Raw genomic sequence first — 280,715 nt, forward strand, 5'->3', positions numbered from 1 at the left:
GGGGTGGTAGGTATAGGACAGATGTTAGGGGTAGATTCTTCACACAGCGGGTTGAGAGTTCATGGAATGCCCTGCCCGTATCAGTGGTGAACTCTCCTTCTTTATGGTCATTTAAGCGGGCATTGGATAGGCATTTGGAAGTTATTGGGCTAGTATAGGTTAGGTAGGATTCGGTCGGCGCAACATCGAGGGCCGAAGGGCCTGTACTGCGCTGTATCCTTCTATGTTCTATGTTCTATTAAGTGGGCATGGAGATTAGCAGGTGTCAGAAAATGCTTGTTAGAGTTCGGCTTCTAATTAGAGTTATATTATGGGACAGAGAACTAAACTTGAAATTATTGCAGCATCAAGGAAAAGTAATAATTATAACTTTTAACTTTAATATGGGCTGGACTAAATTAGCAACAGAGTGATCTGGAACAAAAGTTTTAAATGTGGAACTAATTGGGGTCAAAACTATTATGCAAAGAAGCAACATTAATTAGTGATTTCACAGTTAAACTGGAAAACGGTGACCATGTTAGATAGGAATTCTATACCAACTTTGAAAAGAACACTCTCCAAGCACAAAGTACTCTAACTTTAAAATCAAGCCAACATTGGTATACAGGTACAACTGGCTAAGGTCATTTGGCTAAATTGATGAAAAATAAGGTAGGGCACTAAGTAAACAGTAGAACCATAAAAAAACAGTACAAGTTCAGCAAAATATATTTCATCAAACAAAAAATCTCAGTAAACCATGAACAGAGCTTTCTAACTAAGTTGAGGACAGTATTGTATTACTAGAAGAGGCTTTCGCAGTTGCAAAAAAAAAAGACAAAAATTATGCACCACAAATTGAGTGTAACTATGGGATTCATAAGAGAGAAATTAAGGTAATTAAACCAGGGGAAAAAAAGAGTACTGGAGAAATCTCAGGGACTAAAATGAACAAATACCTGTAATCCAGGAACTGAAGGCCTTCATCCTGGAGATTCTACAAGAAATGATTGGAGGAGTGTGAATTTGCTGGTAATGGTTATGATTTTTTCCAATATTCCCTACAGTCTGGAACAGTCACAGTATCTGGGAACTGAAACATTATTCAAGAGGGTTGTCAAAAATCAAGATAACAACAGACGAGTTAGCATGACACCAGGTTTGAGGAAAATGTTGATATCAATTAAAGGAACAAAGAAATAACTGCATAATCAGAAAAGATTAACATAGTTTAATGAAAGTGAAAGTGTGCTTGGAAAATTTATTGAAGTCTTTGCAGATCTAATGAGTGGAGTAGTTAAAGGGAAACCAGGAAATACAACATATGGCATTTTTATAAAACATGCCACACAGAAATTTAATACAACAGATATAACCCGTGAGTTGGGGGTATACATTTACATGGAGAGGGCGTTGGTTAAACAGGTGAGAACTGCAGATAAAATGGACACTTTTCAGTTGGTGGGCTGTTAGAAGTGGAATGCCTCAATTAGCAATACTTATCATAAAGACTTCGAAGGAGAGACAGAGACTTGCCAAATATATAAAACTGAGAGGAAATGCAAGCCATGACGATATTAAAAGGCTGCAGAGAAATATAGACTAAATGTGTACAACAAGATGATAGATGTAAAATAATATGGAGAAGTGCATAGTTATGCAGTCTGGTAATAGCAGAAAAACTGTAAATTACTGCCCAAAATTTTTAAATTGTCTCTGGCCTCAAGGGAGGTGCCAGAGGACAGCTAATGGGGTACCATTTTATAAGGTGGTAGAGCCTAGGGGATTACAGACCAGTGAGTCTAACATCATTGCTAGGAGCTCTATTGGAGAAAACTGTGGGGATAGTTAGAATTGCTTTGAAAGGGAGGTCATGCCTAACAAACCTGGTTGAATTTGGAGGAGGTGACCAAGTGTTTGGATGAAGATAGGGCAGCTAATGTTGTTTGCATGGGTTTCAGCAAAGCTTTTGATAAGGTCTGACCTGGCAGACTGATAAAGAAGGCAAACGATTATGGGAACTAGGGTAACTTGGCAAACTAGTGACAAGAGACCAAGGGTAGAAAGCGGTTTGTGTGACTGTAGCTTGGTGTGCAGTGGCTTACCATAGGGATCACTACTAGAGTGGATTGGAGGAACAAGGTTTTCACCAACAACGTGGTGGGAATGCTCTGCCTGGAAGGATACCTAGGCAGAAAATCGCTCAACCTTTTTTTAAAAAAAAAAGTACTTGGATGAGCACTTAAAGTCTCATAACATTCATAGCTATCAGCCTAGTGTGAAAAAGTGTGACTAATATTTTTGGCGATACAGACTCGATGGGCTTCTTCTAGATGGTAGAACTCTTTTTTTTACTTGCAAGTAAAAAAAAAATCCAAAACTAGGGGCATAATCAAGCCAATAACTGTTAAATTCCAATAAAGAATTCAGGAAGAATTTCTCTACTCAATGATAACAATGTGGAACTTACCAATACATGAAGCTATTGAGACTTTTAAGAGGAAAAGAAGTACATTAGAAAGTAAGCAACACAATAGATACAGGGCGATTTAAAGGAAGGTGAATGAAGCCCATTTTAAAAAAGACCTGATGTAATGAATGGTCCATTTCAGCTCTCTAACATTCAATGTAAACAGTAAAAAGAACAAAATATTGATTATCAGCACAATATTCCATGGCAACAGCAGTCTCCAAATAACAAATCAGAATTTCAGAGAGTAATAGAAAGAATGTATTCAATAAAAGGTGTGAACAGACTTGCTCATGTTGTAATTTTGATAAACTGCAGACAAAACCTTCTGAATTCTCAGACTATATGGAGGTGAATTTTTAATTAAAACAGAGAATTTCTGTTTTAAATTATCAATTTAAAAGAAACTGGAATGCACAAGATTAAGAATGAGATTCACAATGATTTTGGTAGCATACTGAGGAAAACAGGAGTTTTCCTTTATTTAAAAGATGGATTTCAATCCACGAATTATGAACTTGTTCGATAATACATACACTATAAAATTAGCATAGATACCTGAACAGAGTGAATAAACAAACATTTATTCATCAGTAATTCATGGAAATCAAACATTTAACCGAAGTTTAAAAGTCATCAAGTCATTTCCATCTGTCACCGCCAACTCAGATTAATATTGTGGAATATTTATTTTGAACTGTACACAGTAATAAATGGGTATTCTCACAAAGAGTACACAGTGATTATGATTTTTGTATTCTTAAAAACCTCTTGAATTATTGCAGAAACCTTGTCCCACTCCAGGTTGTCCAGTCCACATCCGATCCTGCAGAGAAAAGAACACTGCTCATAACAATAAATTATAAACAGACCTTGAGTTACAAAACATTATTAGAATGAAAGAATGCTAAATTTATGACACTATATATATCACTTGCTATATCATGTATTAAGTTACTGAATCCATATGCGGGTTAGCAATAGATCATAGGCCAGGTCAGAATGAAGTCTCAATGAACTGAAAGTAAAGTAACATGGGGCACACCAAATAGGTGTCAATGAACAGAGGAGAAAGAAGAGGAAAAAAATTCAATCACAAACTTACAAGTTTTCCTGAAACTGCCAGCAGTCCAAAAGAAAAATTAAGTAAACTCAGCAATGGAAGCCCCCCAGAAGAAAACAAAATCATCAGCACACAACTGCATTCTTGTGATGTGGGCCCCATCATGTCCATATGAACCTAACTGGATTACTTGGCTTGTCCAAACATACAAATCAGTCCTCACCCATTTATACCATGGCTTCCACTGATCGATTAAGAAATAGCACTATATACTAGTTACTGTAAAACAAGTCAGTTATTAAAAAAGAAAACCCTCTTAAAGTCAGTTACTGCTGTTGCAGACATTTTATTGGATTCTCTGTATACCATCCACTCTTTTGTAAGCCTTAAATGAAGAGTTCACAAACAAAATCAACTATAGTTTATTTTCAAACCAAATTTCATCATGATCTTTAAACTTCAAAGTTTTGAATAGCTCTTCAAAAGACCAGTTGATTGCACACTATTACTGAAGCCAGTGAGCAGAGTCTACTTCACATCCATATAGATTGTTTTATTGAATCATCTGTGCTTAAATAACAGTATGAACAGAGCATTCTCAGCTTTCTATATTCCTATTACCTTCCTTTAAAATTTTTCTTCTACTTTTTGCTCACACTAACATGCTATAGTAACCACAACATTGTTGAGGACTTCATAGTTGCTATGTGTGAGGTAACTTGAGGTTGCAAGAATGATCCTACTCCATCAAATACATGGTTAATAAACTGATTTTAAACAATTGCGTGAATGCCTTTCTAGCCTGTGGCAACTGACACTATTGATGTCTCTGCTTTCTTTTTAACAATCCCTGTTTAAACGAAAAAAAATCCCTATTTTTATATCTCTAATACATTCTTCAAGCATTCAACTTACACGTGTATTCCGTCAAATCTTAACCCTTACATTGCGCATCTTCTCAAAGTGCTGTACAATGTCAAGTCAGGAAATTAAAGTTGGGCATGTGTCAAGGGCAGCAAAGGAAGTAGCCAGGGGAAATATGAAGGCTGGAGGCAGTTGGCGGAACCGGAGTAAGCATGACTGTTGAGAAATCTGATCAGGATGAGGCTTTAGTGCACTGGAGGATACAAAAGGAGCATATATTCATTTGGACAAGATCACGTGAATGAGAATATGTGGGGAACAGAATACCAGAACCTCAATTCTGGAAATGTTCAAAGTTGTGAAACATTCCGGATAATGTTTTGGTTTAAATCTAATTGATCTAGAGTACAAAATAGACATGATAAAACTGTGATAAAAGCAACAAATTCAAAATTTCCATCATTTATTACTTGGGCATTGATATTTGGAGGACTCCATTACTCAGGCAGTGGTTCTTCATGGCCTTGAGGCTGCTCTGGAGATCATCATAAATTGGTTTATCAGATGCCACCTTTTTAGTGATCTATAGAAGAATCAAACCATTCAGATCAGGCAAAAGTAAACATAATGACCAGGAGATATTAAAAAAGTAGAAATCTTCTTTGTCCTTAAATGTACTCCATCTCACAATTTAAGTGAATTTCAGAAAATCATGTAGTTGAGGAAAATATTTCAATGTTTTATATTGCATTTATAATTCAGCAATAAATTATCATCTCTGAATTAAGCCATGCAAATGTGTACAAGAAACAAAGCTGTGTTCAACAAAAACAGTAGAATATTACATGAGCACTACTGACAGAAATACAAGAGAAAGCAAGATACATTTGACAGGTTTATAGTCAAGTTGTGGGTGAGATTGAATGCTACAAGTTTAAGGAGTTATTTTCTGGTTAAAACTAAAAAAAATAGCAATTATTTTAAGCAGCTCTGGGGGAGTATAATTAAAACTTGTTAAAATCATATGTGCAGTGTATTTTAAAATAAATTTGGTATTTCTGTTGAAGTTTTGATATTAAGTGAAAATTTATTTTCTACATTATTTGGCACATTTCCATAATATTTAGATAATTTAAATGATAAATAATGATTCTATTATTCAATTAAAAATATGGCTGAATCCAATACCAAATAGTAAATGTATCGCTGATCTTTCTGCAGCACTGCTGCCTCCCCAATCTTCTTTTCTGGAAAGAAGAAAGAAGAAATCACTAATTAAAATTATGTTACAAATTAAATAAAGATGTAGAACAACTTTATAATGTAAAATTAATTATATCATTTCATTACATTAGCAAATAGAAACCCACATTTAAGGAAAGAGACCAAATATGAAGTTATAATGAAGTTTATGTTCAATCCTGTTGAAGACATAGGGAACCTTCCATTTATATTATCAACTGGACATATTTGAGTGGGTAATGCTAGAGGTCATAGATAAGTTGTGCCCTCATAAGCCAATAGCGAACAAATTTAATGCAAATTCAGGCAATATAGGTAACCTGCAAAATGGGCATTAACTCTGTAGCTGAACAAAAGTTTTCTACGAAAAAAAATTGTTCTTTTCATTTCTACACGTTAGTCTATACCACAGTGAAGGAACAGTGATATTTGTTTCATGTCAGTGCATGACTTGAATGGAAACTTTCTGGTGCTGGTGGCCCCATGCATCTACAAGCAGTGTCCTTCTAGGCAGTAGAGGCCATGGGTTGGCATTTCCTATTGAAGGACGTTAGTAACTTGTTGTAGTTGAACTTAAGGATAGGACACACTGCAGTCATCATGCAATGGTGCTAGGAGTAAGTGTTCGAATGACCGTGGAATTCATGATACCTGGGTGATTGTGACTAAATACTGGGAAATCCACAAACTGAAAACAGCACTGCAATGAGCTGCTTATGATGATGGGTTTGAATAAGTTTAACTTGTAAAATTCTTGCAAATGCAAAAGCTGTACACTAGAGATTTGTTGACTTTAGCTCAATGTGTAGCCAGGTGTTCAACCTCCCTGTAGGTTAACTATTCTCAGCATCATTACTGTGGAAATTTCATCCGCCTTCATAATAGCTTTTGCTTCAAGTGATAAAGGACCTATTTATACACTGGTATTTCAATTAAGATTAGAAGAAAATAATCTTTTCAGACCTGTTGATTATGTAATGATATTTATTGGTCTGAAAAGATAGATTATATATTTTGCTCAAACTTTACTTGTATGTATTTTACAAACCAGGCAAGAATTATTAATTTAGCTATGGATTCTTATATCATTAAGAATTCATGTACGTTATTTTAAATTTACTTTCTGGTTTGATGTCAAGCCTTTATAAAGGATTGACTGGCAGTAAATTTAATCAGCCCAACTTCAGTATTTCAACTGTAATTGAATTCTACCTGTAGTTCTACTTCATAATGCAATAAATATTGTAGATTAAATTAATGACACTGAGATCATGTTCCTACTATTTATTATCAGATGCAATGCTGTGAAGAGGTCCTAACAGAGAAAGGAGGAGTCTTTCTTCCTAACAGCTGCTGACTGATTTACTTTGCAATCATAGCATTTTGCATTTTTATTTATGTTTCTAGCATTCTATATTTCTTGTCTCCCAACTTCTTTTCTCAGCTCCTGAACAAAAAGACTTCCTTCCATTGAACCAGGTAATTCTTGTCCGATTTTGGAAAACTTGGATCAGGTTTCCAAATATTTCAGGATGAACTGAATCATTATGCTATGGCCTATAATTGAAAGTTGGGTGAGAGAATGGGCACAAGTATATGATCCAACACAAGAGGTCCAGGATTGAGAATTGGATCCTTATTTCTATCATGATGGCTAATGGAGTTGTGACTGTGGTAAAAATACTGGAAGAGAAAAAAAATGGTAATAGCCGATTCATAAATGTTCTTCAGAGAAGGAAATCTGAGAGAAAAGTAGAGGTAAAAAAGGAAGAAATAAGTTCAGTGAGCAGGGGAAAGCTGAAACTAATAAGTCTGCCAGGGGCAGGCATCTTGGTTGATTTTAGGATGATAGAAGTAAGCTGTTCAGGGTTGGGGTACAATAAGGTAGGAAGGTCTCCAGAGGAGATGTCAGGTACAGTTCTGGAAAACAATGGCTTGATATTCAGTGATGGGGTCATGATCCACAGGAGAAAGTGAGGACTGCAGATGCTGGAGATCAGAGCTGAAAATGTGTTGCTGGAAAAGAGACAGCCTTTTCCAGCAACACATTTTCAGCTCGTGATCCACAGGATATAGGAAGAAGCACCCATAAAAGGGTAGCGGTTGGCACATCAGATAATAATAGTTCTATCAAACCTGCTGACAAGAATAAAGTCAAGAATAAACAAGAGTGAAAATCCAATGCATTTATGCTGCATGACTGATTTCACAACCTATCATTTTACAATGACTTGCCTATTGATGAACAGCTCCAACTGTTTATTGAATTGAAATTATTGTTCACTCAAGTTATTAGTACTTCATCAATGTTTAAATTCATAAGCAATTTGCTGAAGTAACCTCAAAATGTGCTTGATGCTTCTGTATCAATAATGACATCATTAATACATAGAAAATAAAGTTGTCAATCAGTATACCTCCTATATTATGACCATGGTGAATAATAGATTAAATAGACATGGATGAGGATGGGCAAAGCTGGCAGCTACAAGTTGGCACTGACAATAATTGGGGCACATTGGATATGATGGCCAGATTGTCACAGAATGGCATTGAGGATAGGAGGGGATCAATTGGGAATGGGTACAGATGCTTGACAGACAACTGTGGGACAGGAAGGGAGTGAGTGGAGGGATGAGGGCAGGAGTGATGTTTTATGTTTAATCTTTATGATTCAAATCTGTTTGAGCACTGAGGTAGGCTTTCTGCTCAGCCTGCCTTGGGAACATAGCAGCCTCTTAGCTCTTCTTGGGTTACCCGGCCCAGCTCCCAACCGAATCAATATCCTCCCCCAACCCCTAAACAAAAGATTGGAAATGCAAGCAGCACATTTTAAGTTGCATTTGTGAAGCTGGGATTCCTCTAATCTTTGTGCACAGACCCAGGAATGAAAATTGGAGTACTGAAGAAACTGAGTGCAACTACTTATTACCAGTTTGAAGCAGCAGTTATGTAAGCCTTTAAGACATGATTATTTAAGGGCCTGAAAGAGAATTAGGAGGTCAGTGGTGCAGGAGAGAAAAGAAATGATATTGAAGAGAAGAATAATGTACACTGAGTTGATTGAAGATTGAAACACATTACTGCTTCTAAAAGGAAACAGTTGCTTGATTGGATTCTCAAATTGGAAAGACATTGGATGGATTTTAAAAAACCTTTGCAAATCAACAACATACCCACTTCTTTAAACTGTTGTTCATTAAAGTGACTTCTGAAATTTTATTGTCTTACTCTGATTCCGCAGCTCATCAACGCATCCATATTTCTTCTTGAACAAGACTGCTATGCCCGCCTCCATTTCACAATCTTCACTGATACAATGTGCGAGTGCATCCTTCTCTGGGCAGGAGAACAGATCACCTTTGAGATAACGAATCTCAAAGCTCTGCATAGCCAATTTAAAAAAAAGTGTTATATGTTAACCATACTTGGAAGATGTGCTATTTGTGAAAATCTTTTTGATACTAGAATTTTTTTTAGTTCAAAGCATCCAACAAGTTGTCGTTTTGGAAAAGGACAAAGACAACAAGAAATTAAAAGTGCCATTCACATCAGGGATCTTATTCACTTAAACCCATGTTATTTTGATCAGACTTTTCTTGATAAATGGAACTAGAAGCCTTTTTTGTGGCCACTCAGACAAGATACTGCAGAGAGTTGCAGTTAACTGAGCACAACATCCATTTCAAAAGTCCCTTAATTAAAATAAACTGATAACTTTTTTTGCTAAACAGCATGTTTCCATGTGTCAATTAATTTAAAATACTGTATTGAACCAAGGATAAAGAGCCAAGTAATCAGTGGGACCCATACTTACATTGCCCTCTTGTGGTTTCTCTGAAGAACTAGTCATTTTATCCTTTATTCCCCAATTTAGATTGTCCTTCCTTCAAACAGAAATATAAATATTCTGTTAACTATGATTTAATTCAGTTGTGGATCAGTGTCAGCAAATTCAATGATTCAGAATGATGTTGATTAAAGTCTCACCCCAAAGACTTCAGTTCAAAACCTACATTACAGAAGTACCAAATAGGCCAGTGCTGTCAAGGGTGCTACCTCTTAGTTGACATGATATAAAACACTGAAATGAGACATGGATAATGATGAGAAAACTGGGAAAATTGCCTGGAGATGACCAGCAAGGAGCTGCACGATAGCGAGAACAAAATGTACCATTTTCCAACGAAGTATTGAACAGTGAAGCAAGAATCTGAGCAGTGAGTGTGAGATGTGGGCATTAGCATACATTGACATCTCACATTCATTTGCAGTTTCTCATTCACCCAACTACTGGATACAGACAATGATTCCCAACTGGAAAAGAGATGGATACCGGACGACTCCAGCTTGGCACTTCTCTCCAGCTTTGGGCACATAGAATCCCTAGAGCACTGATAGAGGCTATTTGGTCCACTGACCTTCCTAAGAGCATCTCACCCACCCTACTGCCCTACCCAATCCCTCTAATCCTGCATTAAATCATGGCTAATCCACGTAGCCTATACATCCCAGGACACAGTTGGGCAATTTAGCATAGCCAATCCATCTTAACTCCACATGTTTGCCCATTCTGTTGTCATGACTGCATATAACCCAAACTACAGACATTGGCATCCTACTGCGCTACATCATTCTGACACATTTCTGATCTAAGTACAATATTTCTACACTTCCATATTACACTTTAAAGCAGAACAGCAGCTTCTATTGAAATGCTGCTGAGAGGACAGTATGCATAGGGTACCCATCTCATGGATTTGACGAGGGTGTGCACATCTCCGGGATCCTCATTTCCTCTTCTGTGTCTCTTATTTTGTCCTTGTTTAGATGCACACAGCATCCCAGCATTATCTAGACAGGCAAAGCTTAATAGCTCACAGTACTTTGTTTTTACCATGATGCATAGCTCAGACAAAGCCAGGTAGTTTTTCATGCTTGACCACAAGTCGAGCACCCAACGAACAAAAAGTCTGTTGATTTCTCAGCAACAAACCCAAACAAACAGACAGGACACGTCCAGAAACCCTAGCCACTTTCCCCTACATCAAAAAGACATCTCAGAAAGGACTGCCAGACTACTCAAACCTCGTGGCATCATGGTAGCCTACACACCCACCAACACACTAAAACAGCAGCTAAAGAACTTGAAAGATCCTAGACAGTCAACAAGCAAAACTAATGTCATTTACAAAATACCTTGCAAGAACTGTAACAAACACTACATTGAACAGGCAGAAAACTAGCCACCACATACATGATCAAGTAGCCACAAAAAGACATGACCCACTCTCACTAGTATCTTTATATACAGATGAGGAAGGTCACCATTTTGACTGGGACAACACATCCATCCTAGGACAAGCCAAACTGAGACACACAGGAGAATTCCTAGAAGCATGGCATTCCAACCAGAACTCGATCAACAAACACATTGACTTGATTCTATTTACCACTCTCTGAGAAAAAAGAACAGGAAATGACATTAATGTAGGAAATGACATCACTAACCCAAGGAAACCGAAACACACAAAAAGTAGGCCATACCACAAGGAGGAGCAAAAGTAGATAATTTTGCCCCTCAAGGCTCTGCCACCATTCAATAAGCCATGGCTACTTTGTTTCTGCTTCAATTTTCACATTTCCATCCACCCCAATATTCCTCGATTCCCCACCCCCATCTCTTGCTCAAAACCTTAAATTATGTACTGTGCTGTATGACTGTATAAAGGACCAGAAAACACAGAATCAACTAATGCAATCATTTTTGTCCATATTACCCAAAATGCATCAAAACACCACTCACAATCTCCATTGCTCGAAGTATGTTTGGTGTTGAAATTGCCGAAGAATGTTGTCTGGACATAATTTTATAAATAGATCTTACGTTAACTCAATTATTGGCAAGTTGTACAAGATAAACTTCTGGGGAAAAGTATCCACAAATCAGTAGCTGTGTAGCTAGCAATACATTCACAGCATGAATATTTGATCAACTAAATTATGCACCATTTTGTTTTTACTGCTAGTTTATGCTGAAGCATTCACTCCCATCACTGGACAGAAAAAAAATACAGAAATCCTTGGATTAATTGTGACAGTTGTCTGGGAGCTGCTTAGAGAAAGGCTGAGTGATACTAGGCAATATCACAAAGAGCAGGGAGGAAGACAAAACATCTGAAGCCTAGTGGACAGCTGCAGCAGCCATAGAATTTTAAACCATCCCTTAATGAGCCATGTTAAATAGAAAAGTCAGCTGTCAGGTTCACATCACCACATGGGACAGGCTTGATTTAAAAAAAAATGAATACCCCTTCTTCAGAAAAAGACAGACACAAGAAACTGCATACTAATACCAATATATTAAAAAGGAGCACAAGGAGTCCTTCCCCCAGGGTGTGGAAACAATTCAATATTTCTGTGAAATAAAACCATAACATCCTTGAAAAACAGTATGGCATTGAAAATACGAGTGGAGTACAATGATGGCATTGATAGGAATTAACTGGAGCCAAGATGCCAATCATGGTTTTTTTTTGTATATAAGTGATTGTGTCTTAATGTGGTGTCAAATCACTTTCAGATATCCTAGAGTGGTGAAAGACATTACATAAACACAAACTTAAGTTTCTTTTTCAGCATGACCCACAAAATAGTTGAAAATAAATTAAGTTAAATTGCTGAAGGAAACTATTTAATCTATTTTTCAGTAGATTACAAATAACATTCTTCTTGCACATTCCTGTGACACTCAGACAGATCTGCTGGTTTCTATTGACAGTATTCAGAAACCGGCCATGGAGGAAGAATATAATATTAGTTAGGTGGTCTGCATTTCCTACCTCCTCCCCATGAGCTTCTACATTCTACAATGTTTTGTACTCTAGATTTTTTTTTTGTTGCCACGTTCAGGACTACATTTATGTACTGCTGGGTCTTTATGAGTTTTCATACTTCTTTGTGTTAGGTTCTTTTTCTTCAGATTCTTATACACTTGATGCAACTGCAATACGTCAACTTCTGTGAACAGCTAAAATTTCTTAAGCAAATAAAACTTTTGGAGAAACCATTAACACTGTCCTCAATGCTTGCGGAGCTGTGTCAAAACATCTCCCTAAACAAGGGGACCAGTCCTTCCTCCTTTATACAATATTTTACATCACAGTCAGTAATGCCCTCAAAACAACTCCCAGCCACTCCCCCCATAGTCACATGCCACTCAAGACACAATGTAGTGACAGATTTTGCCATTAAGGAATGATCTAATCACATTGTTTCTGGAAATTATCAAATCACTACATTGTGTCTTGAGTGGCATGTGACTACGAGGGAGCGGCTGGGGGTTGTTTTAGGGCATTACTGACTGATGTAAAATCTTGTACAGAGGAAGGACTGGTCCCCTTGTTTAGGGAGATGCCTTGACACAGCTCCGCAAGCATTGCAAACAGTGTTGAGGGTTTCTCCAAAAACTTGTACTTGCTTAATAAATTTTGGCTGTTCTCAGAAGTTGGCATATTGCATATAATTTTTTTTTTAAAACTGCAGTGTGTTGTTAGATTCTTAACTGCAATGTTATTATTTCTGATTTACCGGAGACAGCTATGTGAATTTTTATATTCTGCCTGCAAGACAGAATCTAAAACTACACTCCCCCTCCCAGTCATCCAATTTCGTACAGATCAGAAGAACAAATTAACCCCTCAAAATCTCATTTGCACTTTACAACATTTGAATAGGAAAGCTTGATCAGATCATGTCAGCAACTGTTTATATACTGTACCTCCTAATGATTCTCTGCCTAGAAAAACAGTAGCATAAAATTTTTGTCCTTTTAACAGAAACAAGAGAGCACTGATACAGTACACACTTCTTGACAATGTATTAACTCAGTTTTCTTACTATTGTATAGTTCTTCCCTGCTATTGCACTATTCCCTGATTGACCAATGTTCTGTAACTGAAAATGTGTTGCTGGTTAAAGCACAGCAGGTCAGGCAGCATCCAAGGAACAGGAAATTCGATGTTTCGGGCCAGAGCCCTTCATCAGGCACGGTGGGCGGCACGGTGGCACAGTGGTTAGCACTGCTGCCTCACAGCGCCTGAGACCCGGGTTCAATTCCCGACTCAGGCGACTGACTGTGTGGAGTTTGCACGTTCTCCCCGTGTCTGCGTGGGTTTCCTCCGGTTTCCTCCAACAGTCCAAAGATGTGCGGGTCAGGTGAATTGGCCATGCTAAATTGCCCGTAGTGTTAGGTAAGGGGTAGATGTAGGGGTATGGGTGGGTTGCGCTTCGGCGGGTCGGTGTGGACTTGTTGGGCCGAAGGGCCTGTTTCCACACTGTAAGTAATCTAATCTAATCAGGAAGGGCTCTGGCCCGAAACGTCGAATTTCCTGTTCCTTGGATGCTGCCTGACCTGCTGTGCTTTAACCAGCAACACATTTTCAGCTGTGATCTCCAGCATCTGCAGACCTCACTTTTGACTCAATGTTCTGTAACTATCAAGTTGAAAAAAAATTTTTTTATCAAAAGCTTTCATTTCAGAGAACAGGTTGGAAGCCAATCCACTCCAAAAATTCTGCTCATGTTTTAACAGTGAAAGCATTTTATTATAGTAGCTGAAACAATAACAATATTCATAAGATAGTGTCAATTCTTTCCACCTCAAAATGCTGAAGGATTGTATAAACAATTCCAGGAGTCACATTTTTGCTAATTGCACTGCTTGCATCAAGTTTTGTTAAGATGTAGACATTTAGTTTGAGATGTACAGTTTACAAATAGGTAAATAGAGTGACAAATTACCTGCATACACCTTTAGTGGCACAGGTAACATGTGAAAAGAAAATTCAATTACCTACCCTCCATTCCTTTAACTTGACGCAGAGAACTGTTACAGTGCCAAAGGAGGGCATTTGCCCTACTGTGCCTGGACTGGTTCTCTTCCCTACTAGAAATTTTTTACAATAACCTTTTCTTCCCATATCCTCACACATCATTTCTATCCACATAATCAGCTAATGCCTAGATGCTTCAATTGAAACTGGCTCTACATTTCCAGGCAGTGCATTCCATACCCTAACTACTTGCTGTGTGAAAATGTTTTTTTTCCCCTCAGCATCACTCTTGCTTTATTTCAACATGACATTAAATCTAGTTTGGGTGCCAAGAATGTACTGAATGGCTTTGCAAGAAAGGTGAGCATGAAGAATTAAATGAAAGGAAACATACATATGATCCTAAAACACTCAGATGCATGAATGAGTGGTCCCAGCTCATAACAGACTAAATAAGACACCATTGATGATAATGCTAGGCTTTCTTAAAATTTACTAATCTTGAGAAATTAAGAAATGAACTACCACAGAAAAACTCTATCCAAGTTCATAAAAGCAATAATGGAGAATTGCAAGACTGATTAAAATTGAGGCTTTTTATAACTAAAAAAGGGAAGAATGTGGAAGCATTGGAAAAGGTGCAAAGGTGACTTACGAGGATGTTGCCTGGTCTGGAGGGCGGGTCTTATGATGAAAGGCTGAGACACTTGGGTCCGTTCTCATTGGAAAGAAGGTGGCTAAGAGGGGATTTGATAGAGACATACAAGATGATCAGAGAATTAGATAGCGTAGGCAGTGAAAGTCTTTTTCCTAGGATGGATGACGTTAGCTTGTACAAGGGGGCATAGCTACAAATTGAGGGGTGATAGATTTAAGAAAGATGTCAGAGGCAGATTCTTTACTCAGAGATTGTTAAGGGCGTGGAATGCCCTACCTGCCAAAGTAGTTAACTCAGCCACATTAGGGAGACTTAAATAATCCTTGGATAAGCACGTGGATGATGATGAGATAATGCAGGGGGATGAGCTGAGAATAGTTCACAGGTCAGAGCAACATTGAGGGCCAAAAGGCCTGTTCTGCGCTGTATTGTTCTATGTTCTAAAACAGAATCAGTGCAACAGTTACATATTACTGGTACTCTGTGGCAGAGAAGAAATAGCAAAATTGTTCTAAGCCAGGATAGTGTATGGCTTAGAGAACATGAGGGGGGTGGTGTTCCTATACCTCTGCTGCTTGTCCTTCAAGGTGGTAGAAGTCACAAGTTTGGAAGGCATTATTGATTCTGTTCCAGGACTTCTTGTAGCTTCTTCTGGCCTGTCAATTGCTTCATATCCTTGGAGTAGCTAATTGGCAGGACAGCCATGCTCTTCTACCAATTTATTTACACATTCAACTTGTCATTTTTATTTAACTGCAACTACATCTTGTGTTTTTGAACATTCTATCAAGTGTGCAATTACAGTCCCTTTCAATTCAATTTTTCTTTTGAATGCCTTCCACTCCAGATGTTTGACACTTTCCTGGTTAGGCAGGTCACCAATTGTTCCAGTAAAATGCACTCCTGGTTTCAATCATATCTCCTCAAAACTATGGCTTGGATACCTCAATTCTGACATTACTCAAAAAATGAGTCAGGGATCAGATATTACTCGAGAGTTCAGGACTTACAAAGTTTTGTTTACAAATTGAGAAGTGACATATCTTGCATGTGAGCCACCACTATACGACCACGATAAGATATATATGACCCAAAGAGGATAGCCTGCAGTCCCCGATTGGACAAGTAGAAGGAAATAGCTGAGTCTCTGTGGCCTACTGCACCAGCTTCACCCATCTGCATATTTCTCAATTGATTGAGGTGTTAAGCTGCAGAGACCATGAATGCACTGGGATGTGTCCTCCATCTATTTCATCTTTTCCAAAGTGCCTAATTATGACCTCACCAGGCAAACACTGTGTCTCAAGCATTCGTTCAATCATATTTTCAAATATGACTCAATTAGCCAAGGACAAGTGCCCAAGATGGATACTTCCTTTCCAGTTCCTAGTCTAGGAGGCCATCCCTTTGCTTTATTCTTTTCAAGGATAGTTCTTTACTTCAGTTATTTAGATGTGGCATGAGATCCCATACATTCTCATGGTCAGGAATATTTACTCTTGTGCTAAAAGTTACATCCATGGCAAAGTAAACAGGAGTTTGTGAAAAATCCTGGATGTACTGTTGTGTGTGTGCACCAGCTCAGACAGGCTAAAGATTTCTTTGAAATGAAAGTTTTTTAAAAAATTCAATTACAGGATGAGGGCATCACCAATTAGGGCAGCATTTATTGTCCAGAAGACATTAAAAGTCAACCACATTACTATGGATGCGGAGTCAAATGTAGGTTAGACCAGGCAGAGATGGCAGTTTCCTTCCTTAAAACGACATTAGTGAACCAGATGGGCTTTTCCAGACAATCAATATGGTCATCATGAGACTACTCATTCCAGATTTTTATTGAATTCGAATTTGAATTCCATCATCTTCCATGGTAGAATTTGAACCCAGGTCCCCAGAGTATTACCTGGGTCTCTGGATGAACAGTAAGCCATAATATCATTCGGCCATCACCTTCCCGTTACTATAATGCTTATAACATGCTCTACAAAGTCTGGCAATGCTATAATACCTTTCAGCAAAGATAGCTCCAAAATGAACATATCCTCAGTCATAGTAGTCATCTCTATTGTCAAACCTTATGACTCACATGAGATGGGATGGCATGAAAAGACATGACATTAGCCTGGTTGCCTGCCATTAACCTCGAAATGACAATGGCAAACTCAGCCTTTTCAACCTTGCAAATTCCAACAATACTTGGGAACTTTTAACAAATTGGGATAGCTGTCCCACAGATGTCAAGCAACAGCCTAAGATGTAGTCATGAATCACATCTAATAGGCAATGTCCCAGACACCATCATCACCTGGTACATCCTGTCACAAAGGCAGGTAGCAGCATGATGACAGTTATGAGGGAGTTGCCCTGGGTCATCTCATCATTAACTCTAGAGCTAATAAAGTCTTGGCAACAAGTCAAACATGGGCGAGGGAACCTCTTGCTAATTCCTACCTCCTAGTTTCCCCAACCCTGTCACATAGCCAATGAAAATCAGTACTCATATTGAACACTAAATAATGGAAACACTGAGGATGGCAAGGGCCCGTGATGTGCTCTGGATAGAAGACTTCAATGTCCATTGCCAAGAATAACTCAGAAGCAGCATGACTGATTAAGCCCTAATAGATACAGCTGCTGGACTGGGTGGGTCTTCAGCAGGCAGTAAGGGGAGCAAAAAAAGAAAGCAAAACCAGAATGACTTCACTCTCACCAATCTACTTGTCACACATGTATGTTCCCCTTCGGGAGACAAAGTTCATCTTCGCCGTGAGGATATTTTCCACATTTTATGGAAAAATCACCATGCTAAAAATCAATTTAGATTTCAAGCAGGTCCATCACTTCTTAACAGGAGGCACTGTAATATATTGACAGCAGACATCTATTCAATCACAAACTGTAATCTCATGATTTTGCAATCTCCCACTCCACCAAGGCAGGGGACCAACCAGGATGCAGAAAGACTTCAGGAAGGCATTCCAGGTGCAGCAACAGGTATACCTAAAATAAGGTTTCAACTGGGTGAAGCTCCTTGCATGGCTAACAGTGAAAGCAGCATATGATAACAGAGCCATACAATCCACAACCAAGAGGTGTAGATGTGGCAAAACTGCAGAGTCCAGTTGTGAATGGTGGTGGACAATTAAACAACTTACGGGAGGAGGATACACAAAATTACCATGTGATGGAGGAATGTAGCACAATGCAACAGAAAAGACTGAAGTAGTTATACAATCTGCTGACTGTTGGCATTGAGGTACTGAGTAGATGATCCATTTCAGCCCCGTGAGGTACCAAGCATCACAGATCCCAGGCTTCTACCAATTAGATTCACTCAAGCCACATAAGCAGATTAAGGCATTGGATATTGCAAAAGTTGTAAACCCTGACAGCATTCTAGAATTGGCATTGAAGGCATGATCCAGAACTAGCTACTTCCCTCGCCAAATTATTCCAGTACATCAACTGGACTGGCACTTACCCAGTAATGTGTCCAAGTACATCTTGTCCACAAAAACAGGACAGATTGCATGTATCTAATAATCTACTTGTGATCAAAAGAAATGAAAAAGGGCAGTCAACAATACTAGCAAGTGGCATTTGTTCAGCAATAACCTGCTGATTGGCCCTGCTGGATCATTTGAGTGTTTCTGAGCTCCTGATAGAACATAGAAAAATACAGCACAGTTCAGGCCCTTCGGCCCTCGATGTTGCGCCGATCCAAGCCCACCTAACCTACACTAGCCCACTCTCCTCCATATGCCTATCCAATGCCCGTTTAAATGCCCATAAAGAGGGAGAGTCCACCACTGTTACTGGCAGGGCATTCCATGAACTCACGACTCGCTGAGTAAAGAATCTACCCCTAACATCTGTCCTATACCTACCACCCCTTAATTTAAAGCTATGCCCCCTCGTAATAGCTGACTCCATACGTGGAAAAAGCTTCTCATGGTCAACCCTATCTAAACCCCTAATCATCTTGTACACCTCTATCAAGTCACCCCTAAACCTTCTTTTCTCCAATGAAAACAGCCCCAAGTGCCTCAGCCTTTCCTCATACGATCTTCCTACCATACCAGGCAACATCCTGGTAAACCTCCTCTGCACCCGTTCCAGTGCCTCCACATCCTTCCTATAGTACGGTGACCAAAACTGCACACAATACTCCAGATGCGGCCGCACCAGAGCCTTATACAACTGCAACATGACCTCAGGACTCCAGAACTCAATTCCTCTACCAATAAAAGCCAGTACACCATATGCCTTATTCACAGCACTATTTACCTGGGTGGCAACTTTCAGAGATCTGTGTACATGGACACCAAGATCCCTCTGCTCATCCACACTACCAAGTATCCGACCATTAGCCCAGTACTCCATCTTCTTGTTACTCTTACCAAAGTGAATCACTTCACACTTAGCTACATTGAACTCCATTTGCCACCTTTCTGCCCAGTTCTGCAGCTTATCTATATCCAGCTGTAACCTGCCACATCCTTCCTCACTGCCTCACAGCGCCAGAGACCCGGGTTCAATTCCTGACTCAGGCGAGTGACTGTGTGGAGTTTGCACATTCTCCCCCGTGTCTGCGTGGGTTTCCTCCCACAGTCCAAAGATGTGTGGGTCAGGTGAATTGGCCATGCTAAATTGCCCTACTGTTAGATAAGGGGTAAATGTAAGGGTATGGGTGGGTTGCGGGTCGGTGTGGACTTGTTGGGCCGAAGGGCCTGTTTACACACTAAGTAAACTAATAACAAATGTTGTCCCTTTTGGTTCAAGGAGGGGAATAGAAACAACCCTGTTAATTGTAGGCCAGTGAGCCTGACTTCAGTTGTGGGTCAAGTGTTGGAAAGGATTTATCATCATCTAGAAAGGAATAATTTAATGAGGGATAGCCAACACATTTTTGTGAGGGGTAGGTTGTGCCTCACTAACCTCAGTTCCTTGAGAAGGGACCAAATAGGTGTATGAGGGTAAATTGGTTGATTAGAGTATATAGATTTCAGTAAAGCATTTGGTAAGGTTCCCCATGGTAGGCTATTGCAGAAAATACAGAGGCATGGGATTGAGGGGGATTTAGTGGCTTGGATCAGAAATTTGCTAGCTGAAAGAAGACAGAGGGTGGTGGTTGATAGGAAATGTTCATCCTGGAGTTCAGTTACTACTAGTGTACCACAAGGATCTGGGGCCACTTGTTTGCCATTTTTATAAATGACGTGGATAAGGGCATAGAAGGATATGTTAGTAAATTTGTGGATGACACTAAGGTTGGTAGAATTGTGGATAGTGCCAAAGGATATTGCAGGTTACAGAGGGACATAGATAAACTGCAGAGCTGGGCTGAGAGATGGCAAATGGAATTTAATGATGAAAAGTGTGAGGTGATTTACTTTGGAAGGAGTAACAGGAATAGAGTATTGGACTAATAGTAAGATTCTTAGCAGTGTAGATGAGTAGAGAGATCTTGGTGTCCATGTACATAGATCGCTGAAAGTTGCCACCCAGGTTGACAGCATTGTTAACTCAGCATATGGAGTTAGCTTTTATTGGTAGAGGAATTGAGTTTTGGAGCCATGAAATCGTGTTGCAGCTGTACAAAACTCTGGTGCAGCTGCACTTGGGGTACTGGATACAGTTCTGGTCACCGCATTATATGAAGGACATTGAAAGTATTGGAAAGGGTGCAGAGGAGATTTACCAAGATGTTGCCTGTTATAGAGGGAAGGTCTTATGAGGAAAGGCTGAGGGACTTAAGGCTGTTTTTGCGAGAAAGAAAAAGGTTGAGAGGTGACTTGGAGACATGAGAGGATTAGATAGGGTGGACAGTAAGAGCCTTTTTCCTCAGACGAGGATGGCTAGCACAAGGGGACATAACTTTAAATTGAGGGGTGATAGATATCGGAGAGGTCAGAGGTAGGTTCTTTACTCAGAGTACTAAGGGTGTGGAATGTCCTGCCTGCAACAATAGTAGACCCGCCAACTTTAAGAGCATTTAAATGGTCACTGGATAAACATATGGATGAAAATGGAACAGTTTAGGTCGAATGAGCTTCAGATTGATTTCATTGATCTATGAAATCATCGAGAGCTGAAGGGCCTGTAATGCGCTGTAATGTTCTATGTTCCAAATACCAAGAAATGGCCATCTTCAGGTGAGTGAAAATTTCAATTTGGCATTCAATGACGTTAGTATCCCTGAATCCTTCACTGTTAAAATTAGGAACCGGGAAGATTATGGTGTGATGCTAATGTCACTGAGCTCGTAATCCAGAACCTTATGCTCATGTCCTCAGTACCTGGGTTAAATCTAATCAAGGCAGATAATGAAATTATAAATCAAAATCTAGAATTTAAGAAGTCTAATGGCAATCTTGTAACCACTGCTGATTGTCATAACAACTCATCTGGTTCAGTAATGTCTTTTGGGGAAGGAAATCTGCTATGACTCCAGACCATAGCAATTGTGGTTGACTCATAACTGCCCTCTGAAAAATAATTGCTGGGCAATAAATGCTGGCCTTGCCAGCAACACACACATCCCATTAACAGATTTAATTTGTTCTACTCCCAGAAAATGCATGTTGCTGGTTGGGTAGTATTTATTGTCCATCCTTTCTTACCCTCAAGACCATGGCAAGCTGCCTTAGAATAGAATAGAATCCCCACTGTGTGGAAACAGGCCCTTTGGCCCAACAAGTCCACACCAACCCTCCGAACAGCAACCCACCCAGACCCATTCCTCTACCCTATTATCCTATATTTACCCCTGACTAATGCACCTACCCTACACATCTCTGAACACAATGGGCAATTTAGCACGGCCAATTCACCTAACTGCACATCTTTGGATTGTGGTAGGAAACTGGAGCACTCTGGGGAAACCTATGCAGCCAGGGGGAGAATGTGCAAACTCCACACAGTCACCAGAGACTGGAATCGAACCAGAGTCCCTGGTACTGTGAGACAGCAGTGCTAACCACTGAGCCACCGTGCCTCTTAAATGCTACAATCTGTTTGACATAAGCATGCCCACAAAGCCATTAATGAAGGGAATTCCAGGATTTTTAACTCCGTGAAATTGAGGAAAGGCAATATGTTTTCCAAGTCTGAATGGCCAGTAGATTGGAGGTGAATTTGTAGGTGGTGGCAGTACCATGTATCTGCTGCCCTTGTCCTTTGACACACAATGACTGTGTTTGGAAGGTGCTGTCTAAAGAGCCTGGCAGTGGATCTTGTGGATGATATACACTATTATTAGTGAATGTGTTGGTGTTTGTGGATGTGGTATCACAGGTGGGCCACCTTGTTCTAGAGATCAAGTTTCTTGAATGTTTTTGGAGCTGCATTCATTCAGGAAATTGGAGAGTATACCAAACTTGTGGCTTGTAGGTGGTGGACAGACTCTGGGGAGTCAAGAGGTGTGGTACGGATTACATGATTTCTAGCCTCTGAATCACCCTTGTACCCATTTTACTTTATGGTTGTTCAGTGCAGTTTTTGGTCAATAGAAATTAAAAGAATCAAAAACCAAATCATAGGAATATTCTGGTGAGAAGAACAGATCTGAAGATGGTGAATGATAATCAATTGCAAGTGCTGAGTTACACACTTCAATTCAGAAGAATAGAAAGTAATATTTTTCACCCCAACAAGAGAAATGTCCGGGTGAAGGATGAGACAAATATGCATACATTCAAATCTTGAATAATTCTGGTCAAACAGTAGAAAGTGAAATCCTGTACAGTCACCAAGGTGATAATTTCCCTCAAATAAATCTCATTCAGTAGAGAGGCCAGTACCCTCAAAGGAGAATTTTAAAAAAATAAGATTCTAGAGCTATGGAGCATAATGGGATTAGTGCCAGACAATTCAATAAAGATATTAGGAAGCACTTTTACATACACACACAAAAAGTAGTAGACATTTGTAACTCTTTCAAAATAGGAAGTGGATTCTAGATCAGTTAATTTTAACGGAGATAATTTTTTTGTGTTATGCAAAAGGTACTAAAGAGATATGGGTCAAAAGGCAGATATATGAAGTTAGACCACAGATCTTATATACTTAATGGTAAGGTCTTGGGGAGTGTTGCTGAACAAAAGACCTCAGAGTGCAAGTCATAGCTCCTCAAATGTAGAGTCCCAGGTAGATACGATAGTGAAGAAAGCATTTGGTATGCTTTCCATTATTGGTCAGAGTATTGAGTACAGGAGTTGGGAGGTCATGGTACAGCTAGACAGGATATTGGTTAGGCCACTGTTGGAATATTGCTTGCAATTCTGGTCTCCTTCCTATTGGAAGGATGTTGTGAAATTTGAAAAGGTTCAGAAAAGATTTACAAGGACGTTACCAGGATTTGAAGATTTGAGCTAAGGAGAGGTTGAATAGGTTAGGGCTGTTTTCACTGGAGCTTTAGAGGCTGAGGGATGAACTTAGAGGTTTATAAAATCATGAGGGGCATGGATAGGGTAAATAGAAAATGTCTCTTCCCTGGGAGAGGGAGGGGGTCCAGAACTACAGGGCATAGCTTTAGGGTGAGAGAGGGAAAGATACAAAAGAGACCTAAGGGGCAACCTTTTCACACAGAGGGTGGTGAGTGTGTAGAATGGGTTGCCAGAGGAAGTGGTGGAGGCTAGTACAACCGCAACATTTAAAAGGCATCTGGATGGGTATATGATTAGGAAGAGTTTGGAGGGATACGGGCTGGGATATCTGGTATGGACGAGTTGGACTGAAGGGTCTGTTTCTGTGCTGTACCATCTCTGTGACTCTTAAAAAGAGACCTTGGAACGCAGATTCATAGTTCCTTGAAAGTTGAGTCACAAGCCAGGCAGGATAGTAAAGAAGCTGTTTGGCATGCTTTCCTTTATTGGTCACAGCATTGAGTATAGGAGTTGGGAGGTCACGTTGTGGTTAGGCCATTTTTGGAATATTGCGTGCAATTCTGGTTTCCCTCCTACACGAAAATGTTGTGAAACTTGAAAGGGTTCAGAAAAAATTTATAAAGATGTCACCAGGCCTGGAGGGTTTGAGCTATAGGGAGAGGCTAAACAGGCTGGCACTGTTTTCCCTGGATCATCTGAGGCCAAGAAGTAACCTTATAGAGGAGCATCAAATGGGTAAACAGGCAAGGTCTTTTTCCCTGGGATGGGGCACACCCAGAACCTAGAGGGCATAAGTATAGGACAAGAGGGGAGAAATTTTTAAAAAAGGGACTTTTTTTAAAAAAGAGGCAACTTTTTCATACAGGAAATGGTACATGTATGCAATGTGCTGCCAGAGGAAGTGGTGGATGTTGGTACAATTACAACATGTAAAAGGCATCTGGACTGGTGAATGAATAAGAAGGGTTTAAGAGGGGTATGGGCCAAGTTTTGGCAAATGGAACTAGATTAACTTGGAATATCTGCTCATGGACAAGTTGGAAAAAGGGTCTGTTGTTCCATGCTGTACATCTGACTTTATCAGACATAATCTTATTAATAGCAGTACAGGCTCGAGGGGCCGAATGACCTGTCTCTGTTGGGTGTGAGATTTCAAACTATCCGCACCGTTTGAGTCGATTCTGAGCCAAAAATGACTTTATAGACGAGTGTCCTTGTAGCAAACATTCCACGTTGCCATTAATTGCGCAACGTTCCTCATTTATTTCATCAGCTAACTTGTCTGCTGAGGAAATATCTACAAAACAAAATTACGGTATCATTGTCCACCAACAGGATATATGCCCTTTCACCAACACGTAAAACAGCAGAAGAAAACGGAACTTTACACTCCCTGATTTGGATAATATAAAGGCTGCGAATTAAAGAAATATTTCCATTTCCTGTCAGCGCCATTTTCTCAGATAATTTTAAGTGCGTTTTCGGAATAAACAGCGTCGCTGAACATCGCTCATAATTCAAAAATGTTGGAATCACTGGCAGTGCTCTAATTTCTTTAAAAACAAACCAAAACACTCCAACTTCTAAGTTGCGAACAACTCAAAAAGGAAACAGATTTAGGTTTTAGTTAAGTTGACCCCACCCACGTACCTAAATAACCGCAGCTCGCCTATCAATATCAATCCGCGACGAACTTCCCCCTCTGCGCCCGCGCGCACTCTTTTATTTCCCTGCTTCTTCCAGAAACATCCTCCGAGCTTGGCGTCAACCGAACCTGCTTACCGGAACTAGCTAACCCGTCTCCCACAGACTGACATATCTATTAACCAATGGAAAACGGGGCGCCGCTCTATTTACTTCAGGATGTGCAGCTGCCTATCAATGCCATGTAGCCAATGGTAGAGGGGAGGGGGCGGTATTCCGTAGGTATCAGGTTAGGTTGAGGCGCGGGCGAGGGCTCATTCGTTTCCTCTGTGTAAAATCGGTAGAGAACCCTGTCACCATCGCTGCACTAGAAAGCGTCGAGCGCCATGTTTGTGAGGAATAACCACAGCGTGTGAAAATTTTCCTTTTTTTTTGCTCTCGCCAACCAAAATCACCAAGAACAAAACCGGCGGAAAAAGAGGGGTATCAAACTCTTTAGAACCAATACGCAAACAGTTTAACCAAATAAGAACTCGCGTAAGATTGAACGCTCTTGTGTTTTTTTCTTAAAAAAAAGAGAAAAATCTGTTCTCATCAAATTTACCGTGAGATTTTTATTTATTTATTTTTATCAACAGTCACACCAGCAACGTCTCAGTGAGACATTCTCTATCAGTCTTGTACTGTTGTGTGGGGAAAAATGGCTTTTGAAAGCCTTTTCTCCAACCCCCCAACCCCAGTTGACAAAAATGATGTTCTAAACATGACAGAGTCTGAGCTTGCAGGGAACGAAAGGTCGAGTAACATTCTTATATATCAACCATTCTAAAATTATTTTTTAAAAATAAGTTTAACATTGCCATTCTTTCGCTCTCTCTCTCTCTCTTTTCTGTCTCTACCTGTTTTAATTTTTAACATTTTTCTTTCGAAAAAAAATCAGTTCATGGGAGGTGAATACTATACAATTTGTATTTTTCTCTCTTTCTATTCTCTGTAGATTAAATGTTTTGCTTGGGAGGGCTTTCACTCGCCCTTTTAAAAAAAAATCAACAGTTAAAACGTGTGCATGCTTGGCTTTTTAAAAAAAAGGAAAAAAAATCATTCCACTTTTTTTTAAAAAAAAGAACACTGCTCAGCGTGGTAAGTTTTATCAAACCAGGGAAGAAACCATTCCTTTATTTATTTTAGGAAGCCATTTGATTTATAAGTAGTAACGAGGTTGAAAATGTTTTTGTCTTAATTTTCGGGCCCGTGAAACCTCTTCTCGAAGTCGGGTTGGATCCGGTTTCATGTCTCATCGGATTTTAGCCTCCATTTTGGCAATGAATCTTTATGTAAATCAATGGCGTGACCGACATGTTAACGTTCAATTTGTTGCCACCACAGAAATACCCATGAGCACAGAACAAAGAAGTCCCTTTCCAAAAACTAATTGCCAAAAAAACAAGCACCATCATGTGGATTTTTTAAAAAAAAAGTCGGTAAAGCTAAATGATTCGAACATTATCCTTTCACCTCGATGTTTTTTTTAAAAAAAACGATAATACAATGTTTGCACTCAAAACTGTTACATGAACTTGTCACAGTAATATTTATAGCAGCGCTAAAAAAAAGCCCAAGAACATTACTTGGCGTTCGTTGTTTCAAAAGTGAAGGGAAACTTAGTTCAAAAGACAACTACTAATTCGTTACCGAAATAACTTATTTCAAACTTTTAAATAATGCGTATGACTTGTTTAAATATATTTGCAGATCTTTTGCATTTAAACCTAGTCTGCACTTGTTTAGTACTAACACAATTGAGTACATTTCTGTACTTGATTAATACTCTAGTGCAGACAACAGACTGGGACCTTGGCAGTATAGCCACAGAAGTAATTTATTTTTTTGCATTCCCCAGATGTGAAGGTAATGAGGTTCAGTGAGTTATTTTAACATTAGGCATAGATTTGGAATATTGAATCTTTTTCCAAAGGATTAGTGTTAGACTAGTATAGTTTCAAAGCAATCAGTAGTTTATTGTAGCGTTTGGTCATTGTTTTATGCAAGGGTAGTTGATAGGTTTTTTTGCAGCTGGCACAGAATCTACATTTGAGTTTCACCATCTGCAATCTAAAAGAATAGCTATTCATTTGTTCCTCATTATAATAAGTCATACAGTCCGACAGCATGTTATTGAGTCTCCCCAACATTCTGGGATACTAATTTGGAAAGTTCCTGAATGATTCGAGCAAGGGTTGGTGTTCTGAATAAGATTCTGTTTTGATCATGAATGTACTTTGAATCGGATTATCCAGTGATAATTCAGAACTCCAAAAGTTATGTTTAGTAATTCAATTTTGTGACTGGCAGAGAATAAAATGTACTATTTCAGTGAAGAAAGAATACTTTAGTATAGAGGGATTTGGGTGTCCTTGTATATGTATCACAAAAAGTTAAAATACTTGTCCAAGTAAGGAAGGCAAAAATAGAATCAAAAACAGAAATTGCTGGAAAAATTCTGCAGGCCCAGCAGCATCTTTGGAGAGAAATCAATTAATGTTTCAAGTACAATAACTCTCCTTTGAGCACATGGGCAAATGGAATATTGCCCTTTAATTCAAGGGTGATGCTGTATAAAGAACTCTACACTGCCTACTACACCTGTGGGGGTATTTGAGAGATTGCATTGTCAGCAGTTTGGTGTCATTAATTGACGAAGCACAGACTTGCATTGGAAGCAATTCAGTGGAGATTTACTAGCTTGACTCCTGGGATGAATTGTAGACTAGAAGAATGAGGATTGATCTTATTGAAGCAGTGTAGGTATTCAGGGGATACTTCCCTTTCTGAGGGAATCTAGAGCTTGAGGATGTACTTCCAAAATATGGGGTCTCACATTTTGGCAATTAGGAAGAATTGATTTTCTAAGAGGGCTATGTTTTTGGAATTGTCAGTGAACCTTGGTTTTTTGACCCTTTGAATATATTGGAGACCAAGTTCGACAGGTGTTTCGTTAGCAGTGGAGTCAGGTTATGGCAAACATGCAACAAAGTGGAGTTTCAGCTATGACCTTGTTTGTTGAATGATGGAGATGCATGGTGCTGCTAAATGGCCTATCAGTTTCTTGGGGTGTTTATGTGGTGAGAGTTTAGCTATTAGGTAGATTTTGAGTTCAAAGCAGTTATATTTGCTAGATCTCAATTTCGAGCATTGAACGATGACCATGAAAACTGCCAGATAATTATTAAAAACAATATTGGTTCATTGTCTGAAGAGAAATGAAACTACCATTCCATGTCTGGCTTGCATGTGACTAACGTCCCATCTTTTGAATCTTAATACCCACTGATATGATATTGCAAGCCCTTTTTTCCTCAAGCCATTGGAAATTAAATATTTTGCTCTGATTTCAAGTCAAGGGCTTGAAAGAACGCATCTTTTAGCTCTTTTGTTATTGACATCACTACTAAACGTAACAAATGTTCATAATTCCTTTTACAAATGTTTCACTTTTGAAAAGGAGATATCCTATTAAATCTGATATGTCAGTGTCATTTCTGGCTCGCTGTTAAAAGGCAGCGCAGATAATTTGGGCAATCATATTCCCTTTCACCATATTTCCTCATATATTTGTTGCTAAATATTTGGTGGATATGTGGTAAGAAGCCATTACTTAATGAATTGCAGTCAGAGAAATAAAGTGCAGAAGAATATCATTGGTTCTATTGAATTTGTGCAGATGTTAGCTTTTTAAACAAGAGTCATCTGCTGTAATGTCTTTTCACTGGTCATTCCCATAGAATCAACCATAGGTAAGCTGAAAGCTAAAATTTCCTGCTCAGTCTAAGATAGGTATTTGTTTGGGAAATGTTTTGGAACTGTTGCAATTTGATTATGGATCTACCATTAGGTTTGCTAAATAATTCTTTGCCCTTGTACTTAACGTAACAGAGTCATGGGTTTACCACTAGGTCTTCACTGGCAGAAATGTCTTAAATTATACTTGTCTTCGGAGTGAAATGGTGATGGATTCTGACAACATTATACTATTGAGTGAAAGGATGTGGTTTTCTTTGATAAGATGTAGAAGTAGGCCATTCAGCCCATTGAGTCTACTTCACCATCCACTGAGGTCATGGCTGATCTGATTCTCAACTCTACTGCCTTTTCCCCATAACCCTCAATTCCTTTACTGATTTGAGCATCTGTTTATCTCAGCCTTGAATGCAGTTAATAATCCGGCTTCAGCAGCCCTCTGCAGTTAATAATTCCACAGATCTTAATTTTCCTTTCGTGGGTTAGTAACTAATGCAGACTAGTTACTGAGACAAAAAAGAAGAGTTACTATGAAGTGAACTTTTATAGCTCTAGTTTGGCTGGAGAACAAAAACAAACTATTGTTTGACAAAATACTAATACAGTATAACTTTGTAAATTTCTAACGAAGGTGGCTTTGCATGAATATCTTTCTTTTAAATCTACAAAAACCTGTACTTAACATTACCTAGTCTTATTAATTTAGTAGAGTAAACTGCTTCACTTGGATTGGGTTGAAGGAATGCTATACCCATTGAAATTAGTGATGAATAAATGGGAAGAATGATCAAAATTAGACTTTCTCATATTTGTAATGTTCAGTAAAACCTGCAAGCTAGTACAAATGGTACATTATTATTTAATGCATTAATTGACTTATTTTGTAAAATAAAAGTACATGATGACAGTTATGGACCTCAAAATGCAGTCTTGAGAATGCTATAACAAACTTGATCCTGACCATTTATCCATTTACAGACCTTGCCCTTAGCTTTAGGGTAGGACTGTACCTCACTGTTATAAAAGATTTTTATATAATTCACGATCTGACTTAAAATTTAAGTAGTATTTAGCTCAATTATGCATTGGCATGCATGTGTCCCCAAAATTTATTTGTGTGAGTGGACATTAACTTTGTTAAAGGCAAGTTTCTAAAGTTTTACTTTGTGGTGTTAATACGTACTGTACATTAATACTGCCCACCGAAGCATAGCATTCTGCTTGTGACTTGCTCATGCACGCCAATAATGCTCAGTGCCTGCTGCTGCTAAAATTTCCATTTAATATTTTTATTTAGTAGCTTCCCTTTCCTTCTGGATCATTTAATTTATTTTTATGGTCATGCCCTAATTGCTTTGGTCCGCTTTCACAAGTTCTGATTTTTAAAAATGCTGATCAAAATGATAGTAAGTTTTCTTTAAAAATTTAGGTTTTATTTTCGTTTTCAGAACCGACGGTGAAATAATCGTCCCAAGACCCTGCAATTTAACATTTAATAAATGGAACTCAGACTAAAGAGATAAATAGCCTGTCAAATGAAAATTCATCTTTCTTCAGTATTGAATTCAGTATTTAATCATGAGATTAAGATACTATAGTGGCAATTCATGGGTTTATTTTGCATTTGTTCCATGCTGTACTTGGATTAGTGGTGCTGGAAGAGCACAGCAGTTCAGGCAGCATCCAAGGAATATTCCTGATGAAGGGCTTTTGCCCGAACCGTCGATTTCGCTGCTCCTTGGATGCTGCCTGAACTGCTGTGCTCTTCCAGCACCACTAATCCAGAATCTGGTTTCCAGCATCTGCGGTCATTGTTTTTACCTCCATGCTGTACCTGTCCAGGGATTTCTCATGTCAGAGGTGGGGAACTTAACCAAAAGCTTTTCTTCAATTATTATCTAACCTAAGTCTCTGTAGCCTTTGTTACGATTACTAGGTTGAGTATAGTAACAGAAACGTTAATGAGCTTGTTCCACCTGCTTTTCTATAATATGCTGTCAGGGGAGTAGCTTTTAGACTGCAAGTTCCCAGGAGCATTTGGCTACAGTCCCTTGGATGATTACAGGTGTGTACAGTACTTCTAATTTTTCAACAAACCAGTAAGGTCATAAACAATTTTATCTGCATGATTTTAGCAAAATGTACGTAATGCATTCTTCCTTATTCCTACATTTATCAATTGAAAATGTTGACACAAACTACAAATCTCAAATTAAAGGAAATGAAACCTGTTTCCCATTGGGCAATAATTTATCAAATGAATCACATGAAACATATCAGAGAGAGGGGTGAGCCTGCATTTTGCACCTAGTCTTTTTGAGCTCAATTGACTGGTTCATTTGTGGGTGGGCAATATTTGAAGTCTATTTCTAACCTAAAGAAGAGAGAAGCAGTTGTCTGTTCCTGATTGCTGTTGCCAGTATCTGTACAGGTAGTTGGCATCTTTTGACATTCAGGACAGGATTTATTGAGATCAACACCACCTCTGGCTCCAACAATGACTGACTTGCCAAAATCACCTAAAGCTTTGTTTGTAAAGAGGTCACTTGAAAAGTAAGAAGAAAGTATCCAAAAGATTTGGATCCCCAAGTTGAAGCTGTGCTTTGAGTGACTTGGGGTAGATGAAGCTTAACAATTGTAGCAATAAGTTATCAGAAAGCATTCTAAACACAAAATGCTATTTTACCCAAACTGTCATTCTGCTTTTAAGCCATTCACTCGTTAAATATTAAATTTTCATAGCGTAGGGATCAGTAGATTTGAAGATTTTGTCTGAATAAACATTTTGAAAAGAATTGTACATGAATATATAACAGCTAAAATATTTTACTGATTTCTAAATTCAACAGTTGCAAAACAATAGTTTGTTTTTATATCTGAATTATACTGGTGCTCAACTGTTGTTCAAAACTGAGATACAACTGATGTTGCAGCTTCCGCAATCTAATAGTAACTTGCATTCTTGGTGTAAGTCCTAGCAAGTGTCATATACACTAACCCACTCACGACTGTTGGTTACTATTCACTTTTCAGTATACTTATGCAATAACAATTTATTTCTGGAGTGCAGTTTCTTGCTAGTAATGTAAGTTATTGTAGGAATGCTTTTGCTAGCGTTTAAGAGATACTAATTTCTTCACTGCTTGGAGGGAAATTAAACACATTGTTTGAACTTTGAAGTAAATTTGTTTAAAAAAATTTGGTCAGTTAATTAATAACCTGTCTAAAGTTCAGTTGGTATACTTTAGATTCTTAACTAATATGTGAGTATACTCTGAAAATCTTTAATTTTTGAAGTTTTTCCTTTTAGTTGTGTCTGGCTGTGAGACACTTTGAAAAACCATTCTCTGAAGGATGGGTTTGTTATGTACAGAAGAAGGCCAACTGGCCTGTTGTTTCCACTGGCTCTTCAAATAAGCATCATTATCTCGTGTCAGTCTTTTCCCCAGTACGTCTCTCCGAATAATCTCTTAAGCTGTCTTGAATGCCTCAGTTGATCCTACTAACACCATATTTCCAGGCATTGTATTTCATACCTTAACTATTACTTTACCCATTTTATCCTTGCTTTTCTGTTCATGACTTTAAATCTATGTTCCCTCATTCTTGTTTCTTTTAAAAGCAGCAAACAACTTTTGAAGTCATAGCCATTGGTTTTTTTCATTCATTTGTGGGATGTGGAAATCACTGGCTGGCCAGCATTTATTGCCTTGAGAAGATGGTGGTGAGCTGCCGCCTTGAACAGCTGGAGACCCACAATGTCAGTATGGAAGGAACCTCACTGATACTGAAGGAATAGTGATTTATTTGCAAGTCAGAATGGTGAGTGGCTTGGAGGGGAACTTGCAAGTGGTAGTATTCCCATGTATCTGCTGCCCTTGTCCTTCTAGATAGAAGTGGTCCTGGGTTTGGAAGGTGCTGTCTGAAGGTTTTTGGTGAATTTCTGCAGTGCATCTTGTAGAGAGTCCAACTGCTACTGAGCGTTGGTGGTGGATTGAGTGGATGTTTGTGGATGTTCTGCCAATCAAGTGAACTACTTTGTCCTGGATGGTGTTAGCTTTTTGTGTTGTTGGCGCTACACCCATCCAGGAAAGTGGGAATTATTCCATCACATTTCTGACTTGTGCCTTGTAGATGACGGAGCTTTGGGGAGTCAGGAGGTGAGTTGCTTGCCACTAGCCTCTGACCTGGTCTTGTAGCTATTATGTTTCTGGTCAATGGTAACCCCCAGGAAATTGATAGTGTCAGATTCAGTGATGGTAACATGATTAAATGTCAAGGAGAGGTGGTTAGATTGTCACTTATTAGTCAAAAGTGAGGACTGCAGTTGCTGGAGATCAGAATCTAGATTAGAATGATACTGGAAAAGCACAGCAGGTCAGGCAGCATCCGAGGAGCAGAAAAATTGATGTTTCGGGCAAAAGCCCCTTCACCACTCTGCACCACTAATAATCACTTATTAGTGGTGGTCATAGCCTGGGATTTGTGTGGCACAAATGTTACTTCTCACTTGTCAGCCCAAGCCTTGTTCAGATTCTTGTTGCATTTGAATGTGAACTGTTTCAGTATCTGAGGAGTTGCAAGTGATGCTGAACATTGTGCAATCACTGGTGCGCATCTCCACTTCTGACCTTATGGTGCGGGAAGGGTCATTGATGAAGCAGCATCAATGCAACACAGAAAAAGCCCTTTAGTCCATCAAGTGCACCAACCTTTCTACACCAATCCCACTTTGCTTGTAATCTTAAAGTTTATGACATTGTGAGTGCTTATCCATGTACTTTTGAGAGATTCTGAGGTCTCTGCTTCTGCGGTCCTAGACAGTGCATTCCAGATTCCGCTCATTTGAAATGCATTTCTCCACTCCATATCTTCTCCCTATCTGCTCTATCTTCATAACTGAAATTTCTCACTCCTGGGACCATTCTTGTAACATGCTTCTGCACTCTCCAATGCATTCATATCTTTCCAATAATGTGCTGCCAACAACTGTACACTGCTCTAACTGAGATTTAACAAGAGACTCATACAAGTTCAATATTAGCTCCTTGCATTTGTACTCTCTGTTAATAAAGCCAAGCTTTATTAACTGCTCTCCATCTGTTCTGCCACTTATAATGATGTGTGCACACGTTCACTCAGGATCCTCTGCTCCAGTATCTTTTAGCACCCTTATTTTATATTGTCTTTCAATGTTTTTCCTACCAAAGTGTATCATCTCCTACATCTCTGCATTCAACCTCATCAGCCATCCTTTGGCATACTGCACTGACTTGTCAGCGTTATTTTGGAATAGGAATACTTTATAAATGAAAATGTTTTGTTTTTCAAGCTCTTTACATATAAGCCTTCAACCCTTTCGCCATAGGAAAGGTAGTTGCAGAAGTAGGTTGTTCAGTGCATTGAGTTCTTCCAATTCAGTGAGATCACAGCGAACTGATAATCCTCAACTACATTTTAGTGTTTTCTGCATGATTCTTGATTCTTTTACCAATTAAATGTAAGTCTGTCTTAACCTTGACTATATTTATGATGTAACCTCCCCGGCCTTCTGCATTAAAAGATTCCTGAAAAACACTGAAAGAAATTGTTCCTCAGTTCTGCCTTAAATTGGCAACCCCTCACTCTGAGATTATATCCTTTGTTCTGAGATTCTCACTCGAGGGAAACAACCTTTCTCACCTACCCTGTCAAGACCCCAGAGAATCTTATAGGTTTCAATAATGTCACCTGTCATTCTTTTAAGCTCCAGTGATTACTAGGCCAAACCTAGTTAAGCTCTCTCCAGAAGACAGCCCTTCCATATCTGGGATCAGAGCTGAAAAATGTGTTGCTGGAAAAGCGCAGCAGGTCAGGCAGCATCCAAGGAACGGGAGAATCGATGTTTCGGGCATAAGCTCCTTGGATGTTGCCTGACCTGCTGTGTTTTTCCAGCAACACATTTTTCAGCTCTGATCTCCAGCGTCTGACGTCCTCACTTGCTCCGTATCTGGGCTCAATCTAATAAACATTTTCTGAACTGCTTCTAATACTGGCATATCTTTCCTTAGATAAAGTGAGCAAAATTGTTCACAGTATTCCAGGTATAGTCTATGCAGTCAAAATGGTGCTTCGTGTATTTTTAGCAAGAAGTGGCTACTTGAAAATACTTGTCAAAAGTGAGGACTGCAGATGCTGGAGATCAGAGTCTAGATTAGAGTGGTGCTGGAAAAGCACAGCAAGTCAGGCAGCATCTGAGGAGCAGGAAAATCAACGTTTTGGGCAAAAGCCCTTCATCAGACTTGAAAATACTTAGTCATAGAGATGCATAGCACAGAAACAGACCCTTCGGTCCAACCCGTCCACGCCAACCAGATATCCCAATGCAATCTAGTCCCACCTGCCAGCACCCGGACCATATCCCTTCAAACCCATCCTATTCATATAGACATCCAGATGCCTTGTAAATGTTGCAATTGTATTAGCCTCCACCACTTCCTCTGGCAGCTCATTCTGTACATGTGCCACCTTTTTCCACTAAGCGTGAAAAAGTTGCCGCTTAGGTCTCTTTTATATCTCTCCCCTCTCACCCTAAACCTATGCCGTCTAGTTCTGGACTTCCCGACCACAGGGAAAAGACTTTGTCTATTTATCCAATCCATGCCCCTCATTATTTTGTAAACCTCTATAAGTTCACGCCTCAGCCTCCGACGCTCCAGGGAAAACAGCCCCAGCTTCTCCCTATAACTCAAATCCTCCAACCTTGACAACATTCTTGTCAACCTTTTCTGAACCTTTTCAAGTTTCACAACATCTTTCTGATAGGAAGGAGACTAGAATTGCATGCAGTATGCCAACAGTGGCCTAACCAATGTCCTGTACAGCTGCAACACGACCTCCGAACCCCTGTACTCAATACTCTGACCAATAAAGGGAAGCATACCAAATGCCTCCTTCACTATCTACCTGCGGCTTCACTTTCAAGGAGCTATGAACCTGTACTCTAAGGTCTCTTTGTTCAGCAACACTCCTTAGGACCTTAGCATTAAGTGTATAAGTCCTGCTAAGATTTGCTTTCCCAAAATGCAGCGCCTCGCATTTATCTGAATTAAACTCTATCTGCCTCTTCTCAGGTGCTTGGCCCATGTGGTCAAGATCCTGTTGTAATCTGAGGTAACCCTCTTCGCTGTCCACTACACCTCCACTTTTGGTGTCCTGGGATTTTTTAAAGGTCTACCTGATACATTGAGATCTTAGACTCATCCAAGAGACATAACCTCTAAGTAGTTCAGTACTTCAATACTGAGGGCTTAGGTGGATCATGAATACCAGAACAAACCTGTTGGACAGAAAGGCCTATGCTTACGATGTAATTTCTAAAGCCAAGTTGTTGATAAACGTGAGCATAGTTTGAGCAATTGATACTTAGGCCTGATTGTTTTAATTTAATGTCATTCCTTGTGTTTTGTTCCTTGTTGTGTTGTTCTGAAACTTCCAACTTGTTTTTTTTCATCAGCTGTTCGTTTTTTGTTTCAAACCAAGCTTGGTCTATTTTTAGGAACATAGCATTTCACGCTTCAAGATAGCTAGCCTGGCTTTGATAATATGACGATATTGCAACAGCTATTCATTATCCCTTTGACCCCTACCCCTCCCCCAAACTGACCTTGAAACGTATTATTGACAGATTGTTTGGTTACTTTATGTGAATTTATATCCCATTTGCTAATTGTAAGATATAGGTTAATTTTTCTGCCAGGGCATGCAAGGCTATGGGACCAAGTCTTGGCAAATGGGGTTAGAATTATTAGATTGTTTATGATTGGCACAGACAAAATGGGCTGATGGATGTTTTTGTGTGCTGTAGTCCTCTGACTCTGATGTGAAAATGGTGTTAATAGTTTTAAAAACTCAAACTTAGCTCACAAGCATAATCATAAGTTTGTCCAAGTAAAATGGGATTTTGTTGTTTTCTTGGGATGATCGCATTTCATTTAATTAATTATTTTTTATTTGGGGGTTTATGAAATTGTATTATGGAAGTTTGCAACATAAGCAGTAGGGTATTTTGTTAACATTCCCAGTGGACAGTTGGATTCTTAATGCTGTGCTTGTTCTACAGATTCAGCACCACACCCTTGTATCCTTTGGGATTGACTCTACATAGATAATTCAAATGTAGTGTCAGATTAGGTTTGCAAAGCTCAGGGGTTGTTGAACCCCTAGATTCTTTATGAAATTGCCTAGAGTTTGCATTGAATGCAGCTATTCAGGCTTTATTTTCAAAACATTTAAAATAAAACCACTGAAGCGAGATCTCTTGGGTACAGTTAGGATTTCTTTTTGAAAAAAAGGATGCTATAGTTCTTTGAACTGAGATTGGTAAATACAAGTGGTATGCTAAATAATGAAGAAAAAATATACTTTCTATAAAACTATCAGTTTAGATGCTATTGGACATTTGGTTTTATTTTTGTACGAGTCATGATTTTGCTGTGTTTTCAGTATGTTGATTCATTCTGATTTCACAAGTGCTAGTAATTTGTTGAGTTCTCAGTATTCATGAGTGTTTATAGGCAGCTGACTGTGGAGGTTTTGGAATACTTTTGCCCCTGGTCTTGTCTAGTATTCATGTAATTAGTGTGTTAGTTCCAAAATCACTGTAAAAATATTCATGGGAAGTTTAAACAGTAGCGTTCATTGGAATAAATTGAAGCAAGTTACTTGATCTCTGGCTGTGCTGATTGGAAGAGATAGAATTCTGTGGTTGTTCTGTAGATCTCGAGACTGCTGGGGGTGTGAACATTTTTTTAGTGGTTACTAAAGTCTGATAAATAGTATTGCAATGGTGATGTCACTGAACCAGTAATCAAGAGACCCCAGGCTAATCCTTTGAGACAACGGTTCAAGTCTTACCATGGCAGTTGGTGGAATTAAAATTCAGATAATCTGGAATGTAAACCAGTCTCAATGGCAATGATGAAGCTATCACCGGTCCCAACTCATTTACTAATCCCTTTAGAGAATAAAGTTTGCCATCCATATCTCGTCTGCATTAGATGCAAGTCTCAGCCCACAACACTCTGGTTAACTCTTGTTTGTCCTCAGAAATAATCTAAAAAGCCACTCCGTTCAAGGGTAATTTGGATAAACACCAGTACTTGCCTTGAATGTGAGGATGATGGTAAGTGTAGTCTTTTTAAGTGAAAATTGAAGTAAATAGACAAGTGAAAAGGACCACATACTGTGTACAGATTATCACATATGATGGGAGCTGTGATTGTGAAAACCAAAGAAAATCAAAGGAAACCAAGCCCAGTTTTGCCAGAATGATGCTGATGGTAACATTGAAGAAACTGAAACTGAACCTGAACCTTAGCAAAATATTTTTCCTCTGCCATATGTCTGAGAATAATAATAAGCTGAAGACATTTGAGGTGTTAACATATTGGAGAATATTCTGCATATCCTACACAGGCAAAAAGACTAGTAAGAATGTGCTAGAAATGGCTGAGTGGAAAAAGGAACTTTGTACATAATGAAAAGAAATTATGGAATTTTGGGCACTTTTTCAATGCAAGTGGTAGACTAAAGTTGGAAGAAAAGACGATGGTAAATGTAGGCAAGAGAAACAGAGGACAAGACAGATGATTGGTCTAATGGACTGGATGTAGCTGGTCAATGTGGAATATGTAAGAGAAGCATAGGGAAGATATCATCTGGGAAGATGATGACATCAAACTGAACTTCAAAGCATCATAGAATCTCTTTCAATTTTTGTGATTTGTATGTGATGGGTGTGTGTTTGCTTTCTGATTCAATCACATCTCTTTCATCTCGCTGAACTTGCACTAAGCAGTCTCATGGATGTTTCAGCAAGTGTTGTGTTTGGTAATGACAGTTTCTTGTCATTGAGGCCAATCCTGTAGACAGCAGGAGGATGGAAGAACAGAGCAAGCCAAGCAGCATCAGGAAATGGAGAAGTCAGTGTTTCGGATGTAACTCTTCTTCAGGACCAGGGGATGGGCAGGATGTACTGGGAGCTGCAGATGGTGGTGGACTGGCTTGAACGAGAGTCAGGGCTGGGAGGTTGAAATTGGAGCAGTTTTTCTCTCCTAATACGTCATTGTTTTTATTGAACTGGTCTTCATCTTTCTGAGAAGTAGGATCAAGGGCCATCTGAGCCCTCCATGATAGAGCATTTTCGCTGTACAAATGTGCCTCATGTTTTCCGACCAGTTCCGTTATGACTGTATTGATTTGATGCATTGAGACACACTAAGCCTTCATTCTCTGACCATTTCATTAGCTTTGAAATGATATGGTAGTGATCAGTTTAGCAGTTACTGTTGCATATGTCCATCCTGCCTACCCCGCTGTCTATAATGACATTGATAAGATGCCAATGCATAGAAGATAGTGTATCCAGGATGTCTTTTATGACTAGGGTAGTAGAAAACTGGTGGTGGTTTAAAAACTCATGATTAATGCACACCTTCAGCAAGAGGAGACCATTGCTGTTACAACCCTTTATTTTCAATGATGCTTGGTGATGAGTACCAATTTTTGCAATGCAAAGCTGATTAGTTTGCTGCTTTTTGGCACAGCAGTTGACAGGGAATGGAAGCCAAAATGTAATTTATCCTTGACTTCATCAGAGTTGGTCATGGTCATGGTCTGAGGCAAACATACTGTTGAAAGTAATTTACCTGATGTCACGCATGGTAGACTTAAGCACACCATAGGGTTATCAACATCCTTGGAAGGATAATTCAACTTAGATTGTCTGTGACAGCAAAGTCTATTCCAGCTTTGCATTCTTCTCATTTTCCATGGTTGCTCCAAAATAATCTGTCCAAATTTCTTTGAATTATCATCCTCAGCTAGATGAGTCTCACTGAAACGGGGGTGCCTTTTGGTACAGCCAGGTGTACCAAAAAAAATATTCTTTCATGTCTGTCAGATGTGCATTGGCCATGAGTCTGCCCATGTGCTATGCGCCAATGGTGACTGGTCTTACCTTCATTTATTGTGACTACCTTGACAGTGTTGAAGGGACAGGTGCTGGCTTGCTCGGAAAATGAAGCAGACAGTGTTAGAGGCACCCTATATTTTTTATCCCCCCCTCATATTAGAGACGTTAGTTGCATCATCCAAAAAAGAGTTGCTCAGATGCAGTGGGGTTGCTGAGCTCCATTTTTTTCTTCCACCTAAAAATGACACATGGCATGAGCTACCTGTGTGCAGCTTAGAGGCTACAGTTCCCAATATATCCACACCTATGTTGCTTGCTCTTTGCTGCAAAACCTGTAACTGACACGATTGACAATGGGAAGGTGATTGGCATCCCTGCATCTGAAATGGAATATAATGAGAGACTTGTGCGTTGTCATCCTCACTCTCTTGCACCAGTGGCAAGATGAGTTTCGGCAGCTTGAGAGAGATCCAGATGCACTGGGTCTCTAGGAGGTTTTGCCTTGATGAGCTCTACACATTCCACAGTACACTGACATACCTTTAGGACAATTGGACTTCAGATTGTTGACATCTACCCAAATTGTCAGAATCAGTCTTTACATGTCAATGTGGACAAGTTTCTCTTTTGATTGGTTTATTGTCACATGTGCCGAAGAGCAATGACAAGTTTTGTTGGCGAGCAGGACAGGCAGATCAAAGGGTGAAAAAAATGTTTGTACATAGTGAGGCATACAGATTACACTGCACAGGATGTGTGTGAAGCAAGATCAACATTGTTTGAAGTTGGGCGGTCCATTCATTAGTCTAATAACAGCAGAAAAGAAGCTGTTCTTGAACCTGTTGGTCTGTGTTCAAGCTTTATTTCCAAAAGGAGGGGACCTAGTACTAGACTCTCCTAATTAGGTCTGCTGATTGAAGCAGTCACATCTCGATGAACTGCTAAGATATGTTAGTGATTATTTGGAGCCACAAGTGAGTATTTACACATAAATAAGAGAATTCGGGTTTAATCAGCTTAATGCAATAATCTGAAATAACTCAAGTCTACTTCCCTTTTGATTTTGTGTCCAGAATTATGATTGGTATAAAAATGAAATATTGTAATGTTGAACTGCTATGGCCTTTATTGTCGGCCTTTAAGATGTTGGTAAATTATTTATCACTAACTGATAACTTAAAATAACTTACACAATTTAATTCTCTGTTTGCAGATTGAACAATTTCAATGAAATAGCAGTACGATTATCCCTGTAGTTTTAATTCCGAATGTTCCATTTATCTCCTGAATGTTATTTGTAAAACTGGTGCAAAGTGCACCAATATTTCTGCTGAAGTGATGAGCTTAAGCGGATCAGGATGTGGGCATCTCCGACTAAGCCAGCACATACAACCCATTCTTAGTTGTTCTTGATCAAGTTGAGTGAGACTGATGATCTAAACTGCTGGATTCTGTTTGGTGAGGCTCCTATGAAGGATGTTGCTGATGTCTTAGGAGTTCTGAACCTAGGGTCACTGTTTAACGATCCAGCGTAGGCAGGTTAGGAATGAGATGAGATATGTTGTTATTCGATTAACAGACACATCGACATAGACCCTATATACCAGCCACTGCAGTGGACAGCTACTGACAACCGGAAGCGGCAGATTCAAACCAGTATAAATGCTGGAGGAATCAGCACAGAAGCGCTTCACAGGAGGCTCCCAAGCACTGAAGATGTCACCTAGAAAGGGGACGAAACATTTGCAAGAAAAACTCCCAGCTCGGCGAACAGAACCACAACGACGAGGACCCGAGCTACAAATCTTCTCTCAAACTTTGAGATGAGATATTTCTTCACCTATATATTGTTGAGCCTGTGAAAGCCTCTGCTGCAGAAAGTGCTGAGACCAAAGCATTGAATATTTTTAAAAAGGAGATGGATATAATCCTTGGGGCTAAAAGGGATCAGAGAATAAAGGGAGAATATGGGAATAGGGTACTAAATTGGATGATCAGCAATGATTTTATTGAATGGCAGAGCAGACTGAATGACTTCCTTTAACTCCTAGTTTCTATGTTTTCTAACTCAGCGATGTTGAAACTGTGATATATGTTCAAATCTGGATAGTATAACTTTAGGGAATTTGGAGGCGATGCTGTTGCATGCACCTATCGCTTTTATCCTTCCAGGTAATGAAGTCACAGGTTTCATAGGTTGCATTGAATCCAAGGGAATGGCTCTGATACAACTGTAGAGAGAGTATTCAGGCAATGTGCATTGGCGAAGGAGGGTGTCAGTATTTTAATTGTTGAACTGAACTCCTTCATATAAGTGAAATGTATTCGTTCACATTCTTGACATTTTCACTTGACTTTTTTATTTTCTCTGCTGTTTTAGAAACTGTCAATGAGTTGCATTAATTTTATTTGATATGGAGCTGTTGGACGGGGGTGGACAAAGTTTAAAAATCACAACACTAAGTTATAGTCCAACAGGTTTATTTGGAAGTATTAGCTTTTAGAGTGCTGCTCCACAGCTACCTGATGAAGGAGCAGTGCTCTGAAAGCTAGTACTTCCAAATAAACCTGTTGGACTATAACCTGGTGTTGTGATTTTTAACTTTTTTTATGAGACTGGGTAGAGAAATTTGCGTAACCAGCTGTACCATCTCCAATGTGGAGAGGAATTTTGATTTCAATAGGAAATCTTCTTTAGGCTTGCACTTCTGAACCGAAATGTTGAGAATTCAAGATTCCTGTGAATTTGATCATATTGCTAGCTTGTTTTCCTACATGTTTTGATCGAGGCGCAAAACTGTGGTATTGTCTGTCTGTTCCGGTGTGAGATTTCTTAGCAATATTCAATCAGTATTTTTTTATATATAAAGCCATTAAGCAGATTAATTGGTAATAAATTTCATGATTTTTGTGGGATCACTGTGTACACAGAATGCTTGTCTCATGCCAGAGATAACTGGTCAAGAGAAAACTTGCCCACAATTATTCTTTGGTATAATGTAAGTTCTTCTTTACTGCAGAATGCATTTACGTTCTTTCCTGGTACACCAAACCATGTTATTTTGTCAGTTTCTTATATATTTGTGTTAGTGGGGCAGCATTTTGGTGACAGTAACCATTTTTATTCACTTATTGGGTGTGAACATCACAGGCATTATTTGTTCTTGTTCTTGAGATGGTGCTGTGGTAGTAAGCTGCTTTCTTGATTCTCAACTGACTTTAGGAAGGGAATTCCACAATTTTGACTCAGCAACAATGAAGGAAGTCAGGATGGTAAATGGTAGCTTGGAGGGGAATGTGCATGTGGTGGTGTTCCCAGGAATCTGCTGCTTTTGCCCTTCTAGATGGAATTGTTTGTGGGTCTGAATGGTGCTGCCTAAGGATCTATGGTGAATTTCTGCAGTGCATCCTTTAGATACTACATAGCTGCTCCTACTGAACATCGTTGATGGAGGGAGTGGATGCTTTTGTGTAGTGCCAAACAAGTGAGCTACTTTGTCATGGATGGTATCAAGTTTTTTGAGTATTATTTGAGCTGCACTGATTTGGCAAGTGAGGCGTATTCCAGGCACGCCCGACTTGTAGATGGTGGCTAGGCTATGGGGAATCAGGTGGTGAGATTCACTAGCATTTCTAGCTTCTGAAATGCTCTTGTTAGCAGCTGTGTTGATATGACGAGTATTAAGGTTCTGGTCAATGGTAACGAGCAGAATGTTGAGATGGGAGAATTCAATAATGGTAACACCATTTAATATCAAGAATAGAACAAAATCCCTACAATGTGGAAAGAGGGCTTTTGGCCTATCAAGTACATGCTGACCTTCAGAAGACCATCCCACCTGAATCCAGTCTCCCTTTTTATCCCCGTAATCTGCATTTACAATACTAACCTGCACATCTTTGGACTGTGGGATGAATCTGGAACTCCCGGAGGAAACCCATGTAGACACGGAATGTTCAAACTCCACGCAGCCACTCAAGGCTGGACTCTAACCCAGGTACCTGGCACTGTGAGATGACATTGTTAACCGTTATATCACTCTGTAGTGCTTAGATTATGTCTTATAGGTGATGGTCATCACCTACCATTTATGTGGTGCAAATGTTACTTGCCATTTGTAACTCAAGTATGGATATTGTTCAAATCTTGCTGCATTTGAATGTGGATTGTCTCAATTTCTGAGGCGTTGTGAATGGTGTTGAACATTGTATAATAATTGAACATCCCCAAATCTGACCTAATGAAGGAAAGTCACTGATGAGCCTGATGAAGTTGGCTTGGTGTTGGGCACAACCATGAGGAACTCCTGCAGAAATGTCCTGGGGTTGACATCACTGACATCTGACAACTATGACCATCTTCCTATGTGCCCAGAATGACTCCCAACCCCTGATATCCATTGATTTCAGTTTTGCTAGGCTACCTTGATGATCCAGTCATTTGAATGTGGCTTGTTATTCTCACCTCGCCTCTGGAATTCAATGCTTTTATCTATGTTTGAAATGAGATCAGTAGCTGAGTGGCCCTGGTGGAGCCTGGCATCCATTAGCAGATGCTGTTTGATAACTGTTGATGACACCTCCCATCATTTTATTGATGCTTGAGCAAAGAATGATGTGGCGGTAATTGGCTGGCTTGGATTTGTCCTCCTTTTTGTGGACAGGATGTACCTGGGTGTTTTTCCAGATTGTTGGATGGATGCCAAGTGTTTTAGCTGTACAGAAAGACCTTGGCTTGGAGAGCAGCGCATTCTGGAGCACAAATCTTCAGTACTATTGCTGGAATGTTGTTGGGGCCAGAGCCTTTGTAGTATACAGTGTCTCCAACCATTTCTTGATATCACGGGAAATTAGTTGAATTGGCTGAAGACCAATATCACCGATGATGTGGGCCACTGATGAAGGCCGCGATGGAGCATTCACCAGGCATTTACAGGTCATAAGTTCATAAAATATATACGAAAAGAATTAGGCCATTCAGCCCATAGAGTCTGCTCTGCTATTCGATCGTGGTTGATATGCTCCTCGCCTCCATTTTCCTGCCTTCTTCCCGTAATGGTGAACATGAATCTTTTGTTGATTGTAGGAAAAACCCACCTGTTCACTAATGTCTTTAGGGAAGGAAGCTGCCATCCTTACATTGTCTGGCCTACATGTGACTCCAGGTCCACAGCAATGCGGTTGACTCTTAATTGGCCTCTGGGCAATTAAGGATAGGCATAAATGCTGCCTAGCTAGTGATACCCCATTCTGTGAGTGAATAAAGAAAAAAAAACCTTCAACCATTATCAATTTAAAAATCCTTCCAACTCCTCAAATTTACTTACTATCTCAGCATCCACCGCACTTTGGGATAGGGAATTCCAGATACACAACCCTTTAGAAGAAGTAGTTTTTTCTCAATTTTTTTTAGATTAGATTACTTAGTGTGGAAACAGGCTCTTCGGTCCAAAAGTCCACACCGACCCTCCAAAGAGCAACCCACCCAGACCCATTCTTCGAGTAAAAAGTGAGGTCTGCAGATGCTGGAGATCAGAGCTGAAAATGTGTTGCTGGTTAAAGCACAACAGGTCAGGCAGCATCCAAGGAACAGGAAATTCGACGTTTCGGGCCGGAGCCTGGGCTCCGCCCCGAAACGTCGAATTTTCTGTTCCTTGGATGCTGCCTGACCTGCTGTGCTTTAACCAGCAACACAGACCCATTCTTCACCTAACACTACGGGCAATTTAGCATGGTCAATTCACCTAACCTGCACATTTTTGGACTGTGGGAGGAAACCGGAGTACCCGGAGGAAACCCACGTAGACATGGGGAGAATGTGCAAACTCCCCACAGACAGTTGCCTGAGGTGGGAATTGAACCCAGGTCTCTGGCGCTGTAAGGCAGCAGTGCTAATTCTGTTTTAAATTTGCTATCCCTTATCCTAAGACTATGACCTTTTGTCCTAGAATGCCCCATAATAGGAAGCGTTCACTCCATGTCTATTTTATCCATGCCTTTTATCATCTTGAATACCTCAATTTGATCTCCCCTCATTTTTCTAAATTCTAGGGAAGATTCTTGTATTAAGTCTAATTCTAGAACTTGAGTGCAAAAATCAAACTCACGCTCCAATGTGGTACTGCTACATTGTTAGAAGTCCTTTTGTTTTTTTGATGAGATGTTAAAATGAGGTCCATCTGTGGCCTCAGTTGGATGTGAAAGAACCCATTGCAGTATTTCAAAGAAGAGCAGGGCAAGTTATCTGTGGTGCAGTGGAAAGTATCCTTCAGTCAACATCATTTAAGTATTTTGTTATTATCACGTTACTTGAGATTTTGCTGTGTGCAAAGTGGCTGGTGTGGTTATTACATTAGAGCACTGACTATAAGAAGTACTTGATTAACCATAAAGCCCTTAAACATCTAAATGTTGTGAACAGTGCTCTGTAAATTGATGTTTTCTGTTGAAGATAACTTTAGAATTGCAGCAAATATTACATATTCTTTACTCGGAATTGGCATTTTTTCCTCCTGTAAGGTTTCTCAAATAATACAATGGGATGAGTGACTAATGAACTTTTAACCTTTCTTTTGAGGGAGGGAGGAATATGTAACAAATTTCCCCTTTCCCCCTCAGAATTCCTTTCATAGAGGTGACTCTGGATACTCAGCATTGAGAACTCTCTTATTTTCTCATCAACACTGTAATCCTGGGATGAAATAATTTTCTGCCAATCCTGATCTTCCCATTGGTGGAGAGAGAGAAAACCAGATGACACTGATTGCTAAGATTGTGAAACATGATGTTCGGAAGTTTGTGTTGTTTCTTGTTAGGGTGTAGTGCTGAATGTGACTTTCAAAAGACAATTGGATGATTTTTTTTTTAAAAATTGAGTAGCAACAAAGAAAAAGTTGGGGAGTGGGGCTAGCTGAATTCTACTTGAGCCAGATTATACAGTTTGGCCAAATGGTTTCCTGAACAGTTACTACTGTAAGATTCGGTGGCCCGGATCTTATAGTCAGGATCAGAAACCTTATTGTCATAAAATTATAGACTCCTTACAATGGGGAACGGGCCATTTGGCCCCTCAAGGCACACCAATCCTCCAAAGAGCATCCTATCCAGACCCACTCACCTACCCTATCCCTGCAACCCTCAATTTTGTATGGCTAATCCACCTAGTTTACACATCCCTGGACAATCCACCTAACCTGCTCAGCTTTGAACTGTGGGAGGAAACCAGAGCGTCCAAAGGAAACCCATGCAGCCACTGGGAGAATGATCAAACTCCACACAGTCACCAGAAGTTAGATCCCTGGTGCTGTGAGGCAGCAGTGCTAACCACTGAGGCACCACCATATCTTCCTAATCAACCCCGATCAGATGATACTCGCTCACTCCCCACCAATCTTTCTAAGCAATCTTGCACTGGAGAATACTTCGCATCCAACTCAGTTTGGAATTCTCTTCTGAGCAGCATAGAAAATCAGCAATCGCACTCCGTTTTTATGGATCCAGCTACCATTTAAATCACCCAGAACTACTTTTAGTATGAATGTATCGTTGTATAAGTGAATTAGGTAAGTGAATAGGGTGTGTCAGGTGGTAGAGTGGCACCTATGTATGGTGCTGGATGGATAGTTGGTGAGGTGAAGGAAAGAATTGTAGGAAATCAGTGGGGATCTGGTAGGGAGAGAGACAATATTGGTTTAGTTGTACTGTCTATACAGTTTTTTGCGTGACTATCCAGGTAAATAAATCAAAACACCTTGAAGTCTCCAGGTCTCATTCTGAGTTAGAGATATTTCAGAAGGTTCTGACTGCAGTAATTGCCCATCAAATGCAGTTATTTCATTGAGATATTTGAAGGGGTCCCAAAATGTTTCAGGGGATAATATGTCAAGTCTCTACCTGGAGACTCTGGCTATCCAAAGACCTGAATATTTGGGCCTGTGTCAAATCTGCTTTCTCTTTGCCTAAACATGTGTCTCCTATGTCTCCAAACTCTTGTTTTCTAAGCATTGGTCTATTTGTTGTGATATAGTACTCCCACAATATTGCTGAAAGAAGAACTGATTTAAATAGATTCATTTTGCTGAGTGAATATTGCTTCACATATACACTGTCAGCACTTCTGTGGTTTAATTTTATTTTGTAGAATTGTGGATTGCATTCACTAACTGGTTCTGATATCAATTTACAGTATAAAGTTATTTTGTGCTCACTGGAAAGTGAATGTGGTTGCCATTATGTATTGATAGCCAGTTCAGATTTGTCTAAAGTGTGAGCTTTCCACATTGAAGAGTTAATAAGTTAACACAATTTATTTTGTTTCTTGGCATTACTAATGTCCAGCAAGATGCAGCTGAGGTTAACAAGAAGAGCAGTTTTCTGTTACTTGAATGATACAATTTGACACATCAGATTTTTTTTTAAAAAGCCAATTTTAAAAAAAAAACATAGACCTTTCCCCAGGTGAAACTCCCATTAGAATGTGGAAACCATTCAGCATGATGGTGATATTTGCAATTGCAGGGAGGATGGTGAACTTGAAGATGGTGAAATAGATGATGATGGGTTTGAAGGAAACCCTGAAGTGAAGAAAGAATCAAAAGAAAGTGAAAAAGAGGATAAGTCATCCCATAGGCGATCAAAGAAGAAGAGAAAGCGAGAAAAAGAAAGGGAAAGGGAAAAGAAAAAAACAAAGCGGAGAAAGAAAGAGAAGCACAAGGTAATGCGAAGTGATTTCTGTACAGATAATTTGTTTATTGTAGAAAATAACTTTAAACATTCACATTTATCTATAGTTGGAAAAACTTCGATTGTTGATGCTAGAGTGCCAGAGGCTGAGGTGCAACCTGATAATTGAATTTAATTAACTTTACATGGAAGTATATAAAATTGAGGAGCATGGATAGGGTAGAAAGTTGGAGTCTTTCTCCCCAGGGTGGAAATGTCAAGTACTAGGGGATATCGATTTAAGGTGAGAAGGGGCAAGTTGAAGATGATATGTGAGGCAGATCTTTTTTACGCAGAGAGTAGTAGGTGCTGAGAATGTTCTGCCAGGATAGATGGTTGAAGCAGGTACGATAACATCGTTTCAGGGAAGCGTTTTAGACAAACACCTAAACAGGCAGGAAATAGAGGGACATGGACCATGTGCAGGCATGTGGGATTAATTTAGACTGGTATCGTGGTTGGTGTAGAAATGGTTAGCTGAATGGCCTATTCTTGTGCAGTGTTGTTCTATGTTGCATACCTTTATTGTACTGTACTTTTGTATTGTTTTTTGCAGCGACATTCTCCTTCCAGTGGTGACTCAGACTTTAGTTATGACTCTGATATTGATGCTGAAAGATCATACAAAAAAGGTCCTGTATCCTATCGAGAATATGATCCTCCTTTTTCTCCAGTAAGTAACTGACAATATTTGTGGTATGGTCTCGAAACAGAAAGGTTGTATTTTTGTGTTAATCTCATATATATACTAATTCCCATAATTTGGATCGCATAACCAATCTAGCCCCAGTACTCAAGAAAATATTGGGAAGGCAGGAAAGTTTGGGATTGGAGTCATGTCTTAAAATAAATTTATGGGCATGTTTAATTTTCTTTTTAATCAACTGAAGTAGTAGTGTTCTTAAGTAATAAAGAAAAAAGTTACCTTTCACTCTTATTTCAAACTGCAAATGTAACCTAAAATCTTTCTAATAATGGGAATGTACTGTTCATTGCATAAAGTTGATTATTTCATCTCTCAACTAGCCAGGCAAAATATTACTGGACTACTATTACTCACTTAGTGACTTCTTTTAAAACTGTTTCTCATTCATTTAAGTTCATGTCCTTTAATACTACATATCATCCCTTTTGGAGTCTAAAATGTAGCATCCGTGAGGCTTTTTAAATAATCTGTGCCACAAAAAGTGTATAGGCCTGTTAGGTATTTTTGTAAATTCCTTTACGAAGTTTTTTTTCTTTTTGTCCTCCTGATTTACCCCTTACTGCCCTTATATTCCTCTAGTGATTTAATCTATCTCAGCTGTCTATACCTGACATATACCTCTTTCTTGACGAGAGCCTGAATTTCTCTTGACTAGAGCCTCAGTTTCTCAAAGTCATTGAGCATTCCCTACACCTGTCAGGCTTGCCCTTCACACTCAGAAGAGCATAGTCTCTGAACTCTCATTATCTCACTTTTAAAGCCTCTTACTTCCCAACCACCCCTTTACTTGTGAATAGCCTCCCTGAATCAATTTTTGAAAGTTCCTGTCTAATACTGTCAAAATTGGCCTTACTCCAATTTATAACTAGCTTTTTGATGAGTTCTGTACTTTTCCATCACTATTTTAAAACTAATAGGATTATGATCACTGGCCCGAAAGTGTTCCTCCACCATCATCTCTAACTTGGCCTGCCTTATTTCCCAAGGGAAGGTTAACTGTTGCTCTTTTTCTAGTAGGTACATCCACATACTGAATAAAAAAAAAATTTTGTATGTGCTAAACAAATTACTCCACATCCAATCCTTTAACACTATGAAAGTCAGTCATTCATTGGGACAATTTCCAATAAATACCAATATAGCAGGAAAATCACATTTTGCCTTATGAGAGAAGATTGCTGATGTTCTATAATACTTTAAGACTAGATTTAAATTTGTTAAATTGCTTGAAATGCATTACATTCGATTATACTTGCCTTACATGGCTGAAGTGCAAGACTTTGTTTCCATGTCAGTTATTAATGATCTAGTTTAACATCCTCATTTTATGCATCTTTGGCCAGGTCAGCATAGAAGTCTTCGTTTTCTCGGCTTGTGTCTTAATTTTCTTTCCCCCTTCTCATAAATATATTATACTCCTGTCATTAAGGGATCATTGACCCTTTAAGAACTGTCTTGTGTGGTCACTTGCATCAAAATTTACTCCTACTTTTGTTTCAAATTCAGTTCCACCATGCCACCTTTTTCTCCACTATTCTTGATCATAGTTCATGAGCAGAAAAAAAGATTATAACTGTTCTAAACTCCATGAGATCTTCATGTGGAAAGGAAGATATTTTCTCTCCATCTCACTCTCTAATTGATAAAATCTGAGATACTACCGTGTTGTCAATTCAGGTTATCTTGTTGATGTTGGCCACCGATATTTTCAGAATATCACCTTTCCTGTATTTTTCATGTGTATTTCCTTCTGTCAAACTCAAGGTGAAGTTGTTCAATTTAACTAGTGACTGGCATTGATTTATGTTTGTCAATACAACTGTCATCACCTGGATGATTATTATGAGCAAAAATCATAAAATTAAAAAAAAATTGAGGACTAAATTTGATCTGGATTTAGATTATTATGGACCTCCTGCTCTCATCAGGAGTGGTATTGTTGTTAATTTAAAATTTATGCTGTGTATAGTTCTAACTTAGCTACGTTTCTTTCAGCACGCACAAGGTCCTGGAAATTACATGAAATCCCCTTCACAGAAATGTTACAACAACAACAAGGCTGATAATCGAGATTATGCTGAATATAGTGACTACAGTGAGGAGAAATATGATGCTTATGAGGAAGAAGAATGTGATGACTTTGCTCATGAGTTAAAGCAGTACAAACAGGCAAAAGAAGCTTCAACAGTTATGGCTCCTAAAGGGCCACCTATGGGACAGATGCGAAAGCCTGGAATGAAAGGTAAGCAGAAGGATTAGTCTATAACTTCAAAGTATGCATTTATTAACTACACTGCATGTTATGACTTCCAAGAAAGATACATTGTTGCATTTAAAGTCAAAATTTTGATGATTTGTGGGAACAATTATTACTGCATAAACAAATTGTATTTATTTTTATCTTTAATGTATGTAATAACATATCCAGAGGCCACCTAGCTGGAGCATTTTTAAGCCAGGCTTGATAGAGTTAATGCAAGATTTTTAGACACATTCATAATGATAGAAGTTTTACTCAAGTGAAATGAGGAAAATGTGTTTCCATTGGATGGAGTTTCAGTAAACATCATTTGAATGTAATTAACAAAAAAAATTTAAAATTTTTTGTGCAAAATGAGGTGTTTTTAATCTCGTAATGTGGATGTTGCTGTCCGGTTCACCATTTATTGCCCATCCCTAATTGATCTTGAGGTGCTGATAATCTGCATTCTTGAGTCACTGTAAGCCATACGCTATAACTAGACCCATAATGCTCGTTAAGGAGGCAATTCCAGGATTGTGACCCAATGGCAGTGAAGACATGGTAATATGTTTCCAGTCAGGATGGTGATTGGCTTAGAGGGGAACTCTTGAGTTGTTGGTGTTATCATTGCCCTTACATGGTGGTGGTTGTGGGTTTAAAAGTTTCTATCTGAAGGTCTTTGGTGAATTTCTGGAATGGTGTACAAGCTATTGAGTCATACAGCACGGCAGCAGACCCTTTGGTCCAGCTGGTCCGTGCCGACCAAATTTGCAAAATTAAATTAGCCCCATTTGCCTGCATTTAGCCCATATCCCTCTAAACCTTTCCTATTCATCTACCTATCCAAATGTTGTAACTATACCTGTATCTACCACTTTCTGGCAGTTGATTCCATGCATCCTGTCTGTGGAAAAAGTTGCTCCTCAGATCCCTTTTAAATCTTTCACCTCTTAAAAATTTGCCTTCTAGTATTGACCTCCCCTACCCAAGGAGAAAGATATTTTGCTTTTCACCTTATCTTCATGCCTCATGATTTTCAAAGCATCTATAAGGTCATCCCTCAACCTCCTGCCTCCAGTGAAGAAAGTTCAACCTCTCCTTAGCACTCAAACCCTCCAGTCCTGACAAAATCTTGTTTTTTTTCTGCATCCTTTCCAACTTAATACTATCGTTGCTATAGCAGGGTGACCATAACTGTACACAGTACAGTAAAAGTGGCCTCTCAAAATCCTGTACAACTGCAACATGATATCCCAACTCCTGTACTCAATGGTCTGACCTGATTGAAGTCTTAACAGATATTAACAGAAAAAGAACAAGGTTTATAGAAATAAGCTATTTCCACTGGTTGGGGATTATAGAACTAGGAAGCATAGCCAGAGGATTTGGACCAGACTGTTCATGAGAGATGTTGGGAAACACTTCTCCACACAAAGGGTGGTAGATGTTTGGAACTCCTTTCCACAAACAGCAGTTGATACTGGATCACTTTTTAATTTTAAAACTGCGATAGCTAAATTTCTGTTAAGCAAAGATCTTAAGGGATAGCGACCAAAGGTAGATATGTGGAGTTGGGCCACATATTAGCAATGACCCCATTTACTGGTGGAACAGGCTCAAGGGGGCTGAATGGTCTACTCCTGTTCCTATGTGAGTTGCAGGGTTGAGGAGAGGGCAAGGAAGTAGTGCAGGGGGAGAAATATGAGCCCTCATTCCAAATTCTCCAGATAACTGTTGAAAGATGCTTGAGATTAACTTGAGATTGGAGTCCTCACTGTGTGCATGTTACAATGGGAGTATTTGCATATTTCCTTACATTCCACAATGCTGATGAAATGTAACTTCTTGATATGGTTTTAAATAGCACACAGATTGCCTGAATTAAACAAGTCATCAAGGGTTTGAGGAATCTTCTTGAATTTGTTGTTCATTGAGGTGATGAAACATTTGCTTTTGGGAAACTGAGCATTTTACACTGAGTCTCTGCATTGAAATATTCTGAGGTCAGCCATAGTATCAGTTAATGCAAAGTATATCTGGCCTGTTTATTCCTCCTAATTCTAAGATGACTGTCTAGTTTTCCCTTACTTAGCGCAACAGCGTCCATTTGGTTTCATTGTGTAAAATTGGCAACCCATAAATTTGGAGATGTTTTGTCCTTTGCCATCTTGATTACCAATTAGTATACAATGTCTGGACTACTTCATGTTGAACGTCTGTAGTCTAACAAATAGAAGAAGCTTTCATTCCATGAATCTGTCATTTTAATCTTAAGTATATTAATTATCAGACATCAGTATCTTAAGGTAGAACTAATTTGCAACAATGCACTAGAACTGAAAAATGGTGAGTCAGATCTGTGATTTCTTGCTCCAGTTTGTCTGCCCTCTGCCAGGAGAAATTTACCCGTAATCTATTTCCAATAAAAAGGAAAACTGTAAAGGCTGGTGGCACGAGTTTTATAATATATAGTTTTAGACTGATAAAGGCATTTTGAGGGTCAAAAGAAACTTAGAAATTTAATTTGATAAATTGTTCCAGGTATTATGCAGAAAGGTAGAGGTAGAGGAATTGGTCGGGGCCGTGGTATGAGAGGACAACCAAAACAGAAGCGCAAGATATGGGGACCTGGAAGAGGAGCTGATGGTGGTATGATGGATGCTTCTGATGAGGTAAAGAAAAAAGATAATTGCCTACTTATGTTGTGACATCTTTTGCCATAATGTCTTAAATTAAGACATTGTGTTCTGTCACTGGAACCTGAACTGAATGGAAGTTACACTGTTCTGAAAAATGTAATAGAATAGTCTCCAATATCAGGCAGTTAAAAATCATACGGTTTGAGAGCTCTGATGCTATTTGTTGTGCATTGTACTGTTCCTTTATTCTCCTTTATATTATATGCCTTTATTGCAATTTTAAGTTTTATACTATGCTTTGCACTAGATGTAAATGAGCTTTTCTCAAAGGAAAACGATTAGAAGGAAAGGTTGTGGCATGGTTTTGCAGTATGAAATGATATTAAAGATGGTACAAAATTTAATGTGTTAACTGATCAGAACTATAGGTCGTTCTGCTATAAAGTTTCTTTTGTCAGCGCGATTTGGCTATAGCTCGATGGACCAATTGTGAATGTGAAAAGGTCTAGTGACTTTGGAGGAACATAACTGCCATGTTATAGCAGAACAATCTGTATTAGACTTAAATATGAAGTTAGCCATCAGTACTACTATTTATTAATTATAATTTATATTCTCTAAACAATAATCTAGTGGTTGAAACACCTTTGTATTTTGTTTTAATTGCATTGTCTAAATTTCTTTGGTGTAGTACCACTTCATAAATATTTCAGTCTGCCCTTTATCTTAAATATTTGGCGTTATAAAAGATTGAATTAATTCCCAAACTTAGTTCAAAATTCCTGGATGGTAAACATGTAACCATTTTTAATTATTTGCCAAAAATTGAAAAACAAATGCAATATTGTTCATTTGGAAAAAGTCTATTTGCACGTCCCTTTGAAGCATGGTATGATATAGCAAGGATAGAGGCTATTTGCACATCCTGGCCGTAGTGGCTCTTCATATTCAATATTATCCTTACTTTACTGCTGTTTTCCCACAATCGTGTAATAGCTTTCTTTTACAACCGCAGGTGTAATCAACTCTATTTACTTTGTCAAGATTGTTGATTTTGAAATTCTCAAGCAAACATTTTTCCAGCACTGTTTTTATTCCAGATTTCTAGCCTCCACAGTACTTTGCTTTTATACAAGTGAAGAGTGTGACTGAATATGCTTCACTTACCTGCATGTATGACTCAAGAAATTTAACATCCAGGACAAAGCAGCTGGCCTGATCAGCACTCTAACTCAAATTAATAATGTGCTCCTTCTACCACTGACATAGTGTCCGCAGTGTCTACAGCAATTGACCAAGCTGCTTCAACAACAGCACCTTATAAATCATGGCATCAAATTGTCTATCCCAAGTCTCCGTATGCAAGTATGCCTTGCCTTGTTATCCATTTAATTCATTTGATCAAGCCAACAGAATCATTGCTAACTCTAGGGTAAGCATGCTGGAGATCATTGCAAGGAATATGGTTTATATTTGACACTCAATCTTGCTAAGAGATAGCTAGTATAGTTTGGGCAAGGAGAAGTGGAAACTGGCTTCTTTCATGGCTTGCAGAATTTGCCATGCTTCATCACTATCAAGAAGAGTACTAAGGCCCAGTAAATGTGGAGGTTTATATTTGTGGTTAGCTTCCTTGTTAGTTCAGTCATGTTAATTACAGCCTTAATGAATCCTGGGTGTTGATACTGGCATCAAGGGGCAGGTTGCTGGCTTTGTTGAGTGATGGTGAAGCTGATGACACCTCCAGAGTGAGATTATCAATATTACTGGAAGGTGGAGCCCCTACATCTTGGCTATAACATTTCATCTTCCCAATGTTGATTGTTAGTCAAAGCCCCTTGTAAAATTTGATTCTGGGAGAACTGTGTTGCAAGCGTTTGCACGGGAACTTCAATTTAGCACATGGCACAGTGGTAAGCATTGTTGCCTCAGTGTCGGGGACCTAGGTTGGATTCCAGCCTTGGGCAACTGTCTTTGTAGAGTTTGTAGCCCTCTGACTGTGTGGGTTCTTCCGGTGCTCCGCTTTCCACCCACAGTCCAGGGAAGTGCAGTTTAGATGGATTAGCCTTGTTAAATTGCTCATAGTATTCAGGGATATGCAGACTAGATGGATTAGACATGGGAAATAAAGTTACAGAGATAGAGTCTGGCTGGATGCTCTTCAGAGGATCGATGTGAATTTGATGCGCCTAATGGCCTGTTTCTACACCAGGGATTCTACAATTAGCAAAGTTGGGATTCCTAGACTAGGACATTACGCAGTTTGGTCTTAGCGTGCAGTGTTGCCAAGTTGAATAACACCTTAGCTTTGGCATGCAGGTAGATACACTGATTTGAGTTACAGCAATAGCAACAAGGAGAGAAACATGTCAAAGTGACTTGGTCCCAGGATTCCACCCTTACTTTACCCCATTGTTGATCTTGAAAGCTTCACATGATGCTCCTTTGTAAGTGAAGGAACTATGCATGCTGTTGTGGAGGGAGGGAGTAACACTCAGGAATCCAGGCAAACTAGTTACTTTTCAGTCATTTAAAGAGTCTATCTGCTGATGGGGTAGAAGATCTTAGTCAGGTTTACCAAGACAGGTAATATGTGCTATTTTGAGGCACCACTTCTGTTAATACTAAAATGATAAAAATGTTTAATTGTCAGCTCTGAAATCGTACTCAGACCTGGGACACAATGCATTATTTCAGCAACTGCAATTTGCTCCTTGCAACAGGAGCAAAAATTTTTCCCACAATACTTGACAAGAAATGCTTTGGCAATTATTATGGTCACTGCAGTTCTTTTTGTTGTACAAGTGCCTTTTGCATCATAGATATCACATTGCAAATATTTTTCTTTCTAGTGGAGAGACAAAATAGTGTGGGGATGCTGTAGCAGTCCCGGTTTTTGACTTCTGATGACTTCAGATGAATTACTATCATTCCCTGGGACTATAACACTGGTCACTTATCTGGTTGAACTCTTCTGTGGTGGGCTTAATGTCTAGCTCCTCCAGGAAAGTCAAGAATGTTGTTGATAGTTTCTTCAGTGGCATTTTTCTCCATTCCATAAAGCAGAAGAGAATGTTGTAACCACCTTTTCTACTTTTTGCTAGGTTCAGTGACAATCATCCTTGTCTTTGACTTGGTGGGGTTGATTTGTTTGCTGCAGGACCTGTTGCTACCATGGTTCCTTTGTGGAGCTCTTTAGCATCCCTGGATTCAGCAGCAGATTTAATAACTTAGTTTCCTCTAATGCTTATTGGTGTAGTTCTGAATGTTGAGACTTTATTCTGGCAGTTCTGAGAGCATCTAGATTTTGATTGAGTTTGAAAAGGTTCTATGTATAACATATATAGCTTATTGCATGTTACTGTCACAATTAGCACCCTCTTCTCAAGCTGTGTATTTGTATTTTCAAGTTTGTTTCTTGTACTGTAGTCCTGATGCATGCAAGACAAAAGGCTTCAACTTTTCTTGCCTCTTTTTGCAATGCCTAAGTTCTGTACAACCAAATAATTGCTAATAGTTAGCGCTGAAAACAAGAGGTGACATATGGAGAGACTGCTCTGCACCACATTTGATGCATTGCATCAACAGGAGACATACCTCTTGGGTCTTTTATCCAAGGTCAAGTGTTGTGTCCACACTTATTTTACTCAGTAACCCAGATATGTGGACTAAGTAATTTTTATCCTTTGGGGACTGCTATTCTCTTAATTTTCATCCAGTTAATATCGCTGTTGCCTCTTTTACTGCTGCTTTGGAACATCACCTTCTCCTGTGATCATTGATTGACACCTGTATGCCATATGTAAATGCAAGCTTCATGACATTTTTAATGAGTTTGCATTGTAGAAATGATTTTATTTATTCCAAATATTTTTTTTCTTTAAATGGACACTTTGGGTAGGGGCAACTTTGGGATTAAATGATTAGGAATGTGAATTATACACTAATGCATCAACAATTCTAAGAAGTTTACAAAGCTGTATTTAATAGCATTGAACTACCAGTTAAGCAGACCCGTAAAAATGTTTTTTTGTTTCAAGCAACGTTACTGATGTAAATACTCTATCTAGCAGGATGGTTATGGAAATACAAATTTTCCTCGGAAGAAAAAGAAATGCCAAGATTTTTCATTCCATGCTGAAAAGATTAGAAAAGGAGGCATTTGCAAGTATTTTCTGGAGGGACGTTGTACTAGGGTAGGTTTTCTGTTGTAAAATTTGTAGCTTTCATGTTATCTTAATCATCTAAAGTTAGGTACTGGGATGCATCAGATGGAAGTGTAATTAAATGTAATACAGAATTTTTTTTCCATTTCCATTTTTCCTCTCCCATTGCATTGCATTCCCACCTCATCCACCCCAGTTGGGATTGTGAATGTAGATTGTGGGTAGTTGACATTTTCAGACTGTTTGTTCATGCAAGTTGAATTTCTGTTGGTGAACTTTGTGAACTGAAACTTTGAGTTTAGACATGCATTGAACAGGAGGTTTGCAAACAATTAGCAACATGCCTTTGCTGACTTGGAAACAAAACAGAAATGATGTCCATTAAACATTCTTGAAAATGCCAAGATACTGTACTCCTTGTTCAGGCAAAAACAATTTACTATGGAGTTTGAATATAACAGGAATTGATATATCAAGCAAATTCAATTATGGTGTGGGCATCTCATTGTCCAAGTGTAGTCAGTCATGCTGTTTCTAGGCCCAGTTCAACTTTGCTCTGACTCCCCCATTGGCCTCAGCTCCCACCCTAGCTCTGAAAGCACATAACTTTGCTATATGCTAGCTCCTGATATTGTTGAATTAGTCAAAAAAATGGTTTTGAAATAGCATTTCACGTGAGACCTTATGAAAGTGGGCTCGGCTTCTGTGTAGATTCTATGACTCTGTCTCCATCACTATGCAAGTTCACCAGAAATGTGGTTTCATTTCTTGGATTTTGACATTTCTAGTTTACCACTATTTAACACATTTCTATTTAATGCTGTAATTGATTTATATGAAGTGAGGGGGAGTATGTTGATATAGAATGAGGCATGTGTCCATCATTATTTTATTGTAGAACAGAATTTTATTACCACTTCATACTCTGATACATCTTTAGTTTATTCACACATAGATGTTTACACAGAAACCTACGGAGAGGATTGCACACATAGACATACCTGTGCAAATCAGATGTCCACACACAAGTCAGTTTCTAAAGCTGAGAGCGGGTTAACTGAGAGCAGGTTAACACCTATAAAATTACTATTGTTACTTGATATTTTCACCAAAGTGGTAATTAAGTCTATTTCTTTTTACATTCCTGGAAAGAGTCTTGGAATTGCAATTTGTGAAAAAATTCTCAAAAGTATTGTATTTTTTAGCACCAAATTTGCCATCTTTGATTTGCAAATGGAATGTTTTTTTTAGGGGGACCAATGCAGATATAGTCATGATGTTGTCATACAGAAGAAGAAGGACATCTGCAAATTCTACCTAAACGGGTTTTGTACCAAAGGAGATAACTGCATTTTCATGCATGATATCCTTTTTTCTTTATTAGTTATATATATGTGTAGAAATATTGCATTCTCTAATTTTGGCTTTCATTAGGCCTTTGTTTTTACAGGCAGATCCCCTCCTTTGATGTTTGTCTCATAGCTGACTCTCATACTATTGAATTGTTTAAATTGTTGCTTTGAATGAACCTCAGCGATATTTTGATGTCTGTACTGAAAATAATTCAAACTAGTGATTTCTTGATTACCTTTACGTTTTGGAGGCTAATCCAAACATTTAATGTAGCCTTTATATGCAGAAACATTAATGTTCAGAAAAAACAAATTAGGTACAGAAGTAGACCACTTGGGCCCTTGAGCGTTCTCTGCAATTCAGTAAGATCATTGTTAATCTGATTATACTCCACGCTTCTGCCTACCCTGCTAATTTTTTTTTTACCTCTTAATTAGTCAAAAATTTGTCTGTCATTATTTTAAAAATATTCAAGAACTTTGCTTCTACTATCTTTTTGAAGAAGTTAGTCCAGGTATTAGTCTAATGGCATGGAGTTTGAGGATCACATCAGCCATGATCTCATTGAATGGAATTGATGGGATGAATGGCCTTCTGCTCCTGTCAGGTAGTCTTAACATTTGTTTGAGAAACTGGTCAACATCTAAACTGAAAGAAGTGATAAAACCTGACTTAATGTTAAAAGCACCATTAAATACCTTTATTCATGGCGGTCATGGTAGATAGTAAGCAAACTTGCATAATCTATTTTGAGGTTTTGCTAGAGTTTACAGTTGTTTCAGTAAGAGATTTGAATTATTCATGTAGTCAGATTTAAAATAAGCTAAGAGCAGCTTTGTAACTGGGGTGGTGGCGGTGGCGGGATAGTGGTCTGGGCACAGAGGATCTTGATTGCCAGTTATATCCATAATCATCTGTGAAGAAAGTGACATGATGATAAACAAAAACAGAAGTTGCTAGAAAAACTCAGCAGGTCTGGTGATCCTTTCTCGTGATGTTAATATTTAATGTCACTGGACTGATGATACAGAAGCCCAGACTATTGTTCTAGGGTTGTGGGTTGAATTCCCATAACATATGGTGGTATTAAAATTTGATCAATATATCAGGAATTTATCTTAGTAACCATGAAGCCATTGTCAGTTTTCATGAAAAAAACCTTACTCACTTTTACTGGTCTGGCCTATGTGTGACTCCAGCCTCTCTCATGTGGTTGATATCTTCACTGATTTTTGAAACAGTTTAGCAAACCACTCAATTCAAGGGCAGTTCGAGATCGGCAACAAACACTAACATTACTGCTGATACTCACTGAATCAAAGAATAATTTTGAAGGAAAGTGGTTTGGACCTTTCTGTTTGGACCTTCCCAAACCATACCACATTGCTATGAAGGTGAACTGTGGTGTTTAAGGAAAGGTCCTCTGTTTTAATTTTTGTGAGTGTTTCTCTCAGTGATAAGGCCACCTGCAGGTAGCTTTGAAGCAGTCAGCCACAGAAATAGTGTATTTGCTGTGAACAACCCTTGGGACTAGGACTACAAAAGCAATTAAGAATTGGGTGTGTCTCTGATTAAGTCATGAAGCAAGAAGGCAAGTGAATCCAATACTTGAGCTGAGCAGTTATCAGTCATGAGGTCTTAAAAGAAAGTTAGAGAGTTTCTTAGCCATAAAATCTTGTTGCTCAGAGAAGATGGAATACTGATGTGAAAGCAATGAATTCTTCTGGGAAGCTCTATATACCTTTCAGTTGGTCCCTAAAGGAATCTCTTAAAGACGGTGGAATGGTGGCTCAGTTTAGCACTGCTGCCTCACCAGGGACCCTGGTTCGATTCAAACCTTGGGCGACTGTGGAGTTTGCATATTCTCCCCGTGTCTGTGTGGAGTTGCACATCCTCCCTGTGTCTGTGTGGGATTCTTCGCACGTGTCCAAAGATGTGCAGGTTAGGTGAGTTGGCCATTAGGTGCATTAGTTAGGGGAAATGTAGAGTAATAGGGTATGGGAATGGGTCTGGATGAGTTACTTTTCAGAGGGTCATTGTGGACTTGTTGGGCCAAATGGCCTGTTTCCACACTGTAGGGATTCTATGAAAACATAAGGGGCCTTTTTGTTTTGAGGCGATAAGATTTAATAAACACAGTACTGTTTGCTTTGTTTTGAAATCTACAGTTAAAACAAATTATGTAAATATTGGAAAATTCTCTGGTCAAATTTTGTCTTTTTGAATGGGCGTGTTCTCCATGGAGATTGTAACATCGCAATGTTAATAATTAAGTAATTGTTAATGGGAAAACATATATATGCACCTTATATTTTGTGAACTTTCTGAACATTATTTCCCATGGACTACCTTGTTTTTAAATTTTTAAATATTTACATTCCTTAATACACTTATACGTGAATATCCATGCAAGTTCTACCACACAGGAGCGAAGTGCTATCAAGGAGATAACTGCAAATTCTCTCATGCTCCACTTACTGAAGAAACAAGGGAGCTATTAGACAAGGTTTGTCAACAACTGCATGCAATTTAAAACATTTATATCATATATAGCTATATTGAAGACTGTGTGGTAAAATGCATCATATTATGTCTCATATATAACTAGGTTTGTTTGCTGATCTTTATTAGCTAATCTTAACACATGTAATGCTGGTGATGTAAAGTTGACATTAGGATCCTTGTCATTTCCTATTTCAGTGCCCAACCACAGTTTGCAGTGAGTGTCAATAGCGAGATTGTTCTCAGAGCGAATTTAGTATACTGGAAAGTCAGATATGTTGTGTCTTCTGTTTGAGTTGTCCTGAAGCTTATTTTAAGATTTTTAAAGAACCAGCACTTAAGGGAGATGTTGGACATAAAGAAACATGAACTTTGTTTTATCATTTTTAATAAGATTGAGAGTTAGCTTTGTGTCTTTGTAATTGCATCACAAGTTTATGTTGCCTTCGAAAACTGATGCTATTGACTATTTTTCTGTGTGTCCATTTCAAATATTACCTGAGAATATAAGGAATGGTAATTTTCCATTTGTATTGCCAACAGTTAAATAGTGTGTTCAGTTGTGGATGTATTTTACTTTAACCTAGCCAAAGGTTTAAAAAATTCAAGTCCTAAACTTTGAAACTTGTGCCTGTTATCATCTAATATGATATTCGAGACCTATTGGCATGAGTAAATGGGAGATGGATGTATTAATTAATTGTTAATTGGATGTGAATTGTTTGTATAAATATTGTGGGTTAGTTTTATCGAGTGATTAAGTGAATAAATGCTCTCACTAAAAGTGTAAATTTGGACTGTTCAAAAACATTTACTTTGTGAATAACAATGATTGCTTTCATAAATTTTGCAATTTTTTTGATTAAACCCATGCCTGTTTCACAAATTGTCATTATTTTTTATCAGGTGCTGAACAATGAAAATATACATTACGACAATAACAATGATCATAACAGTACCAATGATTTTGATAATTGCGAATATGATTATGAGTATGTGTATCATGAAGACGATGATAAGCTTGAAGTTGAAGAACTTAGGAAACAAGGTATTGCACCTCTTCCAAAGCCACCTCCAGGGGTTGGATTATTACCGACTCCTCCACAACCACCAAACTATCCTGGTCCAGTGCCAGTGGGTCCTCCTAACAACCAACCGCAACCAACTTCACCTGGGCGGAAGATTCCCTCTATATTTGATATTGTTGTACAGCCAACGAGTGTTTTTGTTCACAAGATGGGACGAAGGTATGTTGATTTGCCTGTGTACTATTGGAATAAAAGCCAGTAATAGGACATTAATTTGATGGGTTACCGACACTGTTCAAAGTAAATTCAGTAAAATAGCTAGTATATGTATGTTGCTGTTGTACAGTCCTTTTGATTTGAATAGATATATAATATTGTACTGCTAGTTATTTATACATATGTCAATGGTTTCCTTGTCTACTCCCAGTTCTATGATGTACATTATCTGACTTCGACTCAATATGGATCCATTTGCACCTACAACTGTTTTCAGTGGAAAGAGATTTCAGTTTGTGCTGAGCTTGGTTAGTTGCAACCTAGAGTTGAGACTATCCTAACTGAAGTGAAATTCTAGCAAGTCTCAGTCCAGTTTACATTTGAGCCAATAGGTCAAGTCTGCATTTATATGCTGGGAGTTTTGTGTATAAGCTCAGACTAAACTCATTTTGTATTGTGCAGATGCACGATGGAGTACAAATATTAAGCTTATTTTGTAGGTGGCTTATTTGTCTTCATTTTGGGGTAAAGGTGTTGAAAGTATTGATATTCTGTATAAAGAATCAGTGTTTTAAGTTAAATGCCAATTTTCCGATTGATTTCTACAAATCTGAGAGGGGTCTATTGTAAAAATCATAGTAATTTGAAATCTGTGGACATTTTTAATTCGTTTTCTTAAACTCCAGAACATCAGAGTGTTTTACAGTTCTCTTAACCTATTGTTTTGTTCAGAAAATGTTTGAAAAAAATAATCATGCAGGTGTTATTACGAAGTGGACACTTTGATTTTACAGAACTATCTTAAATGACCACAAAGATTTCACATATTTTAATAAGTAGTACATTACTTTAGAACAAATGTTGTCAATGCCAGTTATGTTAATGGATAAGCCACTTAGGATTAGCTCTTTGGAGTTGGAGTTGTTTTCCTTTTATAGGAGAACAAGAAATCTACATATACAGAGGAACCTTGATTATCCAAACCAAGATGGGTGGGCACTATTTCGTTCAGATAATTGGTGATTCGGTTAATTGAGACTTGGGGTTTTCTGGGGAGTCTGCTCCCCGTTCAGGAGACTAGGCAAAAGCACACTGCGTGTGAGACCCCGCCCCTGCCTGCTCCAACCCCGTCTGCTCTCACCCCCAATTGACACTCTGTACAGGGGAGGTGGGAGGAGGACAGAGAGATTATCTGGGGAAGGGGGTGGGTTAGGGTACACCCCTGTGTAGAACTACAGGGAAAGCGTGGGGGAGAGCGGGGGCGGGAGGTCAGTCATTTAGAGACTACGCTTGGACTGTCCAGGACTGTTCTCGACAGCATCTGAATGAGCCGAGTTCGTTTTTAATCATTGTACCTGTAAACAGACGATGCGATCAGGGTTGAAAGTGTTCTTTGACCCGATGTTTCTATTGGGACCTTGAGATCATCTCCGGATAATCTGATATTTGGATAATTGATATTTGGATAATCGAGGTTTATATATGAGAAATTGAATCAGATACAGAATAGAATTAAGGATTGGGAATGCAAGATTTCCTCAGCTGGAGATGATGACCTTCAAGGAAATGGGACAAAACAGAAACTTTCACAGAACAGATCTTGAGGCATTAATTGTAAATTTGATTGAATTCTGCTTAGAATAATGATGGTGTTTGAAAATAATTGAGCTGGTTTTGAAGGGTGTGGACATTAACTGGTATATTAAATTGTGTCACTGGTTGGTTCAGAAAAAGAGATGGCTTTCTATCTGTTTTTCATTAATCATTTGCTTTTTGACAGGCCACAGTTTTGTAACTCCCCATCACCTCCACATCCACCATTTGAAGAAAACCAATTACCGCCTCCCCCTCAGATGTTTGGAGCAGGTCCAGGTCCAGAGCAAAACATGATGCCTCCAGGACCCAGTGGGCCTTCAGAGCCTCCTGGTGGTTTTGGTCCTCCTTGTCCTCCACATAGTATGCCAGTTCCACATGGTCTGCCTGGGCCAGGCATGCCTCCAGGCTTACCTGGACAACAAGTATTACAAGGCCAGCCTGGAACATCAGTTCCTCCAGGGCATCCTGGTTTACCACCACCTCCAGGATTTCCAGGTCCACCAATGAATGCAGGCCCAAATGAATCTCCGGGTCAGATGGGATTTCAGGGAGGTATGGTGAACATGCCTATGGATCATCAGATGCTGCCCTCTCAAAATCAGGCACACCCACAATTCACAGTCGATGCAGCTCAACAAATGCAACAAGATGGTTCATATCAGCAAGACATCACGTACCAGCAAATCCAAAATTCAGTGGACTTCTATAACTCTTACTATTCACAGAAAGCAGTGCAGAATTTGGAACAAGAAAACCATATGGGAGGTATGGCATGATTATCACTCAATTAAACCAACTTGTTTAAAGATGTTGTTTAAAGGAACAGTATGTCAGTCACATTTCACGCTCAGACACTGTTCAACATCAAAATATGCATTCTCATTATTAAATTATTCTTCAACTAAAACTAAACAGGTTCCCACCATACAGTTGGGAAACATTCCCATTATCCATTGATGTAGTAAATACTGTCAAGTAGTGTCAAGTAGTGGAATTAATGGTCTACAATGTTGAATGAAACCTGCTTTATGTCAGAGAAAATAATAAAAGGCAATGCTGATAAGTTTAGATGAGGAGTAGTGGTAGAAAAACAGCATGAAGCAGATGAGCCCAAGGTTTTTTTGTAGGAATGTACGCAATTTGACCTGCATACAAGATTGATGCAGCATTGCAGTAAGATGTTTTATTGGATATTTGTGCATTGTGCCATACAATGCTGTACCAAACCAGAGAGACTATTTGCTTGTAATTCCCAAGTTGTGAATTAGGAATCCTGACTAGGATTTTACATTCCAATCAAGTAGGCAAGCAGTTTAACTCTCATCAGTCTGACACATCTCTTAGAGGGAGTCAATGCATTGGTCATTATCTTCTAAAATTCTTCAGATTCTTGAATGATCTCCATGGATAAGATAGCAAATGTCATCCCACTATTTAAGAAGTGAAGATAGAGAAAGCAGGGAACTGTAGACCTTGATAGCCTTACATCAGTAATAAGGAAATATTGGAAACTTTTTTAAAGGATCAAGAAAATGGGCACGTGGGTGGCATGGTGAGACAGTGGTTAGCACTTTTGCCTCACAGCACCAGGGACCCAGTTTCGATTCCACACTTGGATGACTGTCTGTAGGGAGTTTGCACATTTTCTCTGTGTCTGCATGGAATTCTGCCAGGTGCTCCGGTTTCTTCCCACTGTCCAAAGATGTGCACATTAAGTGGATTAGCCATTGTAAGTGCAGGATTGCGGGGATAAGGTGGGGGGCAAGATTTGGATGGGATGTTCTTCAGAGGGTCAGTGCATAATCAGTAGACTGAATGGCCTTTTTCTGCATTGTAGAGGTACTATTTAATGATTCTATCATGATTTAATTAAGGATAATCAGTATGGATTTATAATTGTGAGTTTGATAGGACAAACTAGTGTGCAGAGCATTTGTAAATAATGAGGTTGGAAAATGTATGTGTAGAGAAGGTGAACTTGTTGATGAATTGTTAAAGGCTAATATTCAGATACAGCAAGCTTTTAGAAAGGCTAATGGATGTTCGTATTTATTGCAAGAGAATTTGAGTACAGGAGTAGTGAAGTCTTGCTTCCATTATACGAGAGCTTTGTTAGACTGCACTTGGAGAACTTGGTGCAATTTTGCTTTCTTTGTCTCAGGGAAGATCTGTTGCTGTAGTGGGAGTGCAACTAAGGTTCACCAGACTTATTCCCAGGATAGTGGCACTGACCTGTGAGGAAAAAGTGAGGTCTGCAGATGCTGGAGATCAGAGCTGAAAATGTGTTGCTGGTTAAAGCACAGCAGGCTAGGCAGCATCCAAGGTACAGGAAATTCGACGTTTCGGGCCAGAGCCCTTCTTCAGGAAAATGATGAAGGGCTCTGGCCCGAAACGTCGAATTTCCTGACCTGTGAGGGGCAGTTGAGAAAAGTCTTTTCTCTAGCATTTTCAAAGAGTGAAAAGTGATCTTGTTGAAACTTAAAGAATACTGAAAGGAATAGACCGGGAAGATGCATGTAAAATATTGCCCCGATTGAAGAGTCTATAGATGAGGAAGTCTTTTACTTAGGCTTGTGAACTTAGTAAATTCTCTACCATGGAGGATTTGGCAGCATAGTTTTTGAGTATATTTAAGTGATTGATGGATTTCTGATAGTCAGTGACATTGAGTTATGGGAATAGGATGGTTAAAAGGTGTTGGAGTGTTAGATCAATATTGAGTGGCCTAATCCTGTTCAATTACGAAATGGTAAATAACAGGAAATAGTTCTGTACCTGTACCAGGCCAAGATAAATGTAAATTGCCATAAAATTATATGGCTTCGCAATTTCCTTGTAACATCTAATTTGTAACTCATTAATGTCTTGTTGGGTTAAAGAGCAAGTTTGTCTTATTTTGTGTCTTAAATATGCAGACGGAGTATCAAGTTTGACATCTGAACAGAGAGACCATCAGTCTTACTTGGGCACAGATGATTCTAGAGATAGTGACACTGAATCGGATGCCAGCAGTTCAGCAGGTCGTAAGCCGACTGTTAGTGTTCCAGACTTTCTCCCGGCCAAACAAAAAGCTCTATTTCTAAGAATTAAGCAGAAGCAACAGGAAGACGGAGGATCAGACAACAACCAGTCACAGCTGCTACAGAACCGAGATGAAGGTTGGCCTTTAATGCTGTTAATTTGATTGTATTGCTGCTAAACGTTGTTTTCTGTCTTGTATTTCCTAAATTGGTTGTTCTTTTAGTTGCACCAAGTTTTATTTTTTGACCTGAAGATATGGACAGTGAGAGTACAGGGTGGCTCAGTGGTTATCCCTGCTGCCTCTCAGTGTCAGGGACCTGGGTTCATTTTGAGCTTTGGGTGACAGTGTGAGTCTGCCCGTTTTCTCTGTGCCTGTATGGTTTCTGCTGCGTGCTCCACACAGTCCCCACTTGGTTGGATTGACCATTTTATAATTGCCTTGTAATGTCTAGGCATGTGTTGGCTAAGTGGATTAGCCATGGTAAATGCAGGGTTAGGGAGATTGGCTTGGGAGGGGTTTGGGAGTGGTGATGGCTCGGTTTGGGTGGGATGGTGGTCAGAGGGTATATGTAGACTTAGTGGCCTCTTTCCACACTTTAGGGATTTTATGCTGATGTTTTTGGAATTTGGGTACTGCAAGCATCAGGGTTCTAATTAATTGGTTCTTGTGAGTGTTGGTGTCTACGAGTTAACTTCAGTAATGGCAGTTTGGAAACAAAATATGTAAGTCTAGTTCTTTTGCACTCATTTGATCATTATGTAAAAATAACTGCAATTTGCTCCATCTTTGGAATGGGGTAGAATGTGAGCAGTATTGCCTTCTGCTTCAAGTATGTGTCCAATGGTCTTCCTGCTAGTTCTTCTGTGCCCAACCCACTTAGACAGTTCTTTGATAGTTTGGAAGAAGTTTTCTCTCTATTTGACTAAATAGGTTCCTTGTGGAATATTGTATGCAATTCTGGTCTCCCTCCTATAGGAAGTATGTTGCGAAACTTGAAAGGGTTCTGAAAAGATGTACAAGAATGTTGCCAGTGTTGGAGGGTTTGAGCTATAGGGAGATGCTGAATAAGCTGGGTTGTTCTCCCTGAAGTGTCAGAGCCGGAGGGGTGACCCTATAAAGGTTGATGAAATCATAAGGGGCATGGATAGGGTAAATAGACAAGGTTTTTTGCTTGGGTGGGGGAGTTCAGAACTAGAGGGCATCGGTTTAGCATGAGAGGCCAAAGATTTACAGGGAATCTCCGGGGCAACTGTTTCACGCAGATGGTAGTGCATGAATGGAATAAGCTACTGGAGGAAGTGGTGGAGGCTGGTACAATACACCACTTAAAATACATCTGGTTGGGAAGAGGTTAGAGAGATATGGGCCAATTGCTGGCAAATGGGACTAGATTAATTTAGGATATCTGGTTGGCATGGACAATAAGACTATTATTTTCTGGGTCTGTAGATTGTGAAGGAGCAAAAATGGCCTTTGCAATGATATGTACTAGTTGTCAGATGTGGGAGTTTAAAGAGAGTTTCAGGGTTACTACGGATTATATCTGCCATAAATGCTGTTGGATGCGAATCTTATCAGATCGAATGGATCGGTTGGAGAGACAGTTAGAAGTGATGAGGAATTTGCAACAGTAACAGTATGTGATGGATGGCAGTTATGGGAAGTGGGGAAGTGGGTGGGGTGGGGGGTGCGTGGGGTGGGGGGGGGGAGTCTCAGATACAGTCACATAGATGGGTTAACTTCAGGAAGGGTAAGAGAGGTAGGCACATAGGATAGGAGTCTTTTGTGGATATACCCATTTCAAACAGGTATGCTGTTTTGGAAACTGTAGGGAGTGATGGATTCTCAGGGGAACGTAGCACGAACAGCCAAGTTTCTGGTATTGAGACTGGCTCTAATGCAATGAGGGGTATGTGGGCTTCCAAGGGATCAATTGTGTTAGGGGATTCTGTAGTCCGAAGTACAGACAGATGTTTCTGTGGCTGGCAGAGAGAAAGCTGAATCGTATGTTGTTTTCCTGGTGCCAGGATCAAGGATGTCTCAGAGAGGGTGCAGAATGTTTTCACGGGGGAGGGGGCCACCAAGAGGTCATTGTCCACATTGGAATCAATGATGTAGGAAGGGAAAAGGTTGAGCTTCTGAAGGGAGATTAGAGAGAGGCAGAAATTTAAAAAGGAGGTCCTCGAGGGACCTCGAGTAATATCTGGATTACTCCCAGTGATTCGAGCTAGTGAGAGCTGGCATAGGAGGATAGAGCAGATGAATGCATGGCTGAGGAGCTGGTGTATGGGCGAAGGATTCACATTTTTGGATCATTGGAATCTCTTTTGGGGTGGAAGTGACCTGTACAAGAAGGACGGATTGCACCTAAATTGGAAGGGGACTAATATACTGGCAGGGAAATTTGTTAGAACTGCTCAGGAGTATTTAAACTAGTAAAGTGGGGGGGTGGGAGCCAGGGAGATAGTGAGGGAAGAGATGAATCTGAGACAGGTACAGTTGAGAACAGAAGTGAGTCAAACAGTCAGGGCAGCCAGGGACAAGGTAGGACTAATAAATTAGACTGCATTTATTTCAATGTAAGGGGCCGAACAGGGAAGGCAGGTGAACTCAGGGCATGGTTAGGAACATAGGACTGGGATATCGTAGTAATTACAGAAACATGGCTCAGGGATGGGCAGGACTGGTAGCTTAATGTTCCAGGAAACACATGCTACAGGAAGGATGGAAAGGGAGGCAAAAGAGGAGGGGCAGTGGCACTTTTGATAAGGGATAGCATTACAGCTGTGCTGAGGGAGGATATTCCCAGAAATACATCCAGGGAAGTTATTTGGGTGGAACTGAGAAATAAGAAAGGGATGATCACCTTATTGGGATTGTATTATAATCCCTCTAATAGTAAGAGGGAAATTGAGAAACAAATTTGTAAGGAGATCTCAGCTATCTGTAAGAGTAATAGGTGGTTATGGTAGGGGATTTTAACTTTCCAAACATAGACTGGGACTGCCATAGTGTTAAAAGGTTTAGATGGAGAGGAATTTGTTAAGTGTGTACAAGACAATTTCAATATGTGGATGTGCGTACTAGAGAAGGTGCAAAACTTGACTTACTCTTGGGAAATAAGGCTGGGGAGGTAACTGAGGTGTCAGTGGGGGAGCACTTTGGGGCCAGTGACCATAATTCTATTAGTTTTAAAATAGTGATGGAAAAGGATAGACCAGATCTAAAAGTTGAAGTTCTAAATTGGAGAAAGGCCAATTTTGACGGTATTAGGCGGTATTAGACAAGAACTTTCGAAAGCTGATTGGAGGCAGATATTCGCAGATAAAGGGACAGCTGGAAAATGGGAAGCCTTCAGAAGTGAGATAACAAGAATCCAGAGAAAATATATTCTTGTCAGGGTGAAAGGAAAGGCTGGTAGGTATAGGGATTACTGGATGACTAAAGAAGAAAAAGAAGGAAGCATATGTAAGGTATCAACAGGAAAGATCAAGTGAATCCTTAGAAGAGTATAAAGGAAGTAGAAGTATACCTAAGAGGGAAATCAGGAGGGCAAAAAGTGGACATTAGATAGCTTTGGCAAATAGAATGAAGGAGAATCCAAAGGGTTTTTACAAATATATTAAAGACAAAAAGGGTAACTAAGGAGAGAATAGTGCCCCTGAAAGATCAGCAAGGCGGCCTTTGTGTGTAGCCGCAGAAAATGGGAGAGACACTAAATGAAAATTTTGCATCAGTATTTCCTGTGGAAAAGGATATGGAAGATATCAACTGTAGGAAAATAGATGGTGACATCTTGCAAAATGTCCAGATTACAGAGAAGAAAGTGCTGGATGTCTTGAAATGGGTAAAGGTAGATAAATCCCTAGGACCTGATCAGGTGTACCTGAGAACTCTGGGAAGCTAGAGAAGTAGATTGGTGGGCTTCTTGCTGAGATATTTGTATTATCGATAGTCACAGGTGAGATGCCGGAAGACTGGAGGTTGGCAAACTTGCCACTGTTTTAGAAGGGTGGTAAAGACAAACCAGGGAATTGTAGACTGATGAGCCTGACCTCGGTGATGGGCAAATTGTTGAGGGAATCCTGAGGGACAGGAGGATGTACATGTATTTGGAAAGGCAACGATTTATTAGGGATAGTCAACAGGGCTTTGTGCATGGGAAATGATGTCTTTGAAACATGATTGAGTTTTTTGAAGAAGTAACAAAGAGGATTGATGAGGGCAGAGCAGTAGATGTGATCTGTATGGACTTCAGTAAGGCTTTTGACAAGGTTCCCCATGGGAGACTGATTAGCAAGGTTAAATCTCATGGAACTAACCATTTGGATACAGAACTGGCTCAAAGGTAGAAGGCAGAGGGTGTTGGGGGGGGTTGTTTTTCAGCTTGGAGGCCTGTGACCAGTGGAGTGCCACAAGGATCGGTGCTGGGTCCTCTACATTTTGTCATTTACATATATGATCTAGATGCAAGCCTAAGAGGCACAGTTAGTAAGTTTGCAGATGACACCAAAGTTGGAGGTGTAGTGGACAACGAAGTGGGTTACCTCAGATTACAACAGGATCTGGATCAGATGGGCCAATGCGCTAAGTGGCAGATGGAATTTAATTTGGATAAATGCGAGGTGCTGCATTTTGGGAGAGCATATCTTAGCAGGACTTGTACACTTGGTCCTAGGGAGTGTTGGTGAACATAGAGACCTTGGAGTGCAGGTTCCATAGCTCCTTGAAAGTGGAGCCGCAGGTAGATAGGATAGTGAAGGAGGAATTTGGTATGCTTTCCTTTATTGGTCAGAGTATTGAGTACAGGAGTTGGGAGGTCATGTTGCGGCTGTACAGGCCATTGGTTAGGCCACTGTTGGAATATTGCGTGCAATTCTGGTCTCTTTCCTATTGGAAAGATGTTGTGAAACTTGAAAGGGTTCAGAAAAGATTTACAAGAATGTTGCCAGGTTTGGAGGTTCTGTGCTATAGGGAAAGGCTGAACACGCTGGGGCTGTTAACCCTAGAGCATTGGAGGCTGAGGGGTGGCCTTACAGAGGTTTACAAAATTATGAGGGACATGGATAGGATAAATAGACAAAGTCTTTTCCGTGGGGTGAGTGAGTCCAGAACTAGAGGGCATAGGTTTAGGGTGAGAGGGGAAAGATATAAAAGAGAGCTAAGGGGCAACTTTTTCACGCAGAGGGTGGTACGTGTATGGAATGAGCTGCCAGGGAATGTGGTGGAAGCTGGTACAATTGCAACATTTAAGAGGCATTTGGATGGGTATATGAATAGGAAGGGTTTGGAGGGATATGAGCCGGGCGCTGGCAGTTGGGACTAGATTGGGTTGAGATATCTGTTCGGCATGGACGGGTTGGACTGAAGGGTCTGTTTGCATGCTGTACATCTCTATGACTCTATTATAATAAGCTTACTAGGGAAAAAGTGGAACCTATTAGAGACCAAAGGGGCAACTTTTGCATGGAACAGTGGGTGTGGATTAGGTTTTCAATTAATACTTCTCATCTTTCTTGTCAGGGAGGAAGGACATCATAGCTGGGGATTTCACTAGGCAGGGTGATGCCTAGACACGTTAAAATTAATAAAGAGGAAACACAATATATTTTAGCTGTCATAAAATACTATGGGAGGCAAAGGCAGAGATTGCTGGGGCCTTGATGGATATATTTAATACTTCTCTCACCATTAGTGAAAAATCAGATGACCTAAGGATAGCTGATGAGGTTCCTTTGTTGAAGGAGGGCAGTAGGAATAGGCCAGGTAATTACAGATGAGTTACTCTGACGTCAGTGGTGAAGAAAGTACTGGAAAGGAATTCTGAGGGACAGGATTAATCAGTACCTTTTGGCTCAAGGCAGGGTTTGATCAGGGATAGTCAGCACAAATTTGTTACAGGGAGATCCTGTCTAACTAAGTTTTTTTTTGAAAAGGTGAGCAGAGATAATTGATGAGGTCATGCAGTTTGTGATTTAATGGATTTCAGTAAGGTCTTAACTGGTCCAAAAGGTCTGGTCTGTAGGAAACAAGGCAAGCTGGTAAAGCGGATCCACAATTAGCTTGAAAATAGAGACAAAGGATGATCGGAAGTTTGTTTTTGTGATTGGAAGCCCGTGACTCGTGATTTATCTCAGGGATTGGTGCGGGGAACCCTTGCTGTTTGTTCAATGACTTGGATGAGAATGTAGAAAGTATAAGTTGTACGTTTGCAGATGACATGAAAGTTGGTGGTGGTTTTGATGGTGCGAATGGTTTCAGGCTACAGTCTGGTGTTGATCGACTGAGTAAGCTCAAGGCCCATGGTGTCAAAGGCATGGATCGAGGCTCGTCTGTCTGGCAGAAAGCAGACTGGGGATAAAAGAGTCCTTCTGAGGATGACAGCCAGTGACAAGTGGTGTTCCGCAAGGCTCAGTGTTGGGACCACAACTTTTCACTATACATTAGAAACTATCTAGTTGAAGGAACTGGAAGCATTCTGGCTAAGTTTGCAGGCAACATAAAGATAGCATTGAGGAAGTGGAGATGCTGCAGAACCATTTGGATAGGAAAGGAGCATGGACAGAAAAGTGGCAGTTGGAGTACAGTGCGGGAAATTGTGAGGTCATGCACTTTGGTAGGAAGAATAGAGGCATGGACTATTTTCTAAATGGGGAGAAAATTCAGAACTCTGAAGTGCAAAGAGACTTGGGAGATCTAGTCCAGGATTCTATCAAGGTAAACTTGCACGTTGAGTCAGCAGTTAGGAAAGTAAATTCAATGATAATAGATAATAGGTGCAGGAGTAGGCCATTCTGACCTTCGAGCCTGCACCACCATTCAATATGATCATGGCTGATCATCCTTAATCAGTATCCTGTTCCTGCCTTATGTCCATAACCCTTGGTTGCACAATCCGAGAGAGCTCTATCCAACTCTTTCTTAAATGAATCCAGAGACTGGGCCTCCACTGCCCTTTGAGACAGAGCATTTCACAGCCACCACTCTGGGTGAAGAAGTTTCTCCTCATCTCTGTCCTAAATGGTCTATCCCGTATTTTTAAGCTGTGTCCTCTGGTTTGGCACTCACCCATCAGCGGAAACATGTTTCCTGCCTCCAGAGTGTCCAATCCTTTAATAATCTTGTATGTCTCAATCATATCCCCTCTCAGTCTTCTAAACTCAAGGGTTTACAAGCCCAGTCGCTCCAGTCTTTCAGTGTAAGGTAATCCCGCCATTCCAGGAATTGACCTTGTGAACCAATGCTGCACTCCTTCAATAGCCAGAATGTCTTTCCTCAAATTTGGAGACAGAACTGCACACAATACTCCAGATGTGGCCTCACCAGGGCCCTGTACAGCTGCAGAAGAACCTCTTTGCTTCTATACTCAATTCCTCTTTTTATGACGGCCTGCATGCTATTAGCCTTCTTCACTACCTGCTGCACCTGCATGCTTACCTTCATTGACTGGTATACAAGAACACCCAGACCTCTGTACTGCCTCTTTACCTAAATTGATTCCATTTCGGTAGTAATCTGCCTTCCTGTCCTTGCCACCAAAGTGGATAATCATCCATTTATCCACATTAAACTGCATCTGCCATGCATCTGACCACTCACCTAACTTGTCTGGGTCACCCTGTAATCTCCTGACATCCTCATCACATTTCACTCTGCCACGCAGCTTCGAATCATCAGCATATTTGCTAATGTTATTACTAATACCATTTTCTATATCATTAACATATATTGTAAAAAGCTGCAGTCCCAGTATTGATCCCTGCGGTACCCCACTGGTCACTGCCTGCCATTCCGAAAGGGAGCCATTTATCACTACTCTTTGTTTCCTGTCAGCCAAACAACTTCCAATCCAAGTTAGTACTTTGCCCCCAATACCATGTGCCCTAATTTTGCTCACTATCCTCCTATGTGGGATTTTATCAAAAGCTTTCTGAAAGTCCAGGTACACTACATCTACTGGATCTCCCTTATCCATCTTCAGAGTTACATCCTCAAAGAATTCGGGAAGATTAATCAAGCATGATTTCCCCTTCATAAATCCGTGCTGACTCTGACCTATCCTATTACTACTATCCAGATGTGTCGTAATTTCATCCTTTATAATAGACTCCAGCATCTTTCCCACCACTGAGGTCAGACTAACTGGTCTATAATTTCCTGCTTTCTCTCTCCCACCTTTCTTGAAAAGTGGTATAACATTAGCCACCCTCTAATCCGCAATCAATTGATCCCGAATCAATCGAACTCTGGTAGATAATCAGCAACGCATTCACAATTTCTCGAGCCACCTCCTTCAGTACCCTGGGATGTAGACCATCAGGTCCCTGGGGACTTATCAACCTTCAGACCTAACAGTCTCTCCAACACCAATTCCTGGCAAATATAAATTCCCTTCAGTTCAGGTCCTTCAGCCACTGTTACCTCGGGGAGATTGCTTATGTCTTCCCCAGTGAACACAGATCTGAAGTACCAATTCAACTCTTCTGCTATTTCTTTGTTCCCCGTAATATATTCCCCTGTTTCTGTTTTCAAGGGCCAATTTTAGTCCTAACCATTTTTTTGCCTTTCACATACCTAAAAAAACTTTTACTCTCCTCCTTTATATTATTGGCCAGATTACCTTCATGCCTCATTTTTTTCTCTGTTATTTCCTTCTTAGTAATCCTCTGTTGTTCTTGAAAAGCTTCCAGTCCTCTGTTTTCCCACTTTTTCTCTTTTAACTTTATATGTGTCTTAACTTCCTTCATCAGCCACAGCCACCCATGCCTCCTCCTAGGATCTTTCTTCCTTTTTGGAATGAACTGATCCTGCAACTTCTGCATTATACACAGAAATATCCGCCATTGTTCCTCCACTGCCATCCCTGCTAAGGTATTGCACTATTGAACTTTGGCCAGCTCCTCCCTCATAGCTCCATAGTTCCCTTTATTCAACTGAAAAATTGTCATTCCGATTGTACCCTCTCCCTCTCAAATTGCAGATTGAAGCTTATTGTATTATGGTCACTACTTCCCAACGGCTCCTTCATTTCGAGGTCCCTGACCAATTCTGGTTCGTTGCACAATACCAGATCCAGAATTGCCTTCTCCCTCGTTGGCTCCAGCACCAGGTGTTCAAAGAATCCATCTCTTTCTTGAGGTCCAATACCATCCTGATTCTCCCAGTCTATCTGTATGTTGAAATCCCCCATAACAACTGTAGTAACATCTTTGCGACAGGCCAATTTCAGCTCCTGATTTAACCTACATCCGACTTGCAGACTACTCTTTGGGGGCCTGTAAATAACTCCCAAGAGGGTCTTTTTACCCTTAGTATTTCTCAGCTCTATCCACACTGACTCTACATCCTCGGATTCTAGGTCCCCCCGCGCAAGGGACTGAATATCATCCCTTATCAACATGGCCACCCCATCCCCTCTGCCCGTCAGTCTGTCCTTACGATAGCATGTGTAGCCTTGGATATTCATTTCCCAGGCCCTGTCCACTTGAAGCCACATCTTAGTTATCCCCACAATATCGTATCTGCCCATTTCCAAAAGAGTCTCAAGCTCGTCCATCTTATTTCTAATGCTTCGTGCATTCATATATAGTATTTTTAATTTGTCACTGTCCTCACCCTTCCCATCAACTCCTATTTCACTCAACTTTACAGCATGATCCCTTTGAGTTTTCTGCCTCATTGATACACTTGTCTTTCTTGACTTCCCTTGTTCTAACTCTCCCTCCAATTTCCTTCTTAAACATCCAGTTTGTCCCCTCCCCCCACTACTTAGGTTTGCTACTGCAACACAGCTACGTTTAAACTATCTGCCAGAATGCTGGTCCCTAACCTATTAAGGTGCAAACTGTCTCTTGTATAATTTATGCTTACCACAAAGCATACCCCAGTGATCCAAGAATTTAAATCCTTGCTTCCTGCACCAGTTCTCCAGCCACACGTTCAAGTCCATTATCTCCCTGTTTCTGGCCTCACCAGCCCGAGGAACTGGAAGCAAACCGGAGATAACCACCTTGGATATCCTGCTTTTCAGCCTTCTTCCTAGTTCTCCGAAGTCCTTGCTGTAGTATGTTCTTCCTCTTCTTCTCGACATCATTTGTGCTGACATGTACCGCCACCTCTGGCTGTTCACCTTCGTCTTTGAGGATTTCCTGCACTCTGTCTGTGATGTCTTTAACCCTGGCACCAGGAAGGCAACACACCATCCTTAAGTCCCGTCTGCTGCCACAAAAACCCCGGTCAGTTCCTCTCACTATGGAGTCCCCTATTACCACGGCTCTGTGCGATGTCCGACTCTTCCGCTCTGCCTCCACGCTAACTTTTGATTGATAGACCTGGCCGCCTCGCTGACTGGCAGTGTCATCTGTCTCTACTGTTTCCAAAAGATTCAACTTGTTCCTGACAGGTACTTCCCCCAGGGTCTCTTGCACCTGTCTCCTCTCTGCCTTCCTCATCGTCTGCTCTCTTCTGGTACAATTGGTGTAATAGTCTCACTGAAGGTCTTGTCCAGAAAGATTTAATTCTCTCGGATGAGTCTACGGTCCTCGAGTTCTTTCATCAGTGCTGCAGTCTGCTCTGTCAGTAGCTGAACGTGCACACACTTTCCACACATATACGAGCCAGACACACCAGAGTCGTTGACCTCCCACATCAAGCACGTAGCACACTGAACCAGCTGAGCAATCATGATTTCACCCTCTTCAACTGTGGCGTAATCACTTCACTCAACCTCCTTGTCAAAGACTCCTGAGCTAAAGCCTCACTCTTCAATCCACAACAACTTCCTTGGACCCTCTTTTTGGGGCAAGTCTGTGGACTTTTAATTTAGGTTAGAGGAGGAGGAAGGGAGGAAGGCCCTACTTTGTTGGACCTGGGGTCTAGAACACACCCACTCAAATACCTTCCTGACCGGCTTTGCGCTCTGCCTTCACTTCCGCCCAGCTCCCGCTGCTCTCTGCTGCGAAAAGACCGTTGGCGTCGAGGTAAGTTCTTAAATAACAATCACTTACCTTCCTGACCGACTTTGCGCTCTGCCTTCACTTCTGCCCAGTTCCCGCTGCTCTCTGCTGGCATTTATTTTGAGAGGACTTGAATGTAAAACAAGGGATGTACTTCTGAGGCTCTATAAGGCTCTGGTCAGACCACATTTGGAGTGCAGTTTGGGCCCCATATCTCAGGAAGGATGTACTGACCTGGAATGTGTTCAGAGAAGGTTCACTAGAATGGTCCCGGGAATGAAAAGCTTAACGTATGAGGAACGTTTGAGGACTCTGGGTTTATACTCAATGGAGTTTTGAAGGATATGGGTGGATTTAATTGAAACATACAGAATACTGAATGGCCTGAACAGAGTGGATTTTGGGAAAATGTTTCCATTGGTGGGATTGACTAGGACCTGAGGGCATAGCCTTGAAGCAAAAGAAAGACCTTTTAGAACGGAGCTGAGGAGAAACTTCTTCAGCCAGAGAGTGGTGAATCTATGGAATTCATTGCCACAGAAGGCTGTGGAGGCCAGATCATTGAGTATATTTAAGACTGAGATAAATAGGTTCTTGAGAATCAAGGGTTATGGGGAGAAAGCAGGAAAATGGGGATGAGAAACTTATCAGCCATAATTGAATGATGGAGCTGAATGGCCTAATTTCTGCTCCGATGTCTTACAGTCTAAATGTTTGTTCCCTAGGAAAAGAATAAAAGGATCTTAGTGTAGATGTCGATAGATCCCTGAACAAGTCAACATAGTTAGAGATGGTAAAGAAAGGATACTGGATGCTTACCTTCATTGGTTGGGGTGCAGAATACAGAAACAAGGAAGTATTTTTACAACTTTTTAAAACATTGGTGAGGCCACAGATGGAATACTGTGTACAGTTCTGTTTGCCATGCTATTGGAAGGACATAATTGTACTGGAGAGGTTTAGGTTCTTTTCCCAAGGTTTCACACATGAGATGCACTTTGCACACACAGCAACTTCTGCGAACAGTTAAAGTTTATTAAAGCTTGCACAAGCCAGGTGGCCCCCTTGCAGGCATGCAAGGTTGAGTCAAAGTGAGGCCCTGAACAAAGAAAACACATCCCCTTTCTATAGTGGCCATGCTTACAGATTCTGACAACTCCCCCACAGTCACATGACACTCAGGACAAGCACCAGTTACTCAACAGTCACATGTTACCCCAGGTATAATGGCAGGATAAGATCATCCTCGTCAATAATGTAAATGCCAGTGCCCTAATCCTGGGGAATAGTTATGCAGAGGATTTCCTGACTTCGATTCCCCAGACGGTGCAGGTGCGACATACCTCTGACCAGAAAGCATTTCTGAATGAAAGAGACTGAATGGTAGTTTAATTTGCCAATAGTAGGAGTGTATTAGCAACTGACTGTCTAAATGAAGTGTGAATTACAATGATGGTTATCCCCATGCAAAGATAGTGCAGTTTAACCCTTTAATATTGTATTAACGTCCAGAGAGATATTCCCATTTAATCTTAACATTACAAAGGTGCAGAGGAGGTTCACCAGATGTTCCTGGGAAGAGACTGGATAGGCTGTGCTTGTTTTCCTTAGAGCAGAGGAGTCTGAAGGGGATCTTGTTTGAGGTACTCAAAATGAGAGTCATGGACAGAGTAGATTGTGGGAATCCTGTTCCCATAATAGACATGTCCATGACCAGAGGGCAGAATATTAAAGTGAGAAGTGGTTTAGAGGAGATCTGATAAGACATTTGTTCCCCCGTGGAGTGGTGGAAATATGGAACATGGTGCCTGAAAAAACAGTGGAAGCAGGCACTCTCGCAACATTTAAGAAGCATTTGAGTGAGCACCTGAAATGCCAAGTGATAGTAGGCTAATGGATCAACTGGGATTAGTGTAGTTTGGTGTTTGTTGGTCAACATAGACATCGTGAGCTGGGGGCCTGTTTCCATGCTGTGTGACTTCATGACTACCAATTAATTTCTAATCATTCCAGAACAATAGATTTTTAGTTCTTATACATGTGTGTTGGGCAAGCACAGACCACCACTGTGTATGAACATTGGCCACACCAATATTTTTGCACTTAACGGGACCATTTAAGGAAAAGGTAAATAGAATTGCCATGATATTTTGAGATGGGAAAGGGTGGAACAAAGTTAAATAAAGCAGGCTGGCACTGATTGGGTCCTATCACAGAATTATTACAGTGCAGAAAGAGGCCAGTCAGCCTGTTGTGCCTGCACCCACTCTCTTGTATGGGTCCAATCTCCTGCCTTTTCCCCATATTCCTACACATTATTAGTATCCAAAAAAAAATTCATAGCCCTCTTGAAAACCCCAATTCAACCTGCTACAACACATTTCTAGGTAATGCATTCCATATCCTAACTTGCTGTATGAGCGAGCTTTTTTTCTCACGCCACACTTGCTTCATTTGCATGTCACTTTAAATTTATGCCCTCTCATTGTATTGTTTCTTTTACAAGATAAAACAGCTTCACAGTCTCTATTCTGTCCAGCATGCTTGTTACTTTGAAAACCCCAAATCAGTTCCCCTCTTAGCCCTTTCTCAAGGGAGAACCATCCCAACTTCTCCAATTTGTCTTCATAGCCATAACCAGTCTAGTAAATTGCTTCTGCACTCTCTCCAGTAATTCCGTTCTCTCCCAAAATGTGGTTCCACAGCTCTACAGTCTGCTACAGCTGAGGTCCAACAGGTGTCTTTTACAAGTTCAAGATCATGTCCTTGCTGTTATGTTCTATACCCCTGTTTTATGTTGTTTGTGATTTTCTGATTAAAGTGCATCATGTTATTTGTCTGCATTGACTCTCAACTACCACTTATTCGCTCAGTCCATCAATTAGTCAGTGTCTTTTTGGAGTTCATACTATCCTGCTCACAATTCACAATTCTTCCAAGTTTTGTGTTACATGGAAACTTTGAAACTGTCCCTGCATGCCAAGATCCAGATCATTAATATATATATCAGAAAAGTAAAGGATCTTTAACATCAGCAAAGTTCTGGGGAACTCTACTACAAACTTTACTTTGAAAAATAATCATTGATCATTATTCTGTTTTCTATTGCCGAGCCAGTTTTGTATCCACGTTGCCATTGTTCTTTTTGTACGATGACTACACTTTCCGACTTAAGTTACCTTACTGTAACATATACTGTAAGGAGATGCAGGAAGATGTTTTCACTCATGGAGCAACCAAAGCAGAGAGCCATGAATGCAAAACTGTTGCTCATAAATTCAATTAGTAATTGAGGGGATAATTGCTCACCCAGAAAGAACTTGGAATGAGAAATGTGTGACTGTATAAAGCAGTGGAGGCAAATTGCAGAAATGCCTTAAGGGAGCAATGGAAGCACTAATAGCAGAGCATGCAGATCAACCAAATGGCCTGTGTACTTTTGTGAATTGTTTTATACAGAAGATGGCCTTGAATGAGACTACAACAGCTTGCTTCATAGTGCCACATTGTGGTCAATGCTTCAAGCTACAGCAAAGAAATAGTAAAATTGAATGAGAATGTTAACAAAGTAAGGAACAAAAATCGAGATAGTGGAAACAATGTTTTCGGAAATGTGTTCAATTTAAGGTACTTATGTAGTTAGACTATGATCTGTTAACACTAATTCCAATCCAGCATTTTATCCTTTGGATTTGCGTTTAAACCACAAGTGGGTTTTGCAATATGGTCATTTTATACAGTGGGGTATTTGAAATTGCTTAGAAAATTGAAGCAGAACTGCTTACCTACAGTAACAACTTCTGTTGCTTCTCTGAAAGTGTTCAGTAATATCTGTATACTACCTTTAATCAATCTTCTATAACGATTGTTTGCCTTTAGTGACAGATTGAATCTATCATATTTTCTTTTTGTAAACCAAAGGAAAAGTTAGGTCTTGCTCACGTTTTGTGTTAATAACTTTGTTAATGTTAAATTGTGTGACTGCTTTACTATACAGTCATATTCAAATGTAATTGGTAAACTCGTTTTAATAGAAATCTTCATTTTGATTCAATGGATATAGCACCGGAATTTATGATTAATTTTATAACTGAATACTCGCCTGCTGCTTGTATCATGCTCCATTTCCTAGTGATTGTATCTAAAGAATATTGGTGAAGTCCTTGAGAACAAACTGTCCTCCAGTATGTGGTGCAAAACACTGAAAAGAGAAAAAGTGGTCCCATTTGTCTGATGTTTGAGACCAGTTGATTATGCTAGTGTTGATTTTTTAAAAATCAGTATTTAAAATTAACACAACTTATGTTATTTTCAGATGAGACTGTGAATTGGTATTCAAGTGATGAAGAAGAAGATGGTAGCAGTGTAAAGTCAATACTGAAAACTCTTAAAAAACAAAGTGAAACGATGAAAAACTTGCAGTCTTCTGTAACTGAGCAGACATCATACACATATATGGACCCACGTCTTGTGAAAGAAAAACTTGCTGAAAATAAACCTTCAGATCTTCGATTAAGAGCCGACTTGAGACAAGGTTCAACTGGAGAAGTCAAAAAGCCTTCAGAGGTGGTTTCTGCTGATCCTAGATTAGCAAGAGATCCCAGGAAGATGAAGGTACATGAGAATGTCAGTGCAGGCCTTTCTATTAGTGAAAGTCCTAAACATGATTCTCAACCCATCTCAAACACTAAACAGCAAGGACTCGATGATGATGAAGAGACAGAACGAGAACTGAGGGAAAAACCAGCCATTATACCTTTAGATACATTACCTAGTGTAACCTTGAGGGATCCACGCTGTCAGCTCAAGCAATTCAGCCACATTAAGATGGACATCACCCTTTCAAAACCTCACTTTGCAAAACTTGTTGTTTGGACTCCTGAGGATCTCCTTCCACTGCCATTGCCAAAGCCAGACCCAGTGTCTTCAATAAATTTGCCCCTCCCTCCATTAATAGCTAATCAACGTCTGAATAGAACTCAGAGTATTGTAAGTGACCCTCGTCAGATTGATCCACGGTTATCTTTGCGGTCTAAGGAGAATAGTGCAGTGAAAACAGACAAGAATACCGATTCAAGAGTTTCTTCTGAAAGACCATTGGACCCACGATTGCAAAAGTCATCAAATCCTAGATTGCAGAAAAGCAGTAGCTCAGATACTACTTTAAGAGAGTCCCATGTTGCACGGGCAGATCCTCGCTTATCAAAAATAAACAGTGGTTCTACACAAGTGTCAGGTGTCACTGTAAAGATGGATCAGACACTCCCTCCATATGCTCCCAAATTATCTTCAAGTGGTATGGGACTTGGATCCCCCAGCACATTGCTGAGTGGCATCAGTCTGTATGATCCACGAACCCAGACTTCTCAAAGCTTAGTGACGTCGGTTTTAACTACGCAAGCAGATTCCTCTAAGGAAGGTGAGCAAATAAAGAAACCTCTTGTACCAAAAAATCCCGCAAAGTCAGAAAATGTTCTCTGTGACTCATCGATGACATATAAAGCTTCATTGGTGCAAGAAGGTAGTATTGCAGATGGTGCAAGTGATCCTGCTGCAGAAAAGTCAGACAATTACAAACCACAATTAAAGCCTGAAGCATCCCAGGCATCAGCTACTTCTGCACCTGCAGTACATAATCTACCTATCCAGGCTTTAGCTGGCTTAATCAGACCACAGTATAGTGACCCCAGACAAAGTAAACATTCTGGACCTCCTAGCCAAGTGGATGAAGAGGATTTGAACAGTAAAAAGGATAAAAAACCACTGAAAGAAATGTTCAAAACTTTTGACCCAACAGCATCTCCATTCTGTTAGCACCCACTCCTTGAGAGGCTGTTATTCAGTCTGTATAATGTAGCTTGTCCCAATTCTTTAACTTATTTGGCTTGTTGGTGGTGTTTTATTTATTTTTTTACTATGTACACAGTCTGTTTAACTGTTCAAAGAAATGCATGCAGTGGCACATGCAGACTGTATGACTGGTTTTCTTTTGGTCTGAGTATGTAAGAACTACATTTTGAATGAATAATTTTTTATGGTAATAGAAATATATATATATATGTATAGAGAGAATATACCTGTGACCACATTTAAATTTCTTCCCGGTGAAGTAATTGTTTTTTCGTGTACTGAAACTGCTTAAAACCCTATTGTACAGTACTCTCATTCTAAGTTATTTCTTGCTTGGGTATTGTGATTATGAATTATTGAACTAGTACACTGAAAACTGTATATTGTTTTTAGTACTTTCAAGTAACTACTTTTTGTTGTGAGAGCTAATATTAAGAAAAATGACTGCCACTTTTATACTGTACAGTTTCAATAATATCACTCCAATGGCATACTTAAAGTCAAAATCCTAACCAATTTTGAGTTTTGTTATTCGATGCTGTCATATGTCCTCTGCAGTTTTGTTTTAAATTAGTTGCTTTGATATTTTGTCGCAATCAAGTGTGGAACCATTTGCAGTTAGACACTGTCCATAGATATTGCACTGTACAATTTGTTAAATGTATTTCAAAAATTATGTTTTTTGTTTACCACATGTAACCGCTGATTATCTGTTTTTGAATTGGAAAAATCAACCAGAATCATGGCATGATTTATTCAAGATCGATGTACACATTGTATAAAGCATTTATTGTGAAGACTTTTTTTTTGGTTTGTCTATAGTAAGTCTGAAATTGTGAACCACTGCTTATCCATTTAATACAAGAACTAGTGGTGGATTATTATGAATTAATAAAAGTTGCTGAACTTGTTCTTTATGTATGACACCATATTTTCATATTGAGCTACTGAGAGTTAGCTTTATAATGAAAACCTAATGTAAAAGCTTTTTGTACAAATGTATTAAACTCTTTTAATGTATATTTTATATGTATGCTGCAATTTTTAGTTATTTACACAGTTCTGTGTATAATACTTAAGTCCCATCTATCTCTTTACCAGAATGAAAAGATTAGAAGAGCAAGAGATATGCCACTGGGATTGGTGCTGAGTCCTCAACTGTTTATTATTTATATAAATTACTTAGATGAAGGGGCAGGAGGTATGATTGCCAAATTTGTTGATGATTTCACTGCATGGGTTGAACGGGCTCAATGGCCTACTCCTGTAATTATGTACCATCTCCCTACTACCAGTGGAAAAGAGATTAATTTAAGTAATAATTAATTTAATAAATGATAATCACTTACATCACTAGGTTTTTTACTTTATGGAAAATCAATTTTCTCAATTTGAGGCATTTACCCTCAATTCTAACAGGAGTTACTCTCCAACCAATCAACTTTTTAAAAAAAACCTGCAGATCCTGAAAAACCTCAGCAGGTCTGGCAACATATATGGAAAGAAAGCAGCATTAACATTTCAGGTTCACTGACCTTCCTTCAACTTGACTTGCCTGTGTTGTCACTCTGATTGTCTTTTCAAATCCAGGATATTTACAATCCTTCTTGTATCTCATGCAGGTCAGCCTTGCTGATCCTTTTCCATTCAACAACCATGGAGTTTTTCTGCGTGGTCACATTCCTATCAGAATGCCTCTCTCAGGATCTGTTCTTGTAGGTACTCCTGATTGCTAGCTTCTAGGCTCTTCTCACCACCTATTCTTAAGTACAGCTAACTGACAGTTTTGGGATCCTCTTATCGCCTGCTCTGTGTTGTTGACTGCATGTATCAGGATCCTCTCATTTGCTTCTGTAGGTGCTGCTGACTGTAATTCCAGTCCTGCTAAAATGCAGCTCCTCTCTGTACAGGTCCTACCTGCCCCAGAACTGCTCCCATTGTCTCGGAAATCTGAACCTGTCTCCTACACCAGTTCATTCATCTAAAGGTGTTGGATACAGTGCAACATAACAGAAACACAGAAATTAGGAGAAGGCCATTTGAGCCCGTTTCGCCATTCACCATGATTGTGATTTGATTATCCAGCCCTGTTAGTACTTTTGCCCCAATTGTTTGATTCCTTTAGCCCTAAGAACTATACCTAATTCCTTGAAAAAGAAATGTAATGTTTTGACTTCAAATGCTTTCTGCGGCAGAGAATTTCACACACCATTCTTTGGGTGAAGAAATTTCTACTCAATCTTAAAGGTATACTTAGACTTATCGCCTGATATTGGGTTCTGTGCTCATAGGGGAAAAGACCTTGGATGACCTTTGACTTAAGAATAGTTATAGATCATGAAATAAAAGAGACAGTAGAAATGTAGATACAAAATTGGATAAAAGATAACAAACGAAGATTCTATGTTAGTGTTTTCTAGTTGAAGTAATGTCTACTGCAGTTCCCTAGGTATCTGCGAAAGTATTTTCATACAGTTAGTGGATGGAGGTTTGCTCGCTGAGCTGAAAGGTTCATTTCCAGTGGACCTAATGTGAAGCAATGCTGAAAATTCCTGCTTTCTATTTTTATGTTTGGGTTTCTTTGGGTTGGTAATATTATTTCCTGTGGTGAAGTCACTTCCTGTTCCTTTTCTCAAGGGGGGGTGGTAGATGGGGTCTAACTCAGTGTTTGTTGATAGAGTTCTGGTTGGAATGCCATGTTTCTAGGAATTCCTATGCGTGTCTTAGTTTGGCTTGTCCCAGTTGAAGTGGTGTCCTTCCTCATCCATACGTGTGGATACTAATGAGAGAGGGTCATGTCTTTTTGTGGCTAGTTGGTGTTCATGTATCCTGGTGGCTAGTTTTCTGCCTGTATGTCCAATGTAGTACTTGTTACAGTCCTTGCATGGTATGTAGTAAATGACATTAGTTTTGCTCATTGTCTGTATAGGGTCTTTCAAGTTCATTAGCTGCTGTTTTAGTATGTTGGTGGGTTTGTGGGCTACCATGATGCCAAGAGGTCTGAGTAGTCTGGCAGTCAATTTCGAGATGTCTTTGATGTAGGGGAGAATGGTTAGGGTTTTTGGGTACCCAATGAACACAGTCTGCCGATTTCTCAGCAACAAACCCAAACAAGCAGACAAAACACGTCCAGAAACCCTAGCCACTCTCCCCTACATCAAAGACATCTCGCAAATGACTGCCAGACTTCTCAGACCCCTTGGCATCATGGTAGCCCACAAACCCACCAACACACTAAAACAGCAGCTAATGAACTTGAAAGACCCTATACAGACAATGAGCAAAACAAATGTCATTTTCTTATACCGTGCAAGGACTGTAACAAACACTACAGTGGACAAACGGGCAGAAAAGTAGCCACCGGGATAGATGAACACCAACTAGCCACAAAAAGACATGACCCTCTCTCACTAGTATCCACACGTATGGATGAGGAAGGACACCACTTCGACTGGGACAATACATCCATCCTAGGACAAGCCAAACTAAGTCACGCATGAGAATTCCTAGAAGCATGGCATTCCAACCGGAACTCTTATCAACAAACATATTGAGTTTATGAAGGGCTTTTGCCTGAAATGACAATTTTCCTGCTTCTTAGATGTTGTCTGACCTGCTGTGCTTTTCCAGCACCACTCAGGGTCTAACTCGATGTTTAGATCAATCTACGACCCCCCCCCGGAGAAAAGGAACAGGAAGTGACTTTACCACAGGAAATGACATCACCAACCCAAAGAAACCCAAACATAGAAAGCAGGAATTTTCAGCATTGCTTTGCATGAGGTCCACTGGAGATGTTACCTAGTAAGGTAATGAAATGTCTGGAATTTAATCTTTCAGCTTAGCAAGCAAACCTACATTCAAAACCTCAAACTGAGCTACAAATCTTAAAATTCACTAATACAATTAGTAGATGAGATCTGGAATGCACTGCCTGAAAGAGTGGTTCAATTGAGGCAAGAGGGCATTGAATGATTATTTAAATAGGAACAATGGACAGGGTTATGAGAAGGCAGCAGGAGATTGGCAATAATTAAAGATCTCAGACATAATGGGCTGAATGACCTCCTTCACAGTAACAATTCTATGATATATTCAAACACTTGATCCTCCTATTCCTATGCTGACTAACATGTGGGACTGGGAGTAAACTGGATTAGTGATTTTCTGTTCCTGCTTCTTAATCTCCTTACTAGCTCCCTAAAATCCTCTTCCCTTCCCATTATGCTAGTAGTACCAAAATTGGTCACAACCTCTGGCTGTTCATTTTCCCCAGGAAAATGTCCTGTAACTGCTACATGCCATTCTTCACCATTGCACTAGGGAAGTTGCATACCATCTGTGAGACACAGCTGTGGCAAAGAGGTTGATTTCGTTATCGTGAAAGAATGCAAAAGGGAAGGGCAGAGGTGTGTGTTTTAACAATTTATATTTTAGCAAACAGTTATAAACCTCTACGTATTCTGACTGATGCAGTGCATGGATATTGCTGTATTAAAACACACTTCTCCGTAGCTTACCTTCCTGCAAGCTTTCAATCTAGCTCTGACTGCTTTTGTCTGAGGAAACATTGTTTTCATAAGTATCCAAAGCAGAAAAATGATTAGAAACCAGTTAATTTCAGAGGGTTTCTGCACTACATGAATATTCTCTTAGATGGCCGGACAATCACCCATTTTCCATCCGAGCATTCCAAAGGTGACCTCTAACCTATATAGTTCTCTGTCCTGCACATGAACCACATTTAGATTCTGAAGGTTTTCAAGCTTTTGTTGTTTCTGATAACAATGTTTGGGACACAACATCCAAACCTTTGCTAACTAATATATGTTCCATTCAGCTGAGATGTCCTGTTGTGGTATAACTTCACAAATTATTTAGTATAAGTTGAATAGTTTACTAATTACTCACTAAGTACTCATCTTCCACTGCACCAAGGAAAGACCCAAATACTGGAGCATGAAAAATGGAGAGAAGCACCTTTGGTGAACTCCTGACTTACTAAACTTTTACCTGCTTACAATATGAATAGTTTCAAATTGGTTGACTCATCTTTGCTGTCCTTTTTTGCTTGTCCATATTTTGTTGTACGGTTCAGATTTCCACAGTCACAGTAATTAAAAATCACATGACACCAGGTTATAGTCCTACAGGTTTAATTGGAAGCACTAGCTTTCGGAGCGCTGCTCCTACAATTACCTGATGAAGGAGCTGCGCTCCAAAAGCTCGTGCTTCGAATTAAACCTGTTGGACTATAACCTGGTGTCATGTGACTTTTAATTTTGTAAATCCCAGACCAAACCAGTGTCTCCAAATCAATCACAGTAATAAAAGTGTAGCTTGAATTCAACACAAACAAGAAACATTTTCTGAATATATGTTTTTTAACTGACTCTTGTCACCAGAAGGATTCAACTTGATGGGGAAGTTATATTGGATAGTCAATTGGTACTTAAAGTTGGCAAGGCAGTGAGACTGGATGAGGTGTGTCCCATATGTTGAAGGAAGTGAAAATGGAAATTGAAACACTCACCATAATCTTTGTTTTCTCTCACGGGTTGGATCAAAGGGTCTGTTTCCACATTGTACATCTCTATGACTGAGGAAGGTGAAAGGTATTGGAGAACAGTCAACATTCCGGCCTAGTTCAAGAAAGGCTGTAAAGATAAGCCAGCAATTATAGAACAGTCAGTTTAACTTCAGCAGTAGTGAGTTTCTAGAAAATAGTTTTGAGGTAAAGTTAATAGTTACATGGGATAAGGTGGGTCAATTAGTAAGAGTCAGCATGGATGTCTAAAGAGGAAGTTTTTTTTAAATTTAAAACGTAACTTAGCATCAACTGACATTTGTGAAAGAGTTCCAAACACCTACCACCCTTTATGTGTAGAAGTGTTTCCCAACATCTCTCCTGAACAGTCTGGCCCTAATTCTCAGACTATGCCTCTAGTTCTAGAATTCCTAGGGTGAAAATAATTTATCTTTATTTACCCACTGTCTTCCTGTTGATATTATCGAAGACTTCAATCAAATCACCCTTAGCCTTTTAAATTCTAGAGAAAATAGACCCAATTTGTATAACCTCTTGTCAAACTCAGCACAGAACATAGGCACAGCAGAGGCACAAGTCCTTTTTGTCCACCATTTCTGCAGAAATCATAATGCCATTCTAAACCAATCCCATCTGTCTGCAAATGGTTCATGTCTCTCTTCAGTGCCCATTCATGTGTCTGTCTAAGTGCCTCTTAAATGTTGCCATCATATCTGCTTCTATCACCTTTCTTGGCAGCGTGTTCCCCTGCAAATCTGTAAAGAACCTGCCTCACACATCTTTAAATATTTCCCTTCTCACCTTAAACCTACACTTCCAACATGGGAAAAAGCCTCGGACTATCTACCCTATCCCCTCAGCCTGCATAAGTAGCCAAATCAATCCAGTTTTTCCAATCCTTACAGTGAATGCACTCCAATCCAGGCAATGTTCCGTTAAATCTCTTTTGTACCTTCTCCAAAGCCTCCCCGTCCTATAGTGTGGTGACCAGAACTGCACATAATACTAAATGAAGTAATGAAATGGCCTAAATGAAGTCTTACATTGCTGCAACATGACTTGCTAACTTTTAAACTCAATGTCCTAACCAAAGAAGGCAATCATGCCATAAGCCTTTTTTTAAAACCACTTCATTCACCTCTTGCCAGTTTCAGGGAGCTATGGACTTATACTCCAACATCTCTTTGCTTGTGCTCTAACCTTGCTCATGGTAGACTGGTTGTCAAGGTTAGATCATGTGGAATACAGGGAGAATTAACCATTTGGATACAGAACTGGCTGAAAGGTAAAAGGTGATGGTAGATTGCTTTTCAGACTGGAGGCCTGTGACCAGTGGTATGCCACAAGGATTGGTGCTGGGTCCAGTGCTTTTTGTCATTTATATATATGATTTGGCTGTGAGCATAGGTTGTATTCTTAGTAAGATAGCAGATGATTCAAAAATTGGAGGCATAGTGGACAGCAAAGGAGGTTAACTCAGAATACAATGGGATCGTGATCAGATGGGCCAATGGATTGTAGAGTGGCAGATGGAGTTTAATTTAAATAAATGTGCTGCTTTGGAAAGGCAAATCGGGGCAGGACTTATGCACTTAATGGTAAGGTCCTGGGGAGTGTTACTGAGCCAAGAGACCTTGGGGTTCAGATTCATGGTATCTTGAAAGTGGAGTTGCAGGTAGATAGGATAGTGAAGAAGGCATTTGGTGTACTTGCCTTTAGATTAGACTTACAGTGTGGAAACAGGCCCTTCGGCCCAACAAGTCCACACCGACCCGCCGAAGCGCGACCCACCCATACCCCTACATTTACCCCTTACCTGACACTACGGGCAATTTAACATGGCCAATTCACCTGACCCGCACATCTTTGTGACTGTGGGAGGAAACCGGAGCACCCGGAGGAAACCCACGCAGACACGAGGAGAACGTGCAAACTCCACACAGTCAGTCGCCTGAGTCGGGAATTGAACCCGGGTCTACAGGCGCTGTGAGGCAGCAGTGCTAACCACTGTGCCACCGTGCCGCCCATTTACTGGTCAGTGCATTCAGTATAGGATTTGGGAGGTCATGTTGAGGACATTGCTTAGGTCACTTCTAGAATACTGTATGCAATTCTAGTCTTTCTGCTCTAGGAAGAATGTTGTGAAACATGAAAGGGTTCAGACAAGATTTACAAGAATGTTACCAGGGTTGGAGAGTTTGAGCTAAAGGGAAAGAGTGAATAGGCTGAGGCTATTTTCCCTGGAATATCGGAGGCTGAGGGGTGATCTTATAGAGGTTTATAAAATCATGAGAGGCATGGATAGGGTAAATAGGTCTTTCCCCCATGGTGGAAGTGTCAAAAATGGCATAGGTTTAAGGTGAGAGGGGAAAGATATAAAAGGGACCTAAGGGTCAACCTTTTCATGCAGAGGGTGGTGCATGTATGGAATGAGCTGCCAGAGGAGGTGGTGAAGGCTGGTACAATTCCAACACTTAAAAGGTATATGAATAGGAAGGGTTTAGAGGGATATGACCAAATGCTGGTGAATGGAACTAGCTTTATCTAGGATATGTGGTCAGCATAGATGAGTTGAATTGAAGGGTATGTTGGCATGCTATACATCTCTATGCTTCTGTGTTCAACTCCAACACACAAGTTGTATTTTTGACTTGTATAGGATTGGAGAATTGAATAACTAAGGAGATTGACAGTTCTAAACACTTTATTTGCCAACTCACGGGCTTTTTGCTCTGCGCCATAGATTTGTGATTCCCATAGAGCATTAAGTTCCTTTTCATTTACAGAACATACATGTTTGAACACACCATTTGAGTTTATGGTTTCTGTCAACTGACAGTCACACACCACTCCCTTTCACTTATCGGTAAAAGTAGGATCAGTTGAAGATCGAGCATGACTTCTGGATCTGATCATATTCCTCCCTGTCATGATGTCTCCATGGACACTACAAAAATCTGACCCATCCGTAGTGCTGATGTTGACCTACTGGAAACTTCCAGAATTTACTGCATCCAGAACCTGCTAAAAATGAGGCTTGAGGTCTTCAGATCAGGAGACCCACTCAAATATAAGGAATCCAAGTATGACCTTAGCAGAGCCATTAAGTCAGCCAAGGACCAATACTAATCCAAACGAGAGAGCCAGACACCCGCCGACTACGGCAAGGACTGAATGACATCATGTCTCAATGCCTTCTATGCTCGGTTTGAGCAGAATTTCGGCGGAGAGGTAAGACCTATTTTGACAGGTCCTGATGAACCTATCCCAACAGTCATTCCATCAGAGGTCAGATCAGTTTTCCTTCATGTGAATTCAAGGAAAGTTATGAGACCAGACAGAGTACCAGGCCGTGCACTCAGAGAATGCACAGCTCAACTGGCAGAGGTCTTTTCGACGTTTTCAACCTCTCCCTGCAGCAGGCCACTGTCCCTGCCTGTTTCAAGAGGGTCAACATCATCCCTGTGCCTAAGAAGGCTCATGCAGCATGGCTCAATGACTACCGCCCAGTGGCCCTAACTTCAGTGGTCATGAGCTGCTTTGAAAGGCTGGTTATGGCATTAATCAATCCTAGCCTCCCCACTACTCTTGACCCACTCCAATTTGCCTATTGGACCAACAGATCCATGTCAGATGCCATATCACTTGTCCTTTACTCCTCCCTAGAACATCTTGACACTAACAGCTACGTGAGAATCCTACTCATTGACTACAGTTCAGCCTTCAGCACTATTATCCCCTTGAGACTGATTACTAAACTTAGTGATCTCAGATTAAGTTCCACTCTCTGCAACTGGATCCTCAGTTTTCTGACTCAGACCACAATCAGTGAAGATTGGGAACAATATTTCATTGTCACTAACAATCAACAGTGGAGCCACACAGGGGTGCATAGTCAGCCCCCTACTGTACTCACTATATACCATGACTATATTGTTCAAATACCAGACGAATGCCATTTACATGTTCGCTGATGGCACCACCATACTCGGTCAAATCTCATGGTGACGAAACAGACTACAGACAGGAGGTGGAAGACCTAGAAAAATGGTGCTCTAAGAACAACCTAGCTGTCAATGCCAGCAAAACCAAGGAACTCATTATTGACTTTCGGCAGGATGTTACTCATGCCCCCCCCTTGCCCGCTACACATAAACAGCACAGAGGTGAAATGAGTGGAGAGTGTCAAGCTCCTGGGAGTTGTTATCCACAACTAGCTTTCTTGGGACTCTTCATGAGGATGCACTGGTTACAAAGGTCCAACAACGTCTCTTCTTCCTCAGGCAGCTGAGGAATTTGGCATGACGGCGAACACCCTTGCCAACTTTTATAGGTAGGTGTGCCATCGAGTGCATTCTGTCTGGATGTATCGCTACCTGGTATGGCAACTGTGCTATTCAAGATCGGAGATGGTTACAGAGAGTTGTGAACTTGCCTGGACAATCACAAAGGCCAATCTCCCATCTATAGAATTCATCTACCAGGCCCACTGTCAGGGAAAGGCTGCCAGCATTCTCAAAGATCAATTCCATACTAGCAATGTTTTTCTACAACCTCTACCATTGGGGAGAAGGTACAGAAGCCTGAACACACACACCAGCCGGTTTTGAAACAGTTTCTACCCTACTGTTGTTAGAATACTGAATGGACTCACAGACTCTTAACTTTCGCCTGTACCTGTGTTTTTGTTTTTGCTGCTGTTTACCTATTATTTACTTATCTATGCTCTTTAACTCTCTGATCTGCCTGTATTCCTCACAAGACAAAGCTTTTCAATGTGCCTCTGTACGTGACAATAAATTTAATTCAATTTTTATTTCTAGTTTCCAGCATCTGCAGGATGCTGCTTTGTGCTGTGAAGAGTAAGAATTTCTGTTGCAGTGCTGGTTAAAACACAACCCCAAATTTAATGTTCGCCAAAAACATAAATTGCTGGAAAATCTCAGCAGGCCTGGCAGCGTCTGTGGAGAGAAATCAATGTTTCAGGTGCAGTGACCCTTCAGAACTTTCGTGCAATTTCTGTTTTGTTCCAGACTTCCCGCATCTGCAGTTCTTTCAGTTTTCTGTCTAGTAAAACGTTACTGTGGTGTTTTTCCTGCCGACTGCTGCAACCAGTGTTGGCATCTTCTAGAGAGTAATCCTTATTTCTGGAAGGTTAGGGCACCCTTGACAACTTTACCAGTGCTGCCAGAAAGCAATTTCTGCAGCATATTGATCAAGTCACAATTTGCATTTAATGGTGCACTAGTTAGAAATCCTGTGCCAAGTTCCATATACACTTACAGAGGAGCCTCGATTATCCGAATGACACGGGTGGGGAGTATTTTGTTCGGATAATCGGATTCGATATATTGAACAACCAACTGTTTGTTTAATACAGGTACATCGTATCAGTTGTTTGACACTGTGATCTTTTGCTATAAATTATGATCCTGCTCCACAACTACCTGATGAAGGAGCTGTGCTCCCAATGCTAGTACTCCCAAATAAACCTGTTGGAGTATAACCTGGTTATGGTGTGGTTTTGAACATAAACTTGAACATAATCCCCCTCCCTCCAAGAAAAATCTACACGCTGTTGGATTCTGGGAGTTGTAGTTTCTGTTCGTATGGGACGATAAAACTACAATTCCCAGAATGCCAGGGGTGCCGGGCCGTGGTCGCACCTCTTCCCTCCCACTCACGTCGATCCGAGGCATCAGCTGCTTCGAGAAGAATGAAATCGCGAGGAAGAGAAAAAGCAGAGGCAGAGGCGTTCGCCTGAACCAAGTCGGGTCAGGGACAAGTGTCCAGCCGTGGGGGAATGGGCCCAGCGGTTGCTGGCGCACGGCCGACGCGAACGTGCCGGGTCTGAGTGTCGAGAGTAGGCCCGTAAGCTCAGCGAACAAAGAGGTGTAAACAGACTAAAGAGAAGACCCCCCCCCCCGACACTTCCCAACCCCCGGAGGAATCGGAGCTACTCCTCCCACTGCCCCAGCCCGGCGCGTCCGTCCCTGAACCCAAGGGGCTCGCCACCCGCAGCGGGAGTGCCTCTGACCTCAGGGCCACCGGGCGACGGTCACCGCTTAGCGGGGGGTTAACTAGTTTAATGCCCGGTGTGAGAGGGGTGTCAGGTTGGGCGGTCGTGCCAGTGCCCTGTCTCTTTCCCCGTGCCTATTATGTACACCTTCGTGGTCCGGGATCGGAACAGCTCCATCTATGCAGAAGTGGGCAAAGTGCTCATCTCCACGGGACAATGGCGAAGACTCAAGAGGGACAACCCCAGGTTCAACCTGATGCTGGGGGAGAGGAACAAGCTGCCTTTTGGTACCCTGGGTAAGACTTGCTCACGAAAGTGGATTGGGGGGGAACATCTTTCCATTTAGATTGTTTGGAAAAAAATATTTTTCATTTTTTTAAAAGGTGCTATGTTTTTTAAAATGAAGGGACTTGTGATTTGTTATCTCGAGACCAGTGCAGGTTTGCACTGCAGACCTGGGCGGTGTCCTGCTATCTCCAGCACATCTCCGTGAGGTGGCCTTAATGTTTATTCGATATATTCAATACATTGTATCCAACCCAGGGGATTTAAACCATCATTGCACCAAATGTCATGCTTTCAGATAATAACTTGTCTGGCCCTGGGTTTTTTTCCTGAAACATCTAGTAAAATATTTTATTTGACTTATCTTGGAAGAAAAGTCAGATTTCTTCTTGTACTTTAAAAATCTGAAAACAATTTGGAACAGTTTTACAATTGTTTAACGCCATCTCTGCTGTACAATTGCAGCAAATAATGCTGTGATACTTCTTGAACTGTTGCTTCATAGGCTATCAGAAACGCTAATTTCAAGCAAAATCTTTGTCTAAAAATGTATAAACACTTTGAGCATTACCCATGTTTTATTTGCCCTTTCTTTTGACCATTTTTTGTCTCCTTGCTGAAAGCTTTGACACTCATTGGGTGTAGGGGTGGGCAGGTAAACTTACATGTCAGTGCTGTGCTCAAGTGTCAGCTCTTCGTGTGTCCTCTTTGGTGCATTCAGGCTTTTGCAGTGACACAATATCCCCTTCCACTATTAAATGACAGGTTCAATTGGTAAAATTATCCCTTTCCAGACCATGTATATTCAGATCACTTAAAACAACATCACCACTAGAGTCTATAGAAGGCTGGTGTGCTGCTTTGTTTTGACACCCTTGCCCCCACTAAATAGCATATTTCATTCTTAGTTTTCACAAGTTCATGTTTACAAGATCTTGAATTTTGATTATGGATTGTGTAATTGAGAAATTAAACCTAAGAGTTGTGAGGATTGAAAGTTTTTTATAAAATATCAGAGAAAGATGGGCTACATTCTTTGAATAGGCACAATGAGCATTCATACTTGCACTGTAAAACACAAGCTAGCCCAGCAGATACATAATGCAGAATGTGTGCTTCTGTCTGAGATGCTGGAAAATTGGGAGGGTCTATGTGTAGTTATTTGTCATTTCTCTTGCAGACAGCTTCAGTAACCTTTTTTTGTCCTACTGCATGTGAATTGGTATTTGCGGATGTTTAAATATTGCAATGTGTGAATCGCAGTGCACCAAGATGCTGGTCAGGGCTGTCTAGCATTTTCCCATAAATGTTATGTTAGTGTAGCTGTGCTCTGCAGACTCAGTGACATCAGATTCTTTATTGGTGATTGGTGACTAGGCAACAGTACTGACAAAGTCTCATTTTACTCGACTGGGTGGGGCAGACAACTGATGTTGCATTGCACTCCATTAGGAACGATAGGATTTGGATTTTCATCTCCTGAGCAATTTCTGATGTCAACTCTGTAGTGGAAAGAGTGGGAGAGAAGAAAGTTGCTCATCCAAAGAAGTGAAAAAGAACTGAAGGGTGTGGTTATGTTCTTTCTATCAGCTAATGCAGCATTTACAGCTTACCATCTGTATTGGGAAAACTCTAGAGTTTATAATGAAAGATGTAACAGCAGAGCATTTTAGCAATGATCAAGCTGAGTCAGCATGGCTTCATGAAGGGAAAAATCATACCTGACAAATTTACTGGTATTCTGTGGGGAAACAGCAAACAGGATAGATAAAAGGGAAGCAGTGGATGGAATATAATTTAGATTTTCAGAACATTCTTTATAAGGTGGTACATATTTGACAACTTAACGGAACAGCCCATGATGGAGGTAGTATATTAGCATGGATAGAGGATCGGCTAACTATTAGAAGGCAGAATTGGGATAAGGAGGGCATGTTCAGGTTGACACCCTTTCACTGTTGGAGTGCCAAGGAATCAATGCTGGGGTAACAGTTATTTACAATATGTTTATGACTTTTTGAGGAAATTGAATATACTATAGCCAAGTTTGTGGATGACACACACAAATAGATGGGAAGGTAAGTATTGAGGATGATGCCAAAGCCTGTAGATAGTTATAGACCAGTCAAGCGAATGGGCACAAAACAGGCAGGCAGTCTGTAATGTGGGGAAATTAAGATTTTCACCGTGGCGGAAAGAATAGAAGAGTTGAATATTATTAAAATGGGGAAAGACTGCAGAAATTTATAGAACAGCAATTTGAAAGTCCTCATCCATGAATCACTAGTTAGCATCCAAGTTCAGCAGGTAATAGTGAAAGCAAATGGAATGGCCTTTAGTTCAAAGGGAATAGAGTTCTGAAAGTGGAGACTTTTTTTCCAAAAGTGTATATGGCACTGGTCAGACAACAGCTGGAATACTATCAACAGTTTTTGACCCTTTATCAGAGGAGCGATTTACAAGCATTGGAGGTATCCATGCTTAGTTCACTATGCTTAGCAGATATGGAGCGAGTGACTGAGAAGAGATTGGATAAGTTGGCCTGTACTTCTTGAAATACATAAGAAAGGAAGCTGACCTTATTGAAGCATACAAGGTTCTTAGATGACTTGACAGAGTAGATACTGGAAGGTTGTTTCCCCTTATTGGAGAGTCCAGTACTAGAGGGCATATTGTTAGAATAGGAATCGCACATTTAAAACCAATGTGGAGGAATTTCTTCTGAGGGTTGTGACTCTGGAATTCTTTACCACTGAGACTGGGTCATTAAGTATATTCAAGGATGAGAGAGATTTTTAACCAGTAAGGGAATCCAGGGTTTTGAGTAAAAGGCAGGAAAGGGAAGTTGATTATCAGATCAGTCATGACCTCATTGAATGGGCATAGACTTGATCGGCAGAATGGCGTACCTCTGCTCTTATCGTCGTTTTATAGCCGTCTTAAGACATTCTTTCGATAGGAAATCAAGTAAGGCGCAAATCCACCCTCATAACCTGGAATTTCTCATTTTTAAATTTTCTTTCTCCAAAGCTAAAAGAAAATCATTTAAGAAAATAATGTCTCCTATCTTTTGAATTGAGATTTCTTTTCAGATAGCATAGATTCACCAAACGTCTGGTGAATAGATTATAGCTGTACAGTTTCCACCCTGTCTCTGACCCCTCCTGAAACATTGTGTGCTCTGCAGTAACCCTTTGGAGTCATTTGGTTCTTAACTGTGGCAAACTGAACTATGGCGATCTTGACATTTCTGTTATAACTTGGGATGCATAGTGCAAACTATTTCTAACCATTAAATCAAGAGAGAACATCTAATTTAAGTCAGTGCAGTACTTGGAATTTTTCATTTTCAAAGTATAATACTTTGTATATGCGTGAATGAGATCATAAAATATAATGTAGATATTGAAAATATTAAACTGGGGCCCAGCCTACAGGCTCAGTTGAATACAAAAACCCCAGGATACTATTCAAAGCATAACAGAAAGTTCTGTCCTATCTTTGAACAACAACTTATCTCTCAATCAATATTAGAAACAACAGATCATCTTATCATATCACAATGTCTACAGCAAGGTCTCCCAAACTTTGATACAGTTACCAGGCCTCCTATATTAATATAGAGCCATTTTTTAAAAACTTCATTGGCAGTTAATTTTTTTGGGATGTCCTGAGGTTGTTAAATGTGGATGGAGGTTTGCTCACCGAGCTGCAAGGTTCATTTGCAGACATTTAGTCTAGGCAACATCTTCATTGAGCCTCCAGATGAAACCCTACTGATGATTCCTGCTTTCTATTTATATGTTTGGGTTTCTTTGGGCTGGTGATGTCATTTCCTATGGTGGCATCACTTCCTGTTCTTTTTCTCAGGGGGTGGTAAATGGGATCTAAGTCGATGTTTGTTGATAGAGTTCCAGTTGGAATGCCATGCCTCTAGGAATTCTCTTGTGTGTCTCTGTTTGGCTTGTACTAGGATGGATGTGTTGTCCCAGTCGAAGTGGTGACCTTCCTTATTTGTATGTAAGGATACTAGTGAAAGAGGGTCATGTCGTTTTGTGCCTAGTTGATGTTCATGTATACTGGTGGCCAGTTTTCTGCCTGTTTGTCCAATGTAGTGTTTGTTACAGTTCTTGCACGGTATTACAAAAAAAACCCAGCGAAGGAAAAGAACAGGAAATGACATCACCATCCCAAAGAAACCCAAACATAAATAGAAAGCAGGAATCATCAGTAGGGCTTCATCTGGAGGTTCACTGAAGACGTTGCCTAGTATGGTGACGAAACGTCTGCAAAACTAACCTTGCAGCTCAGTGAGCAAACCTACATCCAGGACCTCAACCTGAGGTACAAATCTTCTCAAAACTCGTTAAATGTACCAAAGTAGTACAGGCCATTTTGTTTTTAGTTTCCACATGTATTTCACTGTACAAGTTTCTTTTATGCATCTCAAATCATTCAGTCATTAGCTTCCTTTCTTGTTTCCATTTTGGAATAAGGTATAGCTGAAAGTTGCAGATGTGCAGAACACTGATGCCATTTTTAGAATACAATGTATAATTCTGGTTACCCTACTGTAGGAATGATGTTGTTAAATTTGAGAGGATGATGCAGAAAAGAATAACGGGGATGTTGTAGGGCTGGAGGGTTTGAGTTATAGGGAGAAGCTGTGGTTTTTTTCCCCCCGGAGCATTGGAGGCTGAGGGTTCACTTTACAAGGGTTTATGAAATCATGAAGGGCATGGATAGGGCAAATAGCCAAGGTCTTTTCCCTGGGATGGGGAGTACAAAATGAGAGGGCAGAGATTTAAGGTGAGAGGGGAAAGATTTAAAAGGGACCTAAGGTGCAACATTTTCAAGCAGAGGCTGGTTCATGTACGGAATGAGCTGCCAGAGGTAGTGGTGGAGGCTGGTAACAATTACAGCATTTAAAAAGCATCTGAATAGGTATTTGAAAAGGATGGGTTTACAGGGATATGGACCAAATGCTGGCAAATGGAGCTCGCTTAGATTGGGACGTCTCGTCAGTCCGGATGAATTGAACTAAAGGGTCTGTTTCTGTGATGTATGACTCTGATTAACTTGTCTGTTTGCTTTATGGATATTCACGGACTTTGGTAATTATAACATTTTCTGTTTCTGATCGCTAGTATTTGCAATCTACCATCCTAGGCTCCTCAAAAGCCAGTTATATTGTGTTAATATAACGGCTCCATCCGTGCTTAGTTTGGTATAGTGAGCTGAAAATGAGAGTGCAGCTTCCTAGCTTTGTTGATTTAACGTCATACAAAGACGTGTTTCACATTGAACGACAGATCCAAAATGGTCCCTTTTAAGTAAACATGAGTTCTGAGTTTTGTGTGTCGCCAAGTGCAACTATGCACATTCTAATAATAATCGTGCCTTTGCTTATTTGCAGGTCATGAACCAGGACTTTCACAGCTTGTAAACTATTACAGGGGCGCTGACAAACTGTGCCGCAAGGCTTCGTTAGTCAAGTAAGTGCATTGCTAGATTTAAATAAAGCTACTGTACTGTGTACACAAGAGTGTACAGAACATTGTTTTGAAAGGTGCTGTCTTAGGTACTTCAGTGAGTTTATGTAGATGATACACGCAGCTGCTACTGTGTGTCAAGGAGTGGAAGGGATGGATGTTTGTGGATGTGGTGTCAGTCAAGTGGGTTACTTTGTCCTCAATAGTGTCAAGCTTCTCGAATATTGAAGCTGCACTTATCCTGGCAAATGGGGAGTATTCTATTGCATTCCTGACCAGCATTCCCTCTAATTTTCTTTTCTTCTCTGCAGTCCTCTGTGGTCTGAGCATGGCAGAGACTTCCTGCTGTGATTTGCGTCAGGATGCTGATCACCTTGCACGGAATGTTGGAGTGGATGTAGCTTACAGGCAATATTGCTCCTGACTTGTGCCTTGTTGATGGTAGACAGGCTTTGGGAAGTCTGGGTGAGTTACTCATTGCTGGGTTCCTTGCATCTGAAATGCTGTTGTTGCCATTGTATGTATATGGCTAGTCAGTTCAGTTCTGGTCAATAGTAACCTCCAAAATGTTGATATTGTGGAATTCAGTGATGGTATTGCATTGACTATCAAGGAGTAATGGCTAGCCTTTGTCATTGAAAATGGTCATTGTCTGGCATTTGTGCAAATGTTAATTCGCACTTTTCAGCCCAAGCCTGGATATTGCCCAGGCCTTGCTCTCATCTTCCGCCTGGGCCATAACAACACGATGGTTGGAGGAAGAGCGCCTCATCTTCTGCCTGGGAACCCTCCAACCCCAAGGGATGAACTCAGATTTCTCCAGTTTCCTCATTCCCCCCCCACCTTGTCTCAGTCAAATCCCTCAAACTCAGCGCCGCCTTCCTAACCTGCAATCTTCTTCCTGACCTCTCTGCTCCCACCCCAACTCCGGCCTATCACCCTCACCTTGACCTCCTTCCACCTATCACATCTCCATCGCCCCTCCCCCAAGTCCCTCCTCCCTACCTTTTATCTTAGCCTGCTGGACACACTTTCCTCGTTCCTGATGAAGGGCTTATGCCCGAAACGTCGAATTTCCTGCTCCTTGGATGCTGCCTGACCTGCGCTTTTCCAGCAACACATTTTCAGCTCTGATCTCCAGCATCTGCAGACTTCACTTTCTTGTCTATTTGGACATTGACTACTTTAGTATCTGAGGAGTTGGGAATGATGCTGAAGATTGAGCAGTCAGCAGCAAATATTCCCACTTTTGAAGGGAAGGTTGTTGATGAAGCCGATGAAGATAGCTGGATTTAGGACAATAACCTGTTGAACTCCTGCTGAGATGACTGACCGGCAACCACCAACTTTCTATGTGCGTATGACTCTAATCAGTGGAGAGTTTTCCCGTGATTTCCATTGATTCCAGTTTTGCTAGGGCTCCTTGTTGCCACACTCTCCCTGAAATGTGGCCTGGGTTTCAGTTCTTCTGTTCACGTTTGAACTAATACTGTAATGAGGTCAGGACCCTAGTGGTATCACTGAGCAGGTCCTGTTTGATAGCACTGATGAAGAAGAGTAGCCTGATGGGGCAGTAATTGACTGGGTTAGATTTGTATTGCTTTTTGTGTACAGGGCATACCTGGGGAACTTTCTCGTGGTGGGGTAGACACCAGTGTTGTAGCTATATTGGAACAATGTAGGAACCTGATGGGTGTGCAGCAATTCCTGGAATACAAGGCATTAGTACCATTGCCAGAATGTTGACAGGACCCATGGTTTTTGCAGTATCCAGTGCCTTCAACAGTTTCTTGATATTAATGGGAGTGAATAGAATTGGCTGAAGATTGGTATCTGTGATGTTGAGGATGGGGCCAAGCTGGATTATCCACTCAGTGCTTCTGGCTGAAGATTGTGAATGCTTTAGCTTTATCTCTTGCACTGATGTGCTGAGCTCCCTCATCGTTAAAGATGTGGTATGTATGGACCTACCTCCATTGAATTGTTTAATTGTCCTCCTCAATTCGCAACTGTATGTAGCAGCACTGTGGAGCTTAGATCTGATCAGTTTGTTGTGAAATTGCTTAGTTCTGTCTACGACTTGCTCCTTATGCTGTTTGAGATGCAAATTGTCCATTTTTGTAGCTTTACCAAGTTGACCCCTCATTTTTTTTTTTTGGCATGTGTGCTGCTGGCGTTCCTGGCACATTCTCCTGTATTCTTCACTGTTCCAGGGTTGGTCCCCTGACTTGATGGTAATGGTAGAATGGGGATATGCTGGGCAATGAGGTTGAGATTGCTGTTTGTTGATGACTCCCAGTGCCTCATGGATGGCCATTCCTGAGTTATTGGGTCTGTTTGAAGTCTGTCCCATTGTGCATAGCATAAGGTAGTCTCATTGTGAATATTCATGTTTACACAGATGTGTTTATGGCAAACAGCTTGGCAAGAATGTGGTCAAGTATGTTTTCCCCTCTTGGTTCCCTTACCGTCTGCTGCAAACTGTACCTCTTATGCTCTCATCCAATCATTTATGTAAATGACATAAAGTAGAGGGCCCAGCACCGATCCTTGTGGCACTCCACTGGTCACAGGCTCCAGTCTGAAAAACAACCCTCCACCACCACCCTCTGTCTTCTACCTTTGAGCTATTTCTGTATCCAAATGGCTAGTTCTCCCTGTATTCCATGAGATCTAACCTTGCTAACCGGTATCCCATGGGGAACCTTGTCGAATGCCTTACTGAAGTCCATATAGATCACATCTACTGCTCTGCCTTCATCAATCTTCTTTGTTACTTCAAAAAACTCAATCAAGTTTGTGAGACATGACTTCCCACGCACAAAGCCATGTTGATTGTCCCGAATCAGTTCTTGTCTTTCCACTACATGTACATCCTGTCCCTCAGGATTCCCTCCAACAACTTGCCCACCACCAAGGTCATGCTCACCGGTCTATAGTTCCCTGGCTTGTCTTTACTGCCCTTCTTAAACAGTGGCACCACGTTTGCCATTCTCCAGTCTTCCAGCATTGATGTAGGTCAGTAAGCAAAGAGCAATAGGAGAACAGGACTTGATGCAAGCAAGAAGATGGACTAAAAATTTTGGATGAACTCAATTTAATGTAGGGTGGAATGTGAGATACCAATCAGGGGTGTATTGGAATAATCAAGTCTGGGCTAACAGAGACCTGGATGAGGTTGGGCCAGGGATTACTTCAATTGATATTATGGAGATAGGGAAAAAAAACATTATTGATGGTAGTGTGAATATGGGTTTGGAAGCTCACCTTGGGATCAATAATGATGCTGGTTGCAAATAACATAGCAACAGGGCAACTGTTGAGAGAGGTGGTGGTGAGGTAGATCTGTGCCTCACCAGCGTACATGTGAAAACTGAAGTGTGTTTTGGACGACATCTTTAAGGAGCAACATTTAGATGAGAAATAGGAGGACACCAGAGGTACTGGTGCAGCAGCAGAAAAAGAAGTCATTACTTATGAGTCTTTTACTGTGATTAGATCAGAATTTAACCAGGAAAGTGCATTCCAACCCAGCTGCATGACAGTGAAAAGATGTTGGATGAGAATGGTTGCAGTCCAAGAAAGGATGAGGAGAGATACTTTATTCTAGTCATAGGAACGTAGCATTTGTGGCTTTGAGTTGTTTTAGTACTGTGCAGAATTTAGGGAGTTAGGAGCTAAGTTTAAAAAGTAGGACCTCAGAGGTGGTAATCTCAGGATTGCTACCAGTGCCACATTCTAGTAAGAGTAGAAATGAAAGAATAGGCAGGATGAATTGAGTAGATTGAGAGATGGTGCAGGAGGGAGGAGTTCTGATTTTTTTGGGATGTTTGGATTGGTTCTGAGGAAGGTGGGACTGTTACAAATTGGATCGTCTACACCTGGGCAGGACTGGAACCAATGTCCTATGGGGTGCTTTTGCTAATGCTGTTGGGGAGGGTATAAACTAATGTGTGCAAGGGGATGGGAACCAAACGAGATGGTTAGTGGATGGGAAAGAGGTAGTAACTAAAGCCTGTAACGAACTAGATAATGAAGTCAGTGTGACAAAGGGGAAGAGTAGGCAGGAAGCAGATGATGATGAATGCAAAGGGACAGGTCATCTGTGGTTCATTTCTTTTAATGTGAGAAGTGTAGTAGGTAAGGTAGATCAACTTAGGGTTTGGAATACCACCTGGGAGTATGATGTTATTGCTATTACTGAGACTTGGTTGAGGGAAGGACAAGATTGGCAACTAAATATCCCAGAATATAGATGCTTCAGGGAGGATAGAGTGGGAGGTAAAAGGGGTGGAGGAGGATTTGCATTACTGGTCAGAGGATATCACAGCTGTACTGAAGGAGGGCACTGTGGAGGACTCGAATATGGGCAGAGCTCGAAATAGGAAGGGTGCAGTAGCAATGTTGGAGCTGTACTACAGGTTTTGCCACAGTGAGCGTGAGATAGAGGTACAGATCTGTAGACCGTTTATATAAAGATATAGAAGTAACAGGGTGGTGGTGTTAGAAGATTTTAATTTTCTCAACATTGACTGGGATTCATTTAGTGTTAGAGGTGTAAATGGAGCTGAATTTGTAAGGAGCACCCAGGACAGTTTTGTAGAGCAAGATGTAAGTAGTCCAACTCCAGAAGGGGGCATATAGGACCTGATGTTGGGGAATGAGCTTGGCCGAGTGGTTGAAGTTTCATTAGGGGATTACATAAGTTTTAGAATGCTCATGGACAGAGATGAGAGTGGTTCTAAATGAAGAATGCTAAATTGGGGGAAGGCCAACTATAGCGAAACTCGGCAGGAGATATGGAATGTGGATTGGGAGCAGCTGTTTGAGAGCAAATCCACATTTGATATGTGGGAGGCTTTTAAAGTGAAGTTGATTAGAGTGCAGAACAGACATGTCCCTTATGAAAATGAGGGATAGAAATGGCAGCATTAGAGAACCATGGATGACAGGTGAAATTGTGAGACGAGCTAAGAGGAAAAAGGAAGCATACATAAGGTCTGGCGACTGAAAACAGATAAAGCTTGGGAAGAATATTGGGACAGTAGGACTAATCTGAAACGAGAAAATAAGAGTTCTAAAAGGGGTCACGAGATCTCTTTAACAAACCCAGGGTTCAGGAAAATCGCAAAGCCTTTTATTTATACATAAGGAGTGAGAGGGTAACTAGAGAACAAAGGAGGAAAGTTATGGTGGAGTTAGAGAAAATGGGTGAGAATCTTACTGAGTACTTTTGTGTCAGTACTCACCGAGGAGAGGGACTTGACGGATGTTGAGGTTAGGGATAGGTCAAGTCAGCATAAGGAGGGAGGAAATGTTGGGTACTCTAAAAGACATTAAGGTGGACAAGTCCCCAGGTCCGATGGGATCTATTCCAGGTGACTGACTGACAAGCGAGAGAGGAAGTAGCTGGGGCCTTTGCAGCATCCTTGAACATGGGTGAGTTTCCGGAGGACTGAAGAATTGCTAATTCTGTCCCCTTGTTTAAGGATAGCAAGGATAATCCAGATAATTATAGACTGGTGAGCCTGACATCAGTGGTAGAGAAGCTGCTGGAGAAGATACTGAGGGATAGGATCTTATTTACATTTGGAAGAAAATGGGCTTATCAGTGATAGGCAGCATGATTTTATGCAGGGAAGGTAATGTCTTACCAACTTAATAGAATTCTTTGAGGAAGTGACAAAGTTGATTGAGGGAAGGGCTGTAGATGTGTATATATAGACTTCAGTAAGGTACTTGTAAAGGTTCCCCATGGTAAGCTGATGAAGAAAGTACATGCTTGACCCCATGAAACTTCACTATCTAGATGGATAGATAACTGGCTGGGCAGCAGGAGACATAGTAGTAGTGGAAGGGAGTTTCTCAAAATGGAGAACTGTGACCAGTATGTTCCACAGGGATCTGTGCTGGGGCCATTGTTGTTTGTGATATACATTAATGATCTCGAGGAAGGTAAAGGTGGTCATTAGCAAGTTTGCAGTTGACACTAAGATTGGTGGAGTTGCTGATAGTGAAGGGGGCTGTCAGGTAATGCACCAGAATACAGATAAATTGGAGAGTTTGGCGGAGTTCAATCCGGGCAAATGCGAGATGATGCATTTTGGAAGATCTAATTCAAGAATGAACTATGTGGTAAATGGAAAAGCCCTGGGAAAATTGATGTACAGAGAGATCTGGGTGTTAAGGTCCATTGTATCTTGATGGTGGCAACACAGTTTGATAGTGGTCAAATAGGCATATGGCATACTTTCCTTCATCAGACGTGGTATTGAGTATGAGTTGGCAGGTCATGTTACAGTTGTATAGGACTTTGTTTGGCCACATTCGGATAACTGTGTGCGGTTCTGTTTGCCACATTTCCAGCAGGATGTGGATGCTTTGGAGAGAGTGCAGAGGGGGTTAACCAGCATTTTTCCTGGTATGGAAGGCACTAGCTATGAAAAGAAGTTGAGTATATTTTAAGATTATTTTCATTAGAAAGACAAGCCGAGGGGAGACCTGATTGAGGTCTACAAAATCATAAGGTATCGACAGGGTGGATAGCAAGGAGGTTTTTTTTCCCCCTGGAGTGGGGAACTCAATTACTAGGGGTCACAAGTTCAAAGTGAGAGGGGGAAAGTTCTTTACATAGAGGTAGTGGGTACCTGGAATGTGTTGCCAGCGTTGGTGGTAGAGGTGGGCATAATAGCAGCATTTAAGATGTATCTAGACAGATACATGAATGGACAGGGAGCAGAGGCATACAGATCCTCGGAGAATAAGCGACAGGTTTAGAGAGAGGATCTGGATCGGCTTAGGCTTGGAGGATGGAAGGGCCTGCTCCTGTGCTGTGACTTTTCTTTGTTTAAAGGGAAGTTCACTTTTGTTTGTGGTGTGCTTTTCAAATTAAGTGTCATACTCCTTCTAAATTAGACTCATCAAGACAATCCCAGAACTGATGGAATCGTGCACCTGGTTTCCAGAATCTTATGTGATCTATCCCATGGGTCTCCACACTACGCTGATCCCTGTGAAAAATGGCATTAAAGCACAAAGAAATAATGTGAGGACAGATGATCGGGAAGCATTTTTGGCATCCTACCACAAGAGAAGGGAAAATGGAGAAAGCAACGTGTGGATAGCTAAATCTTCAGCAGGTGCTAAAGGTATGAATTACCTTTGATACCTGCATGCTAATTCTTCAAATGTGTGAAAGGTAAGTGCTTTTGATACTATTGCTTGTGAATCAGAAGAAGCCCTGGATCCCTCGAGCAAATCTTCTGCCATAACGGAGGGTGGTTTGTATGTGGAATGAACTGCCAGAAGAAGTGGTAGATGTAAGTACTGTTACAACATTTAAAAAGCATTTGGAAAGCTGCATGAATAGGAAACATTTAGAGGGATGTGGGTCAAATGCGGATAAGTGGAACTAGTGTAGTTTGGGAAACGTGGTCAGCATGGACAAGTTGGACTGAAGGGTGTGTTTCCATGCTGCATGACTGTGTAATCAAGCTTGTTCACAAGCCATTCACTACTTTGATCCTGCCAGGTCCACCCTTGTTCCTGATTTAAGAAGCCTCTTTGCTCATCAACTTGCAATGACTTCCTATTACAGGGGACTGTGTTCCTGGGGAACCCAGGAGTCCCTTGCTCTCTGTTGCTGGTTTTGCTGTGAGATGGCCAGGGGTTGTTAAACGTGGCTGGCTGCCCACCAGGTAACGAAATATTGAAACTAGGAGCAGGAGTTGGTCATTTGGCTGTTCAAGCCTGCTCTGCTATTCAGTATGATCACGGCTGATAGAACTGTGTTCTCATTCTTTCCCCAAATCCTTTGATCCCTCTAACCTTAGGAACTATATCTATCTCCTTTTGAAAATATTCAAAGTTTTAGCCTCAATTACTTTCTGTGGCATGAATTCCACAGGCTCATCACCCTCTGGGTGAAAATTTTTTTTCCTCACTCAGTCCTAAAAGGCCTATCATATATTACTTAAACTATGATCTCTAGTTCTAGACTCCCCAGTTATCAGGATCATCCTGTGTTTACCATCTGGTCTTTTCCGATTTTATAGGTTTCTATATGATCCCTTCCATTCTTCTAAACTCGAGTGAATATAATCCTAACTGATCTAGTTTGTAATTAAATGTCATCCCAGAAATCAGTCTGGGAAAACCCCTCTCCATAGCCAGAACATCCTTCCTCACATAAGGAGACCAAAACCACCCACGGTACTCCAGTTTGGCCTTACCAAGGCCTTGTATGATTTCAGCAAGGCATCCCTGCTCCTGTATTCGAAGTCTTTCACTAAGAAGGCTAGTGGATATTAGAAGCATCCTGAAAAAGTGAGGCTGAGTAGCAGGTAATATGCAAAACTCTTTGTTGTAGTTGTACTATGGTAAGAAATTGATTTAAATGTTTTGATTCAAGTATCCCACTCTCTGCTTGGATCCTCGTCTTCCCAAACCCTCTTCCATTGTCCGTTCTCCTCTCTTTAATATAGTGTCCCATTTATCTATTTATCCTCACTATAGAATTCTGCCTGCAGTCTCGCTGACTACATCACTATGCCTTCAAAAATGTTTCACATTTAACATTGCTTATTGCTGCATTCTGTTTGTCCTTGGGCTTGACCTCCAACTCTGAAGTGACTTGGGACTTCTGTTTTATTGTCTGGAAGGTCTTTTACAAATGTTGTTCAGCATTCACAGTAATGCAGTAAGGAGTAAGAGTCTCTAATTGTTGATCAAGGATAAGACTGTGATTGATATTTCCTTCTACCAGGTGCTGATGTACCAGGTCTAATTATAGATGAGGTTAGCTAATTGCATCTGACTATGAAACTCTGATTTGTATAGCGCTTGCATTTTAAACAAGTGTAGTTAAATACTTAGCCTTCAGGTTTTTATCTTGTATTTTAACTGTAGACGTTTTGATTGGAATACAATTGAACAATTTAGTGGTATTTCAACATACCACTGAAGCATCTTGCTATCTTCTGTGTGTGTTTTATTTAAGAAAATACATGTCAAATTATAGTAGGTATTCCCCTTACCCTGTTTCTCATAAAAAGTAGGTAATGAAGAAATAATGCATCATTTTATTCACTGTGTAGTTATGGGACGTCTCCAGTTTCAACATACACTGTGGTGTCAGTCCAGATTATATCACTGATGGAATGCTGCATTGTTATAGGGGCTGTTCAAGAAGAGATATTCAACTGGAGGCACAGTCTGACTTTGTACAAGTTGTGTATCATGTTTGCACTTATTTGCACATGAAGTGTCTTGAATGATCAGAGGGTCATTATTGAAGATCTAAATAATTAAACCACTTTCTTTACTTAATTGCAACATCCTGACTCTACATTCAGCATATGTTTCTAATTGAATTTGTAAATTGATATCTCTTACAGGTACTGGAATTTTTATTTCCTCTGACGCTAATGAATTGATGGATTACATTGATAATCAAGGTCAAGTTCATGTAATTCAGAAATACCTCGAGAAACCTTTACTTTTAGAACCAGGACATCGCAAATTTGACATCAGGTAAAGAAGGCTTTGTTTGTTTTTGTTTATGGTGTGTGAAATCTTTTGTTCTAGTTTTCTTTCTTTCCCATTTCTTTAACTCTGCATGTCAAATAAGAATATAAGAAATAATAAATAGGAACAAGAGTAGGCTATTTGGCATTTCAAGCCTGCTGCTGCAGTTCAATAAGATCATGCATGGTTGATCTGCAAAGGGCCGCAACTCCCCTTTCATGTCGACTCCTCAAAGCTGTAAACTCCCTGATATTTCAAAAATGCGTCTGTTTCCTTTTTTAAGAACTTTCAATGATTTGGTCATTGTCCTGTCTGGGATAAGGAATTACAGATGTTCGCTATCCTTTGGGAGAAGAAATTCCTTTGCACCTCCGTTATAAATGATTATCTCCTTATTTTGTAACTATGTGCACTAATTTGACATTCCACCATTAATGGAAACATCTTCTCAACAACTGTCGAGCCACCCCAGAATCTTGAATGCTTCAATAAGATCACCCCTTATTCTTCTAAACCCTAATTAGTAAAGGCCTAAACTGTTGAGCTGTTCTTGATAAAGATAACCCTTGCATCCCAGAATTCGGCCTAGTGAATTTCTTTTTAACAATCTCCAAAACCAATCCATCCTTTATTAAATATGTGGCCCAAAACTGCATGTAGTATTCCAGGTGTAGCCTCACCAACACCCTGTACAGTTATAACCAGATTTTCATATTTTTACATTACAGCCCCCTAATAATAAGAGTCACATTTCCATTTGGGCCTTAATTAATTGCTGCATATGTGTGTTAACTTTGGGTCCCATGTACAAAAACACCCAGATCCCTCTGCACTGCATTTTTGGAGTCTCTCTCCATTTAAGTAATAGTCTTTCTTTTCCTTGTTCTGAAGGTGTAGGAGGTGAGAAACTACCTTCCTGTATTTACATGGAAGTTCTTAATAGCTTGTATTTCAAAGTCACAATATTGTGCAAATGATTTGTTTCTTGAATCCTCTGCTGATATGAACCTTTCCAGTACTTTTTCCTCTGTTTCAATGGTTTTATAGTGGTGAATATAAGTCGTCCTGTGACAAGGAAGCTTGCTGTTTCAGAGAGAACTATTATCGTGAGGTGCAAAGGGGATTCACCAGGATGTTGCCAGGAATGGAGCACTTTCACTATGAAGAAAGGCTGAATAAGCTTGGTCCATTTTCTTTGGAGCAGAAAAGGTTGCAGGGGGATCTGAAAGAAGTATTTAAGATTGAGTTACATGGATGGGATGAATAGAAAGTTTCCCTCAGTGGAAGGAACAATAACACGGGGAGCATAATCTTAGTGAAAGGCAGGTGATTTAGACAAGATTTGAGAGAAAACCTTTTCATCCAGAAGATGCTGGGAGTGTCAGTGTGCACAACTGGGAGAGTAGTTGAGTCAGGAAACCTGACAGCCATGAAAAGTATGTGGATGAGCACTTGAAGTGACATAACATTCAAAATTGTGGGCCTAAAGTGGGGGGGAGTTGGAGTAGGGTAGATAGTGGTATATTTTTGGCAGTACAGACTCAATGGGCTAAAGGCCCTATTCTGCACTTTGATTCTGCAATGCATTCACCATGATATCTGTTGTAGCTAATGATCTTCGACCTGTAGTAAGTTAAGTGGCAGTGGAGGTGGTTAGTTCAGCTGGCTAGATTAGCTGATTTGCAATGCAGAGTTCAGTTCCTGCACTGGACAAAGTTACAATGTCGGACTGTTCTCACCTTCTTCCCCCCCCCCCGCCCTTCACCTGAAGCATGGTAATTCTTAGTTTGAAAAAGCAATTGTCCCTTTCTACTAAGAGAGTAGCCCTATGGACCAGGTGGGATTATAGTGATCTTTCCTTTCATTGAATGTGTGTTTACTCTACTTAAAAGTGGATTTTAAAACATATGCACAACTGGAACAAGCCATTGTTAATATACCAAATTCTCATCAAGCATTCTGTTTTATTAAGTGGTAGTACAGATGCATGTTTGAGTTTCCAACATGAACCTTGTCTTCAATAAGAGATCAAGTCCGCTTTGCCCCAGTTGTGCTCCCTATGTGCATACAATTTTAAAGGAGCCCTTTATTTACCATGCAAGTTATTTGAAAAACTGAAAAATAAAAATTTGCAGGATCAGTATTGATCAACAGACTGGTGTCTTTTAGTTTTTTAAAATTTATTCATTTGTGGGATATGGGCATTGCTGGCTGGCCACCATTTATTGCCCATCACCAGTTGCCCTTGAGAAGGTAGGTGGTATTGAGCTGCCTTCTTGAACAGCAGCAGTCCATCTGCTGTGGCTTGATCCACAATGCCCTTCAGGAGGGCATTCCAGGATTTTGACCCAGCAACTGTGAAGGAATGGCTATATACTTCCAAGACAGACTGGTGAGTGGCTTGGAGGGAAACATTAAAGGTGACAGTGTTCCCATATATCTGCTGCCCTTGTCCTTCTAGTTGGAAGTGGTTGTGGGTTTGGAAGATGCTCTCTGAGGATCTTCGGTGAATTTCTGCAATGTATCTTGCCGATAGTACATGCCACTGCTGCTACTGAGTGGTGGTGGAGGGAGTGAATGCTTGTGAATGTAATGCCAGTCAAGCAGGATGCTTTGTCCTGGATGGTGTCAAGCTTCTTGTGTTGTTGGGGTGCACTCATCTAGGCAAATGGGGAGTTTTTCATCACATGCCTGTTGAAAAATATAGATTGAAATTGCAATTCAAATAAATGGTGATTAATATTTGTAATTTGTTTGTTTTGTTTGGAGGAACTACTCTTGTTTGTTGCATATTCGTGATATAATATCATATGTTAGGGTGGATTGATTAATGGAAATAAGATTACAGCAGTGTCACATGCATTGGCCCCATATCTGCCATCTAGTGGACGAGACAGGAGCCTTGCACCATTTAGCAGTCTATTCTTAATCATGGGGCTCCCAAGGCTTTGTTGATGTGGAAAGAGAAGGTGGAAGGTGATCTTAAGTGACAGTAGACAAAGATTGAAGGGGGAGAATTTGGAGCAAATACTATATACTTTTCTTTGATTTTCACAACAGAAAAGGATGATGCAGCCATGCAGGTATTGACATCAGATCAGAGGACTGTGAAATGTTCAAAGGAATTAATATAGAGAATGTGTACTAGAAGGTTCAGGGCATTAGTTAGCTCAGTTGATAAGACAGTTTGCAATGCGGAGTGATGCCAATAGCATGCTAATTCAGTTTGCACACCAGCTGAGGTTACCATGAACGATTCTACTTCTTAACTTCTTCCCTCACCTGATTAATGGTGATCCTGTGGTTAGCGCTGAAAATGTGTTGCTTGGTTAAAGCACAGCAGGTCAGGCAGCATCCAAGGAACAAGAAATTCGATGTTTTGGGCCAGAGCCCTTCATCAGGAATGATCCTGTGGTTAAACAACTACAAGTTTAGATTTTTAAATTCGATTCGATTTGATTCCCTACATCATGGAAACAGGCCCTTCGGTCACATCCACATCAACCCTCTGAAGAGTAACCCACCCAAATCCATTTCCCTCTGACTAATGCATCTAACACTATGGGCATTTTAGCACGGCCAATTCACCTGACTTGTGTATCTTTGGACAGTGGGAGGAAACCAGAGTGTCTCTGTCAAATGAGAGAATGACCCTATGACTAAAGTGACTTTATCATTACTTTTCCTAGAAGGTTTAATGACCTTGCAGAATAAAATTAAGAGGAATGTGCAATGAGATCTGGGTGTCCTTGCACATCAGCCATTAAAGTAAAGCAAGCAGATGTTGTAGTTCCTCTAGAGCAAGAACATCTTTCCTCCAATAAGGATACCAAAACTGTGCACACTATTCCTGGTGTGGTCTCAACACATTTGTGGCAACGATGCAACATTTCATATCAGTGCTTCCAATGTGTCTTCCCTTTTCTATTAACAAAGATCTCCCCTACCTGGTTGATAAGGTCCTGCAACATATCCAGCCCATTTCAGGCACCTCTGCTCTCAATTCTTCCTAGCACCATGATAAGGTTCCCTTGTCGTCATGACACTCCAGTCATCCCCTTCTCTGTTCTGAAGAAGGGTTACTGGACTCTGTTTTAGAGTCAGAGTTAATACAGCACAAAAACAGACCATTTGGTCCATCCAGTCTGTGCTAAACATAATCATATGGGGGAACACTGTCCTCAGAAATGTTCCCCCATTCTTGAAATTGCCCATCCTAGGGAAAAGACAACTATCACTGTCTTTCTCTCCACAAATGCTGCCAAACACGCTGAGTTCCTCCAGCAATTTCTGTTTTTGTTTGCTTTCAAATCCCCAGCATCCATAGTCATTTGATTTTATTCTGAGGGAATCATTCCTGTTGTGACATGCCGGCCCACTCCTTAGTCACCTTAACCCATGCTTCTGTTCCTATTGTGACATGCTGGCCCACTCCTTAGTCACCCTAATATCTGTTCCCATTCCTATTTCTGTGTAAGTGTAGGATATTCAATACCTGCCATTTCACTACTTGCATTCTCACTGCTAAATGTCTCCTCATTGTTTCACTTTGAAAAAACATTTTAATTGTTTCTTTTAATTTAGTATATTGTATTTGCTGCTCACGACGTAGCCTCCTCTGTTAGTGAGATCACGTGCAGACTGGTGACCACTTTGCAGAGTACTTCTGTTCAGTCTGCAGCATCAGCCTGAGCTTTGGTTTGCTTGTTTTCGTTTCCTTTTTGCTCCCATTCAAACCTTTCTGTCCTTGGTCTGCAATCATTGAAACTTGGTGTAGGTTGAAACAACAGCACCTTGTATGAAATTTCTTACATTTCTGTTTTCAGCAATGCTGATCTGTTGATGACTCTCCACTGATGCTGCCTGTTCCACATCATTCTTTTATGTTTCGCTTTAGTTTTTCAGCATCCAGAATGTTTTTCTATTATAATGTAGAAAGGACATGACAGTACTTATAGCCCCACAAAAACTCTACAGCAAAACAGATGTTGCTTTTGAATTATTTTAGACTGTTATTCTCAGCCTTTAAAGTCTTAATTAGCTATTTGGGTCCTGAGGCAATAGTGAAAAAGGGGGACACGTCCGGAATGTGTAAGCTTTCTTCAAGCTGACACAACTGAAGTGTATGAATCTTTCAACCATAAGCAGCAATTTGTAGTTGCATCTTTAACGTAGAACAAAAGTTTTAAGTGTAATCAGATAAGCATTGATACAGTGCCAAGAAGGAGAGATAGGGAGGGGTGTCATCAAATTATTCTAGGACACTATTCAGAGAAGAGCATGTAAGCTTTCTCACTTGTCCAGGCTAATATTTATTTTATATCAACGTCACTAAAATAAATGATCTGTTATTTAGATGCAGCTCATGGGACCTTTCTGTGTACAAAATTGATTGGCACAATACAACCCTTCAAAATATTCCATTGACTGGAACATACTTTTGTGATTAGGTCATGCTGTATAAAATCTTTCTGAAGAGGTTGAAGACTAGTAAAACAATAGATTGATATGCATTAGAGTGGCATTGTCAGATAAGAATGGTGGGTAGCTTGTTTTGTATTACAGGCCTCTGCTCTGATAAAATAACTTACTGTATGTTTCTTTCTTTGTACTTCCAGAAGCTGGGTACTTCTTGATCACCAGTATAATATTTACCTCTACAAGGAAGGTGTATTGCGGACTTCCTCTGATCCATACAATAGCACTGATTTTCAAGACAAAACCAGTCATCTGACAAATCATTGTATTCAGAAAGAATACTCCAAAAATTATGGGAAATATGAAGAAGGCAATGAAATGTTCTTTGAAGATTTCAATCAGTATTTAATGGACACTCACAATGTTAACTTGGAAAACAGTATTTTACCACAAATCAAGCAAATCATAAGGTGCATTTTGAACTGTTTTGAATTTCTGTTTTGACTTTTATTTGGGCTCATTTATCTTTATTTAATTGGTGTTCTATTGATTTTAAATTAATAACTAGTGTATATTCTCTGCAGGAAGACTAGAGGCAGGGGCACTAGGCTGTTTATTGCTGCACTGTAGTTATTGTTTGTCATTGGTTGTAAGCAGGTTTTCCTGCCCCCTATTGTTTTTGGCACAACTTCCTGAGCTTCGTTTGTTCATTTGAGAAAATATTCAGAGATGGCTGGTTATGATAAATTGCTTTTTCTGTTTAGTAGCTGGTTGCAGATTACATATCCATCACACCAGGCACTGATGCACTGGAGAAGTTTGTAAATATCTCAAATAGAATTTAATTCATTTTAGACAACTCCAAGTAAAGCTATCTCATTTTTGAATGTGATGAGTAATTGCACTGCTCAGTGTGTATCTGCATCATACAGACTGTAAGATCTCGGGCTTGTTACATGATCACTGCTAAATCGTGTTCTAAGCACTGCTTGCATCTTCAGTTTAAATAAAGTCATGTTGGGCCATTCATTTTCTGCAATACTAACCCTAAAAATGTATCAATTATTTGTCTTAGAAGCTAATAACTCACTGAAGTTATCAATTTAACACTTATCGATTGGCAATAAGTTTTTTTTGTTTTGAAATTGTCAAATTTGCTGGAAATTGGAAGTAAGATTTTTATACTATATCACCAATTCCCAGCAGTATGTCAGATATAATATGGACTCAGAAATGGAAGTAACAGCATATTTCTCCCCTACATCATTAATGAGCTGTTTGTGCTTTTGTTGGATGAAAACAAGTTTTGATGCTCCTAACAGTCAGTCATTCTTATTGTTATTATGTTCACTGTCAAGGTTGATTTATGAAGAAATGGTCATTTGGCATAGGCACTAATTAAAGATGCTTGCTCAATGACTTTAGTATAGGAAGTATTTGAGCAGCAAGAGGTAATGGGGGAAAAATAAAATCTTTATCAAATTTCTGTAACTATCAGATTAATAAACTTAACATGAGGTAATTCTTAATACAGGTTTGCATAGTTAATCTTTTGAGGGTTTATATTATGAGCATAGAAATTTCAGCACTGATACCCCCTGTGTTAGTTCTTCAGTTGGAATTCTCTATTCCAAACCTGTTTATTTATTCTTCTGCAGTGTGTGGCCATTGCTGGCAAGATCAGCATTTACAGATCCCTAAATGTCCTTGAGATGGTGATGAGTTGCCTTTTTGAACTGCTGCAGGCCACAGGATGTAGATGCACCTACAATATGATTAGAAAGGGAGCTCCAGGACTTTGACCCAGACACAGTGAAGGAGTTGTGATATTGTTGCAAGTCAAGGTGATGCACGGCTTAGAGGGAACTTGCAGGTGATAGTGTTCCCATGCATCAAGGGCAATGAAAGATCCTCTGAGATATGCAGGAATACAGAGTTGATATTAAAAACAGATCAACCACAATCTTAATTTTGCCAGAGGTGCACTTGTTGTTTGACCGCATGATGGCTTTGGAGCTGAGGATGGACTCGCTTTGGAGCATTCGGATGCTGAGGAGGTTGTGGATAGCACGTTTAGTGAGTTGGTCACACCGCAGGTTAGGATTGCTGAGGGAAACAGTGAATGGGTGACCAAAAGACAGAAAAAGAGTAGGAAGGCAGTGCAGGTGTTTCCTGCGGTCATCTCCCTCCAAAACAGGTATACCGTTTTGGATACTGTTGGGGGAGATGGCTCACCAGGGGAGGGCAGTAGTTGTGAAGATCATGACACCATGGCAGGCACTGCTGTTCAGAAGGGTGGGAAAAAGACTCGTAAGGCCATAGACATAGGGGATTCTATTGTGTTGGGAGTAGATAGGCAGAGCTGTGGCCGAAAACAGGACCCCTGGATGGTATGTTGCCTCCCAGGTGTTCGGGTCAGGGATGTCACCGATCGGCTGCAGAGCATTCTAAAAGGGGAGGGTGAACAGCCAGTTGTCTTGGTGCATATAGGCACCAACGATATTTGTAGAAAGCGAGATGAGGTCCTGAAAGAAGAATTCAGGGAGCTGGAAGAGAACTTAAAGGAGAGGACCTCAAAGGTAGTGATTTCGGGATTACTACCAGTGCCACGTACTAGCCAGCGTAGAAATGAAAAAATAGGCAGGATGAACACGTGGTTTGAGAGATGGTGTAGGAGGGGAGTGGTTCAGATTTGTTGGACATTGGGACTGGTTCTGGGGAAAGTGGGATTATTACAAAAGAGACGGTCTACATCTGAACCAGACTGGAACCAATGTCCTTTGGGGGAGTTTTTGCTATTGCTATTGGGAAGATTTTAAACTAATGTGGCAGGGGACTGGGAACCAGAAGAGAAAACAAGTAGGCAGTGAGGTGGAGACTGGAGACTGTCAGAATTATAAAGGTAACATTAATAAAGGCAGAGAGCAGGTGAGCGCAAAAGAACTGGTGGCCTGAAATGCATCTACTTTAATGCAAGGAGTATAGTGTGTAAGACAGATGAATTGGATCGGTGCCTGGGAGTATGACATTACTGCCATCACAGAGACTTGGTTGAAGGAAGGGCATGCTGATTGGCAACTAAATGTTCCAGGTTATAAACGCTTACTCCGGACAGGGAGGAAAGTAAAAGAGGGGGTGGAGTTGCATTGCTGGTCAGGGACGATATCACGGCTGTGCTAAAGGAGGACACTATGGCGGTCTTGGGTAGTGAGGTAGGACTGAGAAGTAAGAAGGGTGCAGTTACATTGTTGGGGCTGTATTACAGGCTTCCCAACAGTGAGCAGGAGGTAGAAGAACAAATAGGTAAACAGATTATGAATAGATGTAGAGGTAATAGGGTAGTGGTGATGGGAGATTTTTAATTTCCCCAACATTGACTGGGATACGCTTAGCGTCAGAATTTGGACAAAGTGTCCAGGAGAGTTTTCTAAAGCAGTTTGTCAATAATCCGATGAGGGAAGGGGACATATTGTACCTGGTACTGGGGAACGAGCCAGGACAAGTGGTAGAAGTTGCGGTGGAGGATTTCTTTGGGAACAGTGACCACAATTCTGTAAGTTTTAGAATACTTGTAGATAAAGAAGGGAGTGGTCCTCAGGGAAGAATGCTAAACTGGGCCAAAGCCAATTGTATCAAAATTAGGCAGGAGCTGAGAAATGTGGATTGGACACAGCTATTTGAAGGGAGGTCCACATTTCAGATGTGGGAGGCTTTCAAAGATAGGTTAACAGTAGTGCAGGATAGGCATGTTGCGTTGAAGGCAAAGGATAGGAAGGGCAAGATTCGTGAACCGTGGATGATAGGAGAAATTGTACGACTAGTCAAGAGGAAAAGGGAAACATACATAAGGTCTAGGCAGCTAAGAACAGAATGGGCCCTGGAGGAATATCTGAAGAGTAGGACAAGTCTTAAACAAGGAATCAAGTGGGCTAAAAGAGGTCATGAAATAGCTTTAGCAAGCAGAATTAAGGAAAATCCCAAAGCATTTTATTCATATATAAGAAGCAAGCGATAACTAGAGAAAGGATTGGTCCACCAAAAGATAATGAAGGAAGGCTGTGTGCCGAACCTGAGAGAATGATACAAAGTAATCATTCAGAATCTCACCCAGTGTTCACTGAGGAGAGGAACACGATGAATCTTGAGGTTAGAGATAGAAGTTTGATTAGTCTGGATCAAGTTGGCATAAGTAGGGAAAATGTGTTGGGTAGGCTAGAGGTTATTAAGGTGGACAAATCCCCAGAACTGGATGGGATCCATCCCAGATTGCTGAGGGAGGCGACAGAGGAAATGGCTGACAGATATCTTTGTGGCATCCTTAAATACAGGCGAGGTGCCGGAGGACTGGAGGGTTGCTCATCTTGTCCCCCTGTACAAGAAGAGTAGTAGGGATATTCCTGGTAACTACAGACCAGTGAGCCTGATGTTGGTGGTGGGGAAGTTGCTGGAGGGGGTACTAAGAGATAAACTCATTCTTTTCTAAATATAAATAGATCCTATCAGTGATAGGCAACATGGTTTTGTGCAGGGGAGATCGTGCCTTACCAACTTAAGAATTCTTTGAGGAAGTGACCAAGTTATTAGATGAAGGAAGAGCTGATGATGTCTTATACGTGGACTTTAGTGAGGCGTTTGATAAGGTTTCCCATTGTAGATTAATGGAGAACGTGAAGTCACATGGTGTGCAGGGTGTTCTAGCTAGGTGGATAAAGAACTGGTTGAGCAACAGGAGACAGAGTAGTAGTAATTGAAGGGAGTTTCTCGAAATGGAGAAAGGTGACCAGTGGTGTTCCACAGGGCTCAGTATTGGGGCCACTGTTGTTTGTGATATACATAAATGATCTAGAAGAGGGCACTGTTGGTATGATCAGATTGCAGATGACACAAAGATTGGTGCAACAGCAGAAAGCATAAGGGACTGTCCAAATACAGAAGGATATAAATAGACTGGAGAGTTGGGTGGAAAAGTGGCAGATGGCTTTCAATCCAGACAAATGTGAGGTGATGCATTTAGGCAAGTCTAATTCTAGAGCAAATTATACAATGAATGGAAGAGCCTTGCAAAAAGTTGATGGGCAGAGAGATCTGTGAGTGCATTGTACCCTGAAGGTTGCTGTACAGGTGCATAGAGTGGTCAAGAAAGCATATAGTTTGCTTGCCTTTATTGGATGGGGTATTGAATACGAGTCATGTTACAATTGTACAAGACATTGGTTAGGCCACATTTAGAATATTGTGTACAGTTCTGGTCGCCACATTACCAAAAGGATGTGGATGCTTTGGAGTCTTTGCACTAAGAAGGTTTATGAGGATGTTGCCTGGTATGGAAGGTGCTAGCTATGAAGAGAGGTTGAGTAGGTTAGGTTTATTTTCAGTAGAAAAAAGGAGATTGAAGGGGGAACCTGATTGAGGTTTACAAAATCGTGAAGGGTATGGACAGGGGGATAGAGACCAGCTTTTTCCCATCAAGGTGAGGTGTGGAAAGTTTAAGGGGGATACACGCGGCTAGTACTTCACACAGAGGGTGGTGGGCATTTGGAATGCATTGCCAGCAGAGGTGGTAAAGGCAGGCATGGGAGATTCATTTAAGAGGAGTCTGGACAGATGCATGAGTAGGTGGAGAGCAGAGGGTTACAAATGCTTAGGAATTGACCGACCGGTTTAGACAGTACATTTGGATCGGCTCAGGCTTGAAGGGCCGAAGGGCCTGTTCCTGGGCTGTAAATTTTCTTTGTTCTTTGTTCTAATGAATGGTGGTAGCAGGATTCAAGGGCCAAATGTTCCTTTTTTCTTATATGTTGGTATCTGCTACTCTTGCCCTTCTAGGTGGAGGAGGTTGTGGGTTTGGAAGCTGCTGTCAAAGGATCCTTGGTGAATTGCTGCACTGCATCGTGTGGATGAAATGTGCCACTGCCACTATTGATGGTGAAGGGAGTGAATGTTGAGGGTGGTGGATGGGATGCCAATTAAGTGGGCTACTTGGCCCTGGATGGTGTTAAACTTCAGGAATGTTTACACCAACAGCTTGTTTAAAAAAAAGTGTTTAAGGATTTTTACTCAGTGGCAGTAAAGAAATGACGATGTAGCTCCAAGTCAGGATGATATGACTTGGTGGGTGCCTTTCTTGTGCATCTACTTCCCTTATCCTTCTAGGTGTTAGAAACTCCAGGTGTCGGTGAAATTGAAGGAGACGGATCAGTTTCCGCAGTATATCATGTAGATTGTACTCAATTGCCGTTCCGTTATCCTTTTGTGTTTGCTGTGTCAATACTACTTCGATAAAATATTCCGCATCAATAGAACCCTCAGAGGGAAACATTCTGGATTTTTGTTCTTAGAATGCTTCAATATTTCCTCTTGTTACTGATTCACCAATCTGTGGAAACCACTACTTACTTTAATCTCTTAGTTTTCTCTATATGGTGTAATACCTACACATTTCAGGAAAATGCTGTCTACACCTCTCTCTTATGCCTGCTTCCTTTTGAACAGGACCACATTGCAGGACCTTCTCAGGGTAGCGTTTTAGGTGCCTAACCATCTTCAGTTGCTTCATTAATGACTTTCCTGCCTTCATGAGGAGGTTTGCTGCTGATTGCACAATTTTCAGTGCCATAAGTGACTCTTCAAAAACTGAATCTGTCCATGTCTAAATGCAAAGTCCATAGCTGGGCTGAGAAATGACAAGTGAGCTTTGCACCATGTGTCAGTCAATGACCCTCTCTAGTAAGAAATGATTTCTCCATCACCATTTGACATTCTATGGCATTACTGTTGTTGACCACACACACAGACAAACCAACACATCTTGGGAGAGAAAGAAACCATTGTAATATTTTGAATCTGATATGACTTTTCTTTGGAACTAGCAATGTAGTCTGATGGAATTCATTCCACTTGGCTGGACGAGTGAAGCTCCAATAACTCCTGAGAGCACAATCGGGCAATTCGGCCCATCGAGTCTGCTCCACCATTTAGTGAGTGATCTGATCACCCTAAACTCAATTTTCTTGTCTTTCTGCAATGACACTTGATTAAGAATACTGTCAAGCATCTTGAACCCATCCGGGGCAAAGCAGCCCCTTTGACAGTCAACAATGAGCAATGGCAGCAGGATCTACTATCTACTCGATGCAGTACAGTAATTCACCAAGGCTCCTTCAGCAGTACCTTACAAACCTGTGACTTCTACCACTTAGAAGGACAGGAATAGCTGATGCAAGGTATACTACCACCTACAAGTTCCCTTTTAAAGGCTTACAGCACTCTGACTTGGAACTGTATTGCCATTTCTTCACTGTTGCTGGGCCTAAATTCTGGAACTTTCTTCCTAACAACATTAGATTAGATTACTTACAGTGTGGAAACAGGCCCTTCGGCCCAACAAGTCCACACCGACCCGCCGAAGCGCAACCCACCCATACCCCTACATTTACCCCTTACCTAACACTATGGGCAATTTAGCCTGGCCAATTCACCTGACCCGCACATCTTTGGACTGTGGGAGGAAACCGGAGCACCCGGAGGAAACCCACGCAGACACTGGGAGAACGTGCAAACTCCACACAGTCAGTCGCCTGAGTCGGGAATTGAACCCGGGTCTCAGGCGCTGTGAGGCAGCAGTGCTAACCACCGTGCCACCCACTACATTGCTTGCCCAAACATTGTTTGCCACTACAACCTAAAGACTGCAGTGGTTCAGGAATGCTGTTCACTGTCCACTGTAGAGAAATTGGGATGGGCAGTAATGGCTGGCCAAACCAGCATTGCTCAAATTCCATGAACAGACTTTTTACAAAGTTCAGAACTGCATGCAGTGTGGTCTGTCCAGAGTTTGATACAGGTTTAGCTTCTACTTTTCTCCTTTTCGAAATAAATCTTCATGCTTGTTTTTTTTTTAAAAAATGGCTTATAACCTGTGTTGCAACATTGAGAAAGTGATGTATTTTTACAGTCATTTTTGCAACTCTTCAGTTGCACCTTCCAAGTAGTGTGAAACCTCTATTCTTCCTACCAGAATTTACCTCATTCGTCTGTTTTGAATGTAATTTTGCAACGATTTGCCCATTTTGCAAGTTTATTGATATCCACCTTTAACTTGTCATAGTTCTTTGTTAATGACTATCCCATGCAATTTGCTGTCATCCACAAAATTAGAAAGTTTCAATGTCAAAGTCCAAATTGTTGATGGAAATTATGGACAGCCATAGGTGCAGCAGTAATCCTTGTGGAACACCACAGCTCACCGTCTGCCATTTTGAATAATTTTGCTTTGCTCCCATTCTCCTCTTCCTTTCACGAAAGCAGCGAGAAATCTATTCTTCCACTTGTCCCCTGACACCATAAATACTGACCTGATGAACTAGTTTATTATGGGACATTATTATTAAAGGCATTGTGAAAATCCAGATAAACTGCATTACGGTTTAAACTCTCTGTTGAACAACTTGCCACTGGTGTGGTTGGTAACTTCACTCACCTGCATTTCTTTTCTGGTGGTGTACAGCGTGATTGGGTAAGGCCATTTTAGTTGTGTGCATTCCTGGAGATATCACTACATGCCTCTGGCTTGAACTACCCTCCCCCATGTGTCTACTATTGGTTGATCCTCTAAACACACTGACATTCCACTCCCAATTGGAAGAGGAATTTCTTATCCAATTTATTGGATTTATTACTTGTTAGATTAGCCTTGCTACTCACAAGACCTTTCCTCCATTTCCAATATTTTTATAATTGTCAAATGGAAGTGTTCATAAGAAGTGGAAATATCAATTTTGCTTTAATGCTGCAATGATGTTTCTCCAGGTGGCTTTCAGCATTGCCCTGAGTGTTAACCTTGAATTTTTGAAGAATCCAGTGCTACCCTGCAAGGTTAGCAACTCTAGAACTGGATAAGAACTTGCCAAATTATATATGGGTGGGAAAACCAAAGGGTGAAAAATGTGTGATTAACAAGTCAAATGGGATATTTGATAACTTTAAAAATTCATGTTTTCTAGTTTTCATTCTTGCTTGATTTTGATGAATATTTTTAACTTGTGAAACCTTCAACTCTTGTCTTTGTTTTATCTTTAGAAGCTGCCTTATGTGTATAGAACCTGCAATTGGCACTAAGCTGCTTCCATACCATAGCTTTCAACTGTTTGGGTTTGATTTTATGGTTGATGAAGATCTCAAGGTCTGGCTAATTGAAGTGAATGGAGCTCCTGCCTGTGCTCAGTAAGTTTGCAGCTTGTTGATGTGAGATACTGTGGCATGGCTTAATTCTATTGAGCTTACAGATAATTCAACAGCGAGCTTTGAATAATTAAGAAGTCATTTTCTAGGTTATTCTAAAGAAACCTTAATACTCTAGAGCACTTCAAGATAAATGTTTTAATTCTGATAAATGGACTTTTTTTTCCTTTATTTTTTCCTGCGATATGGGTGTCATTGGCAAGGTCAGTGTATTTTGTCCATCCCTAATTGCCCTTAAATTGCTGGACTGTTTCAGAGTAGTAGAATCAACCACATTACTGTGCATCTGGATTCACATGCAGGCTCGATGGGTTTTACAACAGTTCGTTATAGTTGACATGGTAACCGTTTGCTAAGATTGACTTTCAATTCCAGATCTTATTTATTTAAATTTCAGCAGTTGCCAAGTTAGGATTTGACCTCATGTCCTAGAGCATCAGTCTGGACCTCTGTATTACTAGTCCAGTAATACTAACTACTACAGCATATTCTCCTCCATTCCATTATGCTAATAGAATTGGATAAGGAGGGTTAGGAAGAGCTTCCAAGGAAGATAAACTATGGGGTTTTATGGTCTGTTTCTGTGCTGTACTTTGTGTGATCCTTTTGCCAAATGTATTTTTGAAAACAAGGTTCATGATATGCCCTAAATCATCCAATTAAAAACACTACATTTTGTTTCTGCCAACTTTTTTTTCCACACTGGCGGCGCTGTTGGGACACATTTTCCTCCGGTGTGCCATACATCTTGAAATTAAAAGCCTGTTATTAATAAAATTTAATAAGTTATTGCGTGAAGTTCAAGAAGAAATGTGAGAAATGTTATTAGTGTTTACAGAATAGAAATAGGATATTTGATCCAAAAGATCAATCCTGATGTTTATACTCCTTACAAACCTACTGCCACCTTACTTCATCTCAATTGATTCTCCCTTTTCAGAAGATGATCACAAGCCCATTGTAAACAGTCAGTAGTAGTAATTTGATTTGAAAGCTATGTTCCCATGCAGGTTTTACAGTGAAAAAATATATATTGAGAGCCAGAGTAAGTATATGGCAAATAGCCCAGGTTTGTGTGATCCTGGGTACCTTATTCTACTGTCCTTGGAATCCAGGAGCAATCTTAGCAGAGTAAGACCAGAAATCGGTACTTTAAACTTTCTATGTAACTCTTTGGATGTGCACACGTCAGGACTTCCTCCAGTTCTTGACCTGTATTGTAAACATAAGTTGAGTTGGATTCCCTTTGCCAAAGAGTCACTTCTCACAATGTAAAATTCCCCCCCTTTTTTTAAGCACCTCATGGCTTCTAAGTATTTAGTTAGGGCAAATGAGCCTTGGAATGTATCATATAGAATATTTCTTTCTTTAGATATGCTGAAAGATTTTAAATCTATAATTTACTCAACTAGAGTGACAGCTTTTCACATTGTCAATTACAGAGTGCGCGAATAGTGTTGATTGATTGACCTGTGCTATGTGTTCTGAATGATCAGTTAGATGGGTTCCAATCTAAGCATGATAAAAGAAATCAAACCACGCATGATCTTCGACAGACTACTGATTGGTGAATGTCACCCTCTGATAAATAGCATTGTTTGTAGATGTACTATATTGAACTGCTCATCTCTCTGCCTCATCCAGAGGTTTGAATACAGCCAGACAGTTAAGTTTATTCTGTGTAGAAAGAAAGGAATTTGTACTGCATAGTACCTTTTCATGCCCTCAGGAGATGCCAAAGTGCTTTATGGCCAATCAGTAACTTTAAAGTGTAGTCTCTGTTAATATAGAGCTTAATAAGCTAACTCTCAGCAACTAACTTGAACCCTTTGTGTATTGTGTCTACCAGGAAATAATCTATTAAAATGCATGCGCAAAGCATGATTTCCTGGGTGGATAGTTTTTGCTTTTGGAGGAAAGCGATACTTATCCATGTCATCTCACTTTGTGCCATGATAGTGTTAGTTTTCACATGATATTCCAAATCAGATTTTTTTTCTTCTTGAGAGGTTAAGTGGACCTTTTCTTACAGATGAAGTATCAGGTTTAGGGTTCACTGCATGCATTGTGAAGCCCAGGTTTTGTGAGACTACCCATCAGGCCATTCTACAACTATTACTTCATTGAATCTAATCACCAACCCAAGTTATACTGTTCTATCATAGTATCTGAAGCAGTCTGATGTAGACATCGAATTAGTAGTGTGATTATACCTATATTACTCATGATTAGTTAATTCCTCTGTTTCATCATGCTTATATAATCATTGCAATTTTATAAAACAATGATAGGGAATATGAACAACTAATTTGATAAACTGCTTCAAGCACAACAAACATTATGCAGATAATTAACTTTTCTGTAGGTCAATAAAATGTTGCCTATGCTTAGTGTATCAATCAGCATCTGGGGGAGACAGTTAATGTTTGAGTCAATGACTATCTCTCTACAGATGCTGTCCATCCTGATTATTTTCAGTATTTTGTGTTTATTTCATATTTGCTATACCTGCAACATTTTGTTTTGGTAACTGTAATTAGGTTATGAAATATTTTATATTAAACCATGTTTTGCTATTTTCAGGAAACTCTACGCTGAACTTTGTCAAGGCATAGTAGATGTAGCCATTTCCTCAGTCTTCCCATTAAGTGACTCACCGCAGAACCCGAGCCAACAATCTGTCTTCATTAAATTGGGAAGTTAATAGAATTTTACTGCTCGCTCTTCCACTTCACTACATTTCATAATCCGATTAGCTGTATGTATCAGTATCAGCTGAACACTGTGAATCATGCATACAAACTCAATCCATAGTCCTTAGAAGTCTATTAAAAGACCAACGCATCCATGGTGAAGAATAATTATGAAAACTGTGTAACTATTAAGATTGGTTACTTCTATAAATCAACAGCTTACTTAATGTACCGCATTAAGATGCCTTTTGGAAAATTACAATCAGACCATGTCAATGGGAGTTGCTCTAAACTGATACATGTCGCTTTAAACTCTGCAGAAATGCTGCAAGAATATGCTCTGTTTATTACAAATGGATAGCAGGGATTGTGCATCATGGCTATACGATTAGAAGTACTGATCTGCATCCTGAAAGTATTGAACGGTACTTTGACTTGATTAAAATTTTGGCACTATCCTTAAAATGTGTAGCAAACTTTCATAATCTGCTGTATTCTGCTAATTTTACTTGTATAATGGTGCATAAAGATGGATATCACTGTGACCTGGCACAAACCAACTCGCTGTACATTTCATACCATCTAACTAGTATGTTTACCAGTTGTGAATGCGAAATGCTTCAGAAACCAGGAAAGAAAGTGGTCATGAGCTGCTTTCATTCTGATTATATACTCAGCTTCTTTTTGAAATATAGCTGATGTTATGGATGTGAAGAAAGCAAATGATTCTGTTTATTGTTTTTATTATATTTGCAAACACTTAATCCTCTGAGAGGAGTTTTTGGGGTGAGGCAAACCAATAGTATTTTAAAAATGCTAATTTTATGAAGGGTAAAGAATCATTTCCTTTTGCATTTTTTTTTCTTAGTTGGGATTGTGTTCCGAGCTGTGCAGAATGAAATGCACTATTACAAACACAAAAACAGAAATTGCTGGAAAAGCTCAGCAGGTCTGGCAGCATCCATGGAGAGAAATCAAGAGTTAATGTTTCGGGTCCAGTGACCCTTCCTCAGAACCAGTTTTTACGCACTATTAAAAAGTTTAGTTCATTCTGTTTGCAGTCCATATGCGGCCTGAATAGAGCTATGAGCATTAATATGACAGATTGGAAAATGGTAGCATGCACTAAATGCATTTTGTCTTGATTCACCTTATATATGTACATCACCGAAATTGTTCTAAGTTGAGATACCGATTATTATATATATGTTTTTCAATTTATTTCCCTGCCAGTTCACCATCTGAATAGTTATCTTGCTGCAATTATTTTATGGTTACCTGCCAAATGCATGATTTTTTAAAAAATAGATCAAATATTTTGTTCTTATATTTATCATTCTATTTCGTAACTGAGAAAGATTCAGTGCAGTGAGGAAGGAGGTATGTTACTATTTAATGTGTTAACTATGTGGGACAAACTGGTTGTTTTCCCCAGGGTATTTGTCGAGTGCTGTTCCATTTTTAAGGTGTTTTTCTCCCAGAATACTTGCTAGCTTCTGGAGAGTGCACTGTAGTGTTATCCTTCACCACTCATCACAAGCAGTTTATTGTGATGACATGTTGCTATTAGTGCATGTTTCTCCATATCTAACTTCAAAACAATATCATGAAAATAAACAGAATTGCTGATTATCTCGTCTTTTTTTTTAATCACCCTAATTGTTACTTTCTAAGTATTATTAATAATTAACATTTGACAGCCAAGTCACCCTGATCCTATAAGAATGTTGTTGCAACTAAATGCATAAATGTCATCAAACAGTTAAGGAACTGAGAATGATCACAACGCAAGATTTGCATCCATTCAGACTTCTAACAGAACTTATTTTCACCAAAATTTATAAATTTTATAGATTACAATTTCAATACAAGCTTAAATAGAATTCGCAACAAAATTCAAGTGGAATTGTATAATATTCACACATCATGTTTCATTTCTGGGTGACTCTATACAGTTATAATGGTCTCAATATTAAGTCTCTGAGCTGTGAATAGGTCTAGAGTCTGTTTGCAATTTGATTTATATGCAAGTCAGAACACTATGCAGGACAATGTACTGCAGCCATTTGTCAATATAGGGATTGGTTAAATGTCAAGGCTTTAAAAATAACACCCTGTATTGGATGGTGTTCGTTAAGTAGAAGCATGAAAGTTCATAACTTGGGGACCCTTTGTACTTAGGTTATATGCCAACATGGAATGTATACTATAATGACAAGATATTTCAAATTGAAAATTTTAGAAAGTGCAATTGAAATAAACTTTTCACTATACACCAGTTTCTACTGAGTTATGAGACTACATTTTTGTTCCCAAAAGTTATACTTTAATCAATTTTTAAAAGAACTATAAATAATATCCACTTGAACATTATAGAATTTACAATAAAATTCAACTTCTATGTAGCATCTTCCATTCAATACTGGTTAGTGGGAAACCTGTTCTTTTTTGTACCATGACCCAGGAGCATATGCTACTTTACACATTCACTATTATCCTGAGTCAGCTAACTATGTAGATCCAAGTTGGAATTTTCCTGGTATGTATAACTGAAATAAATTGAGATATGTATAAACATTTGCCTTTATTTGTACCCATGTGGACATTCTTCTACTCTGCAACTCCAAGGAGCAAACCTTCTATTGCCCCAGCTGTGCCTTTCGCCACCTAATATCTGGAACTCTCCCTCTAAATTGCTCCACAACCTTTTTATATGGTCTCTTCAACCTATCTTTTTCTCACTTGGTTTCGTATCTCCTTGCATAGCTTAGTGTCAAATTTTGTTTAATGAAATCCTGTGAAGTGAGTTGGGATGTTTTATTACATTAAAGGTGCTAACATGAATGTATGTATGTCATCAAGCCCAAATTTAACAATCCTCAAATGCAATACAACAGTTTGTAGAAATGATCACTAACAGCCCCATAGTGAAGGGAGGAACATATCCCTCCTGGTGCAGATGATTGAATATGATTGAAAAACCAAATATACCTAGTATTTACTGTACAGCACAAGATTTAATTTAACAGCTAGTACAGCAGTAGCTAAATTTTCAAAGTTCTCATGGATGAAATAGTGAAAAATTACAAAAGGTCCTAATACCCATTGAAATAGTGTCAACAGTTTATCTGGTGCTAAACATACCTTGTCAGTGGAAAAGCTCAGCAGGTGTGGAGAGAAATCAGTTAATATTTTTGGTTGTGATCCTTCCTCTCTACAGCTGCTGCTAGACCTGCTGAGCTTTTCCAGCAATTTGTTTTGTTTCTGATTTACAGCATCTGCAGTTCTTTTGGTTTTTATGACCTGAATGTATTGTGTTTGAAAATAAATATTTGTTCTTAGAGAATGGAAAACTAACTCGCAGATTAAGGTGGGCAAGGAGACAATAGTCATCAAATATCATGAGTAATTTTCCATGGCCATTAGCTAAAAGGTTTCAGATAGTTGATTGGTACATATAAAATGACCTATCCCCTAACTTGGCAATTCAGTTAGGTTGCTCCAGTACACCATGACCAAAAAAATGTAGATCATGGCAAACATTAGCCATTAAATTTAAATGAATAAAATTCTAACCTGTTGTTCTTTATAATTGAAAAATGTTTACATTTTGAAGTTTATGGCCTTTACAGTAACAGGAAAACTCAGGGATATCTAACTGGATTTTAAATAACTTGAGTGGTTTGCCTCCACTACATTGCTTGGTAGATTATTTTAAATGTTTTTCATTGGGTAAGAATGTTTCTCTGATACTTATACTAAATTAACCCTGATTTATAACTTATGCCCTATTCCCACCTTTTTGGCATAATTTAAAGTTTGTTTTTAATATAACATTTATCCTGATGCTTCCTACTCTTATTCCTTTCACTGGGTCCACCCTGTAGGTTCCAATACAGGTTAGAATCATAGAATCCCTACAGTGTGGAAACAGGCCATTTAGCCCAACAAGTCCACACTGCCCCTCTCACCCAGATCAATTCTATTACTCTACATTAACTCCTAACATGCACCTAACCTACACATCCCTGAACACTATGGGCAATTTAACTTGGCCAATTCACCTTATGATTTCTCAACTGCTTTCTTATAGTGTGCAAGCTTTAAGCAGACTAATATTGTTTCATTGTTTCTCCCTTCATGCTAAATGTATATGAATCTTATCAATTTAAAAAAAGGACAATGAAATTCACAGATTGGCAGCAAAAATAGAAATTGCTGGCAAAACTCAGCAGGTCTGGCAGCATCTGCGGAGAGAAACAGTTAACATTTCATGGCTGGTGTCTCTTAATTGGAATTGCTGCCAGGCCTGCTGAATTTCACCAGCAATTTCTGCTTTTGTTTCATATCTCCAGGATCTCTGGTTCACTCTTTATTTGAAACAAAAATAGAAATCGCTGGAAAACTCAGATCTGACAGCATTTGTGCAGAGAAATCATTTAACATTTTCAGTCCAGCGACACTTCCTCAGAACTTATGGTAGCTAGGAAAATGTCGGTTTATATGCAGAAATAGGGTGGGGGGAGGCAATAAGGAGTAAGTGATAGGTGGTGTTTTACCCCCCCCCCCTCCAAAAGAGAGAAGAGCAGTTACAGACAGAGGGGGAATAACAATCTGGCTAGGAGGGTGAATGGCTGTTAATGGGGTCTGTTGGTGGCTAACAATAGGTAGTGTGTAATAGTAGGCAATGTGATAACAAGGCCTGGTGTGTGTGGGGTTAGGGTGAGCACATGGGAGAGCTCAAGCCCTAAAGATATTGAACTATATATAGAGTCTGGAAAACTGCAGGGTCCAAGTGGAAGATGAGGTGCTGTTCCTCCTGCTTGTGCTGAGCTTTGCTGGACCACTGCAGCAAGTCTGAGACAGATACTGGCCAGAGAACAGGGTGATGTGTTGAAGTAGCAGGCAATTGGAAGTGTTATGAAGGTGTAAGGGGTACTGTACCTTTGAGAGAGTTAAAAAGCTAACAAGGATTTCGAGAGGCAGAGAGTCCGGAACAAGGTAACGCTTAGTCAGAACAGCTAGCACTGGTTGGGCCACTACGAGACAAAAACAAATTCAAATTCGGCCAGTCTAAATTATGCCACAAGATACCGCCAAAAGACCAACAAATGTAGGCTGCTAGTAAGAACTCAAAGTATCTGTCTGGAGAAGGGATTTGCACAGAAAAAAAAGCATTGACACTGACCTAGAGAGCAAACTTACAGTGGAAGATACAAAGGGAAGATTTGACAGCTGGCTGGTCTTGAAATTTGAACTTGTCTGCAAATCTTAATTGGGAGTTTTATCGGACCAGTGTTTTTTTTTTGGGGGGGGGTGGAGAAGAGGTAAGCGATAGGTTTAGTTAAATGACTTTCAAATAGTTGTTAGTTAATTATTCTCAGACTTAAAATAAAAATTTATTTTTAAAAAAAAAAGTTATGACTTTAGGGATAGTTCTTTGCCTCAAATTTTCAGATTACTGCACGGGGTAAATTTTTTTCCTGTGTTGCTGGTTTAAATTATGACAGGGTAAATCCCCTTCCTAACCAGTTTAGGGTCTTTTTTGGAAACAGACCAAAAAAGTGTTCTGCAAAGTGGTCACCCTGTCTATGCTTCGTTTTCCCAAGGTAGAGGAGACCATATTCTGAGCAATGAATACAAAAGAGTAGATTGTGTGAAATGCAGGTAAAGCACTTCATCTGGAACCTGTGTTTGGGCCTTGGATACTGAGATGGGGAAAAAGTAAACAGACAGGTGTTACACATTCTGTGGTTGCAGAAGAAGGTTCCATGGGCTGGAGTAGGGAGGTGTTGGGAGTGAAAGAAGAGTGGACCAGGGCTCGGAAGGAATAGTCCCTCTGGAAGGCTGATAAAGGGAGGGAAGTGTGTGTCTTGGTCATGGTATCTTGCTGGAGGTGATAGAAATGGCAGCTAATGATCCTCTGGATGTGGATGCTGGTGGGATGGTAGGTAAGGACAATGGGGACTCTATCACTGTTGCAGGAAAGGAGGGCATGAGGGCTGAAATGCGAGATATGGGTTGGTCACAGCTGAAAGCCCGATCATCAACAGTATTGTGGAATCCTTGGTTGGGGAAGAAGGTGGACATTTTGGAGGCTCCCTTATCAAGTTGGTATCATCGGAACAAATGTGACAGAGACAGATGAACTGGGAAAACAGAATCTTTACAGAAAGCAGGGAGTGAGGATGTATAGTCCAGGTAACTGTCTAGAGGTTTACAAAATCATGAGGGGCATGGATAGGATAAATGGACAAAGTCTTTTCCCTCCGGCAGGGGAGTCCAGAACTAGAGGGCATAGGTTTAGGGTGAGGGAAAAGATATGAGGCCTAATGGGTAACTTTTGACGCAGGGGTAGTACATGTATGGAATGAGCTGCCAGAGGAAGTGGTGGAGGCTGGTACAGTTGCAACATTTAAAAGACATTTGGATGGGTATATGAATAGGAAGAGTTTGGAGGGGTATGAGTTGTGGGTAGGTGGGACTAGATTGGGTTAGGATATCTGATTGGCATGGACGAGTTGGACTGAAGGGTCTGTTTCCATGCTATACATCTCTATAACTCTATCTGGGTTATGGTGGCCAGTCCATCCCCGGAGTTAGAACATTACAGCGCAGTGCAGGCACTTCGGCCCTCAATCATTTCACAGGTCATTGCAACAATCTGAAGTCTATCTATCCTATACTCTTTCATTTTCATCCATGTGTTTATCCAATGTAAATGCCCTTAAAGTTGACAAGTCTACTACTGTTGCAGGCAGTGTGGTCCACACCCCTACTACTCTCTGCATAAAGAAACTACCTCTGACATCTGTCCAAATTTTTCACTCCTTAATTTAAAGCGACGTCCCCTCATGCTAGCCCTCACCATTCGAGGATAAAGGCTCCCACTGTTCACCCTATCTAACCCTCTGATTATCTTGTATGTCTCAATTAAGTTACCTCTCAACCTTCTTTTCTCTAACAAAAACAGCCGTATGTCCCTCAGCCTTTTCTCCTAAGACCTTCCTCCATACCTGGCAACATTCTAGTAAGTCTGCTCTGCACCCTTCCCAAAGCTTCCACATCCTTCCTATAATGCAGTGACCAGAATCATATGCAATACTCGAGTGCGGCCGCACCAGAGTTTTGTACAGCTGCAGCATAACCTAGTGGCTCCAAAACTCAATCCCTTCTACCAATAAATGCTAAGGCACAGTATGCTTTCTTAACAACACTATTAACCTGTGTGGCAACTTTCAGGGATCTGTGACAAGGACACAATGTTACCAGTAGCCCAAGTACTCTTTATTCCTGTTGCTCCTTCCAAAGTGAATTACCTCACACTTTTCCGCATTAAACTTCATTTGCCATCTCTCAGCCCAGTTCTGCAGTTTAGCTATGTCCCTCTGTATCCTGCAATATACTTCAGCGCTATCCACACCTCCACTGACCTTCCTGTCATGCGCAAATTTACAAATCCATCCTTCTACGTCCTCATCCAGGTTGTTTATAAGAATGACAAACAGCGGTGGCTCCCAAAACAGATCCTTGCGGTACACTACTAGTAACTGAACTCCAGGTTGAACATTTCCCATCAACCACCATCCTGTAACATTTTTCAGCTAGCCAATTTCTGTAACAAAATGCTAAATTATCTTCAATCCCATGCCTCTATGTGCAATAGCCTATTGTGGGGAACCTTATCAAATGCCTTACTGAAGACCATATACACCACATTAACTGCTTTGTATATCTTTTTGGTCACCATCTTGTAGAACTCAAGTTTGAGAGGCATGACCTACCCTTCTGGAAACAGTGACTATCCCTAATCAACTTATTCCTCGCTAGATGATTATAAATCCTATCTCTTGTAACCTTTTCTACAACTGAAGTAAGGCTCACTGGTTTATAATTACCAGGGTTGTCTCTACTCCCCTCCTTGAACATGTGGATAACATTTGCAATCCTCCAATTTTCTGGCACTGTTCCTGTAGGCAATGATGACATAAAGATCAAAGCCAAAGGCTCTGCAATCTCCTCCCTAGTTTCCTAGAGAATCCTAGGATAAATCCATCCAGCCCAAGGGACTTAGCTATTTTCACACTTTCCAGGAATGCTAACAGAACCTCAATCCAGTCTAGTTTAGTAGCCTGTATCTCCGTATTCTCCTTGACAACATTATCTTTTTCCAGTGTTAATACAAACTAAAAATATTCATTTAGTGCTTCCCATATCTCCTCTGACTCCATGCACAACTTCCTACTACTATCCTTGATTGGCCCTAATCTTACTGTTGTCATTCTTTTATTCCTGATCTACCTATTGAAAGTTTTACAGTTTTCCTTGATCCTAACTCCCCATGGTTTCTCATGTGCCTCCCTGGCTGCTCTTAACTCTCTCTTTAGGTCTTTCCCGGCTAACTTGTAATACTCAAGTGCCATAACTGGGTCTTCACGTCTCATTGTAACATAAGATGCCTTCTTCCTCCTGACAAGAGAGTTACCTTCTTTGATTGTGGAGTCATAAGGGTCACAGCATGCAAACAGACCCTTTGGTCTAACTTGTCCATGCTGACCACATTTCCCAAACTAAACTGGTCCCACTTGCCTGCATTTGACCCACAACAACCCTCCAAATGTTTCCTATTCATGTACCTTTTCAAATGTCTTTTAAATGTACCTCAGAAGGCTTATGCAGCTTGGTAAATAGGCAAGCTGGAGTTGGGGAGTCCAGAACTAGATGACATAAGTTTAGGGTGAGAGGGGAAATATATAAAAGAGACCTAAGGGACAACTTTTTCACACAGAGGGTGGTACGTGTATGGAATGAGCTGCCAGAGGAAGTGGTGGAGGCTAGTACAGCTGCAACATTTAAGAGGCATTTGGATGGGTATATGAATAGGAACGGTTTGGAGGGATATGGGCTGGATGCTGGCAGGTGAGACCACGTTGAGATATCTGGTCGGCATGGATGGGTTGGACTGAAGGGTCTGTTCCCATGCTGTACATCTCTGCCTCTATGTCTCAATAACTACTGCCCAGTGGCCCTAACTTTGGTGGTCATGGCATTAATCAACTCCAGCCTCCTCACTACTCTTGAGCCACTCCAATTTGCCTATCAGACCAACAGATCCACGTCAGATGCCATATCACTTGCCCTTCACTCCTCCCTAGAAGATTTTGATACCAAGAACAGCTACATAAGAATCCTACTCATTGACTACAGTTCAGCCTTCAACACTTATCCCCTTGAGACTGATTACTAAACTTGGTGATCTCAGACTAAGCCCCATTATCTGCAACTGGATCCTCAGTTTCTTGACCCACCGGCCACAATCAGTGAAGATTGGGAACAGTATTTCGTTGTCACTAACATTCAGCACTGGAGCCCCCCCCCCCAAGGATGCATACTCAGCCCACTACTGTACTCACTACCTACCCATGACTCTCACCAGATACCAGACGAATGCCATTTATAAGATCACTGATGACACCACCATGCTTGGTCGAATCTCAGGTGGCGATGAACCATACTACAAACAGGAGGTGGAAGAGCTAGAAAAATGGTGCACTGAGAACAAACGAGCTCTCAATACCAGCAAAACCAAGGAACTCATTATTGATTTTTGGCAGGGTGTTATTCATGCACCCTTCCTCTCCACCACCCCCCCCCCCCTTCCTCCCCACCCCCCCCCCCCCAAAGGACACGTGGTAGCTGTTCCTTGAATAAGCTCCACATTTCAATTGTGCCCATCCCTTGCAGTTTCCTTCCCCATCCTAAATCTTGCTCAATTGCATCATAATTGCCTTTCTCCGATGAAGGAGTAGTGCTCCCAAAGCTAGTACTTCCAGAGAGACCAGTTGGACTATAACCTGGCATTGTTGGATTTGTCCAATGCTGTCCAACAGTGGCTCCTCCATATCATAGGAGGATCAGCAACATGGACCTGGGCAGCAGCAACAGTAGTCTGAGTATCACTCATGTGGACCAGGTGATTTTTAAAAAAATTCCTCTCTGAGCCTTGAGAGGTTTTGGAACTCTCATTCTGAAAAGGTGATGATAGCCGAGCCTTGAAGACTTGCAAGGCAGTGGTTTGAGGTTTCTTCTGAAGCAAGGTGGTGAAAATCAGGGTTAGGCAGGAATGAAAATTTGAGTTTAGAATCAGAATAATTCATGATCTCACTGAATGGTGGCACAGGCTTGAGGGGCTGAATGGCCTTCCCCCTGGTTCTGATATGTATGTCTGCATGAAAGCAGCAACTAGACAGGGGCATCACCTACATGGATCCAGGTATTGACAATAGAAACATCAAAAATATAGACCGTAAGCCACAACCCAGACACCGATGCTCTGAATAGCAAGAGCAAATGTTAGCCTGGCCCTTGGTAGTTCCTCATTTGGTTGGGCTGGCCTTTATTCACCAGCTACTCCCCCTAGTTTTCCGAATTACTATTGAAAGGTGGAACAAGGAAGGGAACTACGCCACTCAAATTCCTTTGAAGCGCAGTCAACATCCTTGCAGTTTTTTTCTCTTCATTTATTTGTTGACTTGTCTACATACTGTGTCAGGAAACCATTTTGACATATTGGACAACAACTGACCCATCTAAAGAACGTGAACTATCGTATTTCCAGTCAATATTTGGAAAAAGTTAAAGATCCCATTACAACTGCCCTGCTCCTCTTGCTCCTATCCAGAATTATCGTTGCTATTCTTTCCTCTACATCTCTGGAACTACTTGGAGGCCTATGGAAAACTCCTGACAGGGTGACCTCCTCTCCTTTCCTGTTTCTTACCTCAGCTCATACTACCTCTGTAGACAAGTCATCAAATGTCCTTTCTCCCACCATAATACTGTCCTTGACTAATAATGCCACACTTTCCCCTCTTTTACCATCTTCTCTGTTCTTAGCTGAAACATTTGGGCGGCACGGTGGCACAGTGGTGGGCGGCACGGTGGCACAGTGCTGGGCGGCACGGTGGCACAGTGGTTAGCACTGCTGCCTCACAGCGCCTGAGACCCGGGTTCAATTCTCACCTCAGGCGACTGACTGTGTGGAGTTTGCACGTTCTCCCCGTGTCAGCGTGGGTTTCCTCCGGGTGCTCCGGTTTCCTCCCACAGTCCAAAGATGTGCTGGTCAGGTGAATTGGCCATGCTAAATTGCCCGTAGTGTTAGGTAAGGGGTAAATGTAAGGGTATGGGTGGGTTTCGCTTCGGCGGGTCGGTGTGGACTTGTTGGGCCGAAGGGCCTGTTTCCACACTGTAAATCTAATCTAAGTCTAATCTAATCTAATCTGAATCCCTGAACCTTCAACAACCATTCATGCCCCTGCTCTATCCATGTCTCCGAAATGGCTGCAACATTGAAGTCCCAGGTATCAAACCATGCTGTGAGTTCACCCACCTTATTCCGGATACTCCTGGCGTTGAAGTAGATTATAGTCTGCTCTCTCAATAAATGCCATCAAAAGGTGCACAACGTATGGAACTGTGCTTACGTGTGTCTGTTTGACGAGTACAACAGGCTACATTTATATTTTGATTATATTTTGAAAACAAAGCTGATTAAATATAATTGAGGTTCCATTCTCTCCCAATTAACTAATTTATATTATATATATTTTTTGAATAAAACACACGAAAGTCAAAGCTGTCGGTTCAAAATGAACATGGATTGAGGCTCAACCCTTGAGTTGAAAGTGCAGCATTGCATTCCTCTCCGTGTGCGCACGCGGCGATCCTGAAGCGGAACCTTTGTCGTTTGCAGTTGCTCCCCTCCGGAACCTCTGTCTGGTTGGACATGGCGGACAAATGGGAGCAGTTGTGCGGCGAGGAGAGGCTCCGGCCGAGCCTGAAGAACCTGACAGAGCCGGGGCTGAGGACCGGCCGAGCGAGCCTGGGTCTGGAAGCGAACCCGGGGGAGCTGCGGCAGCAACAGCAGCAGCGGTGGCGGGCCTTGCAGGAGTTGGTCGCGGCTCACGTGGACTCGTTCGACCAGGCGGTTAGCGAGGGGCTGGCGCGAGCCGTGCAGGTGAGCGCGGGCCCGGAGCACGTGCCGCGGGGGGGGTGGGGGTGGGGGGGGGATGGGACATGGGACTACAACAATGACATGAGGCTTCAACATGTGCAGGGACAGTGGCACGAGCTGAAGGGCACAGGGCCACGTGGGTATAGGTCACAGGGTCATCGAACCATAGGAGACAGTTACTGGACAAAGGAGCAGCGCTCCCCAAGCTCTTACTTCCTGATAGACCTGTTGGAACCTGGTGTTGTGTGATTCCAGTCCAACAGCAGCTCCTCCACATTGTAGGAGAATCAGCAACATAGACCTGGGCAGCAGCAGCAGCAGTAGCAGTAGTAGCAGTAGTAGTCTGAGTATCAGTCATATGGGAGAAAGTGAGGACTGCAGATGCTGGAGATCAGAGCTGAAAATGTGTTGCTGGAAAAGCACAGCAGGTCAGGCAGCATCCAAGGAGCAGGAGAAGAAGGGCTCATGCCCGAAATGTCGATTCTCCCGCTTCTTGGATGCTGTCTGACCTGCTGTGCTTTTCCAGCAACACATTTTCAGTATCAGTCATATGGACCAGGGTATCAGTAATGAACACATCAATAAGACAGACAGACGCAGAGAGGATGTTTTCCTTCATAAGAGCGTCTTGAATTAGGGGTCGGGGTCTCCTGTTTAAAACCATGACGAGGTGACTTCTTAAAAATTCCTCTCTGAGCCTTGAGAGTTTATGGAACTCGTTCTGAAAAGGTGGTGGTAGCCGAGCCTAGAAGACTTGTAAGGTGGTGGTTTGAGGTTTCTTCTAAAGCAAGGTGGTGAAAATCAGGGTTAGGCAGGAATGAAAATTTGAAGTTAGAATCCGATCATCCATGATCTCACTGAATGGTGGCACAGGCTCGAGGAGTTACCCCTGGTTCTGATCTGTACGTCTGTATGAAATCAACAACTGGACAGGGGCATCAGCTAAATGGATCCAGGTATTGACAATAGAGGCATCAAAAATACGCAGCAGTAATTTTAGATTAGATTAGACTTACAGTGTGGAAACAGGCCCTTCGGCCCAACAAGTCCACACCGACCCGCCGAAGCGAAACCCACCCATACCCCTAAATTTACCCCTTACCTAACACTACGGGCAATTTAGCTTGGCCAATTCACCTGACCCGCACATCTTTGGACTGTGGGAGGAAACCGGAGCACCCGGAGGAAACCCACGCAGACACGGGGAGAACGTGCAAACTCCACACAGTCAGTCACTTGAGTCGGGAATTGAACCCGGGTCTCAGGTGCTGTGAGGCAGCAGTGCTAACCACTGTGCCACCGTGCCGCCCACTGCCACCGTGCCGCCCACCAATGTAGACCCTTAGCCACAATCCAGACACCGATGCTCTGAATGGCAAGTGCAAATGTTAACCTGGCCCTTGGTAGTTCCTCATTTGGTTGGGCAGGGCTTTATTCTAGTTCTGTGCTGTACATCTCTATGTCTTTATCACTCTAATGCATTGTGACAGCAATATGTACCAACTACAAGATGCATCCTACCAACTCACCAAGGCATCAAGACAGTTACAGAGTCTAGATTAGAGTGGTGCTGGAAAAGAACAGCAGGTCAGGCAGCATCCAAGGAGCAGGAAAATTGATGTTTTGGGCAAAAAACCCTAGTTTCCCTCATTACTGTTGAACGGTGGAACACAGAAGGGAATCACTTCACCACTCAACTTCCTTTGAAGTGCAGTCAACATCCTTGCATTTTTTCTCTTCATTTATTTATTGAATTTCTTCTTGAATGAGATTATATATCTGTATCAAATCTCATCTTTATCTTCAAGAGCAATCACACCTGCTCCAGTCTGTCTGTGTGTAAATGTAATCCCTCATTAATGGTACTATTCTATTTCTTTTTGTATTTTCTCAAAAGCCTTTGTGTCCTTTTCTTAATTGGATACAGTACTCCAGATTGGACAGCACAGGTATTTCATTTCGGTCAATTCTGGCAGAACATCTTGGCATTTTTACCTGACAATTAAATCCAGAATCCAATATCCTTTCTTAACTGCTTTATTAAACTGTTTTGTCAGCTTCAAAGCTTTCTGCACAAATGTCAGGTCAGGTCATTCCATTCCTCTCAGTTGCTCTGTCCTACTTAAAGTCAAAAAGTGTGGCACAGCAATGTGATGAAGAGCATATGCTCGAAACGTCAACTCTCCTGCTCCTCGGATGTTGCCTGACTGGCTGTACTATTCCAGCACCACACATTTTTACTCTGATCTCTGGCATCTGCAGTCCTCACTTTCTCCTACTCTCAAACTTGAGCTAATCCAAAACATGTGTGTTCGAACTCAAACAAAGTCCCATTCACCTGCCAGCCGCATGCTCATTGACCTACATTGTCTTCCAGTCTTACAATGCCTCAATATTAGAATTCTCATCCTTTGTTCTCAAACTGTCTTCTGGTCACACCTGTTCTCTCTAATCTCCTCTAGCCTTATGTCCTTCCAAGATCTCTACCCTAATTGTGGAATCTCACACATGCCTAATTTTAATTGCTTTACCATTGGCATAGTGATAATGTCACTGGAAAAATAATCCAGATGTTCTTGGAAGATGGGTTCAAAGCACACCACAGCAGGCGGTGAAATTTGAATTTAGTGAAAATCTGGAATTAAAAGCTAGTCAAATGGTGGCCATGTTAATTGCTATAAAAATCCATCTGGTTCATTAAAGGGTTAGAAATATAGAAAATAGGAACTGGCTTCCAGCATTCAATATAATCATGGTTGATCATTCTACTTGATACTTTTCTTGCTTTTGGCCCATTCACCATTCCTTTAGGGAGGGAAATTTGCTGTTCTTACCTGATCTGGCCAACATGAGTCTTCAATCCCACAGTAATGTTGTTGACTCTTAACTGCCTTCTCTGAATTAGTCCAGAGAGCCAGTCAGGTTAAGGGCAAATAGAGTTTGGCAATTAATGTTGACCTTGCCAGCGGCGCTCATGTGCAAGAATGAATAAATAAATTTTTGTTGCTGTGTTTTTCAGCAGCCTAGGTTCTATGCTTTGGGGTTACTCCAGAAATCTCTCTGCCTCTCCATCCCTGTTTCATCTTTGAAAATGGCCCTTAAAAACGTACCTCTTTGACTAAGCCTTTTTTTTAAAAAAAAATCTTTTTTGTGGAATGTGAGCATAGGTCATCATTATCGCCCGTCTCTCGTTTCCCTTGAGAAATCCGTGTGAGTTGCTTTTTTGAGTCACTGCGTTCTCATGCACTATTCATACACCTACAGTACTGTTAGGAGGGAGTTCTAGAAGTTTGCCTCCACAATGGTGAATGAATAGTGATGTAGTTCCAGGTCAGATGGTGTGTAGCTTGGAACTGAACTTGGTATTTCCATATATTTGCTGCCCTTGTCCTCAAGGTTGAAAAGATCGTGGGTTTGGGTGGTCCTGTCTTGATAGGCGAAAGTGAGGACTGCAAATGCTGGAGATCAGAGTCTAGATTAGAGTGGTGCTCGAAAAGCACAGCGGGTCAGGCAGCATCCGAGGAACAGGAAAATCGACGTTTTGGGCAAAAGCCCTTCATCAAAGCTGTTCTTTTCCAGCACCACTCTAATCTAGATTCTGTAACTGTTTTGATGCCTTGGTGAGTTGCTAGAATGCATCTTGTAGTTGGTACATATTGCTGTCACAATGCATTAGAGTGATAAAGTCATAGAGATGTACAGCACAGAACCAGAACCTTCGGTCCAACTCGTCCATGCTGACCGGATATCCTAACTTAATCAAAGCCCATTTACCAGAACTTGGCCCATATCCCTCTAAACGTTTCCTATTCATATACCCTTCCAGATGCCTTTTAAATGTTCCTCTGGCAGCTCATTCCATACACGCACCACCCTTTGTGTGAAAAAGTTGGTCCTTAGGTCCCTTTTAAATTTTCCACTCACACCTAAACCTATGCCCTCTAGTCTTGGACTCCCCCCACCTTATCCATGCCCCTCATGATTTTATAAACCTCTATTAGGTCACCTTTCAACCTCTTGCTCCAGGGAAAACAGCCCCAGCCTATTCAACCTTATAGCTCAAACCCTCCAACCCTGGCAACATCATTGTAAATCTTTTCTGAACCTTTTCAAGTTTCACAACATCCTTCCGATAGGAAGGAGGCCAGAATTGCGTACAGTATTCCAGAACTGCCCTAACCAATGTCCTTTACAGCTGCAACATGACTCCTCCCCCAACCTATAAACTCAATGCTCTGACTGTGCTTTTTCACACTTTGACTGACTCTCCAGCGTCTTCTGTCCTCAATTTCAAGTCAATGTCTGACAGTCATTCAGTCCGTTGGGACTGTAACGAGTTTTGACTAAGATTCTGTGAGAAGGAGCAAAGTTTTTTGGTCCCTGTTTCAGTACATTTTCAGCAGTGTTTCCTCGGAGCATTATCAAACAATATTTGATATTGTGCCAATCATGAGATATTAGTACAAATGGTCAGAGACTGGAGATTCTGTAGTTCAAGTAATTCAACGGAGGGTCAGTACTGAGGGAGTTGGCACTGTCGGAGGGTCAGTGTTGAGGGAGTTGGTACTGTCAGTCAGTCATTACTTAAATCACCTTACAATCTGTCTTAGTCTGGAGGGAATGATTGTTGAAGGTGGAGAATGGGGTTGCATATCAAGTAGGCTGTTATGTTTTGGATGGTGTTGAGCTTCTTTAGTATTGTTGAAGTTGCATTTATTCAGTCAAGTAGAGAGTTTTTCAAAACAGTAAATTAGAACAGACTTTGAGGAGTTGAGAAATGAAATACTTGAACTACAGAATCTCCAGTCTCTGACCATTTGTACTAATATCTCATGATTGGCCCAGTATCAAATATTGTTTGATAATGCTCCTATGAAACACTTTTAGGATGTTAATGATGTGGAGGAGCTGGTGTTGGACTGGTGTGGATAAAGTTAAAAATCTCACAATTGCTGCAAATGTGTTGCTGGTCAAAGCACAGCAGGTTAGGCAGCATCTCAGGAATAGAGAATTCGACGTTTCGAGCATAAGCCCTTCATCAGGAATAAGAGAGAGAGAGCCAAGCAGGCTGAGATAAAAGGTAGGGAGGAGGGACTAGGGGGAGGGGCGATGGAGGTGGGATAGGTGGAAGGAGGTCAAGGTGAGGGTGATAGGCCGGAGTGGGGTGGGGGCGGAGAGGTCAGGAAGAGGATTGCAGGTTAGGAGGGCGGTGCTGCCTGTAGCAAAAATCTCACAATGCCAGGTTATGGTCCAGGTTATATTTGGAAGCACTAGCTTTTGGTATGCTGCTCCTTTATCGGGTAGCTGTGGAGCGGGATCAAAAGACTCAGAATTTATAGCAAAGGATTACAATGTCATGCAACTGAAATGATATATTAAATAAACTTAGATTGCTGTTAAATCTTTCATGTTTTAGAATAGGTTGCGGGTTTCAATTCATTAATATTTAAATCCCAGAACTACTTTTAAGTCACATTCTCGAGGTAACTTCAGGTTTTATATAAAAAAAGGTGACAGCTCAGAAAGTGAAATAAAAAGGTCAGGATAGTATATGAATTTGAAGTGTGAGGTTAGAGTGGTCTATAAGGTGGTAAAAAAATTTAAGGTGAGCATGCAGTCAAGAATTTTGTGTTGTTTTAGCAGAATGCATAGTATCAACGCAACTTCCTTTAGACTTGTAACTGACACATTTGTTTTGAATGTGCTCACCACAGGCCATTCCTCCATTGGAGTTCAATTATAGAAATGAACGGATCAGCCTGGCCTTTATGGATACTTTCATCAGCCCTCCCATGGTATCAAAAGGTAGCATTTGTAATGACCTAAGAGTCTACCCAGCAGAGTGTAGAGGACGACGGAGTACTTATAAGGGCAAGTTAACAGTAAGTATGATAGTTCTGATCCATTATGTCTGTTATAAGTTAAAAATGCAATAAAGATTTATGAGGATGTTATCAGACTAGAGAGTTTGAGTTATAAGGAGAGGCTGGGACTTTTTTCACTGGAGGGTAGGAGGTTGAGGTCTTGAGGGGTTAAAGGTAAGGTGAATAGCTAAGATCTTTTCAGGTAGTGGATTTAAGATGAGAGGAGAAAGCTTTAAAAGGGACCTGAGGGGCAACTTTTTCACACAAAGGGTGATTCATATATGGAGTGAACTGTCAGAGGAAGTGACGGATGCAGACACAGCTACAACATTTAAAAGATGTTTGAATAGGTATGTGAATAGAAAATGTTTAGAGGGATATGGGCCAAATGCAGGCACGTGGGAATAATTTAGTTTGGGAATCTTGGTTAGCATGGACGGGTTGGACCAAAAAGTCTATTCCTGTGCTGTATGACTATATTGGCTGCTGGAGTTAGAATTGATTTGGCTACATGCTATTATCGCCTGCTTAGGGCTAGACCTTTCCAACTGGTGCTACTTTTAACAATCGTGCTTTGACCCACATAAACTATGATCTGTGAAATCTGTCTTTGACTTTACAGCCCTTTGGGTCACCTCAAGGTGATCTGAGAGAGGTGCAAGTTGTTTTGTGATATTTATCAAGTGAATTTCCTACTTTTAAGCCACTTTTATGATGCTAGCATTTATAAACATTCTCTATTTGTCCTGAAGACATTAAAAATAATTTGTTTATTTTATCTGTTGAATGGGTATCATTTTAGGGCAGAGAGGTTAGAAGAGTGTTATTCAGCTAGTTGGGTTTTTAGTCACATTTTAACGAGTTTGCGATCATTTTTCTAGCTCAAAAATTTATTCAGTTTGTTTTAACGTTTCACCATTGTGGGATTTCAACTGTCAACCATTAGGTTACCAGTCCAGCTCTATAACTGTTATACTGTCAGAAAACATCATATTAGGGTATGGTTCACTGGAATTATTCTGGTATTTTACTTTTCTTTATGTGTTATACTTTATTAATGGTGTTCATGAGCTTTCCATCCCTGTTCACAACTGTTTTACTATCATATCTTCAGCTGACACTTTTTGATGTGAGTATATTCCAATAGGGGAGACGGTAATAATTATGGATAGACACTACAGATGATGTTCCTCGCCTTATCTTTTTCCTAAACCAAGCATATTCGAATTGCCTGTAAATAAAATTGCAGCTTACTATTTAGTTAAAAATTACAGCAATTACTATTGAGACTAAGTCATTCAGCAATACTGAAACCTGTGGTGTAAACTGTCCATCTGGCATGAACTAATTTCAGGATCATTCAGTTTGCTTCAGTATGATTGAAATGAACCTGAGCGATCTGATCTGTCATATGTTATTGAAGAAGTCATGTGTCCTACCTGATGGCCAATGCTGCATTCTTAGCTTTAAAAAGAGATTTACTTTTTTTGATGTATGCAGACAGCAGTTCTTTTAACTTGCTATTTTCTTCTTCTTAGGCAGATATCAGCTGGTCTGTGAATGGTGTACCGAAGGGAGTTATTAAACAGAGCCTTGGTTTGATACCTATTATGGTAAAATCGAAGCTCTGTAATCTGTATGGGCTTTCTCCTCAAGATCTCATTAAACACCACGAAGAAGCAGAGGTAAATAATTGACTGATTTCCTTTTCACCCAGTATGATATTCTATCATTGGATATAAATTTGATAGGGGTAGAGGAATTTGAGCAACACACTAGAGGAAGGAAGAGAGGAAAGCTTCTACCATCATTCATCTTGGGTGGGAATTTTTTTTTAGTATAGAATACCACTTAATTACCTTGGTTGACACATTAAAGCTCTTATAAGCACAACCATTATAGACTTCATTAAGAAGTGTGTGGATGTTTGCGTGCTGAAGAAATGAATTCAAATATTCCCCAACCGGAAACTATGAATGAACCAGGAGATCTGCTCCCTACAACAATGAGACGGACTACAGGAAGGACATGAGTGCTTAACAGCTTGGTGTAAAGACAATGGTATCTCCACCAACACCACAAAACGAAGGAACTGGTCATTGACGTCAAGAAGTAGAGTGGAGGGCAAGCCCCTGTCTGCATCACTGGTGCTGAGGTAAAGATGGTCGAGAAAGCCAAGTTCCTGGAAGTGATGATCACCAATAACCTGCCCTGGTCCACCCACATTGACGCGATGGTCAAGAAAGTACAGCAATGTCTCTACTTATTCAGAAGGCTAAGGAAATTCAGCCTGTTCACATGACTCTGACCAATTTTTATAGACACATCACAGAAGGCATACTATTTGAATGCATCACTGCTCTTCCCAAGATGGCAAGAGATTAAATGAGTTGTGAACATAGCCCAGTCCAATATGCAAGCCAGCCTTCCATCCATTGACTCCATCTGTATGTCTCGCTGCCTTGGAAAACCAGCCAGCATAATCAAAGATCCCTCCCACCCTGTTACACTCGCTTCCGTTGGGTAGAAGATTTAAAGGTTTGTGTACGTGTATGAACAGATTCAAGAACAGCTTCTTCCCTGCTGTTATCATATTTTTTAATGGACCTCTTTAATGTTAATGTTGATCTCTCTCTGCACCTTCCCTGCAGCTGTAACATTGTATCCTGTGCTCTGTGCTGTTACCCTGATGCACTTGTATAGTACGACCTGCCTGTAAAGCACGTAAGACAACATTTTTCACTAACTTGGTACAGGTGGCAGTAATGAGTCAAATCAAATTATTGACTACTTGTTTGTGGAATTCCTAATGGAGTTCAGAATGACACAGAACATATCTTCTATAAACATGTGAGTTTGTAGAAGAGATAATGGAAATTGATAAATGTCCTTTCTCAACAGGAGATGGGAGGATACTTCATAATAAATGGGATAGAAAAAATCATTCGGATGCTGATCATGCCACGACGAAATTTTCCTATTGCTATGGTGAGACCCAAATGGAAGAGCAGAGGCCCCGGCTTTACGCAGTATGGTAATTGTGAATTTTAAGAAATAGATTGAAAAGTTTGATGACTGAACGTTATTTTATTATTTTGGGATGTTGAAGCATACTGTGGTAGGTTGTGTGCTTATGTACGATATTGGTAATAATTGTTGGTTCATAGATGATTTCTTTCTGAATCTTCAACACCTTTTTCACCCAAAGCCACATCTCTTTAAGTTCATAGGTGTTCCTTTTCGTGGTAACCTTCCACTCTAACATCCATCTGCATGTATTTCCAGGAGGGGTTGACTGGATGTCCCAACAATCGTGAACACCACACCTGGTTTTGCTACTGTTTTCTGAGTCTGAGATTAGGGGTTGAGTGACAGTCTCCTGTGCTGTAATCGATGACTCATCATTTTCAATCTGTTGCTTTCTGAGAATTTAGCATGCAAGTGGATTGGTTTCTGATTGAGGTATTTGTTGTAAGTCTCCCCCATTAAAGTATAGATTATTATCTCTGTGCCAACAGTTTCAGTTTGATCATAGAATACCTACAGTGCGGAAAGAGGCCATTCTACTCATCGAATCTGCACAAACCCTCCAAAAAGCATCCTACTCAGACCGAACCTCGTAGTCCCTTTATCATGCTATCCCTAACCCACCTAGCATATATTATCATCGGATACTATAGGGCAATTAGTATGCCCAAAGTACCTAACCTACACACTTTTGGACTATGGGAGGAAACCAGAGCACTCAGAGGAAAAGCACGGAGACATGGGGAGAACACGTAAACTCCAGACAGACAGTCACCCAAGACTGGAATTGAACCTTGGGTCCCTGACATTGTGAGGCAGGAGTGCTAGCCACTGTGTGACTGTCATTCTGCAGAACTGTTGATCAGTTAAAAACCAATAATACTTGTAAATGAACATATGGACTGTCCTGGAGCTTCATTTTGAATTGCACCATACATCTTATTTACAGGTTTTATGTCCTAAGACTGCTGGATTCTAAAGGTGCTCTTAGTACTGGTGATTCAGTATTAATTTTAATGTAACTATAGTCAATACTCAACATGCTAACAAGTTTAAAAATCTTGATTTCGAATCTGATCTATCCTGTGCCTCCAGCAATATTGCAATGAAGCGAATAGTACAATTCCCTTAATTAATCAATGACCTTATCTCATCATTCACTGACGAACCGATGTCACAAAGGTTCCACTGTTCATCTTTGCTGAAGCTACTTGTACAGTGATAGGTATGCTGCAACTCTATTATTGTTCTCATAAATTCATTTATTGGACATATATACTGCCCATAAGGTTTGTGTTTATTGGTTATAAGTGGTTGTTCATTGAAAGTTTGGTACAAGCTTTGCACTGCAAAAGAGCGAACAGAATGATGTGAAGTGAAGAAAGTATGGAAGTAATTTATAAGGATGGTTCCACAGATGAAGAACTTAAATTGTGAACATATAGTGGAGAGGTTAGGACTGTTTTCTTGGGAGAAAAGACTGACAGGGGATCTAATAAAGGCACTCAGGACAGTGAGGAACCTGGACAGAATAGATTGGAAGAAAATGCTTCCACTAATGAGGCTCATGCTAATGCTCTGGGATGTTGCATTTGGTGGAATGTAAATTCAATTAATAAAATCTGGAATTAAAAGCTAGTCTTAGTCATGGAGACATGCAACTGTCCTCCATTGCTGTTTAAACAAACTTGCATGAGAGTCCAGATCCTCAGCAATGTGGTTGACTCATATGGTCCTATGGCTTGTCAGGCCATTTCAATCAGTTCAACAATACCCACATCCTGTGAAAAAAAAAGAGAATAATAAGATTGAGAAATTGGTAGAAAAAATAAAGGCTGTTCCACACAGTGAGTAGTTACAGTCTGGATGCAATGCTTGAGATTGGGATATAGATAAATTCAATCAAGATGTTGAAAAGGAAGAATGTGCAAGGTGTACAAGGAGAAGCAGGAGATTGATACTAGATGCAATGCTGATTCAGTGAGCAGGCAGATACACATGTATTGAATGGCCTCTTCCTTCACTGTTGCAATTCTGTGATTCTGTAACCAGTGAAAAAACTGACAATAATATTTAAATTGCAAATTTTCAAAAGTACCATAATGTTTAAACTTACAGCTTTAATATTTTACATTTTCACTTGGCTTTGGAAGTTAATACACTCACCTGTTTATTTCAATGACTTTGGAAATATCTTAATTAGAAAAAGCAATCCTCAAAATGCTTCCCTGCTCTGAAGTGGGGAAGGCAGGGAGTTATCTAACTCTAAAAGGCTGACGTGACTATCAGCCCACTCTGCCACCAAGTGCTACAGTATTAGTTAATTCCTCCTATTCATGCTTGTGCTCTAATCTTATTAAGAGGAGGCATAGGTTCAGGTTGGTCGGTTATGTTTCTCATTTGTGAAATTGCAAGACTTTAAGATAAAGAAACATTACTTTAACAGCAACGTGAAACTTATTGAAAATGGCAGGCCAGAGTTTTGAAAATGAAACTAACTGTGTGTTGCGATTTCTCTTGTCAGGCATAAGCATGCGCTGTGTGAAGGATGAGCACACTGCCGTTAATATGAACCTCCATTATCTTGATACTGGCACCATAATGGTCAACTTCATTTACCAGAAGGAGCTCTTCTTCATACCGCTCTGCTTTGCATTGAAGGTGAGATGTAATGAGCAAGGGTTAAAAAAAACAGAATCCTTTGAGGGATTTGGGGTTAAATCTTGCAGTCCAAAGCATATAACTTTGATTCTTTAATGGGATGCAACTGTTCCTTGCAAGAACAATATTCCACCCCAAATTCACCTTTAGAAAGTGATGGTGAACTGCTGCAGTTCATGTTAGGAAGGGAGTTGGAGAATTTTAATCCAGCAGCAGTGAAGGAACAACAATATAGTTCAAAGTGAGGGTGGCAAAAAGAAGATTTATATTGAATTCAAAACATAAACCTTATTTCTGTCAATACTACCAGATTTGTTGAATTTCTCCAGCATTTATTAAAGATGGAGGTGTTTGGCTTGGAGGAGAAGTTGCAGGTGTACCTACTTGTCATTCTTGATAAGAGAGTTTGAAGATGCATTGGTGAATTGCTACAATGCATCATGTATATGGTACCCTGCTAATAGTGCGTACCGGTGGTGGAGGAGAGGGAATATTTAAGGTGGTGGTAGATCGGGAGCCAATCAAGCTTTTTTTCTTGTTCAGCTTCTGGAGTGTTTTTGCTCCAGTTCCAGAAAGCTGTTCACCATCATCATCTCAGGGGATAGGCACTAAATGTGGTTCTTGCAAGGAACACTGGCAATAATCTACAGACCAAACAACTATAAAGTATTTTCAAGTTTTCAAATGTACATTATTTGATTTGTGATATATTACATAACACTAAAATCTATTTAAGGCTGTAAATCCAATGAGTTGAAACTTTGTAATAAGAATTGGGCTTCTGTACCCAGGTATATCTCTTTTGGCTTTGGTCAATTCTACAATGACGACTGTTTTTTTCTTCCGGTGCTCCAATTGAAATGATAACCTGAGTGTTCTCTGTCTTGGTGTTGTCGGACCTGCTGTGGGCTTCCAGTATTCACTCTTCATTTCATCCTTACCATGTAATGTTTTACTCTGCCTTATTTTGTAGGCAATGGTTGATTTCACAGACTACCAGATTTACCAAGAGTTGATTAAGGGAAAAGAGGACAACTCATTCTTTAAGAGTTGTGTGGCACAAATGTTAAGAACGGTGATGATGGAAGGATGCACTACAAAGAAGCAGGTCCTAAATTACCTGGGAGAACGATTCCGTGTGAAACTCTATCTCCCAGAGTGGTACACAAATGAGCAAGCTGCAGAATTCCTATTTGAGTAAGTGATGCTTTTGATGTAGACTTTTTACATTTTAAACTTTGTTGTAGGAGCCAGCCAGACTGAACCAAATAAAACTGATGCCTGGAAGAAAGGCAGGCGTTTGGATGAATGACATCCATTCCATAATAGTATGAGGTAAGTGGCATTAGGCAGCCAAGCTGTGGCAGTTTATTTCTCCTGCTGCACATTCAGTAGCCCAGCACAGATTATTGTGGAATGTTTATCATAAAAAGTGTGAAGAGCTTCTTTTTACCCCAACCCCTTTGCTTCACTGCCTTCAATCCACGTTTTCCATTAATTTAATGTTCGTTTATCTTGATAATGGTTCTCTTTTCATGACACCGAAATAGATTGCATCAAATAATTCCACTAAATTGGTCAAGTATGAGTTATTTGCTAAGTGAACTGACCTTGATTAATCTTAATTTATTATCTATCCTGTGTTATAGACTTTAATTGGATACCAACATCTAAAGCAAGTATTCTATAGTGGTGTTTCTTGGATATCCCCTTTTACTTTGGAAAAGGAATGTCACATTTCCATTCTTCATCCTCTAATCAAACTTTTGAACATCTTAGAAAACTAGACATGGTGTTTTTAATTTGAATAATCAGTCAGTACCTGTCCTGGCAGCTCCACTATCTCCAAATGCCTCCTCTGTAAAATATGAGCTGAAGAAAGTGCGTTATTTCTGTGAGAGGTGTTTGGTGATTTGAAGAATATTGAGTGTTTTTCCAGATATCCACACTTTCAATAACATTTTGTATAATAAAAGACAGGATTCACAGCTGATTATTTTATTGGAATGCCTTTGCTGAAGTTAATATTTTGTCCATGGAATCATGTCTCTGTTTATCTGCAGTCAGTGCATCTGTATACATCTGAAATCCAATGTAGAGAAGTATTACTTACTCTGCTTGATGACCCGGAAGCTGTTTGCATTTGCCAAGGAAAAATGCCAGGAAGAGAATCCAGATAGTTTGATAAATCATGAAGTGTTGACTCCTGGACAGCTCTATTTAATGTTTTTGAAGGTTGGTCTAGCGCATGATAACTAGAAATGGCTGGTATTCACATAACTATGTTCTGACCTGATTTCTTTCAATAAGCCAACGCAGTGACATTTACTTCTCCCTCAATCAGACACCGCCCCGTTTACTCTAAGCCTTCATCTGCTTACATGCCATCCTTACCCATTCACCTACCTTTAGTGCCTTACCCACTTAGTTCATTCTCTAGAAATCATAAATAACATTAAATGTTAAAATATGTAAGAAAACTAAATACACTTAGAATTCTTACTTAGGAATGACATTTAAACCAAAGAAATTTAAAAATCGTGACAATTAAATAAAAACAGTATAAAATATTTAAAAGCAACAGAAAAACATACTCTACTATCTTCCCATACTACTACCTCTCCGCGCCCACCCCCTTTCTGGCCTATCACCCTCACCTTAACCTCCTTCCATCTTTCGCACTTCCAATGCCCCTTCCCCTAGTCCCTCTGATCTCTAGCATCTGCAGTCCTCACTTTCTCCTAGCAAATGGTAGATCACCTTGATAAAATACTTACAAGCAATTTCAAAGTTTTCTTTGCAGGGAATAAGTAACTTGCTTTCAAAGAGAGAGTTTGAGGTTTTCTGATGATTCAAAATGCTGCATAGCTGGAAAATTGAAGCTGCAGTACAACCAACTTACCCATGTCAAAATCCCTCAAATAAAAGATGAGGTCACTGGCTAGTTAATCTGTTCTGTTGCTGTTAGCTGAGGAAGAAGAGTTGGCTAGCACACACAATCTGAAACAAACACAGAAAATGCTATAAAAACTCACCAGGTTTGAAAGCATGTGTCATCTATTTGAAGTTCTGAAGAAGAGTCTTACTGGACCCAAAACATAGCTTTGTTTTTCTTTCCACTGATGATGAGTTTCTCCAGCATTCTGTGTTTGATTCAGATTTCCAGCATCCAGAGTAGTTTTGCCTTTACACCAATTTTCCTTGTTCTTTGACAAGTTGCCATAGAGTCTATTTGAACAGATGCACAGGTTTAATGTGTGGTGAAACATGGCCTGTTCCATAGTCCACAGAGTTTCCTTGGTATTGCATTAAAGCATTGATCAAGATCAGCTGTTCAAGTCATTGCTACCAGTTGTAGGGACACTTTAACTGACTATTCAAGTTCACGGTCGTGTACGTATTATAAAAACATTAACTGTATTTTTTCCTTTGATTATTGTTGACAGGAGAAAATGGAGTTTTGGTTACAGTCCATAAAATTAGCACTGGACAAAAAGAGCCAGAAAGGAACTATGCAGATTAATTCTGAAAACTTAATGAAAGTGTTTAATTTAGTGCCAGATCTGTCACGACCATTTGAGTATCTTTTGGCAACAGGAAACCTGCGTTCAAAAACTGGTGAGCACTTTGCTTATAACAAGATATATTAACATGTTTACAGCAGCTAACAAATAACTTTATTAAAGTTATTTTGGAAAATTTTAACTTTTTGTTAGCAAATGAGAAGTTCAAATATATATTTCTAGTAGAAGAGCATACAGCACAAATTATTCAGGTTGATACAGGTTGTGCTTGTTTGTAAAGTTCTTGTTTGCAGTACTTGAAGCCGCAGAAAAGCAATCAATAGTAGTTCTTAAATAAAATGTAAGCTTTTGCAGCAGTGGGTAAAATTGTTACTAATGCTATCTGAATGTTTAAAGTAAACTTGACTGAAAGATGAATAAACCACAAAGCATTTGATTAATTTTACCCATGTACTGATGGACAGAGTATCACAAATAAATCTTTTTAAGGTTTCAAATTTCGGAGAGTTATAGCAGACAGCAATGTCAGGTGAATTCATTCACGTGATGCTGTTTTAACTACGGAGATTGAGAGATTATAGGTGGAGAAAAGAGGAGAAAAAGTGCTTGAAGAGCAAACTTTGCATTCATTTCAAAATAAAAGCATTTCAGAAGCAGAGTTGCAAAAATGGAAGTCAAAAGATGCTTGTAAAAACCAAAAAAAATTTAAATATTTTTTATTGAATCTTCATAAAAATAAAACATATCTGGTTGTAGACTTGCTCGTTGAGCTGGAAGGTTTGTTTTCAGACGTTTCATTGCCATACTAGATAACATCATCAGTGAGCTCCAGATGAAGCCCTGGTGGTATGGCCCGCTTTTTATTTGTGTTTTGGTTTCCTTGGGTTGGTGATGTCATTTTTTGTGGTGATGTCAATTCCAGTTCTTTTTCTCAGGGGTGGTAAATGGGATCCAAGTCGGTGTGTCTGTTGATAGAGTTGCGGTTGGAATGCCACGTTTCCAGGAGTTCTTGTGCATGTCTCTGTTTGGCTTGTCCTAGGATGGATGTGTTGTCCCAGTTAAAATGGTGTCTTTCCTCATCTGTATGTAAGGGTACTAGTGAGAGTGGGTCATATCTTTTGTGGCTAGTTGATGTTTATGTATCCTGGTGGCTAGTTTTCTGCCTGTCTGTGCAATGTAGTGTTTGTTACAGTTCTTGCAAGGTATTTTATAAATGACATTAGCTTGGCTTCTTGTCTGTATAGGGTTTTTCAAGTTCATTAGGTACTGTTTTAGTGTGTTGATGGGTTTGTGGGCTGCCATGATGCCAAGAGGTTTGAGTGGTCTTGCAGTAATTTTCAAGATGTCTTTGATTTAGGGGAGAGTAGCAAGGGTTCCTGGATGTGTTTTGTTTGCTTGTTTGGGTTTGTTGCTGAGAAATTGGTCGATTGTGTTCATTGGGTACCGTTCTTTTTGAATTCGCTGTATAGGTGATTTTTCTCTGCTCGTGGTAGTTCCTCAGTGCTACAGTGTGTGGTGGCTCATTGAAATAATGTTCTAATGCAGCTTCGTTTGTAGGTGCTGGGATGATTGCTTCTGTAGTTCAATAGTCAGTCTGTATGTGTTGTCTTCCTACAGACGCTAGTTTGAAGTTCCCCATTGGCTGTCTACTGTGACATCTAGGAATGGGCAGTTAGTTGTTGTTTTCCTCTTCTTTAGTGAATTTTATGCCAGTAAGGGTTTTGTTGATGGTCTTGAAGGTTTCGTCTAATTTGTTTAGTTTAGTGATGAGAAAGGTGTCATCCACATAGCAGACCCAAAGTTTGAATTGGTTGGTTGGCAGAGCTGTGTGTTTGAGTCTCTGCATTACTGCCTCTGCTAAGAATCCTGATATCGGAGATCCCATGGGTGTTCCATTGGTTTGTTTGTAGGCTGTTGTTGTTGAAGGTGAAGTGGGTAGCGAGGCATAGGTCCACTATCCTGACGGTATTGTCCTTGTTAATGAAGTTGGTGGTGTCTGGTGTATGTGTCTTTGGTTCTTCTAATAGTGTAGTGTTCCTTCACCCAAGAATTCTGAAGATCATCAAAAGACACCAGGATAGAAGAGGATGAAATAATGGTCTCACTGATGATGTTACCGAGTCATAGAGATGTACAGCATGGAAACAGACCCTTTGGTCCAACCTGTCCATGCCAACCAGATATCCCAAATGAATCTAGTCCCCTCTGCCAGTACCCAGCCCATATCCCTCCAAACCCTGCCTATTCATATACCCATCCAAATGCCTCTTAAATGTTGCAATTGTATCAGCCTCCACTAGTTCCTCTGGCAGCTCATTCCATACCCGTATCACCCTCTGTGTGAAGAAGTTGCCCCTTAGGTCTCTTTTATATCTTTCCCCTCTCACCCTAAATCTATGCCCTCTAGTTCTGGACTCCCCGACCCCAGGGAAAAAAGACTTTGTCTGTTTACCCTATCCATGTCCCTCATAATTTTGTAAACCTCTATAAGGTTACCCCTCAGCCTTTGACGCTCCAGGGAAACAGCCCCAGCCTGTTCAGCCTCTCCCTATAGTTCAAAACCTCTAACCTTGGCAACATCCTTGTAGATCTTTTCTGAACCCATTCAAATTTCACAACATCTTTCTGATAGCAAGGACATCAGACATGCACGCAATATTCCAACAGTGGCCTAACCAATTTCCTGTACGGTGATGAAATGTCTGAAAATGAACCTTCCAGCTCGGTGAGCAAACCTACATTTAGAACCTCAACCTGAGCTACAGATCTTCTCAAAACTTGCTAAAACATTTATCTATTATGTAAAATATATGCAACATACACACAGCTTCATATTGAAATACAGACATACCTGAAAAGATGTGCTGTATTTTCTTGATAATTGTAATGCAGGGTATTTATCTGTGGTAATTTCAAATTTATGTCTCCTCTTGTCTCAGGTCTGGGAATGCTGCAGGATTCGGGTTTGTGCATTGTAGCAGACAAGCTCAATTTTATTCGATATCTTTCCCATTTTCGCTGTGTGCACAGAGGAGCAGCCTTTGCTAAGATGAGAACTACTTCAGTACGCAAGTTACTGCCAGAGTCCTGGGGCTTCCTGTGCCCTGTGCACACTCCAGATGGAGAGCCCTGTGGGCTAATGAACCACTTGACTGTCATTTGTGAAATTGTGACCCAGACATCAAGTACAGTTTCTTTGCCAGCTTTACTCTGTGCGCTGGGTAAGTGATGAGAAAATTATACATAAAATGGTATAAGGAGGTAATTCTTGGATTCTTTATAATAGATAATGATTACAGAATAAGTTGGTTAATATAATCTAATTTATGTATTAGGCATTTTGTCAATTATATATTTAGCTGTATCGAAGCAAAGGAAGGTTTAATATTTTCTTGTCTAGTGTTTCATTTCCTCACAAGAATTATAGAAATTCTTGAAAGCAGCCAGATATTTAGAGTGAAACAAAAGCAGCATGCTGAATATAGACTGTCTGACAACTGTACAGCTGTGAATGAGCAGTTTCTTTTTTTTTTAATGGAACGTGGAAATTGAATGGACAAGTGGACAAGGAATGATCTGATCAAAGTCTTCAAGTTACTAACATGAAAAGACATTTGATAAAATTAAACTATTTGCATTAGTTGGGGATTCTAAAATTAGGGGTATAGTTTGAGAACTTAGGAAGCACTTTTACATACTAAGGATAGTAGATGGTTGGAATTCTCTTGCCCAAATGGCAGTAGATGCTAGATCAGTTGTTAATTTTGATTCTGAGAGAGCTAAATTTTTGTTAAGCATAGACAATAACGGATATGGGCCAAAGGCAGGTATATAGGGTTAAGCCACAGATCTGCTGTGATTGCATTGAATGGGGGAACAGGCTCAAGATGTTGAATATTCTTGTTCCTGTGTTCCTAATACTTGAGTGTGTAGGGATATATTGTTAAGGAAGGAAATTCCATGATTTGGTTCTGGCAAGAGTGAAGGAACATCAAAACCGTTCCATGGCAGGATGATGTATGGCTTGGACAGGAACTTGCAGATATTGCTGTTCCATTAATTTTCTGCCATGACCTTCTAAGTGACAGTGGTCCCTTAGTCTTGGTGAGTTGTTGCAGTACCTGTTGCAGATGGTACACACTGCTGTCACTGTGTGTAAGTGGTGAAGGAAGTGTATGTTCATGGTGGTGGAAGAAGAGGTGCTGTTTAAAAGAGCTGCTTTGTTCTGGATGGTGTCAAACCTCTCAAGTATTGTTGGAGTGGTACAGTACTAGCCAGGTATTACTGTGTGTAGAAGTGTATTTCGCAGAACAGCCCCACAGGATAGAGAGACAGCGCTGGTGTTTATATAAAATCAGCCAAGAGGTAAAAAAAAAAAGGGAGTGATTATATAATTTCCTCTGATTTGAAAAACAGTAGAGCATCCCCAAGGTCTGAACTTGTGTGTTTGTGATTAATTTTAACATTTGTAGATAACACAGCTCAAAAATGTAACCATAAGTAAAGATAGCAGGAAAGCTTAAATTGAAATGGCAATTGAAAATTGCTGCACCAAAGGATAAAGTGATTCATTTACTAGAAATTATGAAAAGAGGCTAAATGGCACACCTTTAAAGGGGACGCAGGGATATAGAAGACTTTTGAAAAAGGAAATACTAGCTCCTTGGCTTTATTAATAGAGGTATGAATGCTAAATGGTATGCACCATCCCTAAATTTTAAAGCAAGAGTCTTAACCTGTAAAATAGGGCACGTGCCATTTCATAGACCCCCATTACGAATTTAGAAGCAACAGGGGATTTGTTGACTAAGTTACCAACCCTTTTCTCAGCTGAGGCTCTTAGGTGGGCAATTAATGTGCACTTATGAGTCTAATCTTGCTACTACTGAAGAGTAATGAATGATTGGAGAGGCCTGTGTCCAACATGCAGCCCAGCAGACCCAAGGTGATGGCTGGGGTGGAGTGCTGCCTCTTTTCTGTGTGCCTGATGCCAAAACGTGCCAACCTTACAAGGGCCTGCATTACATAGCTCAAGGTGAAAATGAGGACTGCAGATGGTGGAGATTAAAGTTGAGAATGTGATGCTGGAAAAGCACAGCAGGACAGGCAGCATCCAGGGAGCAGGTGAATCAACGTTTTGGGCAAAAGCCCTTCATCAGGAATGATAAAGGGCTTTTGCCTGAAACATCGATTCTTCTGCTTCTTGGATGCTAACTGACCTGCTGTGCTTTTCCAGCACCACATTCTCGACTTACATGGCTTAAGGTCTCAGCCTATCGCTAAAATGTCTCTTCAGTGCCCTCCGTGCAGTGAAGGCAGTGGCAATGGCCCATTATGTCTCCCAAGTTACTGTTGTCTCAGCATGCAAAGGAGAAGGGAAACGATGCTGGGAGTTGTTGGAGTGACTGTTTCAGTTAAGCTTGAAAAAAGAAGTGGCAATTTTTAGAATATTTTGATGTGTTGGTGTTTCAATGTTATTGTTACTGATGTATAGCTGTGTGTTTTTACTGTTGTTGCCAGTAGAAATCCAGCAGTAAACTGTTCTTGTGCTCCGTGTTTTGCAGGTGTTACGCCAGTGGATGGTCGACCCATCAAGCCATTTTCTGAATGTTACCCAGTTCTGCTGGATGGTGCTGTAGTTGGCTGGGTAGAAAAAGAAATGGGACCTAGTATTGCTGATACACTACGCAACTTTAAAGTATGTACCTGCTTTGCTCCATTATTTCCCTGTTGTTTCCTGTTTATAATTTGGAATTACCAGGGCGAAAGGTTCCATTTGAAATGAATTCATTTTTTTCTGCCCCATTTTGTTTTTCACCCCCTTCCATATCTGATTTCAACCGCCATCCCGCAAACAATTCTTTTCACCTTCTTCCAAAGCTGTTGATCCCATTCTGAAGTTTGTCTCTGCTCACGAGTTTTCAAATAAGAGGTAACGGACGAGTGTTCCAGAGAGCTTTAAATCATGAGAGATGTCTACTCTCTGCCAGCTAAACCATGTGCTACTAGGACAGTATCTTGAGAATCATGCTTGTGTGTTTTCTTGCCTGCACATTGTAGCTTTATATCTTAGTTAAAAACATGCTTCTGACAATTACAGCACACTTTTTTCTTTCGCATTGGCTAATGTTGTACATGGAGGTTGTGTCACCTTTTTCAGGATTGTGTGATAAAGGTAAGGAGTGTCTACGCACTGGAAAGGTTGAAATCCACTATTTTAGATGATGGATATGTCTTTCTTCATCGTCATTTGTTTGTGAAGAGGTACCTGCTGCACAAGATATGAAAGTAGGGCTTCAGGTCACTTAAATTTTCTCTGTTATGGAGCAAAAGTAGGAATATTTGGTGTGTAAAATTTGGGACTGGTGAGTGTGTTTATAGAGGTAAAAACTTGGAGGCCTTTAATGAAGTAATAATGGCTTATTCTTAGTAATTATGTACTACAGATCCAATAACCCTCTCTATTCTCCAAACATACTTTAACCCTCCCGATATCACTAACGGTTGATGGAGCATATTTCCATACATTAGAGAGCCCTTGCTGAAAGCATGTCTCCTTTATCTGTGAGTAAATGGCAGCACACTATTCACCCAGAATGGCCACTGTTCTTGTTAGTGATCAGGAACGAGTACTGCCCTTTAGTTCTCCTGTCAGCTTAGTGTTGACACCGGTTGCAAAGCCTCTACTTCAGCTGATTTCAGCTAATTCAACACAGATGTTCTACATTATTCACTTGTGAGATGTGGGTATCATTGGCTGGCTAGTATTTATTGTCTGTCCCTAGCTGCCCTTGAGAAGGTGTTGGTGAGCTGCATTCTTGAATAGTTGCAATCCATGTGCTATAGGTAGATCCATAATGTCCTTAGGGAGGGAATTCAGGGTTTTTGATTCAGTGACAGTGAAGTAATGGCAATATATTTCCAAGTCAGGATGTTGAGTGATTTGGAGGGGAACTTGCAGGTGATGGTGTTCCCATGTCCTAGGTAGAAGTTGTCGTGGGTTTGGAAGATGCTTTCTCAGGATCTTTGGTGAATTTCTGCAGTGCATCTTGTGGCTAGCACACATTGCTGCTACTGAGCGTTGATGGTGGAAGGAGCGGATTCTTGTGGATGTGGTGCTGGTGAAGCAGGCTACTTTGTACTCAATTGTATTGTTGGAGCTGCCATCCATCCAGGCAAATGGGGAGTATTCCATCACACTTGTAGATGGTAGACTGGCTTTGGGGCGTCAGGAGGTGAGTTTCATGCTGTAGTATTCTTAGCTTCTGACCTGCTCTTACAGTCAGTGTATTTATATGGTGAGTCCAATTGAGCTTCTAGGCAATGATAACTCTCAGGATGAATTTAGCGAAGACAATGGCATTGAATGTGAAGGAGCAGTGGTTAGATAGTCTCTTATTGGAGGTGGTCATTGCCTGGCATTTGTGTGGCATGAATGTTACTTGCTGCTTGTCAGTCCAAACTTTAATATCGTCCAGAACTTGTTGCATTTGGAAATGACTACTTCACAATCCTAAGTGGTGCTGAATTTTATGCAATAATCAATGAACATCCCCACTTCTGACCTTATGATGGAGGGGAGGTCATTAATGAAGCATCTGAAGATATTTAGAGTCAGGACACTACTCTGAGGAACTCCTACAGATAAATCCTTGAGCTGAGATGTCTGACCTCCAGCAACCATGATCTTCTTTCTATGTGCTCGGTATGACTCCAACCAGCAGAAGAGTTTGCCCATTTTGCTAGGGCTCCGTGATGCCACAGTCAGTCAAATGTGGCCCTTGATGTGAATTTGGCACTTTTGTCCATATTTGCTCAAGGCTGATAATGAGGTCAGGAGCGGAGTGGCCCTGGCAGAACCCAAACAGGGCTTCATTGAGCAGGTTATTGCCATATAGATGTTGTTTGATAGCACTGTTGATGATGTCTTTCATCACTTTATCAATGATCAAGAGTAGACTGATGGGGACTGTTGGATTTGTCCTACCTTTTGTGCAGGACATGCCTGGGTAATTTTCCACATTGTCACTTAGATGCAACCTTTGTAACTGTATTGACAGCTTGAGTTGGGGAATAGCAAGTTCTGGAACACAAATCTTCAGCAACATTGCCGGAATATTGCTGGGGCCCATAGCCTTTTCAGTATCCAGTGCCTCCAACTATTCTTTGATATCACATGGAGTGAATTGAATTGGCTGAAGACAGTAATGCTAGGGACCACTGGAGAAGGCTGAGATGAATCATCCACTTGGCTCTTTTGGCTGAAGATTGCTGCGAATGCTTCCGCCTTATCTTTTGCACTGGTGTCTTAGTCTCATCCACACTGAGGATAGGGATATTAATGGAGTCCCCTCCTCCAGTGACTTGTTTAAATGTCCACCACCATTTACAACTGAATATGGCAGCACTGCAGAGCTTAGATCTGATCTGTTGCCTGTGGGATTCCTTAGTTCTATCTATCGCGTGCTCCTCTAGCTCTTCGCTATACAAGTAATCCTGCTTGGTAGCTTCACCAGGTGTCAGTTCTGATCTGTTAGATCTTGACATAGATTAAAAATGCAACAAAGATTTATGAGGATGTTACCAGGATTGAAGGGTTTGAATTATAGGAAGAGGCAAGATAGGCTGGGACTTTTCTCACTGGAGTGTAGGAGGTTGAGGTCATGGGGGCATAGATAAGGGAAATGATAAAAGTCTTTTCCCCAAGGTAGACAATTTCAAAACTAGAGGACATACATTTAAGGTGAGAGGAGAAAGATTTAAAAGGGACCTGAGGTGCAACTTTGTCACACAGAGGGTGATTTGTTTGTGGAATGAACTGCCAGAGGAAGTAGTAGATACAGATATGGTTACAATATTTAAAAGACTTTGGACAGGTTCATGAGTAGAAAAGGTTTAGATGGATATGGGCCAAAACTAGGTAAGTGGGACTAGTTTAGTTTGGGAAAGTTGATCAGCATCGACAAGTTGGTCTGAAGGATCTGTTTTGTGCTGTATTACTCTATAACATCTCATTTTGGGGTATGCCTTGTTCTACTGCTGGCAACCCCTCCGCTCTCCATTGAATCAGGGTTGATCCCCAGGCTTGAGGGTAATGGTTGGGGGTGGGATGTGCCTGGCTAGGAGTTTGCAGATTGTGTAATTTTGCTGATATTGATGGCCCAAAGTGCCTCATGGAAGACCAGTCATGAGTTGCTAGATTTGTTAGAAGTGTATCCCATTTAGCATGGTGATAATGCCATACAATACGATAACCATAGAAGTTATTCTCAATGTGGAAGCAGGACTTCATCTCACCAATTTAACAAGACTCTTACCGATACAGTCATTGATAAATACACCTGCAGCCAGTGAATTGGTAAGGATGAGGTTAGGTATATTTGTCCCTCTTTTGGTTCCCTTACCACCTGTCGCAGACCCTGTGCAGCTATATCCCTTCAAGGCCTGATCAGTTTGATCATTATTGCTACTGCTGAGTCACTCTTAGTAATATGCATTGAAATCATCCACCCAGAATATATTTTGTGCTCTTGTCACTCTCGATGCTTCTTCAAAGTGATGTTCACCATGGAGGAATTCTGATTCATCTGTTGAGGTAGGACATTTCGTGATAATCAGGAACTTTCCTTGCTCATGTTTAACCTGAAGCCTTGAGATTTCATGGAGTCCAGAATCAGTGTTGAGGACTCCCTGGATAATTCCCCCCGAATGTATGCCACTGCTGCCACCTTGGGGGTCTGTCTTGCCAGTGGTTCAGGACATGTCAAGGGATGTTGATAATGGTGTCTGGGACATTGTCTGTAAGGCATGTCTTTTGTCAGGATGTTGCTTGACTAGTCTGTGAAACAGCTTTCCCAATTTTGGCACTAGCCCCCAGATATTAGTAAGGAGGACTTTGCATGATCGACATGGCTGCTTCTGCCATTTTCTTTTCTGATGCCTGGGTTGATGCATGTGGACCATACAGTTTCATGTCTTTCTTGAGACTTTGGCAGTTAAGAGTCAGCCATATTGCTCTGGGCATGCAGTCACATGTAGGCCAGACAGATGAGGATGGCAGATTTTCCTTCTCTGAAGGACATTAGTGAATCAGATTGACAATTGACAATGGTTTCACGGTCATCAGAAGATTCTTAATTCCAGATTTTTAAAAAATTGATTCCAAATGCTGCCATCTGTAAAGGCTGGTTTCCAGTCCTGGTCCTTAGAACACAAGCTGAGTTTCTGGAATAATAGTCTAGCAATAATATCATGAGACCATTGCCGCCTCCAGTCATAAACCTTGTCTAATTAGTACTGTCGTTGCTGCTTGCAGGATAAGTAGTTGACCAAGTTGGCATTTTTATTATTGATGCAAAAAAATCCCCACAATATTAATAATAATTAATAAGGTTTGTTTGATAGGTGCTCCAGTTGAAAAAAGTCCCTCCGTGGATTGAAATCGTTCTTATTCCAATGATGAATAAGCCCAGCATTTATCCAGGATTGTACCTCTTCACCACTATGAATCGGATGATGCGGCCTGTCAGAAACCTGGCCTTGGGAAAACAGGAGCTGATTGGGACTCTTGAACAGGTACTAATATGTTAATAATGGTATCTTCACTTGATTTTGAGAAGGCTTGGCTAGCTCATTGATTTTAAGATGATAAAAAGAGTTTTGGGTGAAGGTAGGCCTTTGACCTATTTGATCCCCATACTAACTCTACTCTTCCCATTCCAGCATCTAACAGTTCTTAAATAAGTCTTTTTTTTGTATACAGTGGACGTGTTGACATGGAAATTATCATTTTTTGATCATACTGGAATCATTACTGGTTCAGAGGAGTTGGAATAATTGTTAGTTAATCCTTTACTTGTGTAATACTAGTGGGACATCATGGTCCCTGAAAATTAATACATCTGCATCCAGCCTATCATCTGCTGTATTCAAGTGAAAATGTTCAACCCTCTGTAAATGGATTAATGAAGAAACGGTTTGTTTTTGATTTTTATTTTCAAGGAAACAAACTGAAGTACCTAGAAATCATTCTGAGGCAAATAACTCAAAGATAAACCAGAGTTCCGTCCCTTTTAATATTAATGAGCACAATTTTGCTACAGTGCTGAGAAACAATATGCTGGTATTTACAATACGTTTTGTTGTCATGCAGCTGTACATGAATATTGCTATCACTGAGACGGATATCTTGCCGGGAGTAACGAGCCATCAGGAACTTTTTCCTCATGCCATGCTGAGTGTTGTGGCTAATTTCATCCCATACTCTGATCATAATCAAAGTCCTAGGAACATGTATCAGTGTCAGATGGGTAAGTAAAAATGGAACCAAACAACAGATTACTATTTAGAAATTTTATAAGCTTCAGCCTTCTCCCTTTTCTCAATCTGCCCACAAGGATGTTGGTCCCCTTCCATTTCGGCTGGAACGCGTCCCTCTTACACAGGTCATTTTTACCTCTGAAGAGATCCAGTGGTCCAACAATGTGAATTCTTGTCCCCTGCACCAGCTTCTCAGCCACACATTCACGTGCCCTATCCTCTTATTCCTCCTCTCACTAGCACGTGGCATCGATCGTAGTCCAGATATTACTAACATTGAGGACCTACTTTGAAATCTCCTGCCTAGTTTCTTATATTCTGTCTGCAGAACCTCATCCCTTTCCCTACCCACGTTGTTAGTGTCAATGTACACAACTATCTCCTGCTGATCATTCTTCCCTTTCATAATATTCTCTGAGACATCTTAAACTCTGGTACCAGGGAGGTAACATATCGTCCTGCTTTCTGCAGATACATCTGTCTGCTCCCAGGCTAGAGAGTCCCATATTACAATCAATCACTTGGAACCTGACATACCCCTTATTACATTAGAGCCGGTCACAGTACTAGAAATCTGGCTGTCAGTGCTATACTCCTGAGAACCCATTTCCCTGTCCTCCCATAGTATCCAAAACAGCATGTTTGAGATGGGGATAGCCACAGGAAACTCCTGCACTACCTGGCTACTGCTCCTACCATTCCCTGCAGTCAACCATCTACCTCTCTCTCCATCTCCAGTGTCTCCACCTTCCTGAAATTGCCAGCCATTACACCTCCCTCGCCGTCACTTGTGCTCACTCTCCCTAGCTTTTTTTCTGTTATGAAGAACGGTCATTTGACTCAAAACGTTAACAATGTTTTTCTCTCCACAGCTGCTGCCAGATTTGCTGAGTATCTCTGGCACGTTTTACTTTTGTTTCAGTCTGTTCTGCAAACAACATGACCCTATGTAATGATATGTGTAACTTCCAATTGTATAATTCCTAATGTATGACAACTTATCCTGCCAACCAATGTAGGATTGTCAGTCAGGCTTGAGATGTGGTTGACTTGTATATAATGGAAGTTATGCGTATTAATATGTTGGGCCCTGTTCTTTGCAGACAGAATGAATAGACACATGCTTTGTGCCTGCTTCAACTTGACAGAATAGGGGATGAACATTTGCTAGTTCATTTTTCAGGCAGTGCTGTAACCAGTTAGCGTTAAGAATACTGTTGATAAATCAGAGGATTAGGAAGTTTAAGAATACCAAGATTCTGATGGAGAGGAAGAATAAAATACAAAAACAATCTAGCAAATGACTTAAAAATGGAATTTATCAAAGTTTCTCCAGGTATGTAGAAAGTGTACTTTGGCTAAAATAAACGTGAGTCTATCAAAAGAATTTATAGTGGGGAGCAAAGAAATAGCAGAGAAGCAAAATGATTACTTTTGTGTCTGTTTTCACTGAGGAAGATATAAGAATTCCTCCAAAGTTAGAGATCCAAACGAAGATGAAGAATGGAAGTTGAAGTAATTCAGTAGTAGTGAGAAGGTTATACGGTAAAAAATTAATACGTTGATAAGTTACTGGAACCTTATGGTCTACAGAGTGTCAAAGGAGGTGTCTCTAAGATAGTTGATGCATTGGTAATCATATTCCATAATTCTCTTGGTTCTGGAAGAAATGGCTGAAGAACTGAATAATTACTTTGTGTCAGTATTCATGGTGGAATACATGAATAATATCACAAAAATTCAAGGGAGTAAGGGGGTATAGCTGAGGACTGTGGCCATCATCAAGAAGGTGCTAGAAAAACTGAATGGCATAAATCACATGAACCACATGGACTACACCTCAGAGTTTTAAGGGAGATAGCTGAAAGAGATCGTAGAGGCATTATTGGTAATCTTTCAGGAATCAATAGAATCAGGGAGGGTCCCAGAGGGCTTGAAAATTGCTAACGTGAAACCCCTGTTTAAAAGGGGAGTAAGGCAGAAAGTGGAAAATTTATAGCGTGGGAAAGAGTGAGGTCATGCACCTTGATAGGAAGAATAAAGACATAGACTAGTTTCTAAATGGGGAGAAAATTCAGAAGTCTGAAATGCAAGGGGACTTGAAAGTTCTAGCCCAGGATTCTTCCAAGGTAAACTTGGTTGAGCCACTACTAAGGAAGGCAAATGCAATGATGGCATTTATTTTGAAGGACTTGAATGTAAAAGCAGGGATGTACTTCTGAGGCTCCGTAAGGCTCTGGTCAGGCCTCATTTGGAGCGTTGTCTGCAGTTTTGGGCCCCATATCTCAGGAAGGCCCTGGAGTGTGTTCAGAAGAAATTCACAAGAATGGTCCCAAGAATGAAAGCTTATCATATGAAGAACATTTGAAGACCCTGGGTCTATACTTGAAGTTTAGAAGTTTGAGTGGGAGATCTAATTGAAACTTACAGAATATTGAATAGCCTGGACAGAGTGGATGTTGGCAAGATGTTCCCATTGTAGGGAGAGACTATAACCTGAGGGCACAGCCTTAGAGTAAAAGGTAGACCTTTTTGAACAGAGATGAGGAGAAACTTCTTTAGTGGTGAATCTATGGAATTAACTGCCACAGAAGTCTGTGGAGGCCAGGTCATTGATTCTTTTTAAGACTGAGATAGATAGGTTCTTAATTGTAAAGGAGATCAAGAGTTATGGGGAGAAGGCGGGAGAATGGGGTTCAGAAACTTATCAGACATGATTGAGTCTGCTCTGCCATTCAATGTGCTGAATGGCCTAAATTCTGCTCCTATATCTTATGATTCCTGCATATTGGAAGCTTGAATTTGTCAACCTACTACTTACAAAACAGAACTATAGACTCCTCAGTCTTACATCATTAGTGGAGAAAATGCTAAAATCTATGACAAACGTTGTGATTGATGTATTTTTGCATAAAAATGATCTGATTGGGCAAAGTCAGTATGGATTTGCGAATGGACACATCATGACAAAGGGAGTTTTTTGAAATGTTACTAACAAAATTAAAAAGTTGCTGAATGTTTTATATTTGGATTTTCAGCAGGCCTTTGATCAGATCTCCTACAGGTGGTTAGTTAGTAAAATTAAAGGATGTGGTGTAGGAGCAATGTACTAGCATGAATTAAGGACTGGCTAATAGAAAAACACAGTAGAAATAAATGAGCATTCTTGTATTGGCAGTCTGAGTAGTGGTGTATTGCAAAGATCATTAGTTGGATTCCAGCATTTACAGTATATATCAGTCATCTGCCATGGAAACCAAATGTACTATTTCCAGTCTTATAAACGATACAAAGCTAAGCAAGAATGTGAAGTGAGGAAAATGTAAAATGTTTTCAGGAAGTTTAGGATAGGCTTAGTGATTGTAGATGTATAACGTGATTGTATAACGTGGGAAATGTGAAATTATCCACTTTGGTAGGAAAGGCAGACATGATGGATATTTCTTGAATGATGAGAGATTGGAAAGTGTAGGAGTCATAGAATCACTGCAGCGTAGAAGCAGGCCAGTTGGCTCTCTGAGTCCATGCTGACCCACAAAAGAACATCCTATCCAGACCCACTCCCCTACCTTATCCCTGTAACCCTGCATTTCTGGATAACCCACCTAGCCTGCACATGTTGAGCTGTGGCAAGAAACCATAACACCTGGAGGAATTCCTCGCAGACTTGGGGAAAACATGGTCACTCAAGGATGGAATTGAACCCAGGTCCTTGGCGCTTTGAGACAGCAGTGCTGATCACTAAGCCACCATTCAAAGATGTGCAAAGGGACTTATGTGTCCTTGTGAATATGCCACTGAAGATTAATGTGCAGATGCAGCAAGCCATTAGGAAGACAAATGGAATGTTAGCCATTATTGCAAAAGGATTTAAGTGCAGGAATAGTTCTTCATTTGATTAGGAGCTTGGTTAGACAGTTCTTAAGGCTCCGTAAGGCTCTGGTCAGGCTTCGTTTGGAGCGTTGTCCGCAGTTTTGGGCCCCATATCTCAGGAAGGCCCTGGAGTGTGTTCAGAGGAGATTCACAAGAATGGTCCCAAGAATGAAAGCTTATCATATGAAGAACATTTGAAGATCCTGGGTCTATACTTGAAGTTTAGAAGTTTGAGTGGGAGATCTAATTGAAACTTACAGAATATTGAATAGCCTGGACAGAGTGGATGTTGGCAAGATGTTCCCATTGTAGGGAGAGACTATAACCTGAGGGCACAGCCTTAGAGTAAAGGGTAGGCCTTTTTGAACAGAGATGAGGAGAAACTTCTTTAGTGGTGAATCCGTGGAATTAACTTCCTGGGTATAAATTTGAGCTTATCTCTGGAAATATATTATTGCCATAGATAAGAGTACAACAAAGTTTCACCAGATTTTTTTTTCTGGGATGGTTGTTCTGTCCATTGAAGAGAGGTTATCAGGGGTTAAATAGCAATGAGAATCTATGGTTATAATCAGATCAGCCACATCGTATTAAATGACAGAGCAGGCTCAAGAGGTTGAATGGCCTGTTCCTGCTCCTTATATGTGGTGAGATAGGATAAATAATAAATTAACTGTGAAACCAGATTTTTCAAATTACATGTTAAGTGCTTAGCTTATTCATTTTGTGTATTGATTATACACTATAGTTCAGTAAATGATTTATTTTCATTCCTTTATAGGCAAGCAAACAATGGGATTTCCGTTATACACTTATCCAGACAGGTCTGATAATAAACTCTATCGCCTACAAACTCCTCAGAGTCCTCTCGTGCGACCGCACATGTATGACTTCTTTAATATGGATAACTATCCCACAGGGACAAATGCTATTGTAGCTGTCATCTCATACACTGGATATGACATGGAAGATGCTATGGTGTGTATTTGTTTCTTAATTGAGTTAAGCTCCACTGAGTATACGTTGCTACATTCCAAGTGGGAGACTAATGGATTCAAATTGTTGTAACAAGTGGTGTTCTTACCTTCCCTTAAAGGGTGCACACTTTATTTTTTCCTTAGTGATTGAAAGCCCCACCTGGATTGATCATCTTTGTTATTGAGAGGGACACCTGTTTTACAGACTTCTGTCAGTGCTAATCTATTCCAACTCCTCTCTCATTTTAGTACAGGAGACCTATAAAATCCTCCAACTCAACCAGAGCAGGTATATTGAAGATCATATACATGTTGACAGGTTTAGTTATCTTGCATTAATTCTGACATTTAGAAATCATTGAGGTAAATTTATGCAAGTAATTATTGCCTACCTCTTGTTTTATTATCTGGATTTTACAGTGCAGGTTTTAACTTTTGCTTTTCATACATAAGCCCAGCCTTTCCATGTGATTTGATTTGGAAAATAACATTTTCCATTTAGATGGGAGCAGCTGTCCTATTGAGCAAGCAGCAGTCACTGATGCCCTTATCAAAATTGCAACATGTACCAGTTATTCATATAAATATATATAAATATACATGTAAATATATAGATCACAAGTGTGGTAAGGTCCATCTCATTTTCACAGATTGTTATTCTCTGTAATAAAGCATTAACCAATGAGTTAGACAGTGGACTCTGGACCAAGGTATGAGTCCAGCTCAATGTGATTGGCTGAAAGTATCCTTGTGTAAGGAAACACTGTGAAAATTGGAACAACGCGAAGAAGATAGCTGGTGAAGCAAATGAAAGGTGGCACACTGGTTTAGTTTGTGATATTCTCTGAAGTTTGAAAAGGGCGCTACAGAAGGAGTTTTAGTCTGCATCTGATTTAAGATTGCATCATACTGGCTCTAGATGCCTGAAATAGAAACATCCATTTAACTGTATCCCATATTAGCATGTAACTCAAGTACACTCGGTTCTGCTTGCGCGCACATTTCTTCAAAATGAATTGGTTATAACGCGATTGAAGAATTTAAACCATTATTTCTAGAACGCAAATTTTCATTGCTTGTATTAGCTATAACGTGATTCCAAGCCCATTAGTTTAAATGATGCTGCTATTGCGTGATTTTCTTATAACACAGTGTGACTCAGGAACGGAACTGTTGCTATTATTTTAACAAGCCCTAAAGTATTTCTGATCATCACTATTAAGAAATGTTATTGGTTGAATTTGTAGAGTTTGGGGAGAAACCTATTTCTAATGCATTTTGTTTAGTTTTGGAAAATATTTTCATGTTGAATTAGCTATATGCATTATTTATTCTAACAGCATATATTTCTCTGTACATAAAATAACAGATTGTCAACAAGGCATCCTGGGAGCGAGGATTTGCCCATGGAAGTGTTTATAAGACTGAAATGATAGACCTTGAACAAAAGGTTAAGCAAAACAATGGTATCTTTGTGTTTGGTGTCAAACCTGGTGATAAACGAGCAGCTCAGAAACTTGATGAAGATGGATTGCCATTTATTGGGGCTGTCCTGGAGTATGGTGATCCGTTTTATAGTTATGTGAATCTCAACACTGGAGATAGTTCTGTGGTGTACTACAAGTAAGTAAAAAAAAAATCTCCTGGTACAGAAACAAATGTTGTTACATCCTTAACATATCAGAGTTTCTTTGCATTGTTATTGTCAGCAGATCCACCTGAAACCTGAGCTGGAATTTGTTTCCTGTAACTTTTTACATGCATGACTAGAATTCTTTTTGCACATTTGCTGACAGACATGATCACATTTTTCTGTTAATATATACTGTTAATATATTTAAAGAAATGCACTAACTGGTAATTCATTCTGTTGCTATTTGTGGGATTTTACTGGTGCAGTTTAGGCTGCTGTGTCAGACTACGCAGCAACAGTGATTACATTTCAGTAATGTGTTTTCTTTTCATGTGATTAAGATGCTTTGATGATATGATTAAAGCAATACAGTACAGCAAATCCTTCCCTTTTTGTAATACACAAACCCAGAGATGCAGTCAGAAAATTTAACCAGACTCCCATCCTCTCCTCAAAAAAGATGATATTCCAGAGGTTTTGGTAAAATATGGCCACTTCTGACTTGGCTACATCACATTTCCAGCTGAGAGCCCAGGTTGTGGGTGAAATCCCATTGTGATATGTAACATTCATAAAATGAACATGCTTGAGTTTGGGTAAGTACTTTTTAACCAGATACTGAGCTTTAAACATTGTGAATAGATTTAACCTCTTTTAATTAACGTTCTTATTTTTCCGCAGGAGCAAAGAAAACTGCATAGTAGATAACATTAAAGTCTGTAGCAATGACAATGGAACAGCGCTGTTTAAACGTGTGTGCATCACGATGAGGGTCCCTCGTAATCCCACTATTGGAGATAAGTTTGCTAGTCGACATGGTCAAAAGGGCATCTTGAGTCGATTGTGGCCAGCAGAGGACATGCCATTCACAGAAAGTGGAATGACGCCAGACATTCTGTTCAATCCCCATGGATTCCCTTCACGTATGACCATTGGGATGCTGATTGAAAGCATGGCAGGTAAGTCTGCTGCTATGCATGGCCTGTGCCATGATGCCACACCATTCATGTTCTCTGAGGAAAATTCTGCCCTGGAGTACTTTGGGAAGATGTTGCAAGCTGCTGGCTACAACTACTACGGTACAGAAAGGATCTACAGTGGCATCAGTGGGATGGAGTTGGAAGCAGATATCTTCATCGGGGTGGTTTACTACCAGCGCCTGCGTCACATGGTATCTGACAAGTTCCAAGTTAGAACTACTGGGGCGAGGGATAAAGTGACGAACCAGCCTTTGGGAGGGAGAAATGTCCAGGGTGGTATTCGATTTGGGGAGATGGAACGTGATGCTCTGTTGGCACATGGAACGTCCTTCTTGCTTCAAGATCGTCTGTTCAATTGCTCCGACCGTTCTGTAGCCCATGTGTGCACCAAGTGCAGCAGCCTTCTGTCGCCAGTACTGGAAAAGCCCCCGCCATTGTGGTCTGCCACACGTCACAGAAAGTACCAGTGTACTTTGTGTCATCAGTCAGGTACCGTTGAGATTGTCTCTGTGCCTTATGTTTTTCGATACTTTGTAGCTGAACTGGCAGCGATGAACATTAGTGTTCAACTTGACGTGAGATGATATGACAGATTCACTTTAGTGGTTTTTAAATTAAGTGGATTTCACTCACACTGTATAAAATGGACAGACTGTGAGCAAAGGTGATATCTGGTAATAACTGCTGTGCTGAAAGATCAGCAAAACTATTTCAAACTGATTTATATTTAGATCTTGCTGTCGACTCTTGGTGGCAGCACATGCACTGGTATTTCATGGAATTTGGCTGAGAATTAAGTTACTTTTGACTGAATGTAAATAACAAACCAAAAGTTACATTTATCAGAGGACCTTTTGGGTGAATTGTATACTACATCTTAATATTTACAGACTTTAACATGATTTAATTTTGTTGTCCTAAAAGAAATTGCAGTCTCAATGCACAGTCTGAAATCTAAGTTATGAAGGTCTGAGGAGTGCTGCTATGCAAAGAGCTCAACAATAAATATCATTTATTTTTGAAGAAAAATTGCTTTTACTCTCCTTCTTTGAAGCATTATTTGTGTCCGAAGAGCTCCTTCTGATCCACTTGAGCTTTGGCACTTTAAAAGAGACTGTCTACTACAATGAACTGTTTTCTCTTTTGGATCTTCATTACCTCCCTGGATGGAGTTTGATTACTTGTTCCCAACACAGGAAAAGGGAAATCCAGAATTTTTCAAATTGTGATTTCAGTTGATGATGACTGGGAGAAAACCTCACTGCTGAAGTCTTTTACATGAGATATTAAGGATACTTTCTGCTTGTTATAATGACAAGGATTAAAAATTGTTGAACTTTTATCTGAAAATTTCTTCCTTAACCAATATTAGAACAAACGATTCATTTGGTCTTTCATCTCATCATTGCTTGAGTAAATTATTATATTTCTGTGTACTAAAAAGACTTAGCATTTTGCTTAGGGCAAAATATAATTAGACGGATCTGCTATTTATACTAAGGTATTATGCAGACATGAGTCTTCAAGTGTTGTGTAAGAAGTTCCAGCAGAATTTGTCTTTTGTTGTAATCTTGCACCTGGTTCACAAAGTAAAAAATGAGGTCTGCAGATGCTGGAGATCACAGCTGCAAATGTGTTGCTGGTCAAAGCACAGCAGGCCAGGCAGCATCTCAGGAATAGAGAATTCGACGTTTCGAGCATAAGATGAAGGGCTTATGCTCGAAACGTCGAATTCTCTATTCCTGAGATGCTGCCTGGCCTGCTGTGCTTTGACCAGCAACACATTTGCACCTGGTTCACAAATCTGAGTTACGGCTTGAAAAATCAAATGTTAGTACACATGAATCTTTCACTCTACACAGAATTGAAACGCTTCAGGGATCTCATGTTATAAACTATTATATCCAGAAATTCTGAAGAGAACTTTAAGCAGTTTGTGATAGCTGCTGATTTAATATTTACAAAATGCTTCAGTACCTGAAATTCCTGATTAAAGTGATAACTATCGCAATCTCACAAGAAACTTTGATAATTTTACAGAATTTGCATTGACTCTATACCTTGAGTACTAGATTCAGTTGATCATCACTGTGACAAGGAAAACATTAAAGGGAGTGTAGACAAGAACCAAAGGACTGTTCCTACCATTTAATGGTTTGAATCTTCAGGACAACTGGGCCTTTCAACCCTGAAAGGAGATCTTGTGGAGATGTCTTTAGGTACTTTAGGGTACAGAAAGTAAACACAGAATAATACCTTAAATTATAAAAGTGCTAAAATTCTTGAGGCCAGTGTTTATTTCTTACCCTAGTTGTCTTGTGAAAATGGTATTGAGATATCTCTTTGAACTGCAGGTCTATGTGGTCAGGGTGCTTCTCAACACTATTACAATCCAGCAATTTGAGTTGGGTTTTTGTGACAATCTAACGCTTCAACACTCCACTGAAGTTCTACCAATTTAGCATCGTATTTTTGAATGGGGGATCCCTAGCCTGGGAATCTGCAATCCTAGGATTGTTCGTCATATTGCTCACCTTGTAAGCCTCCTTCCTGCACACAGGAACACCAGCAACAGTTGGATGAGGCCCTTAAGCATTAAGCATTGATTTGCTCACTTAAGGGTCTCAATTGGCAATGGGATGGGAAGTTGTCTAAGGGCCATTCAGTCTTATTCTTCACTGGAATGGGCAGGATGCTGATGGAATCTCCATCTGCTATCCTCCTCATAATTAAATGTCCTCCTTTCCCGACTGTCCATGAAGGCACAAAATTCGATCCTAGTCTGACACACACTATACAACAATGGAACACCCATTCAGACTATAAAAAGCTATTTGAAAACAACTAGCAGACCATTTTTCATACAATTTACCAATACATGGAACAAATCTTTTGTTTTTAAAAACAAACAGTTGGATGCTACAGAGTGGTGGATAACTCTCTACATAGATGAATTAAGATGGGTTGTATTGTCTTCCTCATGCAGATTGCACTTGTTACATTTTAAATGGGATGAATGTAGCTTCAGCTCAGGTTCTAACGGTGAATCAACTTAAACACAGTGCATTATATAAAAATTATGGCCTACCCACATTCTTCTCCACGGGTTTTGCTTTTTATCTCTATGCAGCAATTTTGAACCCAAAAATTAAGTTTGGGTTATTCAAATCTGCAGGTTAAAAAAAGCATTTTGAAATATTTCCTGTAATATGCAGGTGCTATCTGTGCACAATTGTGGATCAGAAACTGCAGTAATATAATCCCAAAAATTGTGCAATGTCTGATTATAATCAGTTCATATATGATGCAGACAGCTACTGGTGCCTTGCAGTAACTAGGCATCATATTTTAACATTTTGTTCTGACCAAAAGCTTTGTGCCATCAATTTATCTTTATTATCTGATTTATGTACAGATTTCATCAACAGCTACGTGCACTTCTGCTCCTAGGTACATTCCAACCTTTCATTCAACCCGTGGTTATTTGAGATGCATGTGACTGCAGAACATCCATTATAAATTGCGAATCTGCAATTTGCATACAGTGCATTAATGTATGAAAAGAAATCTGGCATCCTTTTATCATGAGAATTTATATATTTTTAAATCAGGACTGTGGAAAAATAGCTGATGAATTCCTTTTTACTGTTCACTTGAGTAGAACTGTAGTAGGCATTTGAACTTTACTATAAACTTATTTTATTGAGTATAGTTGTTGAATCTAAAATTTTTCTTCTACTTTAATACAAATCTCATAATCAAATAAAAAAAAAGCTAGATCTTTTAACAAGTTTGCTTTTGCTACAGAGATGAAAAATTAAGTTGATGGTCTTGTTAATACCAGTTGAGTAATACTGAGAAAAATATTCAGTTATGCCTTTTTTTGTAACACTGAGAATAATGCGTTTGTATAACTTGCATATTTATATAACTTGCATATTTACATATCTTGTGTTTATAGAGCAGCTTTTCATATGATTTTTCAAAAAAAAAAGTAATAAGGCACACCTCCTGAAATAAATAACAAAATGTAACACTGAACAAAAATTATTAGGGCAGGTGACCGAATTTTTGTCAAAGAGGTAGCATTTAAGGCGGTAGTGAGTCAAGGAGTATCTTAGAGGAAGGTGAGGCAGAGCGCTTTAGGGAGGAAATTCCAGAATTTGGGGCCAAGGCTGCTGAAGGATCTCCATTACAGGTCACCTTAATGAAGCCTTTGCAGGCAGTCAGCGTTATAGTAGTAATGTCGCTGGATTAGTAATCCAGATTGTCAGATTAATGTTCTGGTAACATAGGTTTGAATCATGGTAATTCAATAAAATCTAGCCTAATGACAACAATGTAACCATTGTAATTTATTGAAAAACCCATCTAGTCCATAAATGTCCTATAAGAATGAAATCTGTTAATCTTACCTATTCTGGTCTACATGTGACTTCAGATTCACAGAAATATAGTTTCTTAATTGCCCTAAAATAGGATACGACAGCAATGGTCGTATCCTATTTTATTTTCAAAACAATCTTTGACCATAAGACATAGGAGCAGAAATTAGGCCATTCAGCCCATCAAGACTGCTGTACCATTCAATCATGGCTGTTAAGTGTCTCAACCCCATTCTCTCGCTTTTTCCCTGTAACCCTTGATACTAAAGAATCTATCAATCTCAGTCTTAAATATATACTCAATGACATAGTCTCTCCAGCCTTCTGTAACAATGAATTCCATAGATTCACCACTCTAGCTGAAGAAGTTTCTCTTTGTTTCTGTTCTAAGGCTGTGATCTCAGGTCTCAGTCTTTCCTACCAGTAGAAACATCTTTCCAACAAATACTCTATCCAGGCTATTCAGTGTTCTGTTCGTTTCAATTAGATCCCCCCCCCCCCCCCCCCCCCCCCCCCCCCCCCCCCAATATCCTTCGAAACCCCCATCGAGTATAAACCCAGAGTCTTCAAACATTCCTCATATGTTAAACTTTTCATTCCTGGGACCACCTTATGAACCTCCTGTGAACACTCCAGGACCAGTACATCTTCCTGGGATATGGGGCTTAAAACTGCGCACAATATTCCAAATGTGTTCTGGGTGGATTCACTGTTACTGTTCGTTTTTCTGGTAGGGATAATGCGGAGGCAAAGGTGATTAACTAAGGTGGACAAAGTTTAAAATCTCTCAATACCTGGTTATAGTACAAGAAGTTTATTTGGAAGTACAAGCTTTTGGAGTGCTACTCCTCGTCAGTTAACTAGTGGGGCAGGATCATAGGACACAGAATATATAGTAAAATAGATTATAAATTCTGTGTCCTATGATTCTGCCCCACTAGATATCTATCTAAGGAGCAATGCTGTGAAAGCTTGTACTTTCAAATAAACCTGTTGGACTATAACCTGGACCTGTGATTTTTAATCTGATAGGGGTATACAGGGCCTTGTGGTATAGTGTGGGAGAGGAAAACAAGACATCAGTGTTAGGCCTTTATCCCTTTGAAGCCCAAAGGTGTTTTTATTTTTTTTGCCCCACTCCATGTGATATGATGTTGGGTAGTGCTTAATGTACGCCTCAGAATGAATTCTTTTAGACTCTTATGCCCTAGTACAACAGAAGGCGTACTAGATGTACAAGATGATTAGGGGTTTAGATAAAGTTGACCATGAGAAACTTTTTCCACGTATGGAGTCAGATATTACGAGGGGGCATAGCTATAAATTAAGGGGTGGTAGGTATAGGACAGATGTTAGGGGTAGATGCTTCACTCAGCGAGTCGTGAGTTCATGGAATGCCCTGCCATTAACAGTGGTGGACTCTCCCTCTTTATGGGCATTTAAACGGGCATTGGCTAGGTATATGGAGAATAGTGGGCTAGTGTAGGTTAGGTGGGCTTGGATCGGCGCAACATCGAGGGCTGAAGGGCCTGTACTGCGCTGTATTTTTCTATGTTCTAAGGCATGGCCAGCAGTTAAATATGGCAGTGCTCAAGAGGCCAGACTTAGAGGAGTGCTATTGTCTCAGTTGTAGGTGTGGAGGACATTGTAGAGAAATGGAGGGGCAAGGCATAGAAGGATTTGAAAACAAGCATGGGAATTTTAAAACTGAGGCATTGTTTAATGGGAATCCGAAGAGTGTGGCCCAGGAATTGGCCCATTCAGCCTGCAATATTATTATTAAGCTTTCACCCATGTGATTTCAAATAAACCAGTTGGACTATAATCTATAATCTAGTGTCGTGTGATTTCTGATCTTTTATGCTTCGATGAGGATGCCTGATTCTTTTAAACTCCAGAGAATATAGTCCAGTTTTAATTCATTCAAGAGCTGTTGGTATCATTAGCTAGAGTGGCTTTTGTGGCCCATCCATAGTTGGCATTCAGGAGGTGGTGATGAGCTGCCGCCTTGAACTCTTGCAGTCTATGGGGTGATACATCCACAGTGCTGCTGGGAAGTGTTCCCTGGACACTGTCAGTGTGGAGTTTGCACATTCTCCCCGTGTTGGGGTGGGTTTCCTCCGGGTGCACTGGTTTCCTCCCACAGTCCAAAAATGTGCAGGTTAGGTGAATTGGCCATGCTAAATTGCCCATTGTGTTAGGTGCAGGGGTAAATGTAGGGAATGGGTCTGGGTGAGTGCGCTTCGGCGGGTCGGTGTGGCCTTGTTGGGCCAAAGGGCCTGTTTCCACACTAAGTAATCTAGTAATCTTTAACTCTGCAACATTGAAAGAATGGAAGTATAGTGTGGTGTGGAGCCGAGAGAGGAACTTAGTGCTCCCATGCGTCTGCTGCACTTCTGGATGGGAGAATTTGGAAGGTGGTATTGAGGCAGTCTTAATGAGTTTGTACAGTGCACCTCGTAGATTGTGTGCATTGCCAATACTGTGGTGGTGGTGGAGGGAGTGCAAGTTCAAAGTGGTAGATAAAAGTTTTAATTGATTAGCTGCTTTGTTCTAAATGGCATCAAACCTCAGGTGGTGTTGGAGCTGCACTCATCCAGGCAAGTGAAAAGTATTTTCAAAGTATGGGCAGCACAGTGGTTAGCACTGCTGCCTCATAGCATTAAGGTCCTGGGTTCGATTGCCGCTTGTCTGTGTGGAGTTTGCACATTCTCCCTGTATCTGTGTGGGTTTCCTCCCACAATCCAAAGATGTGCAGGTCAGGTGAACTGGCCTTGCTAAATTGCCCACAGTGTTAGGTGCATTAGTTACAGGCAAATATAGGCTAGGGGAATGGGTTTGGGTGGGTTTCTCTTCGGAGGGGTGGTGTGGACCTATTGGGCCGAAGGGCCTGTTTCCACACTGTAGAGAATCAAATCAAATCTAATCTATTTGGTCATGCCCCTGACTTGTGCTCTGCAAATGATAGACCTGCTTTGCGAGATAGGAATTACTTCAGAACTTCCAGCCTCTATTTGTGTTCTTGGAGTCACACCTTTCAGATGTCTGGTCCATTTTAATTTTTGGTCATTGCCTGTCAATCTGCAACTCTTGTGTCACTTGCCATTTATAAGACCAAGCCTGGATGTTATCCAGGTTGCTGTATTTGGATTCTGATTGCTCCAGTATCTTATGAGTTCGATGATTGATTGACTTCAAACCACCAGGTATGAATCTAATCAATAGAGAGATTTTCCCTGATTCCTATTCATTCTTATTTTGCTAGGGCTCAGTGCCATACCCAACTAAATGCCACATGACAGCAAGGGTAATTACTCTCGCCTCAACTCTACAGTTCAGCTCATTTGACCATGTTACAGCATTGGTCCAAACATGGTCAGGAGCTGGACTGGCCTTAGCAGAAGTCAAACAAATCTCATTTAGCAGGGTATTACTGAGTCAAATGCTGCTAGATTGCACTTCGCTGATGATCAAGAGCATACTAATAGGGCAGTGATTGGCTTGGTGGATTTGTCTTTTTGTGGACATGACATACCTGGTCAATTTTTGGGTAGTTTTGTTTATTTGATTAATGGGATGTTGGGGTTGCTACTGTCCATTCGTACATGCCACTTGAACTGACTTGCTTGCTAGGGCCCTTTTAGACAGCATTTAAGAGTCACCACATTGCTATGGGTCTGGAGTTACATATAGGCCAGACCAAGTAAGAATGAAAGATTTGCTTTCCTAAAGAATATTAGTAAACCAGATGTTTTTTTACAACAATAATCACTGGTAGCCATTAGGCTAGATTTTATTTCCAGATTTTCATAGATTGAAGTTTCACCACCTACCATGCTAGAATTCTATCTAACTTTATTGAGATACATGGTCTCTGCCTAGTAATAGGCTCCAGCCTTTGACACATGTTCAAGACATTTTTTTTTCCTTCACTCGTGGTGAAAAACACTTAGGTAGTGATTGGGGGAAGGTGTAAGGAGAAAGAGGATGTGGGGAGGTGAGAAGGGTGGGGTTGGTGCCTTCATCAAAATTGCTTAGTGTCCAATCAAAGCACTTGGCACAGACTTGCCTGTGGTGAGTTACCCCCTACCCCCACTTCATCTTGCAGCCCTTATTCTGCATCCAGCCCTCTCTGAAAGCCTTCTCAATGTTTCTGGATATTTTATATATCAACCAATTCAGGTATATTATACATTCCTGGAGCAGCTGGAACCTGAACGCAGTCCTCCTGATTCAGTGGTAGGGACTCTACCATTGCGTCACAAGAGCCCTCTGTGACCTGCATCACCGGTCAATATTGGAACTCCAGAGTCTGTTGTCTGAAGAGGCCAGAAGCTCAGATGGTGAGGCCCACTGCACCCAGAGTACTGATTCTGTTTATGGCCTGATTGGTTCATGGTTTGACCAGTCTTCCTGAAAAGAAACAATACAGGTCTCGCACTGGAACTCCAACTGGTAAGTGAGATGCCATACATCTCAACAGGATTCTATCCTATGTCCAAACTCTGGTTCCCCTCCCTCCAATATAATATCTTTGGTCTCTTTCATAAAACATAACAGTTATGAACACTTAACAGTTCATTATTAGGAAGCATGAATACATTTGAAATAATTGTGAAATAATTTATTGTCAATTTGAGGGTATTTTTAAAGGAAAAAAAATCACATGAATTTCTATTCATCATTTGATAAGGATATTGATGATCATTGAATAATCTACCAATCATAGATACTATCAGTTATTTTAATCCTGTTCTCAGTGAAGGATGAGCTGAAAGGTAACATTGGCAACATGGTTACAGGAAGATGGACAATGTGCAACCTGTAGTCTGCTTGACATCAGCTAGAATCTAGGGTCTCACCTTTACTCAGGCGAGAAGATATTTCAGACATCACAATTCTGCAGCTTAAAATCCTAAATACTAGAAAATATGAACTTTTAAAATATAAAGTAAAATAAATTTGCATAATCTTTAAACTTTAAAGATAATTTTAAAAAGGGAAAGTATATAGAGGGAGTATATTGTTCCTAGTTAAACTTTATGGTTAATGTTTTCCAATATATCCTTAACTTCTAATACCGTTTTAACAGTATAGTCAGGCACTGCATTGTGTGCGTCAGGTTTTAGATTATTGTTGTTTATCCAGATAGTTGCTCTCACACCAGCATTCACCCCACCTTGAATATCAGTCTTTAGATCATCACCAATCATCACACATGCATCAGGCTTCACTTCCAAGAGCCTGAAACATTCCTGAAATATAGAACTAGCTGGTTTCTGTTCCTGCTGTTCACCACCTACAACTATTATGTCAAAGTACTTCTCACATTGGCAGACTTTAATCTTCTCCCTTTGTACCGAGGAACTCCCATTGGTTAGTAAAAGCAACTTGTAGGACTGACGTAGCTTCCTCAACATGGCCTTCACCTCAACAGGAATGTGGATATGTTCGAGTCTTGTATTTTTCCACAGAAAATAACATTCAGCAGCCAAACCCTTGTCTGGTTTAGTCCCATTTGTTTCTTGTATAGCTAATTCAAAAAGTAATGCGCGCTCTTTATCAATATCTCTCTGCATAGAGGAATCAGGATGCCCATTCTCCAACTTCATATAAAACTTCTCAATAACGAAATGAGCAGCAGACTCTTCATAACCATGTTGTGTTATTAATAGATCCTTGACCTGTGTTTTGTGAGAGGGAAAATAACAGTATAAATACAGTAAACAGTATTTTAGTAATCTAAATCATGTGGAATAGTTTCTTTAAATTTCTCCTATTAAACAAAAACTACAACATTTGCAAAAACAAATCTACAAATTACTTGCATGAATCATGATCCTTAAAGGATATAGGGAAGTACATTATGTTCATCTCCACCAGAAAAAGTGAGTGGATGTAATATACAACTTCTTTGACAGTTTACCTGTAAACAATATAGCTCAACAATTAATAGACCGATTTCAATGAAACCTGTTACACAGGTATGGTACGTCATAGAGTCGTACTGCATGGAAACAGACCCTTCGGTCCAACCTGTCCATGTCGACCAGATATCCCAACCCAATCTTGTCCCACCTGCCAGCACCCAGCCCATATCCCTCCAAATCCTTCCTATTCACATACCCATCCAAATGCCTCTTAAATGTTGCAATTGTACCTGCCTTAACCACATTCTCTGGCAGCTCATTTCATACATGTACCACCCTCTGCATGAAAAAGTTGTCCCTTAGGTCTCTTTTATATCTTTCCCCTCTCACCCTAAACCTATGTCCTCTAGTTCTGGACTCCCTGACCCCAGGAAAATGAGGAAAACAAATTTTCTTTGGTGAAGATTTAGAAATGGACCCTGGAGTTCTTTAAAGGATATGTTAACATTTGGAGATAGAGTGAATTGACCTTTTTAAAGTCTGTTGTGGATTGTCTCAGCTGCTGTGATAGAACTTCCCACAGCTATCAAAATAAGAGCAGTCTTGCCAGTCAAAAGAGAGAGAACAAAATAACTACCAAAATATGAGCAGAGTTTTTAGAGCAGATTGCTGAACACAAAATGACTCGAGATGGAAACTCCTCAAAACAAATATTTTTCAGCTTTGTAATTATACAGCATCAACCTGTCAGGGAAAAGCATAAAGAAAGAGAAACAATTGTTGGAAAATTGTGTTAGCTGTAGTGGATGTATGCAGTGTTTTAAGCCCTCTTCACTTGTATTTAATGCATTCCCATTTCTTACATAAAGACGTTTAACTCATTGAAAAAAGTCCCCGAAAGTCTGTTTAACAATGGAGAGCATTCCAAGAATGATTCCTGACGTAGAACAGCTTGTCACATGCTGGGAATGCAGTAGCTTTGCACCCTGTTATATTGTTTGTTTGCCATTAATTGCATGTGGTTTTAGCAAATGCATGCAGAAGACAGTACTTTTTTGCACATTGTAAATATCAGGGCAGCATGCTGCCTGATTCAGAGTCACCAGAATTTGGGGTTACCAACAGACCAAATGATGGACTTTTTCCAGACCCTCCATGATTCATCCCAGAACCAAAGAAATCAGAATGCCCGAGAAGAAAAATAAAAATAAAAGACGATTGAAAGCAAACCAAATTGAATTTTTTGAAGAAGTGAATTATTTGGTAGTCAAGGGAATGTTTAATTTTATGGATTTGTAGCATATTTGATAAAATCTGGAATAATTCCACAGAAGCTGGTATCCCATCACCCTTTATTTACATGTGGAAATTCTTGACACTAATCCAGCTCCCTCAGAGCCAGCAGTTTGTCTGATTCTCCTTTTTAAAAAATGTTATTAAACAATACAAGTTACAAACAGTGTTAACATTAACAACCGTATACAAGAATCAGCAATTTACTGCGGAAGGTGGCTTCAAAGCCAAACCCCATCATACAATCAATTCACAGGGAAACAAGGACAGACCTCAAATCCCACCTTAACATCATCAAGAATATAAACAGTAAACCTAATCACATACAGACAGTCCAATAAACCAAACAATAAAACAGTGCATATAACACAGACATCCTTGGCAACCCAGCAAGCCAGCCGTCCCTCCCACCTTCTGGCCACTCAAAGGCAGCCCGCCCCTTCTGTCAGTCTGTCCTGACACACCTTCACGTTTCCCACACCGTCCTAGGGTGACAGCAATCAGGACAGCCTACCCACCTTCCGGCTTCCCTAACCGCCCTTCCGGCCACCTCGAGGACAGCTGACCCTCGGTACCTTCCCGGGGTGACGGCAGTGAGGACGGCAAACCTGCCTTCTGGCTCTTGGTCTTCCCCTACATACCATCTGACCTGTGGACTACCCAGACATACCTTCTGGCCACCTCTTCCCCCTTCCTTAGGACAAAGGTGCACAGGACATCCCATAAGCCTTCTGAATCTCGGCCTGCTCCTTCACACCTTCTGGCCACCTCTAGGACAGCCCGTGCTACTTTCCCAACACCCTCCCCAGGACGACAGATGTCAGGACAGCCTACCCACCTTCTGGCTTCCCTAACCGCCCTTAGCACCTTCCGGCCACCTCTAGGACAGCCCGCCCCGGTAAACAGTGCTGAGGACAGCTATCCGCCTTCCAGCTCTCGGTCTGCTCCTATGTACCACTGAACTCTCACCCACCCTGATGCGGACTGCCCTGACACACCTTCAGGCCACCTCTAGGGCAGCCCGTCCCTTTCCCTGGGACGACAGCGCACAGAGCAGCCCACAAGCCTTCTGGATCTCAGCCTGCCCCTATGCACCTTCTGGCTCTCTCTAGGACAGCCCATCCCGATGCCCTTCTTGGGACAACAGCGCTCAGAATGGCCTACCCACCTTCTGGCTCTCAGGGCCACCAGCATTGGGGTGGCCTATCCATTCACCAGCTTTCCTGGCAGCCTATCAACCTTCAGGCTCACAGAATGGCCTACTCACCCTCCGTCTCTCAGGGTGATAGCTTTCAGGACGACCTACGAGCCTCCCAGCTCATAGCGAGGCCTGCCACACCCAAGGACAAAGACCATGTAGGTGACAACCCCAACAAGCAACAAAACAGTCAATTACCAACAGAGTCCTTTCTGGTACAGAGTCCATTACCATCAACAGTTTTCTTCAAATTGTAGAGTCCATTCCAGTATGGAAAGTTTCCGCACTGTAAGTAATCTAATCTAAGTAATCTAATTATCAGAAATGGAGTCCACTGCAAACTGCAGAGTCCATTGCTGAAGGCAGCAAATGCACACCCCACAGCACACAAATGTTCAGTCTCCATAGCCCATCCATAGAGAACCGGGCCCACTCACAGGAACACAGTACACTCCAAAGGTGCAGTCAACTCTCAGGGGTTAGGTCCACTCCCAAATTCCAGGATGCAGCAAGTGCTCACCTCCCAGCACACACAGATGTTCGGTCTTTGCAGAGGCCTAGTCATAGAGCCAGGCGTACCCACAGGAACAGCTCATTTGGTAATATGTATTTTCTCACAAGGGCACAAACCAAAAAAATCTGAAAAATAGTGAAGACGGACACAAAAAAACAAAGAAACCCAGAGTGCAAGGGCTAAGCCATGCCACAAAATCAACACCGTCCTTTTCTCAATGTGAAAGAGAAAACAGCAACACATAGGCTATAACCAGTCAGTGAAACAACAGTTCCCTAATGAGGCTTGACTTACACCTGAAACACATTGACTGTGTGGATCAGGCAGTTTAAAACTCAGTCCTCAAACAAAACCTGTTAACAAACCTGGCCCTGTAAACCAGCCAGTTCAGGAATCAGTTTGTTTTCCCCCAAAAACAAACAGTAACACACTGACTCTGGCCCAGAGAGCACATAGAGTCAGTCTCCTGACAAGTGGAGAGTCCTTGACATTGATCCAGCTTTCTGAGTGAGCACAATGTCTGACTCTCCTGTTCTTTCTTGAGAGCCAGATTATCAGCCTTAGCCAGGTCCTCATTACAATCACTTCATCCCTTCTCCTTGAAGTCAGAGGACCTAGGCTGATTTTTTTTTGTAGCTCCTTATAGGGCATTTTAGCACTGTGTCTGGTTCTTCCAACTCTGCCTCTGATTTGGGTGACATGTAATGCACAATAACTTGCCTCTTGTGCCCTGCGCATTTTAGAAAAAATTAACTCTTCTTCAGGTGCCAAAAGCATCAAGATAGCGACGTCTGCCAGGTCCACCTCAGATTCCAAAGTCGCTTGACAACGTTCCAGCAGCCTTTCTGACTGTTTGGAGAAGGTGGGTAAGTTTTCCTCCCACCCTGTTTGAGAATTTAAAGGTTTTAACATTGCACATTTGCTTGTTCAGGATCGTCGCACCAATCTGAACTTTACATATCACTGAACCTGATTGCACACCAACCATGCCTCTTAATTTAAGCTTGCCGTTAAAGTTTGGACTGCTCTTTCTGCCAAATAATTGGATGGTACATGATATGGAGGTGACCTTGTATATTAAAAGCCATTTGACTTTAAAAAATACTCAAATTTCCTACTGGTAAATGTTGGCCCGTTATCTGTGAGAAACACTTTCGGAAATTAGTGTATTACAAAAGATTACATTGTTATCCTATGTTTGATGGATGAACTCTGTGGACACCCAAAGTAGCTGCACATGCATAATGACAAAGAACAGTGAGCCCATGTATGGATCTGCATAATCGACATGGTCCTTATTGATACTCGAGACACTGCCCCACAATGCAATTATGTCTGTATTCAATCCTGGCCACCAGCCATAACTTCTCTCCAAGATCTTCATTTTGGAAACCTCTGGATGACTTCGGTAAAGTTCAGCCAGTATCTGGCGGTGACCATTGCTCAGGACAATCACTCGTGCTCGACAATAATATTTAAGAACACATTTGGAGTCAGGATGTTCCATCAGTACCTTTTGATGAACGTTTGTAGTAATAAAGGACCACAAACTCCTGCTAGGTCTACTCAAACCATACAAGACAGTGCAGTCCATAACTTCAGGCTGAATTCAGCAATGGGCTTTAAAAGTAAAGTGTATATAATTACAACTGTGTATAAATGGGGAGGGAAACATATCCCTGGTGGTGGGAAATATTTGTAGGTGGCAGAAGATGATGTGATGTGTCTGGAGGCTCATGTGGTGACAGGTGAGGACCAGGGTGATTCTGTCCTTGTTGCGACTGGGGGTGGAGTTCAATGGTGGAGGTGCAGGAAGTGGGGGAGTTGCGCTGGAGGGCATAGTTGACCACGTGGGAGGGGAAACTGCAGTTTTTTAAAGCGGTCATTTGGGATGTTCTATGGTGGATTTGGTCCCCCTGGGAGCAGATGCGGCACAGGCAGAGGAATTGGGAATAAGGGAAAACCTTTTTGTCAAGAGGCAGGGTGGGAGGAGATGTAGTCCAGGTAGCTGTGGGAGTCGGTGGGTTTGTAGTAGGTGTCGCCGAAAATGGAGAGGTCCAGGAAGGAAGGAAGGTGTCCGAGATAGTCCAGGTGAAATTAAGGTTAGGGTGGAAAATGTTCGTAAAGTTGATGAACTGTTCAACCTGCTCGTGGGAGCAAGAGGTGATGCTGATACAGTCATCGAAGTAGTGGAGGAAAAGGTGAGGAATGGTGCCAGTGTAGTTGCAGAAGATGGACTGTTCCATGTAGCCGACGAAGAGACAGGCATAGTTGGGACCCATGTAGGTACCCATGGTAAGCCCTTTAGTCTGGAGGAAGTGGGAGGATTTGAAGGAGAAATTGTTGAGGGTGAGGACCAGTTCAGCCAATCGAATGAGTGTGTCAGTGGAAGGGAGAGGAAGAAACGGAGGGCTTGGAGGCCTTCATCATGACAGATGGATGTGTACATCTGCTCAGGACCAATTCCACCACAGAATATCAGAATTGGCCTCCTTCTTCAAAGACCACAATTTACTCTGCTACGGGGTCGATGATGCTCTCCAGAGTATCTCCTCCACTTCCTGCATCTCCACCCTTGAGCCCCACCCTCTAAGTGAACCAAGGAAAGCTCCGCCCCTCCAATCGCATCAAGGACAGCCCTACCCCTCTAATTGCACAGAGGTTCTCACCTTCCACCCTATCAACCTCTGGATACATCGCATTGTCGTCCACCACCTACAACAGACCCCACCACCAGGAAAATATTCCCCTCCTATCTGCATGCTGGAGAGACTATTCCCTCCCCACTCTGCCTTCTACCAGTTAGCCAATCCTCTATTCATACCAGTACCTTGCTCTATGGGTTTTTATCTTTCTTAACAGCCTCCCTGTGGCACCTCAAAAGCCTTTTGCTTTAATTACAGAAAATAATGAAAGGTTACTATAAGACTTTTTTTTAATATCCAGAGGAATAGAATACAAGGGGAGGTAAAAGTGATTATTAGATTGCTATTGTGAGCAATTCTGGGCAGCACACTTGAGTGGGTTGATCTCCGAGTGGGTTCAACATAGATTTACCAGAATCAATTAATCTCACTGGATTAAAATTTGAGGAAGTGACAGGAAGTGAGGATTGTACTTTGAAGATTAATGGATGATGTGACTGAAGTTTTCAAAATATATTGTGAACAGAAAGGGTAGATAAAAAGCCTAATACAGACACACCGAGTCAAATAGCAGTTCCTTCTGCTCTGTAACCACTCTGCGATCCGATGAGAAACTATTCCTGCATGTTGCAGAGACTAGAACAGGGAATAATCTAAAAGTTAGAACCTGATATTTTGGCAATGAAATTAGCAAGTGCCTCTCATGCAAAAGTAGTGAAAGCTTATAACTTTCTTCCCCAACACCAATGGGAATCATTTACAAATTTGAAATCTAAGACTGATATCGATTGTTGTTATCTCACTGTCTCTAGGGATATGGAGCAAGGATGTGTTAGTTCCCAGATCACAATGGTCTCACCAAATTATCAGTAGGCCTCAAATGTCTACTCCTAATCCTATGAGATTAGTGGAATACAGAGTGTCAGAGTCATAGGGATACACAGTATAGACACAGACCCTTCAGTCCAACTCGCCCATGCCGCCCATATATCCTAACCTAATCTAGTCCCATTTGCCAGCATTTGATCCATATCCCTCTAAACCCTTCCTATTCATGTACCCATCTAGATGCCTTTTAAATGCTGTAATCATACCAGCTTCCATTACTTCCTTTGGCAGCTCATTCCACACACACACACCTCCCTGTGTATGCAAACGTTGCCCCTTAGGTCCCTTTTATATCTTTCCCTTCTCACCCTAAACCTATGCTCTCTAGTTCGACTCCCCCACCGCATGGGAAAGACCTCTTCTGTTTATCCTATTCATGCCCTTCATGATTTTATAAACTTCTACACGGTCACCCTCCAGCGAAAACAGCCCCAGCTTAGCCCCTCCCTATAGCTCAAATCCTCCAACTCTGGCAATATCCTTGTAAATATTTTCTGAACCCTTTCAAGTTTCACGACATCCTTCTGAGAGAAAGAAGACCAGAATTGCACGCAATATTCCAAACTCGGCCTAACCAATGTCCTATACAGCCGCACCATGACCTCCCAACTCCTCTACTCAGTGCTCTGACTCGAAGGTCTCTTTGTTCAGTAACACTCTTGGGACCTTACCATTAAGTGTGTAGGTCCTGCTCTTCCAAAATGCAACAGCTCACATTTATCTAAATTAAATTCCATCTGCCACCCCTCAGCCCATTAGCCCATCTGATTCAAGATCCTGTTGTAATCGGAGGTAACCTTCTATGCTGTCCACGACATCTCCAATTTTGATGTCATCTGCAAACTTACTAACTATACCTGCTATGTTCACATCCAAACCATTTATATAAATGACTAAAAGCAGTAGACTCAACACCAACATAAAAACTATTGGCGTTGACCAATGGCCCAATAGATAAACCAAATCAACAATGGTCTCGCTGAATTATGAGGGCTTCAATTGTCCACTCCTAATCCTATAAGATGACTGGAATACAGAATAACAAAAATTATGGCGGTCACCAATGGCCCAATGGATAAACCACACACTTCCAAATCATTGGTGCAATTATAATGCAGAGGCTAGTTTTAAAATTTGTTCACGTGAGAGCTGCTGGAAAAGCATACTTAATATTCATCCCTGATTGGCCTCAAAAACATGGTGGTCAGCTACCTTCTTGAATCAGAACAGTCAATGGGCTGTGATATCATTACTATTACTGGGATGTGGCAGGACTATAGAGTTTTTAAACTGATCAGTCAATTTAGGTAATGCTTGCCTGCTTACAATTACATCTGCTATTTAACATGCATGTTGGCACCATGTTTATCACCATGATGGCATCTCAACTTTAGGTACACTATGGTTTCCTACTACATTGTCAGTGACAGCCATAGCTTAGCTCATGCTCTGAGTCAGAAAGTTTTGGGCTCAAGTTTCACTCTGTGACTTGCCAAAATTGTCAGTCCAGTACACAGGGAATGCTGCATTGTCAGAGGTGCTGCCTCTCAGATGAGACATTGAGCCTGGACCCTGTCTACTTTCCCAAATGGACACAAATATCCTGTGGAACTATTGTATGTATCTGCTGAACATGATAAAAGATGTCCTTGTTGTGAATGGGAACATTGATCACACGTTGTCTGGTAGTCACTGTTTGCCACTGTAGATTGAATATTTACAGGAATCCGTTTTCAATTTCATTATTTCCAGCATCCAAAGTATTTTACTTTTGTAATGAAGAAGTATTTTCAGTTATGTGCTGAAGCAAAATTGAGGGCTGTCAACAGAACCATGTCAGCAAGAAATAGGGAATGACTTTACAACAACAGAAATGACTTGACTCAAAATGCTGAGAATGTTAATCTTGCTATCACAGGGAGCATTCTGGATGTACTGTGGCTACAAGAGTCCTCCTGTGAGAGCTATGAATTCTGTGGCGAGTAACTCACCTCCTGTGCTGTGTTCTTTCTCAATTCTCCAACATCTGCACAGCTTGGAGGGAATGTTGTTCCTGCCTCCCTAAACCATGTCCATAAGACACAAGTTAAGAGGGAGATTGAGTATTCTCCACTTGTCCAGATGGATTCAGGAAATCAAAAAGGGGATGCAAGCGTCCACACCCAAGTATATACATGGTCCACAGACTCCACAGAGCATCAGTTGGGCTGGTAGAACAGACAAGAAAGTCGACACCATCCAGGACAAACCAATCTAGTTAATTGGCACTCCATCCACCTCTTCAACATTCACTCTCTATTCCACCAATTTATAATAGCAACAGTGTGTACCATGTATAAGATGCTCTTTAGGAATTTAACTACAGGCCTTCAAAAACATCTTCCAAACCTGCTACCTCTTGCAAGTCACATACCCTGACTTGCAATTTAAACACTTCCTTCACTGTCACTTCAAATTCATGGAATTCCCTAAAACACTGAGTACACCTACACTCTTATTGACTGCAATGGTTCCAAAAGGCAACTCATCAATACTTCTCCAGGGCATTCAGGGCTAGGCATGTGCTGGCTTAGCTAGTGATACCCACAATCCATGAACAAATAAAAAGTATTGTGGAGAGGCAGTTTTGGTGGTGGGCTCTTGTGGTGCAGTGGCAATGTCCCTACCTCTTGTCCAGGAGACCCAGGTTCGGGTCTCAACTGCTCCAGAGTTGTATTGGTTGATTAGAAAACTAGAAGTACCTTCAGGGAAGCTTGATACTTTTACCCTCTCAGAAAGTTCCAGTAAAAGAGCAGCTGAAATGGGATCCTTAAGTGACTCAAAGTTTGACCTTTGTGTTAAGAGAATATAAATTCTTTACTCAGAGCAGTAGGGGAATGGAACACACTGCCTACATCAGTAGTAGACTCGCCAACTTTAAGGGCATTTAAACGGTCATTGGATAGACATATGGATGAAAGTGGAATAGTGTAGGATAGGTTGGCTTCAGATTGATTCCACAAGTTGGCGTAAAATCGAGGGCTGAAGGGCCTGTACTGTGCTGTAATGTTCTATAAATTCGACTAAGAAACTCAATTTGACTGAGGCACAAGTGCATGCATTGTTTTCTAAGTCTACAAATTTATTTTGCATAAACCTAATTTACAAATTGCTGGAAAATCTCAGCCAATCTGGCAGCATCTCTAGGGAGAAATCAGAATAAATGTTTCAAATCAAGTAACCCTTCCTCAGGACTGAGGAAGGGACATGCGACCCAAAATGTTAACTGATTTCTGTCTACAGATGCTGCCAGACCTGCTGAGTTTTTGCAGCAATTTCTATTTTTGTTGGATTTACAGCATCTGCAGTGCTTCTTAATTTTTTTTTAAACCTAATTGGTATGGTTGGTATAAGTCTGAAAGCTACAGTTTAAATTCAGTACATAGTTTTTTTTTCCATAGCACAGATTTTTTTTATCCCCTAAGGTTCCATTGGAGGAGTATTTTAATTAAAAACCAACTGAAATTGGATCTTTATTAAGTGACTCAGAGAGTCTTTTTGCCTAAGGAATATATATATAAAGTAGCCAACTTAATACATCTTATAATGGAGTGCTGGAGTTTTGGGACTCCTGTGACACAGTAGTAGTGTCCCTCTCTCTCAGTCCCACCTGCTCCAGAGGGACGTCATTTCCATTCTTGTTTACAAAATATCTCGAGTGCTGTAGTGGTGTGCTGTGGGGAGTTAAGTGGAGGAAGAAGAAGAGTTTTTAAAAAATTCAGAGAACCACAGATGCTAGAAATAAGAAATAAAAACAGAAATTACTAGGAAATCTCAGCAGGTCTGGCAGCATTTGTGAAGACAAAGCTGAAGTAATGTTTTGGGTCCAGTGACCCTTCTTCAAAACTGACTGTAGTTGTATAGAGTTTGGTATATATCCTAAAGATGGAGAGCAGAATTTGGGAGAAGTAAAGAGTAGGGATGAAGCCCAGAGAAAGAGACAGAACATCAGTTGGACAGACAAAAGAATGAGTAATGGTCAGCCTGAGGAATTCAATAGCTGCAAATTGGGACTGTTAGTAGCTAACAATGGGATAGTTGTGGTAGCTGTCCATATGATGACAAGGCCTGGTGTGAAGAAGTTGGGGTAAGGACATAGGTGCTCAGGCCCTAAAATTATCGATATTGAGTCCCAAGTCTGCAGGACCCCCAAGCAGAAAACATGATGCTGTTCTTCTAGCTTGTGCCAAGATTTGATGGAGCACTGCAGAAAGCCTAAGTCAGAGATGGTGACCAGTGACCAATGTGGTATGTTGAAGTGGCAGGCAGCATGAAACTCAGAATAATTTTTGTGGACAGAATGTAGATGTTCTGCAAAAGAGTGGGAGGAAAGGTCTTGGATAGGAAGGTGCAAAATACATGTGGGAGGAGTTCAAGAACAACTTAACAAGACACTACTAGAAGTAGTCTATAGGCCCCTTAGCAATAACTATACTGTAGGACAGAATAACCAGGAAACAATGACAATAAAAAGAGGCTTTATATTAATCATGGATGACATGAGTCATCTTGTAGATTGGGAAACCTCAAATTCACAGAGGCAGCCATGAGGAAGAATTCATAGTGTGTTTAGGACAGTTTCTGAGAACAATGCACTGTGGATCCAACCAAGGGTCAGGCTGGTTTGGGTGTGTGATAAGGCTGGTTTAATAAATTAAAACAAAGTAAAATATCTCTGAGTAACAGTGACCATAACATGACAAAACTTAGCATTCAGTTTAAAAGGAAAGAACTTGAGTCAGAAACAACTGTGCTCAACCTAAATAAGGATACAAAGAAATGAAGGCAGTATGGCTGGAGTGGAATGGGAAAGGAGTCTAACAGAAAAGATAGTTGAATAATGGCAGACATTTAAGAAAGTATTTGATCCTTCACAAGAAAGATATTTTCCAATAAGGAAGAAAACTTTCTAGGAAGGAGAGAAACCAACCAGCTTTGACAAAGGGTCAGTTAGACTCAAAACATCAGCTTTTTTCTCTCCTTACAGACCTGCTGAGATTTTCCAGCATTTTCTCTTTTGGTTTCAGTTAACCAAAGTTAGGCATGGTTTCCAATTTGGGGATGGGTGGCAACAATTAACTCTAACAGGTTTGGGAAAGCTTTGTTGGATTTGAAAGAAATAGCCAACGTATAATAACAAGGGAAAACATACGCTTTTAGATAAAACTAGCAACCATTGTAAAAAAGACAACAACTGCTTCTTTAAAAGTAAAAAAGTTGAAAGTGGCCAAAGTGAACATAGGCACCATAGAAAATGAGAATGGGAAAATAATAATGGGGAAACAGGAAATGGCAGGGGAGCTGAATAAATACTTTGCATCAGACTTTATGATTGAATGTTATAAGGTATCTTCTAAAAATATAAAATATTGATGGGGCAAAAGGGTGGGGGAGGAAATAAAAACAAAATCTCTATCACTAGAGCAAAAGGTACGAGAGAAACTAATGGGGTTAAAGACTGATAAGGCCTTTGGACTGGATGGGTTGCGTCCTTAGAATTTTAAAGTAAGCAATTACAGATAGAAAATTGCTACCAGTGCTTTCACTCTAAGAGCCCGTAGACTTTGGAAAAGTCCCAAAGAATTAGAAAACTGCCAACACAACACCTTTATTCAAAATGAGACAGAGACAAGAACAGGAAATTACAGGTCAGTTTCCCAATTACAGATGTTAAGCTAAATGATGTGTCTATTATAAAAGGATGTAACTGCACAGTATTTAGAAATACATAACATAATCAGAGTCAGCATGGCTTCATGAAGGAGAAGTTTTATTAGAATTCTTAGAGGTGATAATGAGTAGGATAGATAAGAGGCTATCAGTAGATGGAATCTATTTTGATTTCCAAAAGGTGTTCAATAAAGGCCACTTAATAAGGTTCATAGTGTTGTGCAAAATAGCTTGGATTGAGGACTGGTTAACTAATAAAAGGCAGATTTGGAATAACAGGCACCCTGTAACTTGTGATTGGTATTGGGCCATAATCATTGAGAATATGTATTAATATCTTGAATGAGGAAACTGCATGCACTATTGCTGAGTTTGCAGATGTCACATATGTGAAAGGAGAAAATGAGGACTGTGGATGCTGGAGAGAAGAGTCAAAAAGTGTGGCACTAGAAAAGCGCAGCAGATCAAGCAGCACTGAGCAGGAGATGTTTTGAGCATAAGCTCTTCATCTGGAATGTGTGGTGAAGAGCCTATGTTCGAAACGTCAACTCTCCTACTCCTCGGAATCTGACTGACTGGCTATGCTTTTCCAGAGCCACACTCTTTGACAAAAATATGTGGGAGGGCAAGTGGTGAGGATAAGAATAAACAGAGGGATATAGTTAAAAATCACACAACACCAGGTTATAGTCCAACAGGTTTAATTGGAAGCACAGTAGCTTTCAGAGCATTGCTCCTTCATCAGGTGGTAATGGAGGGCTCAATCCTAACACAGAATTTATAGCAAAAATTTACAGTGTGATGTAACTGAAATTATACATTGAAAAATCGATTGTCTGTTGAGCCTTTCATCTGTTAGAATACCATGATAGTTTCACTTCTTTCATGTGTAAATCAATGTACTTGCAGGGTTACATTGTACTTTGCTCAAAAACTGCATGTATTCATGTAGAACTCAGTTATCTCACTTTTTAGATTAGAATCAATCTAAACATCATGGCAGAGACAGAGTACACAGGGGGCTAACACCTTCAACATATTGTCTAGCTATCACCATTGTTAACAGCTAACCTGAGAATGCAACTTTTTAAAAAAAGGTTTTGTGATTTACACGTGAAAGAAGTGAAACTATCACGGTTTTGTAACAGATGAAAGGCTTAACAGACAATCAATTTTTCAATGTATAATTTCAGTTACATCACACTGTAAATTTTTGCTATAAATTCTGTGTGTTGGGATTGAGCCCTCCACTACCACCTGATGAGAGAGCAATGCTCTGAAAGCTAGTGTGCTTCCAATTAAACCTGTTGATCTATAACCTGGTATTGTGTGATTTTTAACTGTGTACACCGCAGTCCAACACCGGCACCTCCAAATCAGAGGGATATAGATAGGTTAAGAGAGTTATACGGAGGGATATAGACAAGGTAAGTAGGCAAAAACTTGGTAGATAGAATATTACATGGGAAAATGTGACATTATGCACTTTGGCAAGAAGAATTAACCTGAATATTGTAAAAAATGGAAAAAGACTGGAAAACTCTCCAGCATAGAGACGTATAGCACAGAAACAGACCCTTCAGTCCAACTCGTTCATGCCGACCAGATATCCTAACCCAATTAAGTCTCACCTGCCACCTTGTGCATAAATCACAAAAGCCCTTGCATGCATGTTAAACAGGTAATAGAGAAAGCAAATATTTGGCCTTTATTTCAAAGGGAATAAAGTCATCAAGATGTACAGCACAGAAACCGACCCTTTGGTCCACCTTGTCCATGACAACCTGATATCCTAAAATAATCTAGTCCCATTTGTCATCACTTGGCCCATATCCCTGTTAATCCTTCCTATTCATGTACTCATCCAGATGCTATTTTAATATAGCAATTTTACCAGCCTCCACCACTAACAATGGCAGCTCAATCCATGTATGCACCACCCTTTGCATAAAAAATGCCCCCTTTTAAATCATTCCCCTCTTACCCTAAATGTATGTTCTCTAGTTCTGGACTCCCCCAACTCAGGGAAAAGACCTTGTCTATTTACCTTATCCATGCTCATGATTTTATAAACCTCTATAAGCTCACCCCTCAACCTCCAACGCTCCAGGGGAAACAGCCCAGCTTATTCAGCCTCTCCCTGTAGCTCAAATTCTCCAACCCTGGCAACATCCTTGTAAATATTTTCTGAATCCTTTCAAGTTTCACAACATTCTTCCTATAGGAGGGAGACCAGAATTGCACACAATATTCCAAAATTAGCCTAATCAATGTCCTGTACGGTTGCAGCATGACCTCCCAACTCCTATAATCAATGCTTTGACCAATAAAGGAAAGCATAGTAAATGCCCTCTTCACTGTCTTATCTACCTGAGACTCCACTTTCAAGGAAATATGAACCTGCACTCCAAGGTCTCAATTATAAATAAGGAAGTGATGCTAACATTATGTAATGCACAAGTTATACCACACCAAGAATACTGTGAATAGATCTGGTCCCCTTATCTGCAGAAAGCGATATTGGAATAAGGGGGGGGGGGGGGGGGGGGAGGGGGGGGGGGGGGAGGGGGGGGGGGGGAGGGGGGGGAGGGGGGGGGAGGGGGGGAGGGGGGGGGGAGGGGGGGGGGGGGGAAGGGGGGAGGGGGGGGGAAGGGGGGGGAAGGGGGGGGAGGGAAGGGAGGGGGAAGGGGGAGGGGAAGGGAGGGAAGGGGGGGGAAGGGAAGGGGGGGAGGGAAGGGAGGGGGAAGGGGGGGGGGGAAGGGAGGGGGAAGGGGGGGGGGGGAGGGGGAGGGGGGGGAAGGGGGGGGAAGGGGGGAGGGAGGGGGGGAGGGAGGGGGGGGGGAGGGGAGGGGGAGGGGGGGAGGGGGGGGAGGAGGGGGGAGGGGGGGAGGGGGGGGGGGGAGGGGGGGAGGGGAGGAGAGGGGGGGAGGAGGGAGAGGGGGAGGGGGAGGGGTAGCATAGAGTACAATAGATGAGTTGGGGAGGGGATGGAGGTGATAGGTCAGGGAGGAGGGTGGAGTGGATAGGTGGAAAAGAAGATAGGCAGGTAGGACAAGTCATGGGGACAGTGCTGAGCTGGAAGGTTGGAACTAGGGTGAGGTGGGGGAAGGGGAAATGAGGAAACTGTTGAAGTGTTCCGAGGCGGAAGATGAGGCGTTCCTCCTCCAGGCGTCTGGTGGTGAGGGAGCAGCAGTGGAGGCCCAGGACCTCCATGTCCTCAGCAAAGTGGGAGGGGTAGTTGAAATGTTGGGCCACAGGGCGGTGCGGTTGATGGTGCGGGTGTCCTGGAGATGTTCCCTAAAGCGCTCTGCCAGGAGGCGTCCGGTCTCCCCAATGTACAGGAGACCGTATCAGGAGCAACGGATACAATAAATGATATTAGTGGATGTGCAGGTAAAACTTTGATGGATGTGGAAGGCTTCTTTCGGGCCTTGGATGGAGGTGAGGGAGGAGGTGTGGGCGCAGGTTTTGCAGTTCCTGCAGTGGCAGGGGAAGGTGCCAGGATGGGAGGGTGGGTTGTAAGGGTGGTGTGGACCTGACCAGGTAGTCACGGAGAGAACTGTCTTTGCGGAAGGTGGGGAGGAAAAAATATCCCTGGTGGTGGGGTCTTTTTGGAGGTGGCGGAAATGTTGGCGGATGATTTGGTTTATGTGAAGGTTGGTAGGGTGGGAGGTGAACAGCAGGGGCGTTCTGTCCTTATTACGGTTGGAGGGGTGGGGTCTGAGGGTGGAAGTGCAGGATGTGGACGAGATGCATTGGAGGGCATCTTTAACCATGTGGGAAGGTCTCTAAAGAAGGAGGCCATCTGGTGCGTTCTGTGGTGGAACTTGTCCTCCTGGGAGCAGATACGTCAGAGGCGGAGGAATTGGGAATACGGGATGGCATTTTTGCAAGAAGTGGGGTGGGAAGAGGTGTAATCCTGATAGCTGTGGGAGTCGGTGGGTTTGTAAAAAATGTCAGTGTCAAGTCAATCGTCATTAATGGGGAGGGAGGTGTCGGGGTCAGGTAAAGTTTTAGGTCAGGGTGGAATGTGTTGGTGAAGTTGATGAATGGGAGCACGAGGTGGCGCCAATGCAGTCATCAATGTAACAGTGGAAGAGTCTAGGAACAGAAGATATAATTTCAGAGCAAAGGTTTGCCTATTTAAGACAGATGGGGAGAATTTTTGAGGGAGTTTAACTGTTTAATTTTTGACTGCAGAGGGTTGTGGAGGCTTGGTCCTTAAGTACATTCAAGACTGAGGTAGACATTTTTTTAATCGGTAGGGAATCAAAAGTTATAGGGAAAGTGGAGTTGAGGATTATCAAATCAGCCATAATTTCATTCAATAGTGGTGCAGACTCGATGGACCAAATGGCATACTTCTGCTCCTCCGCAGGAAATTTAGTTGAGGTTTCTGCTGACTGAACGGGGAAGGGGGCGATAACCAGGAAGTACAGTTTCAATAATAAGTCCAGGTGATGCCCCATCGAGGACGGGATTGTTCCTATTGGGAATGAGGAATCCCACGCCGACCCCCGAACCCGGATACCTGCTGCCCCGCGTGTCTCCCGGCCCCGGCAGTATCGATTAGGGTGTTATCCAGGTCGAACAGAAGCGCGGCCACACCAGACCCACTTCCTCTAACGGCCATCACATCGATAGGTTGTGCGCATGCACACGCTCTCCCGACACCTCGATTGACCGTGGTGGGCGCGAGCGCGTGCACGCACACGGCTGGCCCCGAAAGAGGGAGGAAGTGCGCGCGCGCGCACGCCTGACGCGGCGGTTGGCCTCGACAGGAGATGGGGCGGCGCGTGGGCGCGCACGCACACGGCAGTTGGTCTCGAGGTGAGAGTGTGCGTTTGGCGCGCAGGTTGGGCCGGATGTTTCTTTGAACAGGGAGACGTTACGGTTTAAGAAAACTCTGCGCATTTCATACCAATTGGCTGAGATAGATAGGTAGAAGTGTTGGATAAAAGTAGATAACCAGGAGATTGGAAGAACACAGCAAGTCAGACAGCTTCAGGAGGTGGAGAAGTCAATGTTTCGGGTATAACCCTTCTTCAGGACTGAACAAACTTAACAAGACACTACTAGAAGTCGTCTATAGGCCTCTTGGCAATAACTACACTGTAGGACAGAATAAATCAATAAAATGACAATAAAAAGAGGCTTTATATTAAACATGGATGACATGAATCATCTTGTAGATTGGGAAACTCAAATTCACATGATGAACAATTCCTCAGTGTGGGACAGTTTCTGAGAACAATACATTGTGGATCCAGATAAAAGCAGTGAAGCTGGCAGCGTCTGTGTAGAGAGAAACAGATTAACGTTTGGAGTCTAACATGATTTGTTGGGAACCAGTTGAGATGCAGTACAGGTTTAGTGGGTGTGACCTGGGCTGTTGTAAAAAATGAGGTCTGCAGATGCTGGAGATCACAGCTGCAAATGTGTTGCTGGTCAAAGCACAGCAGGCCAGGCAGCATCTCAGGAATAGAGAATTTGACGTTTCGAGCATAAGCCCTTCATCAGGAATGAGAGAGAGTAGTCAAGCAGGCTAAGATAAAAGGTAGGGAGGAGGGACTAGGGGGAGGGGCGATGGAGGTGGGATAGGTGGAAGGAGGTCAAGGTGAGGGTGATAGGCCGGAGTGGGGTGGGGGCGGAGAGGTCAGGAAGAGGATTGCAGGTTAGAGGGCGGTGCTGAATTGAGGGAACCGACTGAGACAAGGTGGGGGGAGGGGAAATGAGGAAACTGGAGAAATCTGAATTCATCCCTTGTGGTTGGAGGGTTCCCAGGCGGAAGATGAGGCGCTCCTCCTCCAGCCGTCGTTTTGTTATGTTTTGCCGGTGGAGGAGTCCAAGGACCTGCATGTCCTCGGTGGAGTGGGAGGGAGAGTTGAAGTGTTGAGCCACGGGGTGATTGGGTTGGTTGGTTTGGGCGGCCCGGAGGTGTTCTCTGAAGCGTTCCGCAAGTAAGCGGCCTGTCTCCCCAATATAGAGGAGGCCACATCGGGTGCAGCGGATGCAATAGATGATGTGTGTGGAGGTACAGGTGAACTTGTGGCGGATATGGAAGGATCCCTTGGGGCCTTGGAGGGAAGTGAGTGTGGAGGTGTGGGCGCAAGTTTTACATTTCCTGCGGTTGACCTGGGCTGTTGTTGACATGTTTGCAGAGCTGCTTCCATTCATTTACACGGATTGGTTTTTGTGCTGTGGTAAGTCATCTATTCTCCCCAACCCGGTTTCTACCAAATAATCTCCATCTTCAGCACCGCTTTGATTTGATTTATTGTAGACAGAGTGAGGCATACAGGAGCTGCTCAAAGCAAGGTAAACATGAACAAGACCAACGTTATTTGAAGTTAGGTCCATTCAGCAGTCTAATAACAGCGGGAAAGACTCTGTTCTTGAACTTGATGGTGCGTGTGTTCACCTTGATAAGCTGATTACTTCTGTGATGGGGAATTATTTTTGGGAATTCACCACCAACATTAAACAAAACAGTTCCTTGTGAAGGTCAGTGAGGAAGATTTGAAATGAATGATTACTTTCTGCTCATCATTAGTGGCTGGAGATGTGCTATTCTGCTGCTATGAGATATAGAATATAAACAGCAGTGTTGCCAGTTTGATCCGTGATGCAGGCAAAAAGATGCAGTTTATGATTTCCAAACTAGTGAATATAAGCATAAAATGATCACATTATAGAGCTTAAAGTTCATCAAGCATATTAACATTGAATGTAATATGACAGTTCCCCAAGAAGTTGAAATTCTCATTGCAGCTGACGAGTTAGACAAGCTTAGATTTCTCAGAGCTGCTGCATACAAATCTGAATTGTAAATTTCTTGGCAGCATTTTCAAAAACTGGGGTTTCAGGTCCAAAACTAGTCAAATACTGATTTTTTTTAAAAAAATGGGACTAAAGCCCTATGTTGTTACAGTTAAAGACCTCAAATGCAAAACTTGTCAGTATTGTTTTCTTTTAAAATCATAATAGCAATAATGTAAACCTACTGTTTTTTCCCTCTTTAGGAGTCAAGGCAGTGAAAATTTTTTAATACATGCTGTGAATGCATTTAAAAATGTACCATTTTGGATTGGAGTACATTTCTTCCTAACAGCAGGTAGCATCCTAGTGAATTTTTACCATCAGTCAGGTCAAGCTAGCATTTAAGCTCAATGAATAATGGTGAATGGATAAATTGAATGTTGGCCTTTCTTTCAAACAAAATTAAATATATAAGTTGGGAGGTTTTGCTAAAATTGTTCAAGACACTGGTCAGACCACAGCAGATACAATGAATTGATTTGGACCTCTTGTCTAAGGAAACATATACTGGCACTGGAGGCAATCCATTCACTAGAATGGCCGGACTGTCTTGTGAGGAGAGATTGAGAAGATTGTGCTTGTACTGTTTTGAACAGAGAAGAATGAGGAGTGACTTACAGAACCATACAAGATTCTTTTAGGACTTGACAGAGTAGATGCTGAAGGTTGTTTCTCCCTTGGGAGATTCTAGGACTAGAGAGCATAATCTCAGATCAACAGGTCCCTTTTTAAGTTAAGGTAAAGTTGCCATTGTCCCACTTTCTCATTAGAAAGAGACAATGAGGGCCACTGTAACTCAAGTGAGGGAAGAGATTAAAGGAGAGTCCTGCATGATAATCTCAGCTGGTGCAGGAATTGAACTGACACTGTTGGTATCACAAACCAGCTATCCAACCAACTGAGCTAACTAAATCCACACATTTAAGGAAATTCTTGTGAGGGTAATGAATCTGTAGAATTCTTTACTGGAGAGAACTAGATGCTGGGTCATCACGTATGTTCAAGATAGAGGTGGTCAGATCTTAAATCAGTGAGGGAATCAAGGATTGTGGAGAAAAGGCATGGAAGTGGAATTGAGGATTATCAGATCAGCCATGATCTAATGGAATGCCATATATTGTTAAGAATAATACAAAATAACAGTTAAAAATCAACACATTGCTGTGGATCTGGAGTCCATAAGATAAAGGAGCAGAATTAGGCCTTGGAGTCGATTGGCCCGTCAGCCTTTTGAGGTCTGCTCTGCCTCATGGATCATGGCTGTTACATTTCTGAGCTTCATTCTCTTGTCTTCTCCCTGTAATCTTTGATTAAATACGGCCAATAACTTGGCCTCCACAGCCTTCTCTGGCACTGAGCTCCACAGATTCACCACCCTCTGGCTGAAGAAGGTCCTCTTTATCTAAGTTCTAAAGGGTCGTCTCTTCACTTTGAGGCTATGCCATTCGGTCTTAGTCTCTCTGACCCGTGGAAACATCACTCTATCCAGGTCTCCCCAGTATTCTTCTAAAATCCCATCAAGAACAGACCCAGAGTCCTTAACCACTTGTGATAAGATGAACTCTTTGTTCCTGGAACACTAAGTATACTCCTATACACTCATGCCTGTGCGGTCAAATTGCATCCCAACTTCATGTACAAGTTCGCTGATGACATCACCGTTGTAGGCTGGATCTCAAACAATAACGAGATTTGGAACAGGAAAGAGAGTGCATGGTGTAAAGAAAACTATGGTAACTCAGTGGTTAGCACTGCTCCTTCACAGCGCCAGAAACCTCTGTAAGATCCAGCCTCGGGTGACTGTGTGGAGTTTGCACATTCTGCCTGTGTCTGCATGGGTTTCCTCCCACAGGTCAAAGATGTGCAGCTCAGGTGAATTGGCCATGCTAAACTACCCATTGTGTCCAGGGGTTTGTAGGTTAGGTGCATTAGTCAGGGGAAGTATAGAATAATAGGCTAGGGAAATAGGTCTGGGCGGGTTATTCTTTGGAGGGTCGGTGCAGACTTTGTTGGGCTAAATGGCCTGTTTCCACACTGTAGGGATTCTATAATTCAAAAACTCAAAACCTCTCCTTCAATGCCAGCAAACCGAAAAAGCTGGTGATTGACTTCAGGAAGCAGTTAGAGTGCATGCCCCAGTTTACATCAATGGTGCTGAGGTGGAGAGCATCAAAATGTCAAGTTCCTAGGACTGATGATCACCTACAATCTGCCCTGATCCACCCACATTGATACTACAGTCAAGAAAGCACAACAATGTCTCTCCTTCCTCAGGAGGCTAAGGGAATTCGGCATGTCCATAAAGACTCTTACCAATTTTTATAGATACACCATATAAAGCACTGTATTTGAATGCATCACAGCTTGGTGTGGCAACTGCTCTGTCCAGGACCATAAGAAACTACAGAGAATTGTAAACATAGCCCAGTCCATCACGCAAACAACCTTCCATCTACTGACTCCATCTATACTTCTTGTTGCCTTGGGAAGGCAGCCAATGTAACCAAAGACCCCTCCAACTCCAGTTATAGTGTCCACCAGCCTCTTCCGCCAGGCAGAAGATACAAAAGTTTAAACATGTGCCAACAGGTTCAAGAACAGCTTCTTCCCTGCTGTTATTACTTCTGAATGGACATCTCAAATTTTATATTTAATATTGATCTCGATCTTTGTGCTCCTCCTCTGCAGCCATAACATTTTATTTTCTGCTTGTTCTGTTACCCTAATATACTTTATATGTTCTGATATGCCTGAACTGTATGCAAAATAAAACTTTTCACTGTACCTAGATACATGTGACAATAATAAATCAAATCAAAACTTGTAAATCTCCACTGGACCCCCTTCAAGACCAGCACATTCATCCTTAGATATGGGGCCCAAAACTGCTCACAATTTTTCAAATCCACTCTGACCAGAGCTTTGTAAAGTCTCAGCAGTACATCCCTTCTCTTGTCTTCCAGCCCTCTTGAAATAAATGCAAACATTTGCCATCCTAACGTCCAATTGAACCTGTGTGTCAACTTTAAGAGAATCCTGAACTAGGACGACTTAGCCATTTTGTGATTCTTATTTCTGAAGTCGTTCCCCATTCAGAAAATAATCTGTGTCTCTATTCTTACGAAAGAACAAAACCTCTTGTTTTTCCACATTAAATTCTATCTACCACTTCTTTGCCCACTCTTCTAGCCTGTCCAAGTCCTTCTGCAATCTTCCCGCCTCTTTAACGCTACTTGTTGCTTCGCCTATCTTTGAGCCATATGCACATCTGGCAACAATGATCTAAGTTTCTTCATCCTGATATTGAATAGTTGTTCCAACATAAAGCCCTGAAGAACTCCACTGGTCACCAGCTGCCATCTTGAAAAAGATCTTTTATTCCCACTCTGCCAATCCTCTTATCTATGCCAGTACCTTGTCCCTAACAACATGGGCTCTTAATTAGCAACCTTCTGTGTGGCACCATCAAAGGCCACTTGCAAATCCAAATAGATCAAGTTTTCTGGCTCACCTTTGTCTAAGTTTTGCATTCCCTCTTCAAAGAATTCTAATAGATTTGTCTGGCGTAACTTCCTCTTGACAAATCTGTGCGATTCAGCCCTCCTTTACCGTGCACTTTTATGTACTCCACAATCTCATCCTTAGTAAGATTTTGGAGTCCATTATTATCAACTGTGGTCAGGCTAACCAGTCTATAATTTCTTGACTTTTGTGTCCTTCCCTTCTTAAATAAGGGTGTTTGGTTGTTCATTTTCCGATCCTCTGAGATCTTCCCTGACTCCAGTGATTCTTGGAAAATCACCATCAATGCCTCCACAACCTCCTCAACTATCTCTTTCAGAACCCTGGGTTGTAGTCCATGTGGCCTAGATGATTTATCCACCTTCAGACCTTTTGCGTTCTCCAGTACCTTCTGTTTACTAATGGCCACTAAACTCAACTCTGCTCCCTGACTCGCTTGAAATTCTGGTATGCTACTGTAGGCAATTATATAGGACGATATTACGACACATCTGGATAGCAGTAACAGGATAGGTCAGAGTCAGCATGGATTTATGAAGGGGAAATCATGCTTAACTAATCTTCTGGAATTTTTTGAGGATATAACTCTGAAGGTGGACAAGGAAGATCCAGTGGATGTAGTATACCTGAACTTTCAGAAAGCCTTTGATAAAGTCTCACATAGGAGGTTAGTGAGCAAAATTAGGGCACATTGTATTAGGGGAAAAATACTGACATGGATTGAAAATTGGTTGGCTGACAGAAAACAAAGAGTAGTGATAAACTGCTCCCTTTCGGAATGCAGGCGGTGACCAGTGGTGTGCTGCAGGATCAGTGCTGGGACCGCAGCTTTTTGCAATGTACATTAAAGGTATTAAAAGTAATATTAGCAAATTTGCTGGTGATACAAAGCTGGGTGGCAGGGTGAAATGTGAGGAGGATGTTAGGAGAATACAAGGTGACGTGGACAGGCTAGGTGAGTGGACGGATGCATGGCAGATGCAGTTTAATGTGGATAAATGTGTGGTTATTCACTTCAGTGGCAAGAACAGGAAGGCAGATTACTACCTAAATGAAGTCAAGTTAGGTAAAGGGGCAGTACAATGAGATCTTGGTGTTCTTGTACATCAGTCAATGAAGGCAAGCATTCAGGTACAGCAGGCAGTGAAGAAAGCTAATAGCATGCTGGCCTTCATAGCAAGAGGAATTGAGTACAGAAGCAAAGAGGTCCTTCTCAGCTGTACAGGGCCCTGGTGAGACCACATCTGGAATATTGTGTGCAGTTTTGGTCTCCAAATTTGAGAAAAGACATTCTGGCTATTGAGTGAGTGCAGCATAGGTTCACGAGCTGAATTCCTGGAATGGAGGGACTATCTTATGCTGAAAGATTGGAGTGATTGGACTTGTATACGCTTGAGTTTAGAAGGCTGAGCGGGGATCTGATTAAGACGTGTAAGATTATTAAAGGATTGGACACTCTGGAGGCAGGAAGCATGTCTCCCCCAAATTACCCATGAAAACTCCTGCTATTGTTGCTCCAGCGTCTTCCCTACTAGGACCCCCTTCCAGTCGACTGTGGCAACTCCTCCCTCATATCTTTGTAGTTACGTTTATTCAATTATAATTGAAGCTCAAAGCATTGGCACAAACTTGATCTGTTTCTAGTTAGGCGTGCCACCATCAAACACATTCCCCATGCATGCTGTTACCATAGTGCAGATTGTGACATAGACCATTCCTTGGTGTGTTGCAAGATTAAGCTGCAACCTAAGAGATTCCATTGCACAGTGGAACCCTTGCATCAACGTCAACAAGATGTCCCAGCCAGATCTTGTGCAACAGTTCTCAGATGCTTTCGAGAGAGAACTCAGTGCCTCGCAACACAGAGACTCTGCTACAGAGAAGTCGGAAATTTTGCGGGATACCATGCACTGCACATCTCTGGCTTTCTTTGGGAGCAAGACCTGCAATACACACGACTGGTTTGAGGCTAAGGCAACCGAGATGACCCCCTTCGTTGAAGCCAAATATGTCGCCCTAGCTGAGTACAAGTGGTCAGTAGCTAGCGGGAAGAACCTGCAGATTCTCAGGGCTGCCAGGAACAAGGTTCAGCAGACTGCCAGGCGTTGGGTTAATAAGCACTGGACACAGCTAATCGAGGAAATTCAGACAGCTGCTATAATGGGGAACAATAGGGAATTTTCGAACATACCAAGAAGGCACAAGGGCCGGCTCAGAACAAGACAGCCCCGCTCTCTACTGGAGTAGTAATCACAGTCAAAAGCCAGCAGATGGAGAGGTGGGTTGAACACTACTCTGATGTCTACTCCTGCGAGCGTACAGTGTCCACTTCAGCACTTGATGCCATCACGTCTTGCTGACCACTTGATGCCATCAATAGAAGAGCTCAGCAAGGCTATTGACAGCCTGGTCTCAGGTAAGGCCCTGGGTAGCGACGGGATTCCTCCTGATCTGATCAAGTGCTTCAAGAATAGCTTACTGCTCCCATTGCATGAAGTCCTCTGTCAGTGCTGGCAAGAAGGAGCTGTATCGCAGGCCATGAGGGATGCCAAGATCATTGCCCTCTACAAGCACAAGGACAAGGGAAGCAACTGCAACAACTACAGAGGCATCCCTCTCCTCAATGCTGTCAGCAAAGCCTTTACTTGGGTCATCTTGACTTGCCTGCAGAAACTGGCAGAATGTGGATACCCAGAGTCACAGTGCAGCTTCCGAGCGATAAGACCAACGGTAGACATGATCTTCTCCTTTTGCCAACTGTAGGACAAGTGCAGAGAGCAGAAAATGCCCCTATATGTCGCTTTCACTGACCTCACCAAGGCATTCGACCTGATCAGCAGAAACAGCCTTTTCAAGATTCTCCTGAAGATCGACGCACAGATTCTATTGCTTCTTGCTGTTGATTTAAATTCATTCCTTATTATTAACAAGACCACGCGTAACCCCGTCCCCACGCTTAACCCCGCCCCCACACCAAACTTCGTCACCATGTCTAACCCCGCCCCTACGCCGATCTCTGCCCCCGCCCCTAACCCCGCCCCCACTCCCAGCTCCAGTCCCACACCAGGTCCTAGCTCCCAACCTTGCCGGATCTTCACCATCCCCCAGACCTCCCCCTCTCTGAGGATGAAAGATCAGTCCTCAGCAGAGGCCTCACCTTCATTCCCCTACGCCCTCGGATTAATGAGTTCAACATGCGGCGAGATATTGAACAATTCTTCCGCCGCCTTTGCCTCCGTGTCTACTTTTACAACCAAGACTCCCGCCCACCCTCTGACAACCCTTACTCCCGCCTCCAACGCACCCCATCCACCTGGACACCCCGTGCTGGCCTCTTACCCGCCCTCGATCTATTTATAGCCAACTGCCGCCGTGACATTAACCGACTTGACCTATCCACCCCTCTCATCCACTCCAACCTCTCACCCTCAGAACGTGCAGCCCTCCACTCCCTCCGCTCCAACCCCAACCTCACCATCAAACCAGCAGACAAGGGAGGCGCGGTAGTAGTTTGGCGCACCGACCTTTATACCGCTGAGGCCAAACGCCAGCTCGCGGACACCTCCTCCTATTGCCTCCTTGACCATGACCCCACCTCCCACCACCAAACCATCATCTCCCAGACCATCCATAACCTCATCACCTCAGGGGATCTCCCATCCACCGCCTCCAACCTCATAGTCCCACAACCCCGCACCGCCCGTTTCTACCTCCTGCCCAAAATCCACAAACCTGACTACCCCGGCCGACCCATTGTCTCAGCCTGCTCCTGCCCCACCGAACTCATCTCCGCGTACCTCGACACGGTTCTGTCCCCTTTAGTCCAAGAACTCCCCACCTACGTTCGGGACACCACCCACGCCCTCCATCTCCTCCATGATTTTCGCTTCCCTGGCCCCCAACGCCTTATCTTCACGATGGACATCCAGTCCCTGTACACCTCCATCCCCCATCAAGAAGAACTCAAAGCCCTCCGCTTCTTCCTTTCCCACCGCACCAACCAGTACCTTCCACTGACACCCTCCTTCGACTGACTGAACTGGTCCTCACCCTGAATAACTTCTCTTTCCAATCCTCCCACTTCCTCCAAACTAAAGGAGTTGCCATGGGCACCTGCATGGGCCCCAGCTATGCCTGTCTCTTTGTAGGATATGTGGAACAGTCCATCTTCCGCAACTATACTGGCACCACCCCCCACCTTTTCCTCCGCTACATCGATGACTGTATCGGCGCTGCATCGTGCTCCCACGAGGAGGTTGAACAGTTCATCAACTTTACCACCACCTTCCATCCCGACCTCAAATTCACCTGGACTGTCTCAGACTCCTCCCTCCCCTTCCTAGACCTTTCCATTTCTATCTCGGGCGACCGACTCAACACAGACATCTTCTATAAACCGACTGACTCCCACAGCTACCTGGACTACACCTCCTCCCACCCTGCCCCCTGTAAAAACTCCATCCCATATTCCCAATTCCTTCGTCTCTGCCGCATCTGCTCCCAGGAGGACCAGTTCCAATACCGTACAGCCCAGGTGGCCTCCTTCTTCAAGGACCGCAGATTCCCCCCAGACGTGATCAACGATGCCCTCCACCGCATCTCCTCCACTTCCCGCTCCTCCGCCCTTGAGCCCCGCCCCTCCAACCGCCACCAAGACAGAACCCCACTGGTTCTCACCTACCACCCCACCAACCTCCGTATACAGCGTATCATCCGCCGCCATTTCCGCCAACTCCAAACGGACCCCACCATCTGGGATATATTTCCCTCCCCTCCCCTATCAGCTTTCCGCAAAGACCACTCCCTTCGTGACTCCCTCATCAGGTCCACACCCCCCACCAACCCAACCTCTACTCCCGGCACCTTCCCCTGCAACCGCAGGAAATGTAAAACTTGCGCCCACACTTCCACACTCACTTCTCTCCAAGGCCCCAAGGCATCCGTCCATATCCACCACAAATTCACCTGCACCTCCACACACATCATCTATTGCATCCGCTGCACCCGATGTGGCCTCCTCTATATTGGGGAGACAGGCCGCCTACTTGCAGAACGCTTCAGGGAACACCTCTGCGACGCCCGAACCAACCAACCCAACCACCCCATGGCTCAACACTTTAAGTCTCCCTCCCACTCCACCGAAGACATGCAGGTCCTTGGACTCCTCCATCGCCAGAACATAACAACACGACGGTTGGAGGAAGAGCACCTCATCTTCCGCCTGGGAACCCTCCAGCCACAAGGGATGAACTCGGATGTCTCCAGTTTCCTCATTTCCCCTCCCCCCACCTTGTCTCAGTCGATTCCCTTGGACTCAGCACCGCCCTCCTAACCTGCAATCCTCTTCCTGACCTCTCCGCCCCCACCCCCTCTCCGGCCTATCACCCTCACCTTGACCTCCTTCCACCTATTACATCTCCATCGCCCCTCCCCCAAGTCCCTCCCCCCTACCTTTTATCTGAGCCTGCCTGGCACCCTCTCCTCATTCCTGATGAAGGGCTCTGGTCTGAAACGTCGAATTTCCTGTTCCTTGGATGCTGCCTAACCTGCTGTGCTTTAACCAGCAACACATTTTCAGCTATTAACAAGACAACCCTACCCCATCTTCATGTCCTTTGGATATTCAATTCCCAGCCCTGATTCCCTTGCAGCAAATTTCTGCCAATTTCAATCTGAACTACAAGCTGTATTACCTTATTTCATGCGGCGTGCACATTTAAATATATCGCCCTCAGTCCTGCCTTGAGTAATCCCCCTATCTGTACTTGAAATTAGATTCCTAATTCTTTCCGTACTCTCTTACCTACTACTTGTTCTAGAAACTTTAAACTAATTGGGGAGGGTATGAATAGAGAAAGAGGGCCTGGAGAAGCTATAAGGTCTTTGTGACCTTAATTTATCTCGTTACAAATTACCAGGTTATAGTCCAACAGGTTTAATTGGAAGCACACTAGCTTTCGGAGCGACGCTCCTTCATCAGGTGTTTGTGGAGGACACAATTGTCAGACACAGAATTTATAGCAAAGGTTTACAGTATGATGTAACTGAAATTATACATTGAATAATACCATAATTGTTTGTTGAGGCTTTCATCTGTTAGAGTACTATGATAGTTTCACTTCTTTCATGTGTAAATCACAAAACCTTCTTTTTAAAAGTTGTCTAGCTAACACCAATTGCTATAATTAACCTGCGAATGCAACTTTTAAAAAAAAGGTTTTGCGATTTACACTTGAAAGAAGTGAAACTATCATTGTATTCTAACAGATGAAAACCTCAACAAACAATTAAGGTATTTTTCAATGTATAATTTCAGTTACATCATACTGTAAACTTTTGCTATAAATTCTGTGTCTGACAATTGTGCCTTCCACAACCACCTGATGAAGGAGTGGCGCTCTGAAAGCTAGTGTGCTTCCAATTAAACCTGTTGGACTATAACCTGGTTCTGGATCAGTGGTGCTGGAAGAGCACAGCAGTTCAGGCAGCATTCAACGAGCAGCGGTATTGTGTAATTTTTAACTTTGTGCACCCCAATCCAACACCAGCATCTCCAAATCTTAATTTATCTCCATTTGCACCATCAGTCATGTGTTGGTCAGACCAGATAAGGACAGCAAAGGACATTAGAAAACCAGGTGGGCTTTTATGACAATCAATAGTGGTTATATGGCACAGTTAGGCAAGGTATTTTAATTGCAGCTTTTTCATTTTGTTGAATTCAGTCTTAGAACATGCCATGATAGGATTTGAATCTATATTCCCTGAACACTCATATATCCCTGGATTGATAGTCCAGTGACATTACTGTTATGCCATCACCTAGTTTTTAAAGAGATCTCCAGTTCCACATTTCCTACAAATAAAAGCATCGAGTGGAATTTTCCTTGCTGCTCAATAATAATACAAGAAAGTTGGGTAAAATAGAGTGAGTTTGAAAATCTCAATGCTGACAGCAGAAGTCCCATTCTCCAAGTAATGAATTGTGAGATAACAATCTCTCACTACTGAATGGCCTATTTACATACATTAGGGTACCATTATTAGTTAATCTAGCCTCATTTGTATGCCAGGTAGAAGCTAGATAGTGTTAATTCCTGATATGCAAGTCCGACACCTCCGGCTTGTCACTTGATCATCTGACCACCGCTCTGGACAACAGTCACCAACATCTCGGGACATGCTACATGGGCAGGGATAACCTTCAAACCCCGCCCCCAAGTCCACCAACATTGGCATTGGACACCAGCACCAGTTCCAGTCACAACACATCCTCGTTACATGTCTCTGACTCTGTACAACATGGATCTGCTCTTCGATCCTGCACTGAGTAGAGCACTGGCCCCTTTGGAATACTATTACTTCTGCCCACATCGACAAGTATACAATGCTTGGATTGGATCAGAGTACATCTTGCTTGCCTTTTTAGAGCTTTGTGTGTACTTGGGTGTTCAAAACATATCTGCCTTGCTTTACACTTTTGCACTTTGCTGTCTCAGACAGAGATTAAAGAGCTGAAAATGCGTTGCTGGAAAAGCACAGCAGGTCAGGCAGCATCCAAGAGCAGGAGAATCGACGTTTCGGGCATGAGACCCTCTTCAGGAATGAGGAAAGTGTGCCAAGCAGGCTAAGATAAAAGGTAGAGAGGAGGGACTTGGGGGAGGGGTGTTGGAAATGCGATAGGTGGAAGGAGGTTAAGGTGAGGGTGATAGGCCAGAGTGGGGGTGGGGCGGAGAGGTCAGGAAAAAGATTGCAGGTTAGGAAGGTGGTGCTGAGTTCGAGGGTTGGGACTGAGACAAGGTGGGGGGAGGGGAAATTAGGAAACTGGAGAAATCTGAGTTCATCCCTTGTGGTTGGAGGGTTCCTAGGCGGAAGATGAGGTGCTCTTCCTCCAGCCGTCATGTTGCTATGGTCTGGCGATGGAGGAGTTTAAGGACCTGCATGTCCTTGGGGGTGTGGGAGGGAGAGTCTCTAAGCATGACTTGACTTTTAACGAGACAGAACTAGGCAGCTTGTCATGGTTGTCTGTAGTCACAATCAAGGAGTTGGACATGTTGATGAGTGGCACCATGCTATAATCAATCTGTAACACACACTCTTATCTCTGGCTGTTCACCATGTCAGAAGACCCTATCCTAAGGGGTGTGACCACTTCCTGGAATAAAGTGTCAAGGTATAGTTTTCCTCTCCTCAGCAAAACTTTCATGACCTGCAAAAACTTGCCACAGAAACTTTTTCCTGAATCACACTGACTTCCAGGAATGGCCCCATCCTGCAGTCAAAACACACTTGCCCTGTCATCTTTATTGTGTTCTAATCCCTACACAAATTTTATCTAATAATTATAGTTAATAAACCCTACTCTCAATAAAATTTGCTAATGTTGATGAATGAAACCTTACAATTTTTTCGTTCTTTCATGGAATATAAGAACTGCTGGCAAAGCCAGCATTTGTTGCCCACCTCATGAACTGAATGGCCATGTCAGAGAGCAGTTAAGAGTCTACCACATTTTTGTGGGTCTGGAGTTGCTTGTAAGCCAGACCAGGTAAGGATGGCAAATATCTTTCCATAAAAATTAACTGGATGGGTTTTTATGATAACCAACAGTGTTTACATAGTCATCGTTAGGCTAGCTTTTAGCTCCAGAATTTTATTGAATTCAAATTTAATGTTATAATGAAATTTGAAAATTTTAACCAGAACATTAGCTTGGAGCCTCTAGGTACGAGTTTGTAATATTATGACTATGCCACTGCCTCTCCTATTACCAATTATACAAACACAACCAATAAATTCCCTGGACTCTTAAGGTATGACAAATTAGTAAACTTAATCAACCAATCACTTACTTGTCTCCCTATGATGTTATTGTATTTTTGTATTTGAATGTGATGAATGGTGAGGGTTTCACAGAGCTGACCCCCTACTGGCCTCTTGTCCCATCTCATGCAGTTTTTCAACTCCTGCTCTCTTGGCGACCTAAGCAAACTTTCAGGTTTCCAACCTGCTTCAGCATTCCAAATGTACATACCTTGAGGGTACAGCGCAGAAATAAGTTGAAGAACTTTAAACATCAAAGGTCACAGCCAAAGCCTTCAAAGGTCCCTATCAAGTCCAACTCTATGCTGGTCTGATGTGAACAGGTGAATGGCAAGTGAATTTTCCTTATCTAACTTATAGTCCCATTGAGCTCCGAAAATTCTTTATGGTCTCCAAAATGCTTTCTCTTCACTGAACTCTTTTCAGTGGACTATTATATATCTCTAACTTCGGGGTGCCAACAACAAATTTTGTATATTCCATGTGACCATATGTACTTGAACTGTTTGCTGCAAATATGATGGGAGGATGTACAGACTACTTTTTTGTTTTTAGTGGACTTCTGAGATGGCAATTCCTGGAATTCCTGGGCCCCCTGACTATCTTCAGCTGAAGTCCTAAAACCTTGATTATGATAACCAGTTATGTTCAACGCCTTTACCATTCACTCCTTCACCACTGATGCACAGTGGTAACAGTGTGTACCATGCACTAAATGCTCTTTAGTAATTCATGAGGGATCCATCATCAGCATCTTTAAACCCCCCCGCCACAATCCTGCTTCGTAGAAGACATATGCTGGGATACATAGGAACAGTACCATCTGCAAGTTCTCCTCCAATTCACTCGCCATCTAACTTAAAAGTATATACATTCAGCGTCTTCTCAAAAGAAACTGGGGATGGGCAATAAATGCTGACTTAGCTGGCAATGCCCACATCCTATGAATGAAGAAAACAAAAGCTGAACCGAATTCACCAACACTTTGCTAATAGTTCAAATTTGAAGTAATACATAGTCTGAAATTAGGGTGCATGGTGGTTAGCCACCATTGCCTCACAGTGCCAGGGACCTGAATTCTATTCTAGCCATGGGCAACTGTGCGGAGTTTGCAAGGTGTCCAGAATCTGCATGGGTGCCATCCTGCTGTGAGGCTTCTAGTCTAATTTTATACTTTAGCCAAATGGGAACAGATGTCCTGTTCAATTCTTCTGAGGCACTTGATTGCCAGTCTAATTGGTATTTCATGTGGATTGGTAACATGTTCTGAGCTTACTTCCATGGCAAATTTAAGAAATCTTAAAACATATTGTAACAAAGATGATCTGGTTCAGCCTGTATATTCAATAATGTTTTGGATTGTTCAATGGATGGCTAATATTTGAATTAACTGGCTTTAGCAGGGCATGATATGATAAATGAATGTTTATGCGGTAATTTAATGCCACTAGAAGTCCTATTAGATGATAAGGTTACTTTTACAGTCTCAAAGCATTCCATAATTTTAGAAGCTTGCCCATATTGGGGCCTGAATTTCAGAGGGTCAAGTTATTTTTCTATTAGCATAGTGTAGCCAGCTTCTGATTGCTAAATTCCAGGGTTGTGACAATGTTTAAAGAAAAGCTTTTCTAGACTCACAAAGATGGTGATAGAGAAGACTTAGTAAATTGGGAAAAATTATCTTTATTGCTTGTGCAGTTGTGTGAGAGCCATGTCACATACTAAAAGCATTGACCATGAATAGTGGTGCATGTTCAATGCAAAATAAAATGTGATGATCCATACCTTGAAAAGAGCTTGTCAGGTTATTTTAACATGTATTTATTCTCAGGATATGGACATTATTAGTGGGATGATCAACTGTTGCTCATTTCCTGTTTCTCCAAATGAATGGCTTGCTAGGCCATTGCTGGGTGATTAAGTCATCACACTCCTGCCAACAACAACTTATATAGTGCCTATAATATAATGAACTTTTCCAAAGTCACATGAGAATTGTATTGTAGAACAAAATATGACATCAAGCTAAATGTGGAGACGTTAGATGAATGACCAAAAGCTTTAGCAAAGAGTTAAATTTTAATTGAATGTCTTTAAAGGAGTAAATGAGTAGAGAAACAGAGAGGTATTGTGAGAGTAATCAAGAACATGTGGCCGAGACAACTGAAAGTGTGACTACCAGGGTTGGAGCAATTAAAATTGTGACGTAGGGAAGGCTAGAATTAGAAAATCACAGATAATCTCGGAGTTTACAGAAATAGAAAGAGACAAGCCTGTGGAGGGATCTGAAAACAAAAATGAAAATTTTAAAATCAAGCCCTTGTTTGACTGGAATCCAAAATAGGTCTGTCTGCACAGGATTTATTGGGGAATGGGATTTGCTGTGAGATGAGACACAGGCATCAGGGATTTGAAAGACCTAAAGCTTTTCGAAGAAGGTCTTGCAGAACAGTAGGTAAAGTTCCTACCACTGAGTCAAAAGCCAATTTCTCAGCCATTCATGGAGTCAATGGTCTTGAGGTATTATCGCTGGTCTGTTAATCCAGAGAGCAAGGTAATGCTCTGGGGACCCAGATTTGAATCCCACCACAGCAGATGGTGGAATTTGAATTCAATAAAGAAAACTGCATATTAAAAGGTTTATGATAATGTGAATCTATTATTGATTGTTGGAAAAAGCCCTTTAGGGAACAAAACTGCCATTCTTAGTGGTCTGGCTTACATATGACTCAATAATGTGACCCAGACCTGCAGAAATGTAGTTGACTGTTAACTGTCTTCTGGCAATTAGGGATAGGCAATAAATGATACAATGAAAAGTCTTTATGATAGCCTGAGCATGAGGTTTAAGCATGATGTTGATGGCTAAGGAACACACTTTCATGCTGGCACCAAAACAATGGCTTCACTTGTTCTCACAATGTCATTGGAGAAAACGTCTATAGATCTATGGATGTTGCAGAAGCATTCCAATAATTTAGCAACTTTGGAGAAGTTGAGAGGAATGATTGTGAAGTGGAGCTGAATGTTATCAGAATAAACATGAAAATTTACTCTGTACTTTCAAATATTGTCAGCAAATGGCAGCATGCAGATAAGAAAATAGGAACTCAATGAAGTCAACTCGACTCTGGAAGAGAATTCATGAGATGTGTCTCTGGCTATGATTACATAGTTATAAATTAAATCATATGAGAGCAGTACCACACAGTTGGACAACAATGGAGATGCCTTGGAAGAAAATGGCATGGTCAACTGTGTTAGACTATCGACCTGTTCAGAAGGGAAAATTTATTTTTGTCGTAGTCATACAAGGTTCTGCATGGTAGCCTGTTAATAAAGTTAGATCACATGGTATTCAGGGAGAGCTTGCCAATTGGATATAAAATTGGCTTAACAGTAGAAGACAGAGAGTGTGGTGGTGGAAGACGAATATTTTTCATTCTGGAAGTTGGTGACCAGTGGTGTTCCACAGGAAATGGTGCTGAGTTCACTGTTGTTTATCATTTATATAAATTATTTAGATGAGAATTTAGGATGCATGGTTAGTAAGTTTGCAGATGACACCAAAATTGGTGACAGTGAAGACATTTATCTCAGATTACAAAGGATCTTGATCAATTGTGCCAATAGCTGAGGAGTGGTAGATGGAGTTTAAATTAGATAAATGCAAGGTATTGCATTTTGGTAAGATGAACAAGGGCATAACTTATACAGTTAATGATTGAACCCTGGGCAGTGTTGTCAAACAGACCTCGGCATTCAGATACAAAGTTCTTTGAAAGTTTTATCACAGGTAGACGGGGTGATTAAGAAGACATTTGGCACACTTACCTTCACTATTTAGACTATTGCATATAGGGTTGGGATGTCATGTTGAGGTTCTACAGGACATTGGCGTGGCCACTTTTGGATTACTGTGTATAGTTCTGGTGGCCCTGCAATAGGAAGGATATTATTGAATTCAGAAAAGATTTACAAGGATTTTGCTGGGACTGGAGAGTTTGAATTATAAGGAGAGGCTGGATAGGCTGGACTTTTTTCACTGCAGCGTAGGAAGTTGAAGGTTGACCTTATGTGGGTTTACAAAATCATGAGGGGCATAGATATTGTGAATGGCAATGGTCTTTTCCCTTGAGAAGGGAGTTCAAAACTAGGGAACATATCATTAAGGTGAAAGGAGAGAGATTTAAAGGGGATTTGAGGGGCAACATTTTCATGCAGAGGGTTATTTGTATGTGGATGAACCGCCAGAGAATGTGTTGGATGCAGGCACAGTTACAATATTTAAAAGGCATTTAGACATTAATGAATGGGTAAAGTTTAGAGGGATAAAATAACTGGAACAAGGTAGGCAGGCAAGTGGGGTTAGTTTAGTTTGAGAAACTTGATTGGCATTTACGACTGGGACTAAAGGCTCTATTCTCATGCTGTATGATTCTGTGACTGTAGCATATCACTTATGATTTTAACAAGAGTTGTTTTTCTATTTGGTTGGCCAGAGCATGATTGGAGAGATAAAAACTTGAAATGTGAAACCTGCGTGAGAGGCAACAACTCATTCAAGAAATCATATTAATGTGGATCTGATATGGATGGTAGGCTTCCTTCCATTAGTTTATGTGGCATGATCAGTGAAGATGTTATAAAACTGAAACAATTGGCAGAATAGCTATTTTTTGGTAAGTGTCAGTTAACCGCTAGTCAAAACAGCTGTAAAGTAACTAGCAGCTAAAAGTGTCATTTCTGCAGAACTGGAAGCCAAAATCTTTACTTTTTTTTCAAAATCTGCTGTCCTGCTAGTACACTTGTACAATAAAACGCCAACTATCCAGCTACCAAAGCCATTACACCTTTAGAATCTGACTTGAAGCACTAACCTCTTTGTATAAACAACAGAGAATTTCATAACAGGCCCCAATTGTATACCACAGAGCTAATGGAACTTTCTTCTTTAATGTATTCTCCTGTCTTATCAGTGCTTGTTTATAATATTGATATCTTTAATTTCTTGATAATTTTATCTCTCTATCCCCAAAGATCCTTTAGTAATAACTTGTAATAAATTAACTTTACTGTTTAAGAAAAACTCGAATGTTGGACCATTCTAACTTGAATGATTACAAAATAAAATGTTACATGGCTATATTAATCTCCAGTTCGCGAGCCACAATGTGAATGTGCCTGATGATTTTGACAGACTTTGTGATGTAGTCCTTATCCCATACATTAAAGCTGTTTATTTGGTTTATTTCAATTACATGACTTCGAGTTTATCATCTTCCTGCATTATTGGGGGCTTGTTCTTTGTTTGAAAACAAACCCTTTTTATTGTAGATCAGTCCCAAAATAAGTGTTTCAAGAGGTGTGTGAGAATTTTTAGATTCATACCTTATTTTTTAGGAAAGCCAGTATTGGATTATATGAACAGCAAAATAACCTGGCGTTAAAAGAAAAAGACATATTCCTATCCCAGCTATGGGAAGTTGCAGCGATGCAAGTTTCAGCAAGACTAGTTATAAAATTCTGACACAGCCATCCGGCCCTGGTGTTTTATCTAGTTGCATACTTGTATATTTCCTCTATTAGATACCTTGTTCCACAGTTATTTTGTCTGTCTTGGAAATGTGGGCAATTAAATATGTGCCAAAAAACACGCCTTATCCTGGGCTCAATTCCAGGCCTCCAAGGCATAATGTTCTTGGACACCCTGATTTCTGAATTATTCCGTGTCATATAAAGTGCAGGGTTGAACTGAAAATACAAATAAAAAGGACAAAGAAATTCTATGAAAACATGATGAGTGGGTACCATCAAAGGCAACCTAACTTTTCTTATAAACAAGTAAATTAAAACAACAACAAGAGATCAGAATGGAAGGATTAGTGGTGTTTACAGAGATAATGAGAGGCAAGACTGAGGAGGAAGTTGAAAGCAAACAAGTTTTAAAATCAAGGCATTGCATAACTAATAACCAGTTTAGGCTGTGAACACAGAGATTATGAATTCTGCAGGTAAGTTGGGGAAGCAAAGTCTTGGATGATCTCAAGTTTAAGGAGTACAGAATGTGGGAAGTTAACCAGGAGTATCTTTAAGTAGCCAAGTATAGAGGTGACAAAGGTAACAATGAAGATTTTAATAGCAGATGAGCTGAGCAAAGCGTGTGATTGAGTGATTGTTACAGAAGTAGCAATAGATGGTCATACTAATGATGTGATATGTAGTTGAAAGGTAATTTTGAGGTCAATTATAAAGCCAAGGTTGATAGGAGTTTGGTTTAGCCAGATTTTAGTTAACTAGGGCTTTCGCAGAACTACCACTTAGGCATCTACTTAATAACAGGAACTTAAGAATAGGAATTGATCAGCCCTTTGCATTTATTCCTTCAATGGGCAGCACGGTGGCACAGTGGTTAGCACTGCTGCCTCACAGCGCCAGAGACCTGGGTTCAATTCCCGCCTTGGGCAACTGTCTGTGTGGAGTTTGCACATTCTCCCCGTGTCTGCGTGGGTTTCCTCTGGGTGTACCGGTTTCCTCCCACAGTCCAAAGATGTGCAGGTCAGGTGAATTGGTCATGCTGAATTGCCTGTAGTGTTAGGTGAAGGGGTAAATGTAGGGGAATGGGTCTGGGTGGGTTGCTCTTCGGAGGGTCGGTGTGGACTTGTTGGGCTGAAGGGCCTGTTTCCACACTGTAAGCAATCTAATCTAAAATAAGATTATGGCTGATCTGAGCGCAGCCAAACCTTCAATTCGCCTCACACCCCAATAATCAATGATTTCTTTGTCAATCCATGATTCATAAAGATATTCAATGACCCAGCCTTAAATTGCTGGGAATGAGAATTCCAAATGCTAATGGTCCTTTAGGAAGAAATTCTTCTTCGCCTCCATCTTGAATGTGGAATCCCTTATTTTTAAACTGCCTCTAGTTCTAGATTCCTCTGCAAGATGAATATCATCTCAGTATCTACTCGCTAAAGCTTGTGCATAATTTTCCAATCCACATAAAAAGTGGACAAATCCAATTTAGCCAAATGTCCCTCCATCATTCTGTTCTCAAACTGATTGTGCAAAACATGGAAGGTGTTAGGACAGTGCTTTCAAGTGGCATTTGCACACCAATAACCTCACAATTGATCAATTTGGGTTTGTCATATCTACTCAGTTTCAGATCTCTTTGTAGCCCTGATCCAAACATACCAAAGAGCTGAATTTCAACAGTGAGATGAGAGTGACTCTCCTTGAAATCAATCAGTATTTGACTGATTATGGTGTGAAGGATCCCAAGCAAAATGTAAGTTAATGGAAATTGGAGGTAAAACTGTCCATTTGTTCAACTCATATACAGGACATTAGTTAGGCCGCTTTTGGAATATTGTGTGTAGTTCTACTCTCCCTTCTATAGGAAGGTTGTTGTGAAACTTGAAAGGGCTCAGAAAAGATTCACAAGGATGTTGCCAAGGTTGGAGGGTTTGAGCTATAGGGAGAGGCTGAATAGGCTGGGGCTGTTTGTCCTGGAGCATTGGAGGCTGAGGGGTGACCTTATACAGGTTTATGAAATCTTGAAGACGCATGGACAGGGTAAATAGACAAGGTCTTTGTCCTAGATTGGGGGAGTCCAGGCATAGGTTTACAGTGAAAGGAGAAAGATTTAAATGGGACTTATGGGGCAACTTTATCACGCACAGGGCGGTGCGTGTATGGAATGAGCTAGCAGTGAAGTGGTGAGGTCTAGTACAATTACAACATTTAAAAGACATCTGGATGGGTATATGAATAAGAAGGATTAGAGCGATTTGTGCCAAGTGCTAGTAAATAGAACTACATTAATTTAGGACATCTGATCAGCATGGATGAGTTGGACTGAAGGGTCTGTTTCTGTGCTGATCATCTCTATGACTCTGTGCAATAGAAAGCAAAATGGTAGTGGTTGAAAACCTGCATTGCCACAGGAGTTCCTCCGGGCAGTGTTCTGAGCACAACCATCACAAGTTGCTCCACCAATGACCTCGCCATAATTGTGTGAATGCTTAATGATGATTGCACAGTAATAAAGAATATGTCCATTTCTGGCTTATGTACGAAACATTGATTCTCCTGATGCTCAGATGCTGCCTGACCTGCTGTGCTTTTCCAGTGTCAAACTTTTCAACTGCAGCAAAACCTGGACATCGTTCAGGTTTGGTCTGTTTTTAAAAAAAGTGTTTTCTAATCAACCTGTTTAGAGATTAGATTACTTACAGTGTGGAAACAGGCCCTTCGGCCCAACAAGTCCACACCGACCCGCTGAAGCGCACCCACCCAGACCCATTCCCCTGCACCTAACACTACGGGCAATTTAGCATGGCCAATTCACCTAACCTGCACATTTTTGGACTGTGGGAGGAAACTGGAGCACCCGGAGGAAACCCATGCAAACACGGGGAGAATGTGCAAACTCCACACAGTTGCCTGAGGCGGGAATTGAACCCGGGTCTCTGGCGCTGTGAGGCAGCAGTGCTAGCCACCGTGCCGCCCATACCTCTTGGAGCAGTTGGGACTTGATACCATAACTCCTTGACCACTGCAACACGATTTCCCCCCGCCCCCCAAAAAAATTTTCTAATGAGCTTGTTATTGCATAGCTCTGGTGAAGGGTTTGAGCTAGGCTTCCGGTCTCAAAGTCATGGATACTAACACTGTACCACAAAGCTGTCAGATTTGAGAGATGTTATTACATACCCCTGGAGCACACTGAATATGGGTCTTCTGGCTCAGAGCTAAGGACGTGCATTTGTAGTCTCACTACCTGAGAAAGGACATACTTGCAATATGGAGTGTGCAATGGGGGTTCACTTGGCTGATAGCATGGATTGTCTATTAGAAGAGATTGGTTCAACTGGGACTTTATTTAAGAAAGCTTAGAAGGATGTGAGGGATCAGGCTGAAATATGTGAAGCTCTAACTGGGCTTGGCAGGTTAGATGTAGAGGGGATAATTTTCCTGTTTGCAGAGTTTAGAACCAGAGGATGTAGTCTTAAAGATACATGGTAGACCATTTGGAATTGAGTTGAGGAAGCCTAGGCACTGAATTTATTCAAAAAAGAAATAGATACGTTATTAGATTTTAAATGCATCAAGGTGTCTCAGGGAGAAAGCAAAGATCAGCCATGATCATATTCAATGGCGGAGCAGGCTTGAAGGTCTGAATGGCTTATTCCTGTTTCTGTAGTTTCTATGTTCTCACACACAGAAACTACAATGAGTATTACAATGACATTAAAACAGACTTACATAGCTTTTAATATAAGCTTTTTTCAAATATTACTACTGATTAATTTTTGGTTCATCAATTGTAGTTCTGTTAACATTCACTACTAATTTCCTATTCTAATACACAATCACATGATTCAGTTCACTATCAGCTTCCTCAGAACTATCCATTTTTTACTGTCACTTGCTGTAAACAGGACAAGTGGCAGAAGACTCTTTCATTCTATAATTCAATTTGCCTTCTCCAAAACAAAGCTTGAATTAGAGTTTTCCAAAAACCTCTTCCTCTCTATCTTTTCCTTCTTGTTATCTTTCTTCCTTTACATTATTTTGCCACAAATGTATAGTTACATTATTGTAACATTTGTGGAGAAAGCTGGTCTCTTTTAAAAATGGACACAAGGAGTCTACAAAATTGGCTGCAAGAAACTGCATGACTTCTGTGGATTCAACTGCAGCCAAAAACAATCAGACTGTGTTCTTAAGAATTAATCAGAAAAAGTCATTAAATAATTCAAAACTTAGGGATTATCTATTGAACCCTCAAAAGTTATGAAGACTCAAAAACTTCTGCAGTGTTGAACAGGAGATTAGATTATTTACAGTGTGGAAACAGGCCCTTCGGCCCAACAAATCCACACCGACCCGCCGAAGCGCAATCCACCCATACCCCTACATTTACCCCTTACCTAATACTACAGGCAATTTAGCATGGCCAATTCATCTGACCTGCACATCTTTGGACTGTGGGAGGAAACCTGAGCACCCGGAGGAAACCTACGCAGACACGGGGTGAACGTGCAAACTCTACACAGTCAGTCGCCTGAGGTGGGAATTGAACCCAGGTCTCTGGTGCTGTGAGGCAGCAGTGCTAACCACTGTGCCACGGTGTCACCCACATAGGAAGGATCTCACAAGGAATTCCAACACAGTTAACTTTTCTTTCTGGAACAAAGATTTATTTAAATTAATATTTTGAGCTGTGGGAGAATATGCTTCCAGTTTTGTGGAAGTGAGACCATAACTGCACATAATAATCCATAGAATCATACAGTCTGGAAACAGATCCTTCGGTCCAACAAGTCCATGCTGAACATAACCCTAAACTTAACTAGTCGCTGCTGCCTGCTCTTGGCCCATATCCCTCCAAACCTTTCCTATTCACATATTTATCCAAATATCCTTTAAACGTTATAATTGTACCCACATCCACCACTTCCTCAAGAAGTTCATTCCACACATGAACCATCTCCTGTGTTAAACATTTGCTCCTCATATCTTTTTTAAATCTCTCTTCTCTCACCTTAAAAATGTGCCCTTAATCTTGAAATCCCCTACCCTAGGGAAAAGACAACTACTATTAACTCGATCTAAACCCCTCATTTTATAAACTTCTATCAGGCCGCCTCTCAACCTCCTACACTCCAGAGAAAACGTACAGGCCTATCCAGCCTTTCTTTGTAACTCAAACATTCCATATCCAGCAACATCCTGATAAATCTTTTTTGATCCATCTCCAGCTTAATAATGTCCTTTGTATAACTGGGTGACCAGAACTGGACACAGTATTCCAAAAGAGGCTTCACCAATGTCCTATACAAACTCAACATGACTTCAAGGCTCTGAATAACTGCACAAAGACACCCTTACTTCTGAATTCAAATCGTCTAGTAATCAAAGGCAAAATACTGTTTTCTTCCCTAATTGCTTCCTGCACCTGCTTGCCTACATTCATTATAATAAAAAAAGAACATAGGAAACAAAAACAGAAATTGCTGGGGAAACTCAGTAGGTCTGGCAGCATCCTTGGAGAGAAAGTGGAGTTAATGTTTGATTATGATAAACTGGCTGGAAATGGCCGTTTTGAGGGAATTGTTTTGAACAATTGTAGGAGAGATATTCTACAAACAACTACTGCTTCTCAATAGAGAAACAGAGCAAGATATCCAAGATTGCTGTGCTGAACTAGGCTATCAAAAGACACAACCTGCAGTGCTGTACTAGCAAAATAAAGGAGCCTTCACTCATGCACAGGACTTATTCTCATTACTCCACCTGTAGGAAAGCTTCTAACTATTTGACTACACAAGCCAGTGCATGTTCTGAATCTCACTTCAAGTTTTCAACCCATTCACATTAGGATGAATGTCTTTGTGTAAGCCGGGCCTGCAACAATAGTACAGACCAATCTAATGTTCATCTTCCTATCCAACCTTTATCCATACTTAACATTAAATCTTTCTTCTTTATCTCAGTGAATAACTATCAGTTTCTACTTAAATAAATTCCAGAAATAAGTGTTTAATAGACCAACCTTTTATCTTATTTAAAACATAAAGCTGCAGTGATGGTTATTTTTAAGTTGAAACACTAAAAAATAAGAAGACAAATATATACAAATGTATATAAATTCTTGGTTCAGGGACCACTCAAGTAACCTATCTAAATACCTTTACAGGCACTTTGTCCTCTTGACAACTTACTATTCTAATCATTTTCATGTCATTAGAAAATGTAATCATGTGCTTTCATGATCATAGAGTCATTGATACAGATTATAAATACTGTGTAGCTGAGGTCCCAGACATGAGATCCCTTTGTCACACCACTAATTAGAGCTTGTCAACACAAAAAAGGACCTATCCTTATTCTCTGTTTCCATTTAACCTAACCAACCTTTTATCCATGCTCATATATTTCCCCTTGGCACATAAGTTTTCTTTTGTGAAGTAACCTTTGAAGTGGCACATATTCAAATACCATTCGGAAATCCAAGCATGCCACATCTATGGGTTCCTAACTGTCCACTTGGCTCCTCGAATGAACCTAATAAATTCATTAAACACAATTGATCTCTCAGAAAACATTGTGACTCTGTTTGATCCAATTATTAAAAATCTCACAGCACCAGGTTATAGTCCAACAGGTTTAGGTGGAAGCACTAGCTTTCAGAGCGCTGCTCCTTCATCAGGTAGTTGTGGAGTATAAGATTGTAAGACACAGAGTTTATAGCAAATGTTTACAGTGTGATGTAACTGAAATTATACATTGAAAAATGCCTTGATTGTTTGTTAAGTCTCTCATCTGTTAGAATAACTATGTAAATTGCAAAACATTTTTTTAAAAAGTTACGTTCTCAAGTGGACTTTAACAATTGGTGTCAGCCCAGACAATGTATTGAGTATTAGCACCCCACTGTACTGCTGTCTGTGCCTTAATGTTTTAGCACTGCTGCCTCACAGCGCCTGTAGACCCGGGTTCAATTCCTGACTCAGGCGACTGACTGTGTGGAGTTTGCACGTTCTCCCCGTGTCTGCGTGGGTTTCCTCCGGGTGCTCCGGTTTCCTCCCACAGTCACAAAGATGTGCGGGTCAGGTGAATTGGCCAAGCTAAATTGCCCGTAGTGTTAGGTAAGGGGTAAATGTAGGGGTATGGGTGGGTTGCGCTTCGGCGGGTCGGTGTGGACTTGTTGGGTCGAAGGGCCTGTTTCCACACTGTAAGTCTAATCTAATCTAATCTAAGAATGGGGTCATGTGTCGTGTGACTTGAACCCAAGGTCCCTATGGCTACCGAACTTAGCTATCAATCTCTGCCCGGCCACTTTTCTATCTCATACGCTGCAGGCAAGGATGCCCTGAGGCATGGTACATTGGGGAAACCAAGCAGAGGCTACGGCAACGAATGAATGAGCACCGCACAACAATTAACAGACAGGTGTGTTCCCTCCCAATTGGAGAACACTTCAGTGGTCCGGGAAATTCAACCTCAGACCTTCGGGTGACCATCCTCCAATGCGGATTTCAGGACAGGCAGCAGCGAAAAGTGGCCGAGCAGAGACTGATAGCTAAGTTCAGTACCCATAGGGACGGCCTCAACCAGGACCTTGGGTTCATGTCACACTACAGGTGACCCCATTGTACTACACACACACACACACTCTCTTTCACTCACTCACTCACTCACTCACTCTCTCTCTCTCTCTCTCTCTCACTCACACAGACTCTCACAACAACCCCCCACCCACACATGCCTACACACACACACACACACAAGTTTGTGGGGTGAACTTGTACTTGCACAGTTACATTGTACTTTGCTCAAAAACTGCATGAATCCATATAAGATTCTGTTAATTCATTTTTTTTAAAGATTAGAATCAGTCTAAACACTATGGCAGCACAAGGGAGTGCTCATACCCAATACATTGTCTGGGTTGACACCAATTAATTGTTAAAGTTTACTTGAGAATGTAAGTTTTAAAAAAAGTTTTGCAATTTACCTATGAAAAAAATGAAACTAACATGATCATTCTAACAGATGAGGGACTCAACAAACAATCAATGTCTTTTTCAATGTATAATTGCAGTTACATCACACTGTAAACATTTGCTATAAATTCAGTGTCTTACAATCTTATACTCCACAACTACTTGATGAAGGAGCAGTGCTCCAAAAGCTAGTGCTTCCAATTAAACTTGTTGGACTATAACCTGGTATTGTGTGATTTTTAACTTTGTACACCCCAGTCCAACACCAGCATCTCCAAATCATGATCCAATTATGATTTTCTAAGTATCCTGATATGGCCTCCTTAACAGATTCTAGCAATTTCTAATATAGTTTCCTGTTGTTTGTTTACATTTCTTGAATGAAAATAGAACTTCTGCTATTTTTCAAACCATTGGGACCAGTATCTAAGGAATTTTGGAAAAGTATAAACAATGCCTGTACTCAGGTTGTAAGTTTGCTTGCTGAACTGGAAGATTTGTTCTCAGACGTTTCATCACCATGCTAGGTAACATCATCAGTGAGTCTCCATTGAAGCGTGGGTGTTCTGTCCCACTTTCTATCTATATGTCTTGGTCTGTTATGGTAGGTGATATCACTCGGTTCTTTTTCTGAGAGGTTGGTAAATGGGGTCAAATCGATGTGTTTGTTGATGGAGTTCATGTTTGAATGCCAGGTTTCTAGGAATTCCCGTGCATGTCTTTGTTTAGCCTGTCCCTGGTTGGATGTGTGGTCCCAGTCGATCTGGTGTCCCTCAATGTCTGTGTGTAAGGACGCGAGTGATAGTTGGTCGTGTCTTTTGGTAGCTAGTTGGTTCATGTATCCTGGTGGCTAGTTTCCTGCCACTCTGTCCGATGTAATGTTTTTTAGCAGTCCTTGCAGGGTATTTTGTGTATGACATTTGTTCTGCTGGTTGTTGGTGCAGGGTCCGTTAAGTTCATCAAGAGCTGTTTCAGTGTGGTGGTAGGCTTGTGGGCTACCATGATGCCAGTGGGCCGGAGTATTCTGGTCTCCCCTTCAACTGACTCCCCTTCCTAGATGCCACACTAGAATGAAAAGCTAATGGAGAGCTGCAGACCAGATACTCAACTACAGGAGCAATCATCCCACGGTCTAAAGATATGCAGGTCAGGTGAATTGGCCGTGCTAAATTGCCCATAGTGTTCAGGAATATGTAGGTTAGATGCATTAGTTAGGAGAAATGTGGAGTAATAGGGCAGGGGAATGGATCTGGGTGAGTTATTCTTTGGAGGGTCAGTGTGGACATGTTGGGCCAAAGGGCCTGTTTCCACACTGTGTAGGAATTCTATGAATCCCAATACCCACAAATGAAGCTGCATCAGGGCATTATTTAGACGTGCCACAACACACTGCAGCACCCAGGGACCACGAGAAGCTGAAGAAAAACACCTACATGATGTATTCAAGAACAATGGGTACCCAATAAGCGCAGTCAGCCAATTCTTACACTCCAAACCTAAACAAAAAGACACAACATGCCCAGAATCAGATTCTTGATGAATCTAAATACATTCCATCAGACTATTTATGATCTTCTAAACTGTGTTTATATCTTCCTCACTGTTTAATACCCATTTGGTTTTTATATCATCTGCAAATTTTAAATTTGTACCCTATATCTTTAAATCCAAGGTACTGATAAACATCAAAAAGATCAGTGGTCCTTGCGCTGAACCTTGAAGAATTTGCTATCTCCCTCTTCAGTACAGTTATCTAATACATATCTTTCAATAAGTAAGTTTGTAGCTAATTTATTATGTTGGTAGTGATCACAATATATCAAAAATGCACATGTGAAATGCAATAGAACATGTCATGGGATAGGCCAGAACAGCTGGAATATTCTATGAAGACACGATGGAGATAGAATGTTTCATGTTATATCTCTAGTTAAGTAAGCACCTGTTATTAATAACTGCTACCTGATCGTTCCAGATTAGATCCACATTTTATACAGAGAGTGCTTGTCGCAGAAGAAACTGGGAACTATAACATTGCCTGTCAACAAGTCTTTAAAAATTATAAGGTGTAAAGTTTTCAACTAGCCATGAGTCATATATTTTGATAGAACATTGACAGTTTGAAAGAGGACTTCACAGTTAAGGTGATTTAACACAACTGTAGCTTTCAAATGTTGAACTAACTTATCCTCATGAACAATGGGAACTCTTTCAAAGAGTAGTTAGATATATGAAAACATTCAGTGATTAATCACCCATCATTAACCAGAAGATGTATCTGTGCATCATTAAGTCCAAAAGCACGTCCCAAGTTGTGGAATGAAATCTTGATGTTAATGCCAATTTTTTCCCCAGGTAAAACATCTGCTTGTTGCTTTTCCCATTCAGTCCTTTGTGCATTGCATTCAAATTTCAGTGTTTTAAATGGAGATTGAAATTGAGTAATTGACAAAGAAGAAAGTGAGGACTGCAGATGCTGGAGAATCAGTCGAAAAATGTGGCGGTGGAAAAGAACAGCTGGTCAGGCAGCATTTGAGGAACAGGAGATTTGACATTTCAAGCGTAAGCCATTCATCAGGAATGTGGAGGGGGAAGCGGGTTGAGAGATAAATAGGAGGGTGGGGCTAGGAGGAAGGTAACTGGGAAGGTGGACGCAGGTGGAGAGTGATTGTGGTTGGTCAGTGGAGTGGATCGGTGGGAAGGATGATGGACAGGTGAGTCCAGATTAGAGTGGTGCTGGAAAACACAGCAGGTCAGGCAGCATTCAAGGAGCAGGAAAATCGATGCTTAGGGCAAAAGCCCTTCATTAGGGGTGAGACAGGTCAAGAGAGTGGTGCCGATTTGGAGAGTTGGATCTAGGATAGAAAATAGAACAGTACAGCACAGAACATGCCCTTCAGCCCACGGTGTTGTACCGATCAAATGGGATGAGTGGGAGGAGGGGAGATTTGGAACCTAGTGAAGCAGATGTTGTTGCTATGTGGTTGAAGGGTCCCAAGGCAGAAGAAGAAGTGTTTTCCTCCAGTCGTCAGGTGGCTTGTATTTGATGGTGGGGAGGCCCAGGATTTGCATGTCCTTGGTGGAGTGGGTAGGCGAGTTGAAGTGATCAGCCACTGGCCTGTGGGTTGTTGGGTGTGTGTGTCCCAAAGATGTTCCCTGAAACTCTTCGTGACTTTCCATTCTATCTCCCTGATGTAAGGGAGACCACATTGAGAGCAACAGATGCAGTGAGGTGGGTGGGTGTGCAGGAAAATCTCTGCTGGGTGAGAGGGGATTGTAGGTGCAGGCTTTACACCTCTTGTGGTGGCAAAGGAAGGTGCCAGGTGCCATCCAAGGGTCCAAAGGATCTTTTCACATCCGGCAGAGATTCAGGAGTGTTTCAATTACTCCTCCCACTCCACTGAGGACATGCAAATCCTGGACCTTCAATGCTTCCAAATCTAAACAACCCGACGACAGATGCCTCATCTTCCAGCTTAGGACCCTTCAACCACATGGCATCAATATCGACTTCAGTAGTTTCCAAATCTACCCACCTTCCATCTCATCCCAGATCCAACCCTCCAACTTGGCACTACTCTCTTGACCTGTCCCATCTGTCCATCTTCCTTCCTACCAATCCGCTCCACCCTCTCCACTGACCTATCACATTCACCCCTCACCTGTATCCACATATCACCTTCCCAGCTACCTTCCCCGCTGTCCCCTGCACACCCCTCTCTTCTTCCACCCCCCCCCGCATTCCTGATGAAGGGCTAATGCGAGAAACATCGACTTTCCTGCACCTCAGATGCTGCCTAATGTGCTGTGCTTTTCCAGCACCACACTTTTTGATGATAATTGACAAAGGACACCGCTGTGCATCATGCATGGAGCAAGGCTAGGACGCAGCCCTTCATTAGAAATGGCAGCTGCTGTGGGTATTGAACCTGTGCAATTACAGTCATTCTGTGCTACGATCTAGTCAATTCGCCAACTGAACAAAACAACCCCAATGAGTTAATATAGAGAATATTTACGTCAGGAGTAGCAAAAAAAAGTGTATGTGGAAAGAGACCATATCGGTTCAAGTCCCACTCTAGAGAATTCAGGGCTGATACTCCAGTGCAATATTGAGGGACTGTTGAAGATGATGTCTTTTAGATTGAGTCACAGGGTCATACAGCACGGAAGCAGACTCTTCAGTTCAACTTGTCCACAGACACCAGACATCGCAATCTAACCTAGTCCTTTTTGTCTACATTTGGCCCATATCCTTTGAAAGCCTTCCTATTTGTATCCTATCCACATGCCTTTTAAATGTTGTAATTGTACCTGCCTCCACCACTTCCTCTTGCAGCTCGTTCCATACATGCACACACCCCCACCCACTGCATGAAAAAGTTACCCCTCAAGTCATTTTTAAATCTTTCCCCTCTCACCTTAAACCGATGCCTCTAGTTTTAGACATCCTCCACCTTAGGAAAAAGATCTTGGTTATTTATCCCATCTATACCCCTCATGATTTTATAAATCTCTACAAGGTAACCCTCAGCTTGCAACACTCCAAGGAAAACGGTCCCAGTCTTTTCAGTCGCACCCTAAAACCCAAAGCCTCCAGTCCTGGCAACCTCCTTCTAAATCTTGTCTGCACCCGCTCAGTTCCATCTATTTGTTAGGATGGGTTTAAAAGATTATAGGACAGAGGACCAGGTTAATTATGCCTGGTTCCTTAGTAGCTATTTACACCTCAATCGATATCACAAAAAACAGATTACAGGTAATTATTCATGTTGTGGTTTGTGGGAGTTTGCTGAGTGCAAATTAGCTGCAATGTTTTCTACATGTCAACAACAACGATACTTCAATGGTTTTTTATTGGCTGCAAAACATTTTAAGATATCTTGTGGTCAAGGAAAGCATTTTAAAATTGCACTTTAATCAGAGAAGACAAAAGATGGAAAATTATAGGCCAATTAGCTTAACCTCGGTTGTTGGTAAAATTCTAGAATCCATCATTAAGGATGAGGTTTCTAAGTTCTTGGAAGAGCAGAGTCTGATTAGAACAAGTCAACATGGATTTAGTAAGGGGAGGTCAGGCCTGACAAAGCTGTTGGCATTCTTTGAAGAGGTGACAAGTAGGTTAGACCAGGGAAACCCAGTGGATGTGCTCTATCTAGACTTTCAAAAGGCTTTTGATAAGGTGCCACACGGGAGGCTGCTGAGCAAGGTGAGGGCCCATGGTGTTCAAGGTGAGCTGCTGGGATGGATTGAGGATTGGCTGTCTAACAGAAGGCAGAGAGTTGGGATAAAAGGGTTTTTTTCAGAATGGCAGCCGGTGACGAGCGGTGTCCCGCAGGGTTCAGTGTTGGGGCCACAGCTATTCGCATTATATATTAATAATTTGGATGAGGGGACTGGGGGCATTCTAGCGAAGTTTGCCGATGATACAAAGTTAGGTGGACAGGCAGGTAGTACTGAGGAAGTGATGAGGCTACAGAAGGACCTAGACAGGTTGGGAGAGTGGTCCAGGAAATGGCTGATGGAATTTAACGTGAGCAAGTGCGAGGTCTTGCACTTTGGCAAAAAGAATAAAAGCATAGACTACTTTCTAAATGGTGAGAAAATTAGTAAAGCCAAAGTACAAAGGGATCTGGGAGTGCTAGTCGAGGATTCTGTAAAGGGAAACATGCAGGTTGAGTCCGTGATTAGGAAAGTGAATGCAATGTTGTCACTTATCTCAAGAGGGTTGGAATGTAAAAGCAGAGATGTGCTACTGAGACTTTATAAAGCTCTGGTTAGGCCCCATTTGGAGTACTGTGTCCAGTTTTGGTCCCCACACCTCAGGAAGGACATACTGGCACTGGAACGTGTCCAGCAGAGATTCACACGGATGATCCCTGGAATGGCAGGTCTAACATATGAGGAACGGCTGAGGATCCTGGGATTATATTCATTGGAGTTTAGAAGATTAAGGGGAGACTTAATAGAGACGTACAAGATAATACATGGCTTGGAAAGGGTGGACGCTAGGAAATTGTTTCCATTAGGCGAGGAGACTAGGACCCGTGGACACAGCCTTAGAATTAGAGGGAGTCAATTCAGAACAGAAATGCGGAGACATTTCTTCAGCCAGAGGGTGGTGGGCCTGTGGAATTCATTGCCACGGAGTGCAGTGGAGGCCGGGACACTAAATGTCTTCAAGGCCGAGATTGATAGATTCTTGTTGTCTCGAGGAATTAAGGGCTACGGGGAGAATGCTGGTTGAAATGCCCATCAGCCATGATTGAATGGCGGAGTGGACTCGATGGGCCGAATGGCCTTACTTCCACTCCTATGTCTTATGGTCTTATGGGATTTTTCTGGAGTTAGGTTGGTGTGCTATGAACAGCAGGATTTCCTTAATAGTTGTATAGAACATTGGTGAGATCACGTCTGGAATACAATGTACAGGTTTAGTGTCTTTATTTAAGAAAGTATGTAACTGAGCTAGAAGCAGTTCAGAGAAGTTTCATTTGATTGATATCTAGGATGTTGGAATTATTTCAAGAACAGTTGACTGATAGGGCCACTTGCCATTGGAATTTCCTTTGAGAAAAACCCAGGATGATTCCCCTTATGGGAATTAAAACTAGGAGACAGTTTAAAATTAATGGTCTTATCATTTAAGACTGAGAGAAGAGATTTTCTTCTCTCTCTCAGAAGTTTATGGGCCTTTGGAACTCTTCCCATAGAGTTTTGAGAAGATTTGTAGCTCAGGTTGAGGTTCTGGATTTAGGTTTGCTCGCTGAGCTGGAAGGTTAGATTACTTAGATTACTGACAGTGTGGAAACAGGCCCTTTGGCCCAACGGGTCCACACCGACCCGCCGAAGCACAACCCACCCAGATTCACTCCCCTACATTTACCCCTTCACCTAACACTACCGGCAATTTAGCATGGCCTATTCATCTAACGTGAACATTTTTGGACTGTGGGAGGAAACCGGAACACCCGGAGGAAACCCACACAGACACAGGGAGAACATGTAAACTCCACTCAGAGAGTCGCTTGAGGCAGGAATTGAACCCGGGTCTCTGGCACTGTGAGGCAGCAGTGCTAACCACCGTGCCGCCCATTTCCAGATGTTTCGTCACCCTACTAGGTAGCATCTTCAGTGGGCCTCCAGGTAAAATACTGTTCATGATGCCTGCTTTCTATTTATGTGTTTGGGTTTCTTTGGGTTGGTGATGTCATTTCCTGTGGTGATGTCATTCCAGTTCTTTTTCTCAGGGGGTGGTAGATGGGGTCTAACTCAATGTGTTTGTTGATAGAGTTCCGGTTGGAATGCCATGCTTCTAGGAATTCTCATATGTGTCTCTGTTTGGCTTGTCCCAGGATGGATGTGTTGTCCCAGTCGAAGTGGTGTCCTTCCTTATTTGTATGTAAGGATACTAGTGAGAGAGGGTCATGTCGTTCTGAAGCTAGTTGGTGTTCATTTATCCTGGTGGCTAGTTTTCTGCCTGTTTGTCCAAGATAGTGTTTGTTACAGTTTTTGCACGGTATTTTGTAAATGACATTAGTTTTGCTTGTTGTCTGTACAGGGTCTTCCAAGTTCATTAGCTGCTGTTTAGTGTGTTGGTGGGTTTGTGGGCTACCATGATGCTAAGGGATCTGAGTAGTCTGGCAGTCATTTCTGAGATGTCTTTGATGTAGGGGAGAGTGGTTAGGGTTTCTGGACATGTTTTGTTTGCTTGTGTTTGTTGCTGAGAAATCGGCGGACTGTGTTCATTGGGTACCCATTCACCACAGGAAATGACATCACCAACCCAAACATATAAATAGAAAGCAGGAATCATGAACAGTGCTTCGCCTGGAGGCCCACTGAAGATGTTACCTAGTAGGGTGACGAAACGTCTGGAAATGAACCTTCCAGTTCAGCGAGCAAACATATATTTTTCCATAGAGTTGTGGAGGCAGGGTAGTTAAACATTTTTCAGGCAAATTCTTGACTAGCAAGCGAGTTCATATTTATTTGGGAAGGTGGAAATGTGGAGTTGAGGTTACGGTTAGATCTTGTTGATTCATGGAGCTGCCTAGGAAGTTTGCTGTAGCAAGGATCAAGAGCCTTGAAGGCTGTGTTGCCTACTTGCTGCAACGATTAAGGATATTTCATGTGCGTTGTAAGGAACTTGCAGAGTGTAGGTACCATTGAAATAAGTAGAGCAAGGAAGAGGGTCTGCTGAGGGAATATGAGCAGCTGGTTGCTCAAGTAATATGCAGAATTACAAAGGCCATAGATTCTTGGAGTCATAGAGGTCTACAGCACAAAATATGGCCATTTGGCCCATTAAGTCCTTGCTGGTCAGAAGCAAGCGCCTATCTATTCTAATCCCCTTTTCTAGCACTTTACCCATAGTCTTATATGCCTTTGTTTTGCAAGTGCATATCCAAGTTCTTAAATGTTATGAAAGTTTCTCTTCTACCGTCCCTACAGGCAGTGAGTTCCAGCTTCCAGCATGAAAACTTTTATACTCACACTCCCTCTAAACTTTCTGCCCCTTACCTTAAATCTATTATCCTGGTCATTGATTCTTCTACCAGGAGGAAAGATTCCTTCTTGTCTATCCTATCCTTGGCACTCATAATTTAATGCATCTTCAATCATGTCTCCTCTCAGTCTCCTCTGCTTCAAAGAAAACAACCCCAGACTATCCAATTTTTCCTCATAACCAATGCAGCATCCTGGTAAATCTCATCTGAATCCTCTCCAGTGCAATCACAACCTTCCTAATAGTATGCACACAGTGTTCCAGCTATGGTCTAACCAATATTTTATATGATTCCAGCTGTGATAAACCCTACAATGTCCATGAGGAATGGCTAGTTAATCTCCGTATGGAGCTTATTGAGTATGAATTCCCTGGGTAACCGGCAATGGCCTGCCCAGCAGAAACTTATCACCAGAGCCTATTATAAAGCAGATCGTTAAGGAGCCATGCTTGTGGGGCAGTGTTGGTGTCCCTACACCTGGTTCAAGGCCCACATGCTCCAGATGTGTGCAATAACATCTTTGAACAAGTTGATTTGGAAAATAGCTTAATAATTTTAAAAAATCCTTAAAGGGCAGCGAGTTACTGCAGATGCTGGAATCTAGTCTGAAAACAACAAATGCTGGAGATCAAGCGGGTCAGGCAGCAAGATAATATTTCGAGTCTGGATGATTTTTCATCAGAGCCTTAAGGGGCCCTTGTTGTGGTGCATTGGTAGTTTCCATACCCCTGCACTGGAAGGCCTGGGTTGAAGTCTCACCTGCTCCTGAGGTTTGTAATAAAATATCTGAACAGGTTAAAAAATAGATTTAAAAAAAGCATACTGATTTCAGTGGTGGGAAAGTCACTCAGTTGTGCGTAACAGCACTTCTGGGTCCATGAGAAAAGAAAGGAAAAAGTGAAAAAGCAGACCCTTCATAGTGATTTAGGTGATGGGAAAGTCACTCAGGTATGCATAATAGAACTTTTAAATATACAAGAAAAATAAATTACATAAAAAGATCCTGAGGAAGTCTCTTGTGGTGAAAGTGAAGACTGCAGATGCTGGAGATAGAATCAAAAGTTGTAGTGCTGGAAAAGCACAGCCGGTCAGACAGCGTCCGAGGAGGAGGAGAGTCAACATTTCGAGCATGAGTCTTCATCAGGAATTAGATGACCTGGGAGATGCAGTTAGAGAGAGACTCACTGAGATCCTCATAGAAGGAAGAAGAGAACTTCTTCAAGGTAGGCATCCTTGGAAGAGGCTTTAGAGTAAGGTTATCATCAATTAGGAGAAAGTGAGGATTGCAGATGCTGGAGTTCATAGACAAAAGGTGTGGTGCTGGAAAAGCACAGCCGGTCAGGCAGCATCCAAGGAGCAGGAGAGTCAATGTTTCAAGCATGAGCTCTTCATCAGCTCTTATGGCACAGTGATATGTCCTTGCCTTGGAACCAGAGAATTGGGTTCAAAAGTCTTATTTGCTCCAGAAGTGCGTCACAACATCTCTGACCAAGTTGTTTAGAAAATAAACAGAATAAAGCAGACCCTGTTTGCAATGCTCTTAACAGGCTTTTATGCAAATTCCTGATTGACTGTATGGGTGATTACTGGTGGTAGTTAATAATTAAAACAACAAAAAAGTCACGGTGATTTGGTGGTGGAAAAATCACTTAGTTATTTGTCATAACACTTCTGGGTATAGAACAACAAGATAAAGCAGACCCTAGTGGTGTTGTGGTCACGTATCTGGCCTAGTAACCCATAGCCTTAGGCTAATGCTTTGGGGAATAGGTTCAGGTCCCACAATGGCAGACAGCGAAATGTGATTTCAGTTTAAGGATCTAGAATTATAAGCCAGATGGTGTCAATGAAACCATTGTTGAGTATAATAAACCTCATTTGGTTCCTTTGGAAAGAAAAATATAAAGCATACCCTGAGGACTATTCTGATGCAGTGTTAGTGTCCCTACCCCTGAACCAGGAGACTGGGTTCAAATCCCATCTGCTGCAGAGGTGTGTAATAACCTCTCTGAACCAGTTGATCAGAAAATATATAAAGCAGACCCTGGGATGGTTCTGCAGAACTGTCTGCCTGAACTGGGTCTAGCCTATGTATGCCATGAGTCTTGGCTGTGTTTTGGTGTTCAACAATAAATGATGTTCCTTTCCAATTAGGCTTCCTGAGTTATTACACAGCATAATGTCTGCTTGTAAATTCTATGCCTTAGCTAATAAAGGCAAGTATCCCACATATCTTCTTAACCGTTACTATACCTGTACCATTATCTTAAGGGATCAATGTCCCTCTAATGCTTGGTTCTTCCCAGAGTCCAACTATTCATCATTGAATTGAATTGAATTAGGTTTATTGTCACTTGTACCCACATGAGTACAGTGAAAAGTTTACAAGTTGCCACATATGCTGCCATCTTAGGTACAAAGGTACCTAATTACAGAATTGTGGGTACAAAGCAGAAAAATGAGAAAAACAAAGTTAAACAAGTTAAACATCACAGTCCTTCTTACTAAAAGAAAGAAAAACAAAGAACCAGTTTACCACCACAGTCCATAAGTGCCTCACTGTGCTGGGCTGGCAATCCTCACAGGGTTTGATCTCCCTGCTTTGGCCTTGACCTCACCTCCACCATTGCTCTTGCAGTGTGTACCGTATATAGTCTTTGGTGGCTGCTCCTGCTGACTAGTCCCACTCTTACTTCCAGCCTCCTGCTCTGGCTCTCGCTGCCAGCTGCCTTGTACTGGCTGCTCCTGTTCTCACTGCCAATCACCCACTCTGTTGCCAGCTTTGGCTGCCCTGGGCTTCCTTCTCCCACTTTTGCTGCTGGCTGCCTTGGGCTGCCTGTTCCCGCTCTTGCCACTGCTAATGCCATCTTTCGCTATCGCTGCCAAAAAGAAGCAAAAAGCATGAAGATTGAAGAGAAAAGAAGGAAGCAAAGGAGAAAGAAGGATGAAGCTGACCAGATGCTGGAGAGTGGACAAGCTCAGGAGCTCCAGAACGCTGCCTGCCCTGCTGATGCCATCTTGGAATGAACATAAAACAAGTATTCCCTTGTTTTGTTTGTCTTGCCCAAGTGCATCATCTCACACTTATCCAGTTTAAGTTCCTTTCGCCACTGATCAGCTAGTATGACCAGCATATCTTTATCTGTACAATCTAAGGCTGCCCTCCTCATAATTTACAAACCCACCAATTTTCATACCATCTGCAAACTTACTGATTAACACCCCCCACCCAAATTCACATCTAAATCACTTATATATACCACAACCAGCAAGGGCCCCAGTACTAATCCCTGTGGAACCCCAATGAATACAGGCTTCCAGGCACAAAAGCACCCTTGAGCTATCACCCTCTCCTTCCTGCCACTCAGTCAATTCTGGATCCACTTATCCAAATTGCCTTGGATCTCATGGGTTCTTATGTTTGCTATGGTTGTCCCATATGGGACCTTAACAAAAACCTTGCTGAAGTCCTAGTAGGCAAAATCAAATGCCCTTATCTACTACTCAGTTGGTCACCTCTTACAAAAATTCAATCAGATTGATCACACATGATCTTCTCTCAACAAAACCATGCTGACTGTTCTGATTAATTCTGTCCCTCTGAATTGCTTCCAGCAGTTTCCCCACTACTGAAGTTTGACTGACTGGCTTATAGTTTTCTGGTTTATCCTTTGCTTCCTTCTTGTATAGTCATACCACATTGGCTATCGTGCAGTCCTCTACTACCTCTTCTGTGTCCAGAGAGGAACTGAAAGTTATTTCCACCACACCTGCTATTTTCTTCCTTGCCTCATTTAACAGCCTGGGAAACTTTTCACCTGGCTGTAGAGACTTTTACCAGCAAATGAAAGGAAGGGACCAAGTGTATAAAATTACACTTAACCGAGAAACCTTGCAAGAGTAGAGAAATTGATAATAGGACAAATGTAAAGGCTTGGTATCTGAATGTGCATAGCATTTGTAAAAAAAATTAATTAACAATGCAAATAGAGACAAATGGATATGATTTAGTGGCAATTACTGAGAACATTGTTACTGAGCCCAGGTCTGGGAGTTGAATATTCAAGGTGAATAACTCCACAGAGACTGGTATCCTGTTACCAAGTCACCCTTTATTTATATGTGGAAAGTACGTGACATTGATCCAGCTCTGTCAGAGCCAGCTCTCAGAGTGAGCAAGGTGTCTGACACTCCTGTTCTTATTGGTCAGCCAGGGATCCATGATTGGAACAGATTAACATCCCCAATCAGGGAACTGATATTCTGTAAGGTCTACCTTGCCGACCTTGTTACAATCACTTTAGTTGGGTGGAATTGAATGTTTCTTTAAATGTCTGTCACTGTTCATCAACTGTCCTACCTTTTAGTCATAGTCATATAATCATACAGCACTGAAACAGACCTTTCGGTCCAACCAATCCATGCCGAACATCAGCCCAAACTAAACATGTCCCTCCAGCCTGCTCTTGGCCCATATCTCCCCCAACCACTCCTATTCATGTATCCATCGAAATATCTTTTAAACATTGTAAATGTACCCACATCCACCATTTCCTCAGGAATTTCATTCCACACACAAACTACCCTTATATGTCTTTTTGAAATCTCTCCTCTCACCTTAAAAATGTGACCTCTAATCTTGAAATTCCCCATCTTAGGAGAAAATAAACAACTACCATCAACTCTATCTACACCTCTTATTATTTTATAAACTTCCGAATACATTTCAAGGAATCTGTTCCCTCTAAACCCTTAACACTCTTTCTGTCCAGGCCATAGTTCTACACCCAAACAGAAAAAAAAACAATTGTTCAGAGACAATAGAATGAGAGAATCATACAGGGCAGAAGAAGGCCCTTGACCCATACAGTCTTCACTGATCAAAAATACTCTCAATCTACTTTATTCCATTTCTACAACACTTGGCCCATAGCTTTGAATGTTATGACGCTCACTCAACTACTTATTAAAGGTTGTAAGATTTCCTGCCTCAGCTACCATCCTGGGCAATGCATTCCAGATTCCCACCACGTTTTGGCTGAAAAAGCTTTTCCTCAAATTCCCTCTAAACTTCCTGCCTTTCATCTTAAAATCTTGCCCTCTTTGACTAAGGGGAACAGCTGCTCTCTAATGTCCATGTCTCTCATAATCTTATATACCTCAATTAGGTACCCCATTCAGCTCCAAAGAAAGCAACCCAAGCTTATCCTTCCTCTCTTCGTAGCTAAACTGCTCCATCCCTGGCAAAATGCTGGTGAATCTCCTCTGCACACCGTCCAGTGCAGTCACACCCTTCCACTAGCATTGTGATCAGAACTCCACACATTACTCCAGCTGTGGCTCTAACTTAATCTCCTTGCTGTTATAATCAATGCCATATTTGATAAAGGCAGATGTCCCATATGCTTTAACTACCTAATTAACCTGCCCAGCCACTTTCAAGGATTTGTGGAGAAGCATCCCAAGATCCCTCTGTTCCTCTGAATTTCCTAGTCTCTTGCCAATCATTGAATGTCTTATTACTTCTTCCAAAGTGCACCATCTCACACTTATCAGGGTTAAATTCTGTCGGCCACCAATCTGCCCATCTGACAATCTGTCTATATCCTCCTGTAAACGAAGACTATCTTCCTCACTGTCAACCACCTGGCCAAATTTTGTATCATCTGCAATCTTACTTATCATGTATCTAGCCTTTGGATTTTCATGGTTAGGAGATGCCACTTGCCCCTGACTTGAATGTCTCATTTATAGAGAAACGTTGGCAAATAGTTGTGCTGAGGTGATTTTGAAAATGCGTCTGTGCATGCGTTGGAGGATAGTGTATTCTTTCTACTGAATTTGAATCATTAATGATTTTAAGCTTTCTTTAGCTTGATGCACGAACTATGTTGCAGATCGAAATTGGCAGGTATGACATGGGCAGATCGAAATTGGCAGGTATGACATGGGCAGATCGAAATTGGCAGGTATGACATGGGCAGATCGAAATTGACAGGTATGACATGGGCAGATCGAAATTGGCAGGTATGACATGGGCAGATCGAAATTGGCAGGTATGACATGGGCAGATCGAAATTGGCAGGTATGACTTGGGCAGATCGAAATTGGCAGGTATGACATGGGCAGATCGAAATTGGCAGGTATGACATGGGCAGATCGAAATTGGCAGGTATGACATGGGCAGATCGAAATTGACAGGTATGACATGGGCAGATCGAAATTGGCAGGTATGACATGGGCAGATCGAAATTGACAGGTATGACATGGGCAGATCGAAATTGGCAGGTATGACATGGGCAGATCGAAATTGGCAGGTATGACATGGGCAGATCGAAATTGGCAGGTATGACATGGGCAGATCGAAATTGGCAGGTATGACATGGGCAGATCGAAATTGACAGGTATGACATGGGCAGATCGAAATTGGCAGGTATGACATGGGCAGATCGAAATTGGCAGGTATGACATGGGCAGATCGAAATTGGCAGGTATGACATGGGCAGATCGAAATTGACAGGTATGACATGGGCAGATCGAAATTGGCAGGTATGACATGGGCAGATCGAAATTGGCAGGTATGACATGGGCAGATCGAAATTGACAGGTATGACATGGGCAGATCGAAATTGGCAGGTATGACATGGGCAGATCGAAATTGGCAGGTATGACATGGGCAGATCGAAATTGACAGGTATGACATGGGCAGATCGAAATTGGCAGGTATGACATGGGCAGATCGAAATTGGCAGGTATGACATGGGCAGATCGAAATTGGCAGGTATGACATGGGCAGATCGAAATTGACAGGTATGACATGGGCAGATCGAAATTGACAGGTATGACATGGGCAGATCGAAATTGACAGGTATGACATGGGCAGATCGAAATTGACAGGTATGACATGGGCAGATCGAAATTGACAGGTATGACATGGTGTGCATCACGGAGACGTGGCTGCAAGGGGATCGGAATTAGGAACTGAATATTTAAGGCTTTACATCCTATTGAAAAGATGGGCAGGTGGGCAGAGGGGATGGGATTGCATTATTAGTACGAAATGAAATTAAATCAATAGTAAGAAACAAAGTAGGGTCAGATGGTGTAGAATCTATGTGGGTAGAATTGAGGAACTCAAAGTTTTAAGAAAAAACATAGTTGGAGCTATGTACAAGCCTCAAAACAGTAGTCGAGCTGGGGCGCAAGATTCACCAGGAGATAGAAAAGATGTGTAGGAAAGGCAAAGTTACAGTGATCATGGGGGATTTCAATATGCAGGTTGACTGGGAAAAGCAGGTTAGTAGCGGATTGCAAGAAAAAGGAAATTGTGGAATGTCAACAAGATGGCTTTTTGTAGCAACTTGTGGTGGAGCCCACTAGGGAACAGGCAAGACTAGATTTAGTATTGCACAATGAGGCAGACTTGGTAAGGGAGCTTAAGGTGAGGGAACCTTTAGTAGGCAGTGGTTGAATTTATTCTGCAATTTGAGAGGGAGAATTTAGAATTGGAGTGAACAGTATTACAGCTGAGTAAAGGCAAACACGGAGGCATGAGGGAGGTGCTGCTAGAATTGGCTGGGAGAGAAGCCTAGCAGGAAAGACAGTGGAACCGGAATGGCAGGAGTTTCTGGGAGTAATTCAGGAGAGACAGCAGAGATTCATCCCATGGAAAAAGAAGCATAGTACAGGGAGAATGAGCCAACCATGGCTGACTACGGAAGTCAGGGATAGCATAAAAACAAAAGAGAAAGCATATAATGTGGCAAAGGGCAGTGGGGAAACCAGACATTTGGGAAACTTACAAAGACTAACAGAGGGCTACAAACAAAGAAATAAGGAAGCAAAAGATTAAATATGAGGGTAAGCTAGCCAGTAATATAAAGGAAGACTAAGAGTTTCTTTAGATATATAAAGAGCAAAAGAGAGGCAAAAGTGGACATTGGGCTGGTGGAAAATGACGCTGGAGAAATAGTAGTGGGGAACAAGGAAATGGCTGAGGAACTATATAATTACTTTGCATCAGTCTTCATGGTATAAGACACGAGTAATATCCCAGAGATTCAAGAGAGTAAAGAGGCAGAGCTGAGTATGATGGCCATCACCAATGAGAAGGTGCTAGAAAAACTGAATGGCCTGAAGGTAGATAAGTCACCTGGACCAGGTGGATTACACCGCAGAGTTCTAAGGGCGATAGTTGAAGTGATAGTGGAGGCGTTAGTGGTGATCTTTCAGGAATTACTAGAATCAGGAAGGGTCCCAGAGGACTGAAAAATAGCTAACGTGACACCCCTGTTTAAAATGACTAAGGCAAAAGACAAAAATTGCAGACAGATTAGCCTAACCTCGGTCGTGGGTAATCCATTGTGAAGGATAAGATTTATGACTACTTGGAAGCGTAGGGGAAAATAGGGCAAAGTTAGCATAGTTTTATCAAGGGGAGGTCATACCTGACAAATCTTCTAGAATTCTTTGAGGAAGTAACGAGCAGGTTAGACCAAGGAGAGCCAATATATATCTTATATCTTATATCTCATGGTCTTATAATCTAACCTCTCTAGTATGTCCATAACTGTGATAGCAGTCAAATCAGTTGAAAAAGTGAGTGTGCGGTGGAATTGTCAGTCTTGTTGAAGTGTGCCTTGATGTTGAAAAGGTTGTGAACCACTGGTATAGCGAATTGGCTAACCAGCAGAATGTAAAGGATCAGGATATGGTCTTTTTCTGGTTGGCAAACTAAAACTAGTGGGATGCCACAGAATTTGGTCCTCGGGCCTCAGCTATTTGTAATTTATATTAATGATTAGAATGCAGGGTAGAGTGTACTGTAGTCAAATTTGCATATGACAGTAAAATAAGTGGGACAGTAATTTGCAATGAAGAAATATGAAATTTACAAATAAATATGGATAAGTTAGGTGATTGGACTAAAATTTAGCAGATAAAGTTTAATGTGGATAAATGTGAAGTTATTTAGATTGGTTGGAAGAATACAAAGGCAACTTATTATCGAAATGATGGGAAACTTTAAAATGCTTGATGCAGAGGGATCTGGATGTCCTCGTGCATGAATTGCAGGAAGCTAGTAGCCAGGTACTATAGGTAAAAAATGAGGTCTGCAGATGCTGGAGATCACAGCTGAAAATGTGTTGCTGGTTAAAGCACAGCAGGTTAGGCAACATCCAAGGAACGGGAAATTTGACGTTTTGGGCATAAGCCCTTCATCAGGAATGAGGAGAGTGTGCCAAGCAGGCTAAGATAAAAGGTAGGGAGGAGGGACTTGGGGGAGGGGCGATGGAGATGTGATAGGTGGAAGGAGGTCAAGGTGAGGGTGATAGGCCGGAGTGGGGTGGGGGCGGAGAGGTCAGGAAGAGGATTGCAGGTTAGGAGGGCGGTGCTGAGTTGAGGGAACCGACTGAGACAAGGTGGGGGGAGGGGAAATGAGGAAACTGGAGAAATCTGAGTTCATTCCTTGTGGTTGGAGGGTTCCCAGGCGGAAGATGAGGCGCTCCTCCTCCAGCCGTCGTGTTGTTGTGTTCTGCCGGTGGAGGAGTCCAAGGACCTGCATGTCCTCGGTGGAGTGGGAGGGAGAGTTAAAGTGTTGAGCCACGGGGTGGTTGGGTTGGTTGGTCCGGGCGTCCCAGAGGTGTTCTCTGAAGCATTCCGCAAGTAAGCGGCCCATCTCCCCAATATAGAGGAGGCCACATCGGGTGCAGCGGATGCAATAGATGATGTGTGTGGATGTACAGGTAACCAGGAAGACAAGTGGAATATTGGCATTTATTGCTGAAGGCCAGGAATATAAAAGTAGGGAAGTTTTGTGGCAACTGTCCAAGGCATTAATGGGTATTGTGTATAGTTTTGGTCCCCATACTTGAGAAAAGTTATAATTGCATTGAAGGCAGTTCAGAGAATGCTCACTAAATTAATTACAGAGATGGAAGGCTTGTATTATGAGGAGAGATTGAGGAGATTAGGCCTATATTCACCAGGGTTTAGAAGGATGGGAGGCGAGATAATTGAGGTATATATTGAAGAATTCCCGCCCTAGTGGCATTGTGGATCAACCTCCAGCAGGTGGACTGCAGTGGGTCAAGAAGGCAGCTCACAACCACCTTCTTGAGCAACTAGAGCCGATTAATAAATGCTAGCCAGCCAGTGATGCCCTCATCCTACAAATGAGATAAAAAGAAGAATAAAAGATGCTAAAGGGGATTGACAAAGTAAACTTAGAGTGGATGTTTCCTCTTGTGAGACAATGTTAAATAAGAGATCACAGTTTTAGGCTACAGGTTGGCAGATTTAAAAAGATGAGGAGGAATTACTTCTCTCATGGGGTTGTGAATTTGTAGAATTCACAATCCCAGTCTGCAACAGATGCTGGGACATTACAAATTTAAGGAGAACATTCACAGATTTTGGATGTAGGTTTGCTCGCTGAGCTGGAAGGTTCATTTCCAGATGTTTCATCACCCTACTAGGTAACATCTTCAGTGGACCTCAGGCGAAGCACTGCACATGATTCCTGCTTTCTATTTATATGTTTGGGTTTAGAGTCATAGAGTCATAAAGATGTACAGCATGGAAACTAACTCTTCGGTCCTACTCGTCCATGCCGCCAGATACCCAACCCAATCTAGTCCCACCTGCCAGCACCTGGCCCATATCCTTCCAAACCCTTCCCATTTATATACCCACCCAAATGCCTCTTAACTGTTGCAATTGTACCAGCCTCCTCCACTTCCTCTGGCAGCTCATTCCATACACTTACCACTCTCTGCGTGAAAAAGTTGCTCCGTAGTTCTCTTTTATATCTTTCCCCTCTCACCCTAAACCTATGCCCTCTAGTTCTGGACTCCCCGACCCCAGGGAAAGGACTTTGTCTGTTTATCCTATCCATGCCCCTCATAATTTTGTAAACCTCTATAAGATCACACCTCAGCCTCCGATGCTCCAGGGAAAACAGCCCCAGCCTATTCAACCTTTCCCCATAGCTCAAATCCTCCAACCCTGGCAACATCCTTGTAAATCTTTTCTGAACCCTTTCAAGTTTCACAACATCTTTCCGATAGGAAGGAGACCAGAATTGCACGCAATAGTCCAACAGTGGCCTAACCAATGTCCTGTACAGCCGCAACATGACCTCCCAACTCCTGTACTCAGTACTGTGACCAATAAAGGAAAGCATACCAAACGCCTTCTTCATTATCCTATTTACCTGCAACTCCACTTTCAAGGAGTTATGAACCTGCAATCCAAGGTCTCTTTGTTCAGCAACACTCCCTAGGACCTTACCACTAAATGGAAAGTCCTGCTAAGATTTGCTTTCCCAAAATGCAGCACCTTCCATTTATCTGAATTAAACTCCTTCTGCCACTTCTCAGCCTATTGGCCCAACTGGTCAAGATCCTGTTGTCATCTGAGGTACCCTCTTCGCTGTCCACTACACCTCCAATTTTGGTGTCATCTACAAACTTACTAACTGTACCTCTTATGTTCGCATCCAAATCATTTATGTAAATGACAAAAAGTAGAGACCCAACACCGATCCTTGTGGCACTCCACTGGTCACAGGCCTCCAGTCTGAAAAACAACCCTCCACCACCACCCTCTGTCTTCTACCTTTGAGCCAGTTCTGTATCCAAATGGCTAGTTCTCCCTGTATTCCATGAGATCTAACCTTGCTAATCAGTCTCCTTGTCGAATGCCTCACTGAAGTCTACATAGATCACATCTACCGCTCTGCCCTCATCAATCCTCTTTGTTACTTCCTCAAAAAATGCAATCAAGTTTGTGAGACATGATTTTCCACGCTCAAAGCCATGTTGACTATCCCTAATCAGTCCGTGCCTTTCCAAATACATGTACATCCTGTCCCTCAGGATTCCCTCCAACAATTTGTTCACCACCGATGTCAGGCTCACTGGTCTATAGTTCCCTGGCTTGTCCTAATCACCCTTCTTAAACAGTGGCACCACGTTAGCCAATCTCCAGCCTTCTGGCATCTCACCTGTGACTATTAATGATACAAATATCTCAGCAAGAGGCCCAGCAATCACTTCTCTAGCTTCCCACAGAGTTATAGGGTATACCTGATCAGGTCCTGGGGATTTATCCACTTCTACCTGTTTCAAGACATCCAGCACTTCCTCTTCTGTAATATGGACATTTTGCAAGATGTCACCATCAATTTCCTTACAGTCGATATCTTCCATATCCTTTTCCACAGGAAATACTGATGCAAAATATTCATTTAGTATCTCCCCCATTTTCTGCAGCTCCACACAAAGGCCGCTTTGCTGATCTTTGAGGGGCCCTATTCTCTCCCTCGTTACCCTTTTGCCCTTAATGTATTTGTAAAAACCCTTTGGATTCTCCTTAATTCTATTTGCCAAAGTATCTTATGTCCCCTTTTTGCCCTCCTGGTTTCCCTCTTAAGTATACTCCTACTTCCTTTATAGTCTTCTAAGGATTCACCTGATCTATCCTGTCTATACCTGACATATGCTTCCTTCTTTTTTTTAACCAAACCCTCAATTTCTTTAGTCATCCAGCAATCCTTATACCTACCAGCCTTTCCTTTCACCCTGACAGGAATATACTTTCTCTGGATTCTCGTTATCTCATTTCTGAAGGCTTCCCATTTTCCAGCCGTCCCTTTACCTGTGAACATATGCCCCCAATCAGCTTTCGAAAGTTCTTGCCTAATACCATCAAAATTGGCCTTTCTCCAATTTAGAACTTCAACTTTTAGGTCTGGTCTATCCTTTTCCATCATTATTTTAAATCTAATAAATTATGGTCGCTGGCCCCAAAGTGCTTCCCCACTGACACCTCTCAGTCACCTGCCCTGCCTTACTTCCCAAGAGTAGGTCACGTTTTGCACCTTCTCTAGTAGGTACATCCACATACTGAATTAGAAAATTGTCTTTTACACACTTAACAAATTCCTCTCCATCTAAACCCTTAACACTATGGTAGTCCCAGTCTATATTTGGAAAGTTAAATTCCCCTACCATAACCACCGTATTATTCTTACAGATCGCTGAGATCTCCTTACAAGTTTGTTTTTCAATTTCACTCTCACTATTAGGGGGTCTATAATACAATCCCAATAGGGTTATCACCCTTTCTTATTTCTCAGTTCCACCCAAATAACTTCCCTGGATGTATTTCCGGGAATATCCTCCCTCAGCACAATTGTAATGCTATCCCTTATCAAAAATGCCACTCCCCCTCCTCTCTTGCCTCCCTTTCTATCCTTTCTGTAGCATTTGTATCCTGGAACAATAAGCCTGCCCATCCCTGAGCCATGTCTCTGTAATTGCTATGATATCCCAGTCCCATGTTCCTAACCATGCCCTGAGTTCATCTGCCTTCCCTGTTTGGCCCCTTGCATTGAAATAAATGCAGTTTAATTTATTAGTCCTACCTTGTCCCTGCCTGCCCTGACTGTTTGACTCACTTCTGTTCTCAACTGTACCAGTCTCAGATTGATCTCTTTCCTTCTTTGGGTTGGTGATGTCATTTCAGGTTTTTTTTCTCAGGGTGTGGTCGATGGGGTGTAACCCAATGTGTTTGTTGACAGTTCCGGTTGGAATGCCATGCTTCTAGGAATTCTCGTGTGTGTCTCTGTTTGGCTTGTCCTAAGATAGATGTGTTGTCCCAGTCAAAGTGGTGTCCTTCCTTATCTGTATATAAGGATACTAGTGAGAGAAGGTCATGTCGTTTTGTAGCTAGTTGGTGTTCATGTATCCTGACAGCTATTGTTTGTCACAGTTCTTGCAGGGTATTTTGTAAGTGACATTAGCTTTGCTACTGGACCTATGCATTACCACACACTTCACCTTCAACAACAAAACCTACAAACCAATGGAACTCTCATGGGATCTCTGATATCAGGGTTCTTAGCAGAGGCAGTAATGCAGAGACTTGAACACACAGCTCTGCCAACCAACCAACCCAAGCTTTGGGTCCGCTGCGTGGATGACACCTTTGTCATCACTAAACAAAACAAATTAGAGGAAACCTTCAAAACCATCAATAATACCCTTACTGGCATAAAATTCACTGAAGAGGAGAAAAATAACAACAAAATGCCACTCCTAGATGTCACAGTAGAACGAACAGCCAGTGGGCAACTTCAAACCAGCGTGTACAGAAAAACAACACATACAGACCAAATATTGAATGACAGAAACAATCGTTCCAACATCCACAAACGAAGCTGCATCAGAACATTATTTCAATGAGTCAACACATACTACAGCACAGAGGAACTACGCAGAGCAGAGGAAAATCACCTATATCGTGTCTTCAAAAAGAATGGGTACCCAATGAACACAGGCAAAAGTGAGCACCGTGGATGCTGGAAATCAGAGTTTTTAGATTAGAGTGGTACTGGAAAAGCACAGGAGGTCAGGCAGTATATGAGGAGCAGGGAAATCGAAGTTTCAGGCAAAAGCCCTTCATCAGGAATCCTCTAATCTAAACCCAATGAACACAGTCTGCCATTTTCTCAGCAACAAACACAAACAAGCACACAGAACATGTCCAGAAACCCTAACCACGCTCCTCTACATCAAAGACATCTCTGAAATGACTGCCAGACAACTCAAACCTCTTGGCATCATGGTAGCCCACAAACCCACCAACACACTAAAACAGCAGCGAATGAACTTGAAAGACTCTATACAAACAACAAGCAAAGCTAATGTCATTTACAAAATATCGTGCAAGAACTGTGACAAACACTACATTGGACAGGCAGGCAGAAAACTAACCACTAGGATACATGAACATCAACTAGCCAGAAAATGACATGACCCTCTCTCACTAGTATCCTTACATACAGATAAGGAAGGACACCACTTTGACTGGGCCAGCACATCCATCTTAGGACAAGCCAAACAGAGAACTGCAAGAGAATTCCTAGAAATATGGCATTCCAACCAGAACTCTATCAACAAACACATCGAGTTAGACCCCATCTACCACCCCCTGAGAAAAAGAACCATAAATGACATCACCACAGGAAATGATATCACCAACCCAAAGAAAGCCAAACATATAAATAGAAAAGAGGAATCATGTACAGTCCTTTGCCTGAGGCCCATTGAAGTTGTTAGCTGGTAGGGTGACAAAATGTCTAGGAATGAACCTTCCAGCTCAGTGAGCAAACCTACATCCAGAACCTCAACCTGAGCTACAAATCTTGTCAAAACCCGCTAATACACAGATTTTTAACTAATACTGGATTAAAGGGTAAAGGAATGAGCAGGAAAATGTAGTTGAGGTTGAGATGAGATTAGCCGATGTTGTATTGAGTGTCAGAACAGGCTCGGGTGACAGAATTGCTTTGTCCTGTTCCTAGTACTTATGTTCTTAAACACTAAACAAGTGACGATCATCTCTGTGGAAATCTGCCAGATTGGTAATGACTACAGGAACCACCTTGTATTTATGGTTCGGCTATCAACTGGATAAACACACTAAACCAATGGAGAGCTCTTTACAGTGATAACATTCTCATTGTTGGTGGTCATTATGATGTTGAGCATACTTGTTAATTAATAATAGTTAGATTCATAACATTTTTAGGATCATAATATCTATTCAGTGACCAGCGTTGTGCACTTAACATTCTTGTTGAACTGTAATAAATATTGTTAAGGCAAAGTATGTGTTAGTTTATAACAGCTACAATGACTTTTAAGCAGATGCTGTTTGCTTTGATCAGTGAAATTGCAGAAACTGTGTCCAATTCTGACATGATTCCAAGGAGCGTGACAGAGGTGTTGTTCTTTTTCTATGTTTGCATTTTTGAATTTAACATCCTTGGATGGCATCATTTGTGGGCTTGTGTTTGATTTTCTGATAGAATGTACAACTGCTCAATGTAATGTGTAGTCGACTAGTTCAGATTTGTTTGACAAGAACCATTCAGACCAACTGTCAGAAAGCAGTTATGAACAGCAAATAGGGAACAGTCAGTCAGCATATTCTGTCAGTTGTTATTTAATACAAGTGGTACATACTTTCCCAGAATAATTGGGAGACAAAGTGAGAAATCAAACACAACTGCCAGTGTTCAGTTCAGTGGTTAATCTGTATTATGCCATTCTGTGTTGGTTAGAAATCTGCACCCTGATCTTATTTAACATCAGATTATCTTTTAGTACCTATATTCTGTATTTTTTTTCAGGAATTTGCAATTTAAATACATTTTCTGTTGACTAACTTTGTTTTAGTATTTTAATTCCCCTTTCAGCCTGAAGGAATATTCTTCTAATTTGTTGATGGAATGGGGCTAATCATTTGAGAAAGTGGTGGTGAGCTGCAATCTTGAACTGCTACAGTTGTCAGTAGCTCTGAGTGACAGTGCAAAAACAGCAATATAGTTCCAAGTTAGGATGGTGTCATATCTTGGATGGGAACCTGTGGGTGTTAGTATGCCTATGCATTAGCCATTCTTCTCTTTTTTTGTGTAGCACTTGCAAACTTGGAAAATGATGTTGATGGTGCTGTGGGGAATTAACAAATTGCATCTTTTGGTTCATATTACTTGCTACTCTCTGTAGTGAAGAGAGTTAGTATTGAGGATGAAGGATGTGGTGTCAAACAAGTGGACTGTTTCGTCCTGGAGGGTGTTGAGTTTTGTAGTGTCGTTAGTGCTGTCCTCATCAGAGAGGTGCAGAGTATTCTATCACACTTCTGATTTTTGCCTTGTAAATGGTGGACAGGCTTTGGGAGTCAGATGTTGAGTTACTCACTGCAAGATTCTGAGTCTCCCATCTGCTTTTGTAACCACAGTATTTATATGGCTAGGCCTGTTCAGTTTCTGATCAATGGTAACCCCAAGATGTTGATAGTAGGGGGGTTTGTGGAATGATTTTAGCATTCAATATCAAGGCAAAATGTTTAAACTCGCTTTTCTTTGAAATGACCATGTTCCAGCATTTGGGTGTTGTAAATGTTACTTGTCTCTTAACAACCCAAGCTTGGATTTAGCCAGGCCTTCCTGCATTTGGAAACAGACTGCTTCAGTATTTGAGGGCTGCAAATTGTCAATGGCAGTCACTCTCACTTCATCTCTTACGTTCAGGTTTCTAGTCCAACTTGGGCAGAACCCAAACAGAGCATCAATGAGCATGTTATTGCTGTAGTGCTGCTTCATAGCACTGTGGACAATGCCTTCCATGACTTTGCTGATGATGGAGTGGAGACTGATAGGTCAGTAATTGTCTAAGTGGATTTGTCCTACTTTTCATGGACAGGATATCCTTGGTTTCCACATTGTCAGATAGATGCCCATATTAGAATCATAGAGTCATGGAGATGTACAGCACGGAAACAGACCATTCGGTTCAACTCATCCATGCCGACCAGATATCCCAAGCCAATTTATTCTCATTTGCCAGCACTTGGCTCATATCCCTCTAAACATTTCCTGTACATATACCCATCCAGATGCCTTTTGAATGTTACAATTGTACCAGCCTCCACCACTTCCTCTGGCAGCTCATTCCATACACGCACTACCCTCTGCGTGAAAAAATTGCCCCTTAGGTCCCTTTTATATTTTTCCCCTCTCCTCCTAAACGTATGCCCTCTAATTGTAGATTCCCCCACCCCAGGGAAGATACTTTGTCTTTTTACCCTATCCATGCACCTCATGATGTTATAAACCTCTGAGGTCACCCCTCAGCCTGCGACGCTCCAGGGAAAACAGCCCCAGCCTATTCAGCCTCTCCCTATACCTCAAATCCTCCAACCCTGGCAAAATCCTTGCTAATCTTTTCTGAACCCTTTCAAGTTTCACAACATTCTTCTGAGAGGAAGGAGACCAGAATTGCATGTAATATTCCAAAAGTGGCATAACCAACATCCTGTACAGCCACAAAATAACCTCCCAACTCCTATACTCAGTGCTCTGACCTATATATGAAAGCATTTCAAACACTTTCTTCACTATCCTATCTATCTGTGACTCTACTTTCAAGGAGCTATGAACCTGCAAGGTCTCTTTGTTCAGCAACACTCCCAGGTCATTACCATTAAGTGTATAAATCCTGCTAAGATTTGCTTTCCTAACATGCAGTATCTCGCATTTATCTAAATTAAACGCCAACTGCCACTCCTCAGCCCACTGGCCCAACTGATCAAGTTCCCGTTGCAATCTGGGGTAATCTTCTTTGCTGTGCACAACACTTCCAATTTTGGTGTTATCTGCAAACTTACTAACTATACCACTTATGCTCGCATCCAAATCATTTATGTAAATGACAAAAAGTAGAGGACCCAGCACTGATCCTTGTGGCACTCCACTGGTCACAGGCCTCCAGTCTGAAAATCAACCTACCACCACCACCCTCTGCCAGTTATGTATCCAAATGGCTAGCTCTCCCTGTATTCCGTGAGATCTAACCTTGCTAACCAATCTCCCATGGGGAACCTTATTGAATGCCTTACTGAAGTCCATATAGATCACTCCATCGCTTTGCCCTCATCAATCCTCTTTGTTAACTTTTCAAAAAACTCAATCAAGTTTGTGAGACATGACTTGCCCCACCCAAAGCAATGTCGACTATCCCTAATCCGTCCTTACCTTTCCAAATATGTGTAAATCCTGTCTATCAGGATTCCCTTCAACAACTTACCCACCACCGATATCAGGCTCACTGGTCTATAGTTCCCTGGCTTGTCCTTACCACCTTTCTTAAATAATGGTACCATGTCAGCCAACCTCCAGTCATCTGGCACCTCACCTGTGACTATCGATAATACAAATATCTCAGCAGGGGACCCAGCAATCACTTCCCTAGCTTCCCACAGCGTTCTAGGCTACATCTGATCAGGTCCTGGGGATTTATCCACTTCTATGCATTTCAAGATATCTAGCACTTCCTCCTCTGTAATATGGACATGTTTCAAGATGTCACCATCTACTTTCTCACTTCTATATCTTCCACGGCCTTCTCCATAGTAAACACTGATGCAAAATGCTCGTTTAGTACCTCTCCCATCTCCTGCAGCACCACACAAAGGCTGCCTTGCTGATCTTGCTGCTCTCTTCGCTCCTGAGTTACCCTTTTGTCCTTAATGTACTTATAAAAACCCTTTGGATTCTTCTTAACTCTATTTGCCAACACAATCTCATATCCCCTTTTTGCCCTCCTGATTTCCTTCTTAAATGTACTCCTACTGCCTTTATACTCTTCCAAGGATTCACTTGATCTCTCCTGTCTTTCCATGACATATGCTGCCTTCTTTTTCTGAACTAAACCTTAAATTTCTTTAGTCATCCAGCATTCCCTACACCTACCGGCTTTTCCTTTCAACCTAACAGGAATATACTGTTATCTAATTTCTGAAAGTTTCCCATTTTCCAGGCGATCCTTTACCTGTGGACATCTGCATCCATCAGCTTTTGAAAATTCTTGCCTAATACCGTCAAAATTAGCCTTCCTCCAATTTAGAACTTAAACTTTTAGTTCTAGTCTATCATTTTCCTTGACTGTTTTAAAGCAAATAGAATTATGGGTTCTGGCCCCAAAGTGCTCCCCCACTGACACCTCAGTCACTTGCCCTGCCTTATTTCCCAAGAATAGGCCAGGTTTTGCACCTTCTCTAGTAGGTACATCCAATTTTCTTGTACACTCTTAACAAATTCCTCTCCACCTAAACCCTTATCACTATGGCAGTCCCGGTCTATGTTTGGAATGTTAAAATCTCCTACCAGAACCACCCTATTATTCTTATAGATAACTGAAATCTTCATACAAATTTGTTTCTCAATTTCCCGCTGACTATAAGAGGGTCGATAACAGAATCCCAATAAGGTGATCATCCCTTTCTTATTTCTCAGTTCTACCCAAATAACTTCCCTGGCTGTATTTCCGAGAATATCTTCTCTCAGTACAGCTGTAGTGCTGTCCCTGATCAAAAACGCCACTCCCCTCCTCTCTTGCCTCCCTTTCTATCCTTCCTATAGCATTTGTATCTGGGAACATTAACCTGCCAGTCCTGTCCAACCCTGAGCCACGTTTCTGTAATTGCTATGATATCCCAGTCCCATGTTCCTAACCATGCCCTGAGTTCATCTGCCTTCCCTGTTAGGCCTTTCGCATTGAAATAAATGCAGTTTAATTTATCAGTCTTATCATGTTCTCTGCTTTGTTCCTGCCTGCCCTGAATGACTCACTTCTTTTCTCAACTGTACCAGTCTCAGTTGATCTCTTTCCTCACTATCTCCCTGAGTCCCACTCCACCTCCATCCTCCAGAGCAGCTCTAGCAAATCTCCCTGCCGATATATTTAATCCCCTTCCAATTCAGGTGAAATCTATCCTTCTTGTACAGGTCACTTCAACCCCAGAAGAGATTCCAATTATCCAAAAATGTGAATCCTTCTCCCATACACCAGCTCTTCAGCCACACATTCATCTGCTCTATCCTCCTATTCCTGCCCTCACTAGCTCGTATTACCGGGAATAATCCAGATATTATTGCCCTCAAGGACCTCCGTTTTAAATTTCTACCTAACTTTCTATATTCCCCCTTCAGAATCTCATGCTTTTCTCTTCCTATGTCATTGGAACCATTGTGTACAATGACCTCCTTTTAGATTAGACAGGATTCCCTACAGTGTGGAAACAGGTCCTTTGGCCCAACAAGTCCACACCGACCCGCCGAAGCCTAACCCACCCAGACCCATTCTCCTACATTTACCCCTTCACCTAACACTACGGGCAATTTAGCATGGCCAGTTCACCTGACCTGCACATTCTTGGATTGTGGGAGGAAACCGGAGCACCCGGAGGAAACCCACGCAGACATGGGGAGAATGTGCAAACTCCACACAGAGAGTCGCCTGAGGTGGGAATTGAACCCGGGTCTCTGGCGCTGTGAGGCAGCAGTGCTAACCACTGTGCCACCGTGCCGCCCAAATGACCTCCTGCTGGTCCCTCTCTGAGGCATCCTTGATCCTGGCACCAGGGAGGCAACGCACCATTTTGATTTTTCATCGCTGGCCGCAGAAATGTCTATCTGTTCCCCTGACTAGAGAGTCCCCTAACACATTTGATCGCTTGAAACCCGATGTACCCCTCATTACATTTGAGCCACTCTTGATGTCAGAAACTTAGCTGTTTGTGCTACATTCCCTGAAAGTCCATCACCTCCTACATTTTTCTAAACAGTATACTTGTTCGAAATGTGTATAGCCACAGAAGACTCCTGTACTATCCGCCTCCCTCTCCTACCTTTCTTGGAGTTAACCTATCTACCTGACTGTATCTACGGCTTTTGTCTCTTCCTACAACTGCTATCAATCACACCCCCTAGCTCTTGTAAATTCCTCATCGTCTGTAACTGTCGCTCTGACAGGATTAGCAACCAATGACCTTTATAATCATCAGTAACCCTTAAACTCTTCCGAAATTCCCACATCTGACAAGAAGAGCATATCCCTCTACTAAAGGCCATTTTGCTCCTTCCCTCTACTAAAGGCCATTTTGCTCTTTCAATATACAGACCCAGAATATAGAACCATCTTATTGCTCTACAAAACACTGCTCCAGGCTAACTTAGTACTTAGAGCTTATATTTTAAAATTTAATCAAGAGACAGATCCCAATATAATCAAGGAAGAACCCACTCTACTCACTATTGTAGATTTACAGAAAAGCTATACTTAGATTAGATTAGATTACTTACAGTGTGTAAATGGGCCCTTCGGCCCAACAAGTCCACACCGACCCACTGAAGCGCAACCCATCCATACCCCTACATTTACCCCTTTACCTAACACTACGGGCAATTTAGCGTGGCCAATTCACCTAACCTGCACATCTTTGGAGCACCCAGAGGAAACCCACGCAGACACGGGGAGAACGTGCAAACTCCACACAGTCAGTCGCCTGAGTTGGGAATTGAACCCGGATCTCTGGCGCTGTGAAACTATTTATTTATTTGTTTCTGTGCTGTGACCTCTCCCGCGCAGATTCCTGTCAGACAAGTTGTGAATTTTGCTGTTTGTTAAGTTTTCCTAGACACACTCCGAGGTTCAGCGGTACACGAATTCAAACAGCAAAGGCAGTAACTGTGCAGATTCACTATGTGTCAGTTAGCAGTGTGGGTGTCTTTCTCCATCTCCCTTATAGACCATGTGCTTGCTGCCTTTGCCTGTCTTTCTCCCTTTTAAAAGTGCTGTTGTTTTGACTTTTTTTTTCAAAGTTCCAAAATAATTGCAACAGTATATAAAAAAAGTTATTGCTGTTCCTGGTATTTGAGGAAATCACCTCCAACATCTAATATACCTCAAAAAAGGAATAGCCTGTTACAGCCAGAAATTTTTCCCGTCTTCCATCTTGGATTGCCCAGAATATTCTGGAATAGCTGACCAGAGGCATGGCTAGTTCTGGAGTATTAGTCTTCGGTGCAATTGCCTGATGTTTTCAGGGCGTAGTCTTTGCAGTATCCAGTGTCTTCAGCCATTTCTTAATATCATGTGGAGTGAATCAATTTGGCTGAAGACTGGCATCTGTGATGCTGGGGACCTTAGAAGGAGGCTGAGCTGGATCATCCACTCAATACTTGTAGCTGAAGATGGATGCAAATCTTACAGCTTACCATTTAGAGTCATAGAGTCAGGTGGCATGGAATTGATCCATGCCGGTTATGTTTCCTGAACTGAACTAGGTCTGATTTGCCTGTATTTGACATATATATCCTTCTAAAGAGAAAGTGAGGACTGCAGATGCTGGAGATCAGAGTCAAAACGTGTGGTGCTCAAAAAACACAACTGGTCAGGCAGCATTCAAGGAGCAGGAGAGTCAATGTTTTGAGCATAAACCCTTCATCAAGAATATTCGGCAGTCCTCACTTTCTCCTAATTGATTGTAACCTTACTGCAAAGCCTCTTCCAAGGATGCCCACCTTGAAGAAGTTCTCCTCCTCCTTCTACAAGGGACTGTTCTGCTTCTCGGATGCTGCGTGACTGGCTGTGCTTTTCCAGCACCACACTTTTTGACTCTGATGTCCAGCATCTGCAGTCCTCACTTTCTCCTAGATGATTATAACCTTACGGTGAAGCCTCTTCCAAGGATGCCCACCTTGAAGAAGTTGTCCTCCTCCCTCTGCAAGGACATTTCTGATGAAGAGCTGATGCTCGAAATGTCGACTCTCCTGCTCCTCGGATGCTACCTGACAGGCTGTTCATTTGATCCCCATATCCTTCTCAACTATTCTTGTCCTTGTACCTGTTCAAATGTCTTTTAAATGTTGTTATTATACTCACCTCTACCACTTCCCCTGGCAAGTTGTTCCATATATATGCACCACCCTCTGTATGAAAACATTGCCCCTCAGGTCCCTTTTAAATATTTTCTCTCTCACCTTATACATATGTCCTCTGGTTTTGGATTCATCTTAGCTATTCATCTTACCTATGCCCCTCATAATTTTATGAACCACTTTGTCAGGTACATTAGCGACATTTAGGCGACTCCTGGATGGGCAAATGGAAGTTAGTACAATGAAGAATATGTAGGTTAGTCTGATCTTAGAGTACAATAAAAGGCCGGCACGGCATGGAGGGCCAAAGGTCCTGTACTGTGTTATACTGTTCTATGTTCTATAAGGTAACCTGTCAGCCTCCTACACTCCAGGAAAAGAAGTTCCAGCAGCCTCTCCTTATAATTCAAACATTCCAGTCTCAGTAACATTCTTGTAAATCATCTTTACACTTTTTCCAGTTTAATAACATCCTTCCCTTGACAGAGTGATAAGAATTGTATACAGAACTCTAAATGTGGCCTTACCAATGTCTTGTACAGTTGTAACAGGATGTCCCAGTCCTGTACTTAATGACAAACAAACACACAAACTGTTGTAAAACTCAGCAGGCCTGGCAGCATCAGTGGAGAGGAATCAGAGTTAATGTTTCAGGTTAGGTGTCACTTTTTCAGAACTGCTAGATCTGCTGAGCATTTCCAATAATTTCTGATTTTGTTTCTGATTTCCAGCATCCAGTACTGACTGCCCCTGTGGTGTGACCATCTGCCTGAAGCTACTATCACACTTGCTGCCTTCTGTATGCTCCTCAATGTTTCCAACTACGGCTCCAATGGATCTATGTATCTGAGAGAAACTGCAGCCAGACACACATCCTGCAGACTAGTCACCAGGAAGAGTCGACTGCTCCCTGATTTCGCACATCTGACAGGAAGACCTTACCACTCCACTGACAGCCATCTCTACCCCATTAACAATTAACGGATTTAGGGAAAAAGTCCTACTCAGCATCTGCTCAGAAGGCACTTGCAAGAAATAAAGGCAGTGGAGATCGGTGCTAGAGGTATAACTCTAAAAACATGGATTCTGGACAAGAGGAAGTTTAATGATTTCACATGAATGTCCGAGGCCATTGAATGTATCTTGAAATGCCATATTTTACTGACTGTACCACTAGGATCACTCACTGCTCAATTCATCACATCCCTGCAATACACCTGATGACAAACTGTCATGGGATCCGTCTACTTCTTCATGAAAAGACTCAATTCTTCTGTGGAATTTTACCTGATTATATTATATTGTATAAGATTAAGCTTAACAGCAATGATGCTATTAACTCGTTAAGTGTCATGGGATTCGTCTACTTCTTCATGAAAAGACTCAATTCTTCTGTGGAATTTTACCTGATTATATTAGATTGTAGCAACAATGATACTATTAACTCTTTATTGTATTTTAGCCTAGCAACAATTAAGTATAACTATGACTACGTAGCAGCTGCTCTTTACCAGCTACTTATTGTTTTCTCAGCTAATTAAGTGTTTAACGCGATCTTTAAACAATGCTGACCGAGGCACAGTTTGAGATTCCAGTTCTTTAAACAAATGATGTAATTGCTTAACTTAGACTGTAAGGGATAAAAAGCAGAGCTAAACAGACAGAACTCACTCTTGTCTTGAAACACAGACAATGAGTCACCTAACCATCTCGGCTTAACTGCAGATCCTCTGAACCACCAGGCTTGCAGAAAAGACACATTTGTGCAAAATACAGACCGATCGGATGAAGCATACGGACGGCTAAGAGCTTGCTGAAATACGCCTGCCTAAAAGATTCTCGGTTGAGGCACTGCATTCTAGCCTGAAGAAGATACAATCTGAACCAACTAGCTGAAACACGCTAGTCTAAGAAGATCCCATTTGGGACACTCAGGTATTAAGCTCTGCTTTTATCCTAGGTATCTTTTAAGAACATTCAAAAAGGCTGTAACGATTGTGATTAACTGAAAACATCTGATTGTGAGTATTCAACTTATTATATTGATAAATTTCTATTATATTTTACACCACACACTTCGTATTCGCCGAACCTTTATTTGATAAGATATGTTTACCCTTGTGTTGGTATGTTAAGTCTAGAACTTAGCTGAGAAGGCATTAGGATTGACTTAAAGTGAATCCCTCTCACTCCTAGGTGAAAGGATAAACTGAAGGGACCTAGAGACCTGCGTTAAACCCAGCCGAGTTTGTAGCTATCAGGACCATACAGTCAATAGGGACCACTGGTAAACTTGACAGGTAACGGCCTCAGGTATAAGCCCGAGGTACTGTAGTTTAATCCGGTAGTAACCCATACCTATTGAGGATATCCACCTGAATAACATAACAAAACTCCCTCAAAATATATTAAGAAGATAGCCTAGACTCTAACTTCTTCCTTTTTTAAAGGTAAGTGTAAGGCATTTCATTCCAGATGCAATCCAATTGATCAAACTATTCGGCTTTAAGCAAAAACACTATTTTTACACGACAGCTAAAATATAGACAAAATAAAAATAAAAGAATTGGCTTAACTGTAACTCTATTGAAATGCTTAACAAAATTTTATATATAAACTACTACTAATTAACAGCTCCACTATAATAACATCTCATAAACACACTCTTGGCAAAGGCACATTCAGTAAAATAGATTACCTCACGTGTAATTCCTGTAGTAGGAAGATAACCACAGCTTTTAGCTGTAACAGAGAGAAATACGAGCCTCCACATCCAGCAGAAAGCTAAAACTAAACATCACCCATTCAGACCACTTCCATTGTTACAACTTTAGAAGAAACCCCAAGGCCTCACAAGCTGTTTACCCTATTGGCTTTGAGCAGACTGCTCATCATCTCTGTCTCAACCTTTCTTCATTTATAAAAGGACAAAAATCACTTCTTAAAGACATAGTATTGTCACACTATGGTCTAACTCCATATACCTTTGGTCTATATCCCTTAATATTTGTTCTTAACAAAAAAATTGTCTATCCAGATTTAAAGTTAATGACTGATCTTGCGTCCACTGCCATTGCGGAAGAGTTTCAAACTTCTACCATTCTTTGTATATAGAAGTGCTTCCTAACATCTTTCCTGAACAATCTAGCCCTAACTCTCAGACTGTGCCCTCTAGTTCTAGAATCCTAACCAATGGAAATAGTTTTACTTGTTAATTTTTTGAAAGCTTTGATCAGGTTACCCCATAATCTTCTAAACTCTAGAGAAATCAGACCTAATTTGTATGATAATGCTATAAACTTGCACTTACTTTTCCCTGATTATAATCTAACCTTTATTTATTTTCCATTTCCCAATCAGAAATTTGCAATTTTCCAGTTGGTGGAGGAAGAGTCGAAAAAAGGTGAAGGGACAGCATCACTCAATTTCAGTTTTACAATCAACAGTTTAGATATTGACACTAAATACAAGAGAGAATAAAGGCAGAATCTGCAAGTGGTGTGATGCCAGGAGCAAGCACTAGGAAATATTACAGCGCAAGTGTTAGTTTGCTAGAAAGTAAGGTCACTAGTTCTGCTGCAAAGAGTTCCATTAAAGACTTTGATGGATGAAGTTATAGATGAAGGCTGAAGGGTGTACATATCCAAATGCTTAGTTCGCTGTTACAAAGGATGTGCAAAATGTCAAAGAACATGGAGGATTCCAGTGCCAACATGACAAAGAGCTTTGTGCAGAATGTGTTTCTAAGATGGAATGGGTAGCCACTTCCTTGCACACCTGTGGAGCATCTGATGCTGATATCTTAGCTCTAACTGAAATACTATTGCGATCTACATGTCTGAGTGCTGAAGGAAAAGCATGGACTACTGTCATAGTCAGTATGGAAAGGAACTTTCAGTGAGTCACAACACTCAGCAATCTATTCTGCAATGAGTCTCTCTTTATATATTACATCCTACTTACAGCCCTTCACCCACATTTTCTCTCTTCCAGCAGTAGGTGCCACATACTATCCAGACCTATAGGAAGTTCATTTATGCAAAAGCCTTTAAGGCATCAAAAGATACTTCAGCACCCACCCAATGACAGCTTAGATTTATATTGTGCCTTTATCTAGTGAAATGTCCCTTTCTGGGTATTCAAGGGTCTTCATGGGTATGCACCAAAAATAGATGAATTTCAAGAGATATTAGCCCAGCTGACCAAAAGCTTGTTTAAAGAGGAAGGAACTGCTATAAGAAATCAACCTGCACCTAACCTTTAAGTGGTTAACAATCTTTTCCAACCGGTTCTGGTGAGAGGGGATCCTTCATGCCACTAAATTCATTTTCAGCAATAGGAAAATTAAGTGACTGTAAAAGCTGCAGGTGTAGTTCACTGTCACTGGACTACTAATTCAGAGATTGCTTTCGGGAACCAGGTTGAAATCACACCATGGTAAATGATGAAATCTGAATTCAAATAAATCTTGAATTAAAAGTCTGACGGTGACGATATAATCATTGTTGGTTGTTGTAAAACCTATCTGCTTCACTGATGTCCTTTATGGAAGCAAAGCTGCCATCCTTACTTGATCTGGTCTGTACGTAATTCCGAAATGTCAGTAATGTCAAAATAGTTATATGTAGCACACAATGCTTGATATATCAGACATGTTATAAATACTTAATAAAGATAGTTATGCCGGTTTTATGAGCTGAACTGTAATATGCTTACTGTGCTTATCAATTAAATCCTTTTTTAAGCAATTACTGTTTCTTTTGTCATATTTTGTAATATATTAAATTTAATACTAATGATTGAAATGAATTGTGCAGTTACATTAAGGACACTAGAGGACCTCGCTGAGCTAGAAATGTTGTAGTATTTCTAAGCTTCGTGGAAACAGGCCATTTGGCCCAATAAGTCTACAGTGATTCTCCAAAGAGTATCCCACCCAAACCCTACCCTCTTACTCTATGTTTGCCCTGACTAATGCATCTAACCAACACATCCCTGGACATTATGGGCGATTTAGCATGACCAATTCACTTTATTTGCACATCTTTGGATTGTGGAAGGAAACCAGAGCACCCAGAAGAAACCCACACAAACACAGGGATAATGTGCAAACTCCACACAGACAGTTGCCCAAGGTTGAAATTGAATCCAGTTTCCTGGTGCTGTGAGGCAGTATTACTAACTAGTGAGCCACCGGGCTGTTCTAACATCTCTGAAAGAAATATGAAAATGCCTGTATGCAAGAATTTTTGTTCTGCCTGTCAGTATGACAGAAGTGGATTCTGGATTAGTGGTGCTGGAAGAGCACAGCAGTTCAGGCAGCATCCAAGGAGCAGCGAAATCGACATTTTGGGCAAAAGCCCTTCAGCAGGAATAAAGGCAGAGAGCCTGACGCGTGGAGAGATAACCTAGAGGAGTGTGGGGGTGGGGAGAAAGTAGCATAGAGTACAATAGGTGAGTGGGGGAGGGGATGAAGGTGATAGGTCAGGGAGGAGAGGGTGGAGTGGATAGGTGGAAAAGGAGATAGGCAGGTAGGACAAGTCTGGACAAGTCATGGGGACAGTGCTGAGCTGGAAGTTTGGAACTAAGGTGAGGTGGGGGAAGGGGAAATGAGGAAACTGTTAAGGGGTCTGAGGGCGGAGGTGCGGGATGTAGACGAGATGCGTTGGAAGGCATCTTTAACCACGTGGGAAGGGAAATTGCGGTCTCTAAAGAAGGAGGCCATCTGGTGTGTTCTGTGGTGGAACTGGTCCTCCTGGGAGCAGATACGGGCGGAGGCAGAGGAATTGGGAATACGGGATGGCATTTTTGCAAGAAGTAGGGTGGGAAGAGGTGTAATCCAGGTAGCTGGGGAAGTCAGTGGGCTTGTAAAAAATGTCAGTGTCAAGTCGGTCGTCATTAATAGAGATGGAGAAGTCCAGGAAGGAGAGGGAGGTGTCAGAGATGGTCCAGGTAAATTTAAGGTCAGGGTGGAATGTGTTGGTGAAGTTGATGAATTGCTCAACCTCCTCGCGGGAGCATGAGGTGGCACCAATGCAGTCATCAATGTAGCAAAGGAAGAGGTGGGGAGTGGTGCCGGTGTAATTACAGAAGATCAACTGTTCTACATAGCCAACAAAGAGACAGGCATAGCTGGGGCCCATATGTGTGCCCATGGCTACCCTTTTGGTCTGGAGGAAGTGGGAGGATTTGAAGGAGAAATTGTTAAGGGTGAGGACTAGTTCGGCCAAATGAATGAGAGTGTTGGTGGAAGGGTACTGTTGGGGACGTCTGGAGAGGAAAAAATGGAGGGCTTGGAGGCCCTGGTCATGGCGGATGGAGGTGTAGAGAGATTGGATATCCATGATGAGGTGTTGGGGGCCGGGGAAACGGAAGTCTTGGAGGAGGTGGAGGGCGTGGGTGGTGTCTCAAACATATGTGGGGAGTTCCTGGACTAGGGGGGGTAGGACAGTGTCAAGGTAGGTAGAGATGAGTTCAGTGGGGCAGGAGCATGCTGACCACTCAATGGGTCAGCCAGGGTGGTCAGGCTTGTGGATCTCGGGAAGGAGGTAGAACCGGGCAGTGCGGGGTTCCCGGACTAAATGGAAGCTGTGGGTGGGAGATCTCCTGAGGTGATGAGATTCTGTATAGTCTGGGAGATGATGGTTTGGTAATGGAGGGTGGGGTCGTGGTTGAGGGGACAGTAGGAAGAGGTGTCCTCGAGTTGGCGTTTGGCTTCAGCAGTGTAGAGGTCAGTGCGCCAGACTATCCCTGCGCCCCCTTTATCTGCTGTCTTGATGGTGAGGTTCAGATTGGAGCAGAGGGATTGGAGGGCTGCACGTTGGGAGGGTAAGAGGTTGGAGTGGGGGAGGGGGGTTGACAGGTTGAGGCGGTTAATGTCCCAGTGGCAGTTGGAAATGAAGAGGTCGAGGGCAGGTAATAGGCCAGTGCGGGGTGTCCAGGTGGATGCAGTGTGTTGGAGGTGGGCAAAGGGGTCCCCGGAAAGTGGGCAGGAATCCTGATTGTGAAAGTAAGCTCAGAGTCGGAGGCAACGGAAGAATTGTTCGACGTCACGGCGTGTATTAAATTCATTGATGCTTGGATGGAGGAGGATGAAGGTGAGTCCTTTGCTGAGGACTGATCGTTCGTCCTCAGTGAGGGGGAGGTCTGGAGGGATGGTGAAAACTCGGCAGGGCTGGGAGCTGGGATCTGGTGTGGGTGTGGAGTTGGGAGTGGGGGCGGTACCTGTAACTGGAGTGGGTATGGTGGTGGGGGTAATGGGGTAGAGTCATGAGCAGGGGTAGTGTTCTCCTCGGGGTTCTGGGGGGTGGGGATAGTGACAGTGGGGTCTGTGGGGGGGCGTGTCAGCAGAATGCAGGTGCATGGCGCTGGTGGGGGCAGAAGTGGTGGTGACCATGGCAGTAGGGGTGGCAGAAGTCACTGAGCGTGTGGCATCAGCGATGATGTGAGGGATGGAAATGATGTCACGTGTGAAGCATGAGGAATTGTGGGGGGGGCGGAAGTGGTTGTGGGAGTGTCCATGATGGGGGGGAAGTGACATCATCAATCAGCGTGGGGGTGGCATATGCATAGCTAATGGTGTCTGAGTAGTTTCTGAGACCAGGGGAATCTTCTGGACTGTTTGAGGAGCGCTGGTTATGGAGGCAGGTAGATAAAAGTTTGTTGTACTTCCAGTTTTTGATGTTTGAGATGGGGTTGAAATACTGCTTGTTGAGAGTATGAATTCTCCTAAGGATGTAGTACAGAGTGGGTCCTTTGCAATTCTGAGAGAGTGTGGCCCTCAGCTGAGGCAGGGATGACTGTAAAGAGGTTAGGTGCCGGCGCATTGCTGCGAGCGTGAAGCGGAGGATCTTGAAGGAGAACCGTTGCTGGTGTTTTTGAATCTGTAGCCTGTACTGTTTGTCCTGTTGAGGTCCGAACTCTGCTGGTTTAAAGGTGGTCCGGAGTTCGTGTAGGATGAGTTGGTTACGGAGGCAGGCACCAAGGAAGCAAATGTGGCTGTGGTAGCGAGTTTGTTTCACGACATGGTTGAGCATGACAGAAGTGTTTAAAACTACAAAAAACTAGGAAAAAGGTGGATTCAACAATGCATCCAGTGGATGAGGAATCAACGATGTGGAGGTCGTATTATACAAGATTCAACATAAGACTCAGACTTGAGAACAGAGAATTATGCACCCATGGAATTGATTCCCAGCAATAATCATTGACTTAAAAACTATAGCAACATTCAAGGTTAGATCAGATAGGTAGATGAATAAAGAATGGATACAGCAATATGAGAACAAAATCGGAGAAATTTAGGTCAAATTGCTTACATTTAATGGAAAAGCAGATATAATGTTATAATATGTCCCTAGACAACTGGTTCCCAGTTGATTATGGTTCTAGGTTAGATATCCCAAAACTGTCTCCCTTTCTTCATTCACTTGCTCCCTCAATAGTTGCAACAAGATTAAGTTGAAAAGGATTCCTTCTCCTGTACATATTTAAGTGAGAAAATTGATTACCATTAATATTTAAACTCACAATACTAACTTTAGAATAGACAAAATGTAAGGACACCTTTATTAAGCATGATGGGAAATGCAGCCAATACATCAGAATGATGGGATATGTAACCAAACTATGCGACCCTGCTTGAGAAAAAGTTATTAAACTTCATGACCTTCACAAAGCTGAGTACTAATTTTGAGTTGACAAGGAAGCAGAAAAGAGGGGGATGTAGAGCCACAATAGCATTTCACAGCATTTATGAGAACATGAAAGGGACAAATGCAATGTAGCCCTGCTTATCGATAAGACAATGTGACGTGAGAGCTAAAGTAGCCAATGAAAACTGAACTATAAAACAATGTTGTGAATCGTAAGGGTTAAGAAATTGGCGTATTGGCTGTTTTGGGGAGAGTCATTAATAGACTTTACTGTAAGCGTCTCCAGCGTATAATGGAATAGTCTAATAACTGTGTCTAAGACCCAATGAGGCTGTTTCAAACTATCACAACAATAAGTTTCTCCTAGAACAAATGAATTTATGTTTTGAAATGATCTAATTTAAGCTTGCTTATAAATTAACAAAGGAATGTGCTTTTTAATCATGAAACCTGAGGTAAAAAAACACGCAACATACATACACACTTTAGGATAATGAGACCAAGCAAAGTTAAAATTATTAAAAAGATAAACAGTTCAGTCTGTGAATTGTACAAGAAAAGTAGGTAGTAGAATATTGCCGTCATTACATTGATTGGTACTAGTAGCATTGACACTGGTAGTTCAGCAGTCTGTTTTGAGACTCTTGGTCTTGCTGGTTGATTGTAATGATTTTATTGTTTCCTTTCTGTGCCTGTTTGGCAGCACTCCGAGTGGCAGGTATATTTTTCCTTGCTTTACCAGCATGGATGCTTATTGATTGTTTTCAGATTTCGATCTTCACAGCACACTAATCCATACACTAGTACACTAGGACTGGAACCCATGTCCTATGGGGTGCTTTTGCTAACGCTGGTGGGGAGGGTTTAAGCTAATGTGGCAGGGAGAGGGGAACCAATTGAAGAGTTAATGGACTGTAAAGAGAGAGTAACTAAAGCCTGTAAGGAACTAGATAATGAAGTCAGCATGACTAAGGGAAGAGTAGGCAGGGAGCAGAAGATGAGCGTAAAAGTACAGGTGGCCTGAGGTGCATTTGTTTTAATGTGAGAAGTGTAGTAGGAAAGGCAGATGAACTTAGGGCTTGGAGTAATACCTCAGAGTATAATGTTATTACTATTACTGAGACTTGGTTGAGGGAAGAGCAAGATTGGTAACTAAATATCCCAGGATATAGTTGCTTCAGGTGGCATAAAGTGGGAGGTAAAAGGAGGGGGGGGGAGGAGTTGCATTACTGGTCAGAGAGGATATCACAGCCATACTGAAGGAGGTTACTATGGAGGACTTGAACAGTGAGGCAATATGAGCAGAGCTCAGAAATAGGAAGGGTACGGTAACAATGTTGGGGCTGTACTACAGGCCCCGCCACGAGTGTGAGATAGCTTTTCGGGCATAAGCCCTTCTTCAGGACATATGCCCGAAACGTCGAATCTCCTGTTCCTTGGATGCTGCCTGACCTGCTGCGCTTTTCCAGCAGCACATTTTCAGTTCTGATCTCCAGCATCTGCAGTCCTCACTTTCTCCGCAATAGGTAGTGGAGAAGGCAAATGGCATGTTGGCCTTAATAGTGTGAGGATTTGAATACAAGAGAAGGGATGTTTTGCTGTAATTGTACAGGGCCTTAATGACACTACACCTGGAGTATTATGAGCACTTTTGGTCTCTTCTTCTGAGGAATAATGTTCTGGCTACGAAAGGAGTGCAATGAAAATGGCCTTTGTGTGGAGTCGCTGAAGATGGATAAATGAATGTTTAGCATCAGTATTTACTGTGGAAAAGGATATGGAAGATATAGACTGTAGGGAAATAGATGGTGACATCTTGCAAAATGTACATATTATAGAGGAGGAAGTGCTGGATGTCTTGGAATGGTTAAAAGTGGATAAATCCCCAGGACCTGATCAGGTGTACCCGAGAACTCTGTGGGAAGCTAGAGAAGTGATTGCTGGGCCTCTTGCTGAGATATTTGTATCATCGATAGTCACAGGTGAGGTGCCGGAAGACTGGAGGTTGGTAAACGTGGTGCCACTGTTTAAGAAAGGCGGTAAAGACAAGCCAGGGAACTATAGACCGGTGAGCCTGACCTCAGTGGTGGGCAAGTTGTTGGAGGGAATCCTGAGGGACAGGATGTACATGTATTTGGAAAGGCAAGGACTGATTCGGGATAGTCAACATGGCTTTGTGCGTGGGAAATCATGTCTCACCAACTTGATTGAGTTTTTTGAAGAAGTAACAAAGAGGATTGATGAGGGCAGAGCAGTAGATGTGATCGATATGGACTTCAGAGTGGGAGGCTTTTAAAGAGAAATTGATTAGAGTGCAGAACAGACATGTCCCTGTGAAAATGAGGGATGGAAATGGCAAGATTAGGGAATCATGGATAACAGGTGAAATTGTGAGACTAGTTAAGAGGAAAAAGGAAGCAAACATAAGGTCTAGGTGACTGAAAACAGATGAAGATTTGTAAGAATATCGGGAAAGTAGGACCGATCTGAAACGAGGAATTAAGAGGGCTAAAAGGGATCATGAAATATCTTTAGCAAACAGGGTTAAGGAAAATCTCTTTACTCATATATAAAGAGCAAGAGGGTAATTAGAGAAAGGGTTGGCCCATGCAAGGACAAAGGAGGGAAGTTATGTGTGGAGTCAGAGAAAATGGGTGAGATTCTTAATGAGTACTTTGCGTCGGTATTCACTAAGGAGAGAGACATGATGGATGTTTAAGTTAGGGATACATGTTTGATTACTCTAGTTCAAGTTAGCATAAGGATGAAGGAAGTGTTCAATATTTTAAAAGGCATTAAGGTGGACAAGTCCCCAGGTGCAGATGAGATCTATCCCAAGTTAGTGAAGGAAGCGAGAGAAGAAATAGCTGGGGCCTTAACAGATTTCATTGCAGCACCTTTGAACATGGGTGAGGTCCCAGAGGACCAGAGAATTGTTCATGTGGTCCCCTTTTTTAGAAGGGTGGCAAGGATAATCTAGGTAATTATAGACCAGTGAGTCTGACGTCAGTTGTAGGGAAGCTGCTGGAGAAGATATTGAGGGATAGGATGTATTGACATTTGGAAGAAAATGGGCTTATTAGTGATAGGCATCACGGTTTTGTGAAGGGAATGTCATGTCTTACTAACTTAAGAATTCTTTGAGGAAGTGATAAAGTTGATTGATGAGGGAAGGTCACATAATGTACATGGACTTCAGTAATGCATTTGATAAGGTTCCCCTTGGTATTCTGATGGAGAAAGTGAAGTCACATTGTGTTGAGTGTGCACTAGCTAGATGGATAGAGAACTGGCTGGGCAACAGAAGACAGAGTAATCGTGGAAGGGAGTTTCTCAAAATGGAGAACTGTGACCAGTGGTGTTCCATGGGGATCCGTGTTGGGACCATTGGTGTTTGTGATATTCATAAATGATCCAGAGAAAAATATCAGTTGCCTGATTAGCATGTTTGCAGATGACACTATGATTGGGGTAGTAGCAGATAGTGAAGGGACTGTCAGAGAATGCAGCAGGATATAGATAGTTTGGAGAGTTGGGTGGAGAAATGGCAGATGGAGTTCAATCTGGGCAAATGCAAGGTGATGAATTTTGCAAGATCCAATTCTCGTGCGAACTATACGGTAAATGGAAAAATCCTGGGGAAAATTTGATACAGAGAAATCTGGGAGTTCAGGTCTATTGTACCCTGAAGGGGGCAATGCAGGTCGATAGAGTGGTCAAGAAGGCATATGGCATGCTTTCCTTCATCGGATGGGGCATTAAGTACAAGAGTTGGCAGGTCATGTTACAGTTATATAGGGCTTTGGTTCAGTCACATTTGGAATACTGCGATAGTTCTGGTCACCACGTTACCAGAAGGATGTGGATGCTATGGAGAGGGTGCAGAGGAGGTTCACCAGGATGTTGCCTAGTATGGAGGGTGTGAGCTATGAAGAGAGATTATGTAGGTTAGTATTATTTTCAATAAAAATATTAAGGTTGGGGGAGAACCAGATTGAGGTCTACAAAATCATGAGAGGCATACACAGGGTGGATAGCAAGAAGCTTTTTCCCAGAGTGGGGGACTCAGTTACTAGGGATCACAAGTTCACGGTTAGAAGGGAAAAGTTTAAGGGAAATATGCATGGAAAGTTCTTTATGCAGAGGGTGGTGGGTACCTGGAACGCGTTGCCAGCGGAGGTAGTAGAGGCGGGCACGATATTGTCATTTAAGATGTATCTGGACAGATACACGAATGGGCAGACAGCAGAGGGATACAGATCCTTAGAAAATAGGCAACAGGTTTAGATGGAGGATCTGGATTGCTGCAAGACTGGAGGGCCGAAGGGCCTGTTCCTGTGCTGTAATTTTCTTTGTTCTTTGTTCTAACACGCACTCAGGCCAGGGATTGCAGTTAGTTTTTTAACCTTGCTTTTGTATGTACCTTTTGTATGACTTCAGTGAGGCGTTCAACAAGGTTCCCCATGGGAGACTGATTATCAAGGTTAGATCTCATGGAATACAGGGAGAACTAGCCATTTGGATACAGAACTGGCTCAAAGGTAGAAGACAGAAGGTCGTAGTGGAGGGTTGTTTCTCAGACTGGAGGCCTGTGACCAGTGGAGTGCCACAAGGATCAGTGTTGGGTTCTCTACTTTTTGTCATTTACATAAATGATTTGGATGCGAGCATAAGAGGTACAGTTGCCCGAGGCAGGAATTGAACCCAGGTCTCTGGCAGTGCTAACCACTGTGCCACCGTGCTGCCCATTGAAGGAATAAATGCAAAGGGCTGATCAACTCCTATTCTTAAGTTCCTGTTATTAAGTAGATGCCTAAGTGGTAGTTCTGCGAAAGCCCTAGTTAACTAAAATCTGGCTAAACCAAACTCCTAACAACTTTGGCTTTATAATTGACCTCAAACTACATAACATTAGATATGGTTCTTAGAACTAAAGGCATCAAAGAATATGGGAGAAAGTGGCAACGGGGCACTGAATTGGACGATTAGCCATGATCATATTGAATGTTGAAGCAGGCTCAAAGGGTCGAATGGTCTACTCCAGCTCCTATATTCTATGTTTCTGCTTTTTCTGTCTTATGGGGTTAATTTATCAAAATTGTGCTCATAACAGAGGAGACCTGCACATGGGGATGATGTATCCAAATTCTGGGCATTAATTGCTCCCAATTCTCTGACCACTGCTTCCTCTCTCTGTCTTGGTTGCAAACTGTTGACTTTGTATTTTGAATTGTGAGGACAGGCTGCATAAACCTGGCTTGTATTTGCTTGAATAACAACATACTGACAACTGAGGGGAGATCTAATTGAGGTGTTTACAAGGAATAGGATCAATTGGGTAGATAGAAAACAATTTCTTTGTTGGGCGGTTTGGAAACTGGGAGTGGGGTCGAGAAGCAGGTGATCTGATAGAGGTGGACATTGGCTCAGTGATGGGGATGTTTATGAGCTAAATGGCGTATACCAGTAATTTTTAGGCATATGAGAGTAAAAAATTGACACGATTGTACCCTGTTTGCTGTTCTTGTTTCAACACATCTATCTGTGGTGGAATTCTTTTTGTAGGTTTCCAACACCCAGCCAAGTTGAACAGCATCTTTTGTTCTTAACACTGCTTGTTCTAATGCAAAGCTGTTCCATTTCACAGGGTCAAGAATGGAAATATATATTGCAGACAGAAATAAATGAATCTCAGCAATGTATGACTCTCAGTTACAGAAAATATGGCAAGGATGTACTTTGCTTTATAGAAGCAGACAAGTCTGGCTGATGTCCTGTATCTATGTACAGACTCATGAATGTTCTTGAACTCTTTATTCATTCCTGTCAAGTAGTGCTTTTTTTTTATCCTAGTGGCTTACATTGGCTAATAACCAAGCATCAGAGTGCCAAAACTTGATTTACATAAAGTACTCACAACCATAAGAGAAAGACAGAGAGAGGTTTCATGTCATCTGCGGGTTTTGAACCTAAAGATGATTTATGAATCCAAATTGTTGGTGACGGGTGCGGTTCCTTTTGGATGGATGAGCTAAAATGAGCCAAGTATTAAGATCTGGACCTTCTTAAATGCTAAGAAAATAACTTGTAATGAGGCATTGAAGCAAAATATCAACTATGTACTTCGGAAGTTCAGAAAGGAATGGTCAGAATATCAAGCATTGTTTTAAATTTGAAAAATATGGTAAATGGTCATTTTAATACATTTAAAATTGTTACAATATAAGAAGCTATAAGCATGGTGTGAAATAGTAACAGTGAAACGGTACACTAATTCTATAACAAGTTCTACAGTAAAGAAACAAGCCTCCAGCTTTATTTCTGCCTTTGCTAATGCAGCAGTTACTGACCTTGGAAACTACCCTAGGAAAACATTCCAGGATAAGGAAGAGGTAAGTCACTCCAGGCTAGTTTTCCTGAAACCTGACTGAAGGGAGACAAAAGCACAATTCTGAGTGAAAAGGAAAATAGGCTACAGGGAGAAATTTGTATTTAATCAGAAGAATTACACAGTTTTCCAATGTAACCTAGTTGTCTTAAATACTAGAAACTACATATATAATTTCATCTGGTTCAGATCAGATTAATAAGCTATTAAAACCTGAAAAAACAATCTGCAATTAGAAATATATTATTTTGTTAATTTAAAAAACCTTATCTAACATCAGCTGTTCAATTTGAATTTCCTGTGTTGTTATTCAAAAGTTAAGTACCAATTTAAACTAGCTGTGTAAACTCACGTAATCTCTCTTCATTGTGAATGATTGCAATCAGAGTCAACAGTAATAGTCTCCCTGCAGGGCTCCCACCTTGAGGTCATCCTGCGGCTAGTTCCTCCCTGTTACAATATCAGTGCAATTACAGGGTTATTCTGCTGTTTATGAATGCAGTTTGTGCTCTGCAAGAGATTTCTGAACACTAGGATTACCAAAGCCAGGCCTCTTTGAAAATCTAGAACAGTCTAGAACGTTACTTTTTTAAAAAAGTAAGCTTGAGTTCCTGTGTTGTAATAGGAATTTCAAACTGCTTGTAAATTCCTGGTAGGGCAGGATACGTTTGGCACGTTATTTTATGGGCCTATACTCCTGCTTTCCCACCGTAACTGATCTGATATTCATCTGTTTTGAAAAGAATAACACTGATGGCATTTTGGAAGTTAGGATGTATTTTTTTTTCTTCCTGATTTGGAAGAAACTTGGATAATTCATGACCAGCAGCTTTATAAATCTCGGCTGGAATGTTTTTGAACCATATTGATTGTTATTCTTCATCAATGGATAGCCTTTGTAAGTCCACAAATGTTGTCAGCGAACCAATATTTGATCTCTCACTGTCTTGAGGGATTTTTTGAATATCTTGTCCAATACTGTTAAGTTCTGATTGGAATCTACCATTAAAAATGTTACAGTGGGACACATAGATATTCTCAATGGAATTAGGCAGATTCAACATGATTTTATGACAGTTGAGGAACAAAGAGACCTTAGAGTGCATGTTCATAGTTCCTCGAAAGTGGAGTCGCAGGTAGATTAGATAATGAAGATGACGTTTGGTATGCTTTCCTTTATTGGTCAGAGCATCGAGTATAGGAGTTGAGAGGTCATACTGTGGTTGTACAGGACATTGGGCAGGCCTCTTTTGGAATAATGCATGCAATTCTGAACTCCCTCCTATCAGAAGGATGTTATGAAGCTTGAAAGAGTTCAGAAACGATTTACAAGGATCTTGCCAGTGTGGAAGGGTTTGAGCTATAGGGAGAGGCTGAATAGACTGGGACTGTTTTCCCTGGAGCCTCGGAGGCTGAGGGGTGACCTTAGAGGTATATAAAATCATGAGGGGCATGAACAGGGTAAATGGACAAGGTCTTTTCCCTGAGATGGGGAAGTCCAGAACTAGAGGGCATAGGTTTAAAGTGGGAGGGGGAATAAAAAGGGACCTTGGGTCCATTTCACACTACAGGTGACCCCACTACACTTTACACACTCACTCTCTCTCTCTCACAGACACACAAAGATACATATTCACACACTCATGCAGACCCTCTCCCATATACATGCTCTCTCTCATATAAACACACACACAGAAATACCCCACATACTCACCCATGCACACACCCTCTGGCAGGCTTATACTCCCTCACACTCGCACACACTTTACCAAACATGTGCACATGCAAAACACACACACTCTCACGCACACTCACACTCAATGCACATACTCGCACTCTTTCTCCTGCACGCACACACAGACACATAAGTCCATGGGGTGAATTTGCATTTGCAGAATTATATTTGCAGATACATTCTATTTTGCTCAAAAAGTGCACAATCGACAGGCAGTCAATGCAGGCAGTCAATCCATATAATATTTTATAAATTCCTACTTTGAAATAGAACCAGTCTGACTCAAGATTGGGATATAGGCAGACTCTAACCTCACACCTTAAATACATTGTCTGAGCTGAGGTGTCACTTTTCTTTAAATAAAAACTTAAGTTATCTGGAGAATGTGACTTAAAAGAAGTTCTGGGATTTACTTATAAATGAGCTGAAACCTGCAACCCATTCTAAAAGGTGAAAGACTTAACAGCAATCTAGGCTTGTTCAATATATCATTTGAGCTGTATGACACTGTAATCCATTGCTATAAATTCTGTGTCTTATGATCCTGCTCCATAGCTACCTGATGAAGGAGCAGAGCTTCGAAAACTAGTACTTCCAAATAAACCTGTCAGACTATAAGTTGGTGTTGTGTGATTTTTAACTTTGTCCACTGAATCCAACACTGGCACATCCACATTATAATTTGATGAAGGTCATATTTTAAATCAAGTTTATTTAGTGTATCAAAAGCAACAATAATGATACCTGCCTAGCTGGCCTTTATATCCCTCAGAAACACATCATTTCATGCCCCTGAAGAAGTGAGTTCCTATTCAGATACATTTGTGCTGCCTGAACTTAGCAAAATTAGGATTCTGCATGAAACTACTGTTCTTCCAACTTGACTTCAGTTTCTATCATTCCCAACTCTGTTGGGATAATAACCAGTCCTCTTTTCAGATTGGTGTATGTAAATACAACAGGGAAGATGGGGCTTAACAAATTGCCTAACTTCTCTCACTTACACCACTTTTAAATATTCATAGCCTTTTCAAATGCTACTGTGACATAATATTGCCCCATGACAGTAGTGAGCTACCACCTTAGTAGCTTCGAGTTAGCATACAGGCCACCAATCAAATAATTGTAAATATAGGCCAGATTTATGGCAGGTAGCAGCTACACTTCAATTCTCTATCTGCATTGATGAGAATCAAGCTCTTTGTGTCCGGTCCATTTCACATTACAGTTTCTCACAATAGATGTGATTGTTTGCTGTTTTCTTAGGAGGGCCTGTAACTTTTGTATATTGACATGTTGTCATTGTTTCTAGTCAATTATCCATTTATGATTTATTTATTCTTTTCCGTTCTTAGGTCACAGTCGAGTAAAATATTTATTTTCAAAGTCGAAGAAGATTCTATTACATAACAATACAATCCCTGTACTGACTAAGCATATCTAGATAATAGAATAGTGATGGCAAATACAGATTTTAAGGAGTAAGGGCTTGTCTGCAGGAGTGACCTGATGTACTGAACTAGCAAAAATCATGGAGAATGAAAACTTAAGTTGGAACAATATCCTAAGGCAGATGTTTAGCTACCATTGTACTATGTATTTATGCCTTTAAACCGTAAACCAAAAATAAGTTCTTAGGAATATAACTATAAAAATGGATGTAGCCTCATGATTTCCTGTTTGACACCTGACCAATCAGGGAGAGATGCCAAAGGAAGGAGAAATGAAAGGACCAATGTTATCCAATAGGATTCACTGATTGACCACTGATGGGGCTCCTGACACATTGTTTTAGCCATCTGTTTATTTTTGTAGAAAACATACAAACGTGGATGTAATTTTGCTTGCTGAGCTGGAAGGGTTGTTTTCAGATGTTTCGTCATCATACTAGGTAACATCATCAGTGAGCCTCCGGTGAAGTATTGGTGTTAGTGACCCTCTTTCTGTTTATGTGTTTAGGTTTCCT

The 280,715-nt window shown here is 41.3% G+C and overlaps 5 protein-coding genes across 11 annotated transcripts; 3 read left to right on the top strand and 2 right to left on the bottom strand.

Moving 5' to 3' along the window:
- Positions 1-3,015: 3,015 nt before the first annotated feature.
- LOC132836596 (ADP-ribose glycohydrolase OARD1-like) lies at positions 3,016-25,285 on the bottom strand. Of its 3 annotated transcripts, none has more exons than XM_060855992.1 (6): positions 25,154-25,285; positions 9,439-9,508; positions 8,853-9,006; positions 5,568-5,626; positions 4,850-4,962; positions 3,016-3,278 (listed from the first exon to the last, which is right to left on the bottom strand). In XM_060855992.1, exons 2-6 carry the CDS (start codon positions 9,472-9,474, stop codon positions 3,176-3,178), a joined length of 465 nt encoding a protein of 154 aa, XP_060711975.1. In that variant the 5' UTR covers positions 9,475-9,508; positions 25,154-25,285; the 3' UTR covers positions 3,016-3,175. The 3 variants fall into 3 exon arrangements, with proteins under 3 accessions (XP_060711975.1, XP_060711967.1, XP_060711983.1); XM_060855984.1 differs by lacking the exon at positions 25,154-25,285 and adding an exon at positions 15,111-15,190; XM_060856000.1 differs by lacking the exon at positions 9,439-9,508.
- Positions 25,286-25,496: 211 nt separating this feature from the next.
- Positions 25,497-85,827, top strand: LOC132830998 (zinc finger CCCH domain-containing protein 6). Of its 3 annotated transcripts, none has more exons than XM_060849014.1 (13): positions 25,497-25,684; positions 25,786-25,942; positions 48,417-48,612; positions 49,177-49,293; positions 51,322-51,568; positions 54,110-54,240; positions 58,278-58,403; positions 59,625-59,736; positions 62,123-62,232; positions 63,135-63,475; positions 65,253-65,833; positions 67,984-68,226; positions 83,361-85,827. In XM_060849014.1, exons 2-13 carry the CDS (start codon positions 25,848-25,850, stop codon positions 84,857-84,859), a joined length of 3,798 nt encoding a protein of 1,265 aa, XP_060704997.1. In that variant the 5' UTR covers positions 25,497-25,684; positions 25,786-25,847; the 3' UTR covers positions 84,860-85,827. The 3 variants fall into 3 exon arrangements, with proteins under 3 accessions (XP_060704997.1, XP_060705006.1, XP_060705014.1); XM_060849023.1 differs by having other exon boundaries at positions 25,497-25,630; XM_060849031.1 differs by having other exon boundaries at positions 25,497-25,942; positions 58,281-58,403.
- Positions 85,828-96,094: 10,267 nt separating this feature from the next.
- Positions 96,095-131,865, top strand: ttl (tubulin tyrosine ligase). The gene is made up of 7 exons (XM_060849043.1): positions 96,095-96,758; positions 102,164-102,242; positions 109,155-109,387; positions 111,635-111,770; positions 117,383-117,652; positions 126,261-126,404; positions 129,006-131,865. The coding sequence occupies exons 1-7, from the start codon at positions 96,602-96,604 to the stop codon at positions 129,124-129,126; spliced, it is 1,140 nt and encodes a 379-aa protein (XP_060705026.1). The 5' UTR covers positions 96,095-96,601; the 3' UTR covers positions 129,127-131,865.
- Positions 131,866-140,907: 9,042 nt separating this feature from the next.
- On the top strand, positions 140,908-176,272 carry polr1b (RNA polymerase I subunit B). Of its 3 annotated transcripts, XM_060849073.1 has the most exons (15): positions 140,908-141,131; positions 146,843-147,010; positions 148,531-148,677; positions 149,894-150,026; positions 152,544-152,680; positions 153,654-153,877; positions 154,744-154,915; positions 156,127-156,298; positions 159,144-159,425; positions 161,769-161,902; positions 166,609-166,779; positions 167,357-167,513; positions 172,178-172,374; positions 173,743-173,996; positions 174,688-176,272. In XM_060849073.1, the coding sequence occupies exons 2-15, from the start codon at positions 146,897-146,899 to the stop codon at positions 175,568-175,570; spliced, it is 3,177 nt and encodes a 1,058-aa protein (XP_060705056.1). In that variant the 5' UTR covers positions 140,908-141,131; positions 146,843-146,896; the 3' UTR covers positions 175,571-176,272. The 3 variants fall into 3 exon arrangements, with proteins under 3 accessions (XP_060705056.1, XP_060705038.1, XP_060705048.1); XM_060849055.1 differs by lacking the exons at positions 140,908-141,131; positions 146,843-147,010; positions 148,531-148,677 and adding exons at positions 148,818-149,530; positions 149,644-149,716; XM_060849065.1 differs by lacking the exons at positions 140,908-141,131; positions 146,843-147,010; positions 148,531-148,677 and adding an exon at positions 148,818-149,716.
- A 7,698-nt stretch (positions 176,273-183,970) lies between these two features.
- On the bottom strand, positions 183,971-202,200 carry nanp (N-acetylneuraminic acid phosphatase). Its single transcript, XM_060849086.1, has 2 exons — positions 202,020-202,200; positions 183,971-185,055 (listed from the first exon to the last, which is right to left on the bottom strand). Exons 1-2 carry the CDS (start codon positions 202,119-202,121, stop codon positions 184,405-184,407), a joined length of 753 nt encoding a protein of 250 aa, XP_060705069.1. The 5' UTR covers positions 202,122-202,200; the 3' UTR covers positions 183,971-184,404.
- Between the last annotated feature and the right edge of the window lie 78,515 nt (positions 202,201-280,715).

Source organism: Hemiscyllium ocellatum, chromosome 3, assembly GCF_020745735.1.
Source record: "Hemiscyllium ocellatum isolate sHemOce1 chromosome 3, sHemOce1.pat.X.cur, whole genome shotgun sequence".
Lineage (NCBI taxonomy): Eukaryota > Metazoa > Chordata > Chondrichthyes > Orectolobiformes > Hemiscylliidae > Hemiscyllium > Hemiscyllium ocellatum.

What these genes read in the sequence shown, in the direction of transcription:
- ttl (XM_060849043.1), top strand. Translation starts at nt 96,602, where the DNA reads ATGTACACCTTCGTGGTCCGGGATCGGAACAGCTCCATCTATGCAGAA. An exon ending in CAAATCAAGCAAATCATAAG is followed by an intron (nt 117,653 to 126,260) that starts GTGCATTTTGAA and finishes TTTTATCTTTAG; the next exon opens with AAGCTGCCTTATGTGTATAG. An exon ending in GGAGCTCCTGCCTGTGCTCA is followed by an intron (nt 126,405 to 129,005) that starts GTAAGTTTGCAG and finishes TGCTATTTTCAG; the next exon opens with GAAACTCTACGCTGAACTTT.
- nanp (XM_060849086.1), bottom strand. Translation starts at nt 202,121, where the DNA reads ATGGCCGTTAGAGGAAGTGGGTCTGGTGTGGCCGCGCTTCTGTTCGAC. An exon ending in GGAGACACGCGGGGCAGCAG is followed by an intron (nt 185,056 to 202,019) that starts GTATCCGGGTTC and finishes CACAAAACACAG; the next exon opens with GTCAAGGATCTATTAATAAC.
- LOC132830998 (XM_060849014.1), top strand. Translation starts at nt 25,848, where the DNA reads ATGGCTTTTGAAAGCCTTTTCTCCAACCCCCCAACCCCAGTTGACAAA. An exon ending in ATGATCCTCCTTTTTCTCCA is followed by an intron (nt 49,294 to 51,321) that starts GTAAGTAACTGA and finishes CGTTTCTTTCAG; the next exon opens with CACGCACAAGGTCCTGGAAA. An exon ending in GCGAAAGCCTGGAATGAAAG is followed by an intron (nt 51,569 to 54,109) that starts GTAAGCAGAAGG and finishes AAATTGTTCCAG; the next exon opens with GTATTATGCAGAAAGGTAGA.
- LOC132836596 (XM_060855984.1), bottom strand. Translation starts at nt 15,178, where the DNA reads ATGAGAACGGACCCAAGTGTCTCAGCCTTTCATCATAAGACCCGCCCT. An exon ending in CCAGACCAGGCAACATCCTC is followed by an intron (nt 9,509 to 15,110) that starts GTAAGTCACCTT and finishes TTCTGTTTGAAG; the next exon opens with GAAGGACAATCTAAATTGGG. An exon ending in AGAAACCACAAGAGGGCAAT is followed by an intron (nt 9,007 to 9,438) that starts GTAAGTATGGGT and finishes TTGGCTATGCAG; the next exon opens with AGCTTTGAGATTCGTTATCT.
- polr1b (XM_060849073.1), top strand. Translation starts at nt 146,897, where the DNA reads ATGGATACTTTCATCAGCCCTCCCATGGTATCAAAAGGTAGCATTTGT. An exon ending in TCTATTTAATGTTTTTGAAG is followed by an intron (nt 154,916 to 156,126) that starts GTTGGTCTAGCG and finishes TATTGTTGACAG; the next exon opens with GAGAAAATGGAGTTTTGGTT. An exon ending in TGATTGGGACTCTTGAACAG is followed by an intron (nt 166,780 to 167,356) that starts GTACTAATATGT and finishes GTTGTCATGCAG; the next exon opens with CTGTACATGAATATTGCTAT.